Here is a 288358-nt window from a genome sequence, read left to right on the forward strand (position 1 = left end):
AAAGTGAGAATACAGGTGATGGTAAAGTGAGAATGAAGGTGATGGTAAAGAGATAATACAGGTGAGGGTAAAATGAGAATATAAAGAAAACTGACTTCCCCCTTTATTGATACTTCACCGAAGCGTCCTGACACGCCTAAGGGAGAATACTCTGGCACTCAGATTCACCTGTTCTTTCTTTAAAATCCAATCATAGCTGCACAACACAAGTTGCGATAGTGTGTATGTATGATACCTACGTTTATCATATATATAGTTAGGTTTTCTCGGCAGGATCTATGCAGATTTCGACAAAGAGCGCAGGGTAATTGATTTCTTCAGCCTAAACAAACAGACAAATAACGGCGAAAGCTCATCGGATGTCGTTATTTTGAAATACCCCTGATGGTTACAGTTTAATAATTAAAAAGTATCCCTGAGTGAAAGCATTTGCGGATTTCGGATTGCGTGGATGATACAATTACTACTCCCTTGTTGTCATCCACATTTTCTGGTATAACCCTACACTTGTGTATTTGTCGTAATTCACTTGCTGCTCAGTTAATGAATTTATAACATGTATACTTAGTTGTAGCACCACTCAGATTACCCGATAAAGGTTCCAATTTGGTCTTTCTTGTACCTGGGCTAATTATTCAATCTAAAACCAGTTTGAAGTGAGGTGGAATGTGAGTAATGTGATATGCACGTGGAAGCCCAGCAAGAGATGTATGATCAGTTGCTTTACTTTTTTTTGTAAATCAACGGATCATCCCCAGACATCAAAGGATCAACAGGAAATACGTTGATTGATTAATTACTGTTATCTTGCACAGTGGATATGTCAAAAGTAAGTGTTTACATGTGAAGGTAGGTTTACTAAACCTAGGGAATACACTCATATCATGGCGTGAAGTACAGATGTAAAAACAACATACTTTGTTCAAAGGGTAACCGATAATACTCTGCTCGTCACGATATGGCTGAAATACTGCCGATGTGACGTTAAATGTTAACTCACTCACTCACTCACGATAATACACTGACTGGTTGTTCATTGTTATCTAACTCAATGGATGTTTTTAAGAACCGTGGACATTATAAAAATAGTTGTCACGTAGGCTTTCTCAGCTGACTTGGCACCTATGTGAAACAATTGAAACAAACTAAGGGATCAGTTAAGAAACGAACACGGGTTATAATATCCGATACATTTAAAAAACGTTTAAAAACGATATATTTAAATATTTTAATATATTTCGTATATATTCCAAATATTGTTTCCAAATAATTATTATCAAAGTATTTGATTCTCACAGAGACATTTGACATCAAATAGGTATTTTTGTACGGCTGCATACGGAATGGTTATTGTTCCTTTATGTTGATATTCCCGGATACATTATAACTTTGGTAGGTTGTAATAATGATATTTGCTTTTTGTTTTCATTCATTCGCTGCAGCTTTGAACAGAATCATTCTTGTTCCTTTCCGTTTGGTTGGGAAAATTTTCGATGCGCGATAGACGTTGTTTTCACAAGTATTTTCTTTTGTAAGCGTGTATATGTTACAGTCAATGTGTAAAATATGATTCACTCAAGCAATTTATTAAATATCTAAATATTTCAGTCATTTTACAAATTGACTGAATAATCTGTCCATTTATTTAACCGACTGTCTAAAAATGATGAAGACGATCAAAAGAGCTTAAACACATCACAATATATTAATTATGCTAAGAAAAGAAGCCAAACAATACAGAACTGTGCTTGGTGATGATATCAAACATAAACAAATATTTGGAATTCGTTATCTTATTAATAAAGATGGACATATTTTACAGTTAATTTGTAAAATAACTGAATATTAAGGCGTTTAATTAATTTCCTTAGTGAAATCTGTTTACATTTTGAGTGTAAACATATACACACGGTAAAATAAGCAATGTTCAGATGAAATATTTACTTTGTGTTGCAAGTCAAAATAGTGTACACGAAGATCGCACAATTACCAAGCAAGTGACTTATCAAAACTTCATCACCATTACCGATGCTCCCCACAAATAAACCTACATTTCCAAAACTGTATTTCATTTTTGTTGATCAATGTGACCATACGTCCTTCTACTATCAATAAAAATGCGCTTACGAATGGCGAGCACAGGTCGCGAACAAGTCTAGATTTCTGCTATATCATCCCGGTACTCACTGGGAAAATACAGTAATGCACAGGCAACAACTACTCCCGCGGAATTGCTTTAGATCAGTGCTCCTTTGTACACTGAAATACTATATATTGTGAATGCCAAAATGATGTATCAAGGATCAAGTAGAAGATACATTGACAGTAGCCCTGGGAGTTTATTCAACAGACCCTTGAAAATAACACTGCTGTATCTTATTATTTATTTTAGATGAAAGCTGGCGGCCATTATCGAACGGCCAGCTAAAACACAACCCCGCGCTTACGTCTACAGGTCTCTCCCTGTAGTACGGTAATTAGTATTCTCTCCCTCAAGTGTATCCTCAATGATATAACCCACCCTCATTAATTACATGCTGCTCTTTTCCAGCCTCACGGCTATGGAGCTGAGATAAAGAGTCCCAGGTCATCATAAAGTAATTAGGGTCCAATAAAAACAATGCGCCGCCAAACCTCATACATATTATCACTGAAAGTCGTACTACAGACGGTTAATGTCAAATCACAATAAAAGCATTTCAATGGCAATAACATTTTCCAGGACCATCGCATTTACAAGCAATGGTCGTATAAAACAAGACAGATCTATTTCATCACAACAGTATTCATGTTATTCCCACAAAATCACATAACGAAAGGAGACATTAGCAAATACATGTGTATTATCATTTTTCGTGAGGATGACAAAATTTTCTCTCCTTGTTACCACCTCCAGGTTCAGCTTAACACGGGTCCTACTTTGGTCAAAAGTTTGTTCCCCCTCTAATGAGTGTGTCACGCGTTGCACACGCGTGACGGACGGGTTCCACACGAGTGACCAACCCGATGCACACTGGTTGCGTAACGCGTAGCCCATGCATGTAAGGGGAATGAACTTCTAGGCAGTAGTGTATAACTTCATATATTAATACCGAATTAATAAGGCAAACAAACACAGGTGAAACAGGAATAGTAAAACCACCGAAACAGTCATCTACTGACGCACAACCACAAGTGCCGCCACATATTGCAGCTAAAAATCAACAACATATCGATGAAAAAACAGCGCTTATAGTAGGTGGAGTGGCGGCTTGTTTGCTCATAATTTGGATAAATAGCCTTTAACGGATCAGTACAACAGCCCGGCATTTGCTACGATCAGTGCCCACAAGTTTTGACTAAGCCAAGTTGCGGTCTTAGCTCATAAATTCAAGAGCCAGGGAACAATACTCCCTATTATCCTGGGAAGTGCAGATGTGGCTTTCCCAGAGAGCTTTTTCCAGTGCTTCTCCTAATGCTTTTAAATGCTTTTTTTATCTACTCTATTACACCATTTGACGTGGGTGGTGTGGGTGGTGTGGGTGGTCCACCACCACCATTTAATGCGAGAGTCAAAGTCGATGTAATAAATCCCAATGCAGTTACAATACTGGCAATGGTTATCCCCTGTTCTCTTTTATCGGCAAATGTAGTATCTTTGTTGAGGACTTGATCGATAGTTTCTCGAATTTGACTGATTTGTGCCCAAAGTGCCTCTCTATTATTTGAAGCAGCTTTGAGGCGGGCCAATCTTTTGTCTTTTAAGTTATGCAATCTTGCCAAAATGCATCGTCGACCGAATTCATTGCCCGCCTGTTCAAATTTTGTTTTCTCATAAGCTATATGCTAGTCAAGTTCGGATAGCTTGGCTATATCATTGATGAGTTCTCCCCACATTGTTTGCATTGCCTTGTCAAGACCTCATAAATCCGTAATACTGAGCTTCAAGGATGGTGATACCTGTAACAGGGGATCATCAATGGTAGCCAAGGTTTCTGTAACTATAACAATAACCCGAGTACCATTGATAAGAATCAAACACTTCCAGTTCGCTTTCCTAATATCAACGCTCACGATGTGTTAGTTCCAGGAACTCCCTGACTAGCATTTACAATTAGTTTGACTTCTACCAACAATAACAGAGAACTCGTTCAGAAATTCGCGATTAAAATTAGCGGTAATGAGGTTTGAGCACGGCTAAACAATGGCAAAACTTACAGTACCAAGGTATTTGTAATCAGAACACATTGAGACTGATAGTGGTGATCTTACCATCGTAGAAGATTTTGCTGTTTATGATGCATTAGGTAACCGATTCTATATTCCTTTTATCAAGCATCCGTAGATGGTATCTCACTGGAGTATGATATGATAACAGATCCTGAATTAGGCAGACATATTCGTAACCAGTATACAAGAATTTTAGCCATTTTGTACGATCGCGTGCTTCGATACCAAAAGATAACCAGGAACAAAAGCGATACGACGTGGAATATTTATCTAAACATCCCCGCTAGATCGTTGAATGGTATTTTAGTGTTGTTCGAGGACCCTTCTGAAACATTTGCAAGAGATACCGAGAAGTTCCACAATCCCAAGATTACAAAAGTAGAATTAACTATCAAGGGTGTGCCTAATCAACTACATAGTCAAGGTATGTGAGCATATCAACAGTGGGATGAGATTAAAAAACTCCCTTCTATAAAACTAAGCCCAGAAGTTGCGGTCGTGAAAGATGTTGCTCTCAGGGATGTATCGCTGGCTGAATTCCTTACCACGAAGTATGCAGTATGGCTCGACATGCCAACCACAGACGATGACCAAATACACAGCAGTGGGCAGAGAATAGAAAATGCTAGTCAGGGTGTTACTATACAGATAATAAAGCTCGCCGAAACGGCTGGTAAATTAAACATATATTTGTACGTGATTATGGACGCGCAACTTAATATACAGAATGGAAGATTCGTGCAAGCAATGCATTAATAATCTTTTACCTAAAGAACCGACTGTGCTACATCTGTGGGAAAAACGGGTTGTGGAAAAACAGCTTTTATTCTATGTTTACAAAGTAATTATCGGGATGTTTTCAACCATATTATTATTCTGTGGCCGACTATAAACGTTAATAAAAAATACCTATCAAGAAATTTGGTAATGAATGATCCCGGCGTGTACAAAGTTGATTGGTGCGATTGTTTACAAGACTGTTAACGAGTATGTCACCAAAAATACAAAGGAGAATCAACCCTTTTTATAATAAACAACTGCAGTGCGAGTAAAGAACTTACCAAAAAGAAAGATATGCTTTCATATTTGGCATATGGAACATAGCGTTTGGGTACTTACTCAAAAATACAGCTCTGTTCTGAAAGATCTCAGAGACCAGACCAAATGGGTTGCCCTGTTTAATTGGAAAGACCGAAATTGATTTGAGGAATGTCTACGCTAAAATATTATTTCTACCAAGGTCGAACGAGATAAAGTCAGAAAACTGTTTGCGATAATGTATTAAAAACCGATCAACCATCTGCTTATGCTATTGCTTAGCAATATAGCAAAAGTTAGCAAAAATATAGCAACTGCTGAGCCAAATATAGCAAAATTATAGCCAAATTTAGCAAAATTTGGCAAAAATATAGCAAAAATGCGATAATATGTAATAATGTGGTTTGAAATCCTCATTCTCTCGCAACAGTTTATTATTTCGGGCTGTATTGGATATGCAATATTTTATTATGTTAGACTTAAATATCTCCTATCTTAAATTATGGAATGAGATGAACTTATCGAACAACTGCTCAAAGAAGAGCTAGTGGTAGATAAATCTTTAGATAAACATAGAGAAAGACTCGCGTCTTTGGTAGCTGGTGGAAAATGTTCCCAGTATTATGGGGAAAATTATACCACTGAAAAAATTGATAACATGACAGACGAAGAAATTAAGAAACTGTACGTGCGTTACGAGTCTAGACTGGGAGCTACCATGACTAAAACAATAGGTTCAGCTAGGCGATTTATGCGAATCTCTTGAGAAAGACCCATTCATCGAAGCCCTCATGTAATGTTATAAAAGTATGACTACTCCAGTTACAGGTGGTAAAATGTTGGTAAATGCAACGTATCATTCAGCAGTGGTCACTGGCTTGGCCTTTGGCTATGCCCGTATAGCTAAAATGATTACTAAAGCCACATCACCGAAGCTAGATTTTAATGGTTATGATATCTGTATGATGGTGCTAGATGTAGGTCTAGCAATGACTACAAAAGATATGCTAATCAAACAAGGGGTCATCCCCGAAGACATAATGAAGTAATTAAACATTTAAATATTTTGTATTTAGTATTATTGAACACCGTTCAAAAACATCATGGCATCAATTGCGATGATGGTCGGGGGAGCTATTGTTTATGCTCTAGCATTTTCGGGGAGTATTTTTTTAATTTTCTAGTATGAAAGGAGAGGAGCTGAAAACTGTATAAACTGTATAAACAAGGACATTCAATTCAAACATTTAAGGATGTTGAATCTGCCATGCACTAATACTTCCTTGTTTACAGAAAGACAAGGCAAACAATAAGTCAGTTTTATACACCGTCGGAAGCTCATAAAGACCGAGAGATAGTGTTTATAGTTTTGGGGTTGACTGGTGTGTACATATTTGCATTTAGACAAATGATAGGATAGGTGTATAACCATGAATCTGTGTAGATTTACACTCATGGGTAAACCAATTCAATGCAACAGACGATGCGTCAGTATATATTGCAGTATTCGTGCTTATTACAACAGATAGGGAAATATAGATTATACATGCTCTGTATGTGGGATAGAGATCAAAGATCATTATTGTTTATGTAAGAAACACGGCGCTGATAGGGTCAGGAACAAGATTATTTACGCTAGGAAGAGAGATTACATCAATGAGAGGAATAGGTTGGGGAGAATACGTATTAAGATAATGTAAAACAACCATTTAGAGATTTAACTCATTTTGCATATACCATTAAATCAAAATGGTTTTTGTCATAAAGTTTAAGGCTTTGGTAAAACAAGGTGGATCTTATATAGATTTACCCTCGTATTATAAGAAGAAAAAAAGCCATAATTAATGTAAAAAATAAAGGCGATGACTGTTTCAGAATGATGATAGGATTTGCATTGTTCCCCGCAGACAAACATCCGGATAGGCTTTCGAGCTATCCCCCGAACAATGGACTCAACCTTGATAGTATAGACGAACCTACATCAATTTCACAAATTGATAAGGTGGAAAAGCAAAATGATTTAGCTATAAAATTTCCGGACATTCTCCTACAGGAATTGTTGTACACAGGATAAGCTCCGCTCCAGAACATATTCCCAGAATCAATTCATTTCTGATCGAAATAGATGGTAAATATAATTATACATGGATAAAGAGTTTAAGCAGGCTATTATGTGATCAAACAAAACATGATGGAAAGAAATATTTCTGCGAAAGATGCCTGCATGGGTTCAGCAGACAAGATCTATTAGAAGCGCATAAAGAAGACTGCAGAGGTGTTAGACAGACTGCTATCAGGATCGATATGCCTAAAGAGGGAAAAAATATATTAAAATTTGAGCATTATTTGAATCAAATGCCAGTACCGTACGTAATTTACACTGACTTCAAAGCACTTATCAAACTGATAGGAATTACCTAAAAAATACTGAATGTAGTTTTACGTACAAAACCCAAGAACATATTCCTTGTGGGTTTGGATATATAGTTGTAAGGTATGATGGTAAAACAAACCCGCCCATGATTTACAGAGTTCCCGATGCAGCGGGAAAGTTCCTAGAATATCCACAAAATGAAGAGAGAATAATCAGAGAAAATTTATCGAGTAAGAAACCCATGTGTATGACGAGGGATGATTGGAGGGCCTATAAGAAGTCAACGATTTGTCATGTTCATAATTACCACTGAATGGGGATTCTGTAAGAGGTCATTGCCACATCACGGGTAATTATCGGAGAGCCGCACAACGAGTGTAACTTGAAACTAAAAATGAATTCTCAAACAATACCCATCCCCCATTAGAGGATATGATTCTCATCTCAAAGATCAACGGCGGCTTAACGTGCATTCCTTATGATATGGAAAAATACATATCATTCTCGTTGACTTAAACCTTACATTATATGGAAAAGGATGGGACTTAGATTCATAGACTCCATACAGTTTCTGTTATCTTCCCTGGACAATTTAGCTAATGTGAACAATCCCGATGACTTTGCAATAACAAATCAATATAGAGATTAGATAACACAGCACTTGTTGCTTCGAAAAGGCGTATATCCTTACAAATATATGGATGATTGGTCTGGATTTGACGAAACTAAATTACCACCCCTTGAATCATTCTATAGTAACTTAACAGAACCTAAAATAACTGATGCTAATTATGAACATGCTCTGACGGTGTGCGATGAATTAGGTTGTCAGAATTTAGGTGATTATCACGATCTGTACTTTAAAACAGACGTACTGTTACTCAGCGATATATTCGAGATATTAATAAAGACATGTTTAAAACAATACAGCTTGGATCCAGCATGGTACTATTCCAGTCCCGGACTGTCATGGGATGCATTGTTGAAGAAGACTGGTGTGGAACTAAAACTACTCACCGATTACGATATGCACTTGTTTGTTGAGAAAGGATTAATAGGTGGTATATCGATGACAGTGAAAAGGTATTCTAAGGCTAATAATAGATTAGTGGAAAGATATGATCTGAGTAAACCCGATACGCACATCTTATATCTCGAAGCCAACGGATGGGCTAGGAGTCAAACTTTACCGACGGGGTTTTTTGATTTGAATGATATCAATGTGATATCGATCTCCACAGATTCCGATTCGAATAAAGGGTACATTCTAGAAGTTGACTTGGAATATCCAAAAGAGTTGCACAAAGACCATAACAGTTATCTGCTAGCTCCTGAAAGTTTCATGGAAAGATTGGATGTCGGAATATCAACACTCCTTGATGGGTAATACTAGGTTAGTTAACGTATAAAAACTCATACCAAATTTGATGGATAAGACAAAATATATAGTTCACTACAGAAATCTCCGGTTATATCTATCGTTAGGTATGAAAATAAAGAAAATACACAGAGTTCTAAAGTTTGATCACAGCCCTTGGATGGAGCCCTATATAAGGCTGAACACAGATTTAAGAAAGATGGCTACTAGCGATTTCGAAAAGAACCTACATAAGCTCATGAATAACTCAGTATTTGGTAAAACTATGGAAAATCTAAGGAAGCGTCTTGATGTTAAACTAATCAGATCTAATGAGGAAGAAAGACTCAGGAAACTTATAGCCTGTCCTGCTTTTAACAGAAGCAAGATATTTGATAACGACTTAGCGGCAAATGCAGTGTAATATAAAATTCAACAGACCGGTGTACATTGATATGAGTATTCTTGACTTGTCAAAACACTAAATGTATGACTTTTATTACAACGAACTTGAGAAGCAATACGGCGAAAGGTGCAAGGTGTTATATACTGACACAGATTCTTTGTTAATGGAAATACAAACCGAGGATGTGTATAAAGATATGGCAGAAAAAATGTACAATACGAGCAATTACGCCAAAGCGTGGTGAGGTGAGGTGAGGTGAAATGAGGTTTAACGTCCCGTCCAAGATTATTGCACTTATATAGCGACGTGAATGTACGTGTTTGTGTTTGTGTGGCTGCTTGCACTAGTCTGGACTGATGCCGATTTATAGTGCTAGCGCACTGAGATACCATGCCACAGTTTTACATGAATACCCCACTCAGACACAGTATACTGACTCCGAACCGACCAGTCCTTGTTTTAGCCCTTAATGCCGAGCGCCAGACAGGGTAACAACAAGTACCATCTTTTAACGTCTTTTGATATGACGAGGCCGGGGATCGAACAGTCAACACCCGATTACATGGTATATGGTGAACTAGGGAAGTATCCTCTCAGCATTTTCATCAAGATAAGAATGATTTCATAATTGTGAAAGCTAACATCATCACAAACTAGCCTTTCTAGTATAGTATGTAAACTTAGGTTTCAAATGTCCATTGCAAATCCAGATTACCATTTCCCACTATTAAAAGACGTAAAATGCATTCTTCAAAATATAGGCTTTAATTACATTTGGTTGTCTCAAACCTTTATTAGTGCCGTATGGTTGAAACAAAATGTGAAACATGATCTCATTGATAATTTTCTGCAAAGATGGTGAGAATCAAAGGAGAATTCATTTAAAGGTTACTATTATAACATGTTTAAAGAGTTACCATCCCTAGAACCTTATTTACTAGAACTTCCAATCACCTTACGCATCTCTCTTGCTCGTTTTAGATCAGCAAATCATAGATTACCCATTGAAACAGGAAGATGGTATAATATTGTGAGAGAGGAAAGAAAATGTACATTGTGTAAACATTTGATATGTGGTGAAATGCACTTTTTATTAGAATGTCTAAAACTCTCAGAAATTCGAAACAAGTTTTTGCCTCAATACTACTGTATGTATCCTTCTGCCGTCAAATTCTCTCATTTGATTTCCATTACTTATAAGCCAATTCTATTAATACTGGCAAGTTATATAAGATCATGTATGGAAATGTTCCACTGACATGTTTTCTACTATTGTATCTAATGCCTGTATCCAATTACATCTCTGTATCACTGCCGTGATTTAAGAGAATAAACATCATTCAATTCAATACAACTAGACCACGGAGGCGGTCCACAGCATGGTAAATAAAAAGGTGTTAGGTAAGATGAAGGATGAATGTGCTGGGACCCCTAAGATGTATTCTAGAAAGAAGTCCGATGATGGGGAGATAAGAAACGCAAAGGGTGTTAAGAAGTATGTGGTAAAAAAGCATATCAAACACGAACAGTATAAAGAAGCATCATTCAATGGTAGAACATTCAAACACGAGATGAACTCTTTAAGAAGTGACAATCACGGGAGATATTGATTAAGAATGAACAAGACATCATTATCCGCCTCAGAAACAAAGAGATGGATTGATAATGATGGTGTAACTACCTATGCTTATGGTTACTTAGGATACTTAATACCGTATCGCTGGGAACTATGAGCAACTTTTCTGGTACAAATGCTCTGCCTGTTCCATCTTTTCAGATAATAAAGAATAGGCTCGCCTTCTTTCATAACCAACCAACTAATGTTATATATCTTAAGAGATCAAATCGGATCAGTTGCATGACGTTGGCCTTCTTCAAGTTCACCGGGCTGGTATAAATATCTTACTCTATCCAGAAGTTTTGGTTCTTTGCTTCTCCTCGGTTCTGAAGCTTGGAAGTTACAGATTTCATTTTCATCGCATCAGATGGTTTCTTCCCTATTAATCTCGTTACTTCATTATTTAGTGCTGATACAACAGCTGATAATCGATCTTAATTGATCCAATTTCATTTCAATCCCATACTGATATCCAAACAAACGTTCGGCTCATGTCCGGTTAAATTTTTCAACGATAGCTTGACTACGTAAGGCATCTTTTTTTTTTTTTTTTGTGCCTGATTTCGACATCGTGCTTTGTTAATAGTTTAGTTACTGATCCCATAAACTCGTGACCAGGATCTACTTGAAATAACTTAGGCCATTTCAGTGGTCCGCGTTTATATATGCGGCTCAGTGCATTAGCTACTTCTGTTGAATCTTTTGAGGTTAATGGCTCAGCCTCACCGACTAGCCACATCCACTACAGTTAAAGCGTATTTATACGTTTTGCGTCTTACCTGATGATGGGGAAGAAACAAGAGGTCAGTCTGATGAACTTCATTCGTTCTAAAAATAACAAACTTCTTCCTCGGTATGTAACGCATTGCTGGTAAGTATTTTTGCCACATCGCTTGTTTCTTTAGCCAATCCTTGGCCACATCTTTAGATACCTTAGCCACAGTGGCTAAGTTTTGTATTGCTCCTATTCCTTTCCAATATCCTCGTGGGCTATAGTAAATTTAATCCATTATTAATTAATATTGATGTTTCTTTTAATATGAATCATGACGATCATTGAATTGCATTATCGTTTAAGCATAATTTTTTTTCCCCTCTGTAGTAGCAGTATAGGTATATAAATCTGGCTCCAGTGGGAGTGGTTCAGAACTGTCATTGTCTATACTACTTATGTGTACTCAAAACAACATATCAGTTGTCACATACCAAATATATCTATTACTATTTTGATGCATGGTATTACCACCAAAGATGTTAATGTCACACTGGATAAAGTGACATGAAAATGAAGGAGGTCGCCAAGTAAGATTTAAGCGAAACTCTTGGGAAGGTGATTAAATGTACAAAACAGACGCAAAAAAGTAGAAGTGGAGCAATGAGAGTACACCTGGGAACAAGTTAAGTGCCATTCCTCCTGTATTTTCATATTCCATGGTAAAATATATACTTGCGCCATTGACATCATCTTCATAAATGCCTAAAATACCATCAACAACTGATGACAAATTTGAATAAGAACACCGTTTATATTGTTAGCGGTGCTTATTTAGTTTCCAGTTAGTTAGGGCTGTAAACATAAGTGAAAACGATGTGAAAATGCAAGTGAAAGTGAGAGTGCATAAGTGAAAGTTATTTCACGTCGCAGCAGCAATATTTGACCTACTCATCCACGGCCTTTAAATATTTGAATCTCAAACTATGACTGAAAAGGTGAGGTGAGGGGTAAAGACAGTCGCCCCCGTGGGGATTCTGGGTTAGAATTGGTCCCCATCAGTCAATACTGTCATAAGAGATATCGGGTGGTCAGGTTGGTAATGGCATGGTTGGTTGCGTTGATCGCGTCGTACCCCGACTGCGAGCATCCTTGCTAACTGAACTCGATTACTCAGAGGTACTGCCTCCCTAAACTTATTGTTTCATGATATTGATATTGCAAAGCGAGAATGCCACATACAACGGATCACTAATACTTGTTGTCACCAACGGTGTGTCAATAATTATAGTTTTGCGAGAACATAAACATATGACATAATGAGACAAACACGTATGCCATGCTATACCCAATTTCAGTTCCTATATCATAAGTCATGTTAGGGTGGGACAGCAAGTCGCCAAGACCCATTGGGGTTCATTATGCAGGCCGAAAGATTTACTGAATGCTTATCAAGTCAACAGTATATTGGGAAGATGCCATGTTCACTGTTAAATAGTTTTTCAACAAGTGAGTGAGTGAGTGAGTGAGTGAGTGAGTGAGTGAGTGAGTGAGTGAGTGAGTATTGTTTAAGTAATATTCCAGCAATATCACGGCGGGGGACACCAGAATTCAACATGTGAAATCTTTGCTGAATCTGCCATCCTGCTGAAGATTGCATTTATTGTACTTGTAGAAAGAGAAAACACAAACCACAAGGCGATGTAGACTCGGGTCTTAGTGGACAATTTGTCAGTACATACAATAACAATAGACTGTGAAAAGGGCTTGAAAGACATTTTGTCGAATTCGAATCGTCAATTATACAATTATGGAACCAATGCAAATGTCACCAAAAGGAGACCAAGACGACTGCCCCACTGTTTTGCAAAACGAACATGTCTTAATTCGTAATCGATTTTCTTTACTTGTAAGCAACAGAATCAGTGCACTTGTTCAAACAGATATAATTCAAAATTGACATATCATTTTTAGTTTCAACAAAAAAGTAAATGCGCTATCGTGTCATTGTCCAGAATGTCTGGCAATCACTTGATTGTCTGGTTTCTTTGAAGGCTTCAGGCAACAGTTTTTATATAAATTGTGTGAATGGCGGGTTTCTACCTGTAGGGCAGGACATACCTAGCCTTTGGATACCTGGTGGTGTTCAATGACCCATTCATATAATTTCCACCGCTAGATTTGCCTTTTACACCAATTGGTATCGTGTTTGGGTATTTCTGACGTTGACGTTTAATATTTATGTTAGTGCTGGATTCTATCATTGGTAGAATGAAAAAAACGAACTAAAAATGAGGAAAGAGAATGGGAATAAACCAATTCTGTAACAGGCAGCAAGTCTGGCTGCCCTACCTGAAAAGGTGTAGATATTTCCACTGACAAGACCTCAATTAACATAACCATTATAATATCACTACATAAATTGTTTCATGAAAGAACTTGGCATAAGTGACATATCAAACAAGAAAACACTGATGTCACTATTCCCCGCCGTGGGGCACATTAGAATTTTGTTCGTCCATATACTGAATATAAACTATAAAATGAGAGTCCAATGAAGACTTAAGAAAAGATAGGCACTTGGGCGGCTTTATTTCATCAGCAAAAAAATGATTATATGTGAAATTAATACACACGAAATGCCCCTTCTCTGGCAAAACAAAACTTCGTCTCCATAGGTATCTCTTTGATAAGCATGCAAACTTATATTCACGTAACTTCAGTAGTTTCTGAGGAAACTTGCAACGCACGGAGCAAAATTAATGTATATCAGTTGTCGAAGATATTTGAGATCATGACCAGTAACATCAGGGGGGTAAAGCTCATTTCTCTGACTTAAAAAGGTTTTGAGATAACATTTCATCTTTGAGAAGCGGACGGATGGTCGGACGTTCCTATGTCACCCGCACAACTTCGTGGCTTTAACATTCAAGATTGATTTCATTTCAGGTAAATTTCTGCCAGCACGGGGGAACATTCAATGACCTGCTGTCAAGATGTGACTGTCATGATGACTTCACAGGTATCTACTGTGAAAGACGATACAGAGGTGAGTTATTATCTTAACGTTATAGATCCAGGTAATTATCTTCATGTTATATATCTGGGTACTTATCATCATGGTATGGAATAAAAGTGACAAACTCCTTTACATTAACATAAGAAATCGCTGCCAAAGACAGAGTCGATTTTACGATTCCGATAATATCATGAACATGTGTTTAGGAATTCACTTTCAAATAGTGATGATACCAGGTGTTTGCGAAAGGTGAGCGTATCCTGCCCAACCTGTGGCACCGATCGCAAGTGGGTAAGTTTCCTCTTTTTATAAGGTGAGCGAGTGAGTATATCATGTTATAGAGGAGGATAATTATCACATGTCATACAGATTTGGTTGTTATAATAGTGGGTAATTATCATCATATGAAAGACACGGGTAATTATCTTTGCGTTATAGGGGTGAGTAATTATCTTTAAGCTGTAGAGGTGGGTAATTCTCATCATGTTGTAGAAGTGGGTAAGTGTCGTTATGTTATAGAGGAATGCACAGGTGGCCCAGTCGTCTAAGGCGCCGCTATTGGCTGTGCAGAGTTGCGTCCATTGGGCACGCCAGAAACCTATGATTGTGGGTTCGAATCCCGGTTCGCCCAGATTAGGTTTCTAGGTTTGTCAGCACCATAACTTGCTTGTGGGTTTCATCGAAGTGGTAAACGTCTGAGACCTGCATCACTGCGGTATTTCCCACATTAAGCTGACACGCTATGATAAAACCGCGAATAATGTTAACAGTGGCATAAAACACACCTCACTCACTCACTCATGTTAAAGAGGCGAGTAAGCATTATCGTGCTATATAAGATAGCTACGCGATCAATCGCAAAGAGCAATAAAGAACGATTTCATGATAAAACATTGTTTTATCAAGATGCCGAATATGGAGATTCGAATAAGTGCTTGCAACTTGATGACGTCATATATTTTTGAGAGGGTAGTGTCTAGTGAGATGTTCCCCATATATGTAGCTGGGCTACGCAGATAACCGCAATGGCCAAAAGATCGCATCCAGAGATATGACCTTCGACGTGAGGTCGGATTCTATTCAGGGAGTCATCATTATTAAAATTAAGATAACTGTTTTTTAAGCTTGTACAATTTATCAACATCCTTAAAGAGGCTGTGTGTGCATGCTGATATCGCGTATAAGAAATAAACGACTCGTTGTGGTTGTTTATCGCACAATAAAACACTGCAGGGAGAATAAACCATAAGAAGCGCAGCCACGCGTGGTTTAATCTCCCTGCAGTGTCTGGGTGTGTAGAGGTGAGTAATTATTATCATGTTATAGACAGTTGTATCTACCTTCACGTTATGAAGGTAGGTAACTATCTTCACGTTATAGAAGTAGGTCATTATCGTTGTGTTATAGAGGTGGATAATGATCATCATTTTATAGAAGTGGGTAGTTGACTTCATATGAGAGTAGTTGGTAATTATCATTACGTTTTCCAGGTGCCTTATTGGTGTTATATTATTGAGATGGGTAATTATTTTCATGTTTCAGAGGAAGGTAGTTATCGTCATTTTCAAACCAAGAATGATGGTTGTAATGTCACAAAATCCAAGAGGAAGTGTTTTATCTGAGGGAGGAATTAATAAACCCCATCTGAAAAACAGCTATGTTTTTAAATACACTTTAAATGAACCTTATAAAAAGGGCATAAAATGTCACTTGTTGGCGTGCATGTACTTGACAAAGAGATTCTTGAAAGCATTGTGATATAGCAGCGCCTCTGAAGCCTCGTGGTTAACTAACAAAGCTACAGATACGAAAGTTGTAGGTTTGATCCACTGAAAAATAAGAAGACATTTGTCGTTTGATTTAACATCATTCCTTACATTTCCATATGAACATTGTGGTCGAATGCAAAACACATCTCTAGCTGTGGACATTAATAATTATGTTACTTTATGTATAACACATATACCTGTGACAATTAGATCCCTTGGACATAGCATTCTCGTGTATGAGTTTTAACCCGATTGGAGAACAATAGGATGAGGTCATTGGAGGTTTATAAAATACGGAAACACACAAGGGTAATATTCTCTTCAGCATATATAATGTCAATCTCATAGTAATGGAAGTTTAACACATATGTTCATTCATGTTACGCGTAGGAATACAAAGACACGAATACATCACCATATAAATAATATGTCAAGTGAAGTCTGCAGCCATGTTGGTTTACAAAAGCCCTTATACATCCTGAAACCTCTGTCTACAATTTGAAAATCCTTTTGGTTATCGGATCCGCAATATACAGGGCTTACAATAAGTAGATACTGCTAAATTATCCTATTGCATATTTGAAACCAAGTTTATCGGATTGGTTTTTTGCATGGATAACACGAACCATAATGTGATAAATGCTAGATGTCTGGAAACTTGTTGCGGTGGTTCTCTCCAAAAGTGATATTGTCTCTGACACCCCTTCATCCGCTTACACATCTTTATCAAATACCTGTGGGTATAGAATTGGTCACCAAGTAGCCTTTGTAAGATGTGGTCAATTTCAGTGATAATCATTGCTGATTGCGCTTCATCGTTTCCCGATGGCTTAGATCGTTGTGCTTTTGGTCACTGGTTATCGGGCTTCGATTCGACTACTGACAGATCACGGTGGATCACCGTATTCTGGAATATACTGAATTAGCGACCAAACCCTTTCCATAGCCAAAAGCAATCTCTGACGAAAGCGTTAATTGTTCGATTCCGACTGTATCATGAGCATGTTTTCATGAATCAGAATCAAAATGCGCTAATACCGGGTGTTCGCAAACGGTGAGCGTATCCTACCCCACCGGTGGCACCCGTCATAAATACATACAAAGGCAAGTCAAATAATTCCTGAAAACATAATCAAATTAGGTAATTGCATCGGACACTTATTTTGTCACTAATAAGTCAGCAAAATTAGGAATTTTATATCCTCCACATATCTACCATAAAACTTTACTCAGGCCTTGAATAATGTAACCTTGCTCAAACAACTTTTCAGCAAGAGTCGTATGACGCTTTCTGAAATATTTGAAGAAAGGGCATGCTTATTTGTACCTTTAAGGCTGTGAAATGTAAACACCAAAGGCTTGAGTTGCTGACTTATTCCTCGACACAAAGGATTAATTGACTATTGGAAATTTGAAATCGTACGTCTCGTACAGTTTTGTGGAGAGTTTTTTTGTCACTCTGCACAGACCTACAAGACTCTGCAAAGGGGTCTTCTTTATTTCTAGCTCAGGTGGGTAAATCAGTCGAACGGATTTGGCTGATCGATTGCTATTAAACGACATGAGATCATCGATATGCCTGATGCTTAAGTTCAACTTCTTGGCCAAAATACTTTCTTTTGACTTTGCAAATTCGGATTCATATGTATAAAGAGACAAAGCGGCAAGGACACTGGTGGTTCCAATGGGGACGCCTACTTCTTGCTTAAATGTTTTACCAGTTCAGCAAATACTTGAGTTGGAAACATCAATGATGCACTTAGACCTTTTTTCTGACTGTACAGAGGCCTTTGAGGGTGGAATGCGTGCACGTGCAGTAACGACCAACTGAGTCATCAGGATCCGCCCTCTTGATGCTCCCCGAGAGTACGAGGTCGAATGTTTTCTGGCCCACGGAGGCTACACTTCAGTAGAGAAACGGCCGTCGACATGCAACGACTACAACAAGACGTGGGCTGAATACAGGACTGGTTGGAGCACATCGTGCAGCAGATGGTTGGGACTTGAAGCTCTTCACTACATCTCACACCAGGGCAACTGCAACCTTGATATATACGTGAAGGATGACAATGGACTTGCTGGACAGTTTTACTACAAAGGGATCAGGATAGACGATGAAGCTAGTGGATACAAACTGACTTTTAATCACGGTGTTAAACACCCCACCAGAGCCGTAGGGAATGGTTTTGAGTATGGAGCAGCAAGCAAGGGAATCAAAGGTCAGAAGTTCGCTACGTGGGACCGCCCTGACCCCTCAGGATGCGCTGTCTGTGATGGGGCAGGGTGCTGGTACGGGACTGACTGCCCATATACAAATCTCCACAAGAGGTTCTATACCACCGCAATGGCCGGATGACAATGATATTCTGCAACAAGTAATGTTCACGAAAATACAAATAATTGTCACTGGTGGTCCCTTCACGAAGCTCCTGTCTCCATTGTTTGATAATTTGAAATCGACGCCTAAGATTAGCAGTCTTCTGGACATTGACCAGCCGCAAAGTGATACATGTAATAAACTCGAATTTGTAATTAATGTTAAAAAAAGTTTATGTTTTGTTTGCTTGTTTGTTTGTTTGTTTGTTTGTTTGTAGTGTAATGCCACACTCAGCAATATTCCAGCTATATGACGAAGGTCTGTAAATATTGGAGTCTGGACGAGACAATCCGGTGATTGACATCATGAGCATCGATCCACGCAATTTGAATACAATGACATACATCAACACAGTCAGCGAGCCTGACCAACCGCAGCCTGAGTCTGACCGGCATAGTCGCTTTTAACGGTAAGAATGGGTTGCTCAAGACATATTCTACCACGGATCTTCACGGGTCTATCATCGATCAACCAGTCAGAGTATCAACAACCACTATTTAAAGCAAATTCATTGATGAGCACTTTCTAATATTAGCTAGTATTGGGCACAACCGCCAGTGGATGACGCAAATCCTGCTTGGGTACTATTTACAGACCGCCGTAATAATGCTGGAATATTGCTGAGTGTGGCGTTAAACAACAGAAGAAACTTTAAATCGCCAAGGATTATACAGGGCTTTGGCAGCTGATCATACAAAGTCTCGCAGACCTCCTTGCCGGATAGTTGAGGAAGGTGGAAGATACAGTCAACATTGTGTAAACAATATGTTAAAAATAACATGGACAGCAACAGTTTGAAGAGGAGTGTTAAGTGAAACAGTGCTATGGATTATCCCCCGCCTCACATGGATAGAAAAACCTCCTATAGCTTTATCACAGGTAGGGGAAAAATAATGGTAAGAGCTGTACTGACCGATCTGTGTTTTATAGGTAAGTTTCTTGGAGATAAAAAGCCGACGGTTTAAAATCTTGAATTAATAGTTGTATTTCACTAAAAGTCTCTGAAGACGCCCGCGATCTCATTGCAATTCCGTAGTATAAAGTGTTGTGTATTCATGGTGGTGTTTCCAGGGGAGATATGTCATGCGGACGTGAGGAAGACTTTGTATTAATCCTATTAGTGTCAAGTCGAGATGGATTTATTGACCTCTAAGAGGACCTCTTATGTAGCTTTGCCGCTGCTCTTTTTGCTGCTTTTATCTTTCTTCCTTTCTTTGTTAAATGAACAATTTCTGATTCTGGTTCTGGAGTGGAGATTGCAAATGGATTCAGTTTGATTGGTACTTTGTCTTAAACTTCGATAAGCAATAGATGGGGACAACCGTCAGATGGATGTACTCTCTTAAGACAAGGTATTGTCGGATTCAATATGTCGTCCTTTGAACAAGGGTAGAAAGGAAACAAAGATTCAGCACCCATTTTCCTCACCCACCATCGAATGTCAATAAGGACAGCCTTATGCTGCATTGGATCTCCATGCTGCAAATACCATGGAAAACAGGCTGTAATACTCGAGCAAAAAAAATCAGTCAGGCTGGTTTGGCCCATGACAATAAATTAGAGACGTATAACATTCGGAGGTTAGCATCACCATATTGGCCTATGAGCCAATAGAATGGTACATATAGAGTAGAGATGGAGCATAAATGTATGTATAATGGGCCTGTAGCCTACAATACATTATGAATAAAGACTAAATAACATAATTACATACTAAAACATATGTACAGGCTGATGTTTTATAACTTATACAGAAACTTTGAGCTTTGTAATAAACCCCCGCCTTTACTTCTTATACCGTAATCCTAAGAAAGATTCTGTTCTACGACTTTTGTATTTTTCCTCTTTGACTGGAATAGCCCTTAGAAGAGTTAAATGACTTTTGGGTTGATTATTATCCGTTGCACTAATCTGATTGAGATGGATGCACATCTCTTGATAGGCAAATATATCAGGTAATTCAACCCTGTACACTGTTGTAACGGGTGTCAATTCTCTTCTTATAAATCCAAGTGTATTTGCTAAGTTCCCACAAGTTTTATATGTTTTTCCCCGCTGTTTAATATCAGCATTCCATTTGACTCATTTATTGTGATACTAGCACCCAAATGTTTTAAAATTTCATAATTGACAGCGCATATGCTATAATAGCCATCAGATTTAGTACGACGTTCTTGATCTAATACTAACTTATTATTACATTCATGTTGCCCGGCTGAGTTATCAATAGCATGCAGCAGTTGAATAGACTGACCATTTGTTATTCCCTGAGTGTAACATATATATAAAATACATAAGGCACCATATTATAACTTCAATATGTATAATAGTAATGCCAAGTACAAGACTGGAATGTTTTGCCCTGAAAGAAGTATAGACGAAACTGACCTTACACACCCAACGATTTTAGTTGATGTCTGTGGTGCTCTGTTTCAAACTCAATTCCCTGATATCTTTAGAAATACAAAGTTCTCAGCAACAAACGCGAAAACAGTACATACTTGGTTCTCCGATCTAATGCAGTTCTGTCAAAACCAGCTAAACTTTGTGTGCCACAACAGGTTGTGACGTATCTGATAGTGACCATGGTAATCAAGGTGGACATACACGATATTAACGTGACAATATGATGAGTATTCTGACAGTTTACACAGTTGCATCGTCATGTGTTGTGACTGTGACTTTCATTGTTGACTTCATTGATGGCTTCATGGGCATGACCGTCTGCATGTTAAAGTTTGATTAAAATGAAGTTTTGTACACGTTAAAAGATTGCTCTGATGATATATTCCAGTATGAATTTCTATATGATTTTTGTTTTCTTCCATATCCTTTCAAACACCTGGTGTCGTTTCTTTTGGACATTAGTGTATATCAATGAAATGTCCTTTCAGCATGAACTGTTCATTATTCTTCAATCTACTGCCTTTTCCAAATAAAATTACTTTCATCTTATCCGAGTTGACTTTTAAATGACATTTGCCACGATAAGTAGTTAGCTTATCACCGCTGCTTTGTAAACCTCTAAAGGTAAAATATCATGTGTAAAAGCAGTAAGATAAATAATTCAATAAAATTGATATCAATGCACCTCTGATTATCGAAAGACAAACTAAATCATTTATAAAGAAAGAAATTAAGAACGGCGACAGCTGGCATCTTTGCATCAAATTTACATTAAAAAAACTATGTTGCCATCTTGTAATGAAACACAAGACTTCACTTTCTTATCCAGTGTTCATTAATCAAAATGTTTTACCTTTCACATTTCCAAACAATATTTTATGAAACAGACCCTTTCTAAAATGTGGAACAAAAGTTTCCAATCAATACTCTTATCTACCCTTATGAAGAAACAAATACTTTGAGATAATAGTATCAAGTGTAACAAATATTATCCACAGTCTGGAAACCTTTCCTAAATCCAGTTTGTTAAGATACTAAAACGTTTTCACCTTCAGCCCATCAATTCAATACAGCAAATTACCTTTGCAATGATCTTTTTTAAGTAGAGTTATAGGCCTATACTTAGCCAGGTTATCAACACGTCCTTTCTTGTGTATAGGAAGAATAACTTCCGATGTCCACACTTCTGGATAAATGCCTGATAACAATATTGCATTGAACAAGGCAACCAACAAGTATATAGAGAAACAAGGTGCATTCTTAAAAAACTCATTACGTCTTTTTCTGTTTACAAATATATATATACATGGATCACGCTAACATGTTATGTTCCCTGATCAGTTCGCTGTTAGTCGCATGATACGCACGCAATAATCGCCTTGCTTTAGAGCGAGCTGTTCTACATTCAGCGGCAAATCAGTTACGTCCCTTACTTGAGACTGATTTGTGGTTGATGGTGGTGTCGACGGTGGGACTGTTGGGTTATAGGTGGTGTAGGTGATGGGACTGCAGGGTTAATAGTGGTTTATAAGATGAGACTGTTGGTTAATGGTGGTGTCGGTGATGGGACTGTTGAGTTAAAGGTGGTGTAGGGGATGGGTTGCAGGGTAAATGGTGGTTTATGTGATGAGACTGTTGGTGTGATGGTGGTGTATGTGATTGTACCATTGGGTTAATGGTGGTGTAGGTGATAGAAATATTTGGTTGGTGGTGGTGAAGCTCATGGGATTGTTAGATTGATGGTGGCGTAGGTGATGGGACTGTTGGGTTGATGGTTGTGTAGGTGATGGAACTGTTGGGGTGACGGTGGTGTAGGTGATGGGACTGCAGGGTAAATGGTGGTTTACGTGATGAGACTGTTGGTTTGATGGTGGTGTAGGTGATGGGACTGTTGGGTTAAAGGTGGTTAATGTGATGAGACTGTTGGTTTGATGGTGTAGTCGGCGATGATACTGTGGGGTTAAAGGTGGTTTATGTGATGAGAATAGTGGAGTGATGGTGGTGTATGTGATTGTACCATTGGGTTAATGGTTGTGTAGGTGATGGAAATGTTTGGTTGGTGGTGGTGCAGCCCATGGGATCGTTAGATTGATGGTGACGTAGGTGATGGGACTGTTGGGGTGACGGTGGTGTAGGTGATGGGACTGTTGGGGTGACGGTGGTGTAGGTGATGGGACTGTTGGGTTGATGGTGGTGTAGGTGATGGGACTTGGATTGATGGTGGTGTAGGGTATGGGACTGTTGGGTTGATGGTGGTGTAGGTGATGGGACTGTTGGGTTGTTGGTGGTGTAAATGATTGTACCATTGGGTGAAGTGTGGTGTAGGTGATGGAAATGTTGGGTTGGTGGTGGTGCAGCCCATGGGATTGTCAGATTGATGGTGACGTAGGTAATGGGGCGGTTGGGTTGATGGTGGTGTAGGTTATGGGACTCGATTTAAAGGTGGCGTAGGTGATGGGACTGTTGGATTGATGGCGGTGTTGGTGATGGGACTGTTAGATTGATGGTGGTGTATGTGATGGGACTGTTAGGTTGATGGTGGTGTAAGTGATTGTACTGTTAGGTTAATGGTGGTGCAGGTGATGGAACTGTTGGATAGGTGGTTGTGTATTGATGAGACTGTTGGATTGATGGTAGTGTATGTGATTGTACCAATTGGTTAATGGTGGTGTATGTGACGGGAGTGTCGGGTTGATGGTGATTTTGGTGACTGTATCGTTGGATTGGTATTGGTGAAAGTGATGCGACTGTTTTGTTGATGGTGGTGACGGTGATTGGACTGTTGGGTCGATGGCGCTGTAGGTGATGGGACAGGTGAGTTTTGGGATGATGGTTGTAAAGCACAACCTTACTATATTAAAAGTCAAACATATATAAAATTACACACCTAGCTATATGAGACCTTTGTCTCGTTTCCCATGTTTAAAGGTACGTGAACTATTGATAACATAACGTGAAAGCCTCCTCACTCTCAATGACAGACTTTTCTGCAGTCCAGCAGCATTTCTTTTACATCAACAGCTTGCAAACTGTGACCGTCTCGACATTCTATTGCTAATGTCAGCAAATGTTTAAAGCTGCATGCAATATTGATCACCTCAGAGTCCTCGTCGCTGTGTGTGATATGTCACGTGATGTCCCGAAATGAGCTGCATAAAAGCAGGCGTCATTCAACCTGGTGGTGATCTCTTAACTCTTGTTTTGCAGTCTGCCCGTTGGTGATCTCTTAACAGTTTGTGGATCCTGCACTCCTCTGTTATCAGTTGAAGAATATGCTGCCGTGTTCAAATAACTGTCTGCAGATGGCTTTAACAGCAACTGTTTACATCATGTTTGCATTTTCCACATGCAGCACAAAGGAATGCGGACTTCAGATTACAGAAAACATGAAGGACAGATCTGTCATGTTTAGAAATATTGACATGGGGTCGTGCAAACTTGATTGTAGCGAGGATTGCTTTATTTTCGCATCCTGTTTTAAATCCATTGAGGAATCCGAGAAAATTGAGAAGAAGGGCGGATCTCATGTCCGCTCTGATAATCATACCGATGTAAGTTATATTTATTTCAAGTGGTCGTGGTTAAATGTTTGTCGTTGTGTTGATCTTAGTTAGAACCACATGAAACTCATTGAATGCCACACAATTATATATTGATTAAATAAGGTTCCTCCTTTTTTTCAATTTAACCTTTATGTTGGACACACGAGGTACGAGTGATGATGGAAAATATAACACGAGCATTAGCGAATTCACGTCTTAACACTGCATTAATAACGCAACAGGCAAAACAGGAATAGTCAAGCCACAGTCATCTGCTGTAATTAAACCAAACATAGAAGTGATTGAGCAACAGCCTAATCTTGTAACTCAAAATCAACACCATATGTGTGGATGAAAAAAATAGCTCTTATAGCAAAGTGGGTTAACTCAATTGCTACAATCACCGTCCACATGTTCTGACTTCAAGAGCAATTGTACAATACTCCCTATTATAGTGCAAACATGGCTTTTCCAGCGAGCTTTGCTAGAACCTCTCCTAATGCCTTTAAATGTTTTTTATCTACTCTTTCACACCATCCTTATCACTAGGCGGTGAAGATGTACCACCACCACCTCCAGTTAACGCGAGAGACAAAGTTGATAGAATACATCCCAATGCGGCTGAAATACTGTTTATAGTTATCCCCTGTTCTCTGAACAATGTTTACTTCTTTCGGCCAGTGCACTATCCTTATTGAGGACCTAAACAATAGCTTCGCGAATTCGACTGATTTAAAGTGCATCTCCATTGGTGGGAGCGGTTTCCAGGCGGAATGATCTTTCGTCTTCAAAGTTACGCAATCTTAAAAACATGAGAAAACATAATTTCAATATAACAATATCTTCGCAATACGGGCGCAAGTATCCGCAACATAACATCAGGATCCTTAAGGGGTCAAACTAATTCGTCAGGCTGTAACTATAACTAATAATCCGACTACCATTAATCAGAATCAGACACTTCTGTTGTGCTTTCCTAATCTCGGTGCTCATGGTATGTTAGTTTCTATCTTTTACAATAAGTTTGTCTTCTACTGGTGAAAATAGGGAGCTTGTTCAGAACATGGGTCGTGCAACAAGACTGCTAGTAGTGTTAATGCCATCTTAGAAGATAAGGCTAGGCAACCGATTCTATATTCCACGTGACTTTGAATTACTTGATGGTCACATGCCCTTCTATCAAGCATCCATAGGCGATATGTGAGAATATGAACTCACTTTTAATGACTACAATAGAGTAATCTGATGGCACAGAAGCTAGCTATATTTTGGCAAAATCACGCTATGATATGGTAACAGATCTCAAATTGCCGAGACAAATTCGTTACTAGTATACTGGTAGTTTGGCCATTTTGTATGATCGTGTGCTTCGTCATCGCAATGACAAAAGTGATACGCTGTGGAACACCAATCTTAATGTGCCCGCTAAATCATTGAAGGGTATGTTGTTTCAGGACCCTTCTAAACCATGGTCCAGAGATACCGAGGCATTCTATAACCCCCAGATTACAAAAGTTGAAGTGCCCATTGAGGGTGGACCTAATCAACTATATAGTCACGGCATGCGAGCCAACCAACACTGGGATGAAGTTAATTAAAATACTCCCTTTTATAAGATGTAGTCCAGAAGTTGAAACCATTGCAATAGATCTGGCGCTTGTGGATGTATCGTTGGCTGAATTCCTTACCTCAAGGTATCCACTGTGGCTTGACATGCGAGTAAGGGGGTTACTACTCAGATAACTGGTGAATTTAACTTATAATTGTACGCAATTATGAATGCATAACCTAATATACAAAATGCGAGTTTCGTGCAAGCAACCTATTTATGATCTTTTACCAAAAGAAACTCACTGCGCTATCATCTGCAGGCAAACGGGTGTGGTAAAACGGCTTTTTTTCTCGATATTTTACAAAACCATAGTATAATATTGTCACTCATATTATTATTCTGTACCCAACTATAAACGTTAATGAAACATACCTTTCAAAAGATAGTGTAATGAAGAATCCGAGGCGCACAAAGTAGATCCAGGTGAACATTTACAAGACTGTTTACAGCTGTGCCATGACAAGTTCAAAGGAGAACCAACCCTATTCATAATAGACGACTGCAGAGCAAGTAAAGAACTTACCAAGAAGAAAGATATGCTTTCTTATTTAGCATCCTCTGGCCGACATATGGAGTTAGTGTTTGGGTGCTTACTCAAAAATACAACTCAGTCCTGAAAGATCTCAGATCAGACACGATGGATAGCCCTGTTTCATTGCAAGGACGTGAGAATGAAGTTATTTCTACCAAGAGTGATTGAGATAAAGTTAGAAACCTCACTTTGGCCAGGAAGGCAAAACTACTAGTAGTTGAACACAGCAAACACTGTACACACGCTAAATGGATTAAAAATTAGGCTCCTTAGGCACTGGCAACTGTTGTTATTGCAGCGGTATGGTTTATTAAGACTGGTTAGAGAAAACACCACCTGCACCATACACGGTTAAAAAATTGGACGCTGCTCAGTTAGAGGTAAATCCATAAGTTATCATTTAGAAGAAATGACAGTCCGGTTACAGATGGTAAAATGTTGGTAAACGCAGTGTATCATTCACCAGCGTTAGTGGCTTAGCTATAGGCTATATTCGATTTGGTAAAATGATTACTAAAGCTAGATTTTACTGGTATGATGATCGTAGATGTAGGTCTAGCTATGGCTACAAAAGAGATGCTAATCAAGCAAGGGCCATGACATTTGTGTTAAATTGATGTAAATGTATTCTTCTCAGAAAACCCCTAACACTGAGTTAGTAAATAATGTGGGATACATACCATGATAATAAGAAAAGGTCAGGTTAACTATACATGTTCTGTATGCGGGATTGAGGTCAATGGTCATTACTGTTTATGCAAGGCACATGGAGCTGACAAAAAAAGGTTCAGGAAGACATACCTCAATGAGAGAACAAGATGGGGTAGAATCAATACCAATTAGAGATTAGTCCACATCTAATTATAGATCACAATGACTTATGTCAGGGAGGTGAAAGCTTTGGCAAAACAACGTGATCTAAGTGGTTATTGATACTTTATACTTAGACATATGGATTTTTATATAGATCTACCCTCACATTATAAGAGAAACCAAGTCGTAATTGACGTAAAAATTATGATGATAACCGCTTAAGATGCACATTGTATCTGCCTTGTTTCCTGCAGATTATAAAATTACAAATAGATCTTCGAGGTATCCCCAAAGTGATGGACTCAAATTTGAAGGTATAGATGCTCCGACACCAATCTCGCAAATTAATAAGGTGGCAAACCAAAGAAATGTAGCTATAAACGTTTTCGGGCATCAGGAACTGTGGTGTACAGCTAAACTCTGCCCCAGTAAATATTACCAGAATAAATTTATTTCTGGTTAAAAATGATGGTAAATATCATTAAACTTGAATAAAGAGTTTAAGCAAGCTATTATACGACCAAACAACCCATAAGGAAAAGAAATATTTTTGTGAATGATGTCTGAAAGGATACAGCAGACAAGATCTTTGATAAGTGCATAACGAAGACTGTAGAGGTGTTGGACAGACTGCTATCAGGATTGATAATTTATTAAATTACACGAATATAATCATTCTTTTCAGTATAATTATATTCTTGTAATTTAATAAATGTTATTGTGCAATTCTTAATTGTGAAATTATTCTTGAAAATTAAATAATTAAAACTGTGTGGTCGGTGGTATTGGGAGTGATCCACAATTCGCTACCCAAAGCTGTACCCCAATACCCACCCCCTGAACCGTTACAGTTTTATGGTGGCAGCGGTGGGATCCGTTGTGGATCTCATATATATAAAAAAAGTAAGAATAATTTCACAATTAAGAATTGCACAATAACATTCATTAAATTACAAGCATATAATTATTCTTTTCAGTATTTCATTCAGTTAGGAAGATGTACAATAAATATAACATACTTGAATGTTAACTCACATATCTGGACGCGAACCGGCTTTCGCTCTCTCGTATCAGAAAATCTACAACCGATCAAACTGTCAACAAAGTCACGTCATACCAGAAGTAGTCTCTCGCACGAGGATACGGTCGGTGGAATGTGGGGAAATTGCACTCCACCAGTGACAGAAGTTATTTTACTTCGTGTCACGGCTATGTAGCAATATACAATGTATTTAGATGGACTAGATGCACTTTTGTAGCCATACAAGGCTGATTAAAGCCATTATGCTACAAGAAGTAGTTTCGTGGAACAGACTCACGAATATAGGTGACATCACACGAACTATCACGTTGCCAAATCGAAACAGGTGATTTAGAACGTGTTCACATTTTGTTCACAGTCAGTAAGATAAGTGGTGATATACGTTAATTCATGTAGCAATAACGTATATCTTTACGGTAGTAGGCTGTATCACACACAACATGTACAATATGATTCATCTCACTGTCTACTGACTGAAATGTACAAAAGGCTTGTACATTACAATGATGATCCTCCATTTTGCATCCCTTGTGGTGAGAGAATCACAGTCAAGCATGTCCTGCTTGACTGTATAGATTTTGCCATCACAAGGGATAACTATTTCAAATCATCATCTCTTAAGGATCTTTTTAATAGTATCAATTGTCATTTAATTGTTGGATTCTTAAAAGAAATAGAACTTATTGATAAATTTTGATCGTGTAGATAGTTGATTGTTATAATATTGGTAGTGTTTAATGAGTAACTTAGATGGTTACTGGCCGTATCCTCAACGGGGGTTGACGTAGAGTAACATAATTGTCCCCCTGAGAGGATAATTGTCCATGTCATTCAAAGAATATTTCTGCCTACTACTGTTTTAAACGTAGAATTTTTGTATTTTTACTTGTGGCTAACTTTGCATACAATCGCCAGTTGCTGAAGGGATGATGTAAGTCCTGCTGGGGTCCATGCAGGTAGCAAAGGTACTATAAGTCCCCATGGTCCCCACTATGGTGGTCTACCTTCAGTTGCAGACGACCAGTAGCCCGTTTTTATCTTGTATCATTATGTATAGTGCTATCCTCCTTTATGATTCCGTACTAGTTTTATGTGATAAATCTAGTTAGGTTTAGGTTTTTTATGATAAATCTAGTTAGGTTTCTATATAAGTTTCAATATATGTATTATGATTAAATATTGATAGTCACGACATGGCTGAAATATTGCCAATGTGACTTAAAAATTTAACTCACTCACTATAGTTGTATAGTATGATGGAAAAAAACAAATGCATCCATGATTTATAGAGATCGCGGAGCAGAGGAAAAGTTCCAAGAATCTTTACAAAATGAAGAGAAAATAATCAGGCAAACTTTTCGCGTAAGACACCCTTGTGTATGACAAATGGTATTTGGAGGGCTTATAAGAAGTCAACAGGTTGTCATATTTGTAATAAACCCCTGAATATCGATTCTGTAAGAGACCATTGCCACGTCATAGGTAAATGTAAAAGAGCCGTGCATAACTCGAAAATCTTCAAACAATACCAATCGCCGTTGTAATTCATAATCTTAGAGGTTATGACTCTCATCTAATCATGCAAGTTATCTCAAAGATTGATGGTGGTTAAAATGCATTCGTAATAATTTGGAAAGATATATAGTATTCTCGTTTATTGAACTAAACATGATACGAACGATAGAAAAAATGGGAAAGAGAGAACAAAACAAAGTTATGGACTTAGATTCATAGATAGTGTACAGTTTCTCCTCTAGACAATTTAGTCAACAATCCCGATGACTTAGCTGGAACAAATCAACATACTGATCAGATAACTGGGCATTTGTTGCTGAGAAAAGTGTATATCCTTACGAATGTATGGATAATTGGTCTAGATTCGACGAAACTAAATTACCAACCGGTGAATCATTCCATAATAACTGAACAGAATACAAAAATAACTCATGTTCACTATAAACACGCTCTTAATGCATGGGATAAATTAGGCTGTAAGAAGTTAGGCGATTATCATGATCTATACTTAAAAACTGATTACTATTTCTTGCTGATATGCTTGAGATATTAAGAAAAAAACTGTTTATATCAATGTAGCTTAGATCCAGCATGGTGCTATTCCTGTCCCGGACTCTGTGGGATGCATTGTGGAAGAAGATAGGTGTAGAACTAAAACGACTGAACTCGTACAAAATTTGATGGAAAAGACAAAATAAATAGTTCACTATAGAAAGATCCAGTTCTATTTGTCATTAGGCATGAAACTAAAGAACATAAACAGATTCCTTAAGTTTGGTAAGAGTCATTGGATGGAACCGTATGTAAGGCTGAATAAAGATTTTAGTGAGACAGCTACCAGTGATTTCGAAAAGAATCCATTTAAGCACATGGATAACTCAGTATTTGGTAAAGCTATGGAACATCTAAGGATCTAAATTGGTCAGATCTAATGAGAAAGAATGACTTAGGAAACCAGTCCAGCTATTAACAGAAGTAAGATATTTGATAATGGCCAAGCAGCATTACATGTGAGAAAGATGCGATGATAGATGCGAGATGTTATATACCGATACAGATTCCTTGCCCATGGAAATACAAACCGGGAATGAGTATAAAGATATGGCAGAAGAAATAGCCATTGACGATAACTGCCTTTGCGTATGGTTACTGTATAGCTTGGAACTATGAGCAGCTCTTCGCGTACAAATCTCCTACCTGGCCCATCTTTAAGATAACATAGAAAAAGGCTCACCTTTTTTCATAACCAATCGTCTAATGCTATATATCGTAAGATACCAAACCCGATCAGTTGCACAGCATTGGCCTCCTTTTTCACTGTGCTGGAATAAATATGGTTTCTTTCCAATTAATCTTGTTACTTCACGATTTAGCACTGATACAACAGCTGATAATTGTGTCACCTATTCCGTTGATATTAACCAATCAGATTTCAATGCCATGCTGATTTCCAAACAAGCGTTCTGCTAATGTTCAGTTAAATGTTTCAACAATAGCTTGGCTACGATGGGCCTCTTTTTCACCATGCCTGATGTAACATTGAGCTTATTTATAGTTTAGTTACTGATCCCATAAACTCGCATCTAGGATCTACTTGAAATGACTCAGGCCATTTTGATGGTACACGTTTATATACGCGAACAAGTGCATTAGCTACTTCAGTTGAATCTTCGAGCTTATTGGTTTAGCTTCTTTGTACCGACTACCTATATCTAATAATAATAGGACCGCCTCCGTGGTTTAGTGGTAGAGCGTCCGCCCGGAGAGCGGAAGGTCCGGGGTTCGATCCCCGGCCGCGTCATACCAAAAGACGTTAAAAGATGGTACTTGTTGTTACCCTGCCTGGCGTTCGGCATTAAGGGCTAAAACAAGGACTGGTCGGCTCGGAGTCAGTATACTGTGTCTGAGTGGGGTATTCATGTTAAACTGCGGCATGGTATCTCAGTGAGCTAGCACTATAAATCGGCATCAGTCCGGACTAGTACAAGCAGCCACGTAAACACACACACGTACATGCAAGTGCAATAATCTTGGACGCGACGTTAAACCCCATTTCACCTCACCTAATAATAATAGTTAAATGATTTTACGAGCCCTTCAGCCTCTGGCTATTTCGCAGTTGGGGCAGACGGGTCGTATGAAACAATAAATATTGGTAATAAAATAAACGTCCGGCCCAAAAAACTGTAAATGAAGGGGGTTAAAGTAGGAGAGAAGAGGGGTTTGGGATGTAGAGGCAAAGGGATGCCAAATGAGATTGAAAAGTCCTACGTTAACCAGTGTATAATGGCATAAAGGTGATACAGAAACAAAAGAGAAGGCTGAGTCGCGGTGCGTGTGTCAGTGTCAGTAGAGTCCTTGACCTTGGGCGGGTGGGTGGTTAAACGGCTATTCTTTTAGTGAGTCTGGTTATGGCGGAATTTGGAGCGCGGACGTCGTACTAGACAATCCGCGCTGAGAATTTGGAGCGCGGACGTCGTAGAAGACAATCCGCGCCGAGAATTTGGATCCCGATGCGAATCTGCAAAGTTGCTAAAGTAATGGAGATTAGGACAGTGAATTTGATTGGGATGGTCTAAAGTTTTGCTATTAAGTTTGTTTCTTTAAGGAAAGTGGCTATTTGTAAGTAGGTGGCTGGGGGTTGTTTGGTTTAAATAACATGTTGACATTGTTTTTGTAGTTGGGCGGGAGGGAGTTGTATAGTGTTTGTTGTTGTTAATATTTTGTTCAGGTGTTGAATATGTGATTTATGTCTTCAGTGGTGTTACAGTGGGTGCAGTTTGGGTTTGGATGTCTGTTTTGTTTATGAAGTGTTTCGTTTAAGTTGGTTTGGTTGCTTTGTATTCTGTGTATAATTTTATCTGCTAGAATGGAGATATTGTGTTGTTTGATTTTACTGTTATGTTTCTGTTGCCCAGGAATGAGTGAATGAAATTTAGAATTATTCCATCTATAGCTTTGTCTAGTAATTTTTGAATTAGGCCTTTTTGCCAAACCATGTCAAATGCTTTAGAAAAGTCAATAAATATGGCCACAGTGTATTGGTTTTGTACTTGGGCTGTCTTTACGTCGTGTTCCAAATTTAAAATATGGTCTAAAGTCTCTCTATTGGATGTAAAGCCACTCTGGTCCTCATTAATAAGGTTATTGTTTTCAATTTTGTACTTTAGTCTGTTATTGATTATTGATTTTACATATATGTGATGTGAGAGAGATGGGGCGGTATGAATCAGGGTCATTTGGGGGTTTCCCTGGTTTCGGAACTGGCACCACCAGTGCATTTTCCATGTTTTGGGGAGATAGCCAGAGGTCCAAATTAGGTTGTAGAGTTGTAGTAGTAATTTTTGAATTTTGATAGGGATGTGGTTGAGGATTTTGTAGCTAATATTATCTAGTCTGGTGGCTGGGGATGTGTTTTTGATTTTTATTACTTGTTTGGAGTTCATGTATATTAATGAGTTTGTTGATGGGTAGGTGTGAGTGAGGGGTTTTGGTATGTAGGTTGAGTTTTTATGGTGTCTTGTATGTGTTTTGAGTGGTTGGTGGAGCTACTGGAGGCCGAGAAGTGGGCAGCCATGACGTTAGCCTTTTCTTTATCTGTTGTTAACCTGGGGAATTTGGGCATATTAAAAGTCTTAGCATTACCTTTAATTGCTTTAACTGTTTTCCATAGTTTTGATGTGTTTTGTTTGCCCAGCCTCAAGGTTGAAAGTTTGCCAATGTTTTCTTTTGGATGCCGTTATTAATTCCTTAGTTTGATTTCTTTGTGTGTGAGCCAAATGGAGTTTAGTAATATCTCGTTTAGCCTTATTTAGTGCTTTTTTAATAGGTTTTCTGGATTCAATGTGCTCCACCATGGTACTGGGTTGTGTGTAAGGTTTGCTTTTTGATGGTGGGTATGCATTTCATAGCTATGTTGTAGAGTGTATTGCTGTGGTTTGTGTTGAATGTGTCGATGTCAGTATTGTGTATGTTCTATATGTCTATTTTGCTGAAGAGTGTGGTGAATTCCTGTCAGTCGGCTTTAACGAAGTTAAATCTGGTTTGTTGGGGGTTGTTTAATGGAGGATTTGGGTCAGAGAGGAGGTGTGTTGTCGTGTGTGTGTGTGTGTGTGTGTGTGTGTGTGTGTGTGTGTGGGGGGGGGGGGTTATGATATGGTAGGAGATGTTTTTATGGGGTAGTGGTCGCTACCCCAGGTATCACGGTGAGGTTGCCAGGTCAGTTTTTGGAAACGATGTGGGGTGGAGATGGAGAGGTCTACTGGAGGTGGGCTAGAGGGGACGAGATTTCTTCATAATGGATGCTGTTTTTGATGAAAAGGCCCAGGCCTCCTTGAGGGGGTCCTGGTTTATTGGGTGGTCTAGCTCTATCTTGACGAAGAAAAGTGTAGCCTGGCAACTTGAAGGCTTTTTTGGGAGATATTTTAGTTTCTTGCACAGCTATAACATAGGGGACAATTTTTTTAGGGCGATGAGGGCCTTGAGGGCCTTGAGTTCATGCCCGTTAGAGGTGAGACCGACAGGAATTCAATGATTTTGTTGGTGTTAATGTGGAGTTTCTTGGGGGTGATTGTACATGTACAGTCAAAGCATATTTATATGTTTTACATCTTACCTTATCATGTGGAATAAACAAGAGGTCAGCCTGATGAATGTCATTATGCAATAATATGAAACGTTTTCACCAATACCGTAAATCTTTAAATTAACGCGAGTGTGAATTAAATGCAAACAATGTGGGTGGTCTTTGCTTGCATTATTAAACATCGCATTTATATCAACAATAAAACATTACTGATAGCAGAAATATCAACTTAGACATAGGCTGAAAACAAACAACTATGTATTCCACACCACTGTTTATTAAGCAACACTTGTAACAGTGAGTGAGTGAGTGAGTTAAAGCTTTACGTCACATTGGCAATATTTTAGCCATATCGTGACGAGAACATTTATAATATTGACATTAAAATAAAACACCTGTCATCGACGGACAGTATAAGAACTAGCATATCACAGTTTATAAGTAAAACTAGTTTAGAACAATTAAAAGAATGACCTATTATTCAACAATACATTATAAAACAGGGCTAGAGATCTCCAGCAACCAAAGTTAGGCCACTTAACTGGGGACCGTAGGGACTTACAATACTTCTGCTACCTGCACGGCTCCCCGGCAGGATTTACACTGTCCCTTCAGCTGCTGGTGATGGTACGCAATTAAGCCATAATTAAAACAAAACAAATATACTACGTTTAAAAACAGTGGTATGAATAAACGTACTGTCAGGACGTGGTCTTACATATCCTCTCAGGGGGACAATAATTTTACACTACTTCAACCCCCTTTGAGGATACAGACATTAACCATCTAAACACTACCAATATCATAAAATCAACTATCTACACAACCAAAACTTATCAATAAGTTCTATTTCTTTTAAAAATCCAACAATTGAATGACAACTGATACTATTAAAAAGATCCTTAAGAGATGATGATTTGAAATAATTATCGCTTGTGAGGGCAAAATCAATTCAGTCAAGCAGGACATGCTTGACTGTGATTCTCTCATCACAAGGGATGCAAAATGGAGGATCCTCACCTTTCAGTATATATTCATGTGTATATCTGCTATGGCCAATACGACATCGTCGCATTATGACCTCTTCAAACTGGACTGACAACCCGCGTAGGTGTAACCGATGGTTGGCTTAATTTATTGATACCAACTTGGGTGTCCCACTTCTTTTGCATAAGATCTCGTATGTAACATCTGATCACAGGTTTACAATCACTGTATGGAATGAGAAGTGGTGTCACTGCAAACGCGAAAACGTCGTTTATTTCGTATATGGTCATTGGACGGAAAAACGACGTTATTGGGACGTTTTCAAACCATCGTTTTCCCGTCCAAATAACGTCGTTATTTGACATCGGAATTTACTGGGAGATAAAGATATTATCAAGCTCCTCCCTTTCTTGATTGACGTTGTCAATCAAGCAACAACGTCTACCGGTATTTTACTTCTCAGATTTCATTGGTCAGTTCTCGCGTGTTAGAATACAGGCCCGAGTTTGACGCTGCATTCGAAGTACTGAAATCAGTCGTTCTGCGCATGCGGGTTGCTTATTGCCTTGTTAAAATTTTCCGTTGTGTGCATGCGCGATTTCGCGTATTGTTTCCTAGATTTAACGTCACCACTATTTGACAATGATTCATAAACACAGTCTTGTGATAAGTTCGGAATCGTACAATTCCAAACTGGTGATGTCTATTCAAACTAATGCTTAGTCTCTAAAACTGTATAGTTTTGAAGAAACAAGTAACCCCATTTCAATTGATGAGGAGCCCCAGTGATATAGGAGATTCTGAGATAAACCTATTCTATGGCTATCTGGGCTGCCACCCAAACCGATCCAAACGGGAAACGAAAGCTGATTGTATGCTATATAGTCATATGGAAGTGGACCAATATTATACATTGTATTCCGGTCGATTGTGTTCTTGCATTTACTTTTAAGTCAGGAAAAAAGACTTAAAAGGGGAGTTGTTGAATTTAATTATTAAATGTTGCTCTTACACTAATCTGGACGTACTTCTCATTGTTCTATTTATGTCATCCTATATATATATCAGACATACATTAACGCATGTTACCGTTCAAAAGTCATACTCTCATAAAGCATTATATTGTTCATAGTATCAAAGTTTAATCAACAATATCAAGAGCAGCGATTTAAACTACTGGAACACCCAAACACAAGGCTGTTTTCAAGCGCTAGTGCAGACGTGATGCATCGTAAAAACTGTATCGTGATGTCTTCAGGAATACAATTATACTACGAGATAGTACGGCTAACGCTTACTCACCGGTGGAACGTAGGCAATATTGCTAATACAGACATAACGCATTTGAATGTTAATACTAAAGACTAACATTCATTTTTTTTGCAGTGACGATATAACATTTATACACGTTTATTGATAACTTTCATTAGTTTTGCTCTTCATTTTAATAACTTTGTTTTCACATATACATGTGGCAATACCCGACCAGCCAGTCGTACATAATTATGGGGCAGTTTTCAATCTTGTACTGGCTTACTCTGGTGTTCCTGAGCGAAGCTTATTGGCTTGGGTGTTATATCCCTTTTTTCTGGTAATCCTATAATTACGTTATTTTTTATTTAAGGTCGAAGCCACTGCCTTCTGGCATAGGACTCTAGGAAATATTTTATTTTACACAATCAAGGTTATCATATATATTGATCAAAACCTGTGTGAGAAGATATGTCTAAATTATCAAGTATTCAACCCTTTTACTGAGAGAAATCATAGACGTACACTTTGTCTCACAAGGTTCCTTTTATTGCTGTCTGAAGGTCCCGACTAAACCCTGTGGATCCAAGGTCTGCAATCTGACTTCCCGATGTGTGGAAGATGGATGTGGAAATGTCTGTGTGAAAGGTAAGTACGCAGAGAAGTGTGTAGAGTTTAGCTTAGTGTTATGTCTAATAATTTAGTAACCTCAGAGTAGAGTGGACGATCTAAAAATATTAAAGCACTTGAAGGTTTTTAAAAAGACTTTAGATACTGCAGACAGATTGAACTTATGGGTACCATTGTCAAGTTATGGTCAAAGTGGGAAAATGTTGCAAATATTGAAAGGTGTATTCCTCAGTAAAATCATGTTTTCAAGTTTATTCAAAATTAACATACTGCTAAATGATACCAAAACATATTTTATTTGGTTTATTGAAACGATCTTAAAATGTACATTGTAAATCGCATATCAAGTGCATATTTTCAGAAACAGGAGCGTCAGTTAATATAAGGATCCAGTCGATCTTCTGGTTACTTTTTTTTTATCAAATAAGAGGTCTGTGTACGAGATGTGTCAGTCTGTTAGCGAAGTTTTTACAATAAATGTTTTGATAACAGTTAAACGCCAGTTGTGACAGAGGGGATTGTAAGATAGCTGAAGCAGACAGCTCAACAGCCGTTGTCGTGCACCATTAGTTTATTTCAACGGCAGGGACCATGTTGAATGTTACTATACTTTGGGGATTTCTGTGGCCAGTGTTTATTTGAACGGATGAATAACCTGTATAAGTGTAAGAGGGTTGTCTGATCCCCTCCCCACTCTGAATTAGATACAACCTTCAACAAATCGAGTGCCTTCAGACATTCAGCTTTAAGTGATTTAATGTGTGGTGAGAAAGTTAAATGGCTATCAAAGATGAGTTCCAAGCATTTGGCCTCCTTTACAACTTTGAAAGGGGTGCCATTCAAAAATAATTCATGGTCTTTGTACGGCTTATATTTTCTGCAGAAGTGTATACAGTTAGTTTTAGATATAGAAAATTTAAACCTGTTTTCGAGGGATCACTTGTGAATTTTATTTAGACAGATTTTTAACTGCTTCTCTATGGTATGCATATTTTTACCACAACAGGATATATTAAAATTATCCACGAACAGTGATCCATCAACTGAATCAGTTAAAACCTTGGACAGACTATTTATTTTAATACTGAACAAGGCCACAGACAAAATACTGCCTTGTTGGACACCTTGATCCTGATTATAATGGTCAGACAGGGTGGTACCCACTCGGACTTGAAATTGCCTGTCTGTTAAGAATTGTGATATAAAATAAGGCCTCTCAAACCAAAATCATGTAAATCCTTTAAAGGCCATGCTTCCAGGTAGTATCGTATGCTTTCTCAAGATCAAAGAAAATTGATACTACGTGTTGTTTATTTAAACCATGGTTTACGAATGTGGGGATTCGCAGAGGACTTAGGAATGGTTTGGTCAGCAATGTCATTCAGTAAATCCGAAAACGACTGTATCTCATCTGGAATATTCTGGAAAATGTCATGTTTTAATTTGTCAGTACACCGTACCTCATATAAGGACCAATTAGCCTTGATAAAGTTCCACCTGGATGATGGTGGCTCATCAGTAGGATTAACAGTTTTAAGTATAGTGGGAAAATGATCACTACCGCAGAGGTCATCATGGACTGACCATTCAAATTCATTATACAAGTTTTAGTCTGTAAGTGACAGATCGAGGGCAGAATACGTCCCAGTGGCTGGATGTAAATATGTGGCAGAATCATCATTAGGTATACACAGGTTGTTGTCAGAAATAAATTCCTCAATGATTTTTCCTTTATGACTTATTTTTTTACTTCCCCAAAGCGGGTTGTGTCCGTTCAGATCACCCATGATGATGCAGGGCTTTGGGAGCTGGTCATACAGATTTTGAAGATCAGAAGAAGGAGGGATATACAAATAGCACAGTGGAAAAGCAATGTGCAGAGTCAGACGAACAGCAACAGAAGATTGGTATTAAGAGGGACATGACTATGTATGATCCCTTATCGCACCAAGATAGTAGAACCTCCTGTTGCTTTATCTCCTGGAGGAGAAAATGAATGATAGTCATTGTACTGTCATAAGGTCAGCTGATCTGTAGTTTTCAGGTTTGTTTCCTGAAGACACAATGCTGACGGTTGAAAATCCTGTATTGGTAATTGTATCTTATTAAAATTATGCCTAAGTCCTCTGCAATTCCACTGTATTATATTGGGCAATTGAGTCACGGTGGCTCAATTGGAGATCGCTCGCGTGAATGTGAGGAGGAACTACTCCTCCGCCTGTCCTGTGAGGACAGAGGCTCGTGAGTTCTGTAAAGGAAACCTCTGAAAGTGAAGGGAGGATCGGTGGTTGTTTTCTATTCAATGTCTTTTTCTCTTTTTTTGACTGATTTACTGGTTCTTTCACAGGCGTTTGAGATTGTTTCTCAGACTGAATCTCAGTCTGAGATCCTGAATTAGATTGAGTTGCAGGAATAGGTCGATGAATTTGAATAGTAGCAACAGGTTCTTCTGACTTGACCCATGTCAAGTCAGTCTGACACGAAATAGATGATGTTGCTACTGAGCGGGATACTGCAGCGGAGTAGGAAATAGTAGATGGAGTCGTTGTCTGATCTTTGAATAGGTTTTTGGCATCCAGGTAGGATATGTTTCTTTCACATTTTAGTTTCATGATTTTAGATTCCATTTGCCACACTGGGCAAGATTTAGACGAAGCAGCGTTTTGGCCAGCACACTTCAAATCATGATCACAGTCAGTGCTCTTATGGTTGTCACCGCAACCACATACCACAGAGTTACGACAAGATTTGGAACCATGACCAAAATGTTGGCACTTGTATCATCGGAGTGGATTGGGGACATACACATCCACTCCGATTTGGAAATAACCTGCTTTGATTGACTGGGGAAGAGATGTACAGGCAAACGTCATGGGATAAGTATTTGTGTTTGTGATAACACCATCTTTCTTTATCGTGAAACGTTTAACTGCAGTAACAGCCTGTTCTTCCACCTCCGTAGCGATTTCGTCTTCAAACATGTCGGACAGACAACGAGCCCTGTCACGAACAATGCCTCGACAAGAATTTAATGTTCTGTGCACAGACACATCAACCTCAATATTGGCAAATGTAGGGATAGATAAAAGATTGAGAGATTGCTGTCTCCGTGCACATTCCACCAGAAGCGAACCACAACAGAGACGGGTGATGTTCTTGACCTCACCGCAAATACCCGGACACAGCCCTTAGAAATAGCAAAAGGATTCAATTTGATTGGTAAGTTATCAGTAGCCTCATGCACCAGGAATAAATATTTTGAGAAAGATTTCCAGTTGAAATTTCAATTTCCTCAAGACGTCTCTTTTTTTCATTACGAGATGAACTAGATTGTGGTAGAACCATGGTGAAAAGAAAATCATTCAGCTCCTCTGTTCCCAACCCACCATTGAGTGTCAACAAGGACAGTGTTATTTTGCTCCGGATATCTAGGATGCAAACACCAGGGATACAGGGATGTTATACTCTAGGGAAGATGACACGAACACCTGTATTTGTTTACCAACTCAATGCCGGACTGGTTCGGCCCATGACAATACATTGAAAACATACATTATTCGGAGGTCAAAATCACCAGATTGGCCCATGAGCCACCACCTTCTGGCATAGGACTCTAGGCAATATCTAGATTTGCATAAATTGGAGTATCACATTACATCATAAAAATGGTTGAATATGATATATATCTAAAGTGGCACTTTTCCATGCACAGTGAACCGGGCCCATTATACCACCCGTCTAGGTGAAGTCAGGGTCAAAGTGGTGTGTTGGGCAAAAGGAACACCAGTTCCTGGTCCAGTGCTCTCAACCATTAGAATCCCTTCCTCCACCGAAACAGGGGCGCAAACCCAAATCCGCCGCCTTTTACGATCAGCAATGTGGTGCTATGGGCATATTCTACCCCGGTTCCACACGGGGGAAGCGCTATTAGCGTTACCCAGCACTGACCACGGGGAGGTTGCTCTTTACGAGTGCTAAATGGAAGGGCAACCGCTTAGACCCTAATTTATAAAGACCTATAACTATATTGAGCTGCTTCAGCAAATTTTTCACCCGAATATTAAATAACAGATTAACTAAATTTGTTGATGATAATACCATTTTAAATCCTTCACAAGCAGTTTTTAGAAAAGGGTTTTCCCTTGTGATAACATCTTTGCAATGCAAGTGATGATGCAAATAATGAAAATATCAAAGATGAATTTATATTCGGTTTTTATAGATTTCACTAAAGCATTCGATAAAGAATGAGAGTTGATCTATGGCATAAAATTTGACAATCTTGAATAGAAGGTAGGTGTTTCACCCTGGTCAAGAATATGTACCACAACATAAAATCTAAAATTAGCATTAATAACCAGTTCTCTGACGATTTCATTTGTCATGATGGTGTACGACAGGGTGAAAACCTTTCATCTCTCCTATTTCCATTATGCCTAAACATCTTCAACAATATCTGCTGAACAATGAACGTAAAAGTGTTGACCTTGGAAATCTGATCTATACTAACGTAACTGTAGTTTTTTTCAGCTCCTAATACCTCTCTATGCTGATGACACTGCTATAATAAGTGATAACCCCAAAGACCTACACAAATCGTTAAATCTGACTTCTGTGCTCTATGGAAGTTAAATGTTTATCTAACAAAACAAAAATTGTGATCTTTGGTGCCGGACCTGCAAACAAATCGAAATCATGTTTCACTTTTGGCCCCGACCCAATCGAAACTGTAGATGCATGTAACTACCTTGGCCTAAAACTACACAGGAATGTGCGATGTGTACAAGCAGTTAAATCTCTGTCAGAAAAGCCATTTTCAGCCTTCTCATGAAGTCCCGAAATGTTACTTTGCCATTAGATTGCCTGTTATCTGTATTTGATGCAATCGTCGTCCCTATACTATTGTATGGTGTCGAAATCTGGGGATACGAGAATGTAGCTATTATAGAAAGGGTTCAATTAAAATTTCTTCAATTAGCCACTGGACTGAAAAAAACGCGACTCCCAACTTTATGTTATATGTCGAATTTGGTTTATTGAAGTCTATAAACGAGTTATCTCCTTTTGGCATAAGCTTGCTACCTCAGAAGTGTATCATAAACCATCCCAAACACTTTACAAACAAATGTATACTATCCATATAGAAGTTGAAAATGTCCCCTGGTTAGAATTTATGAAGAATGTAGATAATTGCGGTCGATCATAGGTATTTCAAAACCCATTGGTATGTTCCACAACATGTCGGGCCTCAATTCCGTCAGTACTGGAAATCCATTGCCGAATCGAGCTCCAAAGGGTTGTATTAGAAGTTCCTGAAATATCAACCTTCATTTGAGAAATATCTATTGCTCTCAAAATCAATATTTCTCCCCATATTGAAATTTAGAACTTCTTACTACAGATTACCCGTTAGAACTGCTCGATGGTTAAACATTCCACGGGAAGACCGCCAGTGTCCACTCTGTGATTGTATCCCTGTTGGAGATGAATTTCACTATTGATTCTGATGTCAAGCTTTTCACCTACAGCGATATGTCCCAATTTTAGAAATTTACGCTTATCTACCTATAATGAAACTGTGACTTAACATGCATGACAGGTGGTACATGTATTTCGCTTGGGGCGTCAATCAGCAAATTACAAATGACGGACACCGTGACAAAGGATGGACAAGACAAGCTGTTACACTGAATTATATAATAGTATTTCACACATAACTAATAGCAGTATGACATTACCCGGCCTGGTGTGAGTCTTTGCTCTTCAATGAAAATAACTGACTTTAAAGGTCTATATAATAAATAAAGGTATGACGCTACCATATACACCGAGCATTTAGATGTACGATAAGACAGAATATCGTGATTGTAAGATATATACAAGACTCTTTATAAATCACATACACGCTGAAACATCGTATTATACAATTTCAAGAATATGCCAATCCGATACATACATTATCAAGCCAGTATTGAGATGTGTAAACATTTCAAAAGTAAGTAGAAAAAACATATTGACATCGATGTTCCGTCAAATGGTTGGAGCACGGGTGGCCCAGTCGTCTTAGGCGCCGCGATTCGCTGTGCAGAGTTGCGTCCCTTGGGCGAGCAAGAAACCTATGATTGTTGGTTCGAATCCCGGTTCGCCCCGATTATGTTTCTAGGTTTGTCAGCACCATACCCGTGCTCGTGGGTTTCACCGAAGTGGTAAAAGTCTGAGACCTGCATCACTTCGGGCTTTCCTCCCACATTAAGCTGACTCGCCGTGTTATAACTGGAATACTGTTAAAGCGGTGTAAAACCCAACTCACTCACTCCGTGAAATGGTAATATACGTATATATCATATACGAATTGTTAAACGGAATGCTTGTAGAAAGACAGAGGCTTGATAATCCTATCCAAATAACGTTCTGATGCACGTAATGTCAGTCACAGGCATACACATCGCTCATGTCTATATTTTGATTCTGTCGATGTACTTGCACATTGCTATGCTTAATTGCAAACTCATGATAACTACAATACATAGACAGGCCTTTTCAAAAAGACGTGATTCAAAATCACGAAATTTTTATAATTATATTTGCCTAACTCGTCTTGCGTGGATATCTGCGTAACGTAGCTGTAAGTCACAAAAATAGTATCACGTCAGTGTCTTGAAAACAAAATTAAGTTGACTATTCATAAGTAAACCGATTAAACAGTTTACATTTTGATTTGCAACTATAAAAAGATGACGTAAATTCAACAGAATGGTTATTCTGAAATGAGTGTGATTATGGATATACTTACAAACATTTGAAGTGACATAATTTCGAAACATTTTACATGATTAAAACAAATGTCACAGAATGTTCAATGTCAAATGTTCAAAGTTCACAGGACAGTAGACGTCACACGCAGTGTTATCACTGGTATCTAACAACCTTTCACACTTTCACGTATGTATCGAAAGTCAGCGAGGAGAAGATCCTCATCCTTGGATCGAGGTTGTCCTAATAGTCTCTGTCTCGTGAGTGCAGCTAAGTAAAACCATCATCAGCTGGGTGATCAGGGAGAAGTGTACATAGTCAGCTCTTGTTGGAGGCCATGGTTCAGTGACTTCCTGGCGTTTCCTGAAGAAAAACGTCTGCAGTTGTGGAGATTTCAGAAAAGGTTGCAGCTGTCGGCTATGCATTGTATATAACTCATGCATGAGCGGTGACTTGAGGTCCGGTGAATACTCTGTACATGCGCAATACATAGGCGATGCATGTGCTGACGGTCCTTGGGAGGTGATGACAACGGCAAGTGTTAGTTCTAGATGAATGACTATAGTATTATTGTTACTGGTGCGTCAACGTTAGTACCTCACAAAGGGACGAACAGGCCAACCTGTGACACAAAATCATATAATAGTCTTTCATTGTGTGACGTCAGTGCGCTAAACTGTGTTTTACTTCAGTGATTTAACTTCAGTGATATAAATATATAACAAAAGAGCTGTATGACAATACTACATGCTCTGATTTTATAATATATACATTTTTATAGATACCTCGACACATGTCATCAAGATCTAGTTTGTTTAAAATTACTTGTATTTCATGAAATTCGCCTGGCGTTCATAAATGACTACTGCCAGTATATGCTAATGGTTGGTTGGTTGGTTTGTTGTTTAACGCCGCTCTCAGCAATGTTACAGCTATATGGCGGCGGTCTGTAAATAATCGGGTCTGGACCAGACAATCCAGTGATTAATATCATAAGCATCGATCCATGCAATTGGGATCGATGACATGCATTAACCAAGTCAGCGAGCCTGACCACCCGATCCCGTTAGTCGCCTTTTTACGACAAGCATAGTCACCTTGTACGGCAAGCATGGGTTGCTGAATGCTGAGATGTAGACAACTGGGCTCTATTCTACCTTACAAACACCAAATATGACTCGAGCTATTTAATTTTATTTCTCGATTGAATGCTACAATTACATGTAGATAGAACTCGGACTTGTAGTTTTTAAAATATGTGCGTTAGCATACATTCAATAGAATTGATATATCAGCAAAGTCAGATGCAGAATGTGTGTGTGTTGGCGGGTGGGGGTACGCACCTTTAATTTGTTGTCAAACCCATGTGTATGTTGTAAACCATGGTCTTTCTCATTGTAAAAAACGAGAGTAAACAAGCAAAACAAACGTCTCCGTCATCTTAGATTTCCAAACTACGAAATATCTCCGAAAACATGTTGACTCAAAGTGGAGCTTTTGAGCTTTTCATCTTTGTAAAACGGTGAAGCGAATGTAAAAAGTTGAAAGCGGTGTTGAGCTTTCACGCTTCCATCTTTAAAAACTTAAGTTTGAATTGACAAGTTTTACCCGGACCCTGATTTATTTTTTTTTATACTTAAACTGCCATGTCAGGGTTCCTCTTTTACCTATAAAAGTAAACGTGAAACATGAATTCGTGTGCCATTATCAAAACACTGACCCACCTGGGGTGTACACAAATTTGCCGCATATCAGTTGACAATATAACGTGCATTTAAGACAAGCTGCCATGTGTTTGGACGTTGAATTTTACTTTTCAATGCATTTTTAAACGAACACCAGTTAATGAATATATTTCTCAATTTGTCATATTTTGTTTGTTTGTTGTTTAACGCCTCACTCAGCAATATTCCAGCAAAATGACGGCGGTCTGTAAATAATCGAGTCTGGACCAGACAATCCAGTGATTGACATGAGCATCGATCCATGCAATTGGGATACGATGACATGCATCATTCAAGTCAGCGAGCATGGCCACCCGATCCCGTTAGTCGCCTCTTACGACAAGCATAGTCACCTTTTACGGCAAACATGGATTGCTGAAGACCTATTCTACCCCGGATCTTAACGGGTCTTGTCATATATATTTAATCCAATGTCCGTATACAGAAAATAACGTCGTTTTCGTATTTATAGTATCATGTCAAAGACCTTCGCTTTGTCGCGATTATATGTCTCGCAACTTCAGTCTTGTACCTTTCAAGATGTGTAGTGTAAAATATTGTATTACAGCACCTTCGTTCTGCGACCTCCATAGTGCCACTAGGACCCGAGACCTGTCAAGAGTGAAACTCATCTTGTCCCAAGGACGGGCGGACATTAACTGTAAAGAATGGATTGGAAGGACACCAGTGATGTTGGCTGCTGGTAAGGGACATAGAGAATTGGTTGAGTTACTCGTGAGAAAAGGAGCTAACGTGTCACTCGTCGATAGATTCGACAACAACATCCTTCACTCTGCCTGTCTGGGAGGACATGTGGAGGTTGTGAAGTATGTCCTCTCACAGGACATGGTGAATATAAATGGAAGAGTATGGTGCGGGAGAACACCGGTGATGCTGGCAGCAGAGAACGGACATAGAGTAGTGGTAGAGTTACTTGTGAATGAAGGAGCTGATGTGACACTCTTGGATAAAAAGGGTGACAACCTCCTTCACTTGGCCTGTCAGGGAGGAAATGTGGAGGTGGTGAAGTTTGTCCTCTCACTGGGCATGCTGTCCATCAACAGTAGAGGATTGAAGAAGATGACACCAGTGATGACGGCAGCAGATAAGGGACATAAAGAAGTGGTAGAGTTACTTGTAAGTAAAGGGGCTGATGTGTCACTCTTGGATAAAGGACATGACACCCTCCTTCACTTGGCCTGTCGGGGAGGAAATGTGGAGGTGGTGAAGTTTGTCCTCTCACTGGGCATGCTGTCCATCAACAGTAGAGGATGGAAGAAGATGACACCAGTGATGACGGCAGCAGATAAGGGACATAAAGAAGTGGTAGAGTTACTTGTAAGTAAAGGGGCTGATGTGTCACTCTTGGATAAAGGACATGGCACCCTCCTTCACTTGGCCTGTCGGGGAGGAAATGTGGAGGTGGTGAAGTTTGTCCTCTCACTGGGCATGCTGTCCATCAACAGTAGAGGATTGAAGAAGATGACACCAGTGATGCTGGCAGCAGATAAGGGACATAAAGAAGTAGTAGAGTTACTTGTAAGTAAAGGGGCTGATGTGTCACTCTTGGATAAAGGACATGGCACCCTCCTTCACTTGGCCTGTCGGGGAGGAAATGTGGAGGTGGTGAAGTTTGTCCTCTCACTGGGCATGCTGTCCATCAACAGTAGAGGATGGCAGGAGATGACACCAGTGATGCTGGCAGCAGATAAGGGACATAAAGAAGTGGTAGAGTTACTTGTAAGTAAAGGGGCTGATGTGTCACTCTTGGATAAAGGACATGGCACCCTCCTTCACTTGGCCTGTCGGGGAGGAAATGTGGAGGTGGTGAAGCTTGTCCTCTCACTGGATATGGTGCCCATCAACAGTAGAGGATGGCAGGAGATGACACCAGTGATGACGGCAGCAGATAAGGGACATAAAGAAGTGGTAGAGTTACTTGTAAGTAAAGGGGCTGATGTGTCACTCTTGGATAAAGGACATGACACCCTCCTTCACTTGGCCTGTCGGGGAGGAAATGTGGAGGTGGTGAAGCTAGTCCTCTCACTGGATATGGTGTCCATCAACAGTAGAGGATGGCAGGAGATGACACCAGTGATGACGGCAGCAGATAAGGGACATAAAGAAGTGGTAGAGTTACTTGTAAGTAAAGGGGCTGATGTGTCACTCTTGGATAAAGGACATGACACCCTCCTTCACTTGGCCTGTCGGGGAGGAAATGTGGAGGTGGTGAAGTTTGTCCTCTCACTGGATATGGTGTCCATCAACAGTAGAGGATGGCAGGAGATGACACCAGTGATGCTGGCAGCAGATAAGGGACATAAAGAAGTAGTAGAGTTACTTGTAAGTAAAGGGGCTGATGTGTCACTCTTGAATAAAGGACATGACACCCTCCTTCACTTGGCCTGTCGGGGAGGAAATGTGGAGGTGGTGAAGCTTGTCCTCTCACTGGATATGGTGGACATCAACGCCAGAAACAGCAAAAGTCAAACAGCAGCCAATATAGCGACGTCTCGGGGGCGATGGGACATTATTGATCTTCTTGTGTCACATAGTGGTCAAATGTATTAGGTGACAAGTTTGTGCAGACACACATATTCTTACAGACATTGACATGTTGAATACATCCATGTTGTTATAGACATTGATGTGTAGAATATATTCTTGTCGGTACAGACTCTGACATGTTGTATATATTCATACTGTTACAGGCAAACACGTTTTGAATACATCCATGTTGTTACAGGCTTTGACGTGATATAATGCCATACCGTGGCATCCTTCGTTCGTCCGTCCGTACGTCAACAATTTATTCAAACAACTTCTTCTTCTGAACCACGAATTGGAAGTGGAACTAAGAGAGAGATATCAATGATATGTAGTGGGCAACATCCCTACGTGGTGGGGATTCAAAATTGTACAAATGGTGGGGCTGACCCCCAAGGGGCTGGGGGCGGGGCCAAATAGGGGTAATTTGGCTATTTCCCTTTAAACGACTTTTTCTCTGGAGACAGATATCAAATTTATTTGTTTGGAAGCATCTCCGGTGGTGAGGATTTAATATTGTACAAATGGAAGGGCTGACCCCCAAGGTGCTCAGGAGCGGGGCCAGATAGGGGTATTTTGGCTTTATTAGCTCAACGGCACGACGCAAAAACGGTAGAACAACACGGCCAATGTTCTCGTCGCGGTAGCGCTGTCCATTGAGATTTCCCTCTACCTCTATCAAACGGGTCCTCTGTCTTGCTGTAATCCCACCCCATACCATACCGCTGCCACCACCCGAACCGATCTTCTTCCATGACACAATGATTGACGTAACGTTCACCTCGACGTTGGTACACTCGAATCCGTCCATCACTGTGGCTGAGGTGAAAACGAGACTCGTCAGTGAATAGAACTTGTCCCCACTGCATGGCCGTCCAGCTGTCTGCACCACTGTAGACGTGCTTGATGGTGGTTTGCTGTCCAAATGGGACGTCTGGCGGGTCTTCTGGCGACAATCCCTGCACATCTGAGGCGACGAGGTGAAGATATTCGTCGAAGGCCAGGGATGCTTCTTGCAGTCACTGTTGCTGGCTGGAATAGATTTCGTAGGTGTGTTGTTCGAATCCAGTTGTCTTGTCGATGATGGGTTACGCGTGACCTGCCACTCCGAGGATGGTCTCTGACTGCATTCGTCTGTTGCCAACGTTGCCATAAACACCAAATGGTGTTTCTGTGGACGTTGATTTGTCTTGCAATATCACGTTGACGTGATCCTGCTTCAAGCATAGCAATGGCTCGCATACGCTCATTTTCGGACAGGCGTGGCAGTTCGTAATGTTGAATAATTGCGTAATTTTGTTTCTCTGAGTGGTTGTTGTCAGCACGATGCTAAACGGACAGACAAATTCAACAGATATATATACAAATATATATACAGATGCTATACAGATGCTAAACAATGCATATGGAATCCCGTTTACGCACATGTTTTTATACCCATTCTTGGGTTGTGAAATGCATGGGGCTTGCATAAAAGTCAACTTTTGCATGTGATGTACGCTTTTCTGTGGCAGTTGCGTTTTTTGACTTGATTCCATACATGCACTACAATATTGAAAACCAAACTTTACTTGTTTGAAAAATACACTAACATATTGGTGTCACAGGAACTTTTGTTGTTGTTGAGTATAAATATATGTGATTGTGTCTCATTCAAGATTATGTTCTTTCTTGCTTATTACGATACTTCAAATTCATGCAATCTTGGTGGAAGTTGTCTATATGTATATATTTTGTATATCTGTTATATTCTATATTGTAACATGATTATCTTTTAATGTAAAGTGTAGTGTAGATGACATGTAAATGTATAGATGAAATTTGTATTCAGGCACCCAGTGAGGCCGGAAGTAAGCATGACACGCCTTACACATCTGATGACCATTACCACCTACTTTTACAATTACTTATTTAGTGTACATGATATGTAACTATGTTTAATTTTCAGATCCCTCAATGATCATATAGAAGAAAATAAAAGCAACACAAACATTTCCATATTCCGTAAAAATCTGTCAAAAACGGTTGATTGTACCGACTAGAGCATGAGCATGTGTATATGAATTACTATCAAATAGTGATGATGGTAGGTGTTCGAGAAAAGTTGGCAGAAGCAATTCCTGGTGTTGAGATTCATTTTCATTGTGTGCAAATTATGTTTGTTTTCATGCAGAGCCACATCTAACGTAAATTCAATCGAAGTTTGGAATCGTTTGTGAAACCATATGAGTCAAAATATGATGAGGTTTTGTTTGACAGACAACTGAATCACGAATGTCATGTCTATTCCATTTTACTAATAAGTCCTCTCGAGTCAAGAAAATAGACAGGATGTGATCAAAACATTCGCAGTAAAACGTTCTCAGTGAAGAGCACTGAAGTTACTTTCAGGCAAACATTAGACTTGTGACGGTCTATGAATTGGCACGAACTTATTTTCGGGCGCACAGAGAACTTAACAAAGTACACATGAACATACATCAATACAACCAGGCATACTGGCCTCCTCACCACGTCACACAGACGTAGATACGCACAACACAATGTTCATTCCGAACAACAGGAGCAATATCTCCACAACAACGGGATTCAGTCCTGAACACCTGAGCAGCTCAGATCAAAGCAAATACCAGCTCTGAACGTAACTACCGCATACACAGGAAATGAGCGTTTCTGAAATAGAAAACAACGAACAAATTAACACAAAACATCTTTAAATACCACAAACCAACGCCAGCGCCAGCTCCAGCTCCAGCTCCAGAGTCACCCAATACACATTACTCACAATGGCAACAATTACCTGCTCCTCGGCTACCTGTTCCAGACACACAGGGGTTGGAACATACTGTACTCATACAGAGCGCCCAACAACAAACTCCCAGCTGGAAACTGCCATACCATCATCTACATCGAATAATGTGTGTACGGACGTGAACTAAATACATTTACAAACCACACACTAAAAATGACCTAACATACATCACTCACTTATCTTCTGTACAAGTTAGTACTCACCAATAACTGGATAAACCACCAATCCAACGACAGATTTTTAATCTGTACTCCAGCCTTCATGCTGCCAACCTCTTGGCCTGATAATGGTTGAAAAAGCCGGGCCGTCCGAGACGCTCGTTGATAAACGGGAAGGATGCACGTGCGCGCTCGTGCACTTAGCACATCACAACCATCTTCTTTGTCTGCTAGGGCCTGCCTACTTCTAGGGTCTAAAATACAGTGCTGAAATATTCATATCAGTTTGTGATCGTGACACCATAACACAATATTTCAATGCAAAAGGTTTATTTTAGTGAGCGTAGAGAAAAAACAATACATAAATAAGATGGGAATCATTCACGATTCACCGGGACAACACAAGACAGAATAACGTTCCTCTGATTCCTGAACATGGTGTGTGTAATATTGTCACGCTTTAGGAATGATTTGTAGCACTTGAACTAGCCCTAGGCTGTTGCTGCCTCTGACGAATAAATAATGGAGAACGACATTCTGTGTTCCGTCTTGTTTTATTGCCATACATACACGGGTGGTACATCCGGTAAAAAGGGGGGTCCCGACGGCTAGGTCGTCAAGGGAGATTACTCTAATATGTTATACACCATCACAGCCGCTAGTGGCATAATGCAGTATGATAACAGTTCATCCTTTTTTTATAAAAAAAAGTTGGACACAGTACAGTGACAGTGAGTGAACAGAGCACAGAAAACGACTACAAAGAGTAGACACATGATATTGATCATGTTCAATTACTTCATTGATGCTTAACACTGCAAACTTGAATTACAACTAATAACTCAAAGGTTGTCAATTCTTGACTGCCATCAGAATGACACTGACACAAACTTACTGTGTTTGACTGTTGTATAGTCTTACAATCATCTTGAGTTAAAACTGGTAAAAACTACACTGAGGCAATAACCTTGGGTTTGATAACCCGACCCGAACGAGTGATATATTGATTAATGGCATTGTCAATAACTTTCTGGGGACTGCGTGTTCGTGATGGGATCGGTGATGTTACAGGGTCATGAGAGGGTTTGACCTCAGCTGCATCACGAGTACAGGTAACGGCTCTGCCAGTCTGTGGAACACGTGGTAACTCACTACTTGTGACATCTATGTTCATTTCAGGTAAGTCATGCTTTTCACGTGTCTTTAGTAGGTGACGTCGGTTGCGACGATATCCTGCTCCATCGCCGGTGCGAACGGTGTAAGACCTGGAATTGTGCTGCTTTGTGACAACTGCAGTTGTCCACAAGTTATTGTGTTGTCGTACACGAATTGCTTCTCCTGTTTTAAGGGGCGACAGGGGCTTGGCAGCAGTTTCGTAGTAGTGCTTCTGTTTCCTCCGACTTGCTTGTAGTAACTTCTGGTACTGAGAATGATCAACAGATCCAGGCAATAGTTGATGTTGGGTACAAGGTAAGGTGGACCGTAATCGTCGACCCATGAATAGCTGAGAGGGTGATAGATTTGCCTCCATTGGGGTAGTACGGTATTCTAGAATACCAATGTGTGGATCTCTGCCATCTGTTTTTGCCTTTGAAAAAAATGCGCTTGATGGTTTGGACAGTTTTCTCGGCAAGACCATTTGGCTGGGGGAAATGAGGGCTTGATGTCTCATGTACAAAGTCCCATTTTACTGCAAACTGAGCAAAGTCTCGTGAGGAGTACTGGGGGCCATTGTCAGATATCACCTTATCCGGTATCCCATGTCTCGCAAATATATCTTTGAGAGCATTGATGACAGTGGTGCTTTTGGTGCTGGGTAATTTGCAAACTTCAAAGTACCTGCTATAATAGTCGACAACGCCCACAAAATCATGGGTGTCCCCTTAGCAGAGGTATGTGGCCACCGTCTGCCAAGGACAACTCGGAATGTCATGTAATATTAGGGGTTCCTTGAGGTTAGAGTTTCTTCTCTCTAGGCACATAGAACAGTTGAGTACAAGACTTGTGATATCATTTGACATCTTAGGCCAAAACAAAATGTCACGAGCACGTCGGAGACTCTTTTCAACTCCCATGTGTCCAGTGTGAATTTTGTCAAGCATACTTTTCCTCAGTGATTTGGGTATGACAATTTTCTGACCCTTGAATATGATACCGTCCATGAAAGCAAGTTGGTCCCTGAAGTTCCAGAATTCAAGTATCGTCCCTGGACATAGCTTCCTATGTTCAGGCCAACCATCTATGATAGTTTGTTGGAGCAAGGAGAACTGAGGGTCAGCTTCTGTGGCTCGTCTAATATCCTCCATCTTCTTGTCACTGAAAGGAACATTTGATACTATCATATGGGCATGTGCGTCCATACCTTCTGAAAGGTGCGGGTAGGTATCAGCTACAACATTTTCCTTCCCAGGTCTGTGTTCAACTGTAATGTCATACTTTTGAAGCTGCAACATCATGCACTGTAGGGGGCACGGATGGCCCAGTCATCTAAGCCCTTTTCCCTCTTCATTCTCAACATAGTCTCTATCAGAAGTGTTTGGCTTGTGTTGGGTCCGACTTGGCCCGGGCAGTCAAAATCTACTTTAAACATGGGGCACGGGTGGCCCAGTCGTCTAAGGCGCCGCGATTCGCTGTGCAGAGTTGCGTCCCTTGGGCACGCCAGAAACCTTTGATTGTTGGTTCGAATCCCGGTTCGCCCCGATTATGTTTCTAGGTTTGTCTGAGACCTGCATCACTTCGGGCTTTCCTCCCACATTAAGCTGACACGAGGTGATATAACTGGAATAGTGTTAAAAGCGGTGTTAAACCAAACTCACTCACTCACTCATACGCTGTAACCGAGCATGGGCGACAGCAAGAGGCTTGTTCATGATAGAGATGAGAGGTTTATGATCGGACTCGGCTTTGACATGCCGACCATAAACATACTGGTGGAAACGCTTATAGCCGAACAGGATAGCAAACATTTCCTTTCCGATCTATGCATAATTGACCTCTGTGGTGGTCAATGACTTAGATGCATAAGTGACAGGCTTCCCAGCAGCACCAAGACCATACTTGGATGCATCAACTTGGAGTGTTAGATCCTTGTCTGGGTCATAGTAGGCAAGAACTTACCCAGGTGTCTGTGTGATGATATCCTTAATTCTCTGAAACTCTGTGGACTGAGGATGATCCGACAAAAAACTCAACGTCTTTGGGAAGGAGCTGTCGCAGAGGGCTGGTGATCGCGGACAAATTATGAGCAAACTTGGATAAATAATTCACCTTTCCAAGAATTGTTTCCAATTCAGAGCGGTCACGTGGTGGATTCATTGAGCATATAGCAGAGACCTTAGCTGGGTCCGGTCTGAGGCCTTCAGCACTCAAGATGTGTCCAAAGTATTGGATCTGTGACACCAACTTCAAGCTTCTCCTCGTTAAGCTTAATACCTTTGTCACGGGACCGGGAAAGCATGATCCGCAGGTTGTGATTATGTCCCTCGGGAGTACATCCATACACCAGAACGTCATCAACTATGGCTGCAACGCCATCTAGTCCTTCATAGCACTCGTCAATCCTTCGCTGAAATTCATCTTGTGCTGAACGTATCCCCAAACGTTAGTCTAAAAAATGTGTAACGTCTATACAGGGTGTTGAACGTTGTTAGAAATGAAGATTCCTCAGCCAGTCTGATGGCGCAATATCCAGATCGAGCATCGAGTTTAGTGAAATAACGAGCCTGAGAGAGGCTTGGAAGGATGTCTTCAAGTGTTTTCATTGGGTAGTGTGGACGCTGTATAGCACGATTCAGGTCCAATGGATCCAGGCATATGGGCAGTTTCTTTGAGTGGCTTTTCAACGATTACTAAAGTTGACTAAAGTTGACCCATTCAGTTGGTTCATCAACCTTTGTGATAATGTTGGACTTTTCAATTCAATCAAGTTCGTCTTTGAGTCTCTCACGAAGTGCGACTGGAACGTTTCTTGGTGGGTGAAGTACAGGGATAACACTCGGATCAATGTGTATTGTACATTCACCTGGAAAGAGCCCAATGCCCTCAAACACATCGGCATATTCTTAAAGAATGGTGCTCTTATCAAGTGGTTTTCCAGATTTCTCACTCGACCCACAAGTATCAACTGAAGAGGAAAGTTTGATAAGCTCGAATTCAAGGCATGTTTTGAGACTGAGTACAGGGTTTGAGTCCGTCTCTACAACGTAATACTCAGCTGTGAATTCACGATCATCAATCTGACAAGGTAAGCTACATGTACCGTGAGTTTAAAGATGTGTACCGCCATACGCCATCAACTGTTTTGGCGGTTTACTGAGTACAGTTGTAGTGCCATTTTTGGGGAATAATCCAGCTGGTATGATATTTACTTGAGATCCTGTATCTGTATTTGAAATCCACTGGTATGCCCTTGATTTCTACCTTCACAGTAACAAAAGCCTGGTTAGTATCCTCAGCTTTAGAGTGGACACTGTCAACATCACCAGATGTATCCACGCTATGAATTAAGTCGATCAGAAAGTCTGAGTCCCCTGAATCAAAGTGTTCATCTGTCACAACCTCATTGACTTTCGCTGAGCGACACACAATCTTGAAATGATTTCACTTTCCACAATTGTCACATTTTCTACCTTTGACAGGACACGGTTCACGCTTCGACTGGATCTACCACAGTTTCTACACTGACTATGTGTTTTGTCATCACTCTTTGATGATCTCCTATTTGGTGTGTTGTGAGATTTTACAGGTTGTGATTTCTGTTGGGAGTAATGATACTTTTTGTGTCTTAGGGAATAATCACTGGCTGAAACTGTATGTACTTCAGGGTTGGCCATTGTTTTCAACTGTTCCTGAGAGAATTCCAAACTTTGTCCCGTTTGAATTGCTTTCTCGAGTGTCAATTTCTCCCCTTCATTTATCAATTTAGCACGAAGTTTAATAGATGATGTGCCGAACACTATGCGGTCCCTCACAATTTCATCAGATGTATTAAATGCACAATCTGTAGCTAGCAGCTTTAATCTAGTCACAAACTGATAAAAGTGAGATGACCCCTTAACTTCGTTATTGAATTTGTACCTTGCGAAAACAGGATTCAACTTTGGCTGGACGTATGCTGCGTAGCGAGTGTAGTAAGTTTGAAGTAACTTTTTGTTATCATCAGAAATGCCCATCCAAAGTAGGAGGTACGAGCACTTCGATTCTTCCGACTTTACAGCCAACGGTCCGTCGAATATCAGTTGCACGTGCTGTTTAAACCGCCGTCACACATCAGGCAGGTTTGATGCTTCCCAGTCCATAGATGGGGTGGTGATTCCGGAAAGGTCCATGACTCTGACACCATGTAATATTCTCACGCTTTAGGAATGATTTGTAGCACTTGAACTAGCCCTAGGCTGTTGCTGCCTCTGACGAATAAATAATGGAGAACGGCATTCTGTGTTCTGTCTTGTATTTATTGCCATACATACACGGGTGGTACATCCGATAAAAAGGGGGGTCCCGACGGCTAGGTCGTCAAGGGAGATTACTCTAATATGTTATACACCATCACAGCCGCTAGTGGCATAATGCAGTATGATAACAGTACAGTGAGCACAATGTGTTTTTATCATATAAAAAAAACAAACTAAAATGTTACTAAGTGTATCACTCTAAGTCTGTATGCGCAGATCGGAGTATGTTTCTAGTTCCGATAGGTAAGGTCTATCCCAAACCCAAGTTTTGCATTCTACCCTTGATAGTTGATAAAAACCCTAATCAACAATAAATGAGAAAAAAAGTATTTAAAAGGGAAGCATGTAAGGCATGAATGAATTAAATGATACTCAAGTTTGGTAAATGTGGAAGGATTAGACAAAAATAATACATGGTTTGATTATTAAGGAAACGAATAATGACTGTTGCAAATGATTGACAGACATGCGAAATATTAGTAAAAATTCTGTGTGGCTTTCTTACAATTCACTTCTCATAATATGTTCTTTACAACTCTGTGTGTTTATTTTGTTGGAAACAGACAGACCCGCTTACCAGCAGTGGAATATGAAAGTTGAAATTTTTTTTATAAAAGTTATCTAGATCAAGGTCATAATAGTGTGATCTTTATTAAATAGTTCTTAGACGACAAAGAAAATTTAGAAAAAAAAGAAACATGTATTGGCATCCCACGAAAGTCAATGATGATGGCTAGATATTTGTTCTCATTAACAATTACACTTTCTTCATTATCTATCATAAGCGGATCATTTTGGATCACCTTGTTTTTTACCACTATTCCATTCTTCTGACACTGACATTGTATTTTATCTTACTCAGAACCCCACCCAACCCCACCCAACCCCACCCCTTCACGTCTTCTGTCCTTCTTCTGACCTTCCACTGACCGTCCAAAACCCCAGGTTAAGGCAAGGAAAAACAAAATATTGCAGAAAAATAACGTATTGTACCATGATACAATGCTAACAAACAGCAATACATGTGTATTTAGTTCCTGAACCATATCAATAGCAGTAATTTTTGCATACAATGTGACAAATGTTTATGTACATTGTACTTGCTTATTTCTTATATAAAAAAATAATAATAATTGTCACATGTTGAATGAGTGGGTACTATTACGTAACTTTTCACATGTGTTTTATAATATTCCTGCCTATACAAGCTGGTAAATTAATTACCAGTTTTTGTCTGGGATTTTATATAGATGCCCTTGTGGCAATCAGCAAGCCAAAAATGCAGGTAATAGGTCTGAGCCTTGACACGGATATCACTTGAGATATATATATAAACTAGTTTTTAGCATTACTATTGGATATCGGGGCCACGGGTGGTCCAGTCGTCTAAGGCGCCGTGATTCGCTGTGCAGAGTTGCGTCCCCTGGACACGCCAGAAACCTATGATTGTGGGTTCGAATCCCGGTTCACCCCGATTATGTTTCTAGGTTTGTCAGCACCATACCCGTGCTCGTGGGTTTCAACCAAGTGGTTAACTTCTAAGACCTGCATCACTTCGGGCTTTACTCCCACATTAAGCTGACACGCCGCGAAAAACTGGAATAATGTTAAAAGCGGCGTTAAACCAAACTCACTCACTCACTCACTATTGGATATCAAAATCATAAAACAAATCCAAAATATAAAAAAAAGGTAAAGAAACATAGTATTAAACTTCAAGTGTTATTTAGTGCTGATGGTCCTTTCAATAATCATATTGCAAGGCAAGGGCAAAGAGCTAAATGTCTTGTCATTGTTTGAATATTTGTATTGACAAGGATTCTGAATGTCACAGTTGACTTACTCTCTCTCACACACACACTGGTGCATTTGATTGTTCTATTGGAGTTTAGACAAGGCTGAGTGGTGAGACCGTTCCTGTTTCATAAATGAATTAGTACTTGAGATGGAAAAGGCGTGTCCAGCTGCTGTGAGTGAGTGAGTGAGTATGGTTTTACGCCGTTTTTAGCAATATTCCAGCAATATCACGGCGGGGGTCACCAGAAATGGGCTTCACACATTGTACCCATGTCGGGAATCGAACCCGGGTCTTCGGCGTGACGAGCGAACGCTTTAACCACTAGGCTACCCGACCGCCCCTCCAGCTGCTGTGTAGTTACATCCAGATGTGATTCACATTCTACTTCTCTTATTTGCTGTAGAGTTGATGCTGTCGGTGAGACTGATTTCAATATTCCAAAATGTTATTTATTCTTCAAAGGTTCTGTGAAATTTTAAGAATTATGTTCAATATATATAGAGCTAACATTGTCGAGTTAAAAAATGGTGGTGGACTTTCTCATTTTGAGGATAAGGATAAGATATATGGATCAGCAACTTCTTTATTACAATTAAGAGCGACGTTTCGGTGTAGGTTCTAACACCATTATCAAGCAAGTGAAAAAACATCACTTGCTTGATAACGGTGTTAGAACCTACACCGAAATATCGCTCCTAATTGTAATAAAGAAGTTGTTCATCCATATATCTTAAGGCAATGTAGTTGAAGTTGTCCCTTCCGGGAGTAACCACACCACTCTAGCATCTAAATATAGTAACTTCCTCACGACTGCTAACCTTAAATAGTACAACATTCCTGACGACTTATCACAGCCCGATACAAAGCAATGAGCATCTACCGAATCTCAAAAGAAACAATGTAACACAGTTACAATCATTGTTAAACAATAAAATACACTTCCATAGAAGAAGAAGAAGAAGAAGAAGAAGAAGAAGAAGAAGAAGAAGAAGAAGAAGAAGAAGAAGAAGACGACGAAGAAGATGAAGAAGAAATTGGCCAAGAGTACAATACATGAGATAAATCAAGTGGGACAACTGTAATACTATCGCAATACAATGTTTATGATACATTATACAGGCAGATTTCTTTTCAAATATATAGCAATATTTTTAAAAAGCTTAACATTTTTTGTTGCTACTAGTTGATTAAATTTTGCTCGTGATGGATACAGGTTATAGCAGCTTGGGATGTAGAGCTTTCTGTTCTAAAGGAAATGGTATTCATCTTCAGTTATATTATGATTACATATCTTGCACCTAAGTAAATCAGTTTTTACTTTGTCATTGTAACGAAAGTGTTGAATACCCAACTTATGGATCAAACATAGGAATTCAAATAATATGTGGACAAGATCCTTGTTTGGATCCATAATATATTTCTCTGGTTCGAGTACAGACTTATATGTAAAATAATGGTTTAGAAATGATGAAGAAATAATTTTAGCATGCAAATTCTGAATCTCTATGTCTTTACATCTTTGCTTAAAATGTGATATGCTGCAACACTCCTGTGCGATCCAAACATATGCAAATCCGGTTTCTAATGGCAACAAACGAACATGCGTTACCCAGTTGTGGCTGCCGTTTGCATTCTGTGATTTCAACATGTCATAACATGCTTTTTGGTATCAACAACTATCCATATACAATAGACTGCACCAATACTTTAAACAACGGCTAAAATAGTTAACACATAAGTAGTTTCTACCTACATCGCCTAGTACAGCATTGGTTGGTACTTTTTTATTAACACATAAATATTGTTTAAAGTAAAATCTTTTTCAATATTTGCACGAGAAATGTAACCACAAATTTCCGAACCATATAACAATATGGAAGCTATTTTACTGTCAAATATGGCACTCGTGAAGAGCATCCTCCTCGTGGTGAGTGCTGGGTAGCGCTAATAGCTCTTCCCCAGTGTGGACTCGGGGTAGAATTTGTCCACAGCACCCCATTGCTGGTCGTAAAAGGCGACCGAATTGGGCAACCTGTTTGACGTGTGTTGCGCCCTTGTGTCGGCGGAGGACGGGAGTCTGGTGGTTGAAGGCACTGGTTCCAGGAATAACGTACCTTTGCCCAATACACTACTTCGACCCTTACTTCGCCTAGACGGTAGAATGGGCCCGGTTCTATCAATCGGCTGGTCATGTCGAGCCCTGTGCATTATTTGTACTTGCACAAAATTTGTATTCAAATTTACTTGATACTTTAGGTATTTATTATAAATTATTTATATAACAAAACTTGATTTTTTTTATTGACAAATCATTCGCATGCCTAGAGTCGTATGCCCAGAAGGCGGTGGCTTATGGGCCAATCTGGTGGATCAATTAATTTTCAATTAATTCTTCTGCTTGAGTAAACCACCTCAGTATCCTTGGTGCTGCCAGTTGGAGATCCACTGGTGTTAAGCATTGTCTTTTCGACACTCTGTGGTGGGTGGGGAGCTGGGGTGATGAACCATATACACAATCAACATGGCACAATCCAAATAAACAAAACGTTCGCTGGATGATTCCTCAGACGAGGAAAATACTATTTTGAAGAATTCTTCAAACAACAGTTGGTCTCGATATTTAGTGGTTACTGCTTCTGATGGTACCTCCTTGAAGCTTAACCCATTTGCAATTTCAAAGTCACTTTATGACATTGCTGGTGATGTTCAGGATGTCAAGAAAATTAGATCCGGATTTCTGCTGGTGGAATGCAAAACCCCAAAACAATCTTCTATCTTGCAAGCTGCCAATCAGTTGGTTTCAACTCCTGTTCTGATTTCTCCTCACAAAACTCTAAATTCGAGCAAAGGCATTGTCAGAGACAGGGATAGTTGTCTCAGTGATATGACAGAAAATGAAATAGCCGCCAAATTACAAGATCAGTGAGTCACAAATGTAAAACGTTTCACTTACAAAAGAGATGACACAATTGTTTTCAGTCAAATACTTATCTCATCACTTTTTCAAAACTCCTCCTAGAAACATTAAAACAGGATATTTCAACATTGAAGTGAGTAAGTATATTCCAAACCCACTTCGATGTTACAAGTGCCAGCAGTTTGGGCATGGTGCTCAATCATGCAAAAATCGTAAGATCTGCCATCAATGTGGAGAACATGACCACGGAACTGATGACAAATGTACAAAATCACCTAACTGTGCGAACTGCTCTGGAAATCATGTGGCCTCCTCAAAAACCTGTCCACAGTTCAAACTTCAACTCCAGATTGTTCAGTTAAAACATGAGAAGAACATCACGTTCCCTGAAGCAAAGCGTTTAATCAAGGCTACTACCTCTCTAAGTACAGCTGTATCCTACTCGGCATGTGTCTCACGTGTACCTTCAAAGTCAGTCAAGTCTGTGCAGTGCCAGACTAACATTACTTGGGTTTTGGCAGACAACTATTCTTTGTTACAGTCCAGTGCATCTTCCCAAACAGATGAAGCACCTGTGTCAACACCATCAGTAGCAACAACACCACCGGCAACAAAGCCATCTCCTGTTGTAAAAAGTGCAAACAAAAACGTTGATTACACCAAAAAATCAGACCGTGTACCAAAGGGTCAACGTAACCCTATACAAATTTATAACAGATATCAAACCTTGGAGGACATGTATGTCTCTCCTCATCCTAATTGGCGCAACAGAAGTAAGTCGCCTCGAAATGGGAGACGTAGCTCTCCTGTTCACCCGCCAGTTACTTGAACGTTATGATTCCACATTATGAATCAGTGGAATTGCAGATGTCTTAGGACCAATTTTAATTAAATACATTTATTAATACAAGATTTTAACCCATCGGCAATCTGTCTCCAGGAGACATATCTCAAAGAAACTGATAACTTTGATTTGCGTCGGTATAGTTCCTACCATCCATTTTCTCCTCCAGGTGTTAAAGCTACTGGAAAAGTACTTGAAGATTTTATTTCTGATAACAATTTATGCATTTTCAATGATGGATCAAACACTTATTTATATCCTGCTACTGGAACTTATTCCGCTTTGGATCTGTCATTAACAGATTCAAATCTATTAAACGAATTTACGTGGTCGGTCCATGATGACTTGTGTGGAAGTGACCATTTTCCCTCATTATTAACAGCACTTAATCCATCAGATGTTCCACCTACATCAAGACGGAATTTTAACATGGCCAACTGGTCTTCCTTTCAGGAACTCTGTACAGACACATTAACACCTTATCTGTTCAAAAATGTTATCGACCTAATCCAATTGTTCTCTGATACATTGAATGAAATTGGTGATATCACCATTCCTAAGTCCTCTGCAAATCCACACATTCGAAAACCATGGTTTGATAAAGAATGCAAATAGGCTAGGAAGTGCAGGAAAAAAGGAGAGAAATATTTCCGCAGACATCCAACTGTCCATGATCTAGATCGTGTTAAAATCACAAATGCCAAGGCACGCTGTACATTCAAACAGAATAAGCGTAAGTCTTGGAGGAATTATGTCTCTAAAATTAATTCTCTCACGACAATTTCCAAGGTGTGGAACATGATAGCAAAAACTAAAGGCAAAGGTTCAAAATCGAGTGTTCACCATTTTAAAAACGGTGACCATCTGTTAACAGATAAATCGGACATTGCCAATAAATTGGGTGAAACGCTGGCCAAACACTCTTCATCATCTAACTACCATCCTTAGTTTCAAAATTATCAGAAACAACAGGAAAAGAAGAGGATTGATTTTACTTCTCAAAATGGAGAAGATTATAATGAGGTATTTTCGCTCCACGAGCTAAATACTGCCTTAGGTCAAGCCCACGATACTGCAACGGGAGATGATAATATTCATTATCAGCTCCTGAAGCATTTGCCTAATTCATGTTTAGAGACGCTTCTTGATATATTTGATCAGATCTGGACGTCAGGAAATTTTCCTCCTTCGTGGCGTAATGCAATAGTTGTTCCCATACCTAAACCTGGTAGGGACCATACTGATGCATCCAATTATCGACCAATATCACTAACCAGCTGTGTGTGCAATACCATGGAACGAATGGTAAACAATCGACTGGTGTGGTACTTGGAAACTAATAATCTTATAAGTAACATACAATGTGGTTTCCGTCAGAACAGAAGTACCATTGACCATCTGGTATGTTTAGAATCCTTTGTCAAAAATGCAATTGTACATAAACAGCATGCAGTATCAATCTTTTTTGATTTAGAAAAAGCCTATGATACCACATGGAAGCATGGTATTTTAAAAGATCTAAACAATTTGGGGTTAAGAGGCCGTTTGCCTCAATTTATATACCAATTTTTAACAGACTGACAATTTCAGGTTAGTGTGGGTTCCACCCTGTCTGACCATTATAATCAGGATCAGGGTGTCCCACAAGGCAGTATTTTGTCTGTAACTGTTTAGCATAAAGATTGATAGTCTGTCAAAGGTTTTTAATGATTCCATTGATGGTTCACTTTTTTGTGGATGATTTTAATGTTTCATATCGTGGCAAAAATATGCATACTATCGAGAGACAGTTGCAGCTATGTCTAAAATAAAATCAGAAAACCCTCCTCCACTTGTACAGGTCTTTGATCCGCTCTAAATTAGATTATGGCTCTATTGTTTATGGTTGAGTCCGTAAGAGCAATTAACAAAAGATTCAATTCACCATCAGGGCCTACGACTCTGTCTTGGTGCATTTCCAACATCTCCTGTTAACAGCTACAAATATTGAGTTAGATAATAGTTCTCATTTCAGGCTTCTGTCTTCTCCTCCTTGGCAACTTATCAGACCGGAGGTGGAGTTGACTCTCACACAATTTAAAAAAACAAGACACAAATCAATTAGTATACCAGCAAGAATATATACGAGTTAGAGCTAAATACGAATCCAACTGTTCCATTTTTACAGATGGATCCAAGGACGGCAGCACAGTCTCCAGTGCTGCTGTCATTGGATCCAAAACCGTATCATAACGTTTACCAGACCATAGCACAATTGTCACCGCTGAAGCCAAAGCAATATTAACTGCTTTGGAATATATTCAAAAACAATCAAGTTGTAAACGGTTCATCATCTTTTCAGATTCATTATCGTGTCTACAGGCAATCAAATCCTGCTCTTCACATCATCCATTCATTTTAGATATTTTAGCCTTGTATAATGACCTTGCTACTGGCCAATACAACATCGTCTTTTACTGGTTGCCAAGTCATTTTGGAATCACGGGTAACACTATGGCTGGTGCTGCAGCAAAGGCAGCTCTCAACAAATCTGTGACACCACTTCTTCCACCATACAGTGACTATAAACCTGTTATTAGATGCTATATCAAAGACCAAATGCAGAAGAAGTGGGACACTCAAGTGGTTTCGTCATACTCATGAATATTTGTTAAAAGGTGCGGATCCTCCATTCTGTATCGCTTGTGATGAAAGAATCACGGTCAAGCATGTCCTGCTTCACTGTATTGATTTTTCCATCACTAGGGATAAATATTTCAGTGTAAAAACAGTGAAGGACCTTTTTAGTAAAGTTAACTCTCATTTAATACCATGTTTTTTAAAGGAAATAGACCTTATTCATAAATTTTGATGTATTTACTGTATTGTTTTAAAAATTGGTAGTGCATAATTCATAACTTAGATTGTTAGTGGCTGTACACTCGAGTGGGGTTGAAGTAGCGTAAAATCATTATCACCCCTAAGAGGGTTTGTAAGTCCCATTTCATTCGAAGTATTTTTCTGCATGCCAGGTAGAATAATCGTCATTTTAATCGTTGGCTTAATTGGTACACTGTCGCCAGTGACTGAAGGGTTGATATAAATCCTGCCGGGGTCCATGCAGGAGGCAAAGGTATTGTAAGTCCCCATGGTCCCTGGTATGGTGATCTCCCTTTAGTTACTGACGATCCCTAGCCCATTTTTATATTGTGTTGTTCACTGATACTTATGACTTTTATATATTCTCAACTAGTTTTAAATCGACTCTGTGATATTCTAGTTATTGTACTGTCCATCGTTGACAGCTTTTTATATTGTCTAAATATATGTGTTATTAATGTACCTCTCGTCACGATATGGCTGAAATATTGCCGATGTGACGTTAAATCTTAACTCACTCACTCACTTACTCATCTTTTTTTTAATTGAACCTTTATCTTTAACCTACAAGGTACGAGTAATGACCAATAATATGTCACGAGCATTAGCGAGTGTCTTATTCTGTTTCTTTCGCATAATCCCATTAAAGACATGTTTCAAGAAAAAAATGTCCCTGATCAAGAGTCAGCTGTTTTTTTTATGAATCCGCGTCTGAAAAGCACCGTCCACTCACCCCAACTGCATAACTCAGTTACCGTATTGTTACGCGTAAAAAAGAATAGTTCTGTTAAGAAAATTTAAATATCTCATTATTGCAGTTATATATCTGTCTCATTTACACAGCATACACTAACATGTTCCACTTGTCTCAAATACTTTTTGTGAAGATAAAGAAATCAGCAGTATAGAAAATGGGGGTTCGGCCGCAACCCACCCTTGACCAGGGCCGGACACTGTCAATGCTTCTATTGGGTCTTAAGTTATGTGAATTATGTGAAGACGATCCAAGGATCGTCATGTATGACGAAAATATTTATCAGGATGCCATCCTATATCGAGGAAACAATTTATTCTTAATCTCCCACCAGTTTGGCACGGAATGCTTGGCACACCTGTTGTCTTCCCTCTTCTATTAACTTTTTTTCTTGTCTTCACTAATGCCACTTGTCTTGTGAGAATTTGATCGAATTTGATCGAATCTCCTGCTTCATCGTGTTGTATTTGGTGAGTTCTGACAACACTAAACGAAACTCTTCCTCGGATATCTTGCAATCAGCTAGTGCTGTTGATATATGATCCTTAATGCTATTTAACTTTGCCACAGCCAACACACAAATACTATCATGTTTTAACGCTTTCTTTTTCAACTATTGGGAAATAGATTTAGAAACTGTTCCTGCCAGTCCAGAGAATCTGACTGCTACTTCCACGCCAAGTATGATAGGTGCAGCGATTGTAGTTGATAATAAACCAACACCGGCTGCACCAAGCCGCATGCTAGCTGCTCTAAGTGCAGTGTCAACTATGTCAAGAGCATTCACAGCTCTGTGATACTTTTTATATAATTGAATTCGAGAATCTTGCTCCTTCTCTAGTTGATGTTTTATTTCACTTGTTTGGTGTAATCGAAATCAATCAACAGTATCCATCTTTTCAGATACTTCATCAAGCACAGGATATAATCCCATAATACATATTATGATATTATAGAGACTCTTTGTTTGGTCGAGACGATAGATCAGCCACATTAGATGTATATTATATTATATTATATTATATCAAATATCTTAGTAAGCGAAATGCTCCCGTCTATAACACGGACCCCCTCATGGCTTGTAAAGAGCGCTCTTGCTGACTGTATATACATAGAACAACGTAGACATTCGTGTTTCTTGAGCCTTTTGGTTTCTAGTCCCGTCTTCTTGTACATATCCAAACAAGACTTCAATAAAAAGTGCAGCGATTAGAGGTATATTCTTCAAGTTATTTAATACATCTTTGAATTCAATAACCAGTTTAAGGTAATATCTTTTAATGCTGGACGACTCAATAACATATGACCTGGGCTATATGGCAGGGTAGCGACTAACACACTCTTTTGTTTTGAAGGAATGTAATCCCCAAGTATAATCCTACTATTCACTATCTTAGTTAAATGATGTGCCTTACACGTCGTCATCACTTAAGGCTGACCAATGATGATATTCAGTAGTCATTCGATTTTTTTTCGAGCATATTCTATTTATTATCAACGATGCGAACAAGATTGTACAAATAGTTTTTTTATGGAGTCTACTAACCTCGACATCATTTAAATCATTAAATTATTTCCACTTGTCGGACCCAACACAAGCCAAACACTTCTGTTAGAGGCTATGTTGAGAATGTAGAGGGAGAAGGGCTCCACTTTGAGCCCCTTGTTTTCTTTAAGTACAGCCATCTGAGACACTATAAAGTGGTGTTTAGGTAGATAAAACACTAATCTATAGATGTAAACACATTTGAAGATATGTCTGTGAGGTTTAAGTTGATTTTGACAGCCCGAGCCAAGTCGGACCGAACACTTCAGACAGAGATTTTCTTAAGAAAATACAGTGAAAGAGCTTGACCTTAACGGCCCAGTTTTCTTTAAATGCGATATACTGTGACATTATAAAGTGGTATAAAGATAGATATAACACTAGTCTATAGATGTAAACACATTTGAAGATACATCTGTGTGTTTAAAGTAGATTTTGACCGCCCGGGCCATGTCGGACCCAACACAAGCACTTCTGATTGAGACTATGTTGAGAATGTAGAGGGAAAAGGGCTTCACTTTGAGCCCCTTGTTTTCTTTAAATACTGCCATCTGTGACATTATAAAGTGGTGTATAGGCAGATATAACACTAATCTACAGATGTAAACACATTTGATGATACATCTGTGTGTTTTAAGAAGATTTTGACAGCCCGGGCCAAGTCGGACCCAACACAAGCCAAACACTTCTGATAGAGACTATGTTGAGAATGTAGAGGGAAAAGGGCTTCACTTTGAGCCCCTTGTTTTTAAGTACAGCGATCTGAGACGCTATAAAGTGATATTTAGGTAGATATAATACTAATCTATAGATGTGAATCCATTTGATGATACATCTGTGCGGTTTAAGTTGATTTTGACAGCCCGGGCCAAGTCTGACCGAACACTTCTGACATAGATTTTCTTAAGGAAATACAGTAAAAGAGTTTGACTTTAACGGCCCAGTTTTCTTTAAATGCGATATACTGTGACATTATAGAGTGGTATATAGGTAGATTTAATACTAATCTATAGATGTAAACACAATTGAAGATACATCTGTGTATTTAAAGTAGATTTTGACCGCCCGGGCCAAGTCGGACCCAACACAAGCCAAACACTTCTGATAGAGACTATGTTGAGAATGAAGAGGGAAAAGGGCTTCACTTTGAGCCCCTTGTTTTCTATAAATACTGCGATCTGAGACATTATAAAGTGGTATTTTGGTAGATATTATACAAGTTTATAGATGTGAATCCATTTGAAGATACAAATGTGAGTTTAAAGTGGATTTTGACAGCCCGGGCCAAGTCGGACCGAACACTTGTGTGACCGTTGAGAGTATAGGGAGAAGAGGTCTGCTTTAACCAACGTGTCTGCTTTAAATATGATGAACAGTGACATTATAAAGTGGTATTTACTCAGATATAGTACGTTCCTATAAATAGAAACGCTATGCCGACAGATGGAATTTTGTATCACGATAGCTAGAAGTATTGGATACGTTTCAAATCTTATTTCGTTTAACGATTGCTCTTTTACATGCTACCTAGATCAGCGACGCTTACACACAGCTCCACTTTCTGGTTTTCAAGTGATTTACTCCGAATGACTTAATTATTGTGGACTTTTTTGTTTGGTGATTGTTCATTAATGTCATGTGTGTATGTTGCATCAATTATATGTAGGTATGATGGCCAATAATGAAGTAATTAGCCATTAACACTTTGGCCCGTCTTGGCCCGGCCCGGCCCGACTTTTAGGCATTGCCTATATATTATCTTGTATATAACTTGCCCTCAATACCGGGTTCATCAAATCTTTCTGTGTCTCCAAGATCAGAAAGTGCAACTGTATTACATTAAGGTGAAGGGTTCCAGGACCCGCAGAATCAAACACTATTTATAATATGGATTGACACACTCAAATATTCTATATGTGTAACCAGAGTGGTTTTGGTGAGTGAATCACACAAAAGCAGGTTGATTTGTGGATGACAGTTGTTTAATTCAGTAGAATATATTAACAGAGGCCCGGTGGATATAAATACACAGAGTTAAAATGTGCACAATACCTACACATACAAATAAATTATTACATTATATCTTATTAACAAATATTAGAATCTTATATGATCACGTACATTGCTATGATCAGTCGTAATTGGTTTTATCTTACTTTACTCTAAATATTAAAGAACATTTGTCACATAATACATTGACAAATATAGATTATCAATACTGGGAGGGTAGTGATAAATACATTAATACATAACACACCATTTCAGTACATGTCAACATTAATACATATATGGCACTGTGCCCTATGATGTCACAACATCGTACATCATTTGATTTATCGGGACACACTTGAACATAAATATATATACAATAACTCTAAAATATGTATTCTAATCACTCACCTCATCATACACACAACATTGATACATGTGCAGTTTGGTGCAGAACTTTAATTTGAAGGTAAATAGCTCCAGTCTACCAATTTATGTACTCATTATACTTAGTTACAAAATAAGTTCAGTAATATCAACATGAAAATGCTATTGAATATTAGCTAAAATAAACATACTTAAAGTATTTAAGCAATTGTAGGCTAACGACATTTACCTGAATACGCTGACTGATATGATATATATTTATCACACCTTACAATATAAGTACTGTTAAAAGAAGTTAAGAAACCATACAGATGCACCTTAGAAACCCCTTATTATATCACACGCAAACTAACCTGTGACACTTGACTGAATTATTTCAGTGATGATCTTAAAACTTGCTTCCATGCAGAGTCAAATGCAAGTGGAAATTCAAACTGACCAGTCCCATGATGCACCCTGTCACTGAAAGTAAGGGTCTGGGGCTAGACAATAGAGACCAGAGAAACAATAGCGAAGGCAAGCACAAGGCCGACTGTGCTATTGTAATAGTGAAGCAGGCTAGATTGGGTGGTTGAAGTTGGGCTAAGACTTAGGTATTAAAATAAGACCTGACCTTAAAATACACTTGATGATATATACATAAAATCCTAGTTCCCTGAATCATGGAGTACAGATATCATAGTCCCTTTGTATAAGTCAGGTGATAAATCTGATCCTAATAATTATGGAGGTATTTCCCTTTGAAGCACTTTAAGTAAACATTATACATCAGTTCTTAATGCAAGATTAGTATTTTGGGCAAATTCGTACGACAACATTAGCGAGTCGCAAGCGGGATTTCGAAAAGGATATAGCACAATAGATAATATTTTCATTTTACAAACTATTATTCAACACTACCTTTCAAAAAAGCGTGGTAAGTTTTATGCGCTTTTTGTGGACTTCAAGAAAGCTTTGGACTTTGTTAACATATCTAAATTATGGTTTATATTAAAATACAGGTGAGTTTCACCCAAGATGTTAAATGCAATTGAGTCTATCTATAGTTGTGTTAAGGGATGTGTTAAATCAAATAACATATTATCTAAAAGTTTTGATTGCCCTTCAGGCCTCAGGCAAGGCTGCGTGTTGAGCTACTTCTTATTTTCTATTTTTATAAATGGGCTTGCTGAACAAATAGAATCTTCACGTGCGCCAGGGGTGCTACTGCATCCTGATATCATACAGGTATTTTTGCTGTTATTTGCAGATGATATCGTTCTTTTTTGCAGATACTGTCTATGGGATACAAAAACGAATTAATGTCTTAAGTTGTTTTTTGTGATAAATACCACCTGTCTGTTAACTTAACAAAAACTAAAATCGTTGTTTTTTAAAAATGGTGGAAATTTATGAAGAGTCGAAAGTGGTATTTTAACGAGCACCAGCTTGAATGTGTTTCGTGTTACAAATACTTGGGAATATTATTCTCTAGATCACTACTGTGGTCAGCTCATGTTAATAGTGCATCAACTCAGGCAAAAAAGGTTCTGTGTGGAATTATTAAATCATTATATATGTTAAATCCATTACCTCATGATCCATTTGTTAAAATCTTTGATTCCAAAATCAGCCCAATTCTATTGTATGGCTCTGAAGTTTGGGGTGTTCATAATTACGAAGAAATAGAAGTTGTTCAAATGTTTGTCTTTAAGAGATTTTTATGTGTTAAGCAGTCATCCACAAAGCACGTTGTTAGAGAAGAATGGCACCATATTATAACTTCAATATGTATAATAGTAATGCCAAGTACAAGACTGGAATGTTTTGTCCTGAAAGTAGTATAGACGAGACTGACCTTACACACCCAACGATTTTAGTCGATGTCTGTCGTGCTCTGTTTCAAACTCAATTCCCTGATACCTTTAGAAATACAAAGTTCTAAGCAACAAACGCGAAAACAGTACATACTTGGTTCTCCAATCTAATGCAGTTCTGTCAAAACCAGCTAAGCTTTGTGCTATATGTTGTGCAACAACAGGCTGTGACGTATCTGATAGTGACCATGGTAATCAAGGTGGACATACACGATATTAACGTGACAATATGATGAGTATTCTGACAGTTTACACACTTGCCTCGTCATGTGTAATGACTGTGACTTTCATTGTTGACTTCATTGTCGGCTTCATGGGCATATCCGTCTGCATGTTAAAGTTTGATTTAAATGAAGTTTTGTACACGTTAAAAGATAGCTCTGATGATATATTCCAATATGAATTTCTATATGATTTTTGTGTTCTTCCATATCCTTTCAAACACCGGTACGTACCAGGTGTCGTTTCTTTTGGACATTAGTGTATATCAATGAAATGTCCTTTCAGCGTAAACTGTTCATTATTCTTCAATCTACTGCCTTTTCCAAATATAACTACTTTCATCTTATCCACGTTGACCTTTAAATGACATTTGTCACGATAAGTAGTTAGCTTATCACTGCTGCTTTGTAAACCTCTAAAGGTGCTATCCAAAATAAAGTATCATGTGCAAAAACAGTAAGATAAATAATTCCAACAAATTGATATCAATGCACCTCTGATTATCGAAAGACAAACTAAATCATTTATAAAGAAAGAAATTAAGAACGGCGACATCTTTGCCGAACATCAAATTAATATTCAAAAATACTATGTTGCCATCTTGTAATGAAACACAAGACTTCAATTGCTTATCCAGTGTTCATTAATCAAAATGTTTTACGTTTCACATTTCCAAACAATACTTTATGAAACAGACCCTTTCTAAAATGTGGAACAAAATCTTCCAGTCAATACTCTTATGAAGAAACAAATACTTTGAGATAATAGTATCAAGTGTAACAAATATTTTCCACAGTCTGGAAACCTTTCCTAAATCCAGTTTGTTAAGATACAAAAACGTTCTCACCTTCAGCCCATCAATTCAATACAGCAAATTACTTTGGCAATGATCTTTTTCAAGTAGAGTTATAGGTCTATACTTAGCCAGGTTATCAACACGTCCTTTCTTGTGTATAGGATGAATAACTTCCAATGTCCCCTCTTCTGGATAAATGCCTTATAACAATATTGCATTGAACAAGGCAACCAACAAGTATATACAGAAACAAGGTGCATTCTTAAAAAAACGCAGTGCATGCATATTTTGTTTAGGTTCTATTACCTCGTCCTGAGTAATGTCTTTATCAAGATGAATCTTGTCTGATGTGTGTTGTCTAATCATGTATATAATTTACAAAAACTGCAACACACTGATACAGTCAATTTCTACTGCGCAGACTTTAATGCCTTGAATTTAGAATCAAAATGAACAACCCAGTCTTAATGTAAAACGCCCTTTTACATGTGGTCGTATCTTTATAGCTGACCAAAATAACTTACTACAGTGTATTACAACAACGCATTGTTCAATATACTCGACATTATGTCTTTTTCTGTTTACAAAGATTTATATACATGGATCAAGCTAACATGTTATGTTCCCTGATCAGTTCGCTGTTAGTTGCGCGCAATAATCGCCTTGCTTTAGAGCGAGCTGTTCTACTTTCAGCGGCAAATCAGTTACGTCCCTTACTTGAGACTGATTTGTGGTTGATGGTGGTGTCGACGGTGGGACTGTTGGGTTATAGGTGGTGTAGGTGAAGGGACTGCAGGGTTAATGGTGGTTTATGTGATGAGACTGTTGGGGTGATGATGGTGTATGTGATTGTACCATTGGGTTAATGGTGGTGTAGGTGATGGAAATGTTGGATTGATGGTGGTGTAGGTGATGGGACTGTTAGATTGATGGTGGTGTAGGTGATGGGACTGTTGGGTTGGTGGTGGTGCAGCTCATGGGATTGTTAGATTGATGGTGACGTAGGTGATGGGGCTGCTGGGTTGATGGTGGTGTAGGTGATGGGACTGTTGGGTTGATGGTGGTGCAGGTGATGGAAATGTTTGGTTGGTGGTGGTGCAGCTCATGATTGTTAGATTGATGGTGACGTAGGTGATGGGGCTGTTGGGTTGATGGTGGTGTAGGTGATGGGACTGTTGGGGTGATGGTGATGTAGGTGATGGGAGTGTTGGGTTGATGGTGGTATAGGTGATGGGTCTGTTGGGTTGGTGGTGGTGTAAATGATCGTACCGTTGGTTTAATGGTTGTGTAGGGGATGGAAATTTTTGGTTGGTGGTGGTGCAGCTCATGGGATTGTTAGATTGATGGTGGCGTAGGTGATGGGGCTGTTGGATTGATGGTGGTGTAGGTGGTGGGACCTTTGGGTTGATGGTGGTGTACGTGATGGGACTGCAGGGTTAATGGTGGTTTATGTGATGAGACTGTTGGGTTAATGGTGGTTTATGTGATGAGACTGTTGGGTTGATGGTGGTGTCAGCGATGGGACTGTTGGGTTAAAGGTGGCGTAGCTGATGGGACTGTTGAGTTAAAGGTGGTGTAGGTGATGGGACTGCAGGGTTAATGGTGGTTTATGTGATGGGACTGTTGGGTTAAAGGTGGCGTAGCTGATGGGACTGTTGAGTTAAAGGTGGTGTAGGTGATGGGACTGCAGGGTTAATGGTGGTTTATGTGATGGGACTGTTGGGTTAATGGTGGTGTTGGAGATGGCAATGTTGGGTTGATGGTGGTGTTGGAGATGGCAATGTTGGGTTAATGGTGGTGTTGGAGATGGCAATGTTGGGTTAATGGTGGTGTTGGAGATGGCAATGTTGGGTTAATGGTGGTGTTGGAGATGGCAATGTTGGGTTGATGGTGGTGCATCTCATGGGACTGTTAGATTGATGGTGGCGAAGTTGATGGGGCTGTTAGGTTGATGGTGGTGTAAGTGATTGTACCGTGTGTTGATGGTGGTGTATGTGACGGAACTGTTGGGTTGATAGTGATTTTGGTGACTGTACCATTGGATTGGTATTGGTGAAAGTGATGCGACTGTTTTGTTGATGGTGGTGACAGTGATTGGACTGTTGGGTTGATGGCGCTGTAGGCGATGGGACAGGTGAGTTTGGGGATGATGGTTGTAAAGCACAACCTTACTATATCAAAAGTCAAACATATATAAAATTACACACCTAGCTATATGAGACCTTTGTCTCATTCCCCATCTTGAAAGGTACGTGAACTATTCATAACATAGCCTGAAATCCTCCTGACTCTCCATGACAGACTTTTCTTCAGTCCAGCAGCATTTCTTTTACATCAACAGCTTGCAACAAGTGACCGTCTCGACATTCTATTGCTAGTGTCAGCAAATGTTTAAAGATGCATGCAATATTGATCACCTCAGAGTCCTCGTCGTTGTGTGTGATATGTCACGTGATGTCCCTACAGTAGCTGCATAAAAGCAGGCGTCAGTAAACCTGGTGGTGATCTCTTAACGCTTGTGTTGCAGTCTGCCTGTTGGTGATCTCTTAACAGTTGTGTTGCAGCCTCAGGTAATATCCCACCAGTTTGTGGACCCTGCACTCCTCTGTTCAGGAATATGCTGCCTTGTTCAAATAACTGTCTGCAGATGGCTTTAACAGCAACTGTTTACATCATGTTTGTATTTTCCACATGCAGCACCAAGGAATGCGGACTTCAGTTTACAAAAAACATGAAGGACAGATCTGTCATGTTCAGAAATATTTACATGGAGTCGTGCAAATTTGATTGTAGCGAGGATTACTTCATTTTCGCATCCTGTTGTAAATCATGTGAGGAGTCCGAGAAAATTGGGAAGAAGGGCGGATCTAATGTCCGCTCTGAGAATCATACCGATGTAAGTTATGTTTATGTCAAGTGATCGTGGTTAAATGTGCGTCGTTGTGTTGATCTTAGCTAGAACCACATGAAAATCATTGAATGCCACACAGTTATATTTTGATTGAATAAGGTTCCTCCTTTTTTAATTTAACCTTTATGTTTCACCAACAAGGTACGAGTGATGATGGGAAAAATGTAACGAGCATTAGCGAATTTACGTCTTAACACTGCATTAATAATGCAACCAAACACAGGCAACACAGGAATATTCAAGCCACAGTCATCTGCTGCAATTAAAGCAAACATAGAAGTGATTGAGCAACAGCCTAATGTTGTAACTCAAAATCAACGCCATATGTATAGATGAACAAATAGCGCTTATAGCAGGGGGAGTCACAGCGGGTTAACTCAGTTGCTACAATCACCATCCACAAGTTCTGACTTATCCAAGTAGGGTCTTGGATATTAAATTCAAGAGCCATTATACGATACTTCCTATTATAGTGCAGACGTGGCTTTCACAGCGAGCTTTGCTAGAGCTTATCCTAATGCCTTTAAATGTTTTAATCCACTCTTTCTCACCATCCTTATCACTAGGCGGTGAAGATGTACCACCACCTCCAGTTAACGCGAGAGACAAAGTTGATAGAATACATCCCAATGCGGCTAAATACTCGTAATTGTTATCCCCTGTTCTCATAACAATGTTTTCTTCTTTCGGCCAGTGCACTATCATTACTGAGGACCTCAAAAATAGCTTCTCGAATTCGACTGATTTTGTGACCAAAGTGCATGTCCATTCGTTGAAGCTGCTTCCAGGCGAGATGATCTTTCGTCTTCAAAGTTGTGCAATCTTAAAAACACGAGAAAACATAATTTCAATATAACAATATCTTCTCAATACGGGCGCAAGTTAAATCCGGAACATAACATTGGGATACATTAGGGGTCAAAGTAATTCGTCAGTCTGTAACTATAACTAATAACCCGACTACCATTAATCAGAATCAGGCATTTCTGTTGTGCTTTCCTTATCTCAGTGCTCATGGTGTGTTAGTTTCTATCTTTTACAATAAGTTTGTCTTCTACTGATGTTAATAGGGAGCTTGTTCAGAACATGGGTCGTACAATTGTAAAGAAAAGTACGATTACAATTAGTGGCAATGTGGCAATGAGGTCTTGAGTATTGACGGCAGTGATGTTTACTGCTGTCATGAATCTCTGTAGAATAGCAAAAGAATGGGAAAACTTACTGTATCGAGGTACTGATCGAAGCACTAAACGAAATTCAACGAGACTGCGTGTAGGTTCTGCTAGTAGTGATAATATCATCTTAGAAGATAATGCTAGGCAACCGATTCCATATTCAACGTGACTTTGAATTACTTGATGGTCACATGCCCTTCTGTCAAGCATCCATATGCGATAGGTCAGAATATGAACTCACTTTTAATGACCACAATAGAGTAATCAAAACAACTGACGGCACAGAAAGCTAGCTATATATATATCTCACTGGAGTATGATATGGTAACAGATCCCAAATTGCCGAGACAAATTCGTTACAAGTATACTGGAAGTTTGGCCCTTTTGTATGATCCTGTGCTTCGTCATAGCAAGGACAAAATTGATACACCGTGGAACACCAATTTAAACATATTTTATTGCGGAAAACTAAATGGATTAGGCACAAGTGACACACTTTCATTACATTTTGGTATGTGAATTCTGTGGTGCAGAATAAATGTACAGTGCATGGGAATTACAAGTAATAAGAAAATATAATACATCTACATATATACATATGATGAATTTACGTTTGTGGTATACAATGGTATATGATATATTTATAAAATTACACAGTAGTTAATAAACTACATGTAATAGACATTTTAAATTTATGTGAAGGGCGGGAAATCTAGAATGTAACTAAGCTGTGAGAGTTACAGGGAATGCCATTGTTTTACATCAAAATCAGAGTGTTGAAACAACCATGTATTATATGTGCCAGTCACTTGTAAAATCTAGATAATTTGAAAGTAGCCCGTGAAATATAATTCTTGATATTAGGATACAATTTAAAATCTGTTTGTTTCTACAATAAATTTATGGACATATTTAAAAATTAAGTTATTTTGTTCTTCAGATAGATTTTTGTTATCACAAAGAATTGTTTCTAAATTTGGCTGAGTCCCTATATTCCTAATGTTGATAAACAAAGATTGTCTTATTAAAGGATATTTTTTACATTCAAGAAAATAGTGAAAAGCATTTTCGCATGGGAAACCGCAAAGGCAGGAAATAGTGTCTGACAAATTAACCCTAAGTAAATCATCATTTGAATGCTACATCTATGTCTATGTCTTGTGTGGATAATATTAATTTGACGCTTTCCATAACTGAAATAATTTTGAGATTTAATAATAATTGGAAAAATTTTAGTTTTTAGTTCAGCTACAGAGATATTATCTTTAATATTTTCATTTTGTGAATTCCATGGTTTTAAAGAGTCTATTATAAATGATTTCTGAAATGTGCTTGGTCTGGCAAAAGGTACAGTCATGTTCTGTTTGTTACGCAGGTTATAATTTGAAGCAGCTGATCTATTGTGGGGTAACAAATCATTTAGATATGAGGGACATTCATTTATTATTATTTTTTTATAATTTTTCGTCTCTCTTTTAGTGGTAGCCAGCCAGTTTCGAAATATAAACTTTCTCTCGAGGCAAATTTGGCAAAGCCTGTCACAATTCTGGCAGCGTCAAGTTGTATTAATTCAAGTTTTTTTTCGTTATAAGCAGAACAGTTGTCCCATACTTCCGATTAGTATTCCAGAATAGGTCTTATAAATGTCAGAGGGATTTTTAACAGATTATATCTATTTAATTTATATTTAAGTTTACGCATAGCTGAAACCAATTTCGCTGTTGACCTAGCAATAACTGAAACATGTGCAGTCCATTTCGTATCTTAAGATAACGTGACACCCAGATGTTTGTGGGTTTCAAAATGTTCAACGGCATGGTTAGCATAGCAAATAGTTTGATAATCCTGTACCTGTTTGTGACTAAAAAGCATGTATGTTGTCTAGGTCGGATTAAAGTTTACAAGCAATGTGCTTGCCCACTGGTGGAGAGAGAGAAGGTCTTGATTTAGTCTGTCTTTAATTACGACCTTTCAGTAGATGAAGTTCCTATACCATGTATCGTCGGCGAATAACCTAGTAATATTTTTAAGCTGATCAGTAATATCATTTATGTAAACTAGAAATAGGAATGGCCCCAGCACAGAGCCCTGTGGGATACCTGCTTTAGTGAATTTTTTACTTGATAAACTACCATTAATAAATACTCTTTGGCATTTGGCAACGGGCTGACAGATAACTACGACACCAAGCTAATAATTTACCAGTTATACCATATTGTTGAAGTTTATGCAATATACCTTTGTGCCATACCCTGTCGAATGCCTTAGAAATATCACAGAATACCAAACATACAAAAATATTTATGATCATCAAGTGAATTACAAACGTGATGGTAAACTTCAATTAATTGATATGTAGAACAATTGTTTGGCATGAATCCCGATTGATATTTTGAAAGTAGTTTATTCTCCAGAAAGTAAATATACATTCTTTTAAAAACGAGTCTTTCAAATAATTTCCCAAGACAAGATAACAGTAAACTAGGCCTGTAGTTGGAAGGGTTGGATTTATCTCACCTTTTTGTACAAAGGCATTACATTAGCAAGTTTCCACTGTGATGGGAATGTGCTGTGTTCAAGAGACAAATTAAATAACAAGCGTAAAGGATTGGCTATGGATAGTGATATATATTTAAGTCATCTGTGATTCAGGTTGTCGAGACCGCTTGCTTTATTTACCGGTAGGGACTTTATGAGATCTGTTATTTCTTGACTTTCAATCAATCAATCTTTATTGTATGAAAGGCCATTGGCCCATATACACATACAGATAAACAATATTATTTACAGCTGTACAGCGCATTTTATAATTATTTGATAACTAATATGATGCTTGACATATAATAAAGGTATTGTAATAACATTGGTAATAACCACAGTGGCAGCAGTAGTAGTAAAAAATAAAAAAGGAATACAAAAGGAATGGAATGGAAATATGAAGTTTTACGTCGCAAAGGCTTTCAGCCATAGCGCGACATTCAATACAAAAGGATCTATCAGGAGGATCTATCAGAAATATACTCATCATGTCAGGACAATTTGACAATTTAAATGTATATGCATTTCTAGTAGAAACAAACAGACAAAAATGAAATGTAGATACTCCTGATCTAGATGCGAAAGTTTAAAAACAACTTATTATTTCTGGACATATCGGATTTACTAAGTAGTTTACTACGCACTCGTAGACTTTGATAGATGTATTGTAATATCTTAGTTAATTTTTTACTAGAGATACCATTAAAAGATAATATTTTGTTCATGGAATAATAACTGTATAATCCACTTCATGTTCACATGGTTTAACAAATGGTGGTAGTGAGGCGCCTTCATAATCAACTTTGGAAACTGACATAAAATAATCGTTGAGAGCTTCAGCTTTATCAAAATCAGAAAATGCTTCAGGTACAGTGTTGTTGTTAGTGACCAGCGGTGGGATCATTGAAGGGTATGTTATTCCAGGACCCTTCTAAACCATGTTCCAGAGATACCGAGGCATTCTATAACCCCCAGATTACAAAAGTAGAAGTGACTATTGAGGGTGTACCTAATCAACTATAAAGTCACGGCATGCGAGCCAACCAACAGTCGGATGAAGTTAAAAATACTCCCTTTTATAAGATGTAGGCCAGAAGTTGACACCATTGCAATAGATCTGGCTCTTGTGGATGTATCGTTGGCTGAATTCCTAACCTCAAGGTATACGTTATGGCTGCGAGTGAGGGTGTTTCTACACAGATACTAGTAACTGACAGCCAACTTAGAATATCCAACAGAGTTGCACAAAGACCAAAACAGTTATCTGCTAGCTCCTGATAGGTTAATGGTTAATAAAGATTGACTGTCCGAATATCAGCATAATTTGATGGTAAAGACTAAGTTAGCTAACATGGAAAAACTCGTACAAAACCTGATGGAAAAGACAAAATATATAGTTCACTCTAGAAATATCTAGTTCTATTTGTCATTAGGCATGAACCTTAAGAACATATACAGAAGCCTTAAGTTTGATCAAATTCCTTGGATTGAACCGTATTTAAGGCTGAACACAGATTTTAGTGAGACAGCTACAGGTGATTTCGAAAAGAATCTATTTAAGCACATGAATAACTCAGTATTTGGTAAAGCTATGGAGAATCTAAGGAAGCGTGTTCATATTAAATTGGTCAGATCTAATGAAGAAGAAAGACTTAGGAAACGTATATCCAGTCCACCTATTAACAGAAGTAAGATATTTGATAATGGCCAAGCAGCATTACATATGAGGAAGAGTAATATAAAATTCAATAGACCAGTATTCGTTGGTATGAGTTGACTTGTCAAAACGCTTCATGTATGACTTTTCTTACATTGAACTTAAGAAGCAGTACGATGACAGATAGGATATGTTATATACCGATACGGATTCTTTGTTCATGGAAATACAAGCCGGGAATGTGTGTTAAGATATGGCAGACGAAATAACCATGGACGATACAAGTGTTCACCCAAAAGATAATCCATTGCATAGCGCAGTAAAAACAATGTATTAGCTAAGATGAAGGATGAATGTGCTGGGACTCCTACTACCGAGTATTTTGAATTAAGACCTAAGATGTATTCCATAAAGAAGTCTGATAATGCAGAGATAGGAAAAGCCAAAGGTGTTTAGAAGTATGTGGTAAAAAAGCGCATAAAACACAAACAGTATATGTATAAAGTGGCATTATTCGACGGTAGAACATCAAACATGAGATATGGATTAAGAATGAACAACACCATTATCCCCATTAGATACACAGAGATGGATTGATAAGTATGGTGTAACTACCTATGCTTTTGGTTACTGTATCGCTTGGAACTCTGAGCAGCTCTTCTCTTACAAATCCGCTGCCTGTCCCATCTTCACGATAATTAAGAAAAAGGCTCACCTTTTTTCATAACCAATCGTCTAATGCTATATATCGTAAGAGACCAAACCCGATCAGTTGCACAGCATTGGCCTCCTTCGAGTCCACCGTGCTGGAATAAATATGGTTTCTTTCCAATTAATCTTGTTACTTCATGATTTAGAACTGATACAATAGCTGATAATTGTGTCATCTATTCCGTTGATCTTAACCAATCTGATATCATTTCAATGCCATACTGATATCCAAACAAGCTTTCTGCTAATGTTAAGTTAAATGTTTCAACAATAGCTTGGATACCATGGTCCACTTTTTCACCATGCCTGATTGTAACATTAAGCTTATTTATTGTTTAGTTACTGATCCCATACACCCGTGTCTAGGATCTACTTGATATGACTTAGGCGATTTTGATGGTCCATATATATATATGTGAACAAGTGCATTAGCTGGCTATTCGCTATGGTGTCACAGCCGACGAAACTTGAATGCGTGGGCGATGAATATGGCTCAGAATGCTTTGTTACCAGTCGTGTGTCAAAAATATCTGAAGAGAGTCATACATGATCTGTTTTGGGTTCTATTTTAGTTGTCAACTTTCATATCTGGAGTGAGAATGAGTCATAAGTCCAATGTAATGGTGTATCGGTCAATGAGGAAGTCACCATGGCTGAAAGTTATCAACGTGCACCACTTCGAAGCACTCATGTCAGGCAGAGCATACTATATTGTCAATTAACAGCATGTCAATAATATATTATTCATCCAAGGGCGGAGTAACTAAATTTTGTTTTTACTTTCCATCGTAATTCAAGTGTATGGAAAGTACTGGAAACCGGAAACACAAGCACAAATTACAAAACATGTGGATATCTATAGATTAGATTGAATAGATTGGCAACAGTTACATTGCCCACTTTTTTTGTCTGGTGCTCTAAGTAAAAGCAATACAACCTGAGTGGCTTAGAGTTAGTGGATCTTTTTAATGAATAAACATAAAAGAAGAGTTGATAAAATCAAAGCAGTACATTATTTCCCCCCACTGCTACATTTTTATTATTACATAAAAAATGAATAATAACATATATTTTATGTGAGCATCTGGAACATGGGGTTGGGCATGTCACCAGGTATAAATCTAGACCTGCTCAGAGGCTGATATTCAGCCCCAAATCTGTAGCAGATTTCAGTAATCTTCAAAGGCTTAACATATCTATCTTTTCCATCCTGAAATAATGCAGAATGTAAGAAAATTATGTTATTAGTTTTTCCCCAATATGTTTGCCAAGGGCACTTAAGTTTGGAATTCTAAATTTAGATAAAAATCCCTGGTCACACTTCCAGAATATTGGACTTAATAAACTGCCAGTATTTAGGTACATGGATGTGAGAACAGTTGAAAACATTGAGAGGATCCAAGATAAAATGAGCACCTGTAACTGCCATGGTTATATCAAATAGGTCGGATCCATGTTCCAGAAAAGGGAAACCTGCGATGGTAAAAGTATTTGAAGACAGGGTCTGCAGTACGTCTAATCAATTAACTTGCATTGAAAAAATTTACAACACAAATTAAAATTCATATATGATCTTTTATTCAAAAGAATCCATGAATTATTACTGTTAACAGCTAAAATGTAAATTAAGTACAACAAATATCTCATAAGGAAGAGAACTTATGGGGATGTCAAATTCTTAATTATGAGGAACACCACAATCCTTAAATTATCTTCCTTATGTGTATCACTTCTAAATGCCATCCAAAGACTTAGATATGTCATAAGGTCAAAGCTTTAATCAACCTAATTACCTGTTGATATCATGACTGTTACTTAGTGAGGATAAATATTTCCTTTATTGCTCCAGAAACCACCTTCCAATAGGACATAACACTAAATAATTAATATTTCATCTTAAAAATAGCATGTGAAGTGACAAGTATTTCTAATGCATGAAACAACATACATCTAAATGCAAATATCAGGTTGCTGGACACCTGGAGTTCATTAGATATTTAAACATACATCCCAAGTATGCTTCACAAATATTGGTGTGAACATGACCTTACCTTAAATAATGAAAATACACACAAACTGGAATTCAGACCAGTTCCTTTTCTAGGATACTGACTGATTGTCATCTATAATGTCCTAAAGTTGTTCTAAAATTTGGTAAAGTGATATCAAATGATAAAAACTCCAATTGAAAATCTGCTGAAGCCAGCAAAATCACTGTGAAGTAAATGTAAAGCTCATTCACAACATAATCATAGTCAAAACTTGAACAATATCTGAATAATCAACATCCTTGATAAACAGCTCTTGCTCAATTATTAAATATCTCTTGAAATCAAGGTAAAGAATGACCTTTTGGGTTAAATACATTTCAATATTCATCACAGTTATATATGAAATGTATTAAGAATTATATGATTTATTTTTCTATATCAGAATTGACCAGGATAATGCCAAAGTGACAAAGTGACATAGAGATACTGCCTTTGTTTTTACAAAAAAATGTATCTTGAAATAAGTATCATGCGTTATGATACAGGTAATCACTTTCAACACTATCTTTTTTAAAAATATATTATCATCCTGATAAGGTAATATGCAAAACTTAACAAATATCGAACCTTGAGCAACATGTGGACCTTTGTGAAGCTTCACTATCAACAGTAAAAACAACAAAAGCAATAGTTGTGTGGAATAGAGTATGGGCGCAGTTTATTAAACATTTGTGACTAATAATAAAATAATAACTGAGCCCCGATATATCAGACGTGAGCAGCTCAGAGCATAAACAGGAGGGGCTTGTCTCACAGGGGTCGCAACAGATGAGTACATCCCCACCGCCCACCCCCGAGCTAGAGTCCACAAACCGCCGACTCCAATCTGGTAAATATGCACAACCCGGCCAGCCGCCGGTATCTACCACTTCTGGCCAGCCGCCAGTAACAACACCTCCGGCCAGCCGCCGGTAAAGCCACACCCACCCAGCCGCTTGCTACCACCAACCTACCTTATTGGATAATGTTATCTGTGAGGGACATCACATCAACTAATCCATTCTCCAATTCAGATCATAACAATAGTCCATTAGGCCTGCTCGGGTATCGCATAGACAGGTGTGAAAGCACCATACTTATGACTGCTAACCTAACAATTACCTGAATCATGTTTACGTCCCACAGGGTCCCGCCACCGATCCCGTGGGATCGCCGCCACAAATACAAGTCAAGAAGAACTGTTTCAACAGATACTCTCCAGTACTTCCTGTAGGAAAATAGTTATCCCAAAATCGGAAAGGTGAATTTCATCATTGCGATATAAGTTGGAGTCGCTTGCTATTATATCATGCTTAATTCGACGTCCCCCTTTTTAGCATATTAGATTCGTAACGAAACGGTTTACCCTCTTTCTCTTCCGTTCAATAGCAGCCCCGCTCTGTGTGCCATGCCACACTCTTCTAAGTAGGATTTCCGACCACACCAGAAGTGTTTCAGGCATAGACTCTGTGATACCAGAAACCAACCCTTCTATTTTCTTACTTAAGTCTACACCACTATCCTTCACTTGGTCATTTGATCCAAGATGTAATACAAGTACCTTTGGAGGAGGATGTGTCTTGAGTCCAATCTTGATGCATGGTCTCAAGTCGTACATCTTCATTCCTCGCTTGCCAAGCCACTTCACCTCAGCACCCAGCTGGTCTATAGCTAGTCGCAAATTCTTCCCAAATCCGAACCGCTGTGAATTCATCTGAGCCCAAAACACAAAGGACGATCCGACGAACCAAATGTCTGAAAAACTTAGTTGACAGGTTAAGCATACACATGAAACATAACCGTTCCTTATATTAAAGCTATTCTGGTATATCGTTTGAACGCATCCGAGACCAACACACCCCAACGCTTTTGATAACATTGAAGAAAACTGGTATCTTGTAACTGGAAGACCATCTATATTTATGAAAAAACGCTCTTGGGATGATGAATGGAGTCTGATATTCAAATACAATCTCAGCAATGCCACTGGGCAAATTGAAACAGCATGGGCCCCAACTTGCAATTGAGCTGCTCTCAAATCGGTTTTGGACATGCAAATTGTCAAAACAATACTTGATGAATTTAATATCACATCAGATAGCAGCAGTCCCTGTTACTCACTAGTTCACCTACACGCAAGAATGCATGGAATGCCAAGGAGAACATACTCTGAAACAGAAAAGTCTCGTACACCGACTTTGAAACAGATCGCAAGGCTTCCGTTAACTGTTTTAACAATGGTAAGGTTATAGGAGCTCTTGTATCTGGCTTCTGAACATCTCTTCTTATTCCTTGTAATAACTTCTTGATGACATAATTCTCCGAAGGGTCTGATAATGAGGCTAATTTATGATACCTACTGATAGCTGAGATATGTTGATAAGCTGTTGATGGAGACTTACTCACTAATGATAGGTTGGCTATGTATTGGGCAATCTGCGAAACTGGAACCAGCCACGTCTGATCTAGGTTATTCCTAAAACGAAACAGTTGAAGTCCATGCAACGCATACAATACTGCCTAAAAATTCATTCCCCTAACACGTGTTGAGAACGCGTTGAGCACGCGTGAGTCACTCGTTGCACACGCGTGTGCCATATGCATGCGTGTAACACGGGACCGGGTTTCAGTTGAAGTTGGAAAATATATCAAATGAATAATGAGATAAATCAAAACAGTGAGATGTGAATCTTGAGTTAATGAGCGGCCATTGACCTGTGTTCGCCAGACCATGAACACATGGTCGGCCCGTCTCAATTAGTGTTCGGTTGCTGGACTTTTATGGCATGAACCAGTCCACGAGGGTCCAGTGTAGCCATTGTGGCTACCCAACAGTAGAACAGTAGTGAGTTTAGAAGCGAGTTTATTGCTAGGGGAATCCCCGAGTCGACACGATTGTCGCGGGTTGGTAAATGCTCGCCATTAATGAAGTGATTGTTTGTGGATTGCGAACATATTCGTTTTAAGTTTTGCCCACGTGAGTCATTCAGGGTGACTGCAAATATAACGTTTTTCGTTCGCCAAATGTATGCTTTAGATAGTACAATTGTGATAGAACAGTCATCACTGCTTATGTCTTATTATTTCACGTAGGAATATGTCCCATTTTCCCACACCCCACTTTCTGTTTGGTGTTTTGTAGAATTATTAAGAGAAAGTTTCGTGTGGGACTTACCATTTATCACTAATTCTAAGAGGTATGAATATGAACAGCCATTTTGTCTCACTGTTGACGGAATTTTAGATCTTCACAATCACCGGATGTAAGCATGTAGACAGAATCTCGTTTGGGTTTGTGATTTTTATATTTGCCCAATGACCATGGTGAGTATTGTTGAGGATGCCAAAGGTGACAGTTTACTATAAGAGGAAATTGGTTGTGAGTACTTATACCATTTGGATAGGATATATTTAGGATTTTAATCCTGTCTTTCTCTGTGGGTAATCCTTTCTCGTTGATGGAAGGAAGTCACTCAACCAGGTCATGACAATGGTTATGCGCAAGCCTCGGAATCGCGAAAAGATCACTAGAGGTGTTGATGGAGTCTTGACATGCAGCATACAGCATTTCAAGTGTAGGCTGGCACCTCGTATTTGTTTCACTCGGTATTTAAAACCTTGACTATTCACAGGTGCATTTGTCTATTTACAATGAAATTGTTTAGCGTTCCCAGTATCTCTATACTATCTCACTGATTACTTGTTAATTGGTCACTAGAACTGAGTTTATTCACATGTTAGCTTTCAAAGGTTGTAATGGATACTTGTATAATCCTCAGTTGAGTTTACTTGACATCTTCCAACTGGTGACATGTTAGTAAACTTGAAAAGTGATGATGAATTTTAATATTCATATTATTATAGTTTTTCATATTGTAAATAAAACTGTGATACAATTGTACACTCTCTGGGAAAATGTATTGTCTATGCGTAAGTTTATATGTCACGTCATATCAACATTTTTTCAGTTATATTGCGGCGAAATAATTGCCAGCTTTTGGGACTACATGTAACATGGCTGCTTTCATATTTCTTATACAGGTACTTGACTGCCTCAGTAGTGCATGATCAATTAGAATTTTTATTGTGTAAACAAATCAGTCAAGTTTGCAACAATATATGAATAAGTTGATAAATTTGGACCGCATTTATCGATTAACAACTTAAGACATAGAGACAGGTCGTTGATATATAACAAACGTTATGGTCCTGTTAAGACGATTGACAGTTAGAACGTTGGAGTAAATTACCCTATATTGTAGGGTCAATCGCTTTTGACATGTATAAACTCACTTTAAGGCACATGACAAGTCAAAACATGCCGCCCTGATTACGTTCTTATGTAAGCAACTATGCCCGTGGATTTCAGAGAAAGATATAATTTTTACCTTGATGTTATTACAATAAGCGAAAATGTCTTCAAAGTCCACAGTTGGTTTAATAGTACAAAAATAAGTGTGTTAAAAATCAACGTTTTCTGAAATTGAACACAATATTTGACTTGTATTGCTGTAAATAATCTAGCCTGCTACCTGTGTAACTAAAACATATTTATATATGATCTTCATATGCCACGTCTTATGACCTCTATTATCCCTGCTGACGCTATCATAATGTTCAATTTTAGTCTGGCACTCCAAGCGTGAATAAGCATTATACATGTGTTGATAAACCACATTGACGCATATACATTTTTGTAGATATGAAACATTCTAGCTAGTTAATTGTGGATACACTGGGCACATATACATAAGAATTGTGTGTACTGGACCTAACATCCGAAGACTAATAAAGTCAATTTTAAGACAGTACAGACTATGGAGCCGAAAGGTAATATGTCCAGAACGCATCTGCTGTGTATAAGAGGATGTCTATGACCTGAAATGTTATAACGTTAGATCGCGAGGTCGAAACATTAATGTAGATACACGAGAGTTGGGACACTGGCTGTGTAACACCAAGACATGAGGTTTGAAATCAGTCACTGACATAAGAGATGATCAATCTGAACACATGTATATCAAAATAGCAAGTCCATTGAAAATGCTTTGTTGCACGATAATGATTTTTTGCTTTCACTTTGACATTATATATCATAAGAGAGCAAGAGAAGGTTTGGAATTCCTCTTGAAAGTACCCAAAATAACAACTGTTGTTTACTGAACAGAGTTTTTATGATAAAAACATTGACTTTTAATTTATTCTCTCATTTTCCTTCTGATGTCCCCCGCCGTGATATTGCTGGAATATTGCTAAAAGCGGCGTAAAACCACACTCACTCACTCACTCACTTCTCTCATTTTCCAATGTAGTTCACTTCAAATAACTTCTCTTTTTCTCAACTGTTAAGCAAAAACGTTAACATGATCACAAGGTAATGAGCCTGTTGAATGTTACCCTGTGAGAGCTATCACATCCATCACGGATTTGATGCTATCTACAGGTTCAGGCATTTGCCAAATCCCTCCACTAGTTATTGGAAACTTTCAGGAAAATATGTCCTTTCTCCCATAATCCCATCTTTCATGCATGTAAATAAAGCATGTACTTAGTGAGAGCTTTATATAATCCATACAATATACTAAGGTTCATTCATTATGATATTGATGGGTGTAGGGAACACTCCCTTTGAAGTTTACAATTTGACACATATTGATGTACAGTTTGACAGATTATAATAATATGAATATAAAAAAATCATCACTACTTCCCAAGTTCACTACAATGTCACCAGTGGGAAGTTGTCGCGGATAAACACGGATTCTAACCAAGTCTGATCTTTGTTTACCATTGAATGCATGAACTGTTTGAGTGACTTCTTTTCATCAGAATTACACACAGAGAAAGAAAGAGCTAAAATAAATCCTGAAGATATCCTGTATAGATTTTATTAAGTATTCACTACCAATTTTCTCTAATAATAAAACGTTCCATTTGACATCACTATGCACCAATACTCAGCAGGATCATTTGGGCAATTGTAAAAATCCCCTCTAATGTGAAACCCCCAGTGATGATGTTAAGGATACAAATCCTATCTGTAGTCAGACAACATGACAGTCTATATTCATTTCCAATATCCTCCAGTAAATAGTGGGTAATGCCAGAATAACATCCTTTGAAAAGATACCTCTAGTCCCCTACCAATCCTCCTCTTATTAACTTTTACCATAAACAAACAAAAAGTGGGGTGGGGAAATGTCCAGTATTGAATATCAAGAGAACTATTTTGTCCTAACGAAATACTAAATACCCTTATGGACCTTCTGTTATAAGAAACACATCTTCTTGTAGACCTTTTAATTTCAACAGTTATATGTGTCATAACTCAAATTGAAATGTAAGTGGTATAAATACATACGAAGACACTATCTTTTATGGAGAAAAGTTTACATCGGCGTTATTTGCGAAGTTTCAGAATGATTATTAGCGATATAATTTTACTCCTGAGCTCTGATATGTTAATTTTGTAACAAAAATCCTCTACATACAGGAAATAACATCGTGAATGCTGATTTAGTCGTATGTGAAAAATGTTGAAGTTGACAATGCACCTAATTTTCAGAAGGCGTTTTCAGGATTTAGCTTTGCCTACAATTGCCGCGTATGCTATCACAGAACAGAGAATTCAGAACTGTGGGGTGTATTTGTGAGCGTGATATATTCAGAGCTTTTTTCAACTTCAAAGTGGTTGATGCCGAACGTTGGGCATTGTCAACATCTTTTAACGTCTTTCCATATCATGCTTTCGGGGATCGAACCAGTCTTAGGCAGTCTGAAAGTAAAACGTATAAGTACTGTCAACCAGCTTCAGTAGCAGAGATATTGTCATTTGATTATTATGACAACTGATTGATATTGGCATCGTGATTGATATTGGTAACGTCATTAACATTACAATGGGATTGATATTGACAGCGTGATTGATATTGGCAACGTGATTGATATTGGCTACTTGATTGATATTGGTGACGTCACTGATATTTCAACGGGATTGGACCGCCTCCGTGGTCTAGTGGTAGAGCGTGGGCCCAGAGAACGGAAGGTCCGGGACTCGATCCCCGGCCGCGTCAGTATACTATGTCTGAGGGGGGTATTAATGTTAAACTGCGGCATGGTATTAAGTGGGCTAGCACTATAAATCGGCATCAGTCCGGACTAGTACAAGCAGCCACACACACACACACGTGCACGCACATCGCTATATAAGTGCAATAATCTTGGACGCGACGTTAAACCCAATTTCCCCTCACCTCACCTGCAACGGGATTGATATTTACAATGTGATTGATACTGACCCATGGTAAGGCAAGATGAAACCATTATATAATTACAGTGGCACGCACTTTGTTTGTAAACATGTGGTCTGTTTATGATAATTTGTCCATTTGAGCAATAATGAGTAATAATTAATTGTATTCAAATGATTTAATTGTCACAGGTCGAATACTGGTCATGGGACAGTCTTTTGTTTTATAACTAGAGGCCAATAATACTTCAGACCTCACACAAACAGTTGTATATGGACACATAACAAACCCTATACTGATAGAAATCATAGATGTACCCTTTGTCTCACAAGATTTCTTTTATTGCTGTCTGAAGGTCCCGACTAAACCCTGTGGATCCAAGGTCTGCAATCTGACTTCCCGATGTGTGGAAGATGGATGTGGAAATGTCTGTGAGAAAGGTACGTGTCCCACGCAGAGAAGTGTATAGAGTTTAACTTAATGTTGTGTCTAATAATTTAGTTACCTCAGAGCAGAGTGGACGATCTAAAAATTTTTAAAGCACTAAAGGGTATTTAGAAAGACTTTAGATACTGCAGACAGAGTGAACTGATTGGTACCATTGTCAAGTTATGGTCTAAGTGGGAAAATGATGCAAGTATTGAAAGGTGTATTCCCCAGTAAAATCATGTTTTCGAGTTTATTCACTATTAACGTACTACTAGATGATACCAAGACATATTGTATTTGATTTTATTGTCTAAACGATCTTAAAATGTATATTGTTAGTCTTTAAATCGCATATCAAGTGCATATTTTCTGAAACAGGGGCGTCAGTTAATATATAGGACCCAGTTGATCTTCTGGTTATCTTACTTACTGTGTTTATTAAATAAGAGGTCTGTGTACGATATATGTCAGTCTGTTGGCTGGCGGTTTGTATGATAACGGCAGGGGCCGTGTTGAATGTTACTATACTTTGGGAATTTCTGTGGCCAGTGACGGACGTAATTCAAACCTTCCACACTGACACCGCATCAAAGTTAATTGTGTACCAGCTAAATAACTCTTACAGACGTGTGGAAGGGGGGTGGTAGTTCACGCGAAACGGACGACACTGTTTGTGTCTGTTGGGAGGCGTCTTTGATATCGCCTTCAACCATACATGTAATAGAATGAACCATTATACGATGATTCACATTAGGATCGCGGAGAAAAAAAATCAACATTCGTTCTTGTTGTATATCAAGGCACCAAATCATCTTTCATAAACTTTTTGTATCTTTGTACTTAATATATCCACAATCAACGAAAATATGTAATACATGTATCTACAAATATATATATATATATACATGTATAAAGGTTTTTGCCCACACCTGTGTTTGGAATAATATATGATGTTAACTAAGAGCTAGGTTGCACCTGATATATTATCTGCTATATGATCGAGCTAATAGATCCATCTATAGAGAGAGATGTATTTCATTCATTACGTTGCATAATGTTATGATACAAGACTGCAATGTGATAATTCCTTGTATAGTTATACAAATACTGTTAATCTCATTATGCACATATCATTGATGTAGATTGAGACTTGAAAACATAATTATGCCAAGTAGATGGCATTTATAGACCTTGGAGAATAAGTAATAACATTATGATCGTAATTAGGATGTGTTAGCATTCTCAGTAATGTAATCCTAATATTTGCAAAATGTTTTTTTGTCATATAAAATGTTTTGCACCATGTATACTAATTGTCTGGAATATTATTTGATTTCAACTTGTTTAATTTCTGTGACTCTAGGTGCATAGCCGTAGAGGCTTTACACTGACTGTCTTGCACCATTCTGATACAATATAGATGCTCCTTTGAGTATTTGTTTTTACTGTGAGTGAGTGACCCGCGATGGTCAGGGAGTTTGAGAAGTGCTGAAATTCAACTGTTGAGATTTGTTACATGACCGAGATCCACTCTTCGGGTACAGAAAACATGAGAAAATATGAGAAAATGTTAAGATATATGGGCATTTCATAAGCTGCTGTCAGTCAATTTCTTACATTTATTGGAAAGTTGAATTATTTAGCAACGTGCGATAGTCTGTCCTGTTTTCGTTGTATTGGTGTGCTATCGCAGGAAAAGCTTCATATATAGCACGTTTTATGCCATAAAACTAGTGTTATTGAGACTATTAATTGTTTTAGAAGCACCATACTGTGCACATGGTCAGTGTTAATTCTTTTATTTTCATATTGTTGAATAAACATGACATTTTCAACGTTGCAAGTAGCAAGGGAGCAGTCATTGTATTACAGTGTAAGGTATCATGATATTGCTGTGTTGCAATTTTATTATAAAAGACTACTTCAGCATGTTTAATTACATGTAGTAATGACAGTGAATGATGGATACATTCAATTACATGGTATCATTCTGCAATTTTCAGAACCCTGGAAAAGTAAATTCCGTGTTAGAAGAAATCTCGGCTTTGTGATCACTGTCTGATTCTTTCTAATAATTCTTACCAACCTGCATAACTGTTTATTCAAGCGTGGTGTGGCAGATTGTAATTAAACGAGAGCAGATATAGTAGACCCACCTGTAAATTAGCCTGACTCTATAATTAGATACCGTTTCGTTTTCGGCGAGTGACATTGTGTATTGAGGAGTAAATTGACCTATTTAAAAGAAGAATATATTTTACTGAAGTATTAGCCAATCCGCATATAAAGAGATACAGTTCAAATGAATTTCGATTGCTACTATCATGTACGCGTATTCATGAACAAATCAAAAATCTAACAAATGTAAATTTGGGACAACACCTTCTCAGAAAAGATCATAAACCCCACAAAAGTACGAAAATCTGTTCATTACTCAGAAAGTGTTATCCCAAATATGAAATTTGTAAACATTTGACTGCTTTCAAAAAGTCATCGTGTATTCAAGTTAAAAACTCGTTCACAATATTAGAAAAACCTATATACAATATTTACTCTTAAAGATCTCACTTAATAAGCATGTTTCTATATGTTATAATATCAACAGGGCAAAGACGGTTCTCTCCCAATTGTCAGACATCCCATTTGTCAATCATCAGGCAGACCAGTCAAGTGTGTCCAGTGTTACTCCCTGGTCTTTCTTACTAATTGATGAGCGGCACTGTACTGTGGGCAAAGTACACTCCCACTCGTTAAGTGATACAGTCAACCAGATTATGATTGTGATTGATCTGTTTCGGGTTGCGGGTGTTTTATTAAGGAAGACGAGGAGTATTTTTTTTCCAATGATAAAGAATATAGGAAACTCAGTGAAGATTTATACAAACTGTGTAACTGCTGAGTTTGTTTTGCATTATTTTCATCAAATACCTTGTTAGGTAGAATAAGAGTATAATCTCACATGTACCATGAGTACCGTACTATGAGGAATTTACAATAAGCACTATGACAAGGTATGCCCATCCTTCAATCAATCTGAATCCATTGCTCACATGGTACTGGAATGTCAAAACCATGCCCCAGCCCGGGCTGGGTTAAAACACTATTTCAGTTAGATCCGTGATCCGTTATCCGTCGTAGAGATCTGTCCTGTAGCCAAGAGATGCAATATCAAGGCCAAACTAACTCAATTTTTGAGAGATGGAAGCTACTCGAACAAATATAAACAGAGCAGCCAAAGACAAAATGAAATCATATCTATATACGAAAATAGAAATCATATCAATAAAACTCGCAGTGGAGATATGTGTACCCTATTTATACGCATGAGTCCCAAAGAGGGACAGGTCAGCCGAAGTTGCGAAGACACAAGGAGAACTCTAAAACAACAACTTTTAGGAAAGTAGTATAGGTAATGGTGATTCTGTCGCAACCCCCACTGGAGCCAGATTCATATACCTATACCACTACTACAGATGGAATTGTTTATGGAAAAATGATGATGCAATTCAACGATCGTCATGAGACTAATTAAAAGAAAAATCAATATTAATTAATAATGGATAAAATTTACTTTAGTCCACGGGGATATTGGAAAGGTATAGGAGCAATACAAAAAATAGCCACTGCGGCTAAGGTATCTAAAGATGTGGCCAAGGATTGGCTAAAGAAACAAGCCATGTGGCAAATATACTTACCAGCACCACGTTATATCCTGAGGAAGAAGTTTGATATTTTTACAACGAATGAAGTTCATCAGGCTGACCTCTTGTTTCTTCCCCATGATACGGTAAGACGCAAAACGTATAAATACGCTTTAACCGTAGTGGATGTGGCTAGTCGATACAAAGAGGCTGAGCCATTAACCTCGAAAGATTCAACAGAAGTAGCTTATGCACTGAGTCGCATATATAAACGAGGACCACTAAAATGGACTAAGTTATTTCAAGTAGATCCTGGTCGCGTGTTTATGGGATCAGTGACTAAACTATTAACAAAGCACGATGTCGAAATCATGCGTGCTGAAAAAGAGGCCCATCATAGTCAAGCTATCTTTGAAAGATTTAACCGGACGGCACGGGAACACACAGTACAAGTCAAAATAGAGAATTGCATCAGACATCATTTTGGTCATTGATACGTTTTACCTGGAAATGCCGTCTACACGTCCAACACAAAGGCCAAGCCAGGACCCGAAACCTTTAAACCCGCCCAAACAACCCCCTGAGCAGGACGCTTGCCGTAATCCCAAGCTCTGTTTATGATATACTAGTACATTTTCCCCTAACCTAAAGTAATCTATACTAGCTCTGAAGTAAATCGTATTTACCCGTATGAATCGTCCCATGTCATTTATTGGCGATAAACAGAATATGCACACTTTCTGAAAGTAATGTGTGATAAGTCAAGCACCAAACCTATACTCTCGATATACATATTGCTTTTACTTCAAAAGAAACTATTCGGTTGACAAGATACATGTACGTATATTAAAGTGCTATGCTTTCCTGCTGTGCTATCATTCTAATTTGAAATAATGACATAAATAGTTACCACTCATCTTTCAATATTTTTCAAGGTTTGGTTAACCACAAGCATATCTGAATATATAAAACAGTTAAACTTACTTATCTTTATACTAAATGCATCTGGTTTGTCTGTCATACAGACCTCGAAACAAATATGTCCAATACAGCCCGATATCTGGCAAAATAAAAAAAGCCTCCTATATTTTATTACACACTGTTTTTTCTGTAAAATTGTTCATCTAAGACATTAGCTGTTATTCTAGCATCAGGTCTATGGTACGTTCACTGCATCAGTGTTGACATTAAACGATATTTACATATAAAAATACACACAGTTTTTTCTGTAAATTGTTCATCTAAGACATTAGCTGTTATTCTAGCATCAGGTCTATGGTACGTTCACTGCATCAGTGTTGACATTAAACGATATTTACATATAAAAATACACACAGAGGAAGGAAGAGTGTAGGACTTGCTTAATACATATATATGTCGACACAAAAGTATGGACATTTGGATGAATATAGATATACCTCCGTACAGATAGTGATCCCAGATGATTGTAGAACGTGCATGAAGGAAATGGAATAATTATGTGAGTAATCGGGTTAATAACACGTTTAGAAATATTCAGCCATATTGCGATATTGGGTTCCAACATACAAGACGTACCATGAAATTATGATTTGAATTAGGACCTGGCTTTCTGGTGTGATGTAACGCCCCATAATGTCCTGTAGAAAAAGAGCTGAAAGAACGAATAAAGATCACGAGGTAAAACTTGACATATATTTGCGTAGTATTACTACATTAATTCATCAGTGTATATGTATTTTGCGCAAAAGCAAACTGTAGCATCGACGCTGACATGCGCATTTTACCTATTCACCAGTGCTGTAATATTTAATTCATTTGTGTATCGATAGGAACATGGAGAGTCTGTCTGAAGAAATATAGACATGCATGGGATCTCTGGATAGTTGTACTTCACGGTTAGACTAAGGCTTAGTCTCTGAAAATAACTTATTTTGTTTAAAACGAGAAAGTATATTTAAATTTAAAAGGAGCCCCAGTGGGATGGAAATTTCATCCTGAACCTGTTTGTAGTGGACAAAATTTCACCAGTTTTCATTTAGCTTCTAAAAGGGTATATTCACTTTTCGTTTCTTTGTAATATTCCCATTTCGTTTTAAGTTCTAAAATTTGTATTAACTGGTCTTAAGCTACCCTTCCAAATATATAACAAGGGGAGGTAAATGCTCTGGAGTCAATTTTTAAGCCATGTGGTATGCGAAGGCACATGTCCAAGTCACCAAGTCACCAAGTCAAATTTATGGTCTAAAACAATGGTGAGCCAGTTTCACAATTTCACACCAAGCCTCAAACAATGAATGTAAATGCAATGTAACATTACATATATAATGCTAAACTTTAAGTAATTCTCTGGTGTGTAGAAATGATAATTGTTTTACCATGTGTGTGTTAGTTCATCTGTAGAAGCTCACCTAGCCATATTGCCCATGAAGTTCAAATGTGAGCCTAGATCTCTTTAAGTTAATTATTGTTTAAAATGTATAGACATTTAAATGTTTGTTTTTGTTAAGCACTGAGACAGCTTCTCATCTGTTTCTGTCAATCTATATGTGTAAAAGAGCAAAAAGAAAATAGAAAGAATGAAAGAAACCAGAATAAAGAATTAAGAGCACAAGAGACTTGGTTATTACACTGTTGAACATCTAGGCTTGATACATTGGTGGCTAAAGCATTACAGTAAGGCCGGGGTGGAAGGGAAAACAATATGGTTCAGGGACTGTAGGACAAACTACTTCACGGTCTGTATCGCGTCATGATCTTTAAAGCTACGAAATTTGAGCCATCTGAGACAGCGACTCGACGCCTGTTTTCACCCATCAGATACCAGACACTACTGTCACTACTTCTCTCTCCAAACAAAAAAAAAGATACGAAAAATGTCTGAAGTATATATTTTTAATCCTTCTAATTTACTTTTTAGATACATGTTTTAACTTTTAAGTAATTATTTTATCTCAAAATCAAAACATTATTTTTGGTATCTGTGATGCTGGTACCGTTTTGTTGCTATTGTGTACATGTCTTCAAATATCGACTTGTAAAAGAGCTCATTGAACCATATGCAGTCTTACCTATTTAATTTTCGTGTATTGGTATATTATCCATCTACTTGGTATATTGCTGAGTGCGGCGTTTAACAACAGACAATCAAACCAAAACTATTATTGAACACCTTCCAACAATGAGAAATTAAACTTTTATTTTATGTATCTTTAGTTTTATTTACACAATAATTGGATTCATAGTTTAATCATTGGGTTGCTTTCTTGTCTGGCATTCAATGCACATGTTCAAACCCCTCAACTTGGAATATTTGATTTATCACAAATGGTTACGTTAGTGAGTTGCCTCGATCTCTGGTTACCTACTCACACGAACAGATTAAAATAATTTAATCTTCCGGACGACGACTGCACTAGAGGTATTTGGATTGTTGATGAGATACTACGTGTTTGGATCTGGGCGTTAAACACTGAGCACTTACAGAGCAGAGCTCACAATAAAACCTTATGGACTCGCGGACGGACTTGTGTTTTCAATTCAAGACGTACATGTAACAGGTTGAACTTCTACGACAGATATAACTTGGCTACCGCTTCCTAATTGTAACATTAACTGAACTTTACGCCTTTTATACACATTTGTGATGAGGCGAAAATGCGACGAGACATATTTTGACCTTGAAAATGTCGCGTTACGGCATCGTCGCCCTTTGGTAAAATAAAGAAAAATATATTTCAAAGAGCGACAATGCGACAACGCGACAAATGGCCAAAATGTTGCGTTGTTTTTGTAAGGTCGTCAATACGACAATGCGACAGTACGACAACGCGACAATGTCCCTTCCATGATTCCGTAGTAATCCGTGCACATAAAACTGAGTTATGAAATATGAAGTCTAACCCGCCAATTAAAAGATAAAATGTAAAAATGAGCTATTGCATGTATGCCAAGCATTACCCGTAGGAACATATAATTTATACTCGTCCAGGTTTTTTGACGGACAATATAATTTACATGCTCGGTTATAGTGAGGACCGGCATCATTGTGTATTTTCGTGCTTTGTTCAGGTGAACAACTGACTTGTCCTTGCATGTGTTTGTGACGGGTGCCACCTGTGTGGCAGAATACACTCACCTTTCGCGAACACCCGTTGGATGGCCTGAACCGCTTCGGATTTCTATCCCACATCAGTCTGACACGCCGTGATATATATAGAATACTAAACTCGCCCCCGTGTAAAACCAATTTTTATGAAACGAGTGAATAGTTCTGATATATCACAACTATTCACGAGTTTCATAAAATTGGTTTGACACGGGAGCAAGATTAGTATTTTATTCATTACTTGCCATTTATAACGTTTTTAGAATGATACTGTTCAGTGCTTATAGGCTGACACCTACACGATCCATGGCATTATCCAATTGAGTTTAACAGAATAATACTTCAAACACGTTTAAAGTTGAAACGTATGAATTTGATATCATACAACAGTCCACCTTTAGATTTCAGGCGTCAGTTCCACAAAATTATCGTAGCTAAGGTTATCGCAACTCACATACTTTAACTAAGACTTACGACTGTCGTTGCGCTACAATACGATCGCCTTGTGGAAAGGGGCCTTGCACCTCAAAATTTACAATAACGTCACAATACCCGGCGACGTAATTTGTGGAATTTTGTTGCAAGATCCAACGGCTAAACAATGTCATGTGACATGTGCATAAGCTCCTCTCAGTGATCTATCATCTCCACACGTAATGTCGTTGAATAAGCCAAGGGATGTTAAGTGCTTTCAATATTTGTTCGTGAAACGTGTTCCGAGAGTACATAAGCACGCATTTTGGAATTACACAATGTGTAATACAGCTGTATGTTTATTAAACGGGTGATCTCTTCAGGGGCAAATAATAAAACTGAAATACTGTTCAAGGTGGTGTTTTGTGCGATCACCGTAGTAAGGTACAGTAACTATCCAAATTGTGTGTAGTGATGTCATGTAATATGTAAAGGAAAGCATGTTCAATTATCCAATTGATTTGATTAGAATATACTTGCGTCAGTGTATTTCATTAACACCGAAAACCGTATTTGTTAAACACATATACACGCATGGTGCCTTGACTTACTACCAGCTTTAATAGGGCTTCCCGGAATAAAATAATTCCCCCCAAGGCGAGGAACATCTGTTTGTTTACAAGGAAGGTATTAAAAAAATATCCTCATTAGATGAGGTCTGTTAAGAACTACCTCAGTTAGTCAATCACAATGGCAAAGCGTCGTAATACATTTACATCAAGATCAAGACGTCAAAATGGCCGATAAACGTGACAGGAGATATTTCCGAAGGTGTCAATTAACCTGTGGCTATATCAAGCTATTTCATTGTGGCTATTTTATCACTGATCAGTTGGCCGATCATTGAAAGGTGATTGTAAAAATGTGTCAAATAGATACTAAGGTAAATTCATAGATTGCTGTAGATTGTCACTACGATAGTTTGGATGTTTTGTTTTTTTCTCTGGGATTGGTTGTAGGGAGGGTATCTTTGAACGGGCATGCAATCAAACTCTCTGACTTATCACAGAGTATGCTAAGACGCTAAGTTCAAAATTAAAGGGTCCAAATGATAAGAAACAACGTTTATTTATGAATTCGTTCTCGGGAATTTCAAGGGTTTTCCCCAAGAATGTGGAAGTAGTCAGTGTTTACGTCATTTCAAGAAATCAGTAACGTGACAAAACGTCCTATAAAGGTAACTGTGCATAGCGGAGGGATAAGTTATCTGGATAAACTTGGTAACATAGTTTGGTTTTACGTCTTGGAGCGTGTCTGAATTACATTAAGATGTTACATCTTGGCACGTGTCTGAATTCCATTAACATGTTACATATCCTAACACTGACTAATCAGCAAATCTGGCTGCACTGCGCGCGACAGATACTAGAGTAAGGCATGCCAGAAATACGAAATCTAAAGCTTCCGAAAGGATGACTTGGGCAACACGTACGTCGGGGGACCAGAGCCATCTGATTGGCCGTTAACAGTTGTACAATGCGGAGCTAAAAGCATCGTTTTCCGTCCATTTTACGCTTGAAAAACTCGACACTTTTCCGGACACTTTCTGGACGCTCAGCAATTAATCAGTTTTAATTAATTTTTAGTCGTTTTTCCGTCCAATGACCATATACGGGAAAAACGACGTTTTCGTGTTTACAGTGTAATATATCTGAAAAAAAGTTGTATAGAATCAGGAAGATTTTTAAAACCGTAAGGTTTTAATTTTTCAGAACAGTGTTTGGAATAAAGACTAATTGGCCTTTGTGAAGTTCTACCTTGTTGAAGGTTGTTCGTCAGTTTGATGAATAGTTGTAAGTATTGTTGGAAAATGGTCACTTCCACAAAGGTCATAATGGACCGACCATTTAAATTCATTTATAATATTTTAATCTGTCAGTGAAAGATCCAGGGCAGAGTTTGTGCCAGTGGCGGGATGAAGATAGGTATTATTACCATCATTGAAGAAGGACAAATCAATGTTTGAGATAAAATCTTCAAGGACTTTTCCCTTATTATTTGTATCAGTACTCCCCCATAGGTGATCACCGCTTAAATCGCCCATGATGATACAGGGCTTGTGAGCTGATCGTACAAAGTCTGAAGATCTGATTGACGGATAGTTGAGTCAGGTGGAAGATACAGTGAACACAGCGTAAACACCATGTTCAATGTAACACGGACAGCTACAGCTTAAAGAGTAGTATTGAGTGGAACAGGGCTATGGATAATGCTCTGCCTGACCAGGATAGAAGAACCTTCTGTAGCTTTATCGCCAGGAGGAGAAAACGAGTGGTAAGAACTGTACTGACGGATATCAAATTGATCTGTGTTTTTTATATATGTTTCTTGGAGACAAAAAAAAATGACGGTTTAAAATCTTGCATTCAAAAGTAATAATTTCATTAAAATTCTTCTTAAGACTTCTGCAATTCCATTAAATAATGTTTTGTGGATTCATGGTGGTGCTTCTTAAGGAGAAATGTCACGCGAACGTGAGGAGTGAGTGAGTGAGTATGGTTTTCCGCCGCTTTTAGCAATATTCCAGCAATATCACGGCGTGGGACACCAGAAATGGGTTTCACACATTGTACCCATATCGGGAATCGAACCGGGGTTTCGGCGTGTCGGTCGAACGCTTTAACCACTAGGCTACACGACCACCCCGCGAACGTGAGGAAGACTTTGTAGTACTCCTGTCGATTTCATGTGGAGATGGAGTTACCTGCTTGTCCAGAGGACCAAATGAGAAACCTCTACTGGGACCTCTAACGGAGAGGTGGTCTTTTGTGTTTGCAGCTGTTTTTTATCTGCTGCTTCTTTGTCAGTAATCTATTTTCCCTGTTTAAACGTTTACCAGGTTTTGGTTATGGTTCTGGTGTTAGTTTAGGAATCTGAGACTCAACATTTTTCTACAGTTTTGCGTTTGGGAGGAGTCACAGACAAATGTTTCACAGCTGGTTTAACGATTGAACAGACTCGACCAATGTCAGATCAGTCTGGCAGAATTTAGACGACGCCACATGGTTCCCGCCGCAGTTTGAACACTTTACATCCTTCACATCTCGCAGTTAGTGGCCTCAAACAGCAGAGGCAGGACAGGACTTTGATCCATGTCCAAACGCTTGGCAGGTGTAGCACCGGAGTGTATTGGGGATGTTACAGTAACAGGCTTTGATTGATTGTGGAATTTTCGAACGGTCGAAAGTGGAGAGATAAGTGTTGGTCTCTACAGCCACACCATCATTTTTTTTACAGAAAATCGTTTGGCAGCTGTGACAGATTGTTGGGAAAATTCTTTGACGATTTCATCCTCGGTCATGCCGGACAGGCAGCGAGCACTGTCACGGACAATTCCCTTGCATGAGTTCAGTGTCCTGTGTTTAGAGACAGCATCCTTGATATTTACAAACTCTTTCAATTTCATAAGATTGATGGATTGCTGTCTCCGTGCACATTCCACAAGGAGAGAACCGGATCGAGGTGGACATTTGTAACCTCTTTGCAGATACCAAATGATACCTTTGGAGATTGCAAACGGATTCAAGTTTTTGGGTTCTTTGTCACAAGCTTCGATAATCAAAAAACGTGGCGAATAGTCAGATCGGTAGGTGATATTTTCGTCAGGTCAATTGTCAGACTCAGTATATCTACGTTTTGAGCCAGGGTCTTGGGAAGCTATGTCGAAAGGAAGGAGATTCAGCACCCCTTTTCCTCATCCACCATGGAGTGTCTACAAGGACAGTCTTTTGCTGCAGCAGATTTCCAAGCTTCAAAGACCGGGGATATAGGGGTGTTTTACTCCAGCAAATTAAACGTAAAATGCTCTAACTATCTACTAATTTAAAGGTCACTCTGGTTTAGCCCATGACCTTCAATTGGAGACGTACAAAATTCGGAGGTCAGCACCACCAGATTGGCCCATAAGCCACCACCTTCTGGGCATAGGACTCTAAGCACGTTTTATAGATTCATACATATTAGACATTTTGAATAGATTGATTTTTAAATACCAAATGTTTGTGCGAAATAGTGTATGCACAGGGCATGACATGACCGGCCAATCGCTAGAATCGGGCCCGTCTAGGCAAAGTTAGGGTCGAAGTGGTGGACTAAGGAGCACTATTGCCGGCTCCATCGCTCTCAATCACTTCCTCTGCCGACAAAGGATCGCGGCCCACGGCAAACAGGCTGACCAATTTGGTCGCCTTTTACGATCAGCAATGGTTTGCTGAGGACATATTCTAGTTTATCCTCCCCGGGTCCCCACGGGGATATTGTTGCATTAAGTGTTCAAGAGGTCGCCTTCTGCCTTTCGGCTGACCTGTCCCTCTTTGGGACTCATGTGTGAGCACGGTACACATATTTGATAGTTATGTCTTACAACAAATTTATACTATCTAATGCTAAAACGAATTCTGGATAATCCTTTTACATCTATCCTATTCTGCATACATTGAATGAAGTGTTTAATAGTGCTTTACGGATGGTGAAAGACACTCTTTTTCGTTTTGCTTAAGTGTTGTTGTTGTTGTTTATAGTGTTTAAGAGGCCGTATCATTGGGTCTCGTGTGTGTGTGTTAGGTACACATACCTATTGTGACTTTTAGCCTGATGCCAAAGCAGTGTAGCTCCAAAATAAGGTTTATAAACTTTTGGTACATATATATATATATATATATATATATATATATATATATATATATATATTGTAAACTTAATATAAGTATTTGAATGTATTTGACGATATTCGTCAAACACTGTGTGGATCAGTGCGGGTCTGCGCGTCGGTGAATTAATCGTTAATAGGTATGGTACATTGTGTAGAGTGTATGGATTACTATACACTTGTAACATTGCCTAAACCTAAGCGGTATGACGCAAATGTATCCACAGTGTTTTGTCATAATACCAACAGGGGTATTATGAGTGAACTGACGGAGCATCAGTTTGACGCGGGAGTGATCAACAGCATGGCCCGCAATATGGAACACACATTTGTTGATGCCGCATGCAATAAGAAATGGGACAAACCTTGCATTTGGTTCGACAAAACATGTAGAATCCAGCGTAAAAAGTTTTAAAAAGCTAAAAATAAAATTAGAAAATCAAATTCACCTTTAAATGGAGCTAATATCCGCAAAATGTCTAAGAATTATAAAAGGATTAAATGTTACAAAAATACTATACATATCGCCTTCCGGGAAAACAATAATCGCTCACCGAGAGAATTTTTGAAAATATTTCATAGAAATTATAGCAATAAAACAGTAATTACACCAGATAAAGATGGTTTTTACGCCTAACTTTACATTAGATACCACAGTTCTCAACACTGAGATTTCAGCCGAAGAAATTACTTCGCAACTAAATATCTGAAGAGGAATAAAGCTACAGGGTAGAATTTTATAGATAATGATTACTTTTAGATGCTATTGACACCATAGTCTCATTTCTTACAAATTTCATTGATGTTATATTTACATCTGGACTTTTGCCAATTACATGGCTTACGGGGATTGTGAACCTAATTTACAAAGGGAAGGACAACCGCTTAGACCCTAATTAATGAAGACCTATAACTATATTGAGTTGCTACGGCAAACTTTTCACCCGAATAATAAATACAGTAAAGTACGGTTATAACGAACTCAAAGGGACTACTAATTTTAGTTTGTTATAACCGTAGTTCGTTATAGGCATATATACAGCATAACTGCAGCAAATAGTCGGGACCAAAAAAGTAAGTTCGTTGTATCCGTCAGTTCGTTATAAGCGTGTTCGTTATAAGCGTAGTTTACTGTAACAGATTTACTGAATTTGTTGATGATAATAACATTTTAAATCCTACGCAAGCTGTTTTTAGAAAAGGGTTTTCTACTTGTGATAACGCCTTTGCAATGCAAGTGTTGATGCAAATAATGAAAATGTCCAAGATGAATTTATATTCGGTTTTTATAGATTTCACTAAAGCATTCAAAAAAGGTATGAAGAGTTGATCTATGGCATAAAATAAAACAAATCGTGAATAGAAGGGAGGTGTTTCGTCCTGGTTAAGAATATGTACCGCAACATAAAATCTAAAATTAGCATTATAACCAGTTCTCTGCCAATTTCATTTGTCATGATGGTGTACGACAGGATGAAAACCCTTCATCTCTCATATTTCCATATTCCTAAACATCTTGAACAATGAACGTAGTGAGTGAGTGAGTGAGGTAATGCTTTACGTCACATCGGCAATATTTCAGCCATATCGTGACGAGAAATTAGACATGAAATATACATATATTTAAACTTTATAAAAATCTGTCATCGAAGGACAGTATGAGAACTAGAATATCACAGAACAGATTTAAAACTAGTTGCGGAACATTTAAAAACAATAAGTATTAAGGAACAACACAATATAAAAATGGGCTAGAGATCGTCAGTAACTAAAGGGAGATCGAACAATGAACGTAAAAGTGTTGACCTTGGAAATCTGATCGATACTAATGTAACTAGTTTTTAAAGCTCCTAATACAGCTCTATGCTAATGACACTGTTATAATAAGTGATAACCCCAAAGACCTACACAAATCGTTAAATCCGACTACTGAAAAGTTCAATGTTAATCTAACAAAACAAAAGTTGTGATCTTGGCCTAAAACTATACATGAATATATGATGTGTACAAGCAGTCAAATCTAGGTCAGAAAACGCAACTAAAGCCATTTTCAACCTTCTCATGAAGTCCCGAAATGTTACTTTGCCATCAGATTGCCTGTCATCTGTATTTGATGCAATCGTTGTCCCTATACTATAATATGGTGTCGAGATCTGGGGATACGAGATTGTAGCTATTATAGAAAGGGTTCATGTAAGATTTCTTAAATTAGACACTGTACTGAAAAAACGCAACTCCAAACTTTATGTTATATGGCGAATTGGGTTTATAGAAGTTTATAAACGAGTTAACTCATTTTGGCATAAGCTTTCTACCTCAGAAGTGTATCATAAACCATCCCAAATACTTTACAAACACATGTATACTATCCATATAGACGGTGAAAATGTCCCATGGTTAGAATTTATGAAGAATGTTTTAGATAATTGCGGTTGATCATAGGTATTTCAAAACCCATCGATTTGTTCCACACCGTGGCTGGCTTTGAACAATGGTTGAAAATATATATAATTCTCAATTCCGTCAGAACTGGAAATCCATTGCCGAATCGAGGTCCAAAGGGTCGTATTACAAGCACCTGAAGAATCAACCTTCATTCGTGAAATAGCTATTGCTCTCAAAATCAATATTTCTCCCTATATCATAATTCAGAACTTCTTACTATAGATAACCCGTTGAAACTTGTTGATGGTTGAACATTCCAAGGGAAGACCGCCAGTGTCCACTCTGTGATTCTATCCCTGTTGGAGATGGATTTCACTATTTATTCCGATGTGAAGCTTTTCACCAACAGCGATATGAACTCTTAAATAAGCAATATATTTCAAACCTGTCCCAATTTTAGAAATTTATGCTTATCTACCTATAATGAAACTGTGACTTAACATGCATGACAGGTGGTATGCCGCTTGGGGCGTCAATCAGCAATCATTAATTACAAATGACGGACACCATCACAAAGGATGGACAAGACAAGCTGTTACACTGAATTATATAATAGTCTTTAACACATCACTAATAGCTGTATGACATTACCTGGCCTGGTGTGAGTCTTTGCTCTGCAAAGAAAATAACTGACATTGAAGGTCTATATAATAAATAAAGGTATGACGCTACCATATACACCGAGCATTTACATGTACGATAAAACACAGTATCCTGATTGTGAGATATATACAAGACTCTTTATAAATCACATACACGCTGAAACATCGTATTATACTATTTCAAGACTATGCCAATCCGAAGCATACATTATCAAGACAGTATTCAGATGTGTAAACAGTTCAAAAGTAAATAGAAAACAAATATTGACATCGATGTTCCGTCAAATGGTAATATACGTAACATTTGCCAGAATACGATTTGTTAAACGGAATGCTTGTAGAAAGACAGAAGCTTGATAATCCTAACCAAATAACGTTCTGATGCACGTAATGTCAGTCACAGGCATACACATCGCTCATGTCTATATTTTGATTCTGTCGATGTACTTGCACATTGCTATGCTACATTGCAGCTTCATTATAACTACAATACATAGACATGGCTTTTCAAGAAAAGTCACGACGTGATTCAAAATCACGAAATTTTTATAATTATATTTGCCTAACTCGTCTTGCGTGGATATCTGCTTAACGTAGCTTTGAGTCACAAAAATAGTATCACGTCAGTGTCTTGAAAACAAAATTAAGTTGACTATTCATAAGTAAACCGATTAAACAGTTTACATTTTGATTTGCAACTATAAAGAGATGACGTAAATTCAACTGAACGGTTATTCTGAAATGAGTGTGATTATGGATATACTTACAAACATTTGAAGTGATATATTTTCGAAACATTTTACATGATTAAAACGAATGTCACAGAATGTTCAATGTCAAATGTGCAGTGGACGTCACACGCAGTGTTATCACTGGTATCTAATAACCTTCCACACTGTCACGTATGTATCGTAAGTCAGCGAGGAGAAGATCCTTATCCTTGGATCGAGGTTGTCCTGACAGTCTCTGTCTCGTGAGAGCAGCTGAGTGAAACCATCATCAGCTTGGCGATCAGCGAGTAGTGGACATAGTCAACTCTTGTTGGAGGCCATGGTTCAGTGACTTCGTGGCGTTTCCTGAAGAAATACGTCTGCAGTTATGGAGATTTCAGAAAAGTGAGGTTGCAGCTGTCGGCTATGCATTGCATAAAACTCAGGCATGAGCGGTGACTTGAGGTCCGGTGAATAATCTGTACATGCGCAGTATATAGGCGATACATGTGTTGCAATCACGCTGAAGATGATGAAAGGTTTTGTACCTGGCGATTGCATTTCCGACACCTTCTTAGAATCTTCTGACGGTCGTTGGGAGGTGATGACAAAGTCCGAGTCTCACGGCAATTGTTAGTTCTAGATGAATGACTATAGTATTATTGTTACTGGTGCGTCAACGTTGGTACCTCACAAAGGACGAACAGGCCAATCTGTGACACAAAATCATATAATAGTCTTTTATTGTGTGACGTCAGTGCGCCAACTGTGTTTTACTTCAGTGATTTAACTTCAGTGATATAAATATATAACAAAAGAGCTGTATGACAATACTACCTGCTATGATTTTATAATATATACATTTTTTATAGATAACTCGACACATGTCATCAAGATCTAGTTTATTTAAAATAACTGGAATTTCATTAAATTCGCCTGGCGTTCATAAATGACTACATCCAGCATATGCTAATATCTGAGATGTAGAAAACTGGGCTATATTCTACCTTACAAATACCAAATATGACTCGAGCTATTTAATCTTTTTTCTTGATTGAATGTTACAATTACTACATGAAGATATATATTATATAAATCTCGGACTTGTAGTTTTTAAAATATGTGCATTAGCATACATTCATTACAATTAATACATCAGCAAAGGCAGATGCAGAAAGTGTGTGTGTGTGTGTTTGCGGGTGGGGGTACGCACCTTTCATTATTGTCAAACCCACGTATATGTTGTAAACCATGGTCTTTCTCATTGTAAAAAACGAGAGTAAACAAGCAAATCTAACGTCTCCGTCATCTTAGATTTCAAAACGACGAAATATCTCCGAAAACATGTTTACTCAAAGTAGAGCTTTTGAGCATTTCATCTTTCTAAAACGGTGAAGCGAATGTAAGAAGTTGGAAGCGATGTTGAGCTTTCAAGCTTCCATCTTTAAAAACTTAAGTTTGAAACATGAATTGACAAGTGTTACCCGGACCCAGATCTTTTTATTTACTTAAACTGTCAAGTCAGATTTCCTCTTTTACGTTCAATAGTAAACGTGAAACATTTATTCGTGTTCCATTATCAAAACACTGACCCCCCTGGGATGTACATAAATTTACCGAATATCAGTAGACAATAAAACATGCATTTAAGTCAAGCTGCCATGTGTTTGGACGTTCAAGTTTACTTCTTCCATGAATTTTTAAACACACGCCAGTTAATTAATATATTTCTCAATTTGTCACAGTTTTTTTGTTGTTCAACGCCTCACTCAGCACTATTCGAGCTGTATGACGGCGGTCTTTAAATAATCGAGTATGGACCAGACAATCCAGTGATTGACATGAGCATCGAACCCGACATGCATCAACCAAGTCAGCGAGGCTGACCACCCGATCCCGTTTGTCGCCTCTTACGACAAGCATAGTCACCTTTTACGGCAAGCATGGGACACTGAAGACCTTTTCTACCCCGGATCTTCACGGGTCTTGTCATAGTTATTTAATCCAATGTCCGTATACAAAAAATAACGTCGTTTTCGTATTTATGGTATCATGTCAAAGACCCTCGCTTTGCCGCAATTATCTGTCTTGCAACTTTAATCTTGTACCTTTCCAGATGTGCAGAGTAAAATATTGTGTTACAGCACCTTCGTTCTGCGACCGCCATAGTGCCACAAGGACCCGAGACCTGTCAAGAGTGAAACTCATCTTGTCCCAAGGACGGGCGGACATTAACTGTAAAGAATGGATTGGAAGGACACCGGTGATGTTGGCTGCTGGTAAGGGACATAGAGAATTGTTTGAGCTACTCGCGAGAAAAAGAGCTAACGTGGCACTCGTCGATAGAATAGACAACAACATCCTTCACTCTGCCTGTCTGGGAGGAGATATGGAGGTTGTGATGTATGTCCTCTCACAGGACATGGTGAATATCAGTGGTAGAGTATGGTGCGGGACAACACCGGTGATGCTGGCAGCAGAGAACGGACATAGAGTAGTGGTAGAGTTACTTGTGAATGAAGGAGCTGATGTGACACACGTTGATAAAAAGAGTCACAACCTCCTTCACTGTGCCAGTTGGGGAGGACATGTAGAGGTGGTGAAGTATGTTCTCTCACTGGGCATGCTGTCCATAAACAGTAGAGGATGGAAGAATTTCACACCAGTGATGCTTGCAGCAGAGAAGGGACATAAAGAAGTGGTAGAGGTACTCGTAAGTAAAGGGGCTGATGTGTCGCTCGTATATGATGGTGGAAACAACATCCTTTGTTTGGCCTGTCGGGGAGGACATGAGGAGGTGGTTAAATATGTCATGGACATGGTGTCCATCAACAGTAGATGTTGGAATAAAATGACACCAGTGATGCTGGCAGCAGATAAGGGACATAAAGAAGTGGTAGAGTTACTTGTAAGTAAAGAGGCTGATGTGTCATTCTCAGATAAAAGAGGTAACAACCTCCTTCACTTCGCCAGTCGGGGAGGACATGTGGAGGTTGTGAAGTATGTTCTCTCACTGGGCATGCTGTCAATAAACAGTAGAGGATGGAAGAATTTCACACCAGTGATGCTTGCAGCAGAGAAGGGACATAAAGAAGTGGTAGAGGTACTCGTAAGTAAAGGGGCTGATGTGTCGCTCGTATATGATGGTGGAAACAACATCCTTTGTTTGGCCTGTCGGGGAGGACATGAGGAGGTGGTTAAATATGTCATGGACATGGTGTCCATAAACAGTAGATGTTGGAATAAAATGACACCAGTGATGCTGGCAGCAGATAAGGGACATAAAGAAGTGGTAGAGTTACTTGTAAGTAAAGAGGCTGATGTGTCATTCTCGGATAAAAGAGGTAACAACCTCCTTCACTTCGCCAGTCGGGGAGGACATGTGGAGGTTGTGAAGTATGTCCTCTCACTGGGCATGCTGTCAATAAACAGTAGAGGATGGAAGAATTTCACACCAGTGATGCTTGCAGCAGAGAAGGGACATAAAGAAATGGTGGAGGTACTCGTAAGTAAAGGGGCTGATGTGTCGCTCGTATATGATGGTGGAAACAACATCCTTTGTTTGGCTAGTCGAGAAGGACATGAGGAGGTGGTTAAATATATCATGGACATGGTGTCCATCAACAGTAGATGTTGGAATAAGATGACACCAGTGATGCTGGCAGCAGATAAGGGACATAAAGAAGTGGTAGAATTACTTGTAAGTAAAAGGGCTGATTTGTCACTCTCGGATATAGGAGGTGACACCATCCTTCACTTCGCCTGTCGGGGAGGAAATGTGGAGGTGGTGAAGTTTGTCCTTTCACAGGATATGGTGAACATCAATGCCAGGAACAACAAAAGACAAACAGCAGCCAATATAGCGACGTCTCGAGGGCGAAGAGACATTATTGATCTTCTTGTGTCACATGGTGCTCAAATGTATTAGGTGACAGGTTTGTGCAGACAAGCATATTCTTACAGACATTGACATGTTGTATATATCCATGTTGTAAACACGTTTTGAATATATCCATGTTAATACAGGCTTTGACGTGCGGACTAGATTCATGTTGTGTGTGTAATACAATCCTCACCATGGCTTTGTTTCACATTCTTTTCTGATTTCCTCAAATTGAGTTATCTATAGCTGAACCGATCTTCAGATATTCAGGATTTGGTAGTATAAAGAAGTGTTTTTAACAGTGTAGATGAGAGGGAAGTGCAATTTCATTTGGGACATTTACACGTATTTATCTAAATTTTAGATCCGAAGGACGAAGGTGAGCTTATGGCATTCCATGGCGTCCTTCATCCGCCGTCCGTACGTCAACAATTTATTCAAACAACTTCTTCTTCTGAACCACGAGTTGGAAGTGAACTAAGAGACAGATATCAATGATATTTAGAGGGCAACATCCCTAGCAGTTGGGGATTCAAAATTGTACAAATGGTGGGGCTGACCCCCAAGGGGCTACATTTTTATTGTGTACTGTTCTGAATTGTTATCAATTTTATTATGATATGCTAGTTATAAATCTACATCTGTGATAGTCTAGTGTTTTTACTGTCCTTTGTCAGATTTTAATGTCTATATGTATTAATATATAACTTGATTTAGTCACTATATGGCTGAAATATTGCCGCTGTGACTTTGAATATTAACTCACTCACTCACCCAAGGGGCTAAGGGGCGGGGCCAAAAAGGGGTAATTTAAGCGACTTCTTCTCTGAACCTAAGAGAAAGATATCAACCATATGTGGTGGGGATTCAAAATTGTACAAATGGTTGGGCTGACCGCTGAGGACTGAGGGGCGGGGTAAAATACGGGTAATTTGGCTATTTTGTTTTAAACGACTTCTTCTCTGGAACTGGAAAATATATATTAACCATATTTAGTTGGAAGCATTCCTAGGTGGTGAGGATTTAAAATTGTACAAATGGTGGGGCTGACCCCCCAAAGGGCTGAAGAGTGGGTCCAGATAGGGGTAATTTGGCTATATTGCTTTACATGACTTCTTCTTGTTACGTGTGGGATGAAAGGCAGGGGTTCCCGCTAATACAACAAATAACTATTACAATAATCACAACAACAATCTCTGAAGTTTAAAGCTAGATTTAATATTTACAACAAAGATAAGTATATGAGTGAGTGAGTGAGTTAATATTTATAGTCACATCGGCAATATTTCAGCCATATAGTGACTAAATCAAGTTATATATTAATACATTTAGACATTAAAATCTGTCGACAAAGGACATTAAAAACACTAGACTATCACAGATGTAGATTTAAAACTAGCATATCATAATAAAATTCATAACAATTCAGAACAGTACACAATAAAAATGGGCTATACATGTAGATCACCAATAACCAAAGGTAGGTCACCATACTAGGTACCATGGGGACTTACGATACTTCTGCTACCTACATGGTAACCCAGGAGGATTTACACAATCACTCTGGCTACTGGTGATTGTCGGTAAGTTTAAGCCAAATCATTAAAAAACAACAAGAATTCTACGATTAAAAACATGGTAAATGAAAAATACTTTGAATGAAATGGGACTTACATACCTTTTCAGGGGGACAATTATTTTACGTTACTTTAACCCCCTTTGAAGGTACAGCCACCAACAATCTCAGTTATTAGTTCATTCTACCAAATTAAAATCACATACTTTTTACAACACATATCAAAATATATCAATCAATTCTATTTCTTTTAAAAACCCAAGAAGTAAACGAGAACTTACAGTAAAAAGATCCTTTATGGATGAAACCTTGAAATAATTATCCCTTGTGATGGAAAAGTCGATACAGTCAAGCAAGACATGCTTGACTGTGATTCTTCATCGCAAGGGACACAAACTGGAGGATCTTCACCTTTCAACAAATACTCATGAGTATAACGCGAGTGGCCAGTACGACATCGTCGCATAATGACCTCTTCAAATCTGGACTGACAACCCAAGTAGGTATAACCAATATTTTCTTTTATTGCTTGTAATTTATTTATACCCACTTGAGTGTCCCACTTCTTCTGCATTAGGTCTTTGATATGGCATCTAAAAACCGGTTTATAGTGACTGTATGGTAGAAGAAGTGGTGTCACAGATTTGTTGAGAACTGCCTTTGCTGTAGCATCAGCAATTGTGTTAGCCGTGATTCCACCATGACTAGGCAACCAGCAAAAGACGATGTCGTATTGGCCAGTAGCAAGGTCATTATATAATTCTAAAATATCTAAAATGAATGGATGATGTGAAGAGCTAGATTTGATTGCCTGTAGACACGATAATGAATCTGAAAGATGATGAACCGTTTACAACTGGACTGTTTTTTGGATATATTCCAAAGCAGTTAATATTGCTTTGGCTTCAGTGGTGAATATTGAGCTATAGTCTGGTAAACGTTATGATACGGTTTTTGATCCAATGACAGCAGCACTGGAGACTGTGCTACCGTCCTTGGATCCATCTGTAAAAATGGAACGGTGGGATTCATATTTAGTTCTTACCTGAATATATTCTTGCTGATATAGTAATTGATTTGTGTCTGATTTTTTAAATTGTGTAAGAGTAAAGTCTACCTCCGGTCTGATAAGTTGCCAAGGAGGGGAAGACAGAAGCCTGAAAGGAGAGTGAGTGAGTAAATATTTAAAGTCACATCGGCAATATTTCAGCCATATCGTGACTAAAGCGATTAATACATTAAGGAAACATTAATTTAGACTATATAAAAACCTGTCAGAAAAGGACAATAAGTGAGTGAGTGAGTGAGTGAAATTTATCGTCACATCGGCAGTATTTCAGCCATATCGCGACGAAACAGTTATAATAATTACATTTTGATTTAATAAAAAGCTGTCAAAGATAGACAGTAAGATAACTAGAATATCACAGTTTCAATTGTAAAACTAGTTGTGAACAGTTAAAACAATACATTTATAATCAACAATACAATAAAAAATGGGCCATAGATCACCAGCAACCAAAGTAGGGACTAGGGACCGAGGGGACTTACATTACTTCTGCTACCTGCAAGGCTCCCCAGCAGGATTTAGCAAAGGACAATAAAATTACTAGACTTATCACAAATATCAATTATTAAAACTAGTACGTTACCATAAAAAGTTATTACAAAACAGAACAAAACATTGTACAAACGGGCTATAGATCGCAAGTAATTGAAGGTAGATCACCATACAAGGGACCATGGGGACTTATAGTACCTTTGCTACCTGCATGGACCCCAGCAGGATTTACATCATACCTTTAGCCACTGGCGATTGTATGCAAGTTTAGCCGTCAATTAAAATTAACGGATATACAACGATTAAAATCGTGGTATTCTGAAATTTACTTTGAACGAAGTGGATCTTACGTACCCTCTCAGGGGGACAATAATTTTACAGTACTTTAACCCCCATCAAGGATACTGCCACAATCAATCTCAGTTGCTAATTTAATCTACCAATTTTAAAACATTCATATTTAATCACACGTATCAATCAAAATTTTTCAATCAACTCTATTTCTTTAAAAAAAGAATAATTAAACGAGAATCAATACTATTAAAAAGATCCTTTATGGATAATACTTTGAAAATATTTATCCCTTGTGATGGCAAAATCAGTACAGTCAAGCAGGACATGCTTGACTGATTCTCTCATCACAAGGGATACAAAATGGAGGATCCCCAGCTTTCAATAAATATCCATTTGTATACCTACTATTTGTCCGTTGTATATCATATATGGGATTACTTTTAAAAATGTGAAGTTTTTAATTTGACTCAGTATATTTATACCTACTTGAGTGTCCCACTTCTTTTGCATCAGATCTCGGAACAATCTGTAAATATAGATCTGTAAGTATTGTAGGTATTTCGTAACTGATTATACTCTTGCTGATATATTAGTTGATATGTTTCTGGTTTCTTTAGTTTTGTTAATTCAAGATCTACCTGTGGCTTAACGAGTTGCCACGGGGATGATAACAGTAATTTGGTGGGAAATATGTCAGTAAGTTCAATTTTTGTAGCAGAAATTTCAGGTTTTATTCTTATGCCAAGGGGCGGAGTAAGGGATTGTCTCTTATAATGGAGATCCTGATACAGAGGATTAAAAACACAATGAAACACAATGATACGCTGAATTAGACGGACTGGAAAAAAGTTTAGTAATGTATTGTAAGGATAGTTTTAAGCGACGACTCATCGGCCTCAACATATGAGCTATTGATAGAAGTTCTGAAGGCAACAAGCCAAAGCCTCAGACCTTGATGGTGGATACTATCTAAAATTGTTAAATGACTTTTACAGCCCCCACCATAGATGATGGAGCCATAATCTAGTTTACAGCGAATGAGTGCTCTGTAAAGATGGAGGAGCGTTTTCTGATCCCCTCCTTTAAATTCGAAACGACTTTCAGCAAATCTAGGGCCTTCATGCATCTATTTTTTAGATATTTGATGTGAGGTAAAAAGGTCATATGGCTGTCAAAAATTGAACCCAAAATCTTTGCCTCTTTGACAACTGACAACCTTAATAGAATTGCCATCCAAAACTAATTCTGGGTCTCTATGAGGTTTATATTTTCTACAAAAGTGAATACAATTTGTTTTGGATTTTGAAAATTTAAAACCGTTTTCCATTGATGTATTTTTTATTTAGACACAATTGTAGTTGTCATTCAATAGTATGCATATTTTTACCACGACAACATACGTTAAAATCATCCACAAAAAGTGATCCATCAATTGAATCATTTAGGCTATTAATTTTGATACTAAACAATGTGACAGACAAAATACTGCCTTGTGGGACACCCTGATCTTGATTATAATGATCAGACAGGGTAGATCCCACGCGGACTTGAAATTGCCTGTCAGTTAAAAACCCGGATATAAATTGAGGTCAAACGGCCTCGCAATCCAAAGTCATGTAAATCTTTTAAAATACCGTCATATGCTTTTCTAGATCGAAAAGATAGACACTGCGTGTTGCTTGTTTATTATTGCATTCTTAACGAATGCTTCCAATCGAACTAAATGGTCAATGGTACTACGATTTTTACGAAAACCACACTGAATATTTGTTATCAAATTATTAGTTTCTAAGTACCATGTTAATCTATACTAGCCACATTAAGTAACTGTGCACGGAGAAAATATAGATATAAGGGCACACCGTCCATATATGAAATATAGGTTTGAACACAGCAATTATTGGAGACATTCAAACGCTCATGCACGTGCCATGCGATATGACGACATTGATGGGGGCCTATGGACGTGCAATGTGTTACTGCACGTGCATCCTGTGCAGCTGTACATAGCATGTGCAACTCACAATTCGCTGTCACTTTGGAAAGCATGATCTGTGGTCATTCAAAAAATCAAAACTTCTCAGGCGCAGACACAAGCATATCACAAGCAAATCATGCCAAGATTGACAGCTGCACAGCGCAATGTAGCCATTGGAATGATCCGAGCGGGAATGAGGCAACAACATGTGGCAACACATTTCCAATGCCATCGTAACACGATATCGGCATTGGTGAGGCGTTATCAGAACACAAATAACGTTGCCGACCACCCACGTTCAGGACGTCCCCGAGTAACGACGCCAAGACAGGACAGATGGATTCGAGTTACACATCTCCGACACATGTTCCAAACGGCAGTAACGACGTCCCAGACAATTCCTGGACTGCGCCGTATCCATCCCAACACTGTCAGGAATCGTTTACGTCAGTACGGGATTCGACCACGACGCCCTGCCATACGTCCCATCCTGACACACCGTCATCGAGTCAACCGTCGAAGATGGTGTCGAAATCATGTTCGCCAACCTCGAATATGGTGGCGAAATGTTGTCTTTACAGAAGAATCGATGTTCAACATTTCCCACAGTGACGGGCGACAACGTGTCTACCGGCGTTTGGGAGAACGTTATGCACGCAACTGTATTGTGGAGAGGAATCGTTTTGGAGGTGGCTTTGGTGGTTGGTCAGGGCAATCTCACCGGTGTTGGCTACAGAGATCAGATTCTGAGGCCTGTGGTCATTCCATTCCTGCAACGTCATGGCCCGTGATTGACATTTCAACAGGACAACGCTCGTCCTCACACGGCTAGGGTCGCAATGGATTTCCCTCACCATAACAATGTGATGTTACTGCCATGGCCTGCAATTTCTCCAGATCTCTCCCCAATAGAGCATGTGTGGGATGAAATGGAGCGCCGTCTGCGTCGTCTTCCACATCCTCAAGATAACGTCCGTGACTTGGCACAGGATTTGAGGAGGATATGGCAGGCCATTCCCCAGGCCTTCCATGCCCATTTGGTGGACTCCATGCGTCGCCGATGCACTGCTGTGATTCACGCACAGGGTGGTCATACCCGTTATTAACTTTGTGACTTTGTCGTATGACCCCCTACTCCATTTTGATCTTCTGACGTCATCGTAACAGATGTTGTTCAGGTCCCGTTGACATTTTGTTATGGTCCGATCATTCAGCTGCTACAGCGTCTGCATCATTTTGTTCTTGCTGTGTTGTATTTCAATCAAGAATATATTTTCTCCGTGCACAGTTTCATTATGTGGCTAGTATATTATTGACCATGGTTTTGCAAACGCAGCTAGTCAATGAAATGGGTCCATAATTTGAGGGCTCGGTATGATCCCGTCCAGGTTTTGGTATGGGAACAACTATGGCTTCACGCCATGATGAGGGAAATATACCAGACGTCCAAATTTCATCAGATATTAGCAGAAGAGTTTCCAAACAAGGTTCTGGTAAATGTTTCAGGAGTTGGTAATGTATGTTACCAGCTCCTGTTGTGGTATCAGGAGCTTTCCAAGGGCAGTGTGTAGCTCATAAATAGAGAAGATTTCATTGTAGTCTTCGCCATTATCTGATTGAAAATTTATGTTTTTCTTTTCTTGCTGCTTTTGGTAATTTTGAAATTTAGTTACATAGTTATTCGAGGAAGAATGTTTAGCCAAAGTTTCCCCAGTTTATTAGCAATAACTGAGCTATCAGTCAGTAATTCATCTCCCTTTTTAAGATGGTAGATGCTGGATTTTGAACCCTTACCTTTGATCTTTTGGATCATGTTCCATACTTTGGACATTGGCGTTCGGGAATTTATTTTTGAAACATAGTTCTGCCCTGATCAGCGTTTATTTTGTTTGAAAGTGCGCAGTGCTTTAGCATTTCAAACTTTAAATTTGTTCAAATTATGTACCATAGGATGGCGACGGAAATAATGCTCTGCCTTTTTCCTTGCCTTCCTAGCTAGTTTGCAGTCATTATTAAAACATGGTTTTCGTATGTGAGGATTCGCAGATTTTGATTAGTTCATCAGAGAACAATTGAACAGGGTCAGGAACATCAAGAAATAAATGAGGTTTTAATTTGTTTGAAGACAGTATTTCAAACAAGGCCAGTTTGCTTTAGTAAAGTTCCATCTTGATGCAGGAGGTACATCAGAAGGAGTAATAGGTTTAAATATAGTTGGAAAATGGTCACTTCCACAGAGGTCATCGTGGACTGACCATTCAAACTCATTCAATAAAGGTGAGTCTGAAATCGATAAATCTATAGAAGAGTAAGTACCTGCACCTAGATGTAAATATGTGTTCGAACCATCGTTATATATGCATAAATCGTTATTAAAAATAAAATCTTCTAGGATCTTTCCTTTGTGATTTGTATGTGTACTGCCCCAAAGAGGATTGTGTCCATTTAAACCGTCCATAATGACACAGGGCTTGGGAAGTTGGTCATACAAATCCTGAAGGTCAGCCTGTCTAAGAGAATACGATGGAGGAATGTAAACAGAGCACAAAGTTAGCACAACCTGCAATGTAACTCGGACAGCAACAGCTTGAAGTGGGTTATTAAGATGGACAGGGCTATGAAGAATACCCTGCCTCACTAAGACAGAGGAGCCTCAAGTTGCTTTTGCACCGGGAGGAGAAAAGAAATGATAGGAATCATGTTGTCTGATGTCAATTTGATCGGAATTTTTTAAGTAAGTTTCTTGTATGCATAATGCCGATGGTTTATAATCCTGAAGTATTAATTGTAAATCATTGAATTTAGTCCGTAGCCCTCTGCAATTCCATCGGATAATACTAGTAGAAGAGCTCACAGTGGCTTAACTGGTGATCTTGAACGGGAAGGGAGTCTACTCCCAAAGACTGGCACAGTGGGAGTGACTTCTATCTCTAGAGGTTCGAATGGATAGAGAAGGCATCTCCAAGAGTTGGAGGGCCTTTGCCCTTTTCAGTTTCTTTTTTTTTTGGGTAAGATGGGCATCGCCCTGAAGACTTGATTCTGAGGTATTGTCAGAAGTTGGAGATACTGGTATTGCATCCGTTTGTGAAGCTGAACTTGAAAGTGTAGAAACCTTTTTGGAAACGGAAGTGGTGTCCTCGATAATGATCTGATCATCCGTCACCCAGGAGATTGATGTTTGGCACCCTGTGGAAACGGTAGCAGCTTTGTTAACAACAGGCAGAGAAGACACTACAGCTGAATATGATTTGGCAGATGGAGTTTGAGTTTGCACTACTTTCTTCGCATCAAGGTAGGAGATATTATTGGTGCATTTCTATTTTAGAATTTAAGTCTCAAACTGAAATACAGGGCAAGATTTGGAAGAGGCCATGTGAACTCCATGACAGTTGAAACACATAAGAGACTCAGACAAGCACTGAGAACTCTCATGATTTCCACTGCAACGGCAACACACCACCGTTTTGCTATGGCAGGATCTGGCCCCATGGCCAAACTTTTGACATTTATAACATCGGAGTGGGTTTGGTACGTATACCTCCACTCAGATCTTGAAGTAGCCAGCTTTAATTGACTTTGGGCTTGTAGGTGTTGAAAATGTAAAAAGATAAGTATGAGTGTTGGTGACAGTTCCATCATCTCTTTTCCTGGTGAAACGCTTTACACCAGTGGCACCTTGCTGCTGTAGTTCAAACACTATCTCATTCTCAGTCATATCAGAGAGACAGTGAGCACGATCTCTGACTATACCTCGACTTGAATTGAGTGACCTGTGCGCAGAGAAAACAACCTTAACATTGAACAAACTGCTTTAGATCCAGCAGGTTGACTGATTGCTGCCTCCGTGCACATTCTATAAGTAGTGATCCGTTACGAAGACGCGTAACATTTTTCACTTCCCCATAAGCGCATTTGAAGCCCATGGAGATAGCGAAAGGATTCAGTTTCAATGGATTTCCATCATCTGACGAAATTACAATAAATCTCGGCCAAGAAGCTTCAGGAGCTATATCTTTTAGAGAAGGTTCTTCATCCAATGAAGCACAATCTACATGCCTACGTTTATTGGCTTTACTGGAACCAGGAGGGTTAGTGTGAAACATGGTGTATACAGGATAAATTCAGCATCCCTGGTCCCCACCCGCCATCGAGTGTCAACAAGAACGGTGCCGCAGTGGAAGCCAGGCTGCAACACCAGGGCTACAGGGGTGTTATACTCCAGAAATAAAGACATGAATAGCTGTCATTAATAAAAGGAGGAATGTCAGGCTGGTTCTGCCCATGGCATTTTCCTATAAAAACACTGAATTCAGCGGTCCGTATCACCAGATTGTCCCATGAGCCACCGCCTTCTGGCATAGGACTCTAGGCAAAATTTTATTTGACATATTGAAGGTCATCCTACATTCCGATCAAAACCTGTGTGATAAGATATGTCTAAATTATCAAGTATACCATGCACAGGGCATGACGTGACCAGCCGATTGATAGAATCGGGCCAATTCTACCACCTGTCTAGGTGAAGTAAGGGTCAAAGTGGTGTGTTGGGCAAAAGGAACACTGTTCCTGGCTCCAGTGCCCTCAACCACCAGAATCCCATCCTCCACCGACACAGGGGTACAACCCATGGCAAACAGGTTGCCCAATTGTGTCACCTCATACGACAAGCAATAGGGTGCTGTGGACAAATTCTACCCCGAGTCCACACGGGGGAAGAGCTATTAGCGTTACCCAGCACTCACCACGGGGAGGTTGCTCTTCATGAGTGCCCCTGAAAGGAGAGATATTATCTAAATCAATATTGGCAGCTGTTATGTGGGGTTTAATTCGTATGCCTAGTGACGGGACCAGCTTAGGCTTACTATGAAAAGGTTCTTCATAAAGGGGTTGAAATATACAGTTTTATGCAGGGTTTAACAGGTTTGAACGCAATTTTGTAATGTATTGAAGTGATAATTTGATACGCCGTTGTTTCAACAATGGTTCATCAGCTTCTATATATAGGCTGTCAACAGGAGATGTTCGAAATGCACCAAGACAGAGTCGTAGGCCCTGATGGTGAATCGAATCTAACTTTTGTAAATTGCTCTTACAGGCTCCATCATAAACGATGGAGCCATAATCTAATTTAGAGCGAATCAGAGACCTATACAAGTGGAAGAGGGTTTGCTGATCACCTCCCCACTTTGTATTAGCAACTACTTTCAACAAATCTAGAGCCTTCAGGCATTTAGTTTTTAGATAATTAATATGTGGCTTAAAAGTCAAATGATGATCGAAAATGAGGCCCAGGAACTTGGCCTCTTCAACAACCTTGATAGGAGTGCCATGTAAAAATAGCTCTAGATCTTTATGATGCTTGTATTTCCTACAGAAATGAATACAATTGGTCTTAGCTTTGGAAAACTTAAAACCATTTTCGTGACACCATTTTTCGATTTTGTTGAGACATAGCTGCAACTGTCTCTCGATTGTACGCATATTTTTGCCACGACATGAAATATTAAAATCGTCCAAAAAATCATTTAAAACCTTTGACAGAGTATCAATCTTTATGCTTAACAGAGTTACAGACAGACAGGCAGGCAGACATGTTAAATCTGAGTGAACGGTCTGTTTTACTATATCTGCCAGTTTCTAAAGCTAATCTAAAATTTGAACATCTGAATTTAGTAAAATCAATTCTTAAATGGGTAGGGAGTGGACATGACAAGTACCTTTCAACATTTAACATGGATTTAAAATGCTTATAAAGATCACATTTTAGAGAAGAGTTTACAGAAGCACTCCAGAATTGCTGTAAATTATCTTTGAGCCTTTGCTTAAAATGGAAAATAAAAGCTTGAGAGTCACCCACCTCTTGATTGAGCCATACAAAACCAAACCCAAATTGGAATAAAATATTTCTAACTTAAGTCGACCAAGTTACCCGCCCAACATCATCTAAAGATTTAAGAATTTAATAGCGTTGAGAAGGTAATCTGTGGGTTTGAAGATGTAAGAGCCTGCACCAATATTTAATTACTTTAGTCATGTAAGTGAGTTGTAAAGGAAACCTCCAACATTCCCCTAAAACCATATTTGAGCAGGTTGATTTGTTTACTTTTAGATAATGCTTACAAGAGGCGATTTGGACAGATTCGATTTTTTTACAATGGCAAGTACCCCAAATTTCAGAGCCATAGGTTAAGATGGGGTGGCCATAGAGTCAAAAACCAGATCTGTACAAGTAATATTACCAATTTTCCTTTGAAAAGAATAAATGTCTTAAATTGCTTTGGTGGCTTGGGATGCTAGAGTAGTTTGTGCCTTACTCCATACAAGCTTAGGTGTAAACATTAAGCCAAGATATCTAGATCTATAACTTGAAACAGTTTCAATAGAAACTGCGAAGATGGCCACCTAGCCTAAATACAATTACTTTTGTTTTCTTTAAGTTAATTTGCATGCCTGTTTTATTACAAAATATTTCCAGAGCAATAATTTTCTTTTGAAGCTGGGCACAACTATCTGAGAGAGCAGAATCATCATCAGCAAAAATAAGAGCACATAAGGTATCTATATCAGGAGAAATATGTATACCTTTACCACCTAATTCCTCAATTACAGTGGACAAATTATTAATAAAAATTAAGAACATTTGTGGGCTTAAGACACAACCTCGGCGAGTACCTACATTACATGGAAACACCAGCTGAAGGGATTGTGTAAATCCTGCTTGGGAGCCGTGCAAGTAGCAGAAGTACTGTAAGTCCCTACGGTCCCCAGTTAGGTGGCCCAACTTTGGTTGCTGGCGATCTCTAGCCCTGTTTTATAATGTATTGTTGAATAATAGGTTATTCTTTTAATTGTTCTAAACTAATTTTACTTATAAACTGTGATATGCTAGTTGTTATACTGTCCGTGGATGACAGGTGTTTTATTTTAATGTCAGTATTATAGATGTTCTCGTCACGATATGGCTGAAATATTGCCGATGTGACGTAAAGCTTTAACTCACTCACTCACTGACATACATAATTCAACCCTGACAGGGAGCCATCTGGCAACAACACCTGTGTCGAAATGAAACAGGCGTGCACTTCGAGGTGAACAAGTTTATGTTGATAGGGGGGTTTTGGCTACATGTGAGTGAGTGAGTGAGTGAGTGAGTGAGTGAGTGAGTGAGTGAGTGAGTGAGTGAGTGAGTTAAATTTTAAGTCACATCGGCAATATTTCAGCCATATCGTGACTATCAATAGTTAAACATAATACTTGTATTTGGCTACATGTATTTTGCTGAAGTATGAAGTAATACAAAGATGGAACAGTAGAAGAAATTATCTATGTCGGTATAGCGGTGAAGGTGCTGAACTGAAATAGAGGTCTTAAATATCAACCGAAATCATCATTTAATTCTCAAACGAGTTTAAGCTAGTTTTCTGAATACCATTCTGTAACATCGATTGTATGAAATATATCTTTTTGTGGTGCTTTCAGGTTTCAAGTGTGATATGCTACTACCATTTACATATATATAAATGTTGAAATATAGGACCTTGTCAAAAGTATTTCTAATTTACGCTCTTCAATCTCAAAGGGTTGTTTGGACAATGAATATGCATGAATTTCGCAAAATGTCCTGTGCGAGACGATACACGTGTCGTTATATAAGTAGTCCGCTTCGGTGGGCGTGGCTTAATTTCTTACATTCATTGGGAAATGAATGCAATAACACCAATTCAGCTAATCAGAATGCAGGAATTTCAATGAAAACAAGGAAAATTTAATTATTGCAGAATGTATGCCAGCAGTCAGTCCAGGTATCATAAATCAACAGGCCATGTTAACAGTGTAATGTATGTAACACGTTAGCAAGTGACAGAAATTATTCTTATTTTGCAATGCTTTTTCAAGACTGCAACAGTATATTGTGATTTGGAGAAAATAAACTGAACAATCTTACCTTTTTGTGTTTTGAAATCACTTGCGAATCATGGTTCCAAAATGGGCACCAGACTGGATATGTTCGTCTCTATTGTCGGTCACAGGTTCAAACATGTAGGGGTTAAATCGTACTTCTTGCTAAGAAATCACCAATTCAGATTCGGAAAACCGTTCACATCCCATGACAACTCGAAATGTATTGTAACTGTCAGAGGTCGACGTATCGGCAAGTTTTCATCGACTTGAACTCACGATATCGCAGAAAAGGAAAGTACAGTGTACAAACTACCATTATGTAAATGGGGATAGAAGAATTTCTGAGGGCTAAAAAGGGAGAAGAATAGGTTGGCTTTGTTAAGACAGTCCCAACCGTACCTGCAAGCTGGACATTCCAGATGTCATCTCTTGTTTTTCGCAATTTTTTACCGGTTTGTTGAAACTATAACTTCAATATTCGTGTAATTGCATCTCTGTAATGCACAACTCTACAATCGTTTTAGTCATTTTAAACTTTTAAAATATACACTCACAAAATGTTATTGTATCCGCCCTTACAGTTATGTGGCTTTGTTTTTGTTGTGGGCAGAGGTGTTGTAAGTAGTAGCAGTGTGATTGATGTGCTTGTAAAATCGAATGTTGCTCGTGAACAGCTGATAACTTAGAGTCACCTCCCTTAGTTGTAGTTGTTTAAAGTCGTTAATCCACTTTACCTTACCGGGACTGACTTGTTTGTTTAGACCCGTGACGATTCCGGGTTAGAATAGGTCTTCAGCAACCCATGATTGCCCTAAAAGGTGACTATGCTTGTCGTTAAAGGCGACTAACGGGATCGGGTGGTCAGGCTCGCTGACTTGGTTGATGCATGTCATTGATCCCAATTGCGTGGATTGATGCTCATGATATTAATCACTGGATTGACTGGTCCAGATTTGATTACTTACAGACAGCCGTCATATAGCTGGAATATTGTTGAGTGCGGCGTTAAACAACAAACCAACCAACCAACCAACTTGTTTGTTTAAGATGTTCCAGATTTTTTGTGGCTGGCTGTTTCTATATATTAGTGTGAGACTAGGGCGAGTTGAGGCTTTCTACAACCTGACTTGTTGGGTGCGGATGGGATAAGTGTTAATTCCAAACTAAACAGCAAACCAACCACAGGAGACATCTGTTTATTCTTCTCTTGCTTCACATACACTCACGCAGGACAACCTGTCACGCCTGACAGCACATGTTCACACCTTATCACAACACGAGATTTGCACATTCGGACATGCCCATGGCCAGTAGGACTAGTCCAGCAGACAATGAAATCACAGTCTCTATATTTTATCTTCATTTTTTTTCAAATGACATCAACAATACATATCTGAAATCGCCGCCAATTCTGCCTGCTTCCATCACATTCCTTGATTCGAGATCGGCACATGTTCCTCAAACATGACATTCAACTGTGACAAACACTGTACATTCGTGAGTGCACTGACTGTCAATATAGGGCATATTACATATTGCAGTATTTATCCATAGTATTGCCGTTTATGATTGTAAATCCCGTGTGTATCAATAGAATGTGTTCCTTGATCTAGTGTTTATTTTTACAGATTCACAAATATTCTTCACATACAGGTTTCTGGGTTGCCCTTCACGTATCAACTTTGGAATCAACTCTTAACGGTGCATACGAAAGTGTGATGCATCTACCCCAAACCTATTATGATATATGTAACTGCACACATGTCTCAGTCTCAATATGGTCGTTTAAAGTTTGATGTCAGAGCAGAAATACGCAACCAAGTTGGGATTGTTGCTTGGATACATGTGACCGGGTACAAATGAGCAAGGTTGTCCTCAGAGACTAGGAAGATTCTCTATTAACTACATTGGAGGGTTGTCACAGGGCTGTGTCATGGGCCGTTTTGAGACGTGAGGTTTGTTAATATTACTGTATACAACTTTGTTACAATGTTTGGTGTATGGTTAGTTTACACAGAATGAATAATCATTAGAGTTAAGGTAGAATTATATATAAGCTATTTTTTTGTAAGGAAAAAAATATACATGTTAATTGGTAGCAGTAGTTGTGTTTAGGTAGGCATATATTACCATATGTTGAGTTATGTGTACAAAATGGTGAAATGATCACATATTCCTGACATGAAGCGTCAATGTATTGTGTTGAGAAACACTGAGGTTGTGTTATCTGTTACAGCTATATATGAAGTTATATGGTAGAGACACATCCAGTGTCATCCAGTACTTGTGTGCTGGATTGAAATTTATATACCGAGGGACAGTTTAGAGTCCAGTGCGGCTTCCGGGAAGAGCATGGCGCCAGTGTTGCTGCATATGTGTTAAAAGAGACTATTTCCTATTATCAAGATAGACACTCAAATATATATGTTGCCTTTCTGGATAACGAAAAGGCCTTCGACAGGATATGGCATGAGGGGCTGCTGCTGAAACTATACAATCTTGGTGTGAAAGGCCGTGCATGGCACATTATCCGTCAATCTTACCAAGAAGCAAGTGCTTGTGTTAAATACAATGGGAGGACAAGTGATTTGTTCAATGTTCAACAAGGAGTAGGACAAGGTCGCGTGCTCTCAGCATGGATGTTTCTAGTCTATATTAATGACCTGATATCTCAGCTTGATAATCTACAATGTGGACTAATTGTCGGTAAGGAGCACATCCCAACGGTAGTACTGGCTGATGACACTACTGTCGTGAGTACGAGTGTACATGGACTGAATATGTCTCTTGATACTATCCACCAGTAGGCTCGGCGCTGGAGACTGACATATAACGCCAATAAGAGCTGTGTCTTGTCTTTTTGCAATAACAGAAGACATTGTAATAGACCTGTGTTCAGAATTGGAGATGTGGCAATGAAGATCCAAAGCAGTACGATTTATGCCGGCTCTCTGATACACACGGAAAAAGCAAGTAAACGAACTACTAGGGCTTGTGCTAAGGCGCGACAGACAATCAACTCCTTAAGAAATGTTGGTCTTAGAGCTGGAGGATTGAGCCCAGTATCTTCATCGATTATCTGGCAAAGAGTGATCTTCCCCACTGCCTTCTATGCATGTGAGCTCTGGCCTAATATCAACAACCGTGAGATCAGTGAGATGGAAACCCTACAGCGTTACTTTGCACGACGAGTCCAAAACCTTCACAGGAGATCCTCTACAGCTGCTACAACCCAGGTTCTAGGATTGTGGTCAATGCTGGGCAAGGTGGAGAAAATGAAGCTTCTCTTTCTGGGACGACTCTGTAGAGCAGCAGGCACAACCATTGTGAAGCCGATTTTCTATCTCAGACTATCCCAGTACGTCACCACTCTCTCACACAGTGCCAGATCCATAACACATGATCTACTTAATGTGGCTCAAAAGTATGGATTCTCAGGCGTCTTAGATAAACTAATCAACTCTGGGGAATTTCCATCTAAGAGTGTATGGAAAAGCATGGTACAACGAGCTATTAGTGAGTCTGAAAATATGAATTGGAGAAATACTTTGCAACAACGTCCAGACATGCATAGGTTTAGTGCTATCCACACCCGCCTTGCCCCACATCGTCTCTGGTCTCTGTGTGTATGGTATGATATTGCTTCCCCCCCTGTATATGCTCTTGTAAAGCTCGGCTTATTACCTGTAACGTCTGGACTGTGTCTTATCTGTAACTGTGAATGTGATGACATTGTTAAGCACCAATTGCTTTACTGTGATGGCCTAATGAGAAATGTGCTTAGTGAGTCTCTATTTGACAATGTTAGCCTTGAAACATATCTCAGACTTGAAGACACGTCTAGTGATGCCGTCAAGATTCTGACATACCTCGGTGCTATTACAGATGTGGTCCAGGACATGACACTTGACAGCTGGGCAACATTCATGAGTATCGTGGCTAAACATGTCAGCTCATGGAACTTAACATCCATATTGTATTTGTGAAGCTGTGTCACACATCATGTAAATATTTTTTCACGCATCACTTCATTACTGCTTACCCAGCTCAATCTGTTGTATTTACATGTATTTTGTCATTGCCGTTGTCAAATAATGTAATGTAATTGTATGTACTACTCTCCAAATCATTGGGGGAAATAAAGAGTATTCATTCATTCATTCATTATGGTAGAGACACATCCAGTGTCATCCAGTACTTGTGTGCTGGATTGAAATTTATATACCGAGGGACAGTTTAGACGACGAAGAAGCCGTTCATCACAAAAAGAGACTAATATGAGTATGTTACCATATGTTCAGTTATGTGTACAAATTGATGAAATGATCACATTCCTGATGTAGCAGGACGTGGAGTCATCCCACAGATGATATCCTTACCTTGTCAGCTTGCTGACGGGGTTAACCCTTTTGGGTATGTGGACAAGGCGTCCGACCTCTGATCAGAAGGTTCGTGGTTCGAATCCCATCACGGGACTCGGAAATTTTATGGCCTCTACATTGGCGCCCAACATGGGGCTGATCACGTTCATATTATATTTGAGCACAATAAGCCTCAGTACCCAACTATGCGGCCAGGGACGTGCCTTCTGTTGACGGGGGAGTATGTAGCAGGACGTGGAGTCATCCCACAGATGACATCCTTACCTTGTCAGCTTGCTGACGGGCCGGGGTTAACCTCTTTGGTCATGTGGACAAGGCGTCCGACCTCTCATCCTAAGGTTCGTGGTTCGAATCCCATCACGGGACTCGGAAATTTTATAGCCGGTACACTGACATGAAGGGTAAATGCATTGTGATGTGGAAATGTGGGTAATTACAAGTTAAACACTGAGGTAATGTGATCTGCTACAGCCATGTCTATAGTTATCTGGTAGAGACAGTCATCCAACCGTTAGCGTGATTGATTTTCCTACCAGGTGGGGTGGTTTTACAAGCCGTTCACCAGCATTAAGGCCCAGTATTATTTAATGCAGCTACTCATCAACAGGATAGTAGAGTCATATCCCTGGAATCCGTGACCACATATAACTATGTACATTAAAATTCATACCAAGATCATTACAATCGGTTTATCATTTCTAAAGGTATGACAATACTACACCCAACTGGTAAAGAAACGCATAACTCAAAGACACGCAAAATTAATGTTAAATACTTTAGCACGATCAATTTTGGTCGTTACTAATAGATTTGTTAAATTCAACATTTTAGCTTTAATCACCTACACAAAATATCTTTCTAGCTCATATAATTTCCAAGATATAACCCTTCAAACTTATCCGGCATGTGCGTTTCTTTTGTAGTTGAGTATACCTTATATCCTACATTGTTGCTGACCATTTTGAATAGTGAGATGAATATGATCCCAAGGATATAGTTAACCATTCCAATAGTTTTATCATGTTAAAATTAGTTAGATAAGACACCTCATTTGTTCTTGTAGCCCATCTAGTATTCGAGATATGATATTTTCTGTTTTTCAAGATGACAGCCGGCAGCCATCTTGGAATTCAAGGTCAGAATTTCTTCTAATGTAAAAAATAACAATTCCAAAGGATTTATCACGTTAAAATTAGTGGAATTAGACACCTTAAATGTGCCTGTGGCTGATATTCTTCCATAGATATACTATTTCATGATATTTTGCGTTCTGGCAGAGTTAGCCGTCATTTTCAAGAGGGTCATGGGGGCTAATTTTTTAGTTAAACATGTCAGTTAAACAAATCCATCATTAAAAAAAGGTAGGAATAAAGTGGTCACGGATTCCAGGGATATGACTCTACTAGGAGGTCAGATGTCGCTACTAAGTATTTCCTATACGTTGTTGTGAATCTATGAGTTTGCGAGAGGTGACTGGGGATAGTGTAGGTAAGAAATCCACGGTCCACAAAAAGTACATAATAGTGTATGTCCATATAAATCATACTTCATGATTATGTACATTTTTTTCTCAAAACACAAGCGTGATCAAAATCTGAAATTTTCTGTGGTATATCACCTGTCGTTATACACCAAGAAGCAGTGAACGTTATAAGTCATGTCTGGGCTGAATGAGGGTTAATATAACCGTGGATGCAGTATCATTCCTGCACTGAGAAAAAGTCAGTTGTGCAGTTTGTTTAAGTGTGTGGGTGGACACCCATGGGTCAGCCATTATTACGAACCAAGCCTCTAAATGGTTAAACTGTTGTTAAACAAAGTCTTTGGACAACACTGCCTAATCACAACACTATACATTTGATAATATGGGTCAGGTTTTATTATGTTCAAATAGTGCAATACATTATAATTTTCAATTGTGTCAACTGTAATTGATTTTAATGGAAAATAATGGAAAAATATCCTTTCAACATTTTCTCACACCATATTGTTGTTCAGTATTACATGTTATAAGCATGAAACTGCCTCATAAATGACTCGCTTAATGCCAAACACTGAAGATGTATGTCCATCTAGTGGTACAAAGGACGTCGAGGAAGGGAAATATATTTCGGTATGGAAATGCATCATATGGTGGATAATTCGCAGGCAGATAAGGAGTACAACCGCTCAAGGGTTTGGGGTACTCGCATTTTAGTGTACATTTTATGAACTGTAAACATATTTGTTAGAGGAACTTTGTCAACAATCTCCATCATTGCTTTGTTTTCTGAGATGATAAACATATCAACAATTTTCTTTGGATGTAAGAGTTGCAAGATTCCTTTCAATAGTGCCAATGCAATGTTGTCACTATCAGCATATAAAGGTGCAATCTCATTGGAGTATTCTGTCACACCCAAACATCCATATCCTACTACACCCCCGGCATGTGATCGAGCAATAAGAATATATTTTGCATGGCTGATGATCCAGTTTTTGAAGAAGTAATTCCTCTCGCTTTCACATACATTCTCGTCGTACGCCTTCAACTCAGTAAACATGGAGCCTTCGAAGGGGACAATGCTGATATCCGGACTCGCTTCTGCATCAGGAATTGCCCCCAGTAGGACTTCCGCTGCCCCACGGTTTTGGTGTACGTCATAGTAGAAAGTGAAGCCATGGGTATCGTAAAGGTTAACGAAAGTAGCTGATATGACGATGTTGGCGTCACCCACGACTTTGAGTGATTGAAGGTTCACATCACGTCCGATTCCTTTGCGTCTGAGGTCTTTCCTTACGAGATAGATGCCACCGGCTACTGTCTTCTCGTTATAAAACGCCAAGGCTCGACAAGCTGTTATAAAGCACAGGGCATAGATATAAAAACATATATAATAATGATGTAAAGTAAAACGTCTTTATGTATAACCTACATGTAGATTATTTGTAAGCAAGCAATGTTTTTCATAAGAGTCGACGAAATGGATCTTGTTGTCAGACTCTGTCAATTATCATCCATCATCGTATTCTGATTGCGTTGGTGACTGATGAGAATATCAATCACTGGTGTGTCTGCTACATACTTGATTATTTACAGGACGCTTCGACATAGCTGAACCACAGCGAAGAAGTGTCACTTTATATCTGATATGAGTGTAGCTTCTTTTCATGTGTTACCAATAGACCACAGAGGCAGTCCCAGCTCAAAAGGTACACGAGTAATGACACACTGAACAATGATTGATCCATCATTCTTAACCAATTAACCAACTCTATAATATACCAGATGGTCTTCGCTCATGTAATTGTGTATATTATCTGATATGGCTTCATGTTAATTAGGGGGGCACGGGTCGCCAAGTCGTCTAGGGCGCCGCGATTCGCTGTGCAGAGTTGCGTCCCTTAGGCACGCCAGAATACTATGATTGTTGGTTCGAATCCCGGATTGCCCTGATTATGTTTCTAGGTTTGTCAGCACAATACCTGTGCTTGTGGGTTTCACCGAAGTGATAAACGTCTGAGACCTGCATGACTTAGGGCTTTCCTCCCACATTAAGCTGACACGTCGTGATATGACTGGAATACTGTTAAAAGCGGCGTTAAATCGAACTCTCATGTTAATTAGTGGGGCGAACATTGTGAATATATCAGGGGGAAGGTATGAATCTGTAACTACTCGCCTGAAACAGGTCTGACATCAAGGCTGTGATTGTATTATGCTAGATGATGATGATTGAATTTACATCACTCACTATATTATATATAACCCTTATATCCTTATATCATATTCCAAAACTATATTCAGGTTAACGATAGTGGTATGTAATATCACTGCAATTCACTTAAACAACCAGGTGTGCCTTGGCCTACTGACAAGGTTCACCTCCTCGAGCCTGTCAGTCAATGACATATACATGCGACTAAATATGCAACGTCGGTAGTTACACACTCTAGCGAACCTGTCTGTAGACAGTATAGTGTTGGAGATCCGCCTGTATCAAAACTAATTTGTTAAATCGCCCTGTCAAACTCCTAACAGTAATCTGTCCACAGTTCTGGTTAAGTCAAATGGTGCTACGCTAACATTTAGTGTAGTACCCACATTAAACTGAATCTTAACTGACATGCAATAGTAGTACAAATATCATGTGAGTTCATATGAAATATTCTAAGCTATGGCAGGGAATGGCTCCAGGATATCATAATCCTAGAACGGACATATTATACAGTGAGTAATCGAGGTTGACCTCCGCTTGAGCATTTGTTTTCTGCACAAATATTTACAGTGAATGTCCAGGTCCAAATTCAATATAGTCATGATAACAATGGCGACTATAAAAGTCACATAACGGCCATAAGGAACATCGCATTACATAATTCAAAAGAACCTGAAGTCATTATTCATATATATGTACCAGTACTATGTAGCTGGCAAAACTCTGTAGCTAGTTAATCGTATACACACCACCTGCACAGCCAATAAATGCACTGCAGTCGTAAAAAGACAATTAGTTTATATTCTCACTATGTATAACATACCATTCTTCACAAAAAACCTTATTGCAATACCAAACACGACCTTGTGTGAGCAATTGGAACATAAGTTGTTGGTTTTGCTGTCTGCTCATTTAGCGCTTGTCAATTTCTGTGTTTGTCCGGATTGTGAAGCATGATGAATGAAACTTAAATTTACGCTGCAATTGAAAAAGTTCACAATTCATATTTCAAATATTTTCTAGGTGTTGGTAATCCTTGATGAGACAGGCCGTAGTAATATTTTTGTAGCCAGCCAATTAAGGGTAAATAAGTATTGGATTGAATTACTTAGAATGCTGCCTGATAAATACACATATCAGTTTTACATTATGTTAAAGGTACTTGATGATAATGGTAAAAATAATTGGGTTTCAGATGGGAGAAATAAATTATTTGTTAGTGGCTTTTCATATGTACAGATTTCCCAAGATCCACAATTATTTTCAAATTCATTTAAGCAAAGACTAAAGGATATATTTTGTCAACAGTGACACCAAAATATTTCTGAATCACTCTATCTTAGCAATTACAGCAAAGTAAAATCATTGTTACAAACTGAAAGATATTTAACTTGTTCAAATGATAAAAGTTTTATAGGAGCTTATTGTAAACTTAGAAGTTCATTACACAATTTTTATGTAAATGTTTGTCGCAGGTCCAAAGACGGTGAAATTGTGAACTCTATTTGTACAAACTGTTCATCCGGAGAAGTAGAGGATGAATACCCTATTTCAATTATGTGTGAAACGTATTCCCATTTAAAGTATAAATTTCTCCAAATGTTGCAAGGTATTTTTAAAGACCGTCAGTTAATGATAACTCTGCTAAACTCCGAAAATCTTGATATGATATGATCCATTCTGATTCTGTATTCTTAAAACATGTCTTTACAATGAAGAATGTGTAACCAGATTTAAAATCTAACCATGTACATAACGTGACAAATGTTAAAATCCAACCTGCATTGTACTATTGGCCTTGATGCCTAAATTACTGAATAAACTGTTTCTCTGTCTGTCTGTTAAAGCAGCCTGGTAGCATATGTTTACCACACACGCGCTTTACGCTCAGTCACCTGCTCACCCACAGAAGATCCAAACCAATCATACACCTACCATCTCACACACCTGCGTACGCACTCGTTCACCCAAACAAGAACCCATCCATCCACCCGGACATCTACGCTGATTTGTAGATATAGGTGGACCAGCAATGCCATTCATGCCATGAAGTTAAAACAACCTTACCGAGTATTTCACCCGAGTCGGATTCAGCTACAAACCAAGCCCTTGAATCCATATCAAACATGCAGTACATGAAGCTTATTGGAATGTCCCACTTCTCCATGTCTGTCAAGTTTTTCATGGCGGCTACATCAGCTCGAGTTGCCTTCCTCACAGAGTACTTCGGAACAACAGTAGCCATGTCGGAGTTGAAAGGAGACCGGAAAGGCTGGGTTATCGACAGAGATCACTGTAACGTGTTCACCACGAAAGGCGACCAATAAAGCTTTGATGTCTGTGCAGCGGCTGTGTGTCACAGTGAAGTTTAATGTCATTTGATACATACGCTTTGTGAAGGAGATTTAATGGAAAGTCAACATCCTACGTTGTTGCTGTTTGTTGTTTAACGCCGCACTAAGCAATATTCCAACTTTATGACGGCGGTCTGTAAATAATCGAGTCTGGACCAGACAATTCAGTGATTGACATCATGAGCATCGTTCCACGCAATTGGAATACGGTGACATGCATCAACCAAGTCAGCGAGCCTGACCACCCGATCCCGTTAGTCGCCTTTTACGGCAAGCATGGGTTGCTGAAGACCTTTTCTATCCCGGATCTTCACGGGTCTCAACATGCTATGATATGGTCTGAACACAGTGTCATATACAACACAAACATGACTAACTTTAATATTCGTGTATGTCATGGCCCTGAACTTACGATTACTCATCCTACGCTGAAGTAACACCTCATCCGCAGAGGAAACGACTCGTACTTTCGCGTGTTCTGTTGTTTCTTTTTTCCTTTTTTAAAGTCAGGGGTGCTACACCAATAAGCTCAATATTCTTTTTTTCACAACTTAAAATGTGCTGTTCAACACCATATTGGTTTTCTTCATGTTGTGAACTGCCCTGTGGGCTTCTCCACTCACACCCTTTAACTACAAACCCCTCAATCACACACAAAATCATTCGATGATGACAAATACTGAACATTCGTGAGTGCACTGACTATCAATATAGGACCAATTACATATTGCAGCTGCCACATATTAAACTCTTCGTATTGCCTGTTATGGTTGTTAACCTAATCCTAATTCACAATTTTGTTGTATACGTACAGGTGTCTCGTGTTCTAGATCGAATTTCCTGCCACGGGGGACTGTTGGAATGACGGAGAAGCCGTTCACCAGCATAAGAGCCCAGTAGGAGTTATTCAATGCAGCTACTTATCTACACAAGGTCAGATGTCGCGACTGTCTTGATATGTATTTGAGTAAATAAATTATTGACAGCTGGAGATTAATTGATATTCTGACTCGTGTAGATATTGCTGATGCGGATTATGATACAGAATCTGCCGTTTTCCATGATGATGATGATGATACTGATGATGATGAACTGAGTGAACAAGAATGATGAAAAGCCCACACCTAAAGCGTGAGTCATTTAGTTGAAATCTGTAAGCCTCGGTGATAACATTTAAAACTTTAAAGCAATGATGAGCTACAAAAGAAATAGAACACGTAGTGAAAACACATACAAATGTTCATGACTTCAAACGTGATAGAGAAACTGGGTCATACCTGAAGCAAAAAAAAGACATATCTTGTTCTCTATGTGAAAGTACCAATCATGTTGGGACCCCCTGGAAGAAATTCCCTTCCTGCACAATGAATGTCTGTGTCTCCTGTGCTCTGCATGGTCTTTATCTCTGACATTGCATTCTGTATCTCAAGCACGTAATTATGAAATACAACTTTGATATAGGTACATATGTGCATTCTGTTATCTTTTTATATTCAACAAAATACTTGAGCATGTATAAATGGGACAGTTTGCCTATGTCGCCAACAAACACACTTCTTCTACTAACACCTGAGACCAGAAGTCTAAATCTCACGATTGGCACAATTCAAGTGTGAAGACCCGCGCTATCTATATAAAGAACGTTTACACCATGATAAGACTTATTCTCAAACATGATTAATGTAAAGAACGGAATGACAATGTTTACAGGAGTGTTGTACCCACACAACAACGTAAAAGTCTTTTACTTCATTTGGGGGCACCGGTGGCCCAGTCGTCTAAGGCGCTGCAGTTCGCTGTGCAGAGTTGCGTCCCTTGGGCACGCCAGAAACCTATGATTGTGGGTTCGAATCCCGGTACGCCCCGATTATGTTTCTAGGTTTGTCAGCACCATACCCGTGCTTGTGGGTTTCCTGCATCACTTCGGGCTTTCCTCCCACGTTAAGCTGACACGCCGTGATATGACGCGAATACTGATAAAAGCGGCGTCAAACACAACTCACTTACTCACTCACTTTTACGTTATTTCCCAAACTTTCCGCAGAATGAATCCGCGGGGACTACGCAGGATGTTTGATAAACCTTCGCGTGACTACGAGAGAACTACGCAGAATGTTTGTAAACATTTCTCCGTAGCTACGCAAACACTCCACGGGGGTACTGGGAATTATCTGCAAAACTAATTGCCCCTTTATGGAACCAGTTAGTTTTATGACCCCCGGTGTCGGCGGCACAGGCGTTGCGTTGGAAGACAAGTTATACATGTACAACCCATATGGTGACTGTTGTTCACTATTCATATTCTAATTTCATTCACAGTACTACATCTTTACAGTACTACTTAAAACTTTACAATGACTTCAAATGTTAAGTACAATAGATTGAACGAGAACAAATTATAATGCATTGTTCAAAGAAGGATTGTGTCTGTCACCTTCCTGATTTAGACTCAGGATGTGATCATTCGAAGTAGGAAGGAGGCTAAATGATCATCATATGCAGTTAAGAGTTATTTACATATATACACGTACACTATAAAATTGTATTCACTTTAGCTTCCTATAGGACTTTCGGGAGCTAGTTGAATGGTCCATGTCATTGGACCGAAATGTAATACGGGTGTATAAATAATTGAATTCGGCAAAATTCATGTAGGATTGTTATATATGATTATAAAACGAATTTCATTTTAATTCCTTTCATTCAAAATGTCTTCGGAAATTAAATAATGCTTGCAAAATAGAGTTGTCTTGATGGGAGATGTGACGTGAGCCAGCAGAGAATGTATATGTGAACACACAGTTGCAATTAAAGCTTACATTCGGGCTCTTTGTTCAAGCAGGAGTGAGTGAGTGAGTTAAAATTTTAAGTCACATCGGCAATATTTCAGCCATATCGTGACTTTCAATCGTTAAACATAATACATATATTGAAACTTATATAAAAAGGTCGGATAGCCTATACCTAGTGGTTAAAGCGTTCGCTCGTCACGCCGAAGACCCGGGTTCGATTCCCGACATGGGTACAATGTGTGAAGCCCATTTCTGGTGTCCCCCGCCGTGATATTGCTGGAATATTGCTAAAAGTGGCGTAAAACCATACTCAATCACTCACTCAAAATAGTCAAAGACGTTTGTGTTGTCAGTGCAATATCCTTTCTGTTGTAAACACTTGTGCACAGGCAAGTTGTATAGTACAATATTTTTTATTAAGATCTATTTCAATTTGTTTCCACCAGTTTTGCTATACCCTTGCACGTACTGCTTGACTGTATTGATGTTGCCATTACAAGGGATCAAAGTTTCATCCATAAAGGATCTTTTGAATCTAAGTTCTCATTTGATAATAAGTTTTTTAAAAGAAGTAGAATTAATGATGTACAAAATTATTGTTTTACGAAATGGTAGTGAATAATTATTAACCTAGATTGTTTGTGGCTGAGCCCTCGAAGACCCAATCATTCAGTTTGTTATTCCTATCGTAATTTTTAATCGCAGAATATTTGTTGATTTATAATAGTGGCTACAATTGACTACAATCGCCAGCAGGTGAAGCGATGTTGTAAATCCTGCTGGGGAACCGTGTAGGTAGCAGAAGTATCGTAAGTCCCCACGGTCCCTAGTATGGTGGCCTAAATTTGGTTGCTGGCGATCTATAGCTCGTTTTTATGATGTATTGTCGAATCATAGATTATTCTTTTAATTGTTCGCAACTAGTTTTACTTCTAAACTGTGATAGTCTACTTATTATACTGTCCGTCGTTGACAGGTTTTTATTCTTCTAAGTTTAAATTGTCTTGATGTTCTCGTCACTATATGGCTGGAATATCGCCGATGTGACGTAAAATTTTAACTCACTCACACTCACAACTTTAGAGGTACATTTGGGCATGCTCCTTTTTCGAAGAATTCAAAGCGCGCCATACGATTCTTGCACAAAAAAGTTGTTTGTTCAAGGTTCATTCAAGGCCTTGGTAAAGGTTTCAAAAGTGTTATGGAAGGCAATTGGAAGACACTTCTAAATTTGACGCATCAGTGACGAGATAGAAGCCAGATGCAATTCCCTATTTTGACTTGTACCATATGTTCTTGTGTTTTGTCAAAACAAGGTAATTTTTCCAAGAAGTTTAACTTAACCTTCAGGTACATCGATGATCTGTTATCATTCAATAACTATCAAATAGACAATTCCCTTCCACTGATTTACTTACCTGAAATAGAAATAAAGAAGACCAGTGAGACCGCCTCGTCTGTATCATATTTACATCTATGCATGAAGATTCAGAGTGACAAAACACCCTCCACAAGACTGTATGACAAGAGGGAAGACTTCAACTTCCCAATTATCAACTTTCCCTTCATGTCGAGCAATATTCCAGAAGATCCAGGCTTTGGTGTTTACATTTTACAACTTTGCACATATATAGTGGTTATCACGCGAGTGTGTTTGGGGATGGTAAATATCCTGTATAAGGAGTAAACATTGTATTTAGCGAGCCTTGGCGATCTAAATACATATTGTTTATTCCGATAACACACAGGCGTGATAACCTCGTTATCATATAATGTCCTGCTTCAATTCTGTGCTTGAAAATCGTTTTCCTTTTTTTACAAACATTACCGAAACATTGCAGGTTTTCCTGGAATGTGCGCATTAATATATATTACATCACAGGGTAAGTGTGTCAGTGGGACAATGACAGTAGTCAATATAGTTCCAACTGAAACATGCGAAACAACAAACAGGCAAAACAACAATTGCCTACACGAATTATTTTTACTTGCCTTTCGCGGCAATCCCTCGGCCTGTCCGCTAGAGTAACTGCCCTTTGTCAAAAGGAAGCTACTCTAACCCTAGTCTATGAGACGTCACGGCCACGGTGAGGCGTTGTTGACAGTCTGTCCTGTCATAACATTACAAAGTGCAGTCAGATGTATACACAGCGACAAAACAAAACAATGTAACTATTCAAACATATGTCCGCCAAATCAAGCTTTTTTTAATTTGTGGAAGAGGTTCTAAGCCGCAGAGGTCTACGAGCACAGATATGGCTACTGATTCCGCTTGGCTAGGACTAGTGCCCTCGCTAAATGTTGTTACAATTTATGTCCCCAAAGTTACCCAAACTTGTAAAATGCCTCAGCTACGTCACAGTTAGACACTGATTTTCAATATATTAGTCTGTTTTATCACAGTAGTTTATCCAGATTCCCGGAAAGGTTATGTCGCTTTATTTGCATTAGGTGGAGCAGGATACTCGCACCTTTACGCACTACTTGATAGTGATTAAAATGTCAGGCAGGACGTCAGTTGACCAAATCAGTGTATTCTAATATGGATGTCTAGGAACATATAGGTCAGTAATATCATTGACCGTGTGACCATGTCATTGTTATCTAACATGAAGGTCCAGGTGTCAGGCTGGCTCAGTACATAAGGTGAACATGTGACTACGTCAGTGTCAGTGTTATCAAACATGGAAGTCTAGGTGAAAGTATAGGTCAGTATCTACATCAACGGTAAGCAGTGGCGCTCCCTCCACCGAATGGAACGACCTCATAAACACAGCAGGGCGCTGTGCGTTCCCCCTGCCAAGGTACGCACGTGGCCATCAGCCCTGTACAAGCAGAACCTGCTTTCCTTAGTGATGGCGCCTCTCTACCAGTCTCGGCGTTGCCAGATTCGTACTGACTGGGCCCATTTCAGTCTCTATGGTTTAGAGGTCAACATTTTATAATAATTGTTTTACATATCACCAAGAACAATGATTATAGTGTTAAGTTTCTTAATTTCATCAGGGAATCTATTTAAGAAATAAACAACGAGTGGGCGTTGTTTATCGTACAATAATACACTGCAGGGAGAAAAAAATATGAGTGGCGCAGTTGTAAAACGACACTACAGGGAGAATAATTATTGAGGGGCGAAGCCTCGAGTAGTTTTTTCTCAGTGCAGTGTTTGATTGTACGATAAACAATGACCACCAGTCATATATTTCTTATATGAGACATCAATATAATGTACAGCCTCTTTAAGGATTATGATAAAAACTACAAGCTTTAAAAATATTTTCCCATATTTTAATGATGAAGACTCCCTGAATAGAATCCGACCTCGACAATGTTGGACAACTCCATTTAGTTATCAGGTGAGTTTGGTAGAGGTATTTTCGCTGACATTCTCACAATCCTCACGTCGATAATCTGTACCTGTTCTCACAATACCGACTGTCAAAATCTCTCCCACTTTTGGATGCGTTCGTTCGGCCACTGCGTTTATCTGCGTTGCTCAGCTAAATCTATGGGGAACAAATCACGAGACGCTTCCCTCTCAAACATAACGTCGTCCAATATATAACGGCATCAAGTTGCGAGCGCAGATACGAATCTCCAGGAATGACGTCATGATAAAACAAAGTATTTTCATGAAATTAACCACGCTCTGTTCTTCAGTTGTTCTTTCAATTGTTTGAGGCGTAGTCAGCTTATATTGCAGAATAGAGGCAGTACTTGATTAATTAAGATATAATGTCTCTGTATAGTAAATTAATATACAAGTTATTATGTTTTCATATACGGCTTTGAATGCATGTCTATATAAGCACTTGTAACCACATTTATCTGACGAGGTCAGTGTCAGCTCTTAAAGTGGTAGATCGTGAATATGATCGTCGAAATGAATGAGACACTTACTCTTCAGCGTGGAGAACAAACGTTCCCTGTAGTATTTGAATTTGTTTTGCCGCCATATGCTGTGGAATATGGGTAAAGCCTCGTTTTGGATTGCTCATTAATATTCATGAATGGAAAGAGATTCGCCCAGCGGTTCTCAGAGACGAGTCCGAGGAGTCAGGCCATTGTTGCCACACTCCGGCACAGTGATGACTTAATTAGCATTACACCTCGCCCACAAGCTGATTTGCCTATCAAGTACCTGGACTTTGTCTGTAAACAAACGCTCTGATTACGAAATCATATCAGAATGACTTAATGCAAGTATTTCAGTGAGCTTTACATACTATTTTGTATAATTATATAGATATCATACCATAACATCAACAGTGAAGAACACGACAATGCATATTGAAACTTCAAAGTAACAGTATTGCTATATCTTCAAAGGGCTTCGACATCTTCCCGATGCAAGGGAGTTAGAACAATAAAAGTCCAGTTTCAACCTTTGCCGAGCTTGGCTGGAAGTTCGTGGCTCGATCGTAGCGCAGCCAATGGCTATTACGAGTTATGTCCCTTCTTTGTCCCTCGTATTGACAGATCAGATTGCACCTCTACTTGATTTTGCCTCAAACTAAATGGCTGCGCGAGGTCAAGACGATCTGATCAAGTTAGTCGAAGAAAAGTTTCAAATTCCCTGCCTCACAGACGTCAAATGCGCGTGGATTGTAGCACAACACTTAAAGGTAAACGTGATTTGTAAATCTGAAATCTGCGCAGCACTCGCCATGTTGTTTACGAATAGGATGTCGATTTCGTTACGCAGTTTTGATTGGATTACGGGCTAGTTCGGCAAGGATTAAATTTGGATTTATAAGGTCACTTAACTCCCCTGCCTCAGGAAGATGTGCTTTGACGACAGAACGTGGAGCCGGACAACCATTGGAAACAAAGGATAAATACGGAAAAGGAAATAGTTTTTTAATGACTAAGGATATTTTCTCAATGGCATTTTATGACATACATTTAACTAAATGAATAGACTTGACGAATTAATGAAACGGTTGAACAACATAATGTAATTCGTTGATGAATCGGGACATCTCTAGGTCCTGTGGCAGGGGTACTAGGCTGACTGCAAGGAACTCTGTTGTCTGCCTTTTCTATTAATTTCGCACATATGAAGTAAGTACGAACGCGTTGAAATGATTATACTCATTTACCATTGGGCTTTGCTTTAGCTTCAATGATTCTAAAACCAAAGTACTAATCATGGCAAAAAGTGTTGTTTTTCTGAGACTGAAAAAACATTTTGGATCGTTTATTTGAGACAATATTTCAGATATCGTTATTGTTGGTGTCGATTTATAAATAACCAAAGTGGTTTCACAGCAACATAATACCTTTTGCAATTTCATTCAATGCCGGTCTCCAACAACATTTCAAATCGATTGGTGTTTGCTCACGAGGCCTCTAGAGCTTTCTGTTATTAATATGCTGGCAATATTATGTGGAACAAACGTATTTCTGCAACAACATTTTTATAAGGAATGATAAGTTAATGTGGAACACGTGTGCACGATTCTCATTTTTGTTACTAATTTGACTCATTTAATACAGACAAATGCAAAAACAATTCGGTGCCTATCACACGGGCAGTCGTCTTTGTCTCGATATACTAGTAATTGCCACATGTTTGTACCCTTGATGGTTTTCCAACCAAACGTCATCTAAAGTACTATTGTGTCGGCAACAGTTTCTGTCTCAGATAGTAAGCTGATCTGTGAGCATTGTACTACCGCCCTTGCTCGGTATGTTTAAATTATGACAGTGCTACAAACAACGCTACAGAGTTTGCGTGACACTGAATTACAACTGTGCTACACAAGCGCAGGGTCAAGCAGACCTGTTTCGCATTACATTGTCATCCCATATTTATACCTTTGATGTTAGAGAATTACCGAAAATCTCATGTATAACCCGACACACCAAACGATACAAATTCTGCCGTAAGTAAACTCCTCATCAAACGTTTAAAATATTGTTTTATATAATTAATTACGCCTACATAATGCTCTCTTGTCCACAGAACGATCATATTCCTATATTAGAAAACATAGACCTCCAGTAAGATCTCTTTATTCTTATGTTAAAAGGGATTGTTGAATATTGAAACCATGGCAGTGTTTTCATAGACATATCGTAACATGCCAGGTGTTTCGCTTCAAAAAGAAATAGTTGTAACAGTTTCAGTGTTAAAACATCTAGAAAAGTCACTAGGAACAATTACTAATGTAGATAGGTCGTCGCTGTATTTACATTTATTACAGTGTATTTCTGTGTTTTCTGCACACACAATGCATGCATTTAAAGGGTAAAACTGAACTTAAAAGCTTTACCTGCTCAGATAAGGATAAAATGCTCTTGTAATGTATTTATGTTAAAACAAGAGGACATTTGTACTCGCCTCCAGGAATTGGTACCAGCTCCGGGCAAGCAGACTAGTGTCAAGTTGTAACACTGTAATTATATGGACATAGACAAGCCGTCAAGACAGTTGTCAATTCGTGTAAAATGGACATTGTCTTCTCATTACAATAGACGGTGAAATGCACGATAAATATGTTTCCCACTAGAACGACACTGGTGGGTGTCATATCCTTCTTGACGAAATATATAACGCTGTGCATTGATTTTCAATCTCACAGACACATGTCTGAGTATTATTTAAATACACAGGGACAACATAGAGAAAACAATGAAAATCAGAAAACAATGTTTACTATTTGACCTGTGTGTTCTATGTAGGTTTGTCATTGATATCCATGTGTAGACATTCAGCTGCAACGCAATACCACAACAACTTGAGGGGGTCATTTCCTTGTAAAAACATAACCTCCCACAATTAATTAATTTAAACTTAAATACTTATCATTCCATAATTTGTTATTATATATGAGCAGGTATCTGGTGTAAGAGCTCATCGGGTGTTCCAATACAGTAATGACTGCACATATTCTTGTTTTTATTGTATTTTAGATCTGATTTGATTTGATTTCACTAAGTAGCAAAATGTTCATGAATGTTGTTTGTTCATGTTCCAAAATAACAATTTATTCAGTTACTACAACATTTAACAAAGATAAGCAATATATCTCGGTAATTATCACAAAGGCAGTGTGCAACATAATACACTTTGATTCAAACTTTAGAAATTGGATTAAGGAAGTGTTTTTTCTTACGACATAGATGCATGGGATAGATGAACAACAATCTGAATCTACTTTAACGAATTTGTCAATCACTAAGTTACCTTATATTTATACCTCCACTATAACGAATGTATTTAAATCAAATTCATCAGTGAATATCTTAAAAGGCAACATATTTGTCGAAAGGGAAGAACTGGTCTCTGGCCAGAATGTATACTCAACAACAAAAGATCCTGTGACACCAATATTTTAGTGTAGTTTTCAAAACAGTAAAGTTTGGTTTTAAATATTGTAGTACATGTATGGAATCAAGTCACAAAAACGCAACTGCTACAGAAAAGCAAGCACTCCATGCAAAAGTTTACTTTTATGCAAGCCCTATGCATTTCACTACCCAAGAATGGGTACAAAACATGTTCGTTAACGGGATTCCATATGCATTGTTTAGCATCGTGCTGACAACGGTTCAGAAAAACAACAAAATTACGCAATTATTCAACATTACGAAAAGCCACGCCTGTCCGAAAATGAGCGTCTGCGAGCCATTGGTATGCTTGAAGCAGGATTGAGTCAACGTGATGTTGCAAGACAATTTAACACCTACAAAATCGATTCCAGCCAGCAACAGTGACTGCAAGAAGCATCCCTGGCCTTCGACGAAAATGTTCACAAACCGTACGTCGCCGCCTCAGATGTGCATGGATTGTCGCCAGAAGACCCGCCATTGTAACAGGAAACCACCGTCAAGCATGTCTACAGTGGTGGAAACAGCGTCTACGCTGGACGGCAATGCAGTGGGGACCCGTTCTTTTCACGGACGAGTCTCGTTTTCACTTCAGCCACAGCGATGGACGGATTCGAGTGTACCGACTTCGAGGTGAACGTTTCGTCAATCATTGTGTCATAGAAGAAGATCGGTTCGGGGGCGGCAGCGTTATAGGTGTGGGGTGGGATTACAGAAAGACAGATGACCCGTTTGATAGTGGTAGAGTGAAATCTCAACGGGCAGCGCTACCGCGCTGTTCTACCGGTTTTGCGTCGTCATGGCCCAGGCATCACCTTTCAACATGACAACGCCCGGCCTCATATTGCTCTATTTGTTCAGGATTCTCTTCAACACAACAACGTGAGTGTCATCCCCTGGCCGGCTCGCTCCCCTGATCTCTCACCAATCGAGCACAGATTTGAAACGGCGCCTTCGACGTCAACCACGTGTTCCACAAACACACCAGGAACTACGAAAAATGCTCCAGCAGATATGGACAGATATCCCACAGGACTTTGTGCGCCTGGTCCATTCCATGAGACGAAGATGTGTTGCTTGCATCGCAACCAGAGGTGGACACACACGTTAATGATTTGTAAATTGACATTTTGGCATGTTCGTATTTTTTATGAAATCACGCATCTTTTGAGTGAGTGAGTGAGTTAAATTTTACATCGCATCGGCAATATTTCAGTCATATAACGATGGGAAGAAGGTATTAGATTTAAGATATCTGTCGACAAAGGACAGTAAAATTGTAAGGTATATCACAGTTTATATTTAAACCAGATCATAATTTTTTAAAAACATACAGCTATATATAGATTAAGTCTTATCAATTAAAATATGGTTATAGACCACTAATAACCAAAGCTAGACCACCTAACTGGGGATCATTGGGACTTACTGTGCTTTTGCTTCCTGCATGATTCCAGCAGGATTTATGCCATAACTTTGGTAACAAGTGGTTGTACGAAATATTAACCAATATTAAAAATCAAAATACAATCAAGGAATTAAAACACTAGTTGATATTAATTACCTCAATATAGATGGACTCATGTGCCACTGTCAGGGGGGACAATAATTTTACACTACTTTAACCCCCTGAGTGGCACCGCCTTCATACATCTCAGTTGACAATAATATCCAACTATTCTAAAACAATTCAAAATTTATAAAATAATAGTATTTCTTTAGAAAAAAACGAGAATTAAATCAGCACTGATATTAAAAGAAAGATCTTTTAAATATGTTGAATGATAATAGTTGTCCCTTATGAGAGAAAAATCAACACAGTCAAGTAAAATATGCTTGACTGTGATTCTCACATCACACAGGACACAGAATGGAGGATCCTCACCTTTTAAAAGATACTCGTGGGTATATCGACTGTGTCAAATACCACATCGTTGCAAAATAACTTCGTCATGTCTCGAATGGCAACCCAAGTAGGTATACCCTATTGTTGGTTTTTATAATATAAAGTTTGTTTATACCTACTTGGGTGTTCCACCGCATTTTGTCACAGGAACTTTTGTTGCTCAGTATGTTATGCGTATGTGCAATATATAGTTTTCTGAACAGCATATTCTGTGTTTCAGCCTCGAGCGACCCGAGTCAGCATCCGAGCCAAAGCGAGAGGGTCTCACTGCTCCCAGTGACGACACAAACGTCTGCTTCACAGGGTAGGTGGGAGAACCCAGGAGATGGTAACTTACTCATTAACCCTTCATTCCAACAGTCTCTACAAGTGAAAAGCACATGTACAAAGCCGTGGGGAATCGGTTGCGTTGTCGTAGATCGATGCTCATGATGTCAATCAATTGATTGTCTGGACCAGACTCCATTATTCACAGACCACCATCATATAGCTGGAATATTCCTGAGTACGCCGTAAAAACACAAACATGCTGATATAAAACCAGTCTAATGTCATATTATTCTACTAATTTCAAACAGCAACTGTACGGACATTATCATCTTATAAAGCTCAGGTCAACAAAAGTTGACTCCTGTCAAACAGAATAATGATACAACCACTTGATGCAGCAGAAAGATTTTAAACATGTTAAACATCATCCTGAATTACATGAACCAGCTGTCGTTATTTCTTTAATCGTTGTATTGTTGTCAGACATGTTGGAAGTGTTCATGGGTGTATCAATGTTCGTGTAACGTATCAACACTTTGAGGTGTGAACAATATTGATGTCTCCATCAACAGCAGACTGCCGCAACCTCCATCACGCCAGCGAGATTGGGGCCCTGCGGACGGTGGAGCAGATCCTGTTAAGGACAGGGGTAAACATCCTCAACTGTAGAGTGGGAGGCACGACACCGTTGAAGGAGGCAGCCGAGGAGGGATACAGAGACATTTTGGAGCTCCTTCTTAGTAAGGGAGCTGATGTGTCACTGGTGGGCGATGACTGTGACACCATTCTTCACTTAGCCTGTTATGGAGGAGATATTGGGACGGTGAAGTATATCCTGTCTCTGAACGCAGTGGACTTCAACAAGAGTAGAGGAATGAAGAACAGGACACCGGTGATGGTGGCAGCATACCCCGGAAACAGAAAAGTCGTGAATCTCCTTGTGACTAAAGGAGCTGACGTGTCACTGGTGGACGATTATGGTGACACCATCCTTCACTTAGCCTGTCGTGGAGGAAACGTGAGTACGGTGAGGTTTCTCCTGTCTCTGAACGTGGTGGACATCGACGCCAGGAACAAAAAAGGGCGGATTGCGGCCGCCATAGCGAGAAACAAGGGACATCGTCCCGCGGCGCTCACTGTTCCCTGTTCTGTGATATCGTCCACTGTCATTTTATCTCATATCCTTACAAAATTATGACAGATATATTAGACTTGTATAACGTGACACCTTTGATACGAACACGTACTTGTTCTATGTTGCGAAAATAAAGTCTCCGCTATGATTCCAAATAATGTTTTAGTGAATGTATTAGCTTTTGGCACTAAAATTAATTCATTTGAAGCAAGACCAGTAATCCGTAAAGCAGATCTGGGGAATGAATTTTGTAACTGAACACACAACTGACTAGTATGGAATCTTGCCAGCAATTCTGAGAGATAGCAATCAAGCCAACAAGGTCATATTGTTGGTTTGTCGTTAAACGCCGCACTCAGCCATATTCCATATTCCTAGTCTGTAAATAATCAAGTCTGGACCAGAGAATCCAGTGATTGATATCATGAGCATCGAACCACGCAATTGGGATCGATGGGATCGATGACATGCCAAGTCATGCCAACCAAGTCATCGAGCCTAACCACCCGATCCCGTTAGTCGCCTTTTACGACAAGCATAGTCACCTTTGACGGCAACCATGGGTTGCTGAAGACCTATTCTACCCCGGAATCTTCGCCGGTCTATAGCAGTGTTCCTTTAACTTTACTGGTTTTTTTGTGACATAGGCAACTGGCGCCCACTCACCATAGCGTCGGTCGTAGTACGGCTATACACCAAGGTACTAGCAGCCCGAATACAAAAGGCAGTCACCTTACACCCTAGGCAGCGCGGCTTCATCAAGGCAGCGGGTTGTGTTGAGAATGTCCAGCTACTCACATCACTGGTTGAACACGCCAAGAAGAAGGGGAAGCCCCTTGCTGTGGCACTTCTGGACTTATCCAAAGCGTTTGACATGGTTTCCCACTCACATGTGATTAATGGACTCGTGAGACATTGGGCGGATCCACATTTGCTCCGTGTCGTAAAAGACATCTACACATAAACTTTCCCGGCTTTCACAGTGCCATCAGGTCAGACGTCTAAGATACCTATGCTACGGGGCGTCAAGCAGGGAGACCCCCTCTCTCCTTTGTTGTTCAATTTAGCCATAGATCCCCTATTCTACCTCCTGGAAGAAAAAGGCGTTGGGTACAAGCTCCAAGATGGGCTTGCAATATCAGCGACGGGGTATGCAGATGACACAGGTTTGGCAAGTGATGGGGTGACAGGACTTCAAACCAATCTGACCTTGGTGGAGGGTTTTCGCAGGGAGACGGGTCTGAAACTGAACGTTAGGAAGTCATTCTGTTTTACCATCGCGCCGCCGACCACAAAGAAACGGCTGTCCGGCGATGGTAGCGGAACGAGCAACGGAGAGCTTGGTATGCCCACAAAACCCAAGGTATGGGGGCACATCAGCTGAGAGGATCCAAGGCCGGCAACTCATGGTTGAAACGTGAGAGTCCGAATTTTCACTGGCTATCAAGCTTAGGACCAACACCTACCCTACAAGGGAGGCAGTGAATCGAGGAAGGGCTGGGTCCGTGAAGTGTAGACGGTGTGGTTTTCTGACCGAAACGCTGGGGCATATCAGCGGCCACTGTGGGTTTGTGAAAAGGAGCCGAATAAAACGGCACAAGTTGAGCACAGCCATATCGGGCGCTGCCAAAGCTCGTGGTTGGGCGGTACTTACTGAACCCCGGTTCAGAGTCGGCGAGAGGTACCTCATGCCTGACCTTATCTTTGATTTAATAAAAGACGACATGGCGGTAGTTGGTTGTTTTTTTGTTAAACGCCGCACACAGCAATATTCCAGCTATATGGTAGCGGTCTGTAAATAATAGAGTCTGGACCAGACAATCCAGTTATTAATATCATGAGCATCGATCAACCAAGTCAGCGAGCCTGACCACCCGATCCCGTTAGTCGTCTTTTCCGGCAAGCATGGTTTGCTGAAGACCTATTCTACCCCGGAACCTTCTGGCGCTTGCACAGGCCGTTCTCGAACAGACTGGGGCCACAAAGTGTGAAGTCTTCGGGTTTCCGCTCGGGGCACCTGAGCATCGATCCGCGCATCCTAATTGCGTGGATCGATGCTCATGAGACCTGTGAAGATCCGGGTAGAATAAGTCTTCAGCAACCCATGCTTGTGAAAGGCGACTAACGGGATTGGGTGGTCAGGCTCGCTGACTTGGTTGATGCATGTCATCGATCCCGATTGCGTGGATCGATGCTCATGATATTAATCACTGGATTGTCTGGTCCAGACTCGACTGTTTACAGACCGCCGTCATTAGTCCAGTAATTAAAAGGACCAGGTTCAACAAAATTGACGGAAAAGGTTTATTGCTGGATCTTGGTGCCTTGGCACCTATACATTAAAATAAAAAATAGTTTACCAAAATCGGACATGGGGAACCATCCGAAAATAGGTCAAATCCAAGATGGCCGCCAACAAAAGTAATAATAGTCATAAACGTGGAACCAATAACAAAAAAAACATTTATGATGAGTCTATCTATATTAGCTTGCCAGGATAAATGCAAAAGAATGTATATTTAACAATTTTGAAAGGAAAATTCACATAGAAATTTAAAATAATGCTTCAAAATGACGTAAAAGTACATAAATTTGTTAATATCAGTAATTCTTGCAGAACATGAATCGATTTATTATAATGTTGACGTTTTGCATATAAAATCATGCAGTTTATTGTCTTCACGTAAATAATCAAGTTAGAAACAAATATAATTGAAAAAACCCAAATTATTCCCTTCTTCAAAATGGCGGCCGAGCATACAATATCTTAAAGATAGACCTCAAGAACATAAAGGTATGTATAAGCTATTTTTCTTTTATAGCTAAAATGAAAACTTGTATAATATATAGTTGATTGGCTCTAGAGAGGAATAACTGATGAAAATATGAACAAATATAAATATAAAATTTGAAACAGAGCCTTAAAATTAACATCAACATTTGTTTAAAGGAAAATCAAGGGAGATAATCCAAACTCCGGGAAGCAGTTATTTTTCTCAAATGGTATTAGCTTCTCAGAAACTTTATTAAAAGTTAATTCAGAAGATATAATCAGGACATTTAGCACAAAAATCATTTGCTATAATCGGAAAAGCAACATTTGTATCTGGACACATGTCAACCATATTTCTATCAACTGTTACTATTCGCAGGTGACTATTCTCAACTGAAGGTGTCCTATGTAGATCACAGATGGCGACTTGTTTGCTATGTATGGAACCAGTTAACCTGGACAAACCCCAGGATTATGTGAAGTTGACTGCAAAATGCTGCTGTAAATTCGATGCACCAGACATCATATACAACTGTAGCCTGTTGGTACACAGACAGTGTCGAAGTATGCATAAAAATCCAAAGGCAATAAAAGTAGCTGAAACCTTTTGATCATATGTTAAAGCCTTAAATTTTAAAACTCACTGTTTTCTATGTGGTACTTGTACAAACATCCATATAGAAGTGTACTTCAGCCCTGCGATGGCTCTTCAGTTACTCAACATATGTCTGCAACATACTGTGTCAACAGGCAAGATGATTGGACCAAGATGGTACAGTCAAGTATTGTGCCCATATACAATCTACCAGCTGAAGAAGCTATCCATCACCATGCTTGTGATAAGAATTTTCGGAGAGGGACAAGTATACCTGCAGCTTGTATTGAACATGGGGAGGCTCCACCAAAGAAACGGAGACTTGGTCGACCGAAGTGTATGTCCTAGATGACAGCATTTGAGATTGCCATTTATTACTTGGAAGAGAATGATGATGAAACGATTCCTTTGGACAATTTGCATCACATTATGAAGTCAATGAGTGCACTGAGTGATGATCAACTACACACTACTTCTCAGCTGAAAAGGGAATTCATGAATCACTATGGGAACAAGGTATTCATAACAAATCAGGCAACAACCTAACATTGCATCTCTTACGGCATATGAAAATGTTGCAAAGGTGGACAAATCTGACATGGACAGTTTGATTAAAGTTGGAGGAGGATACATTCATACGCAGGTAGAGAGCATGTCGAAACATGTTGATGTGTATCTCGACAATGAGCAGATGGCATTGATTGACACCAATCTTGATTACCTCCCACATGCATTACTCATCCTCCTTCAAACTATCATCAAGAGCTGAGCTGCGTCATTGGGTCAGGCAATAATGCATTCGAAATGTCCCCATCATTTCTGCCTCCTCGACAAGTTTGACAAAGTATCACACTATAACACATATATGATCATCGTAATTTAGTGGATATGATAAGCCAACTCGGTTTCAGCTCCTCGTAAATTTAGAAAATTCTCGGTGACCACTCATGGTGTTCACCTAATTAGAGACATTGCAGATACATTCGTGCAATACCAGGCTGGTTATATAGATCATGCCAGCAAAAAGTTTGATGGGACTGGCTCAATCCATACTATGAGCGAGATGGTGAGACGGAGGGTACCAAGAGTTAAGGTGGACTTGGATGATGTTAAAAAAATCAACAGTGTCAAACCATTCTCACAAAGAAATCCAAAGGCAGTGCTGGCGAACATTATCTATTCACCAATTGGTGACTTCTGTCTTGATGAAAAGAATAGCAAACTAGATAGTTTGTGGAGTGCGCCACTTCTATGTGTGTTGACCACTGTGTTCCGGTTGCACGCAATTGCTCCATTCTGACATTCCATACCCCAGGAAGAGCTCTGAGATATTGTTGATTATCAACTTGACACCATGTGACGAATCCTGTGTCAGATCAGCGCTGGAGTATATTTCAAAATATGCCAGACGACATGGAATCACACCGGTTATTACAATCGACCAGCAACTTTGGTGAATTGCATACATGATCATCGAATCACGGCCAGCTGAGAGCCCCTTGCATCGAATAGCCCTTGTCTTGGGGGGATTCCATACTTAGATGAGTTTTGTGGGTACAGTTGGGAATCTGATGGCTGGATCTGTGTTAAAGGAGATCATCACTCAAGTATATTCAGAGGGTAGTACAGATCAGATGTTGTCCGGCAAATCTGTGTCACAAGCTGTGCGGGCTCATTTCTTGAGGAACCACTTCTGCAATGCTCTTATCGTGTTGATGGTTATTGTAGTGTTTTTTTTACCAAGGATGAGACCCATCAGAGAATAACTGGAGGCCATCTTTCTTCAGACAAGTACAAAGATCACTGACATCTTCATCCTACAGATGATCCTTGATCCTAATCTCAGCCATTCTTTGCTCTTTGTACATGCATTGTCAGGGACCGACACAACATTGAGGCCATATGGCATAGGGATGGTCTCAGGAATATTCAAAGGTTTTCATGGTGACAGGTGGAAACCATGCAGAAATCGAGCAGGCTGGTAATCAGGCACTTGCAATCCTCTGCGGCTGTATGCCTGGCTTGGATTTGAATTCTGAACGTGTGACAAAATTCACTGAGAAGGTATGTATCAAGCTCAAATTACCTACCCCTTCGACACCTTCCACCGACATCAGATGCTGCCAGATTGCCCAGCCAACGAGTCTGACTCCAAGTGCAGACCTGGCTAGGCAACAATATGGATGCGACAGAATGGGGCTGGACGTTTCACAAGAGCAACAAGGGCACTATATTGAAACCAATCACAAGGCACCAAGCTGTCACTCCTAAATTTCTGTTGAAAATAATCAGATACAATTGCACTGGAACGTGTGATGAAAACACATGCTCATGCAGAATTATTTTGTCTACAATGTACCTCAGCATGTGGACAATGCAAAGGGATGACATTTTCAAATGGACCAAGTCATGACTTCTCTGACATTACTGAATAATCGTCTCTTCATGTCCAATATATAAGTGCGACTGTCTTGAACTTTAGACATTTAAATTGATAGTAAGTTTGACTTGTAAACTGTAGTATTGCAGGGTTATTCCCTCTTTATAAGCCCGTGTTAAGTATTTTGTAGTCCGATATGGAACAATTGCATTTTTTTCACATTTCGGGCAGCCGTAATTTATTTCTGTGTAAGATTTCACTTTAAAATTGTTAAATATATATTCCCCTGTCTTAATCTTATGAAGTTGATTATAAATAGAGTCATCATCCATTTTTAGATTTTGATTGATTCTTTTTTTTTTACTTTTTCGATTTTCGTTTGTATTGATGGCGGCCATCTTGGATTTGACCTATTTTGGGTGTTTCCCCAAGTCAAATTTTGGTAAACTATTTTTTTTTTTAAAGTAGACCTATCAAGGCAGTGAAATGTGTTAAAAAACCTTTTCCGTCAATTTTGTTGAACCTTCATGAAAAATAAACCTTTAATTACCGGACTATCATCTCGCTGAGTGCGGCGTTAAACAACAAATCAAACCAATCAATTTGTTTCGTTTGTTTGTTGTTTAACGCCGCACTCATCAATATTCCAAGCTTTGTGTCGGCGGTCAGCAACCCATGCTTGCCGTAAAAGGCGACTAACGGGATTGGGTGGTCAAGCTCTCTGACTTGGTTGATGCATGGCATCGATCCCAATTGCGTGGATCGATGCTCATATTAACCACTGGATTGTCTGGTCCAGACTCGTTTATTTACAAACCGCCGTCATTTAGCTGAGTGCGGCGTAAAACAACAAACCAACCAACCATATTATTAATCACTGGATTGTCTGGTCGCGACTCGAATCTTTACAGACCGTCGTCATGTAGCGAGTGAGTAAAATTTAACGTCATATCGACAGTATTTCAGCCATATCGTGACGAAAGTTATAATTATATCGAGATTGTATAAAAAGCTGTCAACGATGGACAGTATAATAAGTAGAGTATCACAGTTTCGATTTTAAAACTAGTTTAGAATATTTAAAAAAATACATTATCATTCAACAATACAATATCAAAATGGGCTATAGATAACCAGCATCAAAGTTAGGCCACCTTACTAGGGACCGTGGAGACTTACGATACTTCTGCTACGTGCACGGTTCTCCAGCAGGATTAACACCATCCCGTTAGATGCTGGCGATGATACGGATTTTAGCCATCAATTAAAATAACAAAGATGCTACGATTAAAACTGTGGCATGAATAAAGGTATTTAGAAAGATGTGGTCTTACATATCCTCTCAGGGGGACAATAATTTACGCTACTGAAACCCCCTATCAGGATACAGCCACTAACCATCTTAGTTACAAATCATACACTACCAATATTATAAAGTATAACGATCTACACATATCAAAATTTATCAATGATTCAAGATCTTTTAAAAAAGCAATAATTAAATGAGAACTTCTTCTTTTTAAAAGATCATCATAATAGTCCTGCTTGACTGCAATTCTCTCATCACTTGGTTTGGTTAGTTTGTTGTTTAACGCCGCACTCAGCAATGTTCCAGCTATATGACGGCGGTCTGTAAATAATCGAGCCTGGACCAGACAATCCAGTGATCAATATCATAAGCATCGGTCCGCGCAGTTGAGATCGATGACATGCATCAACCAAGTCAGCGAGCCTGACCACCCGATCCCGTTAGTCGCCTTTTACGGCAAGCATGGGTTGCTGAAGACCTATTCTACCCCGGAATTTTTACAGGGGATACAAAATGCAGGATCCTCACCGTTCAATAAATTCATTTGTATACCTGCTATGGCCAATACGACATCGTCGTATTATGACCTTTTCAAATCTGGACCGACAACCCAAGTAGGTGTAGTGTAGCCAATAGTTGGTTTTATTTCATGTAATTTATTGATACCTACTTGGGTGTCCCACTTCTTCTGCATCAGATCTTGGATATATGATCCAATCACTGGCTTATAATCTATGTATGGTATAAGCTCTAAAAGTGGTGTCACAGATTTTTTGAGTGCTGCTTGCAGCAGCATCAGCCATTGTGTTCCCAGTAATTCCAACATGGCTGGGTAACCAACAGAAAACGATGTCGGATTGGCCAGTAGTAATTTTTAAGTTCATTTTATAATTCAAGAATTTCGATTAAAAGTGGATGTTTCGTAGACTGATTTGTAATTGCCTGAAGACAGGATTTGGTTGGTTTGATGTTTAACGCTGCACTAAGCAATGTTCCAGCAAAGTGACGGCGGTCTGTAAATAATCGAGTCTGGACCAGACAATCCAGTGGGGTCAGCGAGCCTGACCACCCGATCCCGTTAGTCGGCCCTTACGACAAGCAGAGGTTGCTAAAGACCTATTCTCTCCCTTCAAAAGGCGACTAACGGCATTGGGTGGTCAGGCTCGCTGACTTTGTTGATGCATGTCATCGATACCAATTGCGTGGATCGATGCTCATGATATTATTCACTTGATTGTCTGGTCCAGAATCGATTATTTACAGACCGCCATCATCTAGCTGGATTATTGCTGAGTGCAGCGTTAAACAACAAACCAAATCTACACGGGTCCCGCCGTTACATAGCTGGAATAATGCCGAGTGTTGTTGAAAGAGCCTTGTGGGATGGAATTGATCTTGCACAGAAGGTCGGCCCTGTTGTCTACCAGAACATCGGTTCAGAGAGAGGCAATAGTCACAGCAGCTCGGTACATTTATCAAGTCTTGAGACAATTGCCATACCCCATGAGTTCCAGCATAACGCTCGTGCCCACACTGTGAGAGCTCCGCTGACCCGTGAAGATTGCGCGGTAGAATATGTCTTCAGCAACCCATCCTTGCCGTTGAAAGGTGACTATAGCTTGTCGTAAAAGGCGACTATGCTTGTCGTAAAAGGCGACTAACGGCATCGGGTGGTCAGGTTCGCTGACGTGGTTGATGCATGTCATCTATCCCAATTGCGTGGATCAATGCTCATGATATTAATCACTGGATTGTCTGGTCCAGACTCGTTCATTGTGTGTGGACCACCGCCATATAGCTGGAATATTGCTGAGTGCGGCGTTGAACAACAAACCAACCTCAGGCAGAATGGCATCAGAACCATGCAGTGGCCTGCCCTCAGTCCCGATTTTAAAGTCCAAATGAGCACTTGTGGGACGAGATTCAAAGACGGCTGAAGACATCCGACCAAGGCCGGAAACTGAATTGCGTCTGGCATTCCTCAGAATGTGGGCTCAAGTGCCTATGGCCTTCATCAACCGCCTCATTCATTCCATGTATCGACGTTGCACAGCAGTCATCAGTGCACATGGCTGACACATGAGATGTGACTTGTGATGCCATATTCTCAGAGACTAGTGTTGTGTTTCCAATTTAAGAACATTTGACACTTTAATTCCAACCTTGATGACCAGTGTGCCAAGTTTTATCTTTGTAATATGTCTCAAAGTATTTGGACAAATAAGGTTTCTCATATAATCTATCCACAGTGGATCGTGAAGAATCGGGGTAGAATAGGTCTACAGCAACCAATGCTTGCCGTAAAAGGCGACTAACGGGATTGGGTGGTCAGGCTCGCTGACATAGTTCATGCAATGTCATCGAACCCAATTGCGTGGATCGATGTTCATGATGTCAATCGCAGGATTGTCTGGTCCAGACTCGAATATTTGGTTGGTGGCTTGTTCAACGCCGCCCACAGAAATATGACGGCGGTCTGTAAATAATAGAGTCTGGACCAGACAACCCAGTGATTAATATCAAGAGCATCGATTCACGCAATTGCATCCTGGATTCAGGGGGCGCTGACAATAGATCACATGAAAGGTTTAGCACATCTCTTCCTGATCATCAATGTTGCTCTTCAATCTATCTCAGATCAAAGTCATCATCTTCCATGATCTCATCTTCTTCAATATGAACAATATGTTCACACTCCAATACCTCTGGCAACAAGGAGTGTGAAAAATTGTAAAAAATTGTAAATTTCAATTCCGACAATGTGAGTAAACAATGTGGGAATCAAACATATTGCCAACAAATGTTTCACATGCAACAGAGCAGACATGCAATTGTCTTTCAAGAAATAAGCCTTCTTGAAAAAACAAAGAATTTTCAACTCTGTCACAATGAGAATTAGATGTTGGAGAGGCATGTCTTGGTCTTAATACCAGGACAAAACGGACTTCTTTTCCCTGCTTCAAAAGATCTTCGGACCAAGAAACATAAATGCATTGCCTTACTTGTAACAGGTGAGCTGTTTGATTTGTTTGTTGTTGCCGCACTCAGCAATATTCCAGCTATATGAGGGCGGTCTTTAAAATAATCGAGTCTGAACCAGAGTATCCAGTGATTGACAGCATGAGCATCGATCCACGCAATTGGGTTCGATGGCATGTTGGTTGGCTGGTTGAATGTTGTTTAACGCCGTTTAACGCCGCACTCAGCTATTAATATTCCAGCTATATGACGGCGGTCTAAATAATCGAGGCTGCACCAGACAATCCAGTGATTGACAGCATGAGCTTTGATCCACGCATTTGGATTCGAGGACATACATTTATCCAACAAGTCAGCGAGCCTGACCACCCGATCCCGATAGTCGCCTTTTACGGCAAGCATGAGTTGCTGGGCAAGCATGGGTTGCTGAAGACCTATTCACTAGCCTGAATCCATGCCATTGAGGATCATTCAAATCAATGACATGTACACATGTCAGGTTGGAAGACTTTGAGGTGTTCATTTGTCTCGAGACCCGTGAAGATTCCGGGGTAAAATAGGTCTTCAGCAACCCATGATAGCCGTAAAAGGCGACTAACGGGATCGGGTGGTCAGGCTCGGTGACTTGGTGGATGCATGTCATCGATCCCAATTGCGTGGATCGATGCTCATGATATTAATCACTGGATTGTCTGGTCCAGACTCGATTATTTACAGACCGCAGTCATATAGCTGCAATACTGCTGAGTGCGGCGTTAAACAACAAACCAACAAATCCCGGAACCTTCACGGATCTAAAAAAGATTAAGAATGCATGACAACTATAATGTTCCACAAGTATGCTTGTGTTTTACTATCACCACATGATCTACCCAGTTGTCTTGGCTATTTGTGTTTGTTAGGAAAGGAAATAAAAAGAGACAATTCTAAAACAGTCATGCAATATAAACTGCTCACGATCTCCATCAAATGGGGTATCACAAAAGTGAGGACAGGCATTGGTTTATTTGTAGAAAAGTAAACTTAATATCAATTGAAAACGAATACCATCACCTCACATTTCAATAAGTTTTATTTTTCATTTATTATTTTCTAAAAAACTTAAACGTATAATAATAAAAGAACAGGTCAAACTTACAGCCATACCATTGTGATGTCTTATGTTTGTGATGTCTTATGTTTAATATAAAGTCTATAAACTGCCTTGTGCATGAATGAGGTTACTTGAGTATTTTTTGTTTAGTTCCCGCAAATAGACCTTTTCAATACACTGTTGCCTCAATTTTTTTAGGAGGGATTTTTAACTTTTTTTGTTGAGCCGATGACAGCAGGGTGAGGAACCATTCACTCCCAGTCGTCGGGTCAGACAGGTTCTACTTTTCTTCAGCCTTTTTTCTTTTTGTTCTCCAGTCTGAAAAAATAGAGACAACATGCAGTTCAAACATAGCATTCAGTAAATCTGTCAACCAAGGTGAAACAACTCAAAGAAGTTTCGTTTGTAAATATTAAATCAGGTGGGGCAATGATGTTTCAAACTATATGACGGCGGTCTGTAAATTAATCGAGTCTGGACCAGACAATCCAGTGATTGACATCATGAGCATCGATCCACGCAATTTGGATCGATGACGAGCATCAACCATGTCATCGAGCCTTACCAGCCAATCCCGTTAGTCGCCTTTTACGGCTCTTGAATATCCGGGGTAGAATAGGTCTTCAGCAACCCATGCTTGCCGTAAGAGGCGACTAACGGGATCGGGTGGTCAGGCTCGCTGACTTGGTTGATGTATGTCATCGTATCCCAATTGCGTGAATCGATGCTCAGGAAGTCAATCACTGGATTGTCTTGTCCAGACTCGATTATTTACAGACCACCGTCATACATATAGCTGGAATATTGCTGGGTGCGGCGTTAAACAACTCTTGCAGATAAATAAGATAACACATTAAAAAGTAAAACTGTCACAGCTTACTGATGAACATATTATCCTTGATAATATGTATACTTGACACTGTATCATGTAAATAAATTTGGTACAGTATTTGCTAATATTTAGTTTGATTGTTACACACCACATTTGTCTTGAATGTTTTTACCAAAGTGGAGAAGGGCATCACTAAGGAGGTCAATCCTGTTTTCCGGCGTCATTTCCTTTGTAATATTGGCGAATTTGCCCAGATAAGACCAGAGTCTCTCGAGACCTGCTCCTTCTGTCCTTAGGGGCTCATTAACAATATCTTCACGATTGCCCGAGAACAGTTCCATATTCACTTCAGAAGCAAACGCCATTTTTACAGCTCTTATACATATCAGTAATCAATCTAAACACAAACAATTCATTATTTTTTATAACTCACTTCGTGCCTTCAGGTGATTAAAAATATGTCTCCGTAATGTCGACTTTTAATCCAAATTCTCGAATTTATATTAATGATCTTGCTACTGGCCAATATGACATCGTTTGTTGTTGGTTTCCAAGCCATGTTGGTATTTAAACAAATCTGTCACACAACTTCTTATCCCATACAGTGATTATAACCCTATAATTAGATCTTACATCCGTGATCTAATGCAAAAGAAGTGGGACACCCAAGTAGGTATCAATAAATTATTGGTTACACCTACTTGGGTTGTCAGTCCAGATTTGAAGAGGTCATTATGCGACGATGTCGTATTGGCCATTAGAGATATACCCATGAGTATTTGTTAAAAGGCGATGATCCTCCGTTTTGTATCCCTTGTGATGAAAGAATCACGGTCAATCATGTCCTGCTTAATTGTATTGATTTGTGCATCACATGGGATAAATATTTCAGTGTAAAAACAGTGAAGGATCTTTTAAGTAGAGTTAATTCTCTTTTAATACTACATGTATGTTTGGTAAAAGAAATAGATCTTATTCATAAATTTTAATCTATTCACAGTATTGTTTTAAAAATTGGTAGTGCTAATTCATAACTTAGATTGTTAGTGGCTGTACCATCAAGGGGGGTTGAAGTAGCGTAACATTATTGTCCCCCTAAGAGGGTATGTAAGTCCCACATCATTCGAAGTATTTATATGCATTCCAGAATTTTTGTCATTTTAATATTAGGCTTAACTGGCAAAATATCGCCAATGACTGAAGGGACGATATAAATCCAGCCAGGGTCCATGCAGGAAGCAAAGGTACTGTAAGTCCCTATGGTCCCTGTTATGGTGATCTTCCTTTAGTTACCTACGATCTCTGTTTGTTGTTTAACGCCGCACTCAGCAGTATTGCAGCTATATGACGGCGGTTTGTAAATAATCGAGTCTGGACCAGACAATCCAGTGATCAATATCATGAGCATCGATCCACGCAGTTGGGACCGATGACATACATCAACCAAGTCACCGAGCCTGACCACCCCATCCCGTTGGTCGCCTTTTGCGACAAACCGAGTCACCTTTAATGGCAAACATGGGTTGCTGAAGACCTATTCTACCCCGGAACGATCTCTGGCCCATTTTTTTATATTGCGTTGTGTATTCATTTTTGCTTTTGAATGTTCCTAAGCTAGTTTTAAATATACTCTGTAATATTCTAGTTATTGTACCGTCCTTTGATGACAGGTTTTTTATAAAGTTAAGATGTATGTGTTAATAATGTATTACTGAAATATTTCCGATGTGACGTTAAATATTAACTCACTCACTTACTCATGTTTGATAAACTGATGATCAAGTTCCTGTGCTGTGACTTGATGTCGGGACATTTCTTACTTCCATACAAGTGAGTTTCCGTACGCGTGGCCCTTCGAAGGGAGGATTGTTTTTTAATCGACTTTCAAATTGCTACTTCATAACGTTAACAGCAAGAGTCATCAGAAAGATGACATATCTATCCCCTTGGCAACTGTTCGTAAAGTAACCACAAGTAAATGTGCAATTCTGTATGCAATGAGTGAAGAAATTTATGTTCTTGAAGAAACATACATTGTTTACCCACAAAAGATCCACCATGGTCGTATCCATATGAAATGGAAAGTAAAACAAGTGTGTTTCTGTGTTTTTTTAAAGCAAACAAATGACATATTACAAGAAACAATAACTAAATTAGATACTGAAAATAAACTTTGAAAATACGTGCAAGTTACTCTGGTCAGTCTGGAAACACTATTATGACTTGGTTCAATGGTCTGGAACAAAAGGGTTGTTCTGAACACTGGAAATATCATAATACCACTGTGTAATTGTCAATGGTAGAGTCCTCTGCGTTGTCGATAATCTTGAATACAATGACAATGGCAAAGCGCTCTTTAAACATATTACTTGGACCCTAAAATAGTAAACATGGACCTTTAATTAGTTGATGATAGTCAGATGACAAAGGTGATGATTCATGATTGTTTAAATCATGGTTCATATCACCAATGACAACTGCATAGCTGGTGGAAAGGTGAAGTATATTGTCAAGGAGTACCCGATTCAGAAGTGTAGCTGCAACTGTTGGTGGCTTGTAAACACGTACAACTATTACGTCAGGCAGATACTGGCTCAAGATTCATTATCTCAATGCCTCTCTGGTTGTTGGCTATCACAGTTGTTGGTTTGGCAGCAAAGACTGCCATTCCATGTGTACTTCAGTTAATGTAGCTGTGTCATCATTCCTGTAGAGGTTGAAGCCTGGAAAAAAATTAACTCTCATTAGCTTGTGTGGGTCTGATTCTTGTTTCTGACAAGAGAAAGATATCTGTTGACTTGAAGTGTCGATCATGCAAATAATCTGGGTAGTGACAGTGAAATGACCTTGCGTTGGTGTTTGGCGATTACGAATCCATCTGAGTGGGATTATATTGGTGTGCTTGAAAGTGTGTATAATGTAAAGGTCCTTTCCATTTCTTGCTTGACATCATCAATGTTTTGTTGAGGTTACGAATATGCAGACTGCTCTGCTCAATCCAACATAGTGTGCCCACTGCAAAGTCAACAACAAGTGCAGACTGCTCTGCTCAATCCAACATAGTGTGCCCACTGCAAAGTCAACAACAAGTGAAGACAGAGTTTCTCCCTGAGCCCTATGGAGTGTCTTGGCGGCAGATGGTCTTAATGGGAACTGTGTTCTCATAACAACTCCATTGCGTCCAACCTTGAACTGTCTAGAGACTGGTGCAAATGGGTGTTCAGGTGTTGTTTACAGGAGATGTGCACAGATGACGATTGTCTTGTCTTGTATTGTCTGTCGTCCTACTTCCTCTTCTGGAAATTCTATCCAAGTTATTCCTTGATTGGCTTGAGAATAAATCAGAAGATTCTTTTCAAAAAGTAACCTTTTCATTGCAAATCTTACTTGAGGTGGATACGAATGTAACTTGATTACTACTATGTAACTCTCAACAAACAAGTCGCGCAAAACTATCCGTGAATCAGGCAATCGTGTCCTTGTCCATACAAATTTTTAAAATGAAAATTTAAAAATTACAAAGTAACAAACTGCACCACTTCAGCATGTAAGTGATACATCTTTCAAGTTTCGATCAAATATACTGAATGGTTTTCGAATTCTGCCACTCCCTAATGGAGTCTATATCCAACTTCTTTCTATAAAAAGGTTAAGAAATAAAAATTTGAAAAAATCCCCAAATATCAAAAGGCACCACTTCAGTATGTGACTGATAGATTTTGCCAAGTTTCGATCAAATACACTGAACGGTTTTCGAGTGGATCGATGCTCATGGATTGTCTGGTCCAGACTCGATTATTAACAGACCGCCGTCTTATAGCTTGGATATTGCTGAATACGGCGTTAAACAACCAACCAACCGGGGTGATAAAAAGGTAAAAATCACTTTTTAATGATGTTATATTTTACTTTTATTATCAATAAACGTTATTGTTTGTTTGCAAAAGATGTGCCTGGGCTTAAACTGTTAGACCCAGTTGCTATATTGGAATGTCATAATTTGCGTAAGGGTTACCTCTACTGCCTAGAACTTCAAAATTGTCGCCAAAAACATCCGTTATCACACGTACCATATTTCCGCTAGTAGACTATGGGACCTCTATTATTTTCGTGGGAGCTGTTGCTTGCGTGCGAGAGCAAGTGTCTATTTGAGGAAACATCGATACCGTTTAAAGTTCTAATCGATGATCGGCAGCCTTGTTTTACGGATCGATACGTAGGTATTGGATGTATTTATACGACAGTTTTTTAGGTGAAAAGCTTATATATGTAAAAGAACTCTATATCAGAATCAAGTATTCTTTAATGTTATGGTAGAATTAGAGGATAACCCACTCGATACGGGTGATTACGGAAAATATGGCCCTCGTGAAATTAACGTTTTCAGTTCCGAGTTCACAAGGGCCATATTTTCCGTTATCACCCGTATCGAGTGGGTTATTCTAATTATTACCCATGCTCAATTTTGATGATTTACGTCGTTAAAATGTGCTGCATCGTGTTTCTATACAAGAGAGCTCCACCCGGCCATCTCCAATGTATTCATCCGCAGGAAAACAAGCGGCTTTTTACTGCTAGTCGCTTCACTCTTACCAAGTCAAATTCAAACGATATGCAATGTAGTACCAGAAAAAATGGAGAATTCTCATTAATAACTGCAAACTCACGACTTTGTTAACAACAATTTATAACAATTGAAAATACATTTTACTTATAAGACTTTCAGTTATCAGAGACAAATAAATTTACAAAACAGTCAAAGCTAGGTCAGACCATTGCAAACAGTCCCGGAAGCAAACGGTGCCGAGAATGCACCGATGCTGTTACCGACGAATTTCGCTCAATATGTCAGTATTGTAAACTGTCATCTTCAACAACAATGAAAACTGGCTAAACAATGTCACAAAGTCTATAGTTAAAGAACATGTGTGTCACGAAAGCAGGTGGGAATGTCATACAAAAAGAATCAAGTGAGTCGCGGTGCGAGATGTTTGACCTAGATCTCGGCCGAAGTTTCAGAGCGCGCATGGCTGAACTAGGAGCAGGATGTTTACATCTATCTTTGATTCTATGCAGAATCTGTCTGGATAACATGGGACTTATCAGAATCGGAATGAATGACGTTAATTCTTCCTCACCGTTCTGTTGTGATGTACTAAGTGACACATGGTGGGCTTGTGGCATGTCGTGAGATCTATCAGCATGTGATTCAAGAACTTGAGGGATTTCTCATGGCTACAGTGGAGTTTGAGGTGCTGGAATGTGCAAGGATGTTGTTAATATTGTGATGCTGGTGCTCATTTATTTTGGAGTAATGATTGATGGACTGGATGTCTTTTTGACCAGACACCTGCATGATCTGATGTGCGGGAACGCCATTGTCAGAGAGAGTTTGAATCATCCTTTCCCTTGCACTGTGATTTGTTAAACGTTCGTCAGCTGACAACCCTGCCCTGACGGCCATCCTTTTCATTGTGGACCCCAGTTTATTACGACCAACAGGCTGGCGTTTAAACCATGTGTCTCCAGATTTGACCCCAAATTGTGTGTTGGTTGCAAGGTAAAAAGGGTGATCATCATCACAGTAATTTGCGGGTCTCAGATCACGGTACCGTTTATAAACAGCTACCAGACAGCACAAATCGAAAACAATATCTTTTTTGAGAATGACATCGCCCCATTGCATGCGCCTGTGAGGGGTGGCAGAACGCAGACCAAAGTAGATGGTGTTGTTCCACCATAACGTGTTTAAGATTGCATCAGGTAAACTTGTGCCAAGTTGTCCAGATTCACGGAGTTTATTTAGTTCAAGATCTGACACGGGCTCGGCCCGCTGGGGTAAGTTGCCTTTACCTCGCTTTTTCAGGGATTTTTGTTTTGATTTTAAAACACCTCGAAGTTTAATGAAATGCACGGAGTCTGACAACGAGTGTTTATAGTCATGTCTCTTCAGATAACACTCAACATCGGCCTTTATCCCTTTTAATGTCTATGTTTCGTATTCTGTTCCATCCGACTTTTTGGCAGAGATGAACAACCTGCACAAGAGAATATTGAGTTCACTGGGTGGGATTTCTTCAACTTTCCTTCTTTCTTGCAAACTTGGCTTTACAAAAACTCTGAACAAACTTTATGTCAAGTTTTGTTTTCTTCATGGTATTTTCATTACTTGCCAAAAAGTCATCAATATCAATTTCATTTATTGCAAAGTTTGTAGAACTGTTTTGTGTGGGGGGGGATCGAAAAAGTTATGACTCTTTAAGTCATCCACGACTGCTTGGGGTAGGCCAAAGGACGGACGTGACGGTGGTTCATTTGACAGAGTTTCGGGGAGTAATCCCAATCGGAATCGGGGAACTTGCATTTCGCCAAACAGTCTTCACCACATAGACTTTGAAGGTATTAAGTGGTTGAACTATCTAGACTACACGTCCAGTGAGATCGCCATCAACTTTGACCAGGTCACTGACCTTTATCGGTGTCAAGTGGGCAGCCATGTTTGTTTACAAGCAAATCAGACGTATCAAAGTTGTGCATGGAAATTTGATCGATTGCTAAAAGATTGCGCATTAAAGAGATGTTTAAGTAATACAATATTGATACTTTGTTTTTATTTGGAAAAAGATACTGTATATTGTTCTAGTCAAAGTCTAGCATTTGCGAGAACGACATCAGCATACGATTCATCGATGAAAGCACGTGTGGTTTGTGAATGAAATGTGAAAGCTCAAAAGTAGTTCCGGCAATCAGTGTCAGACAACGAAATAGCGTAGAATTTTTAACCAGCCAATGAACACCGAGAATCAACAAAATGCACATGTGCAGATATCCAAAAGTTATTACACGAATTCTTCCTGCCCGTATGAGTAATAATGCCATATACCGTATTGACATTGAGTAGAATAAACCCGATTTTAGTTAGATTAGTTAGATCGCTAATCATCGTTCTCACTTGGAGCCACTCGGTTGGTTGGTTTGTTGTTTAACGCCGCACTCAGCAATATTCCAGCTATAAGACGTCGGTCTGTAAATAATTGAGTCTGGACCAGACAATCCAGTGATTAACATCATGAGCATCGATCCACGCATTTGGGATCGATGACATGTATCAACCAAGTCAGCAAGCCTGACCACCCGATCCCGTTAGTTGCCTTTTACGACAAGCATAGTCGCCTTTTACGGCAAGTATGGGTTGCTGAAGACCTATTCAACCCCGGAATCTTCACGGGTCTGGAGCCACTCGGACTGAACAAACTGTCCATGTGGGACTGCCAAACCTTGGATGACCGGCCGAGACAGAATTGGGTGTATTCCAATTCTGTTTCCTTGTTTTCATTCAACCAATGAATGACTTCAATATACGATCTGAAGCACTGGTTAAGTGATTTAAACAAAAACGTAATTGTGTGCACTGTTTGATCATTGTAAATGAAACTTTGTATATACATGTACTTTGTTTAAAAAAACACCTCATGGTTAGATTATTTTCATACTACAGACATGATATACAAAGTCTTTGATATAACTTGAAAATATGCTTTACAGAAATATATGAGTTAGACATATCGTTGACATGTTCCTTGGTCGGAAAGGTTAAACAAGTGTCCTGTTAGTAACAACTAGCCCTCTGTCCGAGTACTTCCTCCGACCGACCCGTGAAGATCCGGGGTAGAGTAGGTCTTCAGCAACCCAGGTTTGCTGTTAAAGGAGACCATGCTATTCGTAATAGGTGACTAACGGAATTGTGTGGTCAGGCTCGCTAACTTGGTTGATGCGTGTCATCGTTTCCAAATTGCGTGGATCGATCCTCATGATGTCAATCACCAGATTGTCTGGTCCATACTCGATTATTTACAGACCGCCGTCAATTAGCTGGAATAATGCTGACCGCGCGTTGCGTCAAACAACAAACAAACAGTACATCCTCAATTTTTATCACTTTATGTGCCATGCCACCTCTTTTCGTAGCTCATATAATCTTCAGCAACCCATGCTTGCCGTAATAGGCGACTATGCTAGTCGTAAAATGCGACTAACGGGATCGAGTGGTCAGGCTCGCCGACTTGGTTGATGCATGTCACCGATCCCAATTGCAAGGATCGATGCTCATGATATCAATCACTGGATTGTCTTGTCGAGACTCGATTATTTACAGACCGCCGTCATATAGCTGGAATATCAATAGCGGAGGGAGGCGTAAAACAACAAACCAACAATCATATCGGAATCAACAATCATATCGGAATCACCGGTCTGGAATCATTCGTACACATTTACTTTCTGGATTATCTTTTCCAGACTCGCCTACATTTCGGTCGCCCTCGTACAGCTGAATCTTTGGCCATTTTGTCAGAACGGCTCGCACCTTTCGCGGTCGTCTATGCAGCCAGATTACCACACGACCGTAGCTACTTTGGGTTAAAATTCGCTTATTATTCGGAAACGAAAAACTTGTAGAAGTAAATATTACAATTTGTAAAAATGTTTGCGAATTTATTACAGCCATATGTTTATAGTTGACACGACATCAATAACAATATATAATGCATACAAATTACTAAAAAAGGTGTAGGTGAAACACTCCGACAGCTAGAACATGCTTAAACATGTAATGTCGCTTAACCTGTCGTACAAAAAACACCCAAGGCCTAGTTTCAGTGCAACACGGCGTTGTTAATCCAACATTTACAAACTAATAGGTCCATGTAAGTACGGCCCTGTCTTGTTTCCTGAAACAGCCCTCATGCAGATCATTAAATCTGTCATGCCGACTTTTCCGCGCATCTTCAACACATCTGTGTCTGCCACTCCGCTACTGGTTTCTCATTCAAAGAATACTGTCGTCTCCCCCGTGGCAACTCGTAAAACCACAGGTAGATCTTGAATTAACAAACCTGAAGAAATCAGTAACAAATTCATTGATGTATCAGCAGAAATATCATCAGTTACGAAATACCTACAATACTTACAGATCTATATTTACAGATGGTTCAAAAGAGGTTGGTGTAGTTACTAGCGCCACTGTCATTGGATGGAAAACATTCTCGTCAAGACTACCAGATGCATGTTCCATTTTTACAGCGGAATCCAAAGCTATTTTAACAGCCCTTGAATACATTAATCACCAATCTAAATACAAACAATTAATCATCTTTTCTTACTCTCTCTCATGTCATCAGGCCATTCAAAATAATGCATGTCATCATCCACTTTTATTAGAAATTGTTGAATTATATAATGATCTTGTTACTGGCCAATACGACAGTGTATGTTGGCTGCAGCCATGTTGGAATAATTGGTAACACAATGGCTGATGCTGAAGCTAAAGCAGCTCTCAACAAATCTGTGACACCACTTCAAATTCCATAAAGCGATTTAAAATCAGTGAACAGATGTTACATCCGAGATCTGATGCAAAAGAAGTGAGACAGCTCTTTGTCATCGACCACTTCAGTGAATCCTTTTTATATGTTTAATCTGCTGACGAACCAAGAATTATAACCAACATGTATATTGAGAGATTCAAACTCATGAATAGTGTATCCTGGCAACTGACAGGGACGCAAACTAATAAGAACGATGTTTAGAAATGATTCACGTCTTGCCATGTTGTTCTCTATCAATAGAACACAAGCACCCGGTGTCATATAAGAGTGATGAGGCTTCTTTTCAAATGACACACGTTTGTATTATTTTGAAGCTGGTCAGGAACGAAAAGGCATATATCCCACCACTGGGATGTTGGCCCGAACATGAGTGAGTGAGTGAAATTTCGTACTTGCCGACCGACTCCGCGGCCTAGTGGAAACGCGTCCGCCCGGGGAACGGAAAAAAATCTGGGGTTCCCCTGCTTCGTCATACAAAAAGACGTTAGAAGATCGCACTTTTTGTTACCCTACCTGCCGCTTGGCATCGAGTGGACAAAACAAGGACTGCTCGGCTCGGAGTCAGTATACTGTGTCTGAGTGGGGTATTCATGATAAACTGTGGCATGTTATCTCAGTGGACTAAAATCATAAATCGGCATGGGTCCAGACTTGTACAAGCAGCTACACACACACGTTCATGCATGTGGCCATATAAGTACAATAATCTTGGACGCGACGTTACGGCCCATTTAACCTCACCACATCTTGAGTTATTGCTGCTCTTGACGCTGTTTCAGTTATATCACGCCATTTCAGCTGGATGTTAGATCAAAAGTCCTAGGCAATGAACGTCTAACATCGGATCTACTCCAATGAACCTTGAGCATGGCTATGGTGCTGAAAAACCCAAAATCATAATAAGGGTGCATATGAGATTCGAATCAGCGATTATAAGGTCCTGGCACGTCTTAACAGTGAATTGTAGCGCCCTAGATATCCAGGCCACAGAAGTAACAAATCAACCGTGCGTTACATATAATGTATAATGGCGATAAGCGAATATTGTCAGTAAATAATTGAGTGTAAACACAAAGCACATAAACCCCATAAATCCACGTGCTAGAGAAATCACGTTGTTTCATTGTTTGAACAGATCCATGATCTTAGCCTTGATGGGAGGCTTTCTGGCTGTCAATTCATGATGTACTCCTCCCCATATCTGTCGTCAGCAGGACCCCAGTCATCGTCAGGACTCAAGGCAAGATTCACACTCTGCAGATGGAACAAAATCACAGTCACACTATAACTGCACGCAACAGTCCAGCTAGGCCTCGGGTAAACATGTCAGATTCGTTCTCAACTTAAGGGGTTTTAGTCATCAACAGATTGAACACCTTTCATTTTGAAATGTAATAATGAGTGTACTTGTTTCTGTCCGTTGGATATCCTTTGATAAAGCTTAAGATCTACATTTGCATTAGATGTCTCATGCTGATTCGGATTTAATTTGAATATGTTTCCTATACCAGTTGGTCATTATCATGTAACCGCGACCTTGCGTCCACTGACCGATCTAAAATTATAAAAACTTTACCTTCAGTTTAAATTTTGGGGTATAAGATTTATTGGCAAGAAACTGCATTGATGAAACATATGACCTACAACCTTTTGACGATGATGGTTGTGACTCACTTGAGCTGTGTGCATGCTTTTTCTCAAACCATGTAACTATACTACTCAAGCTTTGCTAAGAATGTCCAGTTTAAATAGTAATACGTCAAATCGTGTGAATCTGATACAATAACTAAAGACTTGCGTGAAGACATGTTCAATGTTATGTGCTACACAATGCCAACAAACAACACATCACCAATAATCACACAGATCACCCTTCAAAATGAGAGTATCTGACCAAATCTGGCGACCACAAAATGATTGTCTGGGAAAACAACTGTCAATAGTACAAATGTGATCCACGTGATCCCATTACAGCCTGGCACTGTCATCTCATGCTTCCAAAAAGTGTTGGATGGTAGCCAAGGCTTAATCTAGTCATATCATTACAAGGATCACCAATATTAGGGTTGTAAACATGTTAGAAATTTAAATCTCGACAGCGAGTCATTGCTTTACCCAAATAGGCTACTCCTACCCTACATAAATAATTAAGGTTAAAGAACCATGTAACATACCATGTACCGCTCTCGCCTCGAACAGACATGTATAACTCGTAAGTTGTACTGACACATTCAGTTCTAGATCTCTGACGTAGATGCAAAGCCTTCCCGACCTTTCCGCGAACACCCGGTATACATTCGTCACCACTCGCCCCTTTCCGTAACCTGCAAGAAGACTCGTCCCCCTATCGATGAATGTTATGTGCGAAAATACGACAAACCAATCAGAATGCGCGTATGATTTCAAGTTCTTCGTCAAAGAATCCCTCAGAAATAATTTTTGATTTTACATATGTCTTGCATCTATAAATATACCCAAGACACAGTATCATGTGTTCAATCATACTGCATAAATCCGCATGTCCCGATGTGCTTTAAATTGCATCTGAAATATATATAATATATGGGGAAATATATGTGAACCATTACGCACCGAGTGACAATTGTTTTTGGTATGCCCGTTTGCGCTAAGACGGATCCCGGTCGCAAAAATGGCCATGTGAGGGGCACGAGTCGCTATTCTGCTTGTCCCGGAATAACACGAGTTGGTCACGAATGACCTGGTATACTCACTGTTTTTACAGTAGTTCGTGAACACATACTCATGTGATAGTCAGAGCCGTGCAATTGATTCTGCTTTGAGTAGAGAGTCCCCATGATCCCCAGTTAGGTGGTTTAGCTTTGGTTACCAGTGGTCTATAGCCTGGTTTTACTTTCTAATAACTAATACACTGAAGACTTCTTTGTTTTAATATTGCTCAGGTAAGTTTTATGTCTACACTGTGATAATTACCTTACTGTTTTACTGTCCTTTGTCGACAGGTATTTTTATAATAATAAACTTGTTCTCATCGCGATATGGCTGCAATATTGCCGATGCGATGTAAAATCATAACTCACTCACTTGAGTAGAGATTTCTCATAGTATGGAAAGAGTTTGGGGGCTTATATTTATATATTATGTACAATTAAACTTGAATCTGTCCCACATGTGAGCAAAATCAGTCACACAATAATTCTAGTACTGAATAAATATCCAGACCTATGTGAACAATTCACGTTGCTGAAGTAAGCTAAAGATGACTTTTCAATGTGATTGCATCAGCAATTAGACCATAATATTTGATAAAAGGAACCGTCTAGTGCCGTCCTTAATACAGGAGAAGATCTAAGGAAATCGACGAGGCAAGTCCAAATAATACACAGACATATATTACCTTCTTCAGGGAGTGTGTTGCCATGTGCTCCCTGACAGTCATGAACATGTAGACGGGTAGAGGTAGAAGTGGAATCACGGCAATGATCCAGCCGATTATACTGGCGTAGCTGGGGAACTGGTATTTGCCGTAGGTCGGTGGCTGGTAGCGGAGGAGGGTTAGGATGAAAGCTGCCTGAAACAACAATATCGAGAACACAATCGACAAAGTTGTAATTGTAACATTGTTCAGAATACAGTTTTAGGTGTAGTTGGTGTTTTCATATTGCAACATTAGACAACATTGTTTCGTATGCGTTGGCACCTATGCGCGTCATCAGTGGCGACTAACGAGATCGGGTGGTCAGCCTCGATGACTTGGTTGATGCATATCTTTGTATCCAAATCGCGGGTATCGATCCTTATGATGTTAATCACTGGATCGTCTGGTCCAGACTCGATTATTTTACAGACCCCCGTCATATAGTTTGAAACATCGTTTACAAACTCGATTGTGTACAGACCGCCGCCATATAGCTGGAATATTGTCGAGTGTGGCGTTTAACAACATACATGTGAATTGCTGCATTTTTATGGAAATGTGATAAGGAAATTTAACTTTAGTACATCTCCATTTTCACAGATTGCTTGGGTCAATATCAGATACAAATTACCATGCGTAGTATCGTGGGCATTACTAATGCCTTACATCAATACTACAAGAATATATAATGTTCTTTTATCATGTAGCACTCACTGTCAAGGTTGCTGGTGTCACCCAAACTATGAGAATCTTCACAAGTGGTGACAGTCGATTTCCAAGCATCATCTCAACGTCATTGCTCATTCGTCTGATTCCTGATAGAAATAAGTTTGAAGTTTAGGTATTATCATGTATGGCTGTCAGTCTCTGTACTATATTGCGTTATAATTTCTTCGTCTTGTCGTATGCTAGTCTGGAGGAATTATCGTTATTTAGCACATATTGGTAGTATTGAGTGAGTGAGTTAATATTTAATGTCACATCGGCAGTATTTCAGGCATATCGTGACGACGAGTGAGTGAGTCAATATTTAAAGTCACATCGGCAGTATTTCAGCCATGTCGTGACGAGAAGTTATACATTTATGAAACACAAACTGACGTCCAAAAGAAACTTAACCAGAGTTTGAAATCACTCTTGTTAAAAAACAACAAAACATACATGCATGAAGTAAAGTGTATTGAGAAGGTCAATATATCAACATAATCAACACTGAAATTGACAATCATACCGCGACCGAGAATGACGTCAGAGCCCCCCAAAGTTGGGTGTGGTACAAAACTCGAGCTTTCAGAATCATGGACAATAGGCAGAGCACATAAACAATCGCTCACGGTCAATGACAAGTCATTAGTAGCGTATGTGACCACCAAATGCCTCAATACACGCAAAAACTCTTCAACGCACGGAAAAAGTCAGTCGTCTGATGAGGTCACGTGGGATTTGACGCCATTCTTCTTGGAGGGCCAAGACTAGTTCTTGCCGGTTGGCTGGAGAGTGTGGTCGTTGTCGAACATGACGATCCATAAGTCCCAACGGTGTTCTATGGGGACATGTCGGGTGAGCGTGCAGGCCACGGCAGGGCGTTGACGTTGTTGGCTGCGAGGAAGTTAGTGACAATTCTGGCTATATGGGCTCTAGCGTTGTCATGCTGATAAATGACACCACGTGGCTGCTGTTGGAGAAATGGTAGGACAACTGGACGAAGAATGTTATCCATGTAACGCTGGGCTGTCAAGTTTCCGTCAACGATGACCAGCGGTATCCTCTCCTGCCCACAGATCCCTCCCCACACCATGACACTCCCTCCACCATATGGTACGACCTCCTGCACGCAACACGCCGCCGTTCGTTCACCCCTTCGGCGGTAAACATGTTGTCTTCCATCAGCCCTAAACATACAGAATCGACTATCGTCAGTGAAGACAACCCTCTGCGAGTCACGTCGTTGCCAACGTCGTACAGTCCGGGCCCATCTCAATCGCAGACGACGATGTTGCGCTGTCAGTAGCTGTCCTCTGTATGGTCTAAAAGCCCTGATTCCATGAGCCCATGGCCACTGCCTGTCGACTAACCCTGTGACCTAAGGCATTTGTCGTCGATGACGTCACTGTCAGGAAGCGATTTCGGAGGTGCAAGTTACGCAAGTACCGGTCATCATGGGGCGTGGTCACCCTGGGTCTGCCTGTTCTTGCCTGTCAGCAGTCAACCCTGTCTGTCTGTAACGTTGCATCAAGCGGCTCCCATCTGTACCATACCCAAGGCTCGTTCACGTTGTTCGACTGTGAGTCGTGGCATTTCTTTTGTGTTTTTTTTATCACTGTGGAAGTCTGACTTGCCGTTGCCATCGTTTTATACCCTTACCCGCACGTGCATTAGCAGTTGTCCGTGGTGCACGTGTTTTTCACTTTTTCGCGTGTTATCTCGCAAACATGTAACAGACGATTAACATTTTCTGCATACACTGTTGTTATACTTAGGTTACGTGTTTTAGATAGACTTCATCGAAAAAAAGATTGTCTGAAATTTATATTTTCAGATGGTAAAGTTTCTTTTGGACGTCAGTTTATTTAGACTAAATAAAAACCTGTCAACGATGGACAGTACAGTAACTAGAATATCACAGAATTGATTTTAAACTAGTTGAGAATATTAAAAAGCAGTAAGTTTTAATGAACAACACAATATGAAAATGGGCTAGAGATCGTCTGTCACTGAAAGGAGATCACTATACCAGGGGACATGGGTACTGACAGTGCCTTCGCTTCCTGCATGGACTATTGGTAGTATTGTGTGATAACGTGTATACGAACCATATATGCACCCCACTGCAACACACTCCAGGGTGCAGAAAACCAGGGGTGCAAGAGAGGCTTCATACCAGTCTAACAGCTGGAACATGTACGGCCCTCCCTGCAATATGTCAAGGGTATATGGTTACACGAGGTAATTGTTATACATTATTCTGGAATACCGCTTCAACTATGTTGTTTTCCTCCATCCTACTTTTGTATGTTCATTTGCCTTGTTAGTTTTATGACTCACTCATTAATATCACAGCTATAGGACGGTGTTCGGTAAAATAGCAAATCTTGACCCGACAACCCTGTGATGGGGATTAGGAGCATCGATCCAAACAATCGGGATACGATGGAATGCATCGACCAAATCACCGAGCCAGACCACCCTATCCATTCAGTCGCCTCCCACGACAAAAATGTTATAACTACTGCAAATTCTGCTGCACCTGCTTTTACCACTGGCGCTTCTTCTACTACTTCTGGTCCATGAAAATCCGGGGTAGAATAAGTCTTCAGGAACCCATGCTTGCCCAAAAGGCGACTATGTATGTCGAAGGAGGCGACTAACGGGATCGGGTGGTCAGGCACGCTGACTTGGTTGATGCATGTCATCGATCCCAATTGCGTGGATCGATGCTTATGATGTCAATCACTGGATTGTCTGGTCCAGACTCGACTCGATTACTTACAGACCGCGGTCATATAACTGGAATATTGCTGTGTGCGGCGTTCAACAACAAACAATCAAATACTACTTATACTTAAACCAGTGCTGCTGCTACTACATCTTCTAGTGCTCAAGTTCCCCTGGCTGCTATATACATCGTACTGCTTCTACTTCATATGTGTTGCGTTTGGGAACTAAAACAGTGTTCCTGATTAGCAACATCCTCTCATCTACAACGTCCTATTATTCCCCCTGGTTATACCTCGACTCAATATATCCTGTTTGTCATACATTGTATAACTGTATACTGTATAATCACCTGCGTGCAGAAAACGATTCCAAGAAGAAATAATATAAAGCAAACTCCTGCTGTTACCAGCATCCTCCTCTTGCCCAAGTGTCGTGGGTACTGATCAACCAAAGCAGTAATGACTACCTCAGCGCCCATGAACTGGAAGAGATGGAAGGTATTGTTATGTTACAGGGGAGTCACAACTTCGCTTTACATGTGTTTACTCAAATAATTTTACAGTTCTCAACAACGGGGACGTCCATCTGAATGCAGTGAAACTGGAATCCATAATCTAAACTGACCTTATGGTCTGTGGACTCGTTTGTTTGTTGCCGCTCTTAGCACTATTCCAGCTACATGACAGCGGTCTGTAAATAAACGAACCTGGACAAGACAATCTCGTGATTCGCATCATGAGCATCCAAGTCTGACTACCGTCACTCGACTCTTACCACAAGTATTAGTTGATGACGACTAATTCTAACTAGGACCTTCACGAATCCTATGGCCTTCAGATACCTTAGATATACATATAAACAACATTCTACTGTTATTCTTCCGTACCTCCGAATCTAAACCAACCATCAACAACATCAGAAAGAAGATGAATGACCACAGCTGAGGCAATGGAAGTTGTGCTAGAGCGTCTGGATAGGTTACAAATCCTAAACCGGGACCTTAAGTAGAAAAAAAAGATTAATCTGTAGAAAACATATCTACCCAAGGGTATAAAGAACATAGTGTAAAATGGCAAGCTTGATTCAAGTTGTTGACAGGTATTATTTGTGAATATTCTGGCATTCAATGAATAAAGATTTTAGTTTCAGAGAAACTATGTGTCGATGCACATACAATGAGTACTTTGTACATCTTGGCCTAGATTTAAACGTGTACCTGGCAGTCCCGAATCGTAGATTCATCTTCCTGTCTAGTTTTGTTCACTTTGTTCTTAATAATTTGCCTTTTACGAGCGATGTTTGCCAAAGTGCATGTGAGTGAGTGAGTTGAAATTTAACTTCACATCGGCAATATTTCGGCCATATCGTGACGAGAACAATTTATACATGAATAATAAATATATTTTAACCATATACGAACCTTTCAACAAAGGTCAGTGAACAACTAGAGTTTCACAGATTTACATTAAAACTAAACGTCAGAGACCTGCATCAGTTCGGGCTTTCCTCCAACATTAAGCTGACACGCCGTGAAATAACTAGAATACTGTTAAAAGCAGCGTTAAATCCAACTCACTCGCTATTAAAACTAGCATTTAACCATGAAAGATCAAGATAGATAAAAAATACAATATAAATACGGGCTATAGATCCCCATCAACCAAAGTTAGGCCACCACACTAGACACCATTGGGATTTACAGTGCCTCTGCCATCTGCATAGTGCTCCAGGAGGATTTACACCATGCCTTTAGTCACTGATGATTATGGACAAGGTTGCATTTTTGACCCATAGGTTAAGACAAATAAATAGTCTTCTGTTAAAACATTGGTACACAAATACTGTGAATGACGTGGGCTAACATACCCTCTCAGGGGGTACAATAAATGTACGCTACTTCAACCCCAAGAAAGGGCACAGCCAGTAACATTCTCAGTTAGTCATCACATATAACCAAATTGTAAAATACATATATTTATACATCGAAATTTATCAATTAATTCAATTTCGTTTAATTAAAGGAGCACTTCTGAGCAATCTGATTATGGAAGAAACTTGAAATAGTTATCCTGTGTGATGGAAATATCAACACGGTCAAGCAGGTCCTTGTAGACTCTCATTCTGACTCTTAGGCATTCTGTCAGACCGATAAATTGTTCTTTTCACTTTTCACAAATGATACATACATCACAATCAATAATGAAGAGTACAAAGAATGTTTTCTGGTTGTTGAAGTTCACACTCTCGACTTCTTGACAGTATTGGTTTTTCCATCACAAGGGATAAATATTTCAAAACCGTTAAGGACCTTTTCAGCCTTGTTAATTAATGTTTATTCATTAACTTTTTAAAAAATATAGAACTCATTCACACATTTTGATGTAAAAACTTATGTATCTTATATCGGTAGTGTATAATTAATAACTGAGATTGTGAGTGGCTATACCCTCGACGGGGGTTGAAGCAGAGTAAGGTGGCGAGGTGATATGGGGTTTAACGTCGCGTCCAAGATTATTGCACTTATATAGCGACGTGCATGCACCTGTGTGTGTGTGTGTGTGTGTGTGTGTGTGTGTGTGTGTGTGTGTGACTGCTTGTACTAGTCCGGACTGATGCCGATTTATAGTGCTAGCTTACTGAGAAACCATGCCGCAGTTTAACATGAATACCCCACTCATACACAGTATACTGACTCCGAGCCGACCAGTCCTTGTTTTTGCCCCTTAATGCCGAGCGCCAGACAGGGTAACAACAAGTACCATCTTTAAGTATTTTGGTATGACGCGGTCGGGGAATGAACCTCGGACCTTCCGCTCTCCGGGCGAACGCTCTACCACTAGACCACGGAGGCGGTCCTGAAGTAGAGTAAAATTGTTGTCCCCCTGAGAGGGTATGTAAGACCACCTCTTTTAAAGTATATTTTTATTTACCTCCATCTTAACTGCAGAATATTTGTTCACTTTTAAGTCCTGGCTAAACTCGCAACAATCGCCAGTAACTTGGGGAAGTGTAAATCCTGCTGGGGTTCCATGCAGGTAGCAGAGGCACCGTAAATCCCCTTGGTCCCCAGTAAGGTGATTTTAACTTTGTTGCTGGCGATCTATAGCCCCCATTTTTATATTGTGTCGTACCTCAATAATCAAATATGTTTAATGTTCTACAACGAGTTTTAGGTCAATCCGTGATATATTGCTAGTTATTATACTGTCCTTCGACGACAGTTTTTATAAATATTGTATAACTTGCTCAAGTTACAGTCCACAAATCCCCCTGTTGCATTTGGTAATTCAATATGATGGTGTTAGTGTTGGTGAGTCAAATGACAAGCGAGAATCTGCTTCAGGTTTTGACTTTTGATAATATTGATATCATCGAGTATGGAGTATATTTCTTTTTCTGACCCAGAATTGAGATATTGTGCTTCAACTTTGGGAATAAAGCAGGATATTTAATGGTTGTTCAGGAACAAAGACAATAGTTGAAATGATATGTTTTTACTTCTGAACTAATGGCTATTTTCGGTTTGTTAGGTTGTTGATTTACTGTTCCCATCTTTCATTTAGTAGTTAGAATATAAACGTTGTTGAATATGTTTGTATCAATAAAATATTACCTACCTGTCGAAACTACCTCGGAAATAGCGACACCCGTTTTCTGTGCCATTGTCCCCAGAACAGCAAACGTCACGCAACCAGAAAAGATGCTGGTTCCCTCTGATACTATGGTCAGTATTAGGCAATCTCTGTGAATTTGTATTATGTAATTCTTATTTCAAACCTCGAAAATTAGAATATAATATCATTCCCAAGGAATCGTCCTGTTTAGCGAATTTAGAGCTTAAGAATCATGGATATGTTGTAGTATCCCTTTATATATATATAAAAACAGTATTACAGTAATAAGTTTTCATGATAAATGCAGTTAAATGTCCTCGACCTTTATCATTTCTGTGCTTAACTTTAAGCCTGATCAGGGAGACGTTTAGCCAAGCTCTGTGACTAATTTTTTCCCACCAATGACATAATTCCTACTCACCTGAGACAAGGTGCGTTGAACTTTTTGTAGCTTGCAGCGGTACTAATCATTCCCCATCCAGGTCCCAGTGAGAAAAATACCTGCAAACACGCTTCCAGCCACACCTGAAATGTGTCAACACTGAAACGAATTGTTCGACAACATAGAGTGGAAATGCATTGGGAGCTTACAAGATACATCGTGGATGTGCTGATATGTTCATGTAGTCAACCATAACGACAGTTTAGATTTTACGTGTTGTGCAGTTGACATATCTATGTCAGTTAGTCCGATTGTGTCGGAAATGTATAACAAATTTCAAATATTTATGCATCTAACACTCATTTATTTCAAGTGTCGACGCAACTTACTCACCTGCATTTCAAATGTTGAAGCTAGTAACACACCTTCATTTCAGGTGTTGATGCTACTTACTCACCTGCATTTCAAGTGTCGACGCTAGCAACATACCTGTATGTCAAGTAGTTGTGAGAAATCCGGTACGAAGTAGTATAGTAGGCCGTCTGTAGCTCCAGGTTTAAGCAGCGTCGTGATAAAGATGGAGACAAGAAGAATGTATGGCAGCAGTGCAGTCACATAGACAACCTTTAAACACATTTCCAAAGAAAGTTTTAGAACATTTTCCTGACATATGTTTGAAAAAGAAATCATATGTTCATAAACGTACATCGCAAACATACCAGTCTGCAGAACATGAGTCGTGTCTTTCAGTTAAGTGTTTTTTATTTGTCTTACCTTGCCAGCAGACTTGATTCCACGAATTAGGCATAGAAAGATCAGTACATATGAAGCAAACAGGCATCCAACTATGTGCCACTGTACAGCTCCAACGTCATCTATACCACTAGAGATGCTCAGTACATTGTACCTGTAAATAAAAGTCACTAATTCGTTTCAATAACCATAAGAAATCTCTGCGATTCCGACGATATCATAAGATTGCGTTTATGTGTAGCTACGGGTGTGAGGCGTTATATTTCGTCATTATTTAACACCCTGAAACATGTTAAAGGAATAATTAGTAATATTAACAGTACACATAATCAATTCATTAACAACACAATAGTACAACCCGTTTTACTCGACCAACAGATCTAACCTTTTTATTATGTGTTATAATGTATAATAATTACTGTAAGAACCAAGTCGATATAATAATTATTCACATATCATGTTAAATGGAAAAATATTATAAATCTCCAACAAAATGCATACATGCACATACATAGGTACCAGGTTATTTTGGTAAACATGTGTACTTAACTAATAACAGAAATAAATTTACCTAACATGAATTTACTGGTGTAAGGTGTTACACAAAAATAAAAACAGACTTTACATGTAATAGTGTTCCTTCCCTGTTCGTAAGAATGGGATGTCTTCCAGATTACAGAAGCGCAGCATATCCAAAATAATATCTGGATATAACACAAATTTTATGACAAAGAGTCATTGAGCTATACTATATAAACACACTTTAAAACATTATTCCCGTATATCATAGACAGTTTTTTAGACAGAACTAATCCAAAAATAAATTCAAACATAGCCTATTCCTTAAAACAACAATTACTCTCTTTTCTCATTCATACAAGAATAAAGAGATAGAAACGTTATATAATAGTAGTTACAAACGCTTACAATTTATTACCCTAGTGACCCGTGAAGATTACGGGGTAGAATAGGTCTTCAGCAACCCATGCTTGCCGTAAAAGGTGACTATGCTTGTCGTAAAAGGCGACTAACGGGATCGGGTGGTCAGGCTCGCTGACTTGGTTTGATTCATGTCATCGATCCCAATTGCGTGGATCGATGCTCATGATATCAATCACTAGATTGTCTGATCCAGACTCGATTATTTACAGACCGCGGTCATATAGCTGGAATATAGCTGAGTGCGGCGTCAAACAACAAACCAACCAAATATTAGCTTAGTTAACCACATTTTTGTGAATACCTCTTAGCTGAGAATACGAGGGCATAGTCAACAAGTTCTAAGCGTGACTAGCTTTCAACTACAGGTCATACCAAAGTGAACTAGTCAAGGTAGTCCATTGTTTAAGAAGTTCATTGCAAGCGTATACGGTCTGTTGAGGCCGTTTGCATATTAGTGACAACCAGTTGAACGTGATAAGGGGGTTCAATTGGACACAAAAATAGAAGAAACGAGTACCAAGTGGTCATCAATTATTTTACTTCAGAGTAAAATACTGCCCAAGACATTCATGACACGTGTGTATGGGGATGAGTGCCCCAGCTATTCCACTGTTAAACGTTGTACAGCCATGTTTTAAGGTTGAGAGAACTGGCCTTGATGATGACCATAGATCTAGACGTCACTCAGATTCCATCAATGAAGATCCAATCAAGGACCTTTCAAATAGACGTATTACCAACGTGAACTTAAAGGAAGACACTATTCTAAGCCATAGATCCATTAAAACTATTATCCAAGCACATTTACAGATGAATAACATATATGCTTCATTATGTGTTGGCCTGACATTATTTTGATGATGAAGTTGCTGCTGGGACATGTTCGCACATTCTACATTTAATACCTACGTGCCGTTGAGCCTGAAGCTCTCATGACAGGTTTGATGGACTCATAATATAACGTAGAGTCACGAAGCCCAATCTGATGTCCACAATCCATCCAACTTTCACTGCATACGTGCTCATCGTGGTTTTTCATAAGTCACTCAAAAGGCAAGTTCAATTGAACTTATAACATTCAGGGAGTCAAGTGTTGTAAGAGATTGCACAGGCGGACACTATCATCACCTTCATTTGTGAGGGGTCGTAAGGGCAGACCCTCTTTCACGAAGTAATACATGCCTGTACGTCAGCAAGGCCCTGCCATCATAACAGGCAGACTAACACCAACATCAAGCAAGTAACAATACTTACCAAGTCTAATGCAACAACACAAAATCGTTGTGTTACCATACCATCTCATCATCCTATTTTGATTGTAGAACCAGGAAGTCGTATTTATCAATAATGGGAACTTTTGAACTCAAATGGCTAGCCAGTTAATTCAAATAAGATACTGGACGGCATTTATTATGAACACTGAAGAAATGGTATGTTTGCGTGGATCACATTCGAGGGATGTATGCAAGGTTCTGAGCCTAAATATGATGAATTACGTTCAAGGAGTTTGTTGCTAATTACTTTATTGTTAATTCCCTCTGATGTCGACACACTTCTGGCAATGATGTTGGAGCACCTGGATCGCACTGTTGTAGCAGGCATTCTCCTGGTGGTATAAGGAGTCCTACATAGCAGAAAATGTTTGCTAGACAGTTCCTACTTTATGTATTGGAAGAGGTATACTTTTGACCCTGCCAAATCTGATGATTATGATGGGTGTTCAAAGCCACAGTCATGCAATGTAGAATAATAGTTGGAAGGCTGGAGTTAATCCTTTCAGTTTTAGATACGTGATGACCGCGCAGTAGATAATTTAGCCATTTTTCATCAACAGAAACTATCTAGTCACTTTAGCAGCTGCGGAAGTAAAATATTATTGCCTGCTTGTGCAGTGGCTCAAATGCAGCCCATAAGCCATCTTCCCGAGGCAAGAGAGTTAACTGACTATAAAAGTCCAGTTTCCACCCTTGCCGAACTAGGCTGGAAAAATGGAGTTACATACACTGGACTAACGAGTCTAAACATAGTCAAATCAAAATCGCGCAACGAAATCGAAATCCGGTTTGTAAACTGTCGTGCAGATTTCGGTCGATTGCAGGATTTGCAAAGCATGTGCACTGCCAACTCGTTGTCAACAGATATTTTCCAAATCTGTTCATGTTTTCAATAAAGGTGCTAGCGTGATTTGATGCACTTTGCGATGTAAGACCCGTTTTATGGCAATATAGATCTTGATTATCGATCAGATAGTCTTTAGGGGGCGCCGCCATTTTGCTTGAAACAGATGCAAGTGATGCGAGAGGTGAAATATGATATTGGTCCATAGGAGCGGCTTAGAAGGGTCATAAGTCGCAATAACCAGTGGTGGCGCTACGATCGAGCCCAGGAATTCCAGCACGGGTGGAAACTGGACTTTTAAGGTCAGTTAACTCTCTTGCCTCGGGAAGATGACCATAAGCAAGGACAGTATGTCTTAGGGTATACTACACATCTTTCATAGTTAGGCTCAGAACTTTTCAGTCACCCATCATATATCATGGTGGATGTCTTACTGCCAAAATTCCTCTGCAGGTGTATGAGCTAGTGTCACATTTTCCCACAGCTCGGCTGCAGTGATTGTATCTGAAGTATTCCCCGCCAGGGCTGACATGTTACTGCCTGCATTCACATCATCAACACAGAGGTCGGAGTTCCAGCTGTTGCCGCATGTTGTCCAGGGCAGGACGCTGGAGCAGGTCTTCACCATGTAGTAGATGGGCCAGGCCAGATAGAGGTTGTAATAGGGCATATAGCCAAATGTAAGAAGTACAGACCCAATACCAATCCCTGCTAAATATAAGAAGACGTTCTTGATTTTCATAATGCATACATTGCCTTTTATTATGTGTGTATACAAAGGTTTAAAGATTACGTGATAAGGTAACATTTACGAAACATTTAGTGTGTGTACAACTGATTTAAATATATTAATTATCAAACCTTTCTTATCAAACCTTTTCTTGTTATGGAGACCCAATTCACAAAGCATCTGTAGCGCTACGAACATCATTAAATCCATCGTAACTTTAGAATGATAAAAGTGCCAAAACGCTTTCCATAATCATAGGACATATCGGTTAAAGTCAGAGTCGATTGTACGATTCTGAATATATCATGAGCTAGTGTTTAGAAATTACTATCAAACAGTGATCATGTCAGTTGCTTGCGAAAAGGTATATCGATTCACAAAACTATTACTATTTCAGTTATCTCATGAATGTTCTGGACCTTTTGTAGCGACAAAGGAAGCCAGTAGGTTGCTGAGAAAGGTTATACTGACTCACTTTGAAAACGAACCAACATCAATCCATGAAAGTATGATGATAGTTTGAAGGTGAGGTGAAATGGGGTTTAACGTCACGTCCAAGATTATAGCACTTATATAGCGACGTGCATGCACATGTGTGTGTGTGTGTGTGTGGCTGCTTGTACTAGTACGGACTGACGCCGATTTATAGTGCTAGCTCACTGAGATACCAGGCCGCAGTTTAACATGAATACCCCACTCAGACACAGTATACTGACTCCGAGCCGACCAGTCCTTGTTTTAGCCCCTTAATGCCGAGCGCCAGACAGGGTAACAACAAGTACCATCTTTTAACGTCTTTTGGTATGACGCGGTCGGGAATCGAACCCCAGACCATCCGCTCTCCGGGCGGACGCTCTACCACTAGACCTGATAGTTTGAAAAGAACTATGAAAATAGAAGTTAGGAGTTCAGGAAGCTCCAAAACAGTTGCCAGGTTTGACAGCTGTTGTGAGTTGTCACCAAAATACAACAAAAAAACAGTTCTCAAAAAACACGTTTCTACACGTGCAATGCACGACAAATGTCATTACTTACAGGGATTGCATTCAAAGGCTACTCGCATAATCGCTGTAGCTGTGGAATAGCACTGAGGATGCAATGCCCATATTGACACTTGAGGAACGGAAAGGTTTAGATGTCACATCTTATTTCAGCAGACAGGACGTACCAGAGACCATTCACGCACACGGTAACAACGTGTGACAACAGCCATGGAAGACCAACTGATTGTGAGGACTCATCTACGAGATCTAACACTTCCATCGTCCAGAGCAGCAGCTGCCATCATAGGTCGACGAGGAGCGCCGATACTGTACGGTGGCGACTTTGCGCCGCTGGTTTACGTGCCTTCCGCAGCTACGTAGGCCTAATTTGGACACTTTGGCACCGAATGCACGTCTACAATGATCGCTGAGCTCAAACAAGGGTTGCTTTGACACTGGCTTTCACTTCTCTGACGAATCGAAATTTCACATCGGGAAACCCGATGGACGTAAACGGGTATGGCGTCGCCTTGGTGTAGGTTATAACGATGATTGTGTGAGCTGACTGATGGGGCGATTAAAGTGTAATGGTTTGGGCAGTATCAGTTTTCGGCACAGAACACAGCTCCATGTATACATAGGTCGTGTTGATGCAGTTTACTCGGGGACGCCATTTTAAGACGTTACGTTGTCCCTTGGTTCCGTCAACACCAAGAGCTACATACTTTCCAACAGGACAACGACAGGGCACAAACAGCATGTGCTTCTTTGGACTTCCTGGCACAGAATAACAGACCTACATTTTTCCCCAATCTATCGCTGGGACAGCGCATTGCACGTCGCTCTTAAATCACCAACGTTAGAGAGCTCCTACAACGTGAGTGGCCTAGGATATAAGCTGTTATCCAGAGACTTATAGTGTCCTTGTGAAGGCGTTGTGTGGCACGCATTGTGACCAGGAGTGGTCATTCCAGGTACTGACTTTGTCTTTGGACCCCTTGTGTGTTCCATTTCCTCTTCATTAAAACTGTGTACTTTCTTATGACACTTGTCATTACTAATGCGGAACTAAGTCATCTGAGTGTGATTGTAGTACACAGCCAACACTGTATTAAATTTGGCTTAGCGTCAATTTTACTTTTTACCTCTACTGGATCTATTAAAAGAAATTATAATTATGTTCGGAAGACTGTTTTACAACGAAGGCCTCATACACGTCAATGGCACCTCAAAATGAGAGTCAGAAGTGTCGTATTTCGCCATTGTGACATAGACACTGTCGAGATAAGTGCTAGTTTTATTCAGATACATCTCATGTTTTTTTTTCAATTCTGTAGGAAGAGTCTGCTATCAAACTGCCAACATGATCTCCTGATGGTCATGACCATTTAATAGGACAAAGGCAGTTAATTGTAAGTCATGATTTAAATTGTAGTTTTCCTTCATCGTATATATTACCGTCCGTTACCTGTATTTTCGTATCAGATTATCCTACATTCCTGTCAATTTTACTGCATAATGAAAAGCAATTTTCTGTAATCAAGGTTAGAAATATTTGGCAGGCTGTACACCTATCACCATGCATATCTACACGGACTGTTAAATCACTTATAGCTTTCTATGTTGATACTTTGAAACACAATTAATTTTCATGGATGCATTTGCATGCATTGTCATCATATTTTATATAATGGGTATTAAATAAGGTATAAACCAAGTATGAGCCTGAGAAAGGAGATAGTATCAATCGATGTGGAGCTTGTATGGTGTTAAGTATTGCAACACATTTCAACGTCTGTAGAACTAATTGTGAAAATAAAGTATGCTAAATTCGAATTCAGAACTAATTTAGTTGACTGGTAGCTATATTTTCTTATCTAACTTTAACCCCATCTTTTTCTGAGCTTATATGCAACAGGGTAGACCACTTGCAGGCAGGGGAATCCCGATCAGCAGTAGCCAGGGTTTTTGATGAAGCGCCCAGCACCATAACAAAGCTATGGGAATGGTGTCAACAGCATGGGACAACACCTGATCGGCCAAAGTCGGGACGACCAAGAGTAACCACACCCGCCCATAATCGCTACATCCGACTGCGCCACCTTCGGGAAAGGACAACCACAGCCACCTCAACCACATCCCAAATACCCGGACTGCGCAGGATCTCCGACCAGACCGTACGAAACCATTTAAAAGTGAATGAGTGAGTGAGTTAAATTTAACGTCACATCAGCAATATTTCAGCCATATCGTGACGAGAAGTTATTATATATTATCAATTAATAAAACCCTGTAATCAATAGACAGCAAAATAACTAGAATATCACAGATTAATCGTTAAAACTAGCATGTTATCATATAAAGATATCACTAAATGTCACAATACAATATAAAAATGAGCTATAGATCACCAGCAAACAAAGTTAGGCCAACACACTAGGGACCATGAGGACTTACGATACTTCTGCTACCTACATGGTACCCCAGCAGGATTTTCACCATCCCTCTGGCTACTGGCGATGATAAGAAATATGAGCCAAACAGTTTAAACAACAAAAATAATACGATTAAAATCACAGAGAAATGGAAAAATACTTTGAATGATACCGGACTTACATATCCTCTCAGGGGGACAATTGTTTTACGATACTTTTATCCCCTGTGACGATACAGCCACTACCAATCTCAGTTATAAATTCATTCTACCAAAACAAAAAAATCACTTTCTATATACTATACATATTTTCAAAATGTATCAATTAATTCTATTTCTTTTAAAAAACCGATGATAAGAAGAGCACTTATTTGACTTAAAAGATCCTTGATGGATGATACTTTGAAATACTTATCCCTTGTGATGGATATTTCAATGCAGTCAAGCAGGACATGCTTGACCGTGATTCTTTCCTCACAAGGGATGCAGAATGGAGGATCCTCACCTTTCAATAAATATTCGTGGGTATCACAGGGAAATATCTTTTGAAAGTTCTCCCTCATCAAGAGAGCGACGATCGAAGTAATTGAATTTGCAAATGGCTGTAACGTCTTACGATGAGTCTAAGATACGAACGCGTTGTGAATGAGTCCCCTGTAGAACACATGTTACGATTTTGAGAATATCCATTTATGTCATAAAGTTTGAAGTATAAATCAGTTTGCCAGACTTCTATGGCTGGCATTCACTTTCACAAAGTGAACTATTCTTTAATCTTTAATTCTTTAATAAGATAACAGATTTACACGTGTCATTTGAAATGTTTACTGACATGACGTTGTGTTTAAGGTATTCCATTCCCTACATACAGCCAACTAAAAAACATTGGAACAAGAATCATCGCACAGAGCTGAAACAGTTTCAAGTCGCACAGAGCGGAAACAGTTTCAAGTTATAGACGTGTAGTATCACAGACCAGAAATGCATAATTTTCTCCTGATATCTAAATAAAGATTTGATTAAAACTACATATATCAGCATTATCACGTATATAATCAAAGGAAATGTACACTGGCCTTTGAACATGGGACAAAAGCTCCACATTTGTTTGGCAGCCTTTCCCGAGAACTGAGAGATTGCCGACTCAAGGAAAAAAATTGGGAACCCAGCGATGAGAACACAAACGATGAACGGGATCAAGAAAGCTCCTGAAAGAAAGTATATTTTGTATCTATTAATGTGCTAAACACAAGCAGTAGGGATGTAATGATAGCGTTACATTACATTCATAAACACATGCTGATGATATAGCTGTATTCATACAGTGGACTCTTTGTAGCTTATATTTACATTGACTTTAAGAGTGGCATATAGAGAAGAGCAAATGTGTAATCTGGAGGGATATCACGCTTACCTCCACCGTTTCTGTTGCAGATATAGGGGAACCTCAGCAGGTTGTTTAATCCGACACTGTAGCCGACCATTGTTAACATGTAGTCCAGATGTCTATGCCATGATTCTCTCTGTTTTAAAGGTGCACTTCTACCTCCTCCTTGGGAATTCCCCGTCGCCATAGGAATCGTTGTGTCTGTAACATCTCCCGCGGTGCTGGGCATGGTTAAGACTTGGAGTGTCGTCAATTAAAAACACACTAATGCAAATGAAGATAGCTACACGATGTTGTTATACTTGTTGTTGACCATCAAGGCTCTGCGACCAGCCACGCTGCAGTTCTGTAGATGATAAATACTAATAATGAGACCATGCTTTCTTCTGTTCAAAATGTTAACAAATAAAATGAAAGTCATTGAGAAGTTGTATATATAGTTCAGGTCAAAAATCATGCAAATGTCAAAAGGTGACGTCTATTCTTTGTAAACATCACTTAATGATGTTTGTTGAAAAATGAACGGGTCATGTGAACCGCAAATAAACCAATCACATCACTGGAAATTCTTTAAACTTCTAAAAAAGAATTTCTATACAAATAGTTACTGAGCATAAAAAAAATACTGATGAAAGAATTAGATACAAGTTATAAGTGAGTGAGTGAGTTTATAGTCACATCGGCAATATTTCAACCATATCGTGAGTGAATCAAGTTATATATTAATGAAACGCAAAACTGAACTATAAAACCTTTCGACAAAGGACAGTAAAATAACTAGATTGTCACAGACGTATATTTAAAACTAGCATGTCATTATAAAATTTGAACTATTCATAACAATACAAAATAAAAATGGGTAAAAGATCACCAACAACCAAAGGTAGGTCACCATAGTGGGTTCCATGGGGACTTACGGTACTTCAGCTACCTACATGGTACTCAGCAAGATTTACACCATCCCTCTGGCTACTGGTGATTGTTTTAAGGTTAAGCCAACAATTAAAATTACAAGTATTCTACGATTAAAACTCTGGTAGAAATAAACGTACTTTGAATGATGTACTCTCATATTGGTTACGAAAGAAGGAGAGCCTACTCTTTATTATCTTCAAGATGGACCGGGTATGGCATTTGTACGAGAAGAGTTGTTCATAGTTCCCGACGGTACGGTATTACCGCCATAACCATAAGCATAGGTAGTTACACCATCCTTATCAATCCATCTCTTTGTATCTAAGGGGGATAATGATGTCTTGTTCATTCTTAATCCGTATATCCTATGATTGTAACTTCTTAAAGAGTTCATCTCGTGTTTGAACGTTCTACCGTTGAATAATGCTTCTTTATACTGTTTGTGTTTGATATGCTTTTTTACCACATACTTTTTAACACCCTTAGCTTTTCTTATCTCTCCATTATCGGACTTTTTAATAGAATACATCTTAGGTCTTAATCCCACATACTCTGCTAAAGGGGTCCCAGCACATTCATCCTTCATCTTACCTAATACCTTTTTATTTACTACGCTGTGCAGTGGATTATCTTTTGGGTAATCGCTCGTGTCGTACACATCTATTTTTTCTGCCATATCTTTATACACATCCTCGGTTTGTATTTCCATCAACAAAGAATCTGTGTCGGTATATAACACCTCGCATCTATCGCCGTATTGCTTCTTAAGTTCGTTGTAATAAAAGTCATACATTAAGTGTTTTTGACAAGTCGAGAATACTCATACCGACGTACACCGGTCTGTTGAATTACTCTTCTGCATATGCAACGCGGCTAAGTCGTTATCGAATATCTTGCTTCTGTTAAAAGCCGGACTGGCTATAAGTTTCCTGAGTCTTTCTTCCTCATTAGATCTTACTAATTTAACATCAACACGCTTCCTTAGATTCTCCATAGTTTTACCAAATACCGAGTTATTCATTAGCTTATATAGATTCTTTTCGAAATCGCTGGTAGCTATCTTTCTTAAATCTGTGTTCAGCCTTATATAGGGCTCCATCCAAGGGCTTTGATCAAACTTTAGAGCTCTGTGTATTTTCTTAAGTTTCATACCTAACGATAGATACAACTGGAGATTTCTGTAGTGAACTATATATTTTGTCTTATCCATCAAATTTGGTATGAGTTTTTCTACGTTAGCTAACCTAGTGTTACCCATCAAGGAGCGTTGATATTCCGACATCCAATCTTTATTCACCATTAATCTTTCGGGAGCTAGCAGATAACTGTTATGATCTTCATGTAACGAACTTGGATATTCCAAGTCAACTTCTAGTATGTACCCTTTATTCGCATCATTTGCATTGACATCATCGACCTACTCAAAACCACCCGTGGGTAAAGGTTGACTCATAGACCATCCGTACAAATTGTTAGCGTCGAGATATAATATATGTGTGTCGGGTTTACTCGGATCGTATCCTTCGACTAATTTATTATCAGCCTTAGAATACCTTTTCACTGCCATCGATATACCACCTCTTAATCCTTTCTCAATAAACAAGTGCATATCGTAATCTGTGAGTAGTTTTAGTTCTATGCCGGTCTTCTTCAACAATGCATCCCACGATAGTCCGGGACTGGAATAGTACCATGCTGGGTCCAAGCCGTATTGTTTTAAACACGTCTTTCTAAATATCTCGAATATATCGGCGAGTAACAGTACATCGGTTTTTAAGTACAGATTGTGATAATCGCCTAAATTCTTACAACCTAATTTATCCCAGACCGTCAGAGCGTGTTCATAATCGGCATCTGTTATTTTAGATTCTGTTAAGTTAGTATAGAATGATTCGAAGTGTGGTAATTCAGTTTCTTCGAATCTAGACCAATCATCCATATATTCGTATGGATAAAACCTTTTCTCAGCAACAAATGACGTGTTAACCTATGGGTATATTGATTTGTTATTGCAAAGTCTTCGGGATTGTTCGCATTAGCTAAATTGTCCAGGGAAGATAACAGAAACTGTACGGAGTCTATGAATCTAAGCCCATTACTTTGCTTTATTCTAGATTTCCTATCCTTGTCCCTATAATGTATAGGTTTAGTCAACGAGAATGATATGTATGTGTTAGGAATGCACGTTAAACCGCCGTCGGTCTTTGAGATAGCTTGTATAATGAGATGTGAATCGTATCCCCTAAGGTTATGAAACACAACGGGGATGGGTATTGTTTGAGAATTCATTTTTAGTTTCAAGTTACACTCGTTATGAGCGGCTCCCCGATAATTACCCGTGACGTGGCAATGATCTCTTACGGAATCCCCATCCAGGGGTTTATTGCAAACATGACAACTAGTTGACTTCTTGTGGGCCCTCCAATCATCCCTCGTCATACACATGGGTTTCTTACACGATAAATTTTCCCTGATTATTCTCTCTTCGTTTTGTAGATATTCTAGGAACTTTCCCGCTGCATTGTGACCTTTGTAAATCACGGGAGTGTTTGTTTTCCCATCATACCTTACAACCATATATCCAAACCCACAAGGAATATGTTCTTGAGTTTTGTACATAAAACTACTATCTTGATTGCCATGGTTGGTATTTTCTATTGGTTTGTTAAGTGCTTCGAAGTCGGCGTAAATTACGTACGGTACTGGCATTTGATTACAATAATGTTTAAATTTTAATATATTTTTTCCCTCTTTAGGCATATCAATCCTGATAGCAGTCTGTCCAACACCTCTACAGTCTTCTTTATGCACTTCTAATAGATCTTGTCTGCTGTACCCATGTAGGCATCTTTCGCAGAAATATTTCTTTTCCTTATGTTTAGTTTGATCGTATAATAGCCTGTTTAAACTCTTTATCCACGTATAATGATACTTTCCATCTTTTTTTATCAGAAATGAATTGATTCTGGGGATATATACCGGAGCAGAGCTTATCCTGTGTACAACAATTCATTTAGAATGTCCGAAAACATTTATAGCTAAATTATTTTGCTTTTCCACCTTATCAATTTGTGATATTGGTGTAGGTTCGTCTATACCACTGAAGTTGAGTCCATCGTTTTGGGGATAGCTAGAAGGTCTATTTGCAATTTTAGAATCTACGGGGAACAATGCAGATCTTATATTCGTTCTTAAACAGTCATCAAATTTATTTTTTACGTTAATTATGGCTTTTTTCTTCTTATAATACTGGGGTTAATCTATATAAGATCCACCTTTTAAGGGCATATACTTTGCTATATCTAAATATAAACTATCGATTTTAGCGTTCTAAAGTTTCCTGTATTCTCTGAATTGATGTATCTAATGATGCGTTTATAGTATCGGATTCGGTTATAACTTCTTGATTGCTACGGAAATATGGTTCGGTATATTCGGTGCTATCGTCTGCGCTACTTTTACTCAATGACATTTTCATCGTCAGCTGGTATTTTATACTATGTAAATCATCTAACTCCTCGTTAATTTTACTCCATATGATGGGCTTTATATGGTTAACATCCATATTTGAATTAATATCCATCTTCCAACCTCTTAGATATTTACCAACGCCGGTGGATGTGGGTACAAATATTAATTCCTGTTGTTCATCATCGTCTTGTTGTTGTTTTTTATCTAGTAAAGCGATCAATTCAGCTCTTCTCATTCGAAAATAACCTCTCAGCCCACTGTTTCTCGTTTGAGCTTTGAGTTCTCTAACAGTCTGGGGTTTGTTGTATTCCAAACCTAGTAAGGTAATCAATTCAGCTTTTCTCATTCGAGAATATCCATGTAGACCACGTTGCTTTGCCATAGCTTTCAACTCTCTGACAAAAACCATTGTGGTTGAATGGTATATGCAAAATGATTCATTTGTCTAATCGGTTGTTTTTCATATATTTAAATACGTATTTTCCCCAACCTATTCCTCTCATTCATGTAATCTCTCTTCCTAGCATAAATAATCTGGTTCCTGACCCTATCAGCACCGTGTTTCTTACATAAACAATAACGACCTTTGACCCCTATCCCACATTCAGAACACGTATAGTTTATGTTTCCGCGCCTGATGTAATAATTGTGTATGCCGCAGTAAATATCAACACAGCGTCGGTTACATAGAGTCGTCTTACCCATGAGTGTAAACTTGCAATTATTCATGGTTTATACATCTATCATATCATTTGTCTAAATGCAAATCACATCTACACTATTGAGATACTGATTAGGCTATTTATAGGTTAGCTGTCACTCTGACTCTCCTAACTAGGTCATGGGTTTATGTTTAGCCACAGCTGTCACTGCGTAGCTATTGTATAGCTGAAAATCAATACAGCAGTCAACCCCATAATCACAAATGTGATCTCGCGGTCTTTCTGAGCCTCTGACGGTGTATAAAACTGACTCATTGTTGGTATGGGTATTGGGTCAAGATTTTTCCCATAAACGAGGACGTATTCGTGCATGGCAGATTCGACATCCTTAAACGTTTGAATTGAATGTCCTTCCTTAAGCAGTTTTTCATGAATAAAGTCTAATCTCTTCATTCTCTGCTGCGTATATTGTGACTGGGCTGCTTGGAGTTGTTCCATTGCTTCGTTATGTCGTTTACGCTCCTCTTCAACTTCTTTAGCGTTTGATTCCTTCATACTAGAAAATAAATAATTACTCCCCGAAAAAGCTAGAGCATTAACAATAGCTCCACCGACCATCATCGCAATTGTTGCCATGTTCAATAATATAAAATATTTAAATGTTTAATTACTTCATTATGTCTTCCGGGATAAGCCCTTGTTTGATGAGCATATCCTTCAGTGCCATAGCCAATCCAATATCCAGAACCATCATTGGTATATCATAACTATTAAAATCTAGCTTGGGAGGTGTGGCTTTAGTAATCATTTTAGCCATATGAGCATAGCCAATGGCCAAGCCGGTGACCACCGCTGAATGATAAGTTGCGTTTACCAACATTTTACCGTCTGTAACTGGAGTAGTCATGCTTCTTATAGCATTATATGGGGGCTAACCTCAAATTGAACTTGTTGTTGCATTGGGGTTGACATTTTCTCTTCTCCGGTCTTATAAAAGAACCATACAGCCGCTATACCAACAACTCCTACTAGTGCCCATGTTTTAATCGGATTAATATTTGAATTATTTATTAATTTTGCTTTGCGCGCCAGTCCTCTCTTTCTTCCTGCAGCTATTTTTTGGGAGGTTCTTAGTAACTCTGGGTTGTTTTTGTGTTTGTGGTGGTTCCTCATTCACTAGTTGTTCCTCGTTCACATGTTGTTGCGTTTCCACAATCTGTTGTGCATCCTCGTTCACAATCTGTGGTACTGTTGTGATTGTGTTTCCGCAATCTCCATTTATATTATTAAGTGGGCACATATGTTTAAATTGACAATACCTAGCCGTTATTAAAGCTGTGGTGAGTGGAGCTAAGAACTTTCCATATCTATGATAAAACTCACAGCTCACTGAGCTTATAGCGTGTTCGATGAATGGGTCTTTCTCGAGAGATTTGCATAAATACATGCAGCTCCCAGTCTAGACTCGTAACGCGCGTACAGTTTTTTAATTTCTTCGTCGGTCATGTTATCAATTTTTTGGATGGTATAATTTTCTCCCAAATATTGGGAACATTTACCACCGACTACAAAGCCGCGAGTCTTTCTCTATGTTTATCTAAAGATTTATCTGTAACTACTTCTGCATCAGATTCTTTGAGCATTTGTTCGATGAGTTCGTCGCATTCCATTATGTAATACCTAAGGAGATATTTAAGTCTAACATAATATAGTATGGCATATCCAATACATCCCGTAATAATGAACTGTTGCGAAAGAATGATGATTTCGAACCACATTATGTCATATTAACCGATAATGTTCAATTTGCTACATTTTGCTACATTTTTGCTACATTTTGCTATAATTTTGCTACATATTGCTAAGCAATTGCATAAGCAGCTGGTTGATCGTTTTTTAATACGAGTTTACAGTGCTTCGTTGCTGATAACAGTTTTCTGACTTTATCTCATTCGAGCTTGGTATAAATAACATCATTTTCCCATAAACATTCCTCGAATGAATCTCGATCTTTGCAATGAAACAGCGCTCCCCATTTGGTCTGCTCTCTGAGATCTTTCAGGACAGAGTTGTATTTTTGAGTAAGTACCCAAACGCTATGTTGAGTATGCCGTCCGGAGAATGCTAAATACAAAAGCATATCTTTCTTTTTTGTGAGTTCTTTACTATTACGAAAGGGTTGATTCGCCTTTGTATTTTTAGTGACATACTCGGAGACAGTCTTGTAAACGATCGCCCGGATCGACTCTGTGTACCCCGTCGTCATTCATAACCCACTCTCTCGATAAGTATGTTTTATTAACGCTTATAGTCGCGCACAGAATTATAATATGATCAAAAACGTCCCGATAATGACTTTGTAAAATATCTAGAATAAAAGCTGTTTTTCCGCAGCCCGTTTGCCCGCATATGATAGTGCAGTGCGGATCTTTAGGTAAAAGATTATTAATAGATTGTTTGCACGAATCTCCCATTCTGTATATTAAGTTGCGCATCCATAATTACGTACAAATATATGTTTAATTTACCAGCTGATACCTGAAGCTTCGTTATCTGCATGGTGGCACCCTCGCTAGCATTTTCTATTCTCCTCCCACTGCCATGTAGTTGGTCATCGTCCGTTGTTCGCATGTCTAGCCATAGCTCGTACTTCGTGGTGAGGTATTCACCCATCGGTACACTTCCGAGAGACAGATCTTTCACGACCGTATTAACTGCCGGGAGCGTTTTATAGAAGAAAGTTTTTTAATCTCATCCCACTGGTGATATGCTAGCATTCCTTGGCTATATAGTTGATTAGGAACGCCCTCGATAGTCAATTCTACTTTTGTAATCTTGGGATTGTAGAACTTCTCGGTATTTCTTTTAAACGCATTGGAGGGGTACTTGAACAACATTAAAATATCCTTCAACGACCTCGTGGGGACGTTTAGAATGATATTCCACATCGTATCTTTTTTGTCCCTCATGATTTTTCGGTGTCGCAGCACGCGATCGTACAAAATGGCTAAACTTCTGGTATACTGGTTATGAATTTGTCTGGCTAATTTGGGATCCGTTATCGTATCGTACTCCAGCGAGATATTGTCAATGGAATAGCTAGCATCTTCACCAGCGGATCTGATTACTCTACTGTAGTCATTAAAAGTGAGTTCGTATTCTAACCTATCGCCTAGGGATGCTTGATAAAAGGGCATGTGGGAATCTAGTAATTCAAAGTCTAGGGGAACATAGAATTGGTTACCTAATGCATCGGCAACGGCGAGATCTTTTACGACGACATTATGACCATTTTCAGCGCCCACGCGCAGTCTCAATGTGTTCTTATTACAAATACCTTGGTACTGTAAGTTTTCCCGCTCTTTATCCGTTCTCCAGAGATCCATGTAACAATAGTATACATTGCTATCATCGATACTCAAAACCTCATTACCGCTAATTTTAATGGCCATTTTCTTAACGATAGCACGACCTTTGTTCTGAACGGGCTCCCTGTTAACGTCGGTAGAAGTCAAACTAATCGTAAATGCTAGTCGGACAGTTTCCGGAACTAACACATCGTGTGCGCCGAGATTAGGAAATCGAACCAGAAGCGTTTGATTCTGATCGATGGTACTAGGGTTATTAGTTATAGTTACAGACTGACGAATTGCTTTGACCCCTAATGGATCTCGTATTGCGAAGACATTGTTATATTGAAATTATATAACCATATGTTTAATATAAAAATGGGTGATTTTGATCTAGATTATTTAGATAACCCGAATCCAATCGAAGAGGGTACTGATGAAACCAGCTTTAGTGGCACGAATCTTATGGATGAACTTTCACAAGCAACCGTCAATGATGAACTTTTGAAACTATCCGTTAATGATTATTACGATACCTTTAAAGATGTTAGTCCTATTGTTCGTGACTATTCAAAGTTTACAATAGATAGTAAAGGAATATTGCGACTGTGTGGCGAACCGGATATTGACCTTATGCATTCTCGTATTTGTAAGCCCCTAGCCTTGTCTACAATAGCCAGACGTCATGGTGGTATCAACCTTATTTGCAATGAATTAGGTTTTGTGGACTACTCATGACTTTCCACGAAGACTACTAAGTTTCTTAAGACTGTGCGTACTGAACTCAGTAACACAGATAATTTGGAGGCTTCCTCGAAGATGGCCTTGGACGGATTCTGAGAAATCTTGACCACAATTGATGATCCTCAGTTACAGGTATCACCATCCTTAGAGTTCAGTATTAGGGAATTACGAGGTCTTGACAAGGCATTGCGAACAATGCGGGGAGAACTGATAAATAATATGGCTAAGATATCCGAAATCGACAAGCATATAGTTTACGAGAAAACAAAACTTGAACAGGCGGGCGATGAGTTCAGTAGACGCCGTGTAGTGGAAAGATTGCGTAACTTAGAAGACGAAAGATCGGCCCACCTCGAGGCTGCTTCCACTAATAGAGAGGCACTTCGTTCGCAAATCAGTAGAATTCGAGAAACTATCGATCGAGTCCTCAACGATGACACTACACTGGCAGATAAAATTAAAACATTGTTCAGAGAACAGGGAATAACAATTGCCAGTCTTTTAACCGCGTTGGGATTTATCATATCGACTTTGACTCTCGCGTTAACCGGTGGCGGTACAGGTGGTGACGGATCACCGCCTATGTCCGATGGTATAAAAGAGTGGATAAAAAAACATTTAAAAGCATTAGGTTCAGCACTGGGAAAGCTTGCTGGGAAAGCCGCGGCCGCACTTCCCGGTATAATAGGGAGTGTTGTTTCCTGGCTATTGAATTCATTAGCTAAGACCACCACTTGGCTTAGTCAAAACTTGTGGGGTTTGATCGTAGCAATTGCAGGGCTGTTGTACGTATTCGCTAAGAACTATTTAACCATATCAGCTAAGAACTATTTAACCATATCAGTTCGCTAACCAAATCATGAGTAAACCAACCGCAACTCCACCTAATACAAGCGCTGTTTTTTCATCGATATGTTGTTGATTTTTAGCCCCAATATGCGGTGGTACTTGTGCGTCAGTAGATGGTTGTGAAACATGTGGTGTTTGTGGCTTGACTATTCCCTTTTCGCCCGTGATCGTTTGCGTTATTAATTTGACATTAATATCTGAATTTATACCTGTTTTTTGTTGATCGGTAGCAATAACAATTTTATTATTATAGCCTATCACTTGACCGATCTTAAGTTCCATATTACTCGGAGACATGTATAGTCCCGGTGCATAAACATAGTCCACTTTGGATTGAGCGAACTGTAATACATCTTGAAAACGCTTTATAGACGATGGTATGTCAACTGGTGAATAAATAGCATCCTCAACATTTGCGACAAACTGTTTTTGTGCATCTAGCGCCGTCCCAGTACCGATGATTCCCGTTCGTGTTTGCGATTGTGCACCGAGAATTGCCCATACATAACTTCTAATCGATTCATTAACTCTTACAAATCCTGGGTTAGTAAGATTATTTTCCGTTTTATCATTAAGAAATTCATTCCAAGCATTTGCGGTATCGTTCATTTGTATAAATTTTTTAACAATATAAGGCAAGCCACTCTTAAAACTCATAATATCCCTTCTCCAATCGTTACTCGAAAGTTTCCAGTTGTTATCCCAATTATTAGTTTTTAAGAAAATATTATGTAAACTTACATAAACTTCTTTCAGTGGCATTTAGAAGTTGGAGTGATGAAGTAAGACGAATTCTATGGATGAACAACTTCTTTATTACAATTAGTGCGACGTTTCGGTGTAGATCCTAACACCTTTATCAAGCAATTGATGGATAGGGCTAAACAACATAGGTATATATACACTTATTGACATTTAAGTTGTTACAGTGACTAGTTGATGGACACAGAGAGGTGATTAAGCTAATTGGAAGCCAGTGGATGACTAATGAACACAGAGTAAACAAGCAGACTGATGGAGGTGATAGAAGCCACTGTATTAATTGGATGGACAAAGGGATTTAGCAATTAGGTGATGGTAAGCAGGCGGGATGTAATAGCCTTGGTCTCTGTTCATTGCTGGCTGGATCCTTTTGATGTAGATGGCTTCTAGGAGTTTCCTGATTTTGTAGTCTGATTGGTTGTTGGCCAGGATCTTGATGTTGTTCCACTGGATGTTGTGATCGGGGTGGGTTTGGGTGTGGTCGGAGATGGCTGATTTTGAGTCATTTTTTTGTACTGAGGTCTTGTGTTCTTTTATTCTAATGGTTAGGGGCCTGGATGTTTCTCCTACATAGGAGTCGCCACAGTCACATTGTATGTGATATACAGCTCCAGCTAGGTCTTCTTACATCGATGTAGGGGGCTTGCCATTGGCGCTGAGGATGTTCTGGATTGTCCTGCCTCTCTGGAATACTGTATCAATGTTGGCGTGGTGTTTGAGCAGTCTGCGGATCTGGTGGCTGGCTGTTCCTATGTAGGGAAGACTGATGACAAACGGGGCTGTCTGTTGTCGTGGAGGCCGCTCTCTAGGGCTGAGGATGCTGTTGATTGTTTGTTCAACTAGGCTGGTAACGTCTACACCGAAACGTTGCACTAATTGTAATAAAGAAGTTGTTTATCTATAGAACTCGTCTTACTTCAACTTACATAAAGTTTGCTGGTACTCCCCAACTTACTAAAATCAACTTTATATTTATGAAGTTCTTTATATAAATAATCGCTTTCTTCTTTGACAGTTATTTCCCCTGTGTAAGGAACACCTAGAACATGGTTTGCTCCTTTAATACGCCAATCTTTACTTGTAGAAATATTAAATTCCTGACAAATACGCTCATACGCGGACCTATCATAATTATTATTTGTGGAATTCCACGCTCGATCCTGCGGTAATGGAGCACTATTTTCTTTAAGTATACGTCTAATCTGATAGTACACGTGAAATGTTTACAGACTTATATAGTTCAAATCCTGGAGCATAAAAAGATACGCCACATCCCGTTGTGGCACACCATATGGCAAAGTTGAACTGATTCTGCCAAAATTGCATCGGATTGTAGAACCAATTGTGCACCATTTTATTGCTAGTTACCGTGACCCTGTACTTTTCAAAGATATCAGGGAATTTAACGAAAAAATCAGTAGCATAGGAATTTACCATAATCGATAGATTAGTAATGTATCTCGATTTCATATTTAAGTTATGATATAGTATCATTGTATATTTAATATGTACGTTACACTCCCGGGAATAACAAATAGTCAGTCTATTCAACTGCTTCGTACTATAGATAACTCGGCTGGACAACTCGAAGTAGCTCTATGCGATGTAACGTATTACCCGAGGTGGACCAATATAAGTGCTGCGAGAAGAAATAATGAGATATGGATAAAAGAAGAGGTGCACATTATACCTGATGGGTATTACAGCGTATGCTCACTCAATGATGATTTTTTTAAGCCTAATGGAATGAGTCTCACACAAAATGAGTCGAATGGGATGCTGAAATTAAGCGTTGGAGAAGAAAAAGTAATTCTTAACCTGAGCATAGCAGACAAACTTGGATTTGATTGGCAAAAATCAAAAATACCACCCAATGAAACATAACAAGGAGTTAAATTGCCCGATTTAGTTCCCTTTAAAGAGTAGTGAATCCATCTTGATCAAATAAGCACGACAGATAATATTCAACTAGAAAGTCCTTCAACTCTGCTCAGATCTATTACAGTCAAAGATGAAAAATATAATAGCGGTAGAACGGAATCTTTCTCACCATTACAATATAAAAAATTAATGCGGGGTATTATTTCAGACCTCAAAATTTCTATATTAGATGTAAAACACCAACCTGCACATATAGGATACTTAAGTGTAACACGCCATATTATAAATAATGGTTGATTCCATATTTAAGTTATGATATAGTATCATTGTATATTTAATATGTATGTTACACTCCCGCGAATAACAAATGGTCAGTCTATTGAACTGCTTCATACTATCGATAACTCGGATGGACAACTCGAAGTAGCTATCTGTGACTTAACGTATTACCCGCTGTGGACCAAGTCCTGCGAGAAGAAATAATAGTATGTATATATTAACTGGAGGTGGTATTACTATACCTGATGGGTATTACAGCGTATGCTCACTCAGTGATGAAATTTTTAAGCCTAATGGAATGAGTCTCACACAAAATGAGTTGAATGGGACAGTGAAATTCAACTCTGGAGAAAAGGATGTACAGATTTTAGATAACTTAATTACTACACTTGGATTTACATGCGGAATTAACACATTCTTTAGGTCAACATTTGATGGAAATACATTACCCGATTTAGTTCCCTATAAAGTTGTGAGAGTTGTGCATCCATCTTGATCAAATAAGCACGACGGATAATATTCAACTAGAAAGTCCTTCAACTCTGCTCAGATCTGTCCCAGTGAAAAATGACAAATATAATAGCGGTAGAACGGAATCTTTCTTGTCATTACAAAATAAAAAATTAAAGCTGGGTATTATTTCAGACCTCAAAATTTCTATATTAGATGTAAAACACCAACCTGTACATATAGGATACTTAAGTGTAACACTCCATATTATAAATAATGGTTGATGCATCAGGCCCTGGAACGCTCAGACAATGTAATACAATTGCGCTTTCCGATCTCGGAGACACAGAAGGATTCGGTAAACCCGGTACTAAAGGTAAGTTATACGCTTTACACTTACATGATAATGTATACAAGCGGAAAGAAGTTACATTCACGGGTAATCTAGACGATTTAAGCGATGTTGACGTTAGTAGACTCCATAAAAACACTTCGTACAATATTATTCGCAACGGTGAGAATAAATGGACTATGGTCGAAGCAAACATCGAGTGGCTATTGAATATCATCATTACCCCACCTTATGTTATGATGGGTAAGGGACATAATTTAACTAAGATAATAAATAGTGGTATCGTACTCGCAGCCTATATCCTGTCAAAACGAAAAAGTGTGTTAGTCACTCCCCTGCCAGAAAACCCAGGTCATATGTTATATAGTCGTCCGGCCTTAAAAAATGTTAGTTTACATTTGGTTACAGAATTCGATGATAATAAAGTTAACTTGAGTGCAATACCTAATATTTCTACGCTTATTATTGAAGTCTTGTTGTAGATGTACCGGAAGATGCCTTCGAAATATTACCAGGTCTATCGATTAACATGAACATCAACGTTGCAGTATTATTCATATCGGAGCATCACCCGTTGCAACCATCGGGGGGGGGGGGGGTCCAAATTAATAAAAATGATAGCATTTCTGTTACTAAGATATTCTTGCCGTATAATATACATTTGATAAGGTTGATGTATACTCTCAAAACATTTAAGCAAGACCAATTAAAGACTATTATGTATTCGTAATATACACTATGAGTTTATATCCAGCGCTCGATGAAGCAATTGAAAAGATGGAAACAGATGGATTTCGATTACATCAAATAAGCGACATAAAACATCGAATAGAGAAGGATAGGGAGTTGAGACTTGGATTGTATAAAATGTATCGCAGAGCCGTGAATGCTCTGGACGGAGTTGACACCGCTCTTGTAGCGGCTCGGTGTAGCTGGTGTCAGTTAACTATCAACTTTAATCACCGCGCCTATCGTGCTCGGCATGGAAATAGGTGCTGGAGTCTCGGGACTGACAGGAATAGCGATAAAATTCATTTCTCGTAGGTTGCAAAAGAAAGCATTAAATCACAATAGTATTCGGATACTCGCCGAAGCAAAGTTGAACAGCATTGAGGATCATATTTCGACAGCAATGGTCTATTGTAAGATATCCGAGGATGAGTTTCGTTTAGTGTTGTCGGAACTCACCAAATACAATGAAATGAAGCAGGATATTCGATCAAAATCTCGTAAGACCAGTGGTATTAGCGAAGACGAGAAAAAAAATTCATAGAACAGGGGAGGCAACAAGCGCGTCAGTTATTTCGTGCCAAAACCAAAGAACGGGTTGGAGATTAACAATATCATTTGATCACATTTAGACAAATGCTTACATAAATATATATAATAATGGAGATCGAAAAAACTATTACATGGAGAGAATTACCACAACCAAATACGGTTATCAATTGTTTCTTATCAATTTACAAGAAGAGTGTAGTTATATAGTCTGGTCTCCTAGTAAAATGAACAAAGAACTTAATAAAAATGTTGAATATCGCTTCATCGATAAAAATAATGAAGAATATTTTTATTACCATTTAGGCTCATCTAAAGGAATGATTGGCCCCAGGTATTGGTGAGCTAGAGCCAATTTAACTTAATCTCATGACTATCTTTGAATCGCATAGTCATTTACACATAAAAAATCCCCCCTGTAGTAGCAGTATAGGTATATAAATCCGGCTCCAGTGGAGTTGCGGCAGAACCCCCATTACCTACACTACTACATGTGTGACGTCAACATGAACTGTCAATCAAGGACAGAAGCTGACAGCAGCACGGACGCCGCGTGCACCTACCGACGCTGGGACAAACGACATGCTTCTCAATTTCATGATGTAATTAATTCTCGCCAGGGTGAAATCGATAACATTGTTTTGGACATTGATAACTGTGCAACCGGGGACCAAGAAGCTCCAAACAATCTAGTAAACAATATTGACAATGTATTTATTGAAAGTGCCAAATCTGTGTTCGGTTTTAGACAACCTACCAGTTCAATGTTTGATCATAAAAGGCGACATAAAAATCCTTGGTTTGGTCGTGATTGTAAGATCAGTAGAGGTAAATATCATCAGGCTAAATCAATATTTCAAAAACATAAAAGTATCCAAAACAAAAGAAGGCTAATCAATGCAAGCAAGGCTTACAAAAACACTTTGGCAAAATATCATAACCTTCATAGATCTGACATACAGGACAAATTATTTAAATTACGTAAAGAGGACTCTAAATCATTTTGGAAACTGTTGCCGAATGATAATAAAGATAAAGATTTACCGCCACTCGAGGAAGTCTTTACATATTTTCAGAAATTAAATGATGCACCTGATGAAGAGTCTGATGATCTCACTGATCAATGTGATATAAACATTGAAGATTGTAACTCTGTTTTGAATGGTGCCATTTCACGTGATGAAATTTTGATTGCCATAGCAAATTTGAAAAAAAATATAGCATGTGGCCCTGATAAAATTATTAATGAATATATTAAAACCACTCAAGTCATTATGCTACCTGTATATGTAAGGTTATTTAACAAAATTTTAGATGATGGTGTTTATCCAGAGCAGTGGCTCAGTGGTATAATTCGTCCTATTTATAAAGGTAAAGGTGACAAATATGATCCAGAAAATAATAGACCAATCAGTCTTTTAAGTTGTTTTGGCAAACTCTTTACAAGCATTATTAGTAATAGAATCCAAAATTTTATAGAAGACCAAAATATTTTATCTGAAGCGCAGACTGGTTTCCGTAAAAAAATATTCTACAACTGATCACACAATCACCCTTAAATGCCTTGTAGATTTATTTAAATCAAGAAAAAAGAAATTATTTTGTTGTTTTATTGATTTTAAAAAGGCTTTCGATGTAAGAAGGACTGCTTTGTGGAGTAAACTGTTCAGCCAAGGTATAGTGGCAAATGATTCAGAATTTTGTAGGAGTTAGACAAGGAGAAAACTTATCACCAGTTCTATTTTCTTTGTTTCTAAATGACTTAGAATTATTTTTAATGTCCAAAGACTGCCCAGGCCTGTTAATAACTCAGAAATAACACATTCCATGCTGGATTTATCTATTAAATAGTTTGCTCTTTTATATGCCGATGACACTGTCCTTCTCGCTTCCTCAAAAACGAATCTTCAAAAAGCTATAAAGCATTTTGAATCATATTGCAAAATTTGGAAATTAACTATCACTATTGATAAAACTAAAATACTAATATTTGGTGGTAATAAAAATGATATGAGTAAAGACATTTATCTCCATGGTGTTCCTTTAGAATATGTCACTGAATACAAATATCTTGTTGTTATATTTGATAAAAAGTGTTCTTTTAAAGCATCCATTGCTAATCTATGTCAACAGGTCACAAAATCCATGTATTTCGTACTACGTAAAAGCCGAAACCTTACACAGGTTCCAAACGGCAGTAACGACGTCCCAGACAATCCCTGGACTGGGCCGTATCCATCCCAACACTGTCAGGAATCATTTACGTCAGTACGGGATTCGACCACGACGCCCTGCCATACGTCCCATCCTGACACACCGTCATCGAGTCAACCGTCTAAGATGGTGTCGAAACCTCGAACACGGTGGAGAAATGTTGTCTTTACAGATGAATCGAGGTTCAACATTTCCCACAGTGACGGGCGACAACGGGTCTACCGGCGTTTGGGAGAACGTTATGCACGCAACTGTATTGTGGAGAGGAATCCTTTTGGAGGTGGCTCTGTGATGATTTGGGGTGGGATAACAGCACGGCACCGAACCCCTTTGGTGGTTGGTCAGGGCAATCTCACCGGTGTTGACTACAGAGATCAGATTCTGAGGCCTGTGGTCATTCCTTTCCTGCAACGTCATGGCCCGGGATTGACATTTCAACAGGACAAGGCTCGTCCTCACACGGCTAGGGTCGCAATGTCTTTCCTTCACCATAACAATGTCATGGCCTGCAATTACTCCAGGTCTCTCCCGAAAAGAGCATGTGTGGGATGAAATGGAGCGCCGTCTGCTTCGTCTTCCACATCCTAAAGATAACGTCCGTGACTTGGCACAGGATTTGAGGAGGATATGGTAGGCCATTCCCCAGGCCTTCCATGCCCATTTGGTGGACTCCATGCGTCGCCGATGCACTGCTGTGATTCACGCACAGGGTGGTCATACCCGTTATTGACTTTGTGACTTTGTCGTTTGACCCCCTACTCCATTTTGATCTTTTGACGTCATCGTAACAGATGTTGTTCAGGTCCCGTTGACATTTTCTTATGGTCCGATCATTCAGCTGCTACAGCGTCTGCATCATTTTGTTCTTGCTGTGTTGTATTTCAATCCAGAGTATATTTTCTCCGTGCACAATTTCTTTATGTGGTTAGTATATTTACTTTATTGTTTTAAAAATTGGTAGTGCTCATTCATAACTTAGATTGTTAGTGGTTGTACCTTCAAGGGGGTTTGAAGTAGCGAAAAATTATTGTGCCCCTAAGAGGGTATGTAAGTCCTCCATCATTCGAAGTATTTATACGCATGCCAGAATTGTAAAACGTAGAATTGTCGTCATTTTAATATTTGGCTTAACTGGTAAAATATCGTCAGTAACTCAAGGGATGATATAAACCCACCATGCGTGAAGCAAAGGCACTGTAAGTCCCCATGATCCCTAGTATGGTGATCTTCCTTTAGTTACCTACGATCTCTAGCCATTTTTTATAATTTGTTGTTAATTCTTTCTGCTTTTAAATGTTCCTCAACTAGTTTTAAATAGACTGTGATATTCTAGTTATTGTACTGACCCTTGATGACATCCTTTTATAAAGTCTACATATATGTGTTATTAATGTATTGCTTCTCGTCACGATATGGCTGAAATATTGCCGATGTGACGTTAAATATTAACTCAATCACTCACTGATGCGTCAAAACAGATACTTACCAGTAACAAGGACATCCGCCATACATGTAAGTACAAATCAGAGTGCAGCATTCCAATATTCCGTGAATTCAAAGACTACTCGCTCACAGTAACAGCTGTACGACTGCACAACATACCACTGACGCATTACATACAGTTCACATCCACGAGCAAGGTGCGGCATAATGAGTTTTTAAAGCCGTTTGAATAGCATACCGCCCTCGTTAATAGTCGTTATGATGTGATCATAGTCATGTCAGATGAGTACAATATGAATGAATTTTACGGTCGAGGAAACACCTGACTTGCATTGACTGATACGATGTAAGTATGATGCTCATAGTCACTATCATGTAAATAAAGCGACAAAACCCTTTCCATATCCAATAGAAATTTCCTAATAAAGCAGAGTCGAGAGTTCGATTCCGACAATGTCATAAGCACGTGTTTATGAATCAATATCAAATAGTGATGATACCAGGTGCTCGCGAAATGGTTAGCGTATCCTGCCCCAGTGGTGGCACCCGTCACAAACACATGCAAAAGTCAGTCAACTGTTCACCTGAAAATGCACGGGAACATATGGTACAAGTCAAAATAGGGAATTGCTTCGGATCGAGAATAAACAGGACTTGCACTGACTGATCATGACACGATGGAACTGTTATGCTCATAGTCACGCTCATGTACATAAAACATCTGTCATTTGAATTAGCATGTGTTATTTGGTTATATTAGTGTAAAATGTCAAATAATATAGAGTACTTATGTGACTGTAAGTTACATAAAGGCACGAGGATGTGTTACGTTGTTGTGGATTCAGTTGAGGCATTGTATAACGTGAATAAAGGCGAAAACCCTTTTCCATGATCATGAACACAGAGCAGACGAAACAACATCCTGGGACGATAAAGAAAAGATAGCCCTTGACTCAATGAGCGAGAAGCTTGGGATGAACGACGTAGATGAGTATTCATTTGGTCGAGCACATCGCTTAGATACTAAATCAAAAGTAAGAGAAATTATCCTTAAGTTTTCTTTTTTTTTAAATAAAAGTTTTATTTTGGATGCTGCCAAAATCAAACAAGATTTATCCGAGAGGATAAATCGTTTAGACTGGTTCAAGCTCGAAATGATTGTTAAATTGCTTACTTAACATATTACAAATTGGTTATATCTGAACAAAAAATTGTTTTGTCAGATGATGGCAGTTCACTCAAACCAATGGGTACAAATCGAGTCCCCCACCCCGTCCGTAGTGTTGGCTCGGATAGATCTGGACTGGAATCCACGATCTTCGTTAGGTGTTTGCAAACCAACCCACAGGAGACCTAGGGACTCGGCAGTGGTATGGATCATAAAACCTTATTGGAAACTGAATATTTCGTTGAAATTCACTGAAGGTGTCGACATTATTTGCCGTCGATAACATCCGTTGTCTATTTAATGATTATATCTGTTTCCGTGTTCCAGCAAACAGTATAAGTAAATTTGGTTGATTTTCTGGTGGCGTAGCACTGTACATGTGAAAGATATGTGATCATTACTTCAAGAGAATTCATCTGAAGTGGGAAAACTGTATGTTTATAAACTACTTAGGCTGTGGAGAATCTGTTATTTAAAGAGGAATATATACTGAACAGCATTGAAAACGCACCACCATGAAAATGGATGTATTTTTATCCGGGCTTAAGTCATATGAAAATATATAAGTGAATGAGTAATATACGACGTTCTGGACGGAGCATGAAGAAGAACAGCTCGTCAAAACACATTCCTATTTTTTTTGTGAGCGACATCACCAAAACGCAACAAATTGCGTGCACATCATGGAAAACGTGTTTTGTTTCACGGGAAGCATGCAGAATAGGGCTATAAAAGACAGACTATTAAAAGCCACATAACTTGTTGCTGCAGACGTAAAGGGTACTGACACAAGAAATGCCAAGATTAATAGCAGAGGAACGTGAACATGCCTTGGGCATGCTTCAAGTTGGTACGTCAAGTAGAGTCGTTGCACAACGGTTTCAATGTCATCATTCAACTGTCCTCAGGCTACTGAGCAGATACCAGCAGACAAGAACCACCAGAGATCGACCACGTCCGGGTCAACGTCATGTAACTACACCACGTCAGGATCGCCATAGTGTTCGTCGGCATCTTCGTGATCGTATACTTCGGGCTACCAGGACTGCAGCAACCCTACAAGGCCGATGGGGTTTGATCAGCGCTGACACCGTACGTCGACGTCTCCGCTCAGCAGGGCTACGTGCTCAACGTCCATAGGTTGGACACCAACTCACTGTTCGACATCGAAATGAACGTCTGCGTTGGGCCAAAAGGCAACGTCATTGGAGATTGCGGCAGTGGCATGAGTCCCGTTTTCATTTACGGAATGCTGACGGTCGACTGCGAGTGTTGCGTCGACGTGGAGAACGTTACCACAATGACTGCGTTGTACAGACAGATCGATGGGGGGAGGGGGGAGGGGGGGGGGGGGGGGGGGGGGTTTGTCATGGTGTGGGGCGGCATCAGTCATAACCATCGAACAGAGCTCCATGTTTGTCGTGGAAGAGTTAATGCCCTTTACTACAGGAATAACATATTGGCAAATCACGTCATCCCATTCTTTCATCAGCACCAGGATATGCACACCTTATATCAAGATACTGCGAGAGTGCCCACAGCACGTGTTTCAACACAATACCTAGCGAACAATAACGTGCCTCTGCTTCCATGGCCAGCCCTGCCACCCGATCTATCGCCAATTGAACATCTATGGGATTACCTGGGTCAACGCCGCTCACGTCGTCCGCAAGTACAGAACCTGTGAGAACTTGAAGATACACTAGAGTGGAATGCCCCAGAACACTATTCGCAGACTTATTCGATCAATGAAAAGACGTTGCATGGCCTGTGTTACTGCCAATGGCGGACATACCAGATATTGACTTTTCATTTTAACCCTATGTGTCTTCCTTACACTGATGACGTAAATGTAATTACTGTGTGGTATTCCTGTTTCCTTTGTCGTCTTTCTTAATAATCCGTCTATGTCTGTTCTAATTAAAATCGGTCATTGCTCAAGTTGTTTTTGTAATATTTCAAGATTTATTGCTGGTGCGTTTTCAATGCTGTTCAGTTTATATACCCAATTGTATTTTACTCCTAAAGATAATAGTCTTGACGATGTTGATGATAAAAAAGTCTGACAAAGATAGTAAATAGATCCATTGGAGATTTGAACGCTCGAGTTCCTCTGCAGGATGATTTTATTTTTGAAAGTGAAGACACTTAGGTGAAATTATAGCTTTCTTTTGTAAGCCAACAACTTCTCATGACGTAAATAAGTTTAGTTTATCAATTCTGTAAACTTTTGGGTTTCCACAGAGTAAATTGAGGAAAGCCTGGATACAGTAAAGGACGTTTTTCGTTTAAAGGCGTGTTTGGAATCAACTTGATAGACCATTGTATTGCGTCCACTACTATATTTGCTCAAATTACAGACAATGTTTGTGTATTGGCGTCCAGGGCGTGATGACTTACCAACATCATGTCATTTAATTAATTTAGGCAAATAAATCAGAATTCCAAATTAATATTCTTATGAATATGGAAGTGGTTTTGCCGCTTTTACTTCTGTACATACAAAAATTAAAGTTTTCTTTTCTTTACAAACCATGAGGCTTCACATACACTGGATACAAAAGTTATCAAGCATATTTTGGGGGGTATTTTTATACAGTTGTATGCTCAGTCTAAACTAAAAACGAAATCCCCACAAAAAAATTATTCAGTGTGTATTTTGTCATTTAAGAATTGTGTACATTTGTCATGACTGATGCGTTGCTACTTATTTATTGACCTGTGACCTGTGAAATGACGTTTAGGCATTTATTGATGTATGCTGACATTTTGATCAAACAATTTCGTCTTTTTATTCCCTTACTCAGCTATACACATGGTTGTCGTAGAATATCATAATTGGCACAAGAATTGGATATGAATGGCACAATCAAAACCCCTATTATTGTGCACTGTCACTGAATATCTTCAGAGAATAGTTGGACAGATATAATTCTTTTTTATGTTTAGGTGGCTCTCAGCCCCTTCTGCACTGCCATTGGTTGTGTAAATTTGGGCCTCTTACACATAGGAAACTATGATCGCGGGTTTCAATCCAGAATCCGCCATGATTATGTACCAGCGCTTTGAAGCATACATGTGCTCGTGGGTTTCATCGAAGTAGTAGCGTCAAAGACGCGCATGGTCCAAATTCTGTATCATTTGAGTGAGTGAGTTAAGATTTAACGTCACATCGGCAGTAATTCAGCCATACCGTGACAAGAAGTACATTTATACATACATTTAAACTAAATAAAAAGCTGTCAACGATGGACAGTACAATAACTAGAATATCACAGTCTATTTAAAACTAGTTGGGAATATATCAAAGTGATCATATATTTTCCATTTGGCAATATCTTATAGATCAGAAGATATGTCTTGATAATAACGACTATCCCCGACTCCATTTACTGATTGTTCCCTGGTGGTGACGTCTTATATAAACATGTATATACTTTAGAATACTACGTTAATTTTAGTTGGTTGGTTTGTTGTTTAACGCCGCACTCAGCAATATTCCGGCGGCGGTCTGTAAATTATCGAGTCTAGCCCAGACAATCCAGTGATTAATATCATGAGCATCGATCCACGAAATACGGATCGATGACATGCATCAACCAAGTCAGCGAGCCTGACTACCCGATCCCGTTAGTCGCCTCTTACGACAAGCATAGTCGCCTTTTGACAAGCATGGGTTGCTGAAGACCTATTCTACCCCGGAATCTTCACGGGTCGTTAATTTTAGTAAATACACGTAATGTGTGATATAAATCCAATAAAATGTAGATTTTGTAAATCATCACTTATCTTAATACAAACTTATTATGACAGTGGTCTTGGAGAGAAAGAGAAAGAAATAGTATTGTGGACACTACATCAATACAAAGATGAGTCATGACTCCAAGCTGTAGTATGACTGACCCACTAGACCGTGTTGCAAATGCCAAGAGGATCTTTACTCGCTGCGATAGTGGTTTTCCAGTCATCATCTCTACGTCCCTACTCATTTGGTTTATCCCTGAAAGAAACAAATATTCACCTTGTAATATTATAGCTAGACTTCGTGTCCTATTTGGTCACGGCTTAACATTAACCTTTTCATTCATTTATTGGATATGTTTTGTTTGAAGTAAGGATATGGCTGCTGGAAATTACGATTATAATATCGTTTGATGCCATGTACACAAACCATATATCCACGTCACAGCAACTAACTCCAGTGTTCAGAACAACAGGGTCCCCAGGGCGGCTACATACCAGTCTAGCAGCTGGAACGGCCCTCCCTACAATACAGTGAAGCCTGTGAAATGACTGGGGGAAACTGTTATAATTATAGCTGCTGCTGCATCTCCTGCCTGTACGACCACGTCTACTACTACCGCCACCACTACTACCGCTATCATCACCACAACTACTACTACTGTTGCTTCCACTCCTTCTTGTCAGGACAAAGGCAAACATATACATCACTTGACACTCAACTCGACCCGTGAAGATCCGGTGTAGAATAGGTCTTCAGCAACCCATGCTTGTCGTAAGAGGCAACTATACCTGTCGTAAGAGGCGACTAACGGGATCGGGTGGTCAGGCTCGCTGACTTGGTTGATGCATGTCATCGATCCCAATTGTGTGGATCGATGCTCATGATATCGATCACTGGATTGTCTGGTCCACACGCGATTATTTACAGACCGCCGTCATATAGCTGGAATATTGCTGAGTGTGACGTTAAAAAACAAACCAACAACAACACTCGATTCACACACCCACCACTCATGACATTAATCGTCTCGTTACATGCGATTTCCCCTCCACATACTAGATACTGGGAGATCAAAATTACTCACACACTATTACTAATAATACTGCTAATACAGCCACTTTTACTGCTCTCACGCACATGTAAATAATTAATTATTACAAATTAATAAAATGCATTATTTTGGTAATCTTACATTAATCTAATTCAAGGGGCTTTTTTCAACCTGCCTCTGTGGTCATCTGTCAAAGGGGAGCTACTCTTCCTGGTTTTATAGCGCAAGGCACCTTATCGGGGTAATATACAGGCATTGTTCTTCACATGCACTAAACAAATGGAAGTAGCCCATGTTGCAGCTGAATTTGGTTACTACATCCTTTTTTCATTTACACAACCACACCAGTAACACGCTTTTCCCCTCACATTCCACCAATTACTTCTCATTTTAAGCATAAGCATATATATCTGTATAACATTTCCTCAGTGGATAGTAAATTTAATTTCATGTAATTGTATGCTTCATGTAACAGGAACATGTACTGCTTCTTGTTTACCTTTATATTTTAGACCGCCTCCGTGGTCTAGTGGTAGAGTGTCCGCCCGGAGAGCGGAAGGTCCGGGGTTCCATCCCCGGCCGCGTCATACCAAAAGACGTTAAAAGATGGTACTTGTTGTTACCCTGCCTGGGGCTCTCGGCATTACAGGGCTAAAACAAGGACTGGTCGGCTCGGAGTCAGTATACTGTGTCTGAGTAGGGTATTCATGTTAAACTGCGGCATGGCATGTCAGTGACCTAGCACTATAAATCGGCATCAGTCCGGACTAGTACAAGCAGCCACACACACACACACGTACATACACATGGTTATTTTATTGCAATAATCTTGGACGCGACGTTAAACCCAATTTCACCTCACCTCACCTCACTTTATATCTTGAAGTTGTGGCAAGATTTGGACAATTCATAATATGCGAGGCAAGAGTTATCCTGGCATAAACATGCGTCGAAGAAGTCTCTGGGTTTTGTATGTGCACAACTGGTGAGAAGATCCTGGTCTAGCACATTTCTACATATTACATCGCACGATGATTGGTATGTACGCGTCGCGGAAGACTTTTGGGCTGTGAGAAGTGTTTTTTTGTGTTTTGGGGACATTTGAGGCAAACCCTCCAGGTCCTTGTGTATAATGGTGGTTGTAGAGCCTACAGCAGACTCCCTGTGTTTGTACCCTCGGAGCTGCGTTTGCTGTTTTGTCCGGGCACCTTCGGGTTGACAGTCAGTCGTGTTTAGAGTTTCCCAGCCCAGGAGTGTTCTCCATTATTCGTGCCCTTCGTCTTCTCCAGTCCTTGGGCTCTTCTGTATATAAACCCTTGGCCTTACATCCAACTCAAGTTTATGTGCCTTTTTCTTGCAATGGTGGAGCATCTACCTCTGCTAAAGCATTATCCTAAAATAATGAAAACACGCGGTGTTGGGGGAAAAGGTCAGGTTTATTTTTGACGTAAAACATAATAAATATATGACATTAGATTTCCTCCAAACCCCCAACACTGCTTACTGTACACCATTTGTTGCTGCGGTTACCATTGCCTTGGCGAAGCGCTGATGCTGCTCACCTCTGCTCACAACATAGCGTTGAAACGCACCGGACTTCCAATCGCCATGCAGTTTGATTTGTAATGGTAACACACACATAGACACGCCTCTCCTTAACGAATGTCCCTTGCAACCAACAGTTCGTAGTTCAATGCCTTCATCATTGTACCCACGATAACGAAAACTATACATATTTCAAGACAACTTTAATTATGGTTTTTCTTTTCTTTCACATGATTTTCACACACAAAACTGAGTTTGATCATTAGATCCTCACTTGTGCCATGTATTTTTTGTTAGGGGGATTCGGATACACTTCGCGCACAAGTTTTAATATACAATCTGGGATCCCTCTTCCGTTTTGTCCACACCAGTCCTTCATCTGCTGCAACGTTTAATATCCGTATCTTCAAGTCCGAGTAGTCCCCATGGTCCCTGTTATGGTGATCACCCTTCAGTGACTGACGATCTCTAGCCCATTTTTATATTGTGTTGTTCACTAATACTTACTGCTTTTTAATATTTTAAATCGAATCAGTGATATTCTAGTTATTATACTGTTCCTCGTTGACAGCTTTTTAGTTAAATATATATATCATTAATGTATAACTTCTCGTAACGATATGGCTGAATACTGCCAATGTGACGTTAAATATTAACTCACTCACTCACTCACTCACTCAAGTCCGAGTATCTACGATCTCTCCCAAAACATCGTCTCTTTAGCTCAGTCCAGAAGAGTGGGAAGCACTGTTTTCGAGTTAACGAATTTCTGTAACATGGTGGCCGCACAATTCCCGAACTGCGATTGCCTGTGGACATTCCACGGTATCATTTCATGAAGATGTGATTTTGAAACCAATAACTTACGTGTTTCTTGAAAAGTCTTGGAATCGTTTGAAACCATTAAAACTTACGTCCTTTAAAAACGGCGCACGTGGGTGGTTGTTTACACATTAACCAATTAAATTAGTGTGTTATCATGACGTCATATCGACCTGTCTGATCACTCGTATAAGTTTCGCCCACGAGAGTGCGGTAGTCACTACCGCAAATGCCCCTTTAAACCCCAATCCAGTCATTCACTTGTTTATATGTGGGGAGCGTCCCAAAAAGCGTAAGCTTTAAGGGTCATGACCACGGTTAATCCTGAATTTCTACACCACACAATGGCCGCAACGCTGTACAACGAATTGCGGCGCCAATCACGACCTTCTTGTCTGCATTATAAACTGAACCTCCACATCCCCACCCCCTCCCCCACAACACGCACGCACGCACACTCACACCTTGTCAACTCCCAAACACCGAAAATAGATACGCCGGGTATTTTCGTTGTCGGGTGCTGTGTTGAAACTCACGGGTCAGAATGTGGGTCGAAAAGTATTGACTTATCCAGATAAGTGCCTGCTGTCCTGCTGTTTGAAAATACCCACTTTTGCCATATGAATGGCAATACTCTCTTCTCATAAATGGTTCATCATACAATAGAAGAAGCATAAAGCAGTAATTATCTTAATACATAATGGTAATAATGAAATTATTACCCTCGCATGTGTGTCACTGATTTTACAAACCTCGTGTAAGAATGCATGTATTACATTCGAAATCGCTCGGGAAATACAAGAATATCTTTTTGTATAATCAGTATGTCACACATGATCGTATAATAATCTCTATTAGGGCTGGGACAGGTAACTCGGGTACGCGGGTCGGGTGGGGAACTGAGTAGGACCCGGGTACCTGCAGGTCTCCCCAGACCCGTGGTTAGTCGCGTGATATATTGTTTAATGACAAAAAGTATCTTAAACTCTATGTTTAAACGGCGTTAAACAACAAAGGACAAAAGGACAGCAACTACTGGGGTTGAATAACACTGACAAAACCCTGAAATGAGACCGTGTCCCAGCTTTTGAACCCGACTTTTTCCGGGTATGTGAATGATTTTCGTCCCACATTCTGACCCGTTAAAGCAGAGATTGAATAACTGTGATTATGGATCCAAATATATAACCAATCTTGCCGCTTTGGCGTTCAACTGTTGAGAGACTCACTCACTCTGACTCGTCCACGTTATTTATGAAACCTCCAATTGGTGAGTGCTGGGTAACGCTAATAGCTCTGCCCCCGTGTGGACCCGGGGTAGAATGTGTCCTCAGCGCCCCATTGCTGGTCGTAAAAGGCGACCTGTGTTGGTGGAGGAGGGGAGGAGCGGAGTCTGGTAGTTGAGGGCACTGGTTCCTGGACCCTGAGGGCACTACTTTGACCCTAACTTCACTTAGACGGGTGGTAGAATGGGCCTGGTTCTATCAATCGGCTTGTTACGCCAAGCCCTGTGTGTATTATTTCAAATTCTTATATTTGCACATGCATAAATCATATTTATCACAAATGTATTGCTTGGTTGTTTTGAAATCACATCTAATGAAATAAATATATTTTGCCTCGAGTCCTATGCCAGAAGGCGGTGGCTCATGGGCTAATCTGGTAATGTTGACCGCTGACTTCTGTATGTCTCTAAGTTATTTTTATTGGAAGAACCAGCTTGGCAATAAATTTAGTAGACAAATATAGCTATTCATGTCATATTTGCTGGAGTATAACAGCCCCGTAGCCTTAGTTTTTGCATTTTGGATATCCAATGCAATAAGACACCGTCCTTGTTGACACTCGATGGTGGACGGGGAGCAGGGGTGCAGAACCACTTTATCTCATTATGTCTCAAAAACACTCTGGCTCTAAAAGAAAACATTTAGATGCTAGATCATATGATGAAGAAATTGATCGCCAACTGGATTCCTGGGCTCGATTCATTGTCGAGTGGAGGTTTAAATTTATGCCTCAAACCTACTCCGATGTTACAAATGTCAAAATTGTTGACATGGTGCCCAGACCTGCACCCGTAACACAGTCTGTGTCCGCTGTAGTGGCTCACATGACCGTACTCAGTGCACAGACACCATTAAATGTGCAAATTGTGATGGGGACCACTTGGGCTCATCCAAACTTTGTCCAAGGTCTATCCTTCAATCCAAAATATTAGAAGTAAAGCACACTGACAATGTCTCTTTTCGTGATGTAAAAAACTTAGTTCAATCTCAATCACCAAATATTCCTACAAAATCATACTCTGCAGCTGTAACTTCAACTCCAATTGTTAAAGTTCGAACAACATCTATCGGATGTCAGACAAACATCTCTTGAGTGAGTGATATGCAGAAAACCGTAGATATCCCACCTCAAACATCTCCTGATAATACCAAAACAGCAACATCAACTTCACAGACAGAGGATCTACAATCATCACATCCTGCTTATGGAATATTGGAACCAGAATCATCAACATTTAAAGGAGACTCACATCTAACACAAACAGAAAAAAATAAACTGAAAAAAACGGCCAGGGCACTTCAACACTTGGAGGTGCCTTCCTGTCAATCCCCATCTGTCAATTTGAACCTTTGGCGATGAAGATCACTCCATCTCAGACAGGCCATGGGAGTAGACGTCCCTCAAGGTCAAGATCCCCAGTAGAACCACCATGACCAGTTCTAACCCCAAATACAGTGGAATTGCAGAGGACTAAGGAACAATTTTAATAAATTACAACTTTTAACTCAAGATTTCAATCCATCAGCATTATGTTTACAGGAAACATACCTTAAATCCACAGACAAATTTGATTTAAGACATTATGATTCCTTCCATTTTGCTTCTCTCTTCCTGGTGAGACGGCTACTGGAGGATCTTCTATTTTGGTACGTCAAAACACCCTTCATAGCCCTGTTCCGCTCAATACCCATCATGGCAGTTGCAGTGCGTGTTACGCTGCATATTGTTTTTACTTTGTGTTCAATCTATATTCCGCCATCAACTTCTCTACATCAGTCAGATCTCCAAGCCCTTTATGACCAACTCCCTCAACCCTGCATTATAATGGGAGATTTCAATGGCCATGATCCACTTTGGGGCAGTAATAACTCCAATACAAAAGGTAAGATACTCGGGGATTTCTTCTTATATAATGATTTAAGTATTTTCAATGATGGCTCTAACACATATCTACATCCTGCAACTGGCTCATACTCTTCTCTGGATTTATCTGTTGCAGATGCCAATCTGTTTAATGAATTCGAATGTTCAGCCCACAATCACCTTTGTGGAAAATAACCATTTTCCCACTGTAATTTCAATCTTAAATCCATCTGATGCTCCACCATCATCAAGATGGAATTTTACATCATCAAGATTGGTCTTTATTTCACACAATATGCACTGATAGTGTACAGCCTGAATTATTTTAAATGTTAATGATCCTTTTCAAGTTTTTTCTGATGAATTAAATGTAATTGCTGATGAATAAATCCCAAAGTCCTCTACGGTTCCACATATCCGTAAACCATGGTTTAACATGCATTGCAAACAAGCTAGAAAGGCTAGGAAGAAGGCAGAAAAATATTTTCGTCGCCATCCAACTGTCCATAACTTAAATCAATTTAAAATTTTGAACGCCAAGGCTCGTCGCACATTTAAACAAAATGAACGACAGTCATGGCAGAAGTATGTTTCTTAAATAAATTCACGAACACCTATTTCTATGGTTTTGAATATGGTGCAGAAAATAAAAGGAAAAGGGTCCAAAACCAGTGTTCGCCATCTCAAGGAGGATGACACTCTTCTAACACATAAATCTGATATTGCTAATAAATTAGGTGAAACATAAGCTCAACGATCCTCTTCATCCAATTATGTACCTAACTTTCAGAAATTTAAGGAACAGCAAGAAAAAAAAGAAACTCAATTTTAACTCCGATAACGGTGAGGATTATAATGAAGTATTTTCCATTCATGAGCTCCATACTGCCCTCGGGCAAGCTCATGATACTGCTTCGGGGCCTCAATAATATTCATTATCAGCTCCTTAAACATTTTCCTGAATCGTGTTTAGAACGATGCTCAATATCTTTGACAATATTTGGACTTCTGGTAATTTTCTATCATCATGGCGAAATGCTACTGTCATTCCTATACCTAAGCCTGGTCGAGATCATACCGATCTCTCTAATTATCGGCCAATATCCCTTACCACCTGCGTTTGTAAGACTATGGAACCTTATGATAAATAATCGTTTAGTTTGGTTCTTGGAAACCAACAATCTCATTACTAACATTCAACGTGGTTTCCGCAAAATTTCTTTGTACCATCGATCATTTAGTACGTTTAGAATCTTTTATTAAAAACTCCACTCACTCTACACTGAAGTAGCCATATAATGATAGTGTTTGAGGGAGTTGAGCTTGATTCGCTTTTTGCAATAGCCCAGACCATATCACAGCGGGGGCACCTGCAATAGCCTTCACACACAGGACACATATGTTAACGGCAGGCTTACCCTTCCCACCGCCCCTTGTAATAACAACCCAGATATATGTATATGGCCTTGCTTACACTCTCTATGCCGTCACTTAACGGTAGCTGAGCCATATCACTGTTGTTTCAAACATGGGGTACAATGTCCAGGATACGGTGAGCGATGGTCCCGAAACGATATTTGAAATGAGAATTTATCAGGGATAGACGTTTTTATTTTTCATTCAAAATCCCTTACAGTTTCATATGTTCAAAACTCAATATAAACAATTTATCTCTATTGCGAATGCGTATGTAAATATAGCGACAACACCCTTTAATCCGACTGTTTAATTAAAACAAAGCATTGCGATGGCCACCGCCTGGTGCTGACACAATGTGATTTCTGCCCAGTGCTCTGAATGTCAAAGTGAAGATATTCAATCACGCGCGGGTTAACGGCGGGAGTAACTATGACTCTCTTAAACTTCAAACTGAAAAGGGAGAAGGCCAGTGAACTGAAAAGGAATCTGTGCACTGAGACATGAATAGGTTTTATTAAGGCTGTTTCTCGGACTAGCTGGACATTACCGAGTTCTTCGGGTGAAAAGCCCTGCATACGTAGACTAACCTGAGTTATCAGCCGTGGCACGGTCCTACTGGGAGGTACCTCTGCGTGGTGGAGCTATCAACTGACTCTCGAGAGTCAGGCTAAATGCCGCTACTGAAGGAATGGATGAGATCCCGTTGGCTACAAGTCCACGCGCTGTTTCAAGACCCGAGGGGAGAGCCGGTGGAAATATTCTCCAACCGATGCAAATTTGTGACGATTTCCGAAATCCTTATCCCCTTCCAGCCCATGGTCTGTTGTTGCCAGGAAGCCTTTCTTGCCGCAAAAGCCATGACGACCCACATGGAGCGCAAACACCCCAGTCTTCCATTGAAATTCACCGAGATTCTCCACTCTTCATGGCACCATATGCCATCACGGTAAGTCTAGAGGACCTAAGCCAAGCAGGAGGATTGGGGAGCATAAGTGCGGTGCATGTCCTATGACCTTTTACACGAAAACGGGTCTGTCACAACACACTAGGCATTGACACCCCGCGCTTAGGAACAAGCAGCGGCAGGAAGGTCGATCGGCGGAGAAATTTAGGCGTAAACGTGTTCGTCAGGAGGCCGACCTGCGGAAGCAAAAATGGACGAGTCGTGAAGTCATGTTACTTGACAAGTATGAGCAAGTCTACCATGGGTGTAAACATATCAACACCCTGATTGCCAAGAAACTTAATGGTAGAACACCTAAACAGATAAGCGGTAAACGTGCAACTTTAAGGAAGAGCAGGGGCACGACTGTTGACAGAGCGAGGAACAGGAGTGAATTCACGGTTGGTGATTTCAGCCTGGCTATGGATAGTTCGCCAGAACCCCTAGCGGGTGGAGGTGAGATCAAAGGGACTCCTAGTGAGATAACGGATGATCAAAGAAGGGAGCAATTCCGAAAGACACGATGTCTGATAACCCACATGGCAACCGCGCTGTAGCTCTGAAGCAAAACTGTTTGGATGGCCATACCTCTGTTGGGGATTACGATGACATGCTGGTTCAGCTAGGGCGAATGACGAACAGGGCAGAAAAACAAAGGAAGAAAAGACAAAACATGGGGCATAGGAAAACCAAGCGGGGCCGATCTCGGGGTAAAGCGGCGGAGTTTAGAAGGGTACAACAACTCTGGGCGTTTGATCGATCTAGACTAGTGGCGGAGATCCTTGATGGGAAGCTGGATACTGCATGTCCGGTAACCATTGGGGAAATCGAAGCCGTCTATAAGGAGCGATTCGAGGGTAGCGACAGAGAGGTGAATCTGGCCGATTACCCTGTTGAGCCGAGGTAAATGCTCACATTTGGAAATGCACACTCACCATTGCGTCAGTCGTAGTCCGACTATACACGAAGGTCCTAGCTAGCAGGTTGCAAAATGCAGTTACACTGCATCCTAGACAGCGCGGTTTTACTAAGACAGCTGGTTCTGTAGACAATATCCAATTATTGACATCCATGATTGAGCACGCGAAAAAGAAAGGAAGAGCACTGTCCGTGGCCCTTCTAGATCTGTCTAAAGCGTTTGATACGATGTCGCATTCACATGTGAGGAACGGGCTGGTGCGACATGGTGCGCATGATCACCTACTCAGCATAGTAGAAGATCTGTACACCGGCGCTAGTACTCAGTTTACGACACCTAAAAGTCAGACATCCCTGATTCAGATCCAAAGAGGCGTCAAGCTCTCTCCTTTGTTGTTCAATCTGGCAATTGACCCTTTATTCAGTCTCCTAGAGGAACGAGGAACTGGATACCATCTTGATTCGGGGATGGAGATCACGGCAATGGGGTACGCCGATGACACGGGTCTTGCAAGTGGTGACATAAGCGGACTTCAAACCAACCTGGGCCTGGTAGAGATGTTTGCCGGGATACTGGTCTAAAACTAAACGTGCTAAAGTCATACTGCTTCACTATCACACCCAAAGACGGGAAACAGACGTACACGGTGAACACGGAAGTAGCGGCGGTACTCGATGAAGGCGAAATCCCATGGATTGATCCAGGTACATCAGTTAAGTACCTGGGCGCACTCATAGATCCGTGGGTAGGGACTACAGGGAAGACCTGGTCTCATTTGCTGATCTAATGGTGCAAAGGTATATCCGGAGCGCCGTTAAAACCCGCCAAAAAGTGTGCCTCCTCACCAAGTACGCAGTTCCCCGTCTCCAATAACGGGATGCTCAATCACTTGGACAACATAGTGAGAGGGAAAGTCAAGGTGTGGCTCCATCTCCACCCATCAATTGCGACGGCTTTTTCTCTACACCAGCAGTAGAGACGGAGGTTTGGGCCTACCATGTCCGCGGTACATGGTTCCCTGTAGCATTGTGCGGTCGAAAAGCCGGGTAGTAAACTCTGGTGACCTGATGTTGCGTACAATCAGTGCGGAGATTAATGCCAAGGGACACCTTGAACGGCTGGTAGACAAATGGGGGCTTCCGGCGTGCGCTACAAACCTCAAGGGCCGAAAGGCCCGAAACTGGTGTCGTAACAAACAAAGGACGGCCAGGTACGCCCATTCGGCCCAAGGGCTTGGAGCAAGATTGCTAAGGGACAACAAAGCGGCCAACTGGTGGTTACGAGGTGAGACCCTCTCAGAGTCCGAGTACTCACTGGCTGAAAAGCTGCGCACCAACACCTACCCCACTAGGGAGGCGCTGCATCGGGGACGAGCGACAGGTGATGTGAAGTGCATAACAAAATATGTACCGCCGTATCGACTGCCGCCAAGCTCCGTGGTTGGGCAGTATTGTGCGAACGCAGACTACGTCTGGGGGATGCCTATTTCAAGCCCAACCTAGTCTGCGTGAAAGACGGGAAGGCGGTAGTAGTTGATGTGACGGTCGTATGGGACCCGAACAAGGGGGCCTTGGTAGCGGCGGCCAAGGAAAAGGAGAGAAAATACAGACCACTTGTGCCTTCGGTTCTGGAAAGAACAGGGGCGTCACAGTGCGAGGTCTATGGCCTCCCTCTCGGAGCGAGGGGTAGCTGGTTGCCCCGATGCTACAAGGTGCTCGAGGTCCTTGGCATCCCGAAGTACAGTGCCAAGTACTTTTGTCTCCTGCCTCTGTGCAATACCATAAGACTGCTGCGACTATTCATGGACCAGTAAAGAGGATTGAAAGCGGCAATCTCGGATTGAACCAAATGAAAGCCGCATAATCACTATGGAATCCTACTCGGCACTGAACAGGGAAACATGAGTGCTAACGGCTTTATGAGACAGACTCTGATCTTGGTGCTTGGTATCGGTTGATATTACAAGTGTGTTGATATGTATATTGTACTTTGTAAATATCACATATTGTATTATGTATTTATTTTGGCTGACACGGCAGCCGTATAATATCCGTTTCTAGTATATAACGGTATCTGAGCTCATACAGCAGTTGTCACTTGGGTACATCGGAATGTACCATGAGTATAAGCCGATTCGAAGCGTAGCGCCCGGCCTATATCATTAGTTTAATTCAGCCACTTTACCGAAGGTTCTGCATGGCATAGGGCGTAGCCCGGCTTATCATACGGCGCGTGGGTAAGCTGGAGGTATATTGCGTTATACCGGTGCATGTACACATGTATAATATGGTTATGTTGACTTAAGAAATGGTGCCGATTATCTAACGGCGAGTAGATAAGGTACTGTGTACCGTAACACCTAAATGTACATAAGGCGAGATATGTATATGAATAACCAACATCTTGGCGAGTGAGATGGAGAAGGACTGCCGGAGGACATGACGGAACGGATGCATACGAGTGGAAGACATGAGCGCACAATGAGCATGACAATTTATAATCTCAGGCAATATAATCGGTACAAGAGGCAGATTAGTATCAAGCATACTAATAGTAAAACAATATATAATTTCCCATTTTGGTTCCCGAAGTAGTGGATATAATACTATATACCACCATTTTTTTACTTTTTCTTTCATTTATGGGAATATATACCTCACACAGGTATTTTTTTTTCCTCATATATACCTATATATGTACCGTTTTGAATACAATCAAAGTTTTAATATTTCATGCTTAGAGTATTTTATACTCCTTAATGGTGCTGTGTTCCATGTAATTTAACATATATGTATCAGTCATTCATGCAATGACAGCTATCGTCCGTATAAAGGATACTTTGTATTTGTGGTTTGAGTCCATAAGACTGTTATATACAGAATGTATGGTGATGGTATTGGTGATGGTGTTTTAGTTACAGTTAATGATAAATTTAAGATCTATAGTCATATAACCATAAATAACGAGGTTTTGGGTTTCATCCTTAGTATAACAATACTAAACAAGGCAATATATACATGCAACTTTAGTTAATAATATAAATATGTTATGTTCAGATGGTAAGCGGTATTAAACCGCAATAAACTGTAAATAATCACTTGTGTTTTGTCTTTCATACCATTGGAGCAGGTTCCAGATCACAGCTATTCAATAACATTATGCCTGTTAGGGTAATCTGGCATCATGAGATGTTCGGAGTATTCACTCATTGACATCACACGACGGATGTCGTCCTTTAGTAAGAACTCTATTTTCACTAATGTTATGCCATACGTCCTCTCAGTATGGGAAACACACTGTCGTGGCAGTTAACTTCATATTAGTAATGACTTAGTCATAACTAATGGAGAACCTCGCCCCAGCTTGCACTTGTGCAAAGAAGGGTCGGTTTGCCGTGCCGACAAGAGAGAACCTTCTCATAAGCTGGAAATGGCTGTAAGTTATTAGAGGTTACCCAACCCGGATGGGGAAGCTGTGGGGATCAACAGTTGAGCTTTAACGGCGAACAGTGTGACGCCTCCAATCTGATGGCGAAATAAGAATCATCGCTGATTCTTCTACTAATAGCCATACGGAATAGCAGTGTACCCTGAACAGTAGTAGTGGTGGTAGTAGTGCTGATAGTAGTAGTTGTAGATGAAATTGTAGTCGTAGTAGCAGCAGTAGTAGTAACATTAGTAGTCGTAGTAGTAGTAGTAACATAAGAAATAGTAGTAGTAGTAGTAGTAGTAGCAGTAGTAGTAGTAGTAGCAGCAACAGCAGTCGTAGCAGTGGCCGTAGTAGAAGTGGCAGCAACAGTTGTAGTAGTGGTGGTAACAGTGGTAGTAGTAGCAGCAGCAGCAACATCAGCAGTAGTAGTAGCAGCAACAGTAGTAGTAGTAGTAGTAGTAGCAGTAGTAGTAGTTGAAGATGAAATTGTAGTAGTAGTAGCAGCAGCAGCAACAGCAGTAGAAGTAGAAGTAGTAGTAATACTTATATCTATATATTAATCGGCATGTAGCCATTATTCCTCGAAAATTATCGTCATATTTATCAAAACATTTCCGATATGATCTTTTTATTCAAATTCATAGCCATAAGATTTTGCAGTTTCCATTTGTTTTATCTGTGATATTTGATGATGTTTCATGTTATCTTCGAATCCATGCTATACTATTGTTATTTATATGCAAATACTGAAATACTTGGGGCAGTCGGGTATCCCAGTGGTTAAAGCGTTCGCTCGTCACGCCTAAGACCCGGGTTCGATTCCTGACACTGATACAATGTGTGAAGCCCATTTCTGGTGTCCACTCACACACTCACTGAAATACTAGTGTGTAGTTCCCACTGTGAAGGAATTATGCAGAATGATGTATTTTTGTTCCATCATTTTAATTGTTAATTATCCGGAGCAGTATGTTAATATACCGATGATGATGCAGAGTCGGAGCTGATGAAACAGATGTAACCGGGGATGTTCATAAAAAACACAGGTCGTTGTATGTAAGGAGGATTACTTGACGACGGTCAGAACAAACGCCCTGAACATATACTTACAAAAATATTCCGCTGAAAGCAGCGCTGTAGAATAAGGCGGCTATACGGGTTTATTTGATTTAATGTAACATAGTAGAAGGAATAAACATCATTTCATTGCAAAACAGTATATGTACAGTAAACCACAAGTATAACGAACTGTTTTTGATCCCGTCCTTTTGCTGTATACGTATATGCTTATAATGAACTACGGTCATAACGAACTTAATTAGTTGTACCTTGAGTTTACTGTATACAAAATAAAGAACACACACACACACACACACACACACACACACACACACACATATATATATATATATATATATATATATATATATATACATATGTTTCATCATCTTTATGATCTTTTAATCTTGTAACAGGTCCTGCTTAAACTAAGTACAGATATCCAACTCCATGTGGGATTGACGCTAAGTCAATACAGCGGTGCATACCTGCTGGACGGGTTAAAATATAGGACGGTCACCCCAAGCCTGCACACAATCAGTGGCAGGGTTCACCAGCTTTTCGGGCTACTTCATTTTCACTGAACGTTTGCTCATGCGCAAAGTTACATTGATATGGTGGTATCCTTCCTCAGACAGATTAATACCATGTGCAACCCCTTGAAGACACACAGCGACTACCTTCATGTGTTGATTACACGGAGACTGTGGTATTTTATTTTCAGTTGGCACACTGTGAGTATGCTTATACTAGTATTTATTTTCCAACCAACATTAGATGGTAATCAAGGGGTGCACGTTATATCTATATTGGAGTTATCACATGAAAGCCGAACTGTCGTAGAGTGGATTGTAATAACGTGTGTACATTTAAGATGTGTGTACTTATATTTACTTAATAACCCACCTAACAATTACATTATCGAAGTCTTATTAATTATTCATGTTATTTTGTTTAATTAGTATCCTACTACATGTATTTGGTACCTACACAATCCAACCATAAACACATGTTTGTTTGTTTGTTGTTTAACGTCGCACTAAGCAATGTTCCAGCTATATAACGGGGGTCTGTAAATCTGTAAATCGCGGTCTCTAAATAATCGACCAGACAATCCAGTGATTGACATCATGAACATCGATTTACTCAATATAAACCAATGTAAATTATAATTATTCAAAATGATAAAAATAAATTGTAAAGTTGATTTTAAGTATATTTGAGTAAATCATGCATGTAATTCTAGACATGTGATCTTTACAGATTTTAACCTTTTAGATCAGGAAACAGAAACAAAATTATTTTTTTTATTGTGTGTGTGTGTGTGTGTGTGTGTGTGGTAATAGGTATAAGGAGATGACACATCATATTCTGCTCCACCCTTTGACCTACATTTAGTCATCACATAGCCCAAGGACACCCGAATGGCAACAAGCTCGGCGTTTGAATACCTCAGTCAATACAGCGTTAACCATAATGCCTGACAATACACACGGTGAATAGATACACATCTGCACCCTGAGGCAATGGCGTATGAAAGGTCAATGTACGCCTGGTTGACCACCCGTAACAAAGGACGCCATATTATTACTTGTAGTCAAATTGGCCCCTTGAACACGTTGGTATAACACGTATTCTTTGATCGCCCTAATACTTCTGTCACAAGTATCAAATAGTTTTCACTTGAACCATTATAGAGATAAAACGATGCTTGCTTGTGATATTCAATTACGTCAGTGGGCTATACAACCCGCATTCCCATACGTGATACTGATATCCTTAGAAAAGCTTGTCTCAATGTCCGCGTATTTGATGTGAAGTCGTCCATGACATGATTAGCACCAGACCAGCCAACAGGGTGTGTGTGAAGAATAGGGAGTAAGTGGGTTGGATTTAACGCCGCTTTTAACAGTATTACAGTTATATCACGGCGTGTAAGCTTACTGTGTAAGGACAGCCCGAAGTGATGCAGGTCTCAGACGTTTACCACTTCGGTGAAACTCACGAGCACGGGTACGGTGCTGACAAACCTAGAAACATAATCGGGGCGAACCAGGATTCGAACTTTCAATCTTAGTTTTCTGGCGTGCCCAATGGACGCAACTCTGAACAGCGAATAGCGGCGCCTAAAACGACTGGGCCAACCGTGCCCCCGTGTGAACTATAACGGAACCATAAATTATCTCTGTCTGAAGCATCTTCGTCTTTCTTAATAGTGATGAAAATCATAAGAAAGTATGCAACCCGTATGCACACTTATATTTGAAAGTAAGCTATGTTTACGCACCTGCAGTTCTGAATTAACGTGGGTACAATGTGTGAAGCCCATTTCTGGTGTCCCCCGCCGTGATATTGCTGGAATATTGCTAAAAGCGGCGTAAAACTAAACTCACTCACTCAGTCTAAATTAACGTGTAAGCTCCAGACCAGCACAAGGACAATACTATAACTAAAAGTCTGGGTCTCAGAAAGTATTGTCAGTATTAGCTGTGTTGGTTTTTCCTGCACACGTCAGAGAATGTTAATCAAACACACTGAGTGTCAATGACGGGACATGGATTGGTATGGAGCGGTGGCCTTAAACCTTGTGTTTAAGGTAACAACGATCTTAAAGGGACCACTAACTTTATTTCGTAATAACCGTAGTTCGTTATAAGCACATACACAGCATATATACATCAAACGGACGGGGCCAAAAAACAATTCGTTATAAGCGTGTTCGTTATAAACGTAGTTTACTGTATAAGAATGTATATACAATTATTAACGAGTTTAGGATTCTATTTATTACTTGCCGATAATAATATATGTTTTGAATACACTGTCGTGTGTGAATAGGCAGCCATCAACGCGATCCAAAGCTTACTCCAGTTGAGTTTAAGAAAACAATACTTCCAACGGGTCATAGTCGATACTTATTCATGTAATGCAGTAAAACGGCCCATCTTTAGAATTCAGTCCGTTGCACAAAGCTATCGTAGCGCTAAGGTTATCCATAACTCCCATATACTTAGACCTACGACTGTCGTTGCGCTAAGATTGCTTTTGTGGAACGCGTCCTGCACCACAAACTTTACAATCAGGTCACAATGCCCTATGACGTAATTTGTGGAATTATGTTGCACGATCCACCATGTGACGTCAGCCTAGCAACAGGGTTGCTGGGGTCATCGTGGTCGCAAGACCCAGGGATATTGGGAGTTTTTAGTAGTGAACTAGTTCCCGCAGTACATAAGCACGCGCTTTTACTGTGTGTGTATACAACTGTGTGTATTAAACGGGTGATCTCTTCACGGGTGAATAATAAATATGTCCGGTTTAATGTTTGTTATTTTACATATATATATGACTAATCGTAAATATATGTGACATTCTAGAGAGTTTAAATCAAATGTTTACTATTACTATTACCTGGGGTATCATATTGCACGTCACCTGATCCATTGACTGGGTTAATAATGTATGCGCCACGAGCACACGAGCTGGTATGGAGTTTGGCGCCATTATTATTTACAGATTAAAATAAAAAATGCAGCAAAGAAGGTTTAAGTGATCCTGCCACAGTCGGGCTGGTTAGGCTCATCATCAGCTCAGGGCCCTTGCCCCCTCTACACGCAGTTCAGACAGCGAATGGGACTTCTCCCAGGAAGCCCTGCCCAGTCAAACCAACCCAGAACTTTTCGGAGAATGTGAAGACTCCTCAACACTACAGCCTTCTGCATTACCCAGATTGTCAGAAGAACTTTATTCCTGGTTGAAAACCCGAGTACTCTCCCAATGTCAGTCAACAGATTGGGAGGTACCAAACCTAAGGCAACGAGAACTATGGGGATTCGGACAACTTGGTACTTGGGATGCAAGCGTGACATTTCGAAAGCGAGGTCCCCATATTTGCCATGTTTTTCCTCAACCTTGTCAATCACATTACTGTCAAAAGGGACAAAAAATTCAATGATATAAATGATCTCATTGGATTTATCAAAAAGGACAAGATCAGGTTTGTTGGCCTGGATATGTCTGAGGATATATACGGGCCTATTCCAAAGGATTTTGTATTTATCATTTTCCATGACGCCCTCTACATATTCCGGGTCGTACCATGGATGGACCTCTGTGTCAAAACCACAAGCATGACGAAGACGGTAATAAAATGAGTGCCACGAGTGCCATAAACATAAACATATTATTTCAAAAGTCTATTTATTTATTATGTTTATTTGAACGTTTTTCATGATCTTACTGTGTGTCGTTGTAGTAGACAGGGAATATTTCCGGCGAAAGGTGTTATTTCACGCCAGTCAGGTATCGGTTTTGTATTTGGCTCCTGAGAGATTCTAGGGCTTCGGTCCTGCCCCACACTGAAGCACATGTATCACATGTGGCCTCTCCTTGGGCAAGTGACTTTGTTCGAATATGGACCTCTGTTCGCCCAGCAGTGAGTGGGTACCTGGTAGGATGAGATGGTACCTTCTAGCGCCGGGCAGTTTGGGTTGTATACTCCCCAGGGAGATGAGAATGATTCTTGATTGCGCATTCATCCAGTGACCGGGGTAATAAAAGCGCTTTGCGCATGCCCCTTAGTGTCGAAATATGCGTAATATAAATAGACTATTATTATAAACATATTTATAAATATGTTTCTATGTTTCATTACTAAATCTTTTAAAAGTCTTATCTGATAAGTGGATATGTTTATTAGCCCGAACATAAACCTACATAGCAATTGTGATTCACTGAACAAACTGACTCAATGTCTGTCATGCATGACGATAGAAACGCTCATTAACTGTTCTCTGTCAAGGTATGTGCACAGTGATATGAGTTGATAGCAGATGGTGTATTTATAAACGTAATTATACAAACCATTGCACTTAGTTCATTGAAGCATATATAGGTATGCATATCGATAACAAACATCACTCGTGGTGTGCGTAAAAAAAGATGATTTGGAGAAAAATACTATTAAATTACTGTCGGAAATGCTAGAAAACTGCTTTTCTGGCTTCATTTAATATATACGAGTTATAGGACTATGATAAGAGCAAAGATAAATATAACGCGAATTGACTTAATCTAGCCTGTCCTAACTGACATTGTGATTACCCTTAAAATGTGCGTTTACAGATTATATGATGATAAACTTGTTGTGTATTCGTGCATGGATAACCTGCGGTAATTACCTAGCTAACAGCTGTCCCGAGGTGATGACCTCACACCGTCCCTGCATTCTCCCAGGTGCAAATGTCACCGAGTTGGGGGTGGTCTCAAAATATTGCTGTACTTAATTGACATGCATTGATGGGGTAGCGATATAGGATATGTACTGCATTATATTTGTTTGGAAACATGATGGACTAGTTAAGAGCTATGAAACAGGATAAGTATTGGAAGGTTGCGGTTTTGGAATCCAGACGTATTTGTTGTTCTACAGATGGTTTCTTGAGGTAGCATTTATCTCCGCTGATGACGTATATGAATCTGTATCGTCGCTTTCAGACTACTCGTGATTTGGGCGACAGTATCTGATTCCCGGACGTTATATTAACTGGCGATACCCATGACAATGACACTGACGTTGTTTAAAATGGGCAATAACTGAAGTTCCAACCAGTCTTTGAACACATCACTTCCTAAAATCACCAGTTTTCTTTTTCGCCTCGAAAACTAGCACACAAGCATCAATAAGACCCATATGATATCATAGGTTGCGGCGTGCACGATTACCTTTACCCCATGGTACCATTTGGCGCTTTCTGTCCATCTGCAGATAGCTACATGTAGTCAGGGGAATGATTCATCAAGGTAAATAATCTGGACGCCCTGATTGTGATAGTTATGAATGGTTGGGAGATAATGTAACCTCATGGACAGGATGGAATATTTTCCCTGCAAAGGGGCGGTCGGGTAGCCTAGTGGTTAAAGCGTTCGCTCGTCACGCCGAAGAGCCGGGTTCGATTCCCGACATGGGTACAATGTGTGAAGCCCATTTCTGGTGTCCCCCGCCGTGATATTGCTGGAATATTGCTAAAAGCGGCGTAAAATCATACTCACTCACTCCCCTGAAAAGTGCTCGGTCATCGCCACCCGCAGTTTATCGAAATCCTATCTCTTAGAGAGCAATGGTTAGTGCAGTCCGGGAAACATTAATTGTATCTTAAACTCCTCCCACATTCTACTTCAGGTTAGGTTTACCTACTGCTCATAAAGCTTTACACAATACGCCTTTTTACCCTGTATCCTTTTACGTCCCAGTTTTGTTTTTGAGACCACCCCTGTACCTGTTTTGTTTTCTTATCATACAGTAGACTTGATGGCATGAATTGATAATCCCATAGCTTGGGTAGTTCGGTAATTCACCCTATCTAAATTAATAAATGGTTTCCCTCAATCTCTCTAAATTGTAAAGAACTTGTATACATTTCCCAGGACAGACTCCATATCGTGTACCATGGTTATGGCTATGCAAGTGTAATGTGACATGCATCATGGGAGCAATGTTAACAAAACAAACGCAGCGTCTTTTTGTCATTTTAGAAGATGCACATTTAGGATTTTCTCAAAATGATTTTTGTGTGTGGATTAGATGTTTTATGAAGACTACATTATTATAATCATAACGGAGTCACGTGCGCATGTTTCTGTGGTCCGTTTAAGACTGCCATCATTGGACTAAGAATAAATGTGAACTTCCTGTTTTCGTTCGAATTTGTCTCCTGCACACCTCACAGTTTCAAACTTTGTAATCACTCTTAGTTGAAATACTGTTATTGTTTAATGAGCATATCTTTGCCTCCTTTGCTCGACATCGACTGTCCATTCGTGACCAACTCGTGTTATTCCGGGACAAGCCGAATAGCGACTCGTGCCCCTCTCGTGGTCATTTTTCCGACCGGGTTCCGTCTTAGCGCAAACGGGCATACCTAAAATAATTGTCAACTCGTCGCATTATGGTTCACATAGATTTCCCAATATATTATATATATTTCAGATGCAATTTAAAGCACATCTGGACATGCGGAATTATACAGTATGATTGAACACATTTGACTGTGCCTTGGGTATATTTTTAGATGCAAGACACATGTAAAATCAAAAATTATTTCTGAGGGATTCTTTGACGAAGAACTTGAAATCATACGCACGTTCTGATTGATTTGTCATATTTTCGCACATAATATTCATTGATAGGGGGACGAAACTTCTTGCAGGTTATGGAAAGAGGCGAGTGGTGACGAATGATCGACTGTCATGCCCGAATTTGGTGACGTCATTATGTTGCGCGTGCGATTATTGCTTTGATCTCCGTTTTCGTTAATTGAACGACTATAGCTCACTTTCCTGAACGTTTCAGTCATAATGATAATATTCACAGCGAACATGAGCGTGTCGATTCTGACAATGTCAGTTTAAATTGTTATTGCTCATGCATTTATATTTGCAGGCTTCCAACAGTGGAATCAACAAAGTTTTGTGATTATCAAACGGAAATGTATTACTAACAACACAAGTTTGAATAAAAGGCATAACACATCTGGCATTTAGCGACGACGTGATCCACAGTGAACAAAATGCCGGTCGAACGTAAGTTCCAAGAACCACAACTCTCACTGAAACACAACGGCAACACGTCAAACGGCGACGCTGCTATAAACATTATTAGCTCGAGTGATACTGACAAGGCAGCGCCTGGTAATGGAACTCTGCAAATAGAGGACACCACAGCGTCCGATGGGAAACTGACTTCCAAAGATGACAAATCAAAGGACAGTGATGAGGATAAGAAAATATCCTATTTTCAGTTGGTGAGTAGATGTTTGTTTCCTGACATTAGATTTTTGTTATCAATGAAGGAAAGCTTGCAGATCCTATAGCTGCAGATAGGAGAGTTTTGAACTGATAATACATGTGATAGAATAAGCGAATGATTCCAGGTTATAGTGATTTCGAACCTTGAATGTGCCACCCCAAACCTGGTTACCTATGTTTTAGTTATTTGAGGCGACTAACGGGACCGGGTGCAAGTTACATGTAAAAGAGGTATATTTAACACATGAAGGATAAGTGAGTATATGGGTGGCATGTAGGATACTTTCAGTACCTGCGGCGTTCAACAACAAACAAACAAACAAATATACAAACTACTTTGACCGTGAATATGAAACAATGTGCTCCTTTCCTAAGCGTAATAGTTCTTTCGTGATGCAATGGGTAAAACATCTGCTCCAATATGTCATCAATCCAAATCCAACCAACCAAAATCAAATATCGAAGGTAGGTGCTTCGCTTCATCTCTCCGCGTTGTACCTAAAGAGGTTTGTTTGTTTGTTGTTTCACACCACGTTCAGCAATATTCCAGCTATATAACGGTGGTCTGTAAATAATAGAGTCTGGACCAGACAATCCAGTGATTGATATCATGAGCCTAGTCGCCTTTTATGGCAAGCATGGGTTGCTGAAGACCTAATATGCCCCGGATCTTCACGGATGAAAATTGGATTTGACAAAAGACTGAAGCGTAAACTGAAGTTGCTCTGACCTCAACGATGCAGATTTCAACACAACTTCGAGTGCATGCCACAAACATTTCTGATGGTTCGATGGTCTGATGCTTTGAATCCCAGATGTCGCCTGATTGTGATCCTTTGTTTGCCATCACAGATCTGTGCCTGTGGATTTTATCAAACTGGCGGGGGCACGGGTGGCCCAGTCGTCTAAGGCGCCGTGATTCGCTGTCTGAGACCTGCACCACTTCGGGCTTTCCTCCCACATTAAGCTGACACGCCGCAATATAACTGGAATACTGTTAATAGCGGCGTTAAATCCAACTCACTCATTCACTCATCAAACTGGCAAGCGACTTCTACCAACATGGCACCGGGGTTTCCAATCACATTAATCTAAACCGCCGTTATACCACTGAAAGTCTGGGGTAGCCTTGTGGTTTAAGCGTTCGCTCGTCACGCTAAAGACCCGGGTTCGATTGCCCGCACGGCTACAATGTGTGGAGCCCATTTCGTGCGTCCCCAGCAGTGATATTGCACGAATATTGCTAGAAAAGCGGCGTAAAACCATACACTCTCACTCACTCTTAACGGCTTAGAACCTAACTCACTCATTATGTTAACAATATAGCTCTGAATATGTAGCAATTATGTATCCCTTAATTTGAGCATGCGTGACAGTGATGTCATTTGTTCTTCAGTTCCGCTACACTGATAAAAAGGACGCTATTATGATGTTCATCGGAACGTTGGCGGCAATGGCAGCAGGCACAGTGTTACCGTTAAACCTCATCTTCTACGGACAAGTCATCACACTCTTTGTCGGCGGTACCAGTTCAAACAAGTGCGATTTTATTCATATAAATACATGGAAATTTGTTTTGTGACATTTAATTGGCTTACCAAGCACATTCGTTTGCTCAAATGTTTCCATAAACCGAATAAGAGGCTACGCCCACTAACGGATTATTGGCTGGCAATAGATTGGGCGGGGCTTTTTTTGTACTATTGCCCTGAAGTAATATAACTGATTTCGTACTGCTGTCTACAGTTTTTTGTGTTGATGATTAACAAATCAGTCAGTGAAGTTATTAGTGTTGGGGGGCGGTGGTCGGTAAGCCAAGTGGTTAAAGCGTTCGCTCGTCACGCAGAAGATGCGGGTTCGATTCCCGACATGGGTACAATGTGCGAAGCCCATTTTTGGTGTCCCCTGCCGTGATATTGCTGGAATATTACTAAAAGCGGCGATAAACCATACTCACTTCTATAAACACAAACATTTTGAAGACAATTCTTTAATTACACTTAAACTAAAAATAGCAAGGAACCGACCGTTTGATATTCTGGGTGGGCTTGAGGTATTGAAATAAAAATAATTGTTTTTTTTATTGTGCCGATCAATGTCGGCGGGATACAGTGACTCGCATTGAACCAAATCATTGAGTCTGACCATACGATCCTTTTTGACGCCTCTTACCGTGAAGATCCGGGTTAAATATAGGTCTTCAGCAACCCATGCTTGTAGTAACAGGCGACTATGCTTGTCGTAAGAGGAGACTGATGGGATCGGGTGGTCAGGCTCGCTGACTTGGTCAGGCTCGCATGTCATCGAATCCCAATTGCGTAGATCGAAACTCATGAAATCAATCACGGGCATGAAACAAAGTCTCGCTAGCGTTTGATGACAATATACATTTGTTATTGATCAATTTGGCACATATTAATTAAACTGAAAATGTAATTAGGAACAGAAATACTCCAGCTATATGACGGCGACTCTCGGTTTGTTATTCGGTTTGTTTGTTTGTTTGTTTGTTGTTTAATGCCGCACTCAGCAATACGGCGGTCTGCAACTAATCAAGTCTGGACCAGACAATTCAGTGACTGACATCATGAGCATCGATCTACGCAGTTGGGATCGATGACATGCATCAACCAAGTCAGCGAGCCTGACCACCCGATCCCGTTTGTCGCCTCGTACGGCAAGCATGGTCTGCTGAAGACCTATTCTACCCCGGATCTTCAAGGTTCACCCGACACGAGTACCCCATCTACCGCCCCAGCCTCAACCAAGTCAATTTTACAGACCGCCGTCATACAGCTGGAATATTGCTGGGTGTGGCGTTAAACAACAAACAAACAAACTAACCAATTTGAGGGGCAAACGAAACCATGCCTCTCAGTTGATTTTACGTAGTTGATTTTTAATTGAAAACATATTTGGTTATTATCATATCCAACAAATGAAATTTACTCGCGCTTAGTCAGCACACGACGAATACTTTTATATGGTATTATATATTATTCTTAAGAATTATTTGCTTTGAAACTTTTAAAAATGAAAAATAATTTTCGCATAATACATAACTGCTGATGGGTATCGTCGATATCTTATCTTTGAAAATCAATAAATGTGCTTTTTTCGACACAAATTTACATTTCAAACATGGTTGGGGTCTTGTGCTTGCAAATTCCTTTCTAACCACAGTTTTCCATTGAACCAATTTATTTGTACAGACAAGTATCCAGCCTCACATTACTTTTTACAAACTATTACTGGAATGACAGATGGTCAAATTTAACAACAGTTTTTTAAATTTTCAATTGCAAAACATCAAACTTTCTTTAGTTTAATAAACTTTAAAAACTATATTTAACCATATATTTTCCTTAACCTCGTTTTCAGCGTGACTGGCCTAAATGAGACAAATCCGTATGCCAATTTAGTTGAGCAAACTTCATCAATCGCCATCATATTTGTTGTACTTGGAGTGGTGGCCTTGGTCACCAGTTACCTGGGGGTCGCCATGTGGTCATGGACCTCTGAACGTCAGATTCACAAGGTCCGGGTCCACTTCTATCGATCTGTGATGAAACAAGACATCCCCTGGTTCGACATTCACAAGAGCGGGGAGTTGAGTACCAGGTTCTCAGAGTAAGTTTTCTTCTTTATAGTAAGTGGCTGGATGAATTGGGCAGTTGAGGGAGTTGAGTACCAGGTTCTCAGAGTAAGTTTTCTTCTTTATAGTAAGTGGCTGGATGACTTGGGTAGTTGAGGGAGTTGAGTACCAGGTTCTCAGAGTAAGTTTTCTTCTTTATAGTAAGTGGCTGGATGAATTGGGTAGTTGAGGGAGTTGAGTACCAGGTTCTCAGAGTAAGTTTTCTTCTTTATAGGAAGTGGCTGGATGAATTGGGCTGAACGCTGCTTTCAACATTATTTCAGTTATATCACGGAGCGTCAGCTTGATGTAGAATGCCAGAAGTAACGGTTACCACTTTGGTTCAAACCACGAGCACGGGTATGGTGCTGCCCAACCGGGGAACATAATCAGGGCGCATCTGGGATTCAAAGGTTTTTCGCACGACTAACGAACGACCAGTGTCCCATCCTTGAAAAAGATTTATTCCACCACGGGTGGTGTAGCCTCGTGCTTAAAGCTGGTCACGCCGAAGACACGAGTTCGATCCCCCAGATGGGTATAATCTGTGAGGCCCATTTCTGGTGTCCCCCACAGTGGTTTTACTGGAAAATTGCTAAAAGCAGCGTTAAACGATATCCACTCACCCACTCACTATTCCACCATGAATTTAGAAAATACCCGATCCCGATACTCAGAATCTTTAAATGCCCATAACCAGTCCTGATTGAAACAGTTGATTTGTTAACCGCATAGCCGGGAGGCTAGAAAAGTACTTCTTTCTCAATCCTTGTTGGTAAATTCTCAGAATAGGTTTTATTTTTTAAATACGAACAATTTTAATGTTATTCTTAAACATAACTGTATCTTGTTTCACGAAGACGGTCACAACTTCAATACTAGTTCTCCAACATAGATATAACACACGTTTTCTCAATATATATATTTATATATCTTCAGGGATATGCTGCAGATCCACAGCGGGATGGGAGACAAACTGGCGATATTTGTCCAGTGGCTGGCAACCTGGCTGGCCTCTATAATTATCTCCATCGTCCTGTACTGGAAGCTGGCGCTCGTCGCCTTGTCATTCAGCCCCTTTATTATTCTCATATCTGGAGCCATCATTGGAGTAAGTCATTGCTTTGTCTGTTTGTTTGTTTGTTGTTTAACGCCGCACCCAGCAATATTCAAGCTATATAATGGCGGTGTATAAATAATGGAGTCTGGACGAGATAATCCTACGATTGACATCAGTGCTTTTTTTTATTCAAATCTAATGTAGACAGACATGTTAATCAGGTGTTAATCAAGAATGTATGTAAATGTATTGTTTGCTTGCGTTTGTTTCCCTTTATATGTACCGTCTCTCCTTTCCTTCATTGCGTCCATGTCCTTCATATTTCAGTATGCTCGGAATGTAACGAAGCAGGAATCAGAGAAGTACGCTAAGGCAGGAGCTGTGGCGCAGGAGGTGTTTGGTTCAATACGGACAGTGCATGCATTCCAGGGACAGGAGAAAGAGTGCAGCAGGTGCGTGGCGCAGTTCTCTCTGATTGTGTTTGTATGTACACCATACACATGCTTGTAGTTTGTTTATTTAGTGTTTAACGCCGCACTGAGCAATATTCAAGCTCTTTGACGGCGGTCTGTATGTATCGAGTATGGACCAGACAACCCAGTGATTGACATCCTGAGCATCGATCTACGCAATTGGACATAATATCCTGTCACTAACAACAATCTCACTGATGACTTAATGGTTTATCTCTTTGTGAGTGAGTGAGTGAGTTGGGTTTAACGCCGCTTTTAACAGTATTCCAGTCATATCACGGCGTGTCAGCTTAATGTGGGAGGAAAGCCCGAAGTGATGCAGGTTTCAGACGTTTACCACTTCGGTGAAACCCACGAGCACGGGTATGGTGCTGACAAACCTAGAAACATAATCGGGGCGAACCGGTATTCGAACCCACAATCATAGGTTTCTGGCGTGCCCAAGGGACGCAACTCTGCACAGCGAATCGCGGCGCCTTAGACGACTGGGCCACCCGTGCCCCCTTATCTCTTTGTGACACCAACGGGTACAGGTATGCTGTTGACAACCCAAGCATCAAATGGCATGTCAAATAGAAACACTGTTTCGTAACTGTTATCCCCCCACGCCCAAACAAACAACAACAATGAAACAGCTTTACATCTGTTAAATGTAATAAACAAGGACATTGTGAGGGGACTAACAGCGACTAAACCTGACTAAGATATTGATAAGTGCGGTGCTTAACAACAAACAAAACCAAAAATCCTGACTAAATGTCTTTACATTTGACATGTAGTCAGTTTGGCTTCTTTGAAATGTTTGAAACATCTAACCTGTCTTCGTAAACATAAACATAAACAAACCACGTCAATATTTAATTTGATGACAAATGGATATCCTTGAGTGCAATTATAGTATTTAAACTCTCTTCCAAAGGTACGATGATAACCTCATCGAGGCGAAAAGCATGGCAGCTAAAAAGGGCCTGGCTATTGGATTGACGATGAGTGTTTTCTGGATAATCGTTTTCATCGACTTTGCTGTAAGCTTTTGGTATGGCGTCTATCTTCTCCAGACTGAAAGCTTGGACCCCGGCGTTATACTCCCCGTAGGTATCATAGCGTTAGCATTATAAAGAAGACTTGTTATTTTTTGCCCAAGCAGAGTGTTATCTATGCTTGACAGTTGACTTTATATCACCTAGCCGAGTTCAGTGTGTGCGTTGTTGTGTTATTTGCTGTTCTTGGTGGAACGAAATAACATTAAATGTTTAGATAACGTGTTTTGATCGATCTAAAAACCTGATAATCATGTACTGTGGTTGAGTAATTGTTTAAACCAACATATCCAACCGCCCCAAGTCTAAAGAATATTTCAGTGTAAATGATGGTTACAATAATAAAGTGCATCAGATGACACCATAGCATGGTTGAAGGTTAATGAAAGAAATTACAAATACAGCTCTTCACTTCTTTTCCTCAAGAGAAAAGCTTACCACACATGTAGAAAAAATGAAAGTAGAAAATGTAAGCAAAAATAATCCATATGTGTTACAGATATTTATCAACATAATGATTGGATCAACGTCTCTGGGCATGGCTTTCCCTTACTTGGAGATCTTCTCCAACTCCTTGGGAGCCGCAGGGAAGGTCTTCAGCATCATAGACAATGTGCCTAGTATTGATAGTTCATTGGACGAGGGTCTTAAACCACAGGCAGTGATGGGAGACATAGAGTTCCGGAATGTAGGGTTTACCTACCCGACGAGACCGGACACACAGGTATCTTAATGTCGCATTCTTCATGCTGATACCTGTTAAATGGAACAGCTTGAGTCCATTGCAATTGGGGTACCCAGGAAGATTTATTCACGTCATTCAAAACATCCATTGTGTCTTCTGAGTTCGTAGTATATTTTGTGTTACTTATCTAATAGTCAACAATCACTGTATTATTAGTTTTAAATATGGTCACATTTCACCTCGAAGTCATACGATATTGTCAGCTTTCTCATGGGTTACATGTCACCAGGAAATCATAATGATATTGTCAGCTTTCCTTATAGCAACATTTCACCAGGAAGTCATACGATATTGTCAGCTTTCTCATTGGTTACATTTCACCAGAAAATCACAGTGATATTGTCAGCTTTCCTTTTAGTCACATTTCACCAGGAAATCATACGATATTGTCAACTTTGTCTTGGGTTACAATTCTTCTGGAAGACAGACCATATTGTCAACATTTTCTGGGGTACAATTTCACCAGGAAAACATATGAAATTGTCAGCTTTCCTTATTGTCACATCTCACCAGCAAATTATAGTTATGATAATTAATTCATACACTATTGTTTGCTTTCTTTATGGTAACATAGCGTGCGAGATCATCAGCTTTCATTACCAGTGTGTTCTGCAGTGTTATCTGTTTCCTTTGATCTATAACTATGTATACATTCATTGTAAGTATCGGAAGTTTCATTAACTCCATGACGAGGTACGTTTAATGGATATGTAATATCTACATATACTAAATAGGAACCCGTGACGATCCGGGGTAGAATAGTTCTTCAGCAACCCATGCTTGCCGTAAGAGGCGACTAACGTGATCGGGTGGTCAGGCTCACTGACTTGGTTGATGCATGTCAGCTATCCCAATTGCGTGGATCGACGCTCATGATGTCAATCACTGAATTGTCTGGTCCACACTCAATTATTTCCAGACCGCCGTCATATGGTTGGAATATTGCTGAGTGCGGCGTTAAACAACAAACAAACAAACACACCGATTAACAAACTAAGAGGCGCCGTCATATAGCTGGAGTATTTCTGTTCCTAATATAATTTTCAGTTTAATTAATATGTGCTAAATTGATCAATGACAAATGTACATTGTCATCAAACGCTAGCGAGACTTTATTTCGTGCCATACTTTGCAGATTCTCAAGGGATTTGACCTAAAGGTACCCCAGGGAAAGGTGGTGGCTCTTGTTGGACCCAGTGGATGTGGCAAGAGCACTACTGTACAGCTTCTGCAACGATTTTATGACCCCAAGGAAGGCGAGGTGACACCCTTACCAGTACCTCCAAATCTAAACCCGTTAAGATCTGGGCCAGAATAGGTCTTAAGCAGTCCATGCTTGCCGTAACAGGCGACTATGCTGGTCGAAAGAGGAAACTAACGGGATCGGGTGGCCAGGCTCGCTGACTTGGTTGATGCATGTCATCGTATCATAATTGCGAGGATCGATGCTCAGGATTTCAAGCACTCGATCGTCTGGCCCAGACTTGATTATTTACAGACCGCCGTCATATAGCTGGAATATTGCTGAGTGAGGCGTTAAAAACAAACAAACCTCTAACTCTAGAACCATATCGAACAGTAAACTAACACATATTGAAATACCAAAAAAATTCGACTATTTAATTTGTTTTCGTACAATAAGCATCGCAATGGATTCAACTGATGTTTCTTGTTGGCTTCCGTGTACCAAGATTCTGCTCGATGGCCATAACATCCGGGACCTGAATATAGGATGGCTACGTCAGCACATCGGCATCGTGAGTCAAGAGCCCGTGCTTTTTGCAACCACAATTGCTGAAAACATTCGCTATGGCAACCTGAGCATAGACAAGGCAGGCATAGAGAAGGCGGCCCGAGAAGCCAACGCCCATGACTTCATCACGCAGCTACCGCAGGTGAACATCGACAAAACATCACACATTTATATACTGCCGGACAAAAAAGAGAATACACTTAACAACTGGATATGACAAAATAATTACAAAAGTTATAAAACGTTACAAGAATTAAAACATTGCAAAGTGAAGGTCCAAAATCCAACTATGATACCCGAACCGAATACAAAACAATCGCATAACCATTTCTTGTTTGTTTATTATTTAGTAGCCGTTAGACAAAGGTGTATATTTTCTTTTATCCTGTAGTTACGTTTTGCCAGGATTGTATACTATTAATACCGAAACCAAAATGAAGAATAAAACTAGACTGTTTTAGCAGTTTAGCATGAACGCAAAAGTGTGTGAAATAAATCTCTAATCTTAGATATGTATGATTTATAGGGGTATGACACAATAGTCGGAGACCAAGGGGGACAACTTTCTGGCGGACAGAAACAACGGGTAGCAATTGCCAGGGCCTTGGTTCGTAACCCCAAGATCCTGCTGCTGGATGAGGCGACATCAGCGCTGGATCACGAGAGTGAAGCCATTGTGCAGAGTGCTCTTGAGCAGGTGCGAGTGAGTCTTGTGCATATCGGGATGATGGTGCTGTCGTGTAAGTGTCGAGATCTTACCATGAGAGTAAAGGCAGGCGGTACAACGCTCTTGAGCAGATAAGTGAAGCAGTAGTGTACAGCGCTCTGCGGCAGGTGACAACCTGTTACAATTGAGGCCATGAGGCAGAGCTATCAAGTGAAGGTGTAAAGCGTTACCACTTTAGACTTGAAACAGTAATTGTGATTTATTTTGCATTTTTTACACAAATATATCATAAACTATTGCTATATTGAACGCAACGTCATATATTTATTCATATTTCGTATTAATCAGATATATATTTGTTGTCTGTTTTCATCAGGCCGAACGAGGGCGCACAACAATTGTCATAGCTCATCGTTTGTCTACCGTTAAGAACGCTGACGTCATTGCCTCTATTAGTCATGGTCACGTGGTTGAACAAGGAACTCATGACCAATTGATAGCAGATGGTGGACTGTATGCCCGGCTAGTCGCGCTGCAAGTGAGTGTCCTTGACAACAAGATTTATACCATGATGACAGGGTTTATAAGGCCGTCATGATGCACATGTATTGAAGAAAGAAAGTTTGAGATATTTTAAAATAAGTTATAGAACCATAGAGTCTCACAACAACAGTCATGGTCTCTAACGGACGACATTGTTATTTGAACTTCCGTTTGTTTACAGACGAGGGTGGAAGAGTCAACAGATGCAGGTTCGTAAAAGTGTCAGTAAATGTGTAAAGTGAGTGAGGGTATTTTTGCGCCGCTTTGAAATGCATTCCCGTTATATCACGCTTGTCAGCTTCAGGTAGTAGAATATCCCGAAGTCATGTCGATCTCAGTCTTTCACCACTTTGGTGAAACCCACCAGTACGGTTGCGGGATGACAAATCTAGACACATCACCAGGTACCAGTGATGATCCGGGGAAGAATAGGTCTTCAGCAACCCATGCTTGCCGTAAGAGGCGACTATGCTTGTCGTAAGAGGCGAATAACGGGATCGGGTGGTCAGGCTCGCTGACTTGGTTGCTGCATGGCATCGTATCCCAATTGCGTAGATCGATGTTCATGATGTCAATCAATGGATTGTCTGAATCAGACTCGATTATTTACAGACCGCCGTCATATAGCTGGAATAGTGCTGCGTGCGGCGTTAAACAACACACAATACAGAAACAAACAAACGTTATCAGGACGATCCGGGAGTCGAAACAACCATCATAGGTTTCTGGCACGCGGAGTGGGTGTAATTGCCGCTCCTTAGACGACTTGCCCAAAAAGGTGTAAAGAATTTTAATCGATGAAATTGTCAGTACATTTGAATTATGTTATGGCCAGGGGTCAAATTGCGTTATGACATTTGTCATACCAGGCTGGTCAGTCACGATTTGGAATGAATGACCAGTGGCCAAGGCACCACAATTCCTAAAGCTGCGTTGCGTCCCTTTGTCGAATCAGACTCCTGACGCCTGTTTAAGTACCAGATGTACATGGATTATTCAAGCCAGTGGAGATAATGAGTTACGTATATTTTCGTATCATTTGGAACCCGCGATATAAATGAAGACAGACTGTCTTATGGATGGCGCCTTCTGTATCAATGTCAATGCAAGATGTCGGAACAGGTGATAGAGTATCGAGCACTGAAAACAAAACAATTCCTTAACTGTTCCTACATGTTTATTGCATGTGAACAAAATTCTCACACTAAAATGATCCAGTGGTGTTACAGATATGGTAGATATTGACATAGTGGATGACTCTGATGAAAGCGATGACGAAGACCCCATCCTGGATCCAACCTTCGAGAGGACGTTGTCTGATGGCAAGGGCCACCTGCATGTCAAAGTGCGTCCTGGCTCTGGACGCAGAAGAAAGAACACTGAAAAAGAAGATGATAAAGAAATAGTTGAGGTATACGTAATGTCTGAAATTGTTCTCCCTCACAGTATCACCCGGGACCGCCCCACCAAGCAATATTAGCGACAGGACCATCGTGTTGAGTCCCTGAACGGGATCGAGGTAACGCATTAGGGGCTCTGGGTTTGAAGAGATCCCCAGCAACATGTATGGTCGAACGAGTCGATCACTGAGCTCGGAGCTCAGGCGTGCTGACACTCGGTCCAGGGTGCTCGTCCTTGCCTTGACAGGATCCGTTGACCCTTACGTTACACCCTTACATAGAATTTGCTGAGGTGCCATCACTAACGGTCAGGTTGTGGACCGTTAACATTCATGCATTTCCACTGACTACAGAAATGGTATGATGCACATTTTTTCAAAGGAAGAGATGTTTAAATGATGTTTTAATTTTCATGATGCTAATAATCTTCTCAAACTATTTTCCTTATGTTTATTGTTATATGTATGTACGTACATGTACACTATATTACACAACCCGTGAAGATCCGGGGTTCAATAGGTCTTCAGCAACCCATGCTTGCCGAAGAGGCGACTGTGCTTGTCGTGGGAGGCGACTAAGAGGATCGGGTGGTCAGGCTTGTTGTCTTCTTTGGTCTCCTCAAACTATCTTCCTAATGTTATTTGTCATATGTATGCACTGAGTGTCACTGATCCCCTATTTGGTATGGTGACCAACATGTACATGAACATGCAAACAACCCGTGAAGATATGACACCTGTATAACATGTATATTCCATGTATATTTCATGTATATTAAACCTATATTACATCTATATTACATCTATGTTACATGTAGATTACACCTATATAAGAGCTATACTACATCTATGTTACATCTATGTTACATGCATGTTATATGTATGTTACATGTATATTACATCTATGTTACTTGTATATTACATCTATGTAACATGTATTTTACATCTATGTAACATGTATATTACACCTATATTACATCTATGTTACATCTATATTACATCTATGTTACTTGTATATTACACCTATGTTACACCAATATTATATCTATATTACATGAATATCACATGTATATCAAACCTATATTACATCTTTATTACATCTATATTACTCCTATATTACATGTATATCACACCTATAGTACATCTTTATTACATCAATATTACATGTATATCACACCTATATTATATCTTTATTACATCTATATTACACCTATATTACATCTATGTTACATGCATATTACACCTATGTTACACCAATATTACACCTATATTACATGTATATCACACCTATAATACATCTTTATTACATCTATATTACATGTATATCACACCTATATTATATCTTTATTACATCTATATTACACCTATATTACATCTATGTTACACGTATATTACACCTTTAAGGTTTATGTTTTCAAGTTGATAATGACTAACCATAACATATTTGCAGGAAGATGAATCGGTTGCCACAGTGAATTTTAGGAGGATTCTTCGCCTTAATGCTCCTGAATGGTTATTCCTGCTATTTGGCAGTCTCGGTGCCACTTTCGCCGGTTTGTTGATGCCTGCGTTTGCCTTCGTGATCACAGAGTTTATTCGAGTAAGAAATGAAATTGATCATTCCTTTTTCCTCAGATGTGAGTCAAATGTTTTAACTGTTACAATGATGTCTTTGAAAGGCATTTAGAAGTGATACACATCAGGAGTTAGTATATACTCCGAAACGTTGTGTTCCTTATAATAAAGAGGTTGTCCTCCATAAATCTCTTCCTTATGTTACAATGATATTTACCACACGAACAAAATGTGTTTTCTCATACACAGATCTTTGGAATACAAGATCGAGAAGAACAGATGCGCATGACGACCATCATGTGTTGTATTGTGTTTGCCTTGGGTATCTGCAACGCCATCGCCAAGTCGTTCCAGGTGAGTCCCATGCCTCTAACCTTCTGTCTTTACACGACGATAAACATGTGTCCTCGCTATCGAAAAAAACAACAAGGAGCGCATCACATGAACTTGATGTTTCTGCGTGAAGTAGAATTGCTCACTACAAAACTGTCACCTGCAGAGCAATTTGCAATGATTGTTAAACAAACTGTTCATGTCTAGACATATCTCCATGCTAATTTACATTCGTAATTAAGGCCGCTACGCATGCGCTACGATAACCGGATACGGTTTCATATTTGCACCCCATTAGGTGGCCTCTATCTTTTGGCTAAGAGCGCTCAGCATGCTGCAAGATCATCACTGGAAGACAACCAGTTTAGTTATCATTTCACTGCAACCGTTTTCTATAGAAGGAAAATCTTCACTGGCTGGAGTCAGGTATTGTCTGATAACATCCATCTTCCCGAGGCAAGAGAGTTTACTGACCATACAAGTATAATATCCACCCTGATATTATGGAGTTTCATTTTGGCTGGACCAACGAATTTTGCATCGTCCAATCCAAATCGCGCAACGAAATCGAAATCCGGTTCGTAAACTGTCGTGAAGATTTCGATCGATTGCAGGATTTGGTGGTAGAGCGTCCGTCATTAGAGGGGGGTTCGATCAAACTATTTGACGTCTTAAGATGGTGGTTGTTACCCAGCCTGGCGACCGCCATAAAGCAGTCGACTTAAGCAAGGACTGTTAGGCTCGGAGTCAGCATACTGTGTCTGAGTGGGATATTCATGATAAATAACTCCCTTGAATAGCAAACTTCATGTACCTACTATATTTGATAGTATATTATGATTATCTAAATGGATTTTGTCGCTTGTATTAACACCAGGACATGTAACCATCTCCAATTCTGCAATGGTAATAAAGTTGAATGCATATGTTTTGTGCATTGAAATCGCTCACCTCACCTCCCGGTTGACTGACAGTCTGCAGGAGATCTATTTTCATTATTTCTACTTTGTAAGTTGTCTGGGGACTTAGCACTTGCAACGAGAGTATCTGTTCATGATATTATTCTTCAGACCTACTGTTTCTCCAAGTCTGGCGCTGGGCTGACTGCTCGTGTACGTAGTATGGCCTTCAAGTCCATAGTGAACCAGGTACGAGACTATGCTATGATTCTATTTGGGAATGTGGGGTAACCTGAAGCGTTCGCCCGTCACACCGAAACCCCATGTTTGATACCCCACTTTAGTTTTATTCTCAATCAATTTATCTGCGGTGCTCATGTGTTTCACCACTATAGCGGACTCACTCACTCACGCACTTAACAGTTACACCCTACTCGGGGCGGTCGGGTGGCCTAGTGGTTAAAGCGTTCGCTCGTCACGCCGAAGACCCGGATTCGAATCCCGACATGGGTACAATATGTGAAGCCCTTTTCTGGTGTCCCCCGCCGTGATATTGCTGGAATATTGCTAAAAGCGGCGTAAAACCTCACTCACTCACTCACTCACTCACTACACACTACTCACCATTAACGCTGTACATAATTTGACATTTAGAGCCGCGATATGGCTGAACTATTGCCGATGTGACGTAAAGCATAAGTTAAATCCAATATATCAGACCCGTGAAGATCCGGGGTAGAATAGGTCTTCAGGAACCCATGCTTGCCGTAAAAGGCGATTGTGCTTGTTGTAAAAGGCGACTAACGGGGTCGGGTGGTCAGGCTCGCTGACTTGGTTGATGCATGTCATCGATCCCAATTGCGTGGATCGATGCTCATGATATTAATCAATGGATTGTCTGGTCCAGACTCGATTATTTACAGACCATCGTCATATAGCTGGAATATTGCTGAGTGCGGTATAAAACAACAAACCAACCAAATCCACTTTGATTGTGAAACATGGAAAATACCATAATACATACACTGACGTGTGTTTCTAGATTACATAATACAAAAGTCAATCTACGTCATAACTGTTATAATGTTTCCAAACAGGACATGGACTTTTTCGATAACACAAAGAATCAAGTAGGTTATCTTACGACGCGACTAGCTGCAGACGCACAGGTTCTTCAGTCGGTGAGTATGTAAAGATTTTATCCAATAGACAAGAGTCGATACAACTTTAAAACTTCGTCAGTTGAGTCGGTAAAAGTGCTTTTGTGTGCGTCTGCGCAAGAACCCGCGTTGGGGACGTGTCTTTGTCGCCACTTCCCTACCCAATGCATCGTAGACGAAACTTTTAAGGACATGATTAAAGTCATAAGACTGCAGGTTGCTTCATACTTTCAAAATGCAATGTGGAGACGCCATCTTATCCCAACAGGTCGCTCTTCACGCCGATTCCCAACGTGTGTACCAAGATTTCCAAGACTCAGCTGTTGTGTGGTCAAGGTTACAACATAGGCTTTGAAAAAGTTTGATGGTGGACATTCCCAAATTTGACGTATCAGTGATGTGATCACCGATCATGATGTCCGATACAATTCCATATTTTTTTTACCTGTAACATATGTTCCCGTGTTTTTTCAGGTGAACATATGACTTGCATTTGCATGTGTTTGTGTCTTGTGCCACCGGTGGGGCAGGGTACACTCACCTTTTTGCGAACACCGCTATTTTATAGTGAATCATAAACACATGCTCTGATATAGTCGCATTCGTACTATAAATTCTATTCTATTGGATATGGAAAGAGTTATGTCGCTTAATAACAATGTGTTACGCCCGTAGCTGTCTCCCACCTTTGTATCATGGGAAGTTTGCTACGGCGTAAAACCTAACTCACTCACTAACTCAAATAACGTTGGCGAAAAAAAACACTGATCGTTTTACGGTTTTGTTTCTTCCACCAGACTACATCACAGATCGGGTTCGGTCTCGAAGCCCTAGCAACCATTGCTACCTCGTTGATCATTGCCTTCATATATGGCTGGAAGTTGGCGTTCACCATTCTGTGTTTTATGCCTGTAATGATAGGAGCGGGCATCATTCAAGGAAGGATATTTAAAGGATTCTCAAACGCTGACAAGAAATTTGTTGACCAGGCTGGAAAGGTGAGGATGTCAGTGAGGTATTAAACATTCTGATTTTTCGGTAACTCTTCAGAAACATCTGAATGATTTAGTGAGTGCATTAGTGGGTGGGTGGGTTGGTTTAACGCCGCTTTTAACACTATTACAGTTGTATCGCGGCGTGTCAACTTAATGTGGGAGGAAAGCCCGAAGTGATGCAGGTCTCAGACGTTTACCACTTCGGTGAAACCCGTGTCCCCCCCACCAAACTGTTTGGCTCCACAGAAACAAGTGTATGTCTTGAGCCTGTGATGGAATGTGACTGATGTGACTGTGAAAATACTATTGAATATGATTCTGTTCCAGATTTGTTCTGAGACGACCGCCAACATTCGCACTGTTGCATCTCTTCACACAGAGAAAGTCTTTATAGACAGATATGAAGAAATAATAACAGGAATATGCAAGTAGGTGTAATTAACTGTTTGGGGCAGTAAATTATTTGTAATGTTTTAAAACAGCAAATTCTGTGTTGAATATACAAGTAATGTGGGTGGCAGGAGAAACTGTACGCCGTGATCAAATGATACCATGTTTCCCATTGAGGAATTGTAATAGTAAGCTGGTGGGGGACATGATTGAAACATTCACACCAAAACAACCAGGTTAGAACTACCACATTGTTGTTTAGTAACCACTGACTTATCGAAATATTGTTGAGGGATTTTTGTTTGTTTGCTTGTTGTTAACGTCGCACTCAGCAATATTCCAACTTTTATGTCATCTAGTCTGAAGCAGAGACACCAGTAATTGATGGTATGAGCTTTGCCCCGCACCGTCGGGGTACAAAGAAACGCAATGAATAAAGTCACCGAGCCTGACCGGCCAGTATATTTAGTCGCATCCCACCAAAAGCATCGGTTCCTAGGATCCAATTCTAACCCAACAAGGGTGTTTATCCATCCATGACTGTATGAATATTACTCGTTGTCCTTTCAGTTCTGGAGTGAAGAGGTCCCACATTCGGGGTATCGCCCATGGGTTCTCCCAATGTATCGTATTTTTCGCCTATGCAGCAGCATTTACATATGGTGCATATTTGGTGCAGATTGGAGAAATGCAGTTCTTCGAAGTATTCAGGTAGGACTGGACGATTTGTTGACCAGTTGATCTGACGTTATTTCTTGTATGTACAGACAATCAAAATAGTGTATAGATTTAACATTTGAGACCTCACGCTGTTAGTTCGTCTCCCAATTCGGGTCAGTCGAGTACCCTTGTGGTTCAGTCGTTCGCTCCTCCAGCCAAAGGTATAATTCTCCGCATGTTTTTTCTGTATGCTGTAATATTGCTAGAATGGCATAAATCTTTACTAACACACCTGGCTCCAAATTCTTTTTTTATCAAATCGTTAGGGAGCATGCACATATCTCTACAATCACAGGATCCATGCCTGTATGTTATGTATCGTGAAATCGTATTCGACATGGAGAAACAGTACCATGGGGCGCCAATGTTGCATCTTTATATTTACGTATTGCAGAGTATTCGCAAGTATCATATTTGGGGGCCAGCAAAGTGGAAGAGCCACTTCCTCCTCTCAAGATTATACGAAAGGAATGATGGCGGCTGGACGTCTCTTTGCAGTCATTGACAGACAGCCCGAGATCAGCACAGACACGTCGAAAGGAAAGACACTTGTAAGATTAAATTTATTTCCGTGTTCTGAGACCAAAACGAAAGCAGACATAAAACTGCAGAGATTATGTTTGTTGTTTAACGTCGCACTCAGCAATATTTCAGCTATATAGACGGCGGTCTGTAAATAATCGAGTATGGGCCAGACAATCCAGTGACTGATATCGTGAGCCTCGATCCACGCAATCGGGATCGATGACATGCTTCAACCAAGTCAGCGAGCCTGACCACCCGATCCCGTTAGTCGCCTCGTACGACAAGCATAGTCGCCTTTTACGGCAAACATGGGTTGCTGAAGACCTATTCTATCCCTGAATCTTCATGGGTCTGCAGTGATAAAAACAGAATAACATGACTTATTACAATGTATTAAATTGTACCATTTACAGATTCTTCACAACATTTAACCTTAAGATAATCTTGTTGATTGAGTACGTACGTAGTCGAACTCAGATCTTTAAGGAAGTGCAGGCCAGGCATTACATACATTTAGGAAATTTCTGTACCAGTCTCTGGAACTTGTCACTTTCGACATCACCTTAACTTTTAACCAGCATCATTCCTACCCACACATAACACATATTGTCACATCTGCAAACGTTCAAACGAAATATTATAGTTTTGTTTGTTTACGGCATTTATGGAGTTCATTCCAACACCACATTTTGTTTGTGTAGGATCACTACAGTGGGGCAGTCACTTTAACCAACGTAATGTTCCGCTACAAGTCTCGGCCGAATGTGACTGTTCTCAAAGGCCTGAGTTTCGATGTCCAGCCCGGGGAGACTCTGGCCCTCGTGGGCAGCAGTGGGTGCGGCAAGAGTACCACCATACAACTTATCGAGCGCTTCTATAATACAGAACACGGAGCCGTGGTAAGTTGGGGTAGGGGTTGGGTGGGGTGAGGGTGTTTGCTATGTGTGTTGGGGTAGGGGTTGGGTGGAGTGAGGGTGTTTGCTGTGTGTGTTTGGGTAGGGGTTGGGTGGGGTGAGGGTGTTTGCTGTGTGTGTTGGCGTAGGTGTGGGGTGGGTTGAGGGTGTTTGCTGTGTGTTGGGGCAAGGTTTGGTAGGAGTGAGGGTGTTTGCTGTGTGTGTTGGGGTAGGGGTGGGGTGGGGTGAGGGTGTTTGCTGTGTGTGTTGGGGCAAAGGTTGGGTAGGAGTGAGGATGTTTGCTGTGTGTGTTGGGGCAAGGTTGGGTGGGATGAGGGTGTTTGCTGTGTGTGTTGGGACAAAGGTTGGGTAGGAGTGAGGATGTTTGCTGTGTGTGTTGGGGCAAGGTTGGGTGGGGTGAGGGTGTTTGCTGTGTGTGTTGGGGCAAGGTTGGGTGGGGTGAGGGTGTTTGCTGTGTGTGTTGGGGCAAGGTTGGGTAGCAGTGAGGATGTTTGCTGTGTGTGTTGGGGCAAGGTTGGGTGGGGCGAGGGTGTTTGCTGTGTGTGTTGGGGCAAGGTTGGGTGGGGTGAGGGTGTTTGCTGTGTGTGTTGGGGCAAGGTTGGGTGGGGTGAGGGTGTTTGCTGTGTGTGTTGGGGCAAGGTTGGGTAGCAGTGAGGATGTTTGCTGTGTGTGTTGGGGCAAGGTTGGGTGGGGCGAGGGTGTTTGCTGTGTGTGTTGGGGCAAGGTTGGGTGGGGTGAGGGTGTTTGCTGTGTGTGTTGGGGCAAGGTTGGGTCGGAGTGAGGGTGTTTGCTGTGTGTGTTGGGGCAAGGTTGGGTGGGGTGAGGGTGTTTGCTGTGTGTGTTGGGGCAAGGTTGGGTGGGGTGAGGGTGTTTGCTGTGTGTGTTGGGGCAAGGTTGGGTAGCAGTGAGGATGTTTGCTGTGTGTGTTGGGGCAAGGTTGGGTGGGGTGAGGGTGTTTGCTGTGTGTGTTGGGGCAAGGTTGGGTGGGGTGAGGGTGTTTGCTGTGTGTGTTGGGGCAAGGTTGGGTAGGAGTGAGGGTGTTTGCTGTGTGTGTTGGGGCAAGGTTGGGTGGGATGAGGGTGTTTGCTGTGTGTGTTGGGGGCAAGGTTGGGTGGAGTGAGGGTGTTTGCTGTGTGTGTTGGGGCAAGGTTGGGTGGGGTGAGGGTGTTTGCTGTGTGTGTTGGGGCCAGGTTGGGTGGGATGAGGGTGTTTGCTGTGTGTGTTGGGGCAAGGTTGGGTAGGAGTGAGGGTGTTTGTTGTGTGTGTTGGGGCAAGGTTGGGTGGGATGAGGGTGTTTGCTGTGTGTGTTGGGGGCAAGGTTGGGTAGGAGTGAGGGTGTTTGCTGTGTGTGTTGGGGCAAGGTTGGGTAGGGGTGAGGGTGTTTGCTGTGTGTGTTGGGGCAAGGTTGGGTGGGGTGAGGGTGTTTGTTATGTGTGTGTCAGGGCGGGTTGGGTGTGGGTGAGGGTGTTTGTGGAGTGTGCTGGGTAGGGTTTGAAAATGTTTGCTGTGGGAGGTCGTCGACGTTTACAATTTTTAACACGGCTACGATGCCGACAGGCCAAGGATCCTTATCAGATCCAATAAAAGATCTGTATTGATTGTGGAATGCACTAAAATAAGTGGGCTATAGTTCATCAAGCTTTTTTATCAGAATTACTTTTTCAGTTCTCAGAGCATGATCAGATACAGACGCACTGGTATATCAACTGTATCGTTAATTATCAGGTTAGTTGTACATTAAGGATATGAGAAGATGGCTATTGGGTTGCTTATGTCCGGTTTTGCAGAAGTGGTGTTGGCGATAATAGCGTAGACGTCTGGTGGTTAGAAAATAGTACAAATGCAGTTGAGATTATGATGGCAGCAGCCAATGCGTGTGGGATAGGCGAAGACAGTTGTACAACAATTGTATTGACGAGTATGACGAGGAGTATCTGTTTCGTTTCCAGATGGCTGACAAATCCCCGATCCCAAGTCTGGACCTCAAGTGGTGGCGCTCACAATTAGCATTGGTGTCACAGGAACCGACTCTTTTTGACTGCAGCATTGCAGAGAACATCGCCTACGGCGACAATTCTCGTATAGTGTCTATGGACGAAATAATAGCAGCAGCAAGAATGTCAAACATCCATTCCTTTATAGCATCGTTACCTCTGGTACGTCGATATTGGAAGGCATAGAAGATCTACTTCAGGAATTTGTGCTTTGAATACTGTTCATGTATAACTCAACAAAATTCTATATCATTGGTGACATTTCCAGCATAGCATACAAGAAGTTTTTAAAGGGGAGGTCGGATAGCCTGGTGGTTAAAGCGTTAGCTCGTCACGCCGAAAACCCGGGTTCGATTTCCGACAGGGGTACACTGTATGAAGGCCATTTTTGGTGTCCCCCGCCGTGATATTGCTGGAATATTGCTAAAAGCGGCGTAAAACCATACTCACTCACTTACTCACTCTCTTGCTTTAAGCAGCGCTTTCTGGTGATTATGAGTTTTATAACATACATGGGTGTCCTACATGTACGTTTATTGATATGCCTGGGAGAACGTAAATATAGTAAATATTTCAGGAACATCATGTTAGTAATTCAGCCATAAAGTTAACACTGCCACACTGTTCCAGGCGTATGAGACTAACGTTGGAAGCAAAGGGACACAACTTTCTGGTGGACAGAAACAAAGAGTCGCCATTGCTCGTGCTCTTGTCCGAGACCCCAAGGTACTTCTTCTGGACGAGGCAACATCAGCCCTGGACACAGAGAGCGAGAGGGTGAGTGATTGAATGGGTGTGGACTGTGAGTCATTATTTAGTTTGATTGATTTGTTTATCAAACATTGTTTCCACATGGAGATGTTTGACATTGTTGAACATAAACACTAGTGAAACAACATATATGGGATATTTTCTGTTGGCCTTAGATATTTTAACAATTCACGAAAGTTATACGAATATGTATTACTTGTCATGTTTGGCGAGTGCCGAACTTTACTGTGTCAGAATTCTCTGATTCACACTGATTACGATCCTTCTTTTGTAAGCACAACACCCATTCTCGTGTTTCTCCAGAATGGTAAACTTTTAGGAACTCCGGAATATCAAGCTGTCCTACCCCATCAAACCGGCACATGGTGTTACAGCTGGAATATTATGTTAAAAGATGCAAGCTAACTCACTCTCATTTCTTCAATTTATTTCTCTAAATATGGATTTAAAGGTTGGGGTATCCTATCAAGCAGAAACGAAGTTGTTTCTGAAACATGATACTTCCACGAATACTATTAACGTTTATACTTCTCCGTATTTCAAATAAACCCCCTCCTCCTGTATGTGTGGTCATTCGTTGGGTTTTGTTCCGATCAGGTTGTCCAGGAGGCACTGGACAAGGCCCGTGCAGGCCGGACTTGCATTGTAATCGCCCACCGTCTGTCAACAATCCAGAATGCGGACAAGATTGCGGTCGTGAAACAAGGGGAGATAATCGAAGTTGGAACACACACAGAACTGTTAGCTCTGAAAGGAGCATATTACAATCTTGTCCAGGCTCAAAATCGGAAGAAGAAAGATTCTTAGTCGCGTCGTGCGCAGATAAGGAGGTTACAGTCTCGATCCCGAAGACGACTATCCATTCCATCGACCAACATTTTGTCAGACCTCACTCCAGCACAAAAAGGAAGTAGGGACATGGCGACGAAAACGAACTCGCTCTCAAAGTGTTAAAAAACTCAACTCCCTTTTCCGTTGTTTTCAAGCTCACTGTCACAATCCATTCTTCGTTTTGTTAAGAATTTGTTCTTCAGGCGCATGTAATTTAACTAAGCAGAGAAAAGATCACACACGAATTCAACATATTATTCAGTAGAGGGCATGCTATCATGGTCTGTTTGTAATACATGTACTTGTCATATAAGCCGACTAACGGGATCGGGTGGTCAGGCTCGCTGACTTGGTTTGAAGCACGTCATCGATCCCAATTGCGTGGATCGAGGCTCATGATATTAATCACTGGATTGTCCGTTCCAGACTCGATTTACAGACCGCCGTCATATAGCTGGAACATTGCTGAGTGTGGCGTTCAACAACAAACCAACCAACTATTTAGAATAGTTTTCTTAGAAGACTATGGAAATTCTGCGTACATGAACGTGGGACTTCTTGGTAATTGAAAAAAAAGTATATGCATTTATTGTGGCTATGGAACGTGTTTGTTTGCTTTTTTTAACACTTATCAGTGTGTTATAGATTAAATATCACTGCATTGCGTGCTCTCTATAATGCATAGGTACATTCTTACAAGAGCAAACTTTCTTGACCTTTTGAGATTGCCTGCATTTAATACTTCGTCCATGGTAATTCCAGTCAGATTAAGCAGCCAGTACGAGGTTTTTGCTGTCATTACATCCGAAGCGTCGCAAATATTCGAAAAAAAAATTATTTGGTGTGACGTTATTTTCGTAAGGCACTCATATCTGTATAAATCTGTATTATTTTGCCGATATATTATCGGACCGAGTCCTTAATCCAGTTGAATTCCACGAAGCTTTCATTTCCAGGTCACATCTTTTACCACTGTACTGTCTAAAACATCACTGTCCCCACAGAAGTGGCCTAACTGGCATCCTGCATTATATCAATATCTAGCAAGATTTAAACGTCACTGTTTGTAGTCATGCTTTTAACTTCAGACCAGATAAGAACATACACACACACACACACACACACACACACACACACTATATATATATATATATATATATATATATATATATATATATATATATATATATATATATATATATATATATATATATATATATATATATATATATATATATATATATATATATATATATATATCTCCTGAGTCCAGATATTCGTGCTTGTCAAAACTCCCTTATCGACACTTTTGACCTTATGTCTCCATTGGACATCCTGAACTGTATACACCATAAATTATGATAAAGGAGTTTTGACAAGAGTGGATAAAGGAGTTTTGACAAGCACGAATATCTGAACTCTGTTTTTTCTATATTTAATAGAATGGCGGATGTTTCTGCTTATGGACTGAAGTCCCCTCGTTTCGTTACAAGCTGAGAAACACTTATAAATAAAACTGTGTCAACTACAAAACAAATGATTGGGCTGAGACAATAAAACAGTACCCCGCTGTGCTGCAAAACGAACATTTTTCAACTACCTAGTGTCATCACTGGTTTTTCTCTGGCGTTCATGTTTTATATTTTATATTTCCTCTCACACGAAGCGGGCGGTCGGATAGCCAAAGTGGTGAAAGCGTTCGCTCGTCACGCCGAAGACCAAGGTTCGATTCCCGACATGGGTACAATGTGTGAAGCCCATTCATGATGTCCCTGCCGTGATATTGCTGGAATATTGCTAAAAGCGGCGTAAAACCATACTCCCTCCCCGCATGAAGTTGCCACCCTGATATAACTGAAATACTGCTTAAAGCAGAGTTAGACCAAACTCCTGCTGACAAAAATAGGCAGGTACACACGTATGTGTATATCCACATGGTTCTTTTGTGCCGCCTCATATACTCACAGTTCAATATTGTTTTACTAGCATATGTGTTTGTTACAGTTTTACACTTTGTTGAGGTATAAAAAGAATAAACAGATACCTATGTACATCCGTGTTCTGATTTTGAATTATTGTTTATTTATCTTCTGATTACAAGAAGCATGTTTAATATGGACATACTTTTTAGGAGATAAACATATATATTTTCAATGAAGAGCCCGGTTGACGTTAATTTGTATTTGGCAACGAATACGAATTTAGCTCTCTTTAATTTAGCTCTAATTTGAAAACACTATACATTTATATCTATTCCTACATGCCAAATATAGACATAAACTCTTTGTTGTGGCGAAGATATTGATTGAAGTGGCATTGGTGAATGTTTTGAGTAGGTTGTCTTTCTAAATGAAAATCAGAGGTGGTTAATGTTATTAATAATCTCTGATTGATCTCTCGTAATCACCAACACACGCAAAGTCAGTTTCAAAGGTACCCGTGAAGATCCGGGGTAGAATAGGTCTTCAGCAACCCATGCTTGCCGTAAAAGGCGACTATGCTTGTCGTACGAGGCGACTAACGGGATCGGTTGGTAAGGCTCGCTGACTTGGTTGATGCATGTCATCGATCCAAATTGCGTGGATCGATGCTCATATATCAATCACTGGATTGTTTGGTCCATACTCGATTATTTACAGTCCGCCGTCATATAGCTGGAATATTGCTAAGTGCGGCGTTACACAACAAACCAACCAACTAGTTTCAAAGGATACAGTGAATACATGATATCGTTTCTTGTATACTACGTTAACGATAAATATACACTACGCTAAAACGAAAAGCACTATTGGACGAACAATTATGTAAGTGATTCAGACCAAGCACTTTGCCAGAAGTCTTGACTCCACGGATAAGACACAGAAAGATAATAGCAACTGAACAAAACAGACATCCAGCTACTCGCCACTGCAGAGATCCCACATCGTCCAACCAGTAGAGACACTCATTGTACACTGTACCCGAAAGTCAAACAAAACAATTAAAGGCGTGAAAACACCTTCCACCATACCAGTCATAGGATACAAACCGAGTGTCATTAATCTATACTGAACAACAAACGTTCCTGTGACATTGAATAAGATTTAAAGCAAAGTTATGTTTTTTATCAAATCTGAAACAATTTCGGTTTGCAACAGGTAAAAAGACTCCTGTAAGTGTTCAAATGGTTTAATTTGCCATACTGACTTTAAAAAATGCGTGATTTCATAAAAAAAATACATGAACATGCCAAAATGTCAATTTACAAATCAATAGCGTGTGTGTCCACCTCTAGTTGCGATGCAAGCAACACATCTTCGTCTCATAGAATGGACCAGGCGTCGCACAAAGTCCTGTGGGATATCTGTCCATATCTGCTGGAGCATGTTTCGAAGTTCCTGGAGCGTCCGTGGAACATGTGGTTGACGTCAAAGGCGCCGATCCATCTCATACCATATGCGCTCGATTGGTGAGAGATCAGGGGAGCGAGCCGGCCTCGGGATCACATTCACGTTGTTTTGTTGAAGGGAATCCTGAACAAATCGAGCAATATGAGACCGGGTGTTGTCATGTTGAAAGGTAATGCCTGGGCCATGACGACGCAAAAACGCAAGAACAACGGGGCCGATGATCTCGTCACGGTAGCGCTGTCCATTAAGACTTCCCTCTACTACTATCAAAGGGGTCCTCTGTCTTGCTGTAATCCCACCCTATATATATATAACACCTTGAATTCCACCATAAAGAAGAGTACAAGAAAAGCAGAAAATAATAGATGAACAATAATCAGAACAACATATTATTTTGCAATAAATATGCAGAATGGTAATGCTGATATATTGAGAGTTGGTTGAACACCATTTCAAAGATTGGCTTGACATATTTAACACACACTCTTGCAAAGTCATCAGCATCTTTGTCACATAGTCTGTAATCTGTTCTGCAAGACAACAGGCATTCGGTGAGCTTTGCTGAGTCCATACCATGCAGGTAGCAGCTAAAGTCAACATCATCGATATTGATCAACTCCATCCAGAGCTGATCCCGAATATCACACGTACATTCGCACTCAACAACTGCATGTGTCACTGGATCACGATACACAAGACCACATTTGTGGCACAGTCCTGTATCACACATGTCCTTTGCGGTGGCACACATCCTTATCACAAAGTTAGAGTTCAGTCTCAGAGTTGGGTCTGAGATCAGCCAGGCTGGATGGACATCATATAGTCGATGAATTCGACTTCCCTCTACCACTATCAAACGGGTCCTCTGTCTTGCTGTAATCCCACCCTATACTAAAACGCTGCCGCCCCCGAACCGATCTTCTTCCATGACACAAGGATTGACGTAACGTTCACCTCGACGTCGGTACACTCGAATTCGTCCATCGCTGTGGCTGAGGTGAAAACGAGATTCGTCATTGAATAGAACTTGTCCCAACAGCATGGCCGTCCAGCGTAGACGCTGTCTGCACCACTGTAGACGTGCTTGACGGTGGTTTCCTGTCAAAATGGGATGTCTTCTGTCGACAATCCCTGCATATCTGAGGCGACGAGTAAGGTTTGTGAAGATGTTCGTCGAAGGCCAGGGATGCTTCTTGCAGTCACAGTTGCTGGCTGGAATCGATTTCGTAGGTGTGTTGTTCGAATCCTGTTGTCTTGTCGATTTTTTGTTACGCGTGGCCTGCCACTCCGAGGATGGTCTCTGACTGAATTCGTCTGTCGCCAACCATTAACACCAAATGGTGTTTCTGTGGACGTTAAATTGTCATGCAACATCACGTTGTCTCGATCCTGCTTCAAGCATGCCAGTGGCTCGCAGGCGCTCATTTTCGGACAGGCGTGGCGTTTCGTAATGTTGAATAATTGCACAATTTTGTTGTTTTTCTGAGTGGTTGTTATCAGAACGATGCTAAACAATACATATGGAATCCCGTTAACGCACATGTTTGTATACCCATTCTTGGGTAGTGAAATGCATGGGGCTTGCATAAAAGTCAACTTTTGCATTGAATGCATGCTTTTCTGTAGCAGTTGCGTTTTTGTGACTTGATTCCATAAATGTACTGCAATATTGAAAACCAAACTTTACTTGTTTGAAAAATACACTAAAATATTGGTGTCACAGGAACTTTTGTTGTTGAGTACGAACAAATGCATTGTTCGCGACAGGCGCCTATCAAACATCACGGATTTGACTAAAGAATCATCTTGGTTGCATTCTTTATATCAAAGAAATATGAGTCTTCTAAGTTTGTCTTGGTGGTATGTAACATGGTTGATCTCTTCCTGTCAGAATACCTCTGCAGATGTGTGCGCCAAAGTCACATTTTCCCACGACTCAGCCGCCGTGGTTGTATCTGTATTATTGACTGACAGGGCTGTCATGTTACTGTTGTAGGCTGTATTCACACCTTCCACACACAGGTCGGTGTTCCAACTGTTGCCACAAGTTGTCCAAGGCAGGACGCTGGAGCAGGACTTCACCATGTAGTAGATGGGCCAGGCCAGATAGAGGTTGTAATTGTACATGTTGAGGAATGTTAATGCTACACAGCCAATACCAATCCCAGCTCAAAATACATCAATAGTTGATCATCAACCCATTAGTATTATTAATGGAAGAACATATCTTAGTCTCGTTTTAGAATAGGACGATCGATGCACCTGGTTATATTCTCACCCGCAAAAGAAACGGAATTGGGTTTAAGCAAATAGGTAACATACACGGAACCATGAATTGATACGAGTTTTAGCATGTAGTGAAGCCTGATGGTGTTATCAATATTTTTGGGTGCATTTTGGAAGCCCCGAGTAAAAACGCAACATAACAAGAGTCATCAGAAAGATGACATATTCTCCCAGCAGCTGTCTGTAAAGTAACCACTAGTAAATGTGCAATTATGTATGTAGTGAGTCAAGAGTTGAATGTTCTCTAAGAAGCATACATTGTTTACCCACAAAAGATCCTCCATGGTCGCATCCATATGAATGCCAAGTTTCGATCAAATACACTGAATGGTTTTCGAATTCTGCCCCGGAAACGAACTCCATCCCCAATTGAGTATGTCCAACTTCATTCCATAAAAAAAATTAAAAATAAAAATGAGAAAAATCCCAAAATATCAAAAGGCACCACTTCAGTACGTGCCTGATAGATTTGCCAAGTTTCAATCAAATACACGGAATGGTTTTGGAATTCTGCCCCGGAAATGATTACGGACGGACGGACGGACAGACAGACTGGCTGATTGCTATATCCCCCCGCATTATATGCCGGGGGGAATAAAAAACGAATCGCCAAAACGCACCATTTCAATGAATATGTGGATATCATGCACCCATTTCTCGCGAAATCGAAAATGCACGAACTGTCACGAACTGTAGTGGGTATAAAACTGTGACCGATTCTTGGACCTACCCCTCCTTGGTCAACAATGCCACGCCTAACACAAATTCAGAGAAACCAGGCTATCAGACGTTTGGAAGTTGGAGAGAGTGTCCAAGATGTTGCCCGTCATTTCAACGTTAACATAACCACAATTTACCGTCTCCTACATCGATATAATGCTACACAGACCACAGATCAGGATGACCTTCCTCGGAGCGGTCGTCCTAGGGTCACCACACCTCGACAAGATAGGCAGATTACACGTCAACACCAGCGACATCCGTTCCTAGCTGCAAGTGAAAGTGCTCGACAGACCATAGGAACACATCGAGGTGATCGTTTCGCTGACAGAAACGTTGTGGAAATGGATTCAAGGGGTTGACCTAGCGTCATGATATGGGCAGGAGTTGGACTTAATGCGAGACTTGGACCCATGTGCTTTCTGAATGTTGGTCAAGGTCGGGGACACGGCGTCACTACTAAGCGGTATATCGACCAAGTGATCAGACCCCACGTTTTTCCATTTTTTGCACAACATCAACAACACATTTTCCAGCAGGACAACGCTCGTCCCCATGTTGCCAGAGCTACCATGGCCTTTCTGCAACAACACAACATCCGTGTTCTACTGTGGCCAGCCCTCAGCCCTGATCTGAACCCCATCGAACACTTGTGGGATGAGGTTCAAAGGCGTCTGCACAATGTGCGCCCAGTCCCTACAACTGCCGATGAACTACGCACAGCTGCTCTGGATGTGTGCAGGAGGATCTCTACGGCCTTCACAAATCGTCTGATCCACTGAATGTACAGGGGATGTGTGGCAGTGATTAATGCTAATGGTGGTCACACCAGGTATTGACTGACATTTTGGGTATTGACCCGAAACTGTGTAAGCCCTTAACATTTCAAAAAAACAATTATGTCATCTGCCCTTTAATCCATTCAACTGCCTTCAGTCAAATTTTTGTCAATCTTGCCCTTCTAGTATTTCTTGTCTTTACTGTTGAAAATAATTAACATGTATACTGCATACTCGACTTGTGTTTCTTTTGCCTGTGAGTATATCTGAACTTTATAGGGAATTCCAAATATCAGTTGGAACTGTTGTAATCATTATTCATGAACATCTTGGTTTGTCCAAGGTAACTGCAAGATGGGTACCTAGAAACCTCAGAGGTCAAGATCGCCATCAGAGAACTAATAGTACTACTGCTGAATTCGGATTTCCTTCTCGTCTAGTGACTGGTGATGAAACGTGGATCCACCACTGGACCCAGAAACTAAATTGGAATCCATGCAATGTGAGCACCCCAATTCTCCGCCTCTGAGGAAGTTTCACACTCAACCATCATCGACTGGCAAGGTAATGACCACCATATTTTGGGATGCAAGAGGCATATTACTGATTGATTACATGCCACCAAAAACTACAATCAATGGACAGTATTATGCTAATGTACTTTGGGGATATGAAGTCGTGGGTCAAATTGAGAGAGTTCATACTAAGTATATAAAATGAATTCTGTATTCTGAGTGCTTGTAATGATTCTGTTATTGGAGAAAGTGGTCGACCTTTATTATTTCTCACCGATGTAACACAATGTGTAAATTATTGGGCTAAACTAGTCACTGTGAAGAATGACCGACTACCGAAGCAAGCGTATCTGATGCGGCTTTTAAGATATCAATACATTGATCCTAGATACTTTGTAAATCCGTCACTGGAATCCTTTGTTCGCCTGATGTCTTCTAATCATAAACCTACTATTGTACAGTTATTAAGATTCATATTGAATGCAGTGAAATTGTATAAGTCACTCAATCAGTAATTGTATTCCTGTTCAATACAGGGCCTGTGGCCTCTAACTTGCAATGAAGGTGTTGTTGTTGTTGGTTTCATTGACAATCACATTGTACTTGTAGGCTCATCCCATAGTAAACTCTACAGGTTGATGTTGAGCAGCATCGGAAATCGGGGTTGTTATATCAACTGATTTGTGTCGGATTTTTTTTTAAATTGACCGGTTTGATCAGTTGCCAATGAGGAGAAGACAAAAGCCTAAAAGGAGAAATGTTATCTAGATTAATATTTGCAGCTGTAATGTCGGGTTTAATCCGAATGCCTAATGGTCGGACCAGCTTAGGCTTACTATGAAAAAGTTCTTCGTAAAGGGGATGGAATATACAGTTATATGCAGGGTTTAACGGGTTAGAACGTAATTTTGTAATGTATTGAAGCAATAATTTAATACGCCGTCGCTTCAACGATGGTTCATCAGCTTCTACATATAAGTTATCCACAGGATACGTTAGAAATGCGCCAAAACATAGTCTTAGGCCCTGATGGTGAATTGAATCTATTTTTTTTTAATTTGCTCTTACAGGCTCCACCATAAACGATGGAGCCATAATCTAATTTAGAGCGGATCAGAGACCTATACAAGTGTAGGAGGGTTTTTTGATCACCTCCCCACTTTGTATTGGCAACAACTTTCAACAAATCTAAAGCCTTCAGTCATTTACTTTTGAGATATGTGGCTTAAAAGTTAAATGGTGATCGAAAATGAGACCCAGGAACTTGGCCTCTTCTACAACCTTGATAGGAGTGTCATTTAAAAATAGCTCTGGATCGTTGTCGTGCTTGTATTTCCTGCAAAAATGGATACAATTGGTGTTAACTTTGGAAAACTTAAAACCATTTTCAAGGCACTATATTTCGATTTGTTGAGACATAGCTGCAAATGTCTCTCGATGGTACGCATATTTTTGCCACGACATGAAATATTAAAATCATGAACCATCAATGGAATCATTTAAAACCTTTGACAGACTATCAATCTTTATGCTAAACAGAGTAACAGACAAAATACTGCCTCGTGGGACACCCTGATCCTGGTTATAATGGTCAGACAGGGTGGAACCCACACGAACCTGAAACTGTTGGTCTGTTAAAAATTGGGACATAAATTGAGGCAAACGGCCTCTTAACCCCAACCAGATGGTCAATGGTACTTCTATTTTGACGGAAACCACATTGAATGTTACAATAAACATTGTTAGTTTCCAAGTCCCACACCAGTCGATTATTTACCATTCGTTCCATTGTTTTGCACACACAGCTGGTTAGTGATATTGGTCTGTAATTAGATGCATCAGTATGGTCCCTACCAGGTTTGCGTATGGGAACAACTATTGCATTACGCCACGAAGGAGGAAAATTTCCTGATGTTCCGATCTGATCAAATACATCAAGGAGCGTCTCTAAACATGAATCAGGCAATTGCTTCAGGAGCTTATCGTGAATAATATCAGCTCCTGTTGCACTATCGTGAGCTTGACCTAAGGCAGTATTTAGCTCGTGAAAATCTATAATCTTCTCCATTTTGAGAAGTAAAATCAACCCTCTTCTTTTCCTGTTGTTTCTGATAATTTTGTAGTAGGAAGATGAAGAGTGTTTCACCCAATTTATTGGCAATGTCCGATTTATCTGTCAACAGATGGTCACCGTCTTTGAGATGGTGAACACTCGATTTTGAACCTATACTTTTGGAAATCATGTTCCACACCTTGGATATAGGCGTGCGAGAATTAATTTTAGAAACATAATTCCTCCAAGACTTAATTACTTTTATTTTGCTTGAAGGTACGGCGTACCTTGGCACTTGTAATTTTGACATGATTCCAATTATGGACAGTTAGATGTCGGCGGAAATATTTCTCAGCCTTTTTCCTACTCTTCCTAGCCTGTTTGCATTGTTTATCTAACCATGGTTTTCAAATGTGCAGAGGACTTTTGAATGGTTATGTCGGCAATTTCGTTTAAGATATCAGAAAACAGCTGAATAGAATCAGTTACATCCCTGAACACATCAGGCTTCAACCTATCAGTACAGAGTTCCGGAAAGGGAGGCCAGTTGGCTTTGGTTAAGTTCCAACTTGATGTGGGTGGAACATCAGATGGACCATTTGCTGACAGAATTGAAGGAAAATGATCACTTCCACATTGGTCATAGTGAACCGACCATGTAAATGTGTTCCCGAGATTGGAATCTGTTAAGGATAGATCTAATTATAAAGCGGCATACGTTCCAGTAGCAGGATGTAGATATGTATTTGATCCATCATTGAAAATGCACAGGTTGTTATCGGAAATACAATCTTCAAGAACTTTTCCCTTAGGGTTGACGGCAACACTTCCCCATAACGGGTTATGGCCGTTAAAGTCACCCATGATCATGCATGGCTTAGGCAGGTAGTCATATAAAGATTGAAGATCCGATTGCTGAGGCACAGTAAAAGGTGAACTTTACAGAGGACACAGAGTAAATGTTATTTGCAAAGTCAGTCGGACTGCAACAGCTTGAAGATTGGTATTAAGTGAAACAGAGTTGTGGATCAATCCCTGCCTCACCAAAACAGAAGATCAGCCAGTAGCTTTAACACCTGGTGGAGAAAAGGAATGGAAGGAATTGTACGCAAATCAAAGTTGTCATTCTGCTTAAGGTATGTCTCCTGGAGACAGATTGCCGATGGCATATAATCTTGTATTAAAAGATGTAACTCGTTAAAATTGGTCCTGAGACCTCTGCAATTCCACTGTACTAGTGGATGGGAATTGTTTATATAATAGGTGGGTGAACAGGAGATCTATTTCTCCCATTTCGCGGCGACTTACTTCTGTTGCGCCCTTGAGAATGTGGAGAGACATGCATGTCCTCCAAGGTCTGATATCGATTGTAAATTTGAATAGGGTCACGGCGACCCTTTGATACACGATCTGAAGTTCTTGAATAATCAACTTTGTTGTTAGCATTTTTCACCACAGGTGATGGTTTTGGTTCTGATGCTGGCTCCGTTGCTGCTGCCATTAACGATGTTGACACAGATGGTGATGTATCAGTTTGTGAAGACGAAGAATGTATCAAGGAATAGTTTTCTGTTGAAACCCAAGTTATATCTGTCTGACATTGAACAGATGTGACTGTTTTTGAAGCTGGGCGTGACACTGCTGCCGAATAGGAGACAGCTGTGGTCGGATATACAGTGGCCATGATTATTCGTTTTGCTTCCAGGAAGGTGATGTTCCTTTCATGTTTTAACTGACCAATCTGGTGTTGGATTTTAAACTTCGGACATGACTTCAACGAAGCAACATGGTTACCAGAGCAGTTTGCACATTTAGGATTTTTAGAACATTTGTCATCAGTTTCATGGTCCTGTTCTCCACATTGATGGCATTCCTTGCGGTTGTCACATGGGTGGGCTCCATGCCCAAACTGCTGACATTTGTAACACCGAAGTGGATTTCGAATGTATTTATCCACCTCGATGTTGAAATATCCTGCTTTAAAACCTTTGCGAGTAGTTGGCTTTGAAAAAGTAATTAAATATGTGTTTAATTTGTAGATGGCATCTTCTCTTTTGTACGTGATCTTTCCTGATCTTTCAATTCTTCTGCAATTTCAGTTTTGGTCATATCATAGAGACACTGATCTCTATCTCTGATAATGCCTTGGCTAGAGTTGAGAGTTTTGTGTGGCGAAACCAAAACATCAGTAGAGACTAAATGTTTGGCAGCTTGCAATGTTTTAGACTGCTTTTCTGTTTTACATTCGAGCAGTAGCAATCCAGATCGAAGTTTTTTTTACATTTTGCACATCTCCAGCAATGCCATAGTGCATTATCAAATAAATTTATTTAAAACTAGTACGTAATCATAAAATCAATAGCACTGTACATAACATTACATTATAAAAACGGGCTATAGATCGCCAACAACTGAAGGTAGATCACCACGCTTGGGTCTATGGGGACTTACAGTACTTTTGTTACCTGCATGGACCCCAGCAGGATTTACACCATCCCTTCAGTGGTTGTTGATTGTACGTAAGTTTTAGCTATAATTGTAAAAACGTAGTAGAAGTAAATATTCTTTGAATGACAGGGACTTACGATATCCTCTCAGGGGGACAATAATTTTACAGTACTTTAACCCACTTCGAGGATACTGCCACTAACAATATCCGATATAACTTAATTCTGCCAGTTCTGAAAAGCTATTTCTTTACACAAACATACTAACAAATTTTATGATACAATTCTATTTCTTTTAAAAAGTCAATAATTAAATGAGAACTAATCATAGTAAAAAGATCCATTACAGATGAAACCTTGAAATATGTATCCCATGTGATGGAAAAATTAACACAACCAAGCAGGACATGCTTGGCGGTGATTCTCTCTTCACAAGGGATACAGAATGGAGGATCCTCACCTTTTAATAGATATTCGTGTGTATATCTCGAATGGCCAATACGACATCGTCGTAAAATGACATCTTCAAATCGGATAGGTGTAACCGATAGTTGGCTTAATTTGATGTAATTTATTGATACCTACTTGGGTGTCCCACTTCTTTTGCATAAGATCTCGGATGTAACATCTGATCACAGATGTATAATCATTGTTTGGAATTAGAAGTGGTGTCACAGATTTGATGAGGGCTGCTTTACCTGTAGACTAACATCTAGTCTCTGAAATGAACACATCTTACATAAAAAAAAACCGTTGTTCAGTTATCTTAATAAAAATATAATAAAAAGGAGCCCAGTGACTCTCTTCATTTTCAGACACTGCAGTGATCTAGACTTGCCAAACATTATAGACTTGCATGGGCTGTATTTGATATATATTTGTATCAGGGTCTGTAAGACAGACTACTTTACCTGCAGCATCAGCCATTGTGTTGCCTTTTATGCCCACATGACATTTGGCAACAAGCAAAATACGATGTCATATTGGCTAGTTGAAAGATCATTATAAAGTTCAAAAATATTTAAAATAATTGGATGATAAGAAGAGACTTTTTTTCAGTGCCTGGAGACAAGATAAAGAATCAGAAAAGATTATAAATTGTTTATTTGGAGAATGTTTTTGAATGTGTACTAAGGCTGTGAGGATACCATTGGCCTCAGCTGTAGAAATAGAGCTCCCTCATATTAGGTCAGTATCAACCATCTTGGATTTTTACTTACGGTATACAGGCTCATGTTGGGTCAGTAGTTCTGTTCTCTGATTTGTCTATCTCACTTTGAGGTATAATAAGTGTGTACATGTGTGTATAGCTGCTTTAACTTATGACGATTTATAGTGCTAGCCCACTGAGATATCACGCTGCAGTTTGCCATGAATATTCCCACTCAAATACAGAATACTGACTCAGAGCCGACCGGTCCTTGTATAGCCACCTGTTGCTAAAAAAGCTTATTCATTTGATTGGAGCTGCTTGTCAAGTAAGTACAATTACTGTGTGACTTGATTTATTTAATGTGTATCACAATGTAATTGTAACCGGGTAGTATCATTACTCGGGCACGAAGTACTCTCCTGACTCGAACTGCTTGATAATGAGAAACATTGTTTATATTCACACTTACGAAGAGATTCATATGTGTCGGACATTGGGTGAATAATTTCATAGCAGGCTGTTTACCAGGACTATAGTGATTGCTCTGACGCGTGAGTGGGATCATCAATCTCTCTGAAAGTAACAACAGAGGTACACGCAAGTGAAACTCGGTAATTAAAGGTAAGACTCCTTCATTGTGTTTTATAATGAACTAAGTGCCAACTGAGTACATAAAGACACTGTAAAACGTCTCACTGTTTACTATTTACATTGTTATTTTATAGGGACTGTGTTGCATGAAAATGAGAACCCGAGTTCGGATCTCTACGTGGTGCTTACTAGCCCTGTAAAACACAAAGATAACAAACACAGTCATGTTAAAACATCTTTTCTAATCGAACCAGTTTTCGGTTTTGGGGAAATGACACAGATGATAGATGTTAACCACTTCAGTGAAAGCCACGTGCACGGTTCGGTTCTGAGTCAGATGATAGGTGTCTGTGGAAGCCACATGCACGGTTAGGTACTGAGTCTGGTGACAAACGTTTGTGAAATCCACGTGCATGGTTAGGTACTGAGTCTACTGACAAACGTTTGTGAAAGACACGTGCACTATTGGAAATGAGTCTACTGACAAACGTTTGTGAAAGAACGTGCACGGTAATGTGCCCAGTCTGGCGAAAACCGTTTCTGAAAGACACATGTACTTATCAGGTACTGAGTCTACTGACAAACGTTTGTGAAAGACACGAGCACTATTAGGTACTGAGTCTACTAACAAACCTTCGTGAAAGCCACGTGCACTATTAACTACTGAGTCTACTGACAAACGTTTGTGGAAGCCACGTGCACTATTAGGTACTGAGTCCACTGACAAACGTTTGTGAAAGACACGTTCACCGTTAGGTACTGAATCTACTGACAAACGTTTGTGAAAGACACGTTCACCGTTAGGTACTGAATCTACTGACAAACGTTTGTGAAAGACACGTGCATTGTTAGGTACTGAGTGTACTGAAACACGAGTCTGGTAACAGATGTTGCATGATAATCAGGATAAATTGCAATGAAGAACTCACAAAACCCTGATCCTTACATGCAATGCACAACTGCTACAAGACAATGATGTTTTATAAACATTAGGACGCCCAGTCTCCAGTTTCTAATTGCCTCCACGTTTTAATGTAGATACTAAATGTAATATTCATTTTACTTTCACGGTCAATGAATAACATAAATCCAATACACTAATTATATATAAGTTCAATTGGTAATCATATTGTACCAGCGGTCTCGATCGTTCCCAGTAAATCTGCAGATTGTTGAACAACATCATAGATCAGGGTTGTTATCTTGATTTCTTTAGCTAGTTACGGAAAATGTAAACACAAGATTGTCAGCCATTGACAGTTGTGAAGTTTGAGTAACCGTGATGTAGACTTATACATGTTGAATACATAGTAGAATGTTGATTCATAAAGTTTGTTGAACACATATATTTATATTTCTACAACCTGTCACCCCTAAAGTGAAATGGCATGTTCGATTTTGCAAGAAATGCCCTCTCTTGCATATTTCCAAGACGTCTTTGGACGAAGTTTGGAGGTTTTTTTGTCAACTCCTTTTAGAAAAACTATGTGTTTTGAACACTTATTTTGAACTTATCAAGACTATGGTGTTTTTATTCTTGAACTTTAGGAATATTGAGTAATATTTGTTACATATATAACTTCATGTGACCACTTTTCAGAATTGTCTAAGATTGCGGATCTTTGTACCCTGTGGTGTTACACGTTGCAAGAGAGCACAATTTTCAAAGCGTTTTTGTCGTCATGGTTGAATGGAGATAAACCATTCTTCCATTTACTTTAATTTAGAAGCTCACGCTAAAGCAGGACTACATCAAATTCAAAACACTGTAGGTTTATCTCCTAAACATCTTCTGTATGCAGAAGGGATGGTGGGAAAACCGGGTTTTTAAAGCTTTGACCTGTCAAAACGAAGGAGACATGGGAACAATGTTTTTTGTTCCCCATCGTGGTAAGGCGGAAAAATGTTGCTAGCCATGTTAAAACAATATCACTCGCTCATTCACAAAGTACAAGTAATCCAGCATCAGGATTAAATATGATCAGTATAGACACTATTTCAAAATGCTCACTTAGTTATACGATGTGGTTTTTTTAAATATGCTATATTTATGAGAAAACAGACATCAATTATTCATACAAGTGCTACACCCGCAAGGCCTATATGGTGTTCACCTCTGGCAAAATATACATGTTTCTCATAAATATAAATGTCGATGCTATGAAAACGTTATGGCTTTAGATTTGAGACATATGCCAACACGGACATTAATATTTCGCAGTGAAAAATGTTGACATGCTTTAGACGTGTAGAGCACAATGAACAGAAACCATAACGTTTATGAAAGCAATGCACGACAGGATGTGTGGATGTACACCCTCACCAATACTCATATGAATTTTATCTCGTATTACGTACCGTAAGTCCCCATGCCCTAGTATGGAGACCTATCTCTGGTTGTTGGTGATCTATAGCCCATCTTTGTTTTGTATTGTTGTGAATAGTTCAAATTTCATAATGACATTCTAGCTTTAAATATACGACTGTGATAATCTAGTTATTTTATTGTCCTTTGTCGACAGGTTTTATAGTTCAGTTTAGTGTTTCATTAATATATAACTTGATTTAGTCACGATAAGGCTGAAATATTGCCGATGTGATGATAAAACATAAATCACTCACTCGGTTATCTCGTATTACTTTCGCTTGTAATAAATCATAAATTGTCAATGCAAGAAAATAACCAATCTAGATTATCCGCCCAAACAGATGATCATAATAATGCTCGAATTAATTTAAAAATCATCTGTGGAGCAGTCTTGGTTACAAATCATTGTAAGGTATATTATGAAAACAAACGTAAATCACTGTCTGAAAGGTGAAAAGATTTTAAATAAACAATGTTTTATAAAATTATGCATAACTTGGCACCAAATTACTTAGGGAACTTATTCCTGAAACCGCTTCAGAAGAATCTTCCTATAATCTGAAAAACCATGATAACTTGCAAATTATCAATTGCAAGATGACATTTTATGCCAAGACCTTTCTCCTTTATACTTTAACGCTATGGAACTTATAACCCAATGAAACTAGATTTGCTCAATGGTTTCAGCCTTTAAGAAACTATTAATTCAAACGTTTGAACAAAGCTTTTACTGTGATGTTAATAATGAAACACGTTTTTGTCAAGTCAGACTCGGGTGTAGCGATTCAACTCGATATCTATTGCCTCAATCTAATTATCTCTGTGGTCATCAGTGTGAAGATTCTGTCCACTACTTTTTGTTTACCCTTTATATGAACATATCAGACAGAATACGTATTATTATCTGAATGGAAATGATCTTAACTCGGTTTTGTATAGCAACCCACATAAATCTTAAGAAACTAACACAGTTTATTTCTTTCTTTTATTTTTTATTTTATCTTGTTTTCAGACAGATTTAAACTACCATAACTTGATTCGTGACGATTTCTTTACAGCACACACTGCCTATATCATTGTATTCCTTAACTCTATGTACAAAAGCTAACCATGTTATCCGGTGATCCATTGAAATACGCTAACAAAGCTTGTTTGCCGATCCATGTCCATGCTTAAACCAGAATATAATATTTCGTGAAGGTCAAAATAGCAGCGAAATTTACATGAATCGATCACTAAAATATATCAAGAGTTAACATGACAATTTGAGCTGTTTCAAAATGCTCCCTTAGAGCTTTATGATGTGTATTTGAAATATGCACACGTGATCAAATCAAATATTTATGAGAAAACGGACAGCTGCAAGGCCTATTTTGTGTTAACCTCAGGCAAACTATACATCGTTCTCACGCCTGTTCAGATAAGATGGGATATGGACTTTAATGATATCTGTTTATGGTGAAAGGGTTACCAATTACTACTCCACAGGCTGTGGTACATGCACATGATGTGTATGAATAATATAAGTTGTAAATGCAAAAAACAGGTTTCGAGCCCAGTACTACGAGTCATGAAGCATAAAGATGAAGTACATGCGTATAACTAGTTTTACTAGATGCATTTTGCACGTTCGGAGTTGGTATCCATCAATCCATGTTGTTCGCAAGAGGCGACTGTAAGGAACGGTTGGTCCTGGTCGGTTGCATATTATCGTGTCCCGGTGGCTTGGATCGTTGCTCAGACTCCGCCGTCATTAGCAGCCGGGCCAGCGGGTAATACTAGAAATGGATTGCAGAATATTAATACGAAACGTGCATATCTAGTCAGATCTCAAATGTCCACAAACGTAAAGTTTTGCTCAGTTAATTGAGTTTGAATCAATATGTATATTCAACAATTTAATAAAGTGACTACATACAGAGAGTCCTCGTGGAAAAGCCAGTGTCTTGACTGTGTGTTTTCTTTGATGACACGGCTTTACACCGACCTTGGCATGTAGGGTAGTGATGTCCTGGGCAGAAAATGATAGTGTTTTGACTACAAATTAATTAACGTGTTGGGCCTCCTTAATTAAACTATACTCACTCATGTTAAAACAAAATAGGTTGTTTTCTGGGAGTTTGCTAAAGTTACTAGTAACACTTCGCATCTATGGACTAGTATTATATCTACCCCATATACCACTTTATAGTGTCTTAGATCACGATACTTAAAGAAAACAAGGTGCTCAAAATGAACCCCTTTTCCCTCTACATTCTCAACATAATCTCTATCAGAAATGTTTGGCTTGTGTTCGGTCCGACTTTACCCGGGCTGTCAAAATCGCTCGTCCCTCATTTACAGCCTGTGAAGACATACTAATAGACATGTCAGAGTTTCCTCAACCATTAAGCTGGCACACCGTGTTATAACTGGAAGGGTTGCAGAGTAGCCCAGTGGTTAAAGTGTTTGTTTGTCATGCTGAAAGACCGACTTGTTACCCACATGTGAACAATGTGTTAAGTCCATTTCTGGGTGATTATTTGGGATGTAGTAAAGTAAATGCCTATAACTAGTTTTATATCAGGTTCACGTTGCAATTTGGGGCGTGCATATATGCTCTAAATGAGAATATCGATGTCTTTTGCATATAAGGATTCCGAGTTTGTGCCTATGTTGATCACAAGAGGCGACTGTAATAAAACGGCTGATCCTGGTTTGTTGCATGTTATTGTGTCACTTCACCGTCATTATCTGAGACACCATTAGGGCCATCAAAGAATGCAATTTCAAGGGACTGAATCAAAAGTGTTGTTGGGAGTTTTTCAAGTGTAACCGAATTAAACATCAAATTAATTAACTGCGCCGTGGCGATGTGTGTGTGTGTGTGCGTGCGTGCGTGCTTCGTGTGTGTGTATGTGTGTCATTGTGTGCATGCGTGTGTATGTATGCGTGCGCGCAACTTCTGTTTCCAAGGTATAACAGAGAACCCTGTCAATATTTCTTATTTCCGTAGTAAGAACTGTTCAGTATTTTGTGACACATCTTCCAAGATTATAGTGCTGAAGTGGACCCTTTTGTTGATCAGAACTTTTTATACTGTTATCTTTGTGCGTTTCCAAGGCAACAATTCGGACTAAAGTTCAAACAAAGGTAAGGGTCGCTTTCAGACCATATCTTATAAACTGTTTATCGTTTCTTGGCAAACTTTGTTTACTTATCAGGCAAGAGCTGATACGTAAGATATTGTCATTAGAATTGTAGAGGCTTAAATAGCGCTTTCAAAAGGAAACAGGTACATTTTACAGCTGATCAAGAACAAAAAATTAAGCAACAATGGGTTTATGAAAAATGCAGTATTTGTCCTTTTCCAAGCAATGCAAGGGGAACAACCATTATATTTAATTCCAATTTTGAATTCAAGGTTATGCATTCAATGAAAAATAGGGATGAGGGTATTTTTGTGGCACTAGATGTTAGCATTGGTGATAAAATATATACAATAATTAACTGATGTGAACCAAGTTCTGACAAAGGGAAAGTTATCAAAAACTTTAACTGTCTGTAGAATTAACAGGAGATTGAATCATAACATGTGGTGATTGGAATTTAATAATTGACAATTGTAATTATAAACATATTAATCACCCAAAAGCAAGGAAGGAACTTCTGGAGACAGTTGATAGTTTTGATTTCAAAGACCCATGAACTGTATATATCTGCAAGAGGATTCACATGGCGACAACCCACACTGCTAACGAAAGCTCGTTTGGATTATGTTTTCGTCTCATACAATGTTCTACATCCAGTTGGTGACAGCGTTGTAATCTTTAGTATAAATTCTGACCATTCTACATTCTTCCATAAAAAAAACAAAAAAGCACAGGAAGATTTTTGTGAATTTATTGTACCTAATAAAGTCAATATGTGTAATTTAATATCATAGATGCAAATATGACATTGTGGAGCTCGATAGTCACATGTTGTCGTAAAAAGGCATTGTTCATTGTTATGTCACATAAGGCCACAAGGTTGCGCTGAACTCAGTATCTCGTGTGACCGCCCTAGGCAGCAATCACAGCTCTGCATCTCGTCGGCACTGACTGGATAAGTGTACGAATTCTGTCATGCGGAATTCTGCGCCATTCCGCTAGTAACGCGATGGCCAGTTGTTGGTGTGTCTGCGGCTTGTTCTGACGTTGACGTACACGTTCAAAGAGTTCATCCCAAAAGTGTACGTTTGGGTTGGGGATAGGTTTTTGGAATTTGAATAACTCACTTTTGAAAGATTAACACTTTGTTGAATTTGTTGAGGGACAAAAAATGATATTCTAGAGAGTATTTACAATTGATGACCAATTACTTGGGGAAATGATGCTTTGAAATATTTCTGGAAGCTCAATATTATTTACAGTATATATTGTATAGTTTTGGAATCCAGATTAGAACAAGGCTTAAATCGGCTTGAAAAAACGTCAGGAAAACAAAATACAGAGAGAGAGAGAGAGATTTGAGAATTAATGGAATAATTACAGGCAGCCTTTTTAGAATAGTAAATTCTGCTTACAATAAGAACTGAAGGTTCTTTTATTAGATTAAAAGCTACATGGATTGAACAAGGTCAAAAACCCTTGAAAAAAATGATAAATTATGAAATCCTCTACCGAATGGGTTTCAGCAGAACTTTTAAATTTTTGTTGTGTGAATCATCATAGATATTTGACAAATGCTCTAAATTATGCACATAGAAATGGGTCTCTATCAGTATCCCCAAAACTTACTGATCCAAAAGAAAATAAACCAGAATTATTTTAAAGAATTGGCGCTCTCTCTCCCTTCTTAACACATCTTATAAGTTACACTGCAAACACGAAAACGTCATTTTTTCCGTATATGGTCATTGGACGGAAAAACGACGTTATTTGGACGTTTTCTAACGTCGTTATTTGACATCGGAATTTACTTGGAGAGAACGATACCGTCAAGCTCCTCCCTTTCTTGATTGACATTGTCAATCAAGCAACAGCGTCTACCGGTATTTCTACTTCTCAGATTTCATTGGTCAGTTCTCGCGTGTTAGATTACAGGCCCGCGTTTGGCGCTGCACTCGAAGCGTTTAGCGGAAGTACTGAAATCAATCGTTCTGCGCATGCGGATTGCTCAATGCCTTGTCCAGATTTTCCGTTCAGTGCATGCGCGATTTCGCGTATTGTTTCCTAGATTTAATGTCACCACTGTTTGACAATGACATAAAGACAGTCACGTGAAAGTTCGGAATCGTAACAAGTAACTCCATTTAAATTAAAGAGGAGCCCCAGTGATATATATATATATATATATATATATGGTATGTTACCGTTCTAAATCCTCTCATATTGCTCATTGTATCAAAGTTTAATCAACAATATCAAGAGCAGCGATTTACACCACTGAAACACCCAAACACAAGGCTGTTATCAAGCGCTAGTGCAGACGTGATGCATCGTAAAAACTGTATCGTGATGTCTTCAGGAATACAGTTATACTACGAGGTAGTACGGCAAACGCTTACTCACCGATGGGACGTAGACAATATCGTATTTGAATGATAATACTAAAGACAAAAACTCATTATTTTTGCAGGGACGATATAACGCTTATACACGTTTATTGGTAACTTTCATCAGTCTTGCTCTTCCTTTTAATAACTTTGTTCCCATAACAATGAAGATTAACATTCACTTCAAGTAAATGAATGAGTTTGTTTTGACGCCACAGTAGGTAAAAATACCAATGCTGTGGGGTTTGATTACACACTTTTACCAGGTCGAACATCGTGGATCCTCATTTTCTACCTAAATAGAATCATAGTTCATATGCTAATCCATCTGAGAATACCGTCCCGCTCAAGATGACCTTACTTGTTGCTAAATTGGTCAACTCGGACGCGCTACCGCAGAATGATCGTCCAACTCTGCTTTCGCCTTGCATCCAAGATGGTGGACAGGTGAAATTGTATGAAATGTGGCTTTTTAGGTCGCTATCTCTTTTTTGAGTATCAAATAAAGTCAATTCATAGTTACACGGTTGTGAAGAAGCTTACAACTTTATAACACTTATTCATCTCATTCCAATAGAGCTACTCGTGCTCACATAAAGTTGTAGTTATGATGTCACAGTTTTTTTATCTTTCAAAATATATTACGTGTTCACCAAAACAATTAAGATGATAATTTCCGATACAAGTAAATGAATAAGTCACACTCACTGTGTGTTTTACGCAACTATCAGTCAAAGACCAACGTTGTCCGGTTTGATGACACACAATCTACCAGGTAGCACATTGTGTACACCCTATCCCCATTGAAGTCTCCACTGTGGGTATTCCTGGGGACGAAAAGGCCCCATGTACCTAGGAATCTCATTAATACATTCATGCGCGGCATTCTATACCTCACAAAGATCATGTAGTTAACATGCTAAAACTCGAACTACCATCCCGCTCAAGATGAATGTTTTTATATAACATCCAACAGGCCCACAAAAACACACATACACGCACGCACGCATGCACAGACGCATGCACAGACGCATGCACGCACGCACGCACGCACGCACGCACGCACGCACGCACGCACACACAAACAACGGACCTAAATAACCTGGACAGGAAATACTGCTGATAGCCTCTGGTCAACTCAGCCGCGCTACTGCAGAATGTTCGTCCAACTCTGCAGGGGGCATTCTTTGTGGCTTCAAAAGCGCTGAAATGTTTTCGCCTTGCATCCAAGATGGTGGACTAGTGAAATCGTATGATATTTGGATATTTTAGGTCGCTCTCTCTTTTTGGACTACCCAATAAATTCAATTTACAGTTACACAGTTGTGAAGAAGCTTACAACTTGGTAACACTTATTCATCTCATTCCAATAGAGCTAGTCGTGCTCACATAAAGTGCTCCCCATTTAAGTCTCCACTGTGGGTATTCCTGGTGACGAAAAGGCCCCATGTACCTAGGAATCTCAATAATACACTCATACGCGGCATTCTCTACCTTAAGAATAGTTAACATGCCTATCAAACTCGAACTACCATCCCGCTCAAGATGAATGTTTTATGTAATTTCCAACAGGCCGACATTTACACATTTGAATTTGAATGGGAAGACGTGCGTTACGAAGCTCCTCCAAGTCATCATCAATATCTGTAAATGTCTGTGATATTATTACCCACCCAAAGCCGAATATACATTTATTGTGGTTTCTTGACAACAAATGTTATAATTGGGATAACACTGTCTTAGTAAAGTACAGATTCTCGTACTTGTTTGGGTTGAGTCCCGTCCGGGATTTGAACCCACATTGTGAGTGAGGCACCCAATTGCCAGCACACAAAGTCAGCGATCTAACCTAGCCACCGAACCAAAACTGTTAGTCCAGATCACGTACTTTGTGTACCCCTCTGACAAGTGAAAAATGGCACGGATTCTATGGCCGAAAGCTTTGGACCCACAATGCTATTAAGAATGTGGTCACCAGTAACACATATTATATTTGGATAACACTTACTCAGTAAACTACAGGGGGCACGGGTGGCCCAGTCGTCTAAAGTGCCGCAATTTGCTGTGCAGAGTTGCGTACCTTGGGCATGCCAGAAACCTATGACTGTGGGTTCGAAGCCCGGTTCGCCCCGATTATGTTTCTAGGTTTGTCAGCACCATGTTCACCGAGACCTGAATCACTTCGGGCCTTCCTCCCACATTAAGCTGACGCTCCGTGATATAACTGGAATAATGATAAAAGCGGCGTTAAAGCCAACTCACTCACTCACTCACTCAGTAAACGACATATTCTCGTACATTTTAGGGTTGAGATAATAGACGTTGATTATCGATGGACAAATTAAAACCAAAACTTAACTTATGAATGATTGGTAACGGGAAATGGACAATCGGCAAACGGGAGGTTGGGGTAATCAGTGCTAATTATCTGTTGGCTTCCCTTGTTACGTTTCCTTCTTTGCTATCTTTTTACTTCTGTTGTTCTTACAGTTACATATATATGTTCTCTGCTTCATAGCATTTAATAATATTCACCTGATGAAGGAGTTAGTATGTACTCCGAAACGATGTGTTCCTCAATAATAAAGACGTTGAAATCCATAAATATTTGTCCTTATGTGTATCAATTCTTAATGCCCCTCAAAGACTCAATCTAGCGTTGTTTTAAATGTAGTGATATTTGCGTAGAATATAATATGGTCATGCCTGTAAACATTTGGGTCTTTGTCTACATGAGCATTTAGACAAAAATATTTAGAGCTACGAGTAAGGACATTCGTAATTCTGCAGGAATGCAGTTCACGTCATAGCAAGCTGTGATCTTTATTCACACTTTAGATATTCGTCATGGAGATCTGTAACTGAAGTTTATCGTAATCTTACGCATCTCTCACCTCCTGACCAGTTCTTTGTGCAGATGCCATTGTAAAATTCCTGGCTGCCCCTCTTTCTGTGACGTTTTGACGGATGAAATCTACTGCGTTATCATAATCTCTGTTTGCTGATATTTAATATGTACATGTTGTAAAATATTTACGATATTTTAAACGAGTAATTCGATGCATGCAATGCAATGTGAACATACACTACTTCCTAGAAGTTCATTCCCCTAACACGCGTTGAGAACGCGTGTAACACGCATGTGACCCTGGTGCTCAACGGGTTACACACGGGTTGAGCATCCGTTGGACACGGGTGTGCAACGGGTGTGCAGCGCGTGTGCAACCCGCGTGTAACACGGGACCGGGTTCCAGTTGAAGATGACAAATTTATCAAATGAATAGTGAGATTAAACAAAACAGTGAGATGTGAATTTTGAGTTAATGAGCGGCCATTGATCTCTGTTCACCAAACCATAAATACAAGGTCGGCCGTCTTAATTAGTGTTCGGTTGCTAGACTTTTATGGCATGAACCATTCCACGAGGGTCCAGTCTAGCCACAGTAGTGAATTTAGATGCGAGTTTATTGCTTGGGGGACCCGGTGTTGACACGATTGTCGCGGGTTGGTAAATGTTCGCCATTAATAAAATGATTGTTTGTGGATTGCGAACATATTCATTTTGCCCACATGAGTCATTCCACTTGATTGAAAATACAACGTTTTTCGTTCGCCAAATTTATGCTTTAGACAGTCCAATTATGATATAGCCGTCACCACTACAAATGTCTTATTTTTTCACGTAGGAATATGTCCCATTTCCCCACACCCCACTTTCTGTTTTGTATTTTGAAAGAATTAATAAAAGAAAGTTTTGCGTGGGTCACTTTTACACTAATTCTAAGAGGATGTTGGAAATGAAAATGAACAGCTATGTTGTCTGACTGTTGAAAGAATTTGAGATCTTCACAATCACCAGGTGTGACCATGTAGACAGAATCTCGTTAGGGTTTGTGATTTTTACATTTGCCCAATGACCAAACGTAACAGTTTATTATCAGAGGTTGTGAGTATCTATATCATGTAGATAGGATGTCTTTAGGATTTTAATCCTTCTTTGAGGGGCATTTAGAAGTTGGAGTACTACGTTATGATAAGATTTATGGGTGATTTTAATCCTTTCTTTCTCTGTTTTAATCCTTTCACGTTGATGGGATGAAGCCACTCAACCAGGTCATGACAATGGTTATGCGCAAGGCTATGGATCGCGAGAAGATCACTAGAGGTGTTGATGGAGGCTGGACATGCAGCATTTCTTGTGTATGCGGGAACGGGAACCTCGTCTGTGTTTAAATCGGTACTTAAAACCTTAATATACATGGGTACAGGTGCATTTGTCTATTTACAATGAAGTTGTTTGGCGATCCCAGTATACACGAGGGGTGTTCAGTAAAGATTTCCCCTGACCCACTTCCGATGGACCCAGTGGAATGAAACTTGACATTGGTATTAGTCTTTCTCCACATAGGAACACACCAAGAGTTACACACTTCTCCCATCGTTTTTAAGCAACTATCGAGACCTCGCTTGTAAAAGCCCTCATTTTGCGTCTCAAACCAGGACTTGACTTCAGAAATCAGTGTTTCATCATCAGTGAAACGTTTTTCCCTTCAAAAATGACTTCATGGTTGGAAAGAGGTGGAAGTCAGATGGGTGCAAGGTCAGGAGAGTGAGGAGGATGTGGAAGGATTTCATAGCCACAGGACCGCGCTTCTGTCTGGGCAACATGAGAGTTGTGTACTGGAGCATTGTCTTGCAGGAGACGGACACCCTTAGTCAGCATGCCACGCCTCTTAAGTTTGATAGCGTCCCGCAGTTTCCGCAGCAGTGAAGCATAATAAGCTCCTGTAATTGTGGTGCCCTTTGCCAAGAAATCCATCATCACTACTCCGTGCTGGACCCAAAACACCGTGAGTATGACCTTGCCTGCAGAGGGTTGGGCACGTGCCTTCTTCTGGGGTGGTGACTCTACATGCTTCCATTGCATCGACTGAACTTTAGTCTCAGGATCATAGTGATAGACCCATGTTTCATCCTGTGTGATAAGTTTGCCTGTTTGTTTTCTTGGCACATGTCCAAAAGATCCTTTGAGCAATTGACTCGTTCCTGCTTTTAGAAAGGTGTAAGCAACCTGGGGGAATCCATCGTGCAGACACCTTATGCATGTTCAAATTGTCATGGATGATTTTTTCAACAGACCCTACACTGATCTTGACATCTTGTGCTAACTGGCGAACAGTTATATGTCGGTTATATGGCGGTCTCCACTTGATGGATAGTGTCCTCATCAATGGCTGAATGGGGGCGACCAGGAATGGCAGCTGGTTCCACAGATGTCCGACCACACCTGGCATCGTCCGAACTGGTGATGCCAGTGTTTAACAACGTCATATGATGGGGCATCTTCCCCATAAGTTGCTTTCGTTTCATCGAATGTTTCTTTTGGTGTGCGACCTTTCAAATATAGAAACCTTATCACTGCTCGGTATTATACTGGCTCCATTGCCACACCCTACTCGATCATAACACCTGTAAAAGTGGTAAGATTAATAGTTCGGTGCTGCAAATTCAGACATAACCCATAGATACATGTATTATTACACATGTGGAATTTCAACCAAATATGATAACCCTAAGTGGATATATATATATATATATATATATATCTCACTCATTACTCGTTAACTCGTCACTAATAGTTTCTTTATTATTTAAATTTCAACGAACTGAGTTTATACACATGTTAGCTTTCATAGGTAGTGATGGATTCTTGTAAAATCCTCACTACTGTGAGCGTTTTTGGCATGACATCTTTTCCTGTATAAACATAGTAACGATGCTCACTCACTCACTGTTAATCCTCTTCAGTTTGCTGGCAAAGTAGGGATAAACCTCAGTGGCAAGTGATGATGAATTTTAATATTAATATAATATAGTTTATGAAATTGTTAATAAGACTTTAATAAAATTGTGCTTCACTCTCGCGAAAAATATATTGACTGTGAGTAAGTTTATTTGTCACGTTACATCATCATTTTTCAGTGATAAAGCAAAGAAATAATTACCAGATTTTGGGACTACATGAAACATGGCTGGTTTTACATTTCTGATACAGGTACTTGACTGACTGAATAGTTCATGATCAATTAGATATTTTTAAATCTGTTCAGTTTGCAACAAAAGATGAATAAGTTGATACATTTGTACCGCAGTTACCGATTAACAACTTAAGACATAGAGACAGGGAGGAGATATATAACCAAACCAATGGTCCTGTTGAGACAGTTGACAGTTAGAACGTTGGATTGAATGACAGTAACTGATTTGAACATTCCCCAGTAATATCATAAAATACATCATAACTCATAACAGTCCGAAAGACAGCTTCCAGCTATAGATTAGTATTGAAGGGTCAATCGCTTTTGACAGTTTAAGAATACACTCACTTTAAGGTACTGACCGCCCTGAATATGTCTTTTTAGGTTTGACAGCAACTATGCTTGTGGATTTCAGAGATAGACATGATTTGTTACCTAGATGTTATTACAATGAGCGAAAATGTCTTAAAGTCCACAGTTTGTTTACTAGTACAAAAAGTGTGTTATAGATCTGTCAACGTTTTCTTTTATTGAACATCATATTTGCACAATATTGCTGAAAGCTGTAAATAATCTAGCCCGCACTCCATGTAACTTACATATATTTATGTATGACCAAAACAGCAAATAAAGTTCTTTCGTATGACCTCTTTTATCCCTGCTGACGTTATCCAAATGTTCAATTTCTGTCTGCCCCACCAAGCATAAGACATATAAAGTACTGTAGATGTGTTGATAAACCACACTGATGCAATTAAGCAAATGAATATTTGCTGTGGGCAAATATGTATTTTGTATACATATTTGTAGATATGAAGCATTCTAGTTAATTGTGGATACACTGGGCACCAAACATAACACAAATGCATGACAGGTGATTTAGTGCCTTGTCAGCAAGACAGAATTGTGTTTATTTCCAGGCCATCCTGCTATTTGGTGTATGGTTCTGCATCGACTTTGGTGTTCAACTGTCACAGTAATCTCGGCCTCCTTTCTACTCTGACATGGCTACTGTTGTTCCGAAGTACTCTGTGAGGAAAGCAACTCGATCTGATGTAGCCGCCATAAAAAAAATGACGAACATAGTTGAGTGGGAAATACCACTTGACCTGATGTACTGCACGTTTGATATGGATTCAAGGGCCTGGTTTGTAGCTGCATCCGACGCAGGCGAAATACTAGATACGATTGCATTTACTGCACTATAAGACAACGAATGACATTACTTGTCCACAAGTCAGCATGGATGTCTGGGTGGGTGTATGG

At 39.7% G+C, this 288358-nt stretch overlaps 6 protein-coding genes and 2 pseudogenes across 7 annotated transcripts in view; 6 read left to right on the plus strand and 2 right to left on the minus strand.

Annotated features, from left to right (window-relative positions):
* Window positions 1-10790: 10790 nt before the first annotated feature.
* On the plus strand, window positions 10791-19991 carry LOC139470448 (fibrinogen-like protein 1; annotated as a pseudogene).
* Window positions 19992-24090: 4099 nt separating this feature from the next.
* Window positions 24091-48842, plus strand: LOC139470449 (ankyrin repeat domain-containing protein 50-like). Its single transcript, XM_071252855.1, has 5 exons — window positions 24091-24099; window positions 24588-24836; window positions 37728-37812; window positions 46840-47693; window positions 48297-48842. Exons 1-5 carry the CDS (start codon window positions 24091-24093, stop codon window positions 48840-48842), a joined length of 1743 nt encoding a protein of 580 aa, XP_071108956.1.
* Window positions 48843-58520: 9678 nt separating this feature from the next.
* LOC139470450 (ankyrin repeat domain-containing protein 50-like) lies at window positions 58521-112445 on the plus strand. Its single transcript, XM_071252856.1, has 7 exons — window positions 58521-58526; window positions 59987-60106; window positions 75857-76105; window positions 91837-91921; window positions 110662-111314; window positions 111510-111861; window positions 112258-112445. The coding sequence occupies exons 1-7, from the start codon at window positions 58521-58523 to the stop codon at window positions 112443-112445; spliced, it is 1653 nt and encodes a 550-aa protein (XP_071108957.1).
* A 19774-nt stretch (window positions 112446-132219) lies between these two features.
* LOC139470020 (uncharacterized) lies at window positions 132220-136036 on the minus strand. The gene is made up of 2 exons (XM_071252311.1): window positions 135859-136036; window positions 132220-132929 (listed from the first exon to the last, which is right to left on the minus strand). The coding sequence occupies exons 1-2, from the start codon at window positions 136034-136036 to the stop codon at window positions 132220-132222; spliced, it is 888 nt and encodes a 295-aa protein (XP_071108412.1).
* A 12968-nt stretch (window positions 136037-149004) lies between these two features.
* LOC139470451 (receptor-interacting serine/threonine-protein kinase 4-like) lies at window positions 149005-149646 on the plus strand. The gene has a single exon (XM_071252858.1). The coding sequence runs from the start codon at window positions 149005-149007 to the stop codon at window positions 149644-149646; it is 642 nt and encodes a 213-aa protein (XP_071108959.1).
* A 22404-nt stretch (window positions 149647-172050) lies between these two features.
* Window positions 172051-191337, minus strand: LOC139470452 (sodium- and chloride-dependent glycine transporter 2-like; annotated as a pseudogene).
* A 38255-nt stretch (window positions 191338-229592) lies between these two features.
* Window positions 229593-260402, plus strand: LOC139470226 (ATP-dependent translocase ABCB1-like). Of its 2 annotated transcripts, XM_071252546.1 has the most exons (26): window positions 229593-229742; window positions 236450-236810; window positions 238211-238353; window positions 240196-240444; window positions 241388-241559; window positions 241836-241960; window positions 242901-243072; window positions 243521-243745; window positions 244902-245027; window positions 245458-245661; window positions 246046-246216; window positions 246563-246724; window positions 246911-246938; window positions 247959-248140; window positions 249579-249728; window positions 249953-250057; window positions 251107-251184; window positions 252033-252116; window positions 252893-253093; window positions 253418-253518; window positions 254051-254191; window positions 254595-254751; window positions 255427-255624; window positions 257589-257795; window positions 258264-258410; window positions 259002-260402. In XM_071252546.1, the coding sequence occupies exons 2-26, from the start codon at window positions 236577-236579 to the stop codon at window positions 259209-259211; spliced, it is 3972 nt and encodes a 1323-aa protein (XP_071108647.1). In that variant the 5' UTR covers window positions 229593-229742; window positions 236450-236576; the 3' UTR covers window positions 259212-260402. The 2 variants fall into 2 exon arrangements, with proteins under 2 accessions (XP_071108647.1, XP_071108648.1); XM_071252547.1 differs by lacking the exons at window positions 229593-229742; window positions 236450-236810; window positions 238211-238353; window positions 240196-240444 and adding an exon at window positions 240656-240663.
* A 27694-nt stretch (window positions 260403-288096) lies between these two features.
* Window positions 288097-288358, plus strand: part of LOC139470016 (uncharacterized) — a 2564-nt gene continuing 2302 nt past the window's right edge. Inside the window, exon 1 of the mRNA XM_071252308.1 lies at window positions 288097-288272. Coding sequence (XP_071108409.1) covers window positions 288097-288272 — 176 coding nt within the window. The remainder of the gene's footprint in view (window positions 288273-288358) is intronic.

The sequence above is a fragment of the Haliotis cracherodii genome, unplaced genomic scaffold, assembly GCF_022045235.1.
Source record: "Haliotis cracherodii isolate W230 unplaced genomic scaffold, xgHalCrac1.p SCAF_20, whole genome shotgun sequence".
Taxonomy (NCBI): domain Eukaryota; kingdom Metazoa; phylum Mollusca; class Gastropoda; order Lepetellida; family Haliotidae; genus Haliotis; species Haliotis cracherodii.

Bases quoted from the DNA above. Each gene is read 5' to 3' on its own strand.
- LOC139470449 (XM_071252855.1), top strand. The intron at 24,837-37,727 runs GTAAGTTATATT...TGCTGTCTGAAG, and splicing joins GCTCTGATAATCATACCGAT to GTCCCGACTAAACCCTGTGG. The intron at 47,694-48,296 runs GTGGTGAAGTTT...GGAAATGTGGAG, and splicing joins GTCGGGGAGGAAATGTGGAG to GTGGTGAAGCTAGTCCTCTC.
- LOC139470450 (XM_071252856.1), top strand. The intron at 60,107-75,856 runs GTGGGACAACTG...AACTGTCTGCAG, and splicing joins CAATACATGAGATAAATCAA to ATGGCTTTAACAGCAACTGT. The intron at 111,315-111,509 runs GTGGTTAAATAT...GGACATGTGGAG, and splicing joins GTCGGGGAGGACATGAGGAG to GTTGTGAAGTATGTTCTCTC.
- LOC139470020 (XM_071252311.1), bottom strand. From the start codon at position 136,036: ATGGCTACTGTTGTTCCGAAGTACTCTGTGAGGAAGGCAACTCGAGCT. The intron at 132,930-135,858 runs GTAAGGTTGTTT...GCTTTATAACAG, and splicing joins CGACTCGGGTGAAATACTCG to CTTGTCGAGCCTTGGCGTTT.
- LOC139470451 (XM_071252858.1), top strand. From the start codon at position 149,005: ATGTCTCCATCAACAGCAGACTGCCGCAACCTCCATCACGCCAGCGAG.
- LOC139470226 (XM_071252546.1), top strand. From the start codon at position 236,577: ATGCCGGTCGAACGTAAGTTCCAAGAACCACAACTCTCACTGAAACAC. The intron at 248,141-249,578 runs GTATACGTAATG...ACATATTTGCAG, and splicing joins ATGATAAAGAAATAGTTGAG to GAAGATGAATCGGTTGCCAC. The intron at 253,519-254,050 runs GTAGGTGTAATT...TTGTCCTTTCAG, and splicing joins ATAATAACAGGAATATGCAA to TTCTGGAGTGAAGAGGTCCC.